The sequence below is a fragment of the Cricetulus griseus genome, chromosome 5, assembly GCF_003668045.3.
Source record: "Cricetulus griseus strain 17A/GY chromosome 5, alternate assembly CriGri-PICRH-1.0, whole genome shotgun sequence".
Classification (NCBI taxonomy): Eukaryota; Metazoa; Chordata; class Mammalia; order Rodentia; family Cricetidae; genus Cricetulus; species Cricetulus griseus.
The window spans coordinates 133357738-133646095 of NC_048598.1; the positions used below are offsets into that span (position 1 = coordinate 133357738).

Genomic DNA, 288358 nt, shown 5'->3' on the forward strand with positions numbered 1-288358 from the left:
TTTCTCATTCCATATGTTGCAATTATTTTTAAAAGAAGGTACTACTTTTATATATGGAATTTGAAGAAAATCAGGTTTATTTACACTGTTTGTGTAAGATGTATCATACTTTTGACAGAAAAAAAGGAAAATTTTGATGCAACAATAAAATAAAATTTAAATTATGTTGACTGTCTTCTTTGTTTTTCTTCTGCCTTCTCCTTGGCAATACTCAGTGTTCTTTGAATTATCTGATACTGTGGTTTTCTATTTTGCTTTTTTGAAGTAAGCATTATTCACTATGCATAAATGTTAAAAAGCCATTAAACTTTTTAAAGTATAGCCTTATACATCCAAGGCCCTATTTACAGATATTTACTATGTATATTAAGCTTTACCAACTACAAATTTTTGTCTTCAAATTGGCCACATGATTTAGTGGTATTATTTAAATCCAAGCAAATAATGGGTTTCAACTCATGTTTGAGCATCCTACATTCTTTTCAAAATATGCCTTTTAAGGAACATTTGGCTGTCACCCAATTGTTACCATCTGAATCACAATAATAATAATTAGTAATACTAATCTTAAGGGCCTGAAGTATCTTCTGAAATGTGAAATTCCTGGTGTGGGTATTTTTGTATGTGAGGGGATGGACAGTCTCATCTCTTGAGGTCACTTTGCTTCCTAAACTCATGTTCTCTTATCCTATCCTTTTTGTGTGAGGAGAGGAAAGGTCTCTTCCTGTCCTGTGTGGTTATCTGAGTTGGACATCTGAGATTTTCCTCTTCTAATCTGCTCTGATGATGAATGCATCCTCTAGTGAGATGTTTGCTTCACACTGACAAGTAACTGGAAAAAAAGATGAGGAGGGTATCTGGCAGGAAGAAGCTGATTATTATGAAGGAAAAACTAACTTTTGATGGCCACCCAGTCATTTCAAAGGAAAAATCAAAGGCATATGCTGCAAGCTGATTGGAAACATTAGGCAACCCCAAGCAAACCCAGTGTTTGCAGTGTTTAGAGGCCCACAGTATAGCGGGGACCCATGGCACAGTGGAAGGTTGGTCACTTGCTTCCATTTACCTTGTATACCCACTGTATTAAGAGTGCACATGGGTATTAATTATGGGTTTAGGAATTTGTATCAGGGGACAGACAGAGGCATGACAGGTAAGAGTCTTTGTTTTTTCTTTGACTCCTCTGTGATGGGGCTACATTTCTAATGTGTTCAACTGGTGCAGTGCCCAGAGCTCTCATTTCATTAGAAATCCATCCTCCCGGTTACAAATGCAAAGCATCGGCTGTGCTTTCTCTAGGTCCTGATGGGGAGAGTAACTACTAGTACCTCAAGTTAAGCATGATTTTCAAATGATTATACCTTTTTTCTCCCTCTGATCCTTAGGGAAGCCAGGAACACCTTGTAAATCTCATGGAAGAACGAATGATAGAAGTTGAACAAAAACTGAAGCTGGTAAAAAGACTTCTTCAAGAGAAAGTGAATCAGCTCAAAGAACAAGTAAGTCTACTTTGTTACCTCTGCCTGTCCTGATAGTTTTTATGGATGTGTAGGGTGTGCGTGCGTGCGTGCGTGCGTGCGTGCGTGCGTGCGTGCGTGCGTGCGTGCGTGAGTGTGCATGGTGCACATGTGTTCATGTGTGCACATCTGTATCTGTGTATGTATGTGGGTGTGCATGTGTGTGTACAAGCACCACAAACCAACTTCAAGTGTTATTCCTCAGGAGCTATCCTCCTTGTTTTTGAGAGGACCTGGGTCTCTCTGATTAGGATAGCCCTGTGTCCTCCTCAGCACAGGGCTTACCAATGTGCACAATCACTGTACCCAGGCTGTTTATGTGGGTACCAGGGATCAAAGTCCAGCCCCCATACTTGCAAGGCACTCACTTTACTGGCTGAGCTGTCTCTTCAGCCCCAATGTTCCAGACCTAACTCCAGATTTCGTGTCCTTTTTGTTGTTGTTGGGGGTTTTGTTTGTTTGTTTTGCTTTGTTGCTGTTGTTTGCCTTTTGCAACCCTGTATGTCCTAGGACTACCTGTGTAGATCAGGCTGGTCTCGAACTCACAGAGATCCACCTGCCTCTGCCTCCCGAGTGCTGGGATTAAAGACATACACCACCACCCAGCCAGATTTTGTATCCTTCTATTACTGTTAATTTGTGTTGTTAAGAAAAATTAATTCTGCTGATAATGTCTACAGAACTTAGGAATCACTTTCTTTTAAGCTCCAAAATAGGAATTCTGCATTCTACATTTTTTTTTCTAAAACTCCTTTGAGGCCTATTTGTCCACAATTTTATAAATGTATATTTGCTAGCAGCAGCTCATATCCAGTGTTCCTAACGAAGTTCAGTGACTCGAACTAAATACTTACAGATTTTTTATCCAAAATATTAAATACACATCTCTAAATAAACAGAAAGTGATATATTCACCTTTAAAAAGTGGGTAATAATGGAACTTCGGCTTTCCTGTTCCCAGTAGCTTATGGCAACCTCCAAAGGTTGATGAAATGGCTCAGTGGGTAAAGGTGTTTGCCAACATGCCTGACAACCTGAGTTCAGTACCCGCAACCCACACGGTAGCATGAAAGCGCCAGTTCCCAGAAGCGGTCCTCTGACTTCCCTTCCATCAGCCCTTAAACTTGAGAGTGGTTAACACAAATGGAGTAACATGCTTCTGCTTCTGCCCTAGCTCTGCAAGAATACAAAAACAGATGCCATGGTGAAGAATTTGTATGTTGAAAATGCACAGTTGTTGAAAGCTTTGGAAATGACTGAACAGCGCCAGAAAACAGCAGAGAAGAAAAATTACCTCCTAGAGGAGAAGATCGCCAGCCTCAGCACCATTGTCAGGAACTTGGCACCAGCACCACTGGCTTCTACACCTCCTTTGAGGTCATAGCCATACCAAAGGATTCACTTGCATTTGTGCACTGTACTGACATTCATGGAACACTTCCATCCGTTCTCCAAACCTTCTGAAAAAACTCTCAATGGCTTACAGTCAAGCCTCCCTGAAGTCTGCTCTGCCAGCAGTGGAATTGGAGTCTCCAAATGGATGCTTACAGGAATTCCACAAATCTCATATTTCACTATTGAAATTACTCATGACATTAAAGTAACTTTTAACATACTTTTAAAGTATGTTCTGGATAGCTACCAAGAAGGAAAATAATTTAAAGAACTTAAAATCCCAGTTTTTAATGGTTTTTAATTGCTCTTATCTGTATATACAATCCAGATTCCTTTTAAGTTTGGGATCTAACTAGAGTGGTTATTATATTATTATAATCTTTATTTTTGAAAACATGTAAGCACTATAATTATTATGTTTCTAATAGTTTTGAATGAATTGGCTGACTGCAGTTCTGCTTAAAGAAGACTTGGCTAGTAGCTAGCCACTGAGGTCAGAAAGTCCAAGTTTTGTAGAATTCTGGCTTCTGGTACCAGTTCTTGCTGCTCTTGCTATATAATAGATTCAGAGCTGATTTCCTCAACTGCACTCCTTATTAAGGATAAAGTTTTACTTGATTTATACGGCCCTTTCTCCTCTTAAAGCTTTTGTTTGGGACTTTGTGTTCTTAAAAGTGGATAAACCTGCATTTTAAACATTTGAACTTTGGGGAGACCACTGAATAGCCCACTTTGGAGTAAAAAGCCACAACTGGAAGATTACATGGAGTATCATGGGGATGGTTTCCTCTCTCCCAAGCCTTGGAGTTCATGGACATAGCTTTGAGTTTGCATCAAGAGCTCAGGGAACAATATTGAAACTGTCTTCCTGAACTACTTACTGCCCAGCCTCTCTAAGAACTGGAGGTGTATAAACCACATGACCTTTGTCTTATATATTAACAGCCATAGAATTTTTCTTTCTATATTTTAGTGCACTTAATGATCTAAAAAGGCCTTGACTTTAGAGTTTAAAACCTCTTCAATTTGTAGAAGAGTTTTTACTGTTTGTTTAATGCAGGTCAGGCTTTCCATGCTTCTGACCTTTTGATACCTCACGTCTGAACATATGAATTTCATACTGTGGAGAACATTGGTGTACCCTTGGAGGTGAAAGAGCAATAATGGGACTTTGCATTTGTTCTCAAAGTCTAGGTTTAAAGAACAATAAACCTTTTAGGTAGACACACACACACACACACACACACACACACACACACACACACACACAAACACACAAACACACACGAGTTGGTAGAGGACTTGTCAGGTGCAGGACACTACCAAAGCTCTTCTCAACTACCTTCATGTCTCCATGGGGAGAGAAATTAAAGAGTTTCACTTTATTAGAGGTACAAGAGAAAAGTAAACCATTGATTATGGGCAGGAACTCAGGATGAGTCAAATAGGCTAAGAGGTCAGGTGATATGCGGAAATCTCAAGTCATTTCCATCGAAACTCTTAGGGAATCTTCAGGACCCAGCTGTTTAGTCCTGAAACCCAGGGCCCACTCTACAGGGCTCCGACATGGCATCCTCTCTGTGGTCCAATAGTTCACACTGATTTTGCCCTACTGCTACTATCACAGAACTCTGCTCTCCCATTGGAAAAAGAATCCTTCCCTATAATTATACATCTAAAAATTTGGCATTTGGTATTAACTCTCCTCTAAACCCTTCTCCTCAACTATTTATATGGCCTTAACTTTATTTAGCAGAAAATATTTTCACTTGAAGTTGTGGATAGGACTAGACTAAGGTGAAATGCTTCAGGTCCTCAAGGTCAATGCCACTGAACTAAACAACAAACATGTTTCTCCAGTGTTGGCGTGGCATGGGGCCATGTTTGTTGTGCTTTTTTTAATTTTTTTATTTTTTTATTATGAAAAGTGTAGGTGAGTGTTTCTTATACATTTGTATTTATGTGTACATAAAGTGATGTACAATGACTGTAAATAGGGGGAGGAGGATCAATATGAGAAATACCCTACAGATACCTTAAATTTATACCTTAAATTGTATAGCAGTGTATATTTTAGAAACGCTTTGGAGCAGAAGTTTAGCTGCCACTAGAATAGCTTAAAGCTTAAAAGGCAGCAGATGTAAAATACTAGAATTATGTGCAGTTTACTTTCAGACTGCAGTGGCTCTCCCCAAAATCACAAGTTATGTGTTGTGTGGTCATTCACCTACTTTTCTTTTTTAAAGCATTGGTTTTTAAACTTGATTTTTATTTAAGAACAGTTCTGTAATACTAGTGAGACAATTCTGGACTCACTCAGAAGACCGCCATTGCCCTGTTCACTGTTTTCTGCTTTTGAAAGGCCTTACTTTCCCCCACCAAGGGGAGAAAGGGCTTGTTTTATCTAAAGGCTTTTACTCCTAAAGTCAGGTTTGTAAAGGGAGAGCAATAGGAGATACAGTTTAGAATGAACCTCAGTATTTTCATTTGTTTTTCTAAAACTCTGATTCCAGCTAAGCCATGGTAAATGTGAGTCCCTCCTTGAATCATCCATGTGCTGTTTGTGTATTTGGCCATCAGCATGTTTTATATAAATAGATCATGAAGTCATAGACTTTAGGATATAGGAAGATGTCTTACAGATCTAGTGTTTCAGCAATACCAATATTCAGAATAGGTATTATTTTGAGAAACTAATGACTAAGTCATCCTAGGAAACTTTTTTTTCAACATGTGGAAAATGAATTTGTGGTTTCCCATTTTGCTTTGCTGAGTAAAGAAAAAGAAAACACTCTGCTGTTGTCAGCATCTTTTAAAGGCATCCCAGTCAAGGAGCATCTCTGAGTGCTCTCAAGTACAGTATTAAGCAAGTGCTGTTCTGAACGGATTACCTGCAATTGTATAGGACTCCAATGAGTCATTAAGCAATTCCAGAAGCCAGGTCTAAACCTTGTCACCAAAGCACTCACGCTGGGAAGCCAGCTGTTTAAACACCTCTGCACTGTGAGGACTTGGATCCCAGACGGCTAATTAGTACCAAATTAAAGTTGCCTTTTTGTTTGTTCATTTGCTTGCTTGCTTTTTAGTTTTTTGAACGGAAAAAAAGTAAATTTATTCTCCCTGTGAGAACATTACCACAGCATGATGTAAAGGAATATTAGTTTTATGAAGGAAAACTTGAGTGTATCTAGAGCTCATCTCCAGAATTGTATTAGATAAAGATTAATGTGAATATGTTTATATCAGGTTTGTACATTTCTTTTTAGCCACTTTATCCCAGAAAGATTTTTAATGTGGGCTTAAAATGTAAATAAATAATTTTACAAACTCTGGTTTTCTCTCTTCTTTTTTAAAGATTTTATTTATTATGCATACAATTATCTGCATGAATGCTTGCACACCAGAAGAGGGCACCAGATCTCATTACAGATGGTTGTGAGCCACAATGTGGTTGCTGGGAATTGAACTCAGGACCTCTGGAAGAGCAGAGGTCTTGAGCCATCTTTCCAGCCCCAAACTCTGGTTTTCTATGTCTTGGGGTTTTGATGAGCAGTTTCGATGTTTATCATTAGCCTTTTAAGTAAAACCGTCAAAATGTTGCAGGAAACACAGTCTACAAATACAGAATCGAGGTCCCACTCTGCATGCTCACAACCATCATTTTAAGAATATTCCCCCAGGGGACTTGAAGAAATGGTTCAGTGGTTAAGAATGTTTGTACTCTTCAGAGGACCCGGATTCAGTCCCCAGCACCTACATCAGACTATTCACAACTACCTGTTACTCCAGTGCCAGGGGATCCAGCGCCCTCTTGTGGCCTCCAGAAGCATCTTCACGCCTGTGGTGCACATAAACTCATTCAGGTATTCATACACATAAATTAAGCAAATCTTTAAAAGACTCCCCTGGGTGATTTGTTGTGAATTAGAGCACAGAGACTCATTCCCTTCCTACCAAGGAAGTGTTGGCATTCATACCAGCCAGCTTGTGGTTTTTGTGTTCTGAAGTAGTGGATAGTTAACACACAATCTTAACTTAGCCTGAGGCAAGGCCCTGCTTAGCATCCTAGATGCTTCAGAGGTGAGCTGTACCATCTTGCCATCTTCTTAGGTAAGTAATTCAGACTTTCTGATGCTCATAACTGATGATAAAAGTGGTATTAGAGACCCCAAAAAGGAAACCTAGAGCACATTGTTAATAACCAAGCACTGCCCAGCATTTGGGAGGCATAGCCCAGTGGATCTCTATGCATTCAAGACCAGCCTGGTCTATAGAGAGAGTTTCAGGACAGCTAAGGCTGTACAGAGAAACCCTATCTTCAGAAAAAACAAAAATTAAAACAAAAAATACCAAACACTGAAATGTAGAGTGGCCAACGTAGACCCATCTCAGAGGCCCTGTTTTATTGTCAAAACTTTTATATCACCTTCATACTCACCGCTTTTATGAGGCAGGAACTACTTATCCCCATTTAACATATGGGGAAAATTGAAGCTTGCAGAATTGAGAGTCAAGGCTATCCTGCCTGCAAATAGAGAAGTCAGTATTCAAGGTCCAAGATATGCTGTTAAAATCCTGCAATATGAACTGGGCCATGGTGGCACACACCTTTAATCCCAGCACTTGGGAGGCAAAGGCAGGTGAATCTCTGAGTTCACAGCCAGCCTGGTCTACAAGCAGATTCCAGGACATCCTGGACTGGGAAAGCCTGTCTTAAAACAAAAAAACAAACACACAAATAAATCCTACAATACTTCTGTCAGGTCCTACTTGTAACAGAACAGTATTCGATCAGTGTTGATGCAGGAGCTACCATGTAATTGTACTTTAGGAACAATAGAAAACTGTCCTGGGCAGGAGGAATAGCCAAAATGACAGAATAGGAGTTCCCAATATTCCTCCACTAAAGAAGAGTAAAAATAACAAGTATACAGCAATCCACACTGCCACTGTACCCCCACATCTCGCCTGACCACCCTACTCTCAGAGTGGGGAAATATCTTCATGTATATTATAGTCCACTGTCAAACTCACAAAACAAAAATCCCAGGAGCAGACTTATTAGACTAAAGATTTCCAAACAGAAACACAGGACAAGTGAAGAGGCATATTCAAAGCCCTGAAAACAAATAACTACCAAGAAGGCTTCGCTTATCGAGACCATGCTTCAGAAATGAAAAGGAAAGAAAATCCTTTCCAAACACACAACTCCGAGGAGTTCACAACCAGACCAACTGTAGGAAAGATACTGCAAGGAGGCTTCCATCCAGAAGTGAAAGCTAATCACCAACCCAAAAGCCTGGGAAATTTGTAGACAGTGGCAGAGCAGCAGCCTGCCTGGTGGAAACCTAAACAAATGCAGCCATTTTGTCTTTATACTAACATCTAATATGCTAGGCCCTGGGTTCTAGTTCTCAAATAGTTCTCCATTAACTGCTCTTTGACCCTGAAGACTGGTCTCATACCACGGAAAGACAGTAAACATGGTATTGAGAGACTTTCTGACTGTATTCTTCCTAAAAACTGTGGTGAAAATCTGAAAGATGGAGGTTCTGAAATAGAACAGTCAATGGAAGAGAAACTAGGTGATTTCCCTGTTAAAGATCAGTATCACCAGGTCATAGACACTAGATGGTTCCCTGCATATTTGTCTTTGGTCCTCTTCCTGTAATATGGTCCTATCTTGGTCCTGTCCACGTTTTTAACAGCTGAGCTAGATGAAAAGCACGTTGTTCAACAACACAGATTCAAGGCATCTTCTTTCTCGTTGAGAGCATTTGCATTGCACTTACAGGGTTAGAGTTTATGGTTTCTTTTGATTGGTCTTTCCCTGTATGATCTAATGTTATATGAGTTTGTCTTTAAAAAAAAACAAAAAACAAAAAACCTTGTCTCTGCCATTTTGATGTATTTCCTTCTAACCCTCATTTCTTGGTATCATTTAAGTGCTTATTTTATTATAAACTAATGGGATGAAATGATGACTATTTTGTAAACTTGCTTTTTAAATAAAAGTTCATTTTAGCTCATAAAAAATTCCTGTCTCCTTGAATTTTATATCTGCTCATTCAAGCCCATCTTTCTTCTTTTGATTAGAACTCCACCTCTGGTTAGTTTCCTAGGAATCCAGTTGCTGACTTTCTCCAATAATTCCCCCTTTTCTGTAATTTCACAGGTACATACCCATAACCCTTACATTTAGAAGGCTAAGACAAGAGGACTATTGATGCTGGCCTGGGCTATATAACAAGACTATCTCAGAAAATAATTTAATATTTGAACATTTTATCATCTAAATTGAGCCAATTATTATCAGGGTCACTACACCAAAGTTTTCAGAGAACATTGGATCATAATTGTATTCTGTTTTGTATTAAAAATGGAAAATCAAAAAATATATATATTAATATAATATCAGTTTTCAATCTTATATACAATATACTGTACTAAAAGCTAAAATACAAAAATGAAATACAAAGTCTCAGTCAGTTTGTTTCAGTCAGTTTTCAATACTACAGGAGAGGCAGATAAACTAGCAAAAGACAGTTTCACCTTAGCTGATGTGCTGATAGTTGTAGGTAAGTTTAGAATGTTATTTAATGTTCAGACTTTGCTTTACTGTGTCTATAGAATGGGAATATTAATGCTTGATCCTATGGAATATGCAAAGTTAAATGAAAACATGTCAATATAAAATAATTCAAGACTCAGTAAATAGTAATTATATTCTAAGAGTTCAAGAAGTATAGTCCATGGAAACTTGAGGATGCCCAAGACCCATTTCAGCATATCCATGTGGCCAAGGTACTCATTAGAAGGCATTGCTGTTTCTTTCTCTATATTGATATTTTCATTGATTGCATAAAATCAATAATGGATAAGTCTGGTAATGATTTAGTATAAATAAAAATGATGGCACCAAACTATACTAATTAATAGTTATTGCATTTTTCTCCACCATATACTACTGTTAATGTGTTGGTGGTAGAGAGACAAATTTTACTCAAGAATTTCCTTGATGAAGCAGAAGAAATGGTTAACTTTATGTAATCTCCACCTCCCCATATCCATATTTTTAATATTCTATGAGACAAAATGGGAAGTGCACATGAGGAATGATGAGTGTCTCAATTAAGAATGCTGGTGTAACTCTTGATGTCAAACGAGTGCTTGTGCCTCATGGAACACCATTTTTTCTTAGAGTGGTAGACAATTGACACTTAAACTACAGTATCTGGGTAACATGGTAAAAGTGAAGTAAAGTGGAGTTTCAAAGCAACTGATTATACTTGTTATCAATGATAAAAGATTAAAATTTATTTTCTTAATTAGGTCTCAAAGTCCATTTTGCAATGCAATGTAGTCACATGTCCTGGGTATCCCGACATGGAAATCTTTGGAGGATAACTAATTTGCCTATCTAGATCACTGTGACTTGGGCATGATTAATAAACTTGAGCTGACATTTATGGAACATTCCACAAACAGCATCAGAAAACATTCTTTCTAAGTATATATGAACATTGATCAAAAGAGATCATGCTTGAGGGTCTACTATAATTCTCAGTACATGGAAAAAGGATTCACATCATATGATGGACATTCTATGGCCACAATTAGGTCAGAAATTAGCAATACAAAGAGAGCTTGTTCCTAACTAGCTCCTATAACTTAAATTAACTCATCTTTTTTTGTTAAACTACATTGTACTACATGGCTTTTACATCTATCACTTTCTATGTGTCAACTTGTTCCATGTCTGGCTGGATTCTCTGCCTCTCTTCTTCTCCTCATAGTACTCTCTGTGCCTGGAAGTCCTGCCTATCTTCTACTGCCTAGCTATTGACCATTTAGCTCTTTATTAAACCAACCAGAAGGTGCCTTGGCAAAAACACATCTTCAGTGTACAAAAAGATTATTCCACAACATGGATGCTTCCCAAAAGCTCATAGATTAAGAAGGGAGGGGGTGAACAACAAAAGAGTAACTACAAGTGTCTTGAACTGAGTGGAAATAAAAACATTTTAAAATTGGTATTTGGTTAAAGCAGTAATTATAGGTAAACTTATACCTCAGGCACACAGACAGACAGACAGACAGAGACAGAGAGAGACAGAAAAGAGTAGATGGTTCAGCAGTTAAGAGCACTTGCTGCTCTTTCAGAGGACCTGAATTCAGTTTCCAGAACCCACATCAGGTTGCTCACAAGTCTTTGTAACTCCAGCTCCTGGGGAAATAATGCTATCTTCTTCTGACCTCCAAGGTTCCTGCACACAAGTATCATACACACACACACACACACACACACACACACACACACACACACACACCACACAAATAAGTTTAAATCAATGACCAGTCTTCAGCTAAATATCAATACATACAGATATATATATATATGAGCAAGCTAAATCAAATTAAGCAGAAAATTATAACTAAAGATCAAAGCTGGAGTTGTTAAAATGAAAGAAGAAAAACAATTGGCAAAAAACTCAGTGAAACTTACCTGCTTTCCTCTTAGAAGATTGCAAATCTGATATACAAGACTGGTCAGAAAAAAGGCAACATGCAAATTGCTAATATTAGAGGGTGGGCACAGTGGGTAAAATACTTGCCATGTAAGCAGAAGCACTGGACCTGTGATCCCCAGAACCTTGTAGATTCTGGGAGGCATTGCATCTGCCTATAATCTCAATGCTGGAGAAGTGGAGACAGTGATTCTTGGAGCATGTTGGACAACCAGACTAGCAGAATTGCTGAGTGTCATGTTAGCAAGGGCTCTGCCTCAATACATAAGTGATTGAGAAAGACGCCTGATGTCTGGCCTCCACATGCACACATACCTGTATGCACATGTGAACAGACACACAGTTATACATGTATACCACAAACACATACACATGCAAGAAAAAAAAAACACCCACCCAAACAAAAAAGTTATCAGGAATTAGGGAAGTTAAAAGACTACAGATACTATATATATTAACAAGGCAAGGTAATATATGCTTTATGCCAATAAGTTTGATGACTAATATAAAGTGAATTCTTTCAGAGATAAATGTCCATTCTAAGTTAGAAATAGATGTAGGATTATTAAGATTGTCTACTTAACTAATTTAATCTATCCTTAAGGACATCCTAAAAAGAAAACTCCAGGCTCAGATGGCTTCTATAGTAAAACCAATAGGCTCATAGGAAGTGGGACACACTCCAAGGTGTGACCTTCTTGGAGTAGGTATGGCTTTGTTAGAGGAAGTGTGTCGCTAGGGGGTGAGCTTTGAAGTCTCAGATGCACAAACCAGACACAGTGTGGCATTCTTTTCCTACTGACTGCTGATACAGAGAACTCTCAGCTCCTTCTCTAGCACCGTGTCTGCCAGCATGCCACCATATTTCCCACCATGATAACAATGGACTAAGCCTCTAAAACTGTAAGCCAACCCCAATTAAATGTTTTCTGTTATAAGAGTTGCCATGAGGGCTTGAAAGAAGCTCAGAGGTTAAGAGCTACTCTTCCAGAGGTCTTGAGTTCAATTCCCAGCTACCATGTGGTGGCTCACAACCATCTATAATGAGATCTGGTGCCCTCTTCTGGCATGTATCCATACACACAGGCAGAACACTGTAAAAACATATAAATCTTTTTTAAAAAACTAAAAAGGGTTGCCATGGTCATGGTGTCTATTTACAGCAATAGAAACCCTAACTAAGACAGAAGTTGGAACCAGAGACTAGGGTATTGTTGTGTTAGGTCTGACCATATGTTTGCTTAGAGGAATATGAACTTTAGGATTTTGGATTAGGAAAATAGCTGAATGTTTTAATGTGGCTTAATGGGCTGTACTAGTAGGAGCATGGAAGACAGTAGTGCTGAGGATGATGTGAACTGTGGTGCCTGACTTAAAAGATTTCAGAAAAGAATATTAGTGTGTAGCCTAGAGATCATTTCTTGTGATATTTTGGAAAAGAATGTGGCTGCTTTCTGCCCTTGCCAAAAAAAAAAAAAAAAAAAAAACCTGTCTGAGACTAAATTAAAGAGTTATGGATTAACATCTTTGGCAGAGGAAATTTCCAGACAGCATAGTATTGATTGGGCCCTGAAGGCTCATAGATTTGGTCATCAGGGAGTAGGGAGTAGCACTATTTGAAATGATTAGGAGGTATGGCCTTATTGGAGGAAGTATGTTGTTGGGGCTGGACTTTGAGGGTTCATAATGGGGAATGTACTTCTTTGTATTATTCATATTGTTCATAATGGGGAATGTACTTCTTTGATTATTGAATAAAATACTGTTTGGCCAATGAGACAGCAAGTTAGACAGGACTAGGAGTCAAAGAGGATTCTGGGAAATGTAGTAGAGAAGTGGTGATCCAGGCAGGAAGTGACATAGCAAGGAGACTCATATTTAAGCAAAGGAAACAGGAAGTGTCCCCTTTTCCCCTTCACATACTCCACCGGCAAGAGAGGGTGCCAGCAAAAGGCATCCTGTATAAAGGTAAGTCTTATAACATATATAGATTTATGATAATTAAGACTGAGCTAGCAGATGAGAAGTCCTAGTCATTGGCCAAGCAGCTTTGAACCTAATATAAGTCTCTCTGTGCATTAATTTGGGCCCTAACTCTGGCAAGCAGCTGGCGTAAAGCACACACGTGGTGGTGGGGCTCGGCAGCTTTTGGCAGAAAGATTTATTGTAACAGTTCAAAAGCTCATGATAAGTCCAGACTCTCACTCTTCCTGCTACCTCCAGAACTGGATATAGAACTCTCAGCTACCACGTCTGCCTATGTGCTGCCAAATCTCCCACAATGAGGATAATGGACTAAATAAACCTCTGAGACTGTAAGTTAGCCCCAATTAAATGTTTTCCTTTATAAGAGATGCCATGCTCATAGTATCTCTTCATAGCAATAGAACACTGACTAAGAAAGTGGTACTCAGGAGTGGGGTGTTGCTGTAACAGGCTTAACCATGCTGCTTGTTGGCAGAAGATGTACTTTGAATTTGGAAACCAGTTGAACACTAAGCAGGGCTTAATGACCCATGCTAGTAGGAGAATGGAAGGCAGTGGTGCTAAGAAAAATTTAGATTATGACAGCCCAGCTCAAGAGGCTTCACAGGAGAAGACTATTAATAAGCAGCATACCATTATTATAATATTTTGTTGAAGAATATGGCTGCTTTCTACTCTGGTGCAAAAAGTATGCCTGAGGCTAAATTGAAGCATTTTGGGATTAATGGCACTGGCAGGGGAGATTTCAAGATAGCCTAGTACTGACTCTGATGTGTTGTTATTAGTGTTCACTCTTATGCAAGTCTATAAAGATGAGGAGAATGCTGAGCAAGGAAAAATACAAAATGTACAGTTTGTGGAGAAAAGGAGCACCAAGAAGTATGATGGAGCTAAATCCAGCTCTCAAGGAGATACAAAGTCTAAAGAAAAGCCTGATGCTAAATGGGAAAAAAAGGAGTGGTGACATCAGTGCCATGCCCCACCCAACTAAGCTTCCAACTTGTGAAAAGGAATTAAAGAAAACTTAGGCAGTAAGGAAACCATCTACAACAGAAGCTGATACAGATGTAACTGAACAAGGGAGCTAAATTCTAGGCCAAGCAAGCACATGGCAGCTTCAGCCATGTGGTTCTGGCTTTAGATACAAGGATAGAAGAAAGGGAGTATAGAATCTCCCTCCTCAGCTAAAGAAAGTTTCTGAGGCCAGCCATATGTCAGGGATGTCCCTGCATGGCCCAGAGAGGCCACTGAATGAAGCTGTGAAGGTGAAGCCTGAACTGCCTTGGAGACTCCAAGGAGATTCCAAAGTCATGGAGATGCCAAAGTCATGGGATACCTGCTGAGGAGAGCTGCTAATGGAGTGGGAAGGGAGTGGGTTGCAGTTAACAAAGCTGAAAAGAGTTGGATATCTGAGGAAAGCTTTGACATTAGACACGGATACGCAGAGTTTGGAGTTTGCTCAGCTGTTTTTCTGTCTTGCTTTCCTCACTATGCTCTATTTCCTCCATTTTATAATGGAAATGTATATTCTGTGCCACTGTATGTTGAAAGCATGTGATCTGCTTTTTCGTTTTGATTTTACAGTAAGTTATAGTAAGAGAATGCCATGAGTGTCAGAGACTTTGAACTGCAGACTTTTAAGTAGTGTTGAGCCTGCAGTAAACTATGGGGTCTTTTGAAGTTGTACTAAATGCAATGCATTTTTGCAATATGGCTACAAGCCCATGGGGGCCAGGGAGTGGAATGTGGTGATTTGTATGAGAATGGCCTCCATAGGCTCTAGGGAGTGGCACTATTTGAAATGATTAGGGAGGTATGGCCCTGTTGGAGGAAGTGTGTCATTGGGGGTGGAGTTTAACAAGTCCAGAGTCTCACTCTTCCTGCTGTCTTTGATTCTGGCTGTAGAACTCTCAGCTACCATGTCTGCCTGTGTGTCATCATGTTTCCTACCATGAGGATATGGACCAAACCTCTGAAACTGTGATTTAGCCCCAATTAAATGCTTTCCTTTATAAGAGTTGTCATGGTCATGGCATCTATTCTCAGCAATAGAACACTGACTAAGGCAAATGAATAAGGAAAATGCAATATATTTATGCAATGAAATATTGATCACATGCTAAAAATAAAGGCATGAAATTCATAGGTAAATGGATAGAGATACAAAAAAAAAAATCATCCCAAGAGTGGTAACCCAGACCCCCCAAAATATGGTATATATTCACTTATATGTGGGTGTAAGCTGTTAAGTATTTGATAAACAAGCTATAATCCATATGACCATAGGAAATAGATAGTTCTAGGGTAAGGGACTAGGGGTGGAGGAAGAGGAAATAAAATGGACATTTATGGATGGATTAGATGGGGGACTGGAATGGGAGGATCAGCAGGGGGAAGAGAGGGGATACTGGGGGGAGGAATAAGTAACAAGAAGGGCCATGGAAACCTAATGCAGTAGAAACTACATATATGAAAAAAATCTAAATGGAATCACCAAATAATGGGGGAGACAAAGGCCCAACCAGACATCTCTCATCACCAGTAGCAGGAAAGGTTTGCATCTATTTGAGCTGTTGGTCAAAGGGGCCCCATGGAAACCCCATACAACCTAGATTATTGTTAAGGCCATTATTTGTTCTCCACAAACTGATGGTAAGGGCCTATTACTGAAGTCAACACCTACTTAAGTCACTGAATGCAGAGAAGTCGAGCTGGTACCTACCTAAAGCCTTCTTCCTGATTAATGGTCATGGTACTGGAAGGTCCTCTGCATACTATCAGAGGAGCAAGCTAAGCACCAACCAAGATACCCTTTCAATTTACAATGGTGACCTGCCTGCGAGATACATTGGTATGATAGTAGCACAAAAGTTGTGGAAGTAACCAAGCACTATCTGATTGGATTTTTAAGGCCCATGCCATGAGATGGAACCTATGTTGATATGCTTTGGTGCCCAAGAACTTGAGAGTATAGGAGAAAGCCATATACCACTGATCTTCTGAACAGCAGTATGTTTAGCAAGAAAATGACTCCTAAAAACATTCTGCTATACTCTTAGATCACTGTCTTGCTCAGCCATCATCAGAGAAACTTCTTATTAGATGGGAACAAATACAAAGGCCCACAACTGGACAATGTGTAGAGAGTAACAGACCTTGGAACACTCAGTCCTAAGTGGGATGTCTCCATCAAATTCCTCCCCCTCAGGGATCAGGGAGCTGAAGAGGAGGTGGAAAGAGTATAAGAACCAGTTGTGATGGAAGCCACAATGACTTCTAGACAACAGAACTGATATGAACTCAGAGACTGTGGTAGCATGCACAGGTCTAAGCCAGATGGGGTCCCAGGGCTGAGAGGGGAGTTAAACACAAGCCCCATCTCTTACCCAGAAGCTAACTCCAATCAATAACCATTCACAAAGGAAAAATTTGTTTTCTCCAACAGAACCTCACTGTTTATACAAATCACATGTAAGGGCAGGCCCCAAGCCCAGCAGCAGCTGGCCAACACAATGAACTCAGTGGTATTTTTTGGAAGTTTTTGTTTTATAATGCTTTATCTAGGCTTTTTAAATTAAACTTACAGATGTTTTGCTTATCTATTATGGTTTCTAATTTTGTGCTTTTATGGGATTTCTGAGTGTATGAATGTATGTGTCTTTGCATCTATATGTGTTGCTTTTACTTTTTCTTTAGCTCCTTTGTTGTGCTTGTTTGTTTATTTTGTCCTACTCTGATTTTTTACTTTATCTTTTATTATTATTATTTTATTACTGTAAGATGCTTGTTTGTTTTCTAATGAAAGAGGAAAGAAAGTGTGGATTTGAGTGTGTGGGGAGGTAAGGAGGATCTGGGAAGAGTTGGGAAAGGGAAAACTGTTATCAGAATGTATTTTATGAAAAAAATCTATTTTTATAAAAAATAAATATTTTTTTAAAAAGAAAAAGGAATATTTCCCAATTTGTTTTATGAGGCTAGAATTAACTGCTATTTTTCCATGGCCACAGGGCTGCACTTTAGTCTACTGCTGTTTCAGATAGCAATTGTGGCTCTGACGTTACTGACCTGCTTTCCTGGCAATGGCCAGCTGTTCAGGCTGTGGCCTGCTGGGAATTCTGTTCCCACAGGTATGGGCTCTGTGGCTGCCACCAAATATAGCTTTTATTTTTATTTATTTATTTATTTATTTATTTTTGGTTTTTCGAGACAGGGTTTCTCTGTGGCTTTGGAGGCTGTCCTGGAACTAGCTCTTATAGATCTGGGTAGTCTCTAACTCACAGAGATCCGCCTGCCTCTGCCTCCTGAGCACTGGAATTAAAGGCATGCGCCACCAACGCCTGGCTCAAATATAGCTTTTAAATAAACCTCTATCATTCTATTTATCAATAAGACTCAGGAGTCAGAGGCTGTGGTGAAAACCTGCCATCTCAGAGAGGTTGAGGAGCAACTAGCTGACCTTCTCTCTTTGCCAAGTCTGAAAGAGCCCTTCCTTCAACTCCCCCAACACCCCCACCACAGAAAGCCCACACCACTCAAAGCCCCTCCCTATTACTTCCTGTGCCCCTCTCTACAATTACTTTCTGTCAATTAGTTGCTGAGGTGGTCTCCTGACCCAAGGTTGATTTTATTTAATTAATACAAATGCAAACTCAGGGTTCACAATGTGATCCAATATCCCACAACAATTAACCTGGTACCAATATCAAAGTCACCACAGCAGAACAAATAATAGTGCTCCTCTTGAATGTAAATAGAAGAATTATTTTTTTAATGTTATGAAGAAAATTTAAGTACTTACTGAAAGATTAATGAATTCTCAATACTCATCAATAAATAAATCCCAGAAAAACAGGCTAATATTTAGATAAGGCACCAAATACCATAGAAAATATCTTGTACATAAACACACCTTTAATCCTAGCACTTGGGAGGCTGAGAGGTTTTTTAGTTTGAAGCCTGCTTGAGCTACAGGAATGAGATCCTGTCTCATAATAACTGAGCAAAACCAAGAGCAATTTTAAACCACTCACCATGAGAGAGTACTTTGTTCCTACTAAAGTACTTACCAAAAACAAGCAAGCAAAATGCCAAAACGTTCATTAACTGCAACTCAGTCACTCTGTAGGAAAGACTGTAAAATGGCACCATGACTTATGGAAAACAGTTTAGCAGTCTCTTAAAAAGTTAAAAAAAAAAATGTACCTACAACATCATCCAGCCATGGCAATCCTCAGGCATTCAGTGCTAAGACACACTGAATGTTTGTGGTAGCTTTTGTAATGGCACAAATCTGCCAACAACCAAAATTTTCTCCAATTCATCAAGACACCTCCTCTGATGAACTCTTATTTCAGTGAAAAAGTATGGGTTACTGTGCATGGGACATGGATAAGCTCTAGAAGAATCATTGCAAGACTAGAAAATGTAAAACAGCAAAACTCTTTGCTTTTATATTTGTGGAAATTAGAGGTCTAAATTCTGTCTCATTAGGCTCACAGGTGTCAGAGAGTTGGTTCCTCCGGGAGGCTCTGGAGGTGCCTGGCTTTTGTCTCCTGACTCCATCCTTGAATCACCAGAACCTTCTGCTTTCCAGTTGTGTCTCCTAATCCTATGAGTTTGCCTCCCTCCCACTTACAAGGACCCTTGGGATCACCATGAGCCTACTAGGATAACCTGAATCCAATCACTCTACCTGCAAATTCTTAATTTGCCATCGTAGTCTTTTAAAACTATTGTCCTAGTTTGTTTTCTATTGCTGTAATGAAATACTGACAAAAAGAAAGTTGGAGAGGAAAGGGTTTATTTCATATTATACTGCCACATCACAGTCCATCATGAAGAGAAGTCGGGCAGGAACCCGAAGACAGAAACTGAAGCAGAAACTTGGAGGAACACTGCTTACTGGCTTGCTCCTCGTTACTTGCTCAGCCTGCTTTCTTATACAACTCAGGCCCACCAACCCAGGGGAAGCATGTGGGGTCCCGTTTTCCATTGCAGTCCATTAGCCACTAGGCCATGAGGACACAGAGGGCAGAAGCCGAGCAGGGCTTTGTACCGGCTTGTGAGTATGGCAGACACAGCTTTCTGGCAGTCGGCTTCGATGTTACAACTCAATTTTATTCCAGAGTGTGGGGGAGATACGGGAACAGCAGCTGGAGCATTACCTAATCTGCATTTGGCAGCATGGCCCTACAAGATGGGTACACAAACCTAATTATCATATAGGCAGCAGGGGGAGAGCTTCTACAGGGATCTGTGTCAAAGGTCATATTTGAGATAAGTCAGGCATCAGGCATCTGCTTCCGGATAAGGTCAGGCCTTCAAGCCTTAGAGACACTATCCAGGTAGGAGATGAGTCCTGCTGGAAAGGGAGTCCTCCATTTTGTGCCAAGCCCAGAGAGCTGCCCAGACATGGTAGACTGCAGCCTTAGTGCAGCATACTCCAACAGCAACACCTTCTACAGTGGGCTGGTCCTGACCACATCCATCACTAATTAAGAAAATGCTCCACAGGCTTGCCCACGGGACAATCTGATAAAAGCATCTTCTCAACTGAGGTTCCCTCTTTCCAAATGACTCCAGCTTATTTTAAATTGGCACAAAACTAATTACCATAAATATGTTAGTGTACTCACAAGTTCTAGAAATTAGGACCTGACTACCAAGGATCACCATGTAGCCTTGATGTTTTGGGCTCAGAAATTCAGAGGATTCAACTAGAAAGGTATTTACATGAAAGACCAAGCACTGATTTGATCATGAAGGGAAAACTTCAAGTCACCATAAAAGGCAGTAGTGTTTGTTGTTTCTCTAAACTATTCTAATTATGGATCCTCCAATTATACCCACTAGTTCTTGTAGTACAAATACTAGTTATTAATATTAACATCGGAACCCATCAAACTTAGGACTTGAGTGGGAACGGTTTTTATGTGAAAGATGAAGTGCTTATCCCAGAGTGAAATAAATGGAGACAGTAAAACAGCTGAAATTCCTCCTTTTTTTCCCTCTTTATATTTTTAGACAGAATAATCCCAATCCAAGCATCACCGAAAAGATGAGTGATACTGTGGTTAAGACAATTACCTTCACTGTTGATATGATCATTCCATTCCATTAAGTAGTCATGTCTGAGATCATCAGGTCCTGCCTGGCAGACAAGCCTCCTCGTGATCTAGCTTCACTGGAGATGCTGGAAGGATTCTGAACAGCAGCTTGTCTGGAAGCATCAGGCTTGTGGTAGCACTGTGAATGTAAGACTAAAGCACGTAATGGAAATACATTATGTGAACGTCACTCTCCAGTCATTTGGAATTCTCAGTAGGTGAGTAGATGTGCAAGAATTACGAGTTCACTGAGTGATACAGGAGTCACAGGGACGACTCTGTTTTCGTGTGCCTTTTCTTTACACTAACCTTTTCTCTACCATTTTACAGGAAATCCCTTCCATCCTTTACAATGGCTCACAGTTTGTGTTTAAGCATATTCCATGGCTTCTAGCATGCTGAATTTCATAACCTTTTCAGTGTCTTTGTTTCCGCCTTTACTCTGACCACTGACTAGTTAGTCATACCTGATAACTGCTATCATCTTAAGCTGGAATTCCTTTCTGACCACAACCTCCTGTTCCTGCTCTCCTGTTTCCCCACTCCACTCAGTCTGGCCTTTGTCTACGTTGTTATTTCTAGGTCTTCAGTGCCGATATGCATGAGGTAACCAGCGCCTCAGCCAAAGGCAAACAATCTTGATACTGCATGTCTTGCTCAGACATGCCCTGAGCAAGGGCATGGTTTAAGTGAATTTTTGAAAAGATACTAGGCTCTTTTTTTTTCTACAATTTTCTACTACTTTATTAATTTGTATTTAAATGAAAAACAATCTTATTTTACATACCAATCCCAGTTGCCTCACCCTTCCATGCTCCCAATCCCCACACCAAACCCCCATGCCACCCCCATCCACTACTCAGGGAGTGTGAGTCCTCCCATGAAGAATCATCAAAGACTGACACATCATTTGGGGCACAAATCAGGCTTTCCACCATGTATCTAGTTCTTATGCTGGTTCCCCAGCTGTCAGACTGGGGTCCATGTGCTCCATCTTGGTCAGGTCAGCTATTTCTGTGGGTTTCCCCAGCATGGGCTTGACCTCTTTGCTAATCACTCCTGGATTCCAGGAGTTTGGCTCAGTGCTTGGCTATGAGTCACTGCTTCTGCTTACAACAGCTACTGTGTGAAGGCTCTAGGATGGGATTTATAGTAGACATTAATCTCATTATAGGGGGAGGGCATTTAAGGTAGCCTCTCCACTATTGCTTAGATTCTTAGTTGAGGTCATCCTTGAGGATCCCTGGACATTTCCCTAGTGCCTGATTTCTCTTTAAACCTATAGTGGCTCCCTCTATTACGGTATCTCTTATCTTGTTCTCCTCTATTCTTCCCCCAACTCAACCTTTCTGCTCCCCCATGTCCTTCTCTCCCCTCCTCTTTTCCCCTTCTCATTCACCTAGCTCCCTCTCCCCTCCCCCATGATCTCAATTTGCTCAGGAGATCTTGTCCCTTTCCCCTTCTTCAGGGGACCATGTATGTCCCTCTTAGGTTCCTCCTTGTTTCCTAGTTTCTCTGGCAGTGTGGATTGTAGGCTGGTAATAATTTGCTCTATGTCTAAAATCCATATATGAATGAGTACATACCATGTTTGTCTTTTTGTGACTGGGTTATCTCACTCAGGATGGGTTCTTCTAGTTCCATCCATTTGCCTATGAATTTCAAGATTTCATTATTCGTTTGTTTGTTTTTTTTCCCACTGAGTAGTACACCACTGTGTAAATGTACCACATTTTCTCTATCCATTCTTCAGTCGAGGGGCATCTAGGTTGCTTCCAGGTTCTGGCTATTACAAATAATGCTGCTATGAACATGGTTGAACAGATGTCCTTGTATGAATGTGCTTCTTTTGGGTATATGCCTAAGAGTGAAATTGCTGGATCTTGTGGTAGACTGCTTCCCATTTTCCTGAGGAATCTCCATACTGATTTCCAAAGTGGCTGTATGAGTTGACACTCCCACCAGCAGTGGAGGAGTGTTCCCCTTTCTCCACATCCTCTCCAGCATAAACTGTCATTGGTGTTTTTGATTTTAGCCATTCTGACAGGAGTAAGATGGTATCTCAGAGTTGTTTTGATTTGCATTTCCCTGATGGCTAAGGATGTTGAACACTTTCTTATGTGTCTTTCAGCCATTTTAGACTCCCTTATTCCCTTATTGAGAACTATTTAGTTCTGTACCCCATTTTTTTTGTTTTGTTTTTGTTTTTGTTTTTTGAGACAGGGTTTCTCTGTGTAGCTTTGGAGCCTATCCTGGCACTCGCTCAGGAGACCAGGCTGGCCTCGAACTCACAGAGATCTGCCTGCCTCTGCCTCCCGAGTGCTGGAATTAAAGGCATGCGCCACCAACACCCGGTCCCTGTACCCCATTTTTTTTAATTGGATTATTTGGTGTTTTGGTAACTAGCTTCTTGAGTTCTTTGTAAATATTGGAGATCAGCCCTCTGTCGGATGTGGGGTTGGTGAATATCTTTTCCCAGTCTGTGGACTGCTGTTTTGTCTTGTTGACTGTGTCCTTTGCCTTACAGAAGCCTCTCTGTTTTGGGAGGTCCCATTTATTAATTGTTGATCTCAGTGTCTGTGCTACTAGTGGTATATTCATGAAGCAGTCTCCTGTACCAATTCATTCAAGGGTACTTCCCACTTTCTCTTCTAAGAGGTTCAGTGTGGCTGGATTTATGTTGAGGTCTTTGATCCATTTGGACTTAAGTTTTGTGCATGGTGATAGACCTGGATCAATCTGCAGTCTTCTACGATTTACCATCCAGTTATGCCAGCACCGTTTGTTGCAGATGCTTTCTTTTTTCCAGTGTATAATTTTAGCTTCTTTGTCAAAAATCAGGTGTTCATAGATATTAATATCAGGGTTTTCAATTTGATTCCATTGGTCTACCTGTCTATTTTTATGACAAGCTGTTTTATATAGTAGGGCTACTGATTTTTTTTTTTTTTGAGATAATCTTGTGTCCTGCTACTTTGCTGAAGGTGTTTATCAGCTGCAGGAGTTCCCTGGCAGAGTTTTTTGGGTCACTAATGTAAACTATCATCTGCAAATAGAGAAAGTTTGATTTCTTCCTTTCCAATTTGTATCCCCTTGATCTCCTTTTATTGTCTTAATATTGCTCTAGCTAGAATTTCAAGGACAATATTGAAGAGATATGGAGAGAGTGGACAGCTTTTCTTGTTCCCAATTTTAGAGGAATCAAGCTGAGTTTCTCTCTATCTAGTTTGATGTTGGCTGTTGGCTTGCTGTATATGGCTTTTACTGTGTTTAGGTATGTTCCTGTTATCCCTTATCTCTCCAAGACCTTCATCATGATGGGATGTTGGATTTTGTCAAAGGCCTTTTCAGCATCTAGTGAGATGATCATGTGGTTTTTCTTTTTCAGTTTGTTTATATTGTAGATTACATTGATGGATTTTCATATGTTGAACCATCCCTGCATCCCTGGGATAAAGCCTACTTGATCGTGGTGGATGATTTCTCTGATGTGTTCTTGGATTTGATTTGCCAGTATTTTATTGAATTTTTTTTGCAGCAATGTTCATGAGGAAGATTGGTCTGTAGGTCTGTAGTTCTCTTTCTCAGTGGTGTCTTTGTGTGGCTTGGGTACCCATGTAATTGTAGTCTCATAAAAAGTTTGGCAATGATCCTTCTGCTTCTATTGTATGGAACACTTTGAGGAGTATTGGTATTAGTGCTTCTTTGAATTTCTGGTAGAATTCTGCACTGAAACCATCTGGCCCTGGGCTTTTTTTGTTTGGGAGACTTTTGATGACTACTTTTATTTCATTAGGGGTTATAGGTTTATTTAAATTGCTTATCTGTTCTTCATTTAATTTTAGTAAGTGATATCTATCCAGAAAATTGTCCATTTCCTTTAAATTTTTGAATTTTGTGGAGTACAGGTTTTTGAAATATGACCTGATGATTCTCTGGATTTCCTCAGTATCCATTGTTATGTCCCCCTTTTCATTTCTGATTTTGTTAATTTGCATGTTCTCACTCTGCCTTTTGGTTAGTTTGGATAAAGGTTTGTCTATCTTGTTGATTTTCTCAAAGAACCAACTCTTTGTTTCATTGATTCTTTGTATTGTTTTCTTTGTTTCTACTTTATTGATTTCTGCTCTCAATTTTATTATTTCCTGTTATCTACTCCTCTGGAATGAGTTAGCTTCTATTTGTTCTAGAGCTTTCAGTTGTGCTGTTAATTCTCTAGTGTGACTATTCTCCAGTTTCTTCATGTGAGCACTTAGTGCTATCAACTTTCCTCTTAGTACTGCTTTCAAAGTGTCCCATAAGTTTGGGTATGTTGTGTTGTCATTTTCATTGAATTCTAGGAAGTCTTTAATTTCTTTCTTATTTCTTCCTTGACTCAGGAATGGTGCAATTGTTCATTGTTGAATTTCCATGAGTTTGTAGGTTTTCTGCAATTTGTGTTGTTGAATTCTAACTTTAAAGCATGGTGGTTTGATAAGATACATGGGTTATTCCAATTTTTTTGTACCTTTTGAGGTTTGCTATGTTGCCAAGTATGTGGTCAATTTTAGAGAAGGTTCCATGTGGTGCTGAAAAGAAGGTACATTCTTTTGTGTTTGGACAGAAAGTTCTATACATATCTGTTAATCCCAATGGGGTCATAACTTCTGTTAGTTCCTTTGTCTCTTTGTTAAGTTTCTGTCTGGTGGTTCTGTCTAGTGGTGAGAGTGGGGTGTTGAAGTCTCCCACTATAGCTGTGTGAGGTCTTATGTGTGATTTGAGTTTTAGTAATGCTTCTTTTATGAATGTGGGTGCCTTTGTATTTGGTGCATAGATGTTCAGGATTGAGACTTCATCTTGATGGACTTTTCCTGTGTTGAATATGAAATAACTTCTTCATCTCTTTTGATTGATTTTAGTTTGAATTCTAATTTGTTAGATACTAGAATAGCTAAAACAGCTTGTTTCTTGGGTCCATTTGATTGGAAAATCTTATCCCAAACCTTTACTCTGAGGTAATATCTGTCTTTGAAGTTGAGATGTGTTTCTTCTTTGTAGCAGAAGTATGGATTTTGTCTTTGAATCCATTCTGTTAGCCTGTGTCTTTTTATAGGCAAGCTAAGACCATTAATATTGAGGGAAATTAAGGGCCCAGGCCCAGCACAGGAAGATTTGGTGGACTTTGCAGAGTCCCTGTTGAGGGCCCTACCCTGCATGGGGAGTGGTGGGTGGATGGGATGGGGGTAGGTTGGGGATAGGGGAGGAGGGATTGGGGTGAGGGGAGGGAGAGGGAGAAGGGACTTACATGTGAAACAAGCTTGTTCCCTAACTTGAACTAATAAAAAAAAAAGGAAAAAAATATTGAGGGAAATTAAGGACTACTGAGAGTTAATTCTTGTTTGTTTTTGATTTGTTGTGGTTGGTAGTATTGTGTGTGGATTTACCCTGCTTTTTCTTTTGGCTTTTGGTAAAGTTGGATTATCTATTGCCTATGTTTTTGTGAGTATAGTTAACTTCCTTAGGTTGGAGTTTTCCTTCCAGTACTTTCTGTAGGGCTGGATTGTTTAAATCTGGTTTTGTCATAGAATATCTTGTTTTCTCCATCTATATTGATTGAAAAATTTGCTGGGTATAATAGTCTGGGCTGGCATCTGTGGTCTCTTAGTGTTTGTATAATATCTACCCATTCTGGCTTTCAGAGTTTCCATGGAGAAGTCTGGTGTAATTCTGATAGGTCTGCCTTTATATGTTACTTGGTTTTTTTCTTTTGCTGCTCTTAACTTTTTGTTTATTCTGTACATTTGGTGTTTTATTATGTGACGTGGGAACATTTTTGTGGCCCACTCTATTTGGTGTTCTGTAGGCTTCTTGTACTTTCATTGGCATGTCTTCCTTTAGGTTGGGAAAGTTTTCTTCTATGATTTTGTTGAATATGTTTTCTGTACCTTTGAGTTGGGTTTCTTCACCTTCTTCTATACCTATTATTCTTAGGTTTAGTCTTTTTACGGTGTCCCATATTTCCTGAATATTTTGTGTTAGGGATTTGTTGGACTTAAGATTTTCTTTGGTCAATGAATCTATTTCTCCTAGTGTATCTTCGATACCTGAGATTCTCTCTTCCATCTCTTGTATTCTGTTGGTTATGCTTGCATCCTTAGTTCCTGACCATTTACCCATCTTTTCTAATTCCAGCATTCCCTCAGACTGTTTTTTGTTTTTGTTTTGTTTTTTATTGTTTCTGTCTCAGCTTTCAAACCTTGCACTGTTTGAATTGTTTCTTGCAATTTTTGGGTTGTCTTTTCTTCCATTTCTTTGAAGGATTTTCTCATTTCCTCTCTTAGGGTCTCTTATCATCTTCATGAAGTTGTTTTTAAGGTCATTCTCTTCTGTTTCATCTGTATTGGAATGTTCAGGTCTTGCTGGCATAGAGTCCCTAGATTCTGGTGGCATCATATTGGTATTTCTGTTGTTGAATGTGTTCTTATATTGTCGTCTTCCCATCCCTTCTTCCAGTGGGTGCAGGTGTGGTCTGGAGAATGCAGGGCAGCAGCAGGGATATGAGAGATCATGTTTCATCAAGGTGGAGGAAGGTGAGTACTGACTACTGACTTGTCTGCTGACCTCTACAAGCACACTGTGGCAAACCTGTACCTGCACATCCATGCGCACACACAGAACTATTAAACCATATTGCTCAGTCTCCCAGCATTTTTGTGTAATACTGTTAATGCTCTTTAATTTTTTTCACCTTGATCTGATAGGATACAGAGAATTATTTTTGATAAATTCTAAAGCTTGCATTGTAGCATATGGTATGGTCAATTTTAGGGAGGGTTCCACAAACCACAGAGAAAAATGTGTTTTATCTACCTGCTAGGTGAATTATTTTGTAGATACCTGTTAAGTCCAGTTGATGTATGATGTCAATTCAGCTCTGAGGTTTCTTTTTTAATTTGGAAGATCTATCCAGATATGAGAGTAGGCTACTTAAATTTCTCGCTATTATTACTTTATATGTCTGTTTGTGTTTATCTGTGTACCACAACACATATGTGGAGGTCAGAAGACAACTTATGGGATGGCTAGAAAAGACAGTTTGAAGCAGCTGCGCACAGATCTTTATAGGGCAGCGTAAAGGGAGTGTCTAGGGGTATGCACAGGCTCAGGATTGGCGTGCCTCCAGGCTTGGAGGACTTGCCCTGTGTTGATTGGTCAACTGGTGTTATGTGTAGGAAGTGGTCTCTTGTGCCAATGCATTAAAGGCTATTTCCTACTTTCTTTTCTCTGAGGCTCAGTGTGGTTGGTTTTATGTTGAGGTCTTTGATCCATTTGGACTTGAGTTTTGTGCATGGCCAACCTGCATGTGACTGCAGTTTGGGTAGGCTAGTTACAGTTGTTGAAGGCTTTTTCAGCATCTAATGAGATGATCTTTTTTTTTTTTCCTGTTTGTTTATATGGTGGATTATATTGACAAGTTTTTGTATATTGAACCATCCCTCCATCTCTGGGATGAAGCCTACTTGGTCATGGCAGTTGATTTTTTTGATGTGTTCTTGGATCCAGTTTGCCAGTATTTTGTTGATTATTTTTGCATCAATATTCATGGGGGAGATTGGCCTGTAATTCTCTAAATTAGTTGTGTTTTTGTGGCATTTGGGTATCAGGGTAACTGTAGCCTTGTAAAAAGTTTGGCAACATTCCTTCTGTTTCTATTTTGTGGAACAATTTGAGGAGTATTGATATTAGTTCTTTTATTTTTATTATGTATACAACATTCTGCTTCCATGTATATCTGCACACCAGAAGAGGGTACCAGATCTCATAAGGGATGGTTGTGAGCCACTATGTGGTTGCTGGGAATTGAACTCAGGACCTCTGGAAGAGCAGTCAGTGCTCTTAACCACTGAGCCGTCTCTCCAGCCCCGATGTTAGTTCTTTTTTGAAGGTCTGGTAGAATTTTGTGCTGAAACCATCTGGTACTGAGTTTTTATTGTTGTTGTTTTTGTTTTCTTTTTTTTTTTTTTGGTTGGGAGACTTTTAATGACTGTTTCTATTTCCATAGGGGTTATAGCTCTATTTAATTTGCTTATCTGGTCTTGATTTAATTTTTGTATGTGGTCCTTATCCAGAAAAATTGCCCATTTCCTTTTAAACTTTCCAATTTTGTGGAGTACTGATTTTTGAAATATAACCTGATGATTCTCTGGATTTCCTCAGTGTCTGTTCTTATGCCCCATTTTTCATTTTTGATTTTGTTAATTTGAATATTCTCTCTCTGCCTTTTGGTTAGTTTGGATAAAGTTTTGTCTATTTTGTTGATTTTCTTGAAGAACCAAACTCTTTGTCTCATTGATTTGTTGTATTGTTTCCTTTGTTTCTATTTTTCTGATTTCAGCTCTCAATTTTATTATTTCCTGCTATCTACTCCTCTTGGGTGAGTTTGCTTCTTTTTGCTCTAGAGCTTTGATGAGGTGTTCTGTTAATTCGATAGTGTGGGATTTCTCTAGCGTCTTCATGTAGGCATTTAGTGCTGTGAACTTTCCTCTTAGCACTGCTTTCATTGTGTCCCATAAGTTTGGGTATGTTGTGCAGTCATTTTCATTGAATTTTAGGAAGTCTTTAATTTTTCTTTATTTCTCCCTTGACCCATTGGTAACTCAGTTGAGCATTTGTTCAATTTCCTCAAGGTTGTGGGCTTTCTGCAATTAGTATTATTGTTGAGTTCTAACTTAAGCCATGATGACCCAATAAGATACAGGGGGTTATTCCTTTTTTTTTTTTTTTTTTTTTTTTTTTTTTTTTTTTTTTTTTTTGCCTTGCTTTGTTACTGAGTATGTGGTCGATTTTTAGAGAAGAACCCCTGAAGTGCTAAGAAGAAGGTATATTCTTTTGTGTTTGGGTAGAATGTTCTATAGATGTCTGTTAAACCCAATTGGGTCACAACTTCTGTTAGTTCCTTTATTTCTCTGTTAAGTTTTTTTTCTGGAAGACCTGCACAGTGGTGAGAGTGGGTGTTGAAGTCTCCCACTATTAGTGTATGGGGCTTGATGTGTGATTTAAGTTTTAGTAATGTTTCTTTTACAAATGATGGTGCCCTTGTATTGGAGCATAGATGTTCAGAATTGGGACTCTTGATGGATTTTTCCTGTGATAAATATGAAATGCCCTTCTTCATCTCTTTTGATTGATTTTAGTTTGAAGTCTATTTTGTTAGATATTAGGATTGCTACCCCTGCTTGTTTCTTGGGTCCATTTGATTGAAAGATCTTTTCCCAAACCTTTACTCTGAAGTAATGGTTAATTCTTGTTTTGGATTTGGTGGTGGTGGTGGTGGTATTGAGTATGGATTCCCCCAACCCCCATTTTTTCTTTTGGTGTTTGGTAAAGAGGGATTATCTATTGACTATGTTTTTATGAATATAGTTAACTTCCTTGGGTTGGAGTTTTCCTTCCAGTACTTCTGTAGGGCTGGATTTGTGGCTATGTGTTATTTAAATCTGGTTTTGTCATAGAATATCTTGTTTTCTCCATCTATAGTGATTGAAAACTTTGTTGGGTATAGTAGTCTGGGCTGGCATCCATAGTCCCTTAGCATTTGTAGAACATCTATCAAGGACCTTCTGGCTTTCAGAGTTTCCATTGAGAAGTCAGGTGTAATTTTGATAGGTTTGCCTTTATATGTTACTTAGCCTTTTTCCTTTGCTGCTCTTAAATTTTTTCTTCATTCTATAAGTTGGTGTTTTGATTATGTGGCAAGGAGACTTTCTTTTTGTAGTCCACTCTATTTGGTGTTCTGTAAGCTTCTTGTACTTTCATAGACATGTCTTTCTTTAGGTTGGAAAAGTTTTCTTCTTTGACTTTGTTGAATGTTTTCTGTACACTTGAGCTGTATTTCTTAGCCTTGTTCTATATCTATTATTCTTAGGTTTGGCCTTCTTATGGTGTCCCATATTTCCTGGATATTTTGTGTTAGGGATTTGTTGGACTTAAGATTTGGTTGATTATTCTATTTCCTCTAGTGAGTCTTCAACACCTGAGATTCTCTCTATCTCTTGTATTCTATTGGCTATACTTACATCTGTAGTTCCTGATCATTTACCCAGCTTTTGTATTTCCAGTATTCCCTCAGACTTGTTTTCTTTATTGTCTCTATTTCAGCTTTCAAGCCTTGCACTGTTTGAATTGTTTCCTTCACTAGTTTGGCTGTTTTTTCTTGGCTTTCCTTTAAGAGATTTGTTTATTTCTTGAATTTTTGGTTTGTCCTTTCCTACATTTCCTGTATTTTTTGTTTTTTCTTTCATTTTTTAAAGGGATTTTCCCATTTCCTCTTTGAGGGTCTCTATCACCTTCATAAAATTGTTTTTAAGGTCTTTCTCTTCTGCTTCATCTGTGTTGGGATGTTCAGGTCTTGCTGGTATAGAATCCCTAGATTCTGGTGGTGTCATATTGGTCTTTCTGTTGTTGAATGTGTTCTTACACTGTTTTCTTCCCATCCCCTCTTCCAGTGGGTGCAAGTGGGGTCTCTCCCTCTCCTCTCATCTCCTGGTAGGTGTAGGTGGGCCAAGACTTCGATGTTGGCGACCCTGGATGGTCCAGCCTCTCCTGTGTTCTCCTCACCCAGAGGGTGTAGGGGGGCCAGGACTGAGATGTGGGTAGACTCTAGATGGTCCAGCCTGCTGGGGCAGGTTTACTACATGCCCAGCAGACCCAGAAAGCTCCAAGGAGGGGATAGGGAGAGCTAGGCCGGAGCAGGACCTACACTCATGCTGAGGGCGTAGGGAAGGTCAAGACTGCCATGTGGGCAGATTCCAAATGGTCCAGGGCGGGCCCATGACATGTAGAGCAGACCCAGGGAGCTCCAAGTGATGAGGGAAGTTGGACCTGAGCAGAACCCACACTCACCTCAAGCAGAGGTATTCTTTTATTCTGTATGCTTATTGTTTTATGTGGCAAAGGGAATTTTTTGGGGTAGTCTATTTGGTGTTCTGTAGGCTTCTTGTACTTTCATAGGCATGTCCTTTAGTTTGGGAAAGTTTTCTATGATTTTGTTGAATATATTTTCTGTGCCTTTGAGCTGTACTTGTCCTTCTACCCTTATTATTCTTAGGTTTGGTCTTTTCAATTGGGTGTACCCGATTTCCTGAATATTTTGTATTAAGAATTTGTTGGATTTACCATTTTCTTTGACCAATGAATCTATTTCCTCTATCGTATTTTCAATGCCTGAGAGTTTCTCTTGTCCATCTCTTGTATTCTGTTGTTTATGCTTGTATCTGTCGTTCCTGATTGCTTACCCAGATTTTCCATTTCCAGAGTTGCCTTGGTTTGTGTTTTCTTTATTGCCTCTATTTCAGTTTTCAAGTCTTGAACCATTTCCTTCACCTGTTTGGTTGCTTTTTCTTGGTTCTCTTCAATGGAGTTGTTGATTTCTTCCAATTTTTTGTGTTCTCCATTTCTTCAAGAGATATTTTCACTTCCTCTTTAAGGACCTCAATCATTTTCATAAAGTTATTTTTAAGGTTCTTTTCTTCTGCTTCATCTACATTGGGATATTCTTGCGATTGTAGAACTACTAGTTTTTGGTGATGCTGTATTGTTCATTATGTTATTGAGTATATTCTTATTCTGTTTCCTACCCATCTCTTCCTCCAATGTGTACAGGTGGAGCCTGTGTTTCAGGGGTCCCTCTTCCTCCAGTTGGTATAGTTGAGTGCTGAGGCTTCGTTGAATTTTCCTTCAGGTGTACACAGGGTAGAACCTCTGGCAATCGCTCCTCTATGTGCAGGTGGGTCTGAGGTTTCAGTGGTAGGATAATTTCTGGAGGCCACTGCTGTTGCCCAGCCCACCACAGTGGTGCTCTCCTGGTCCTGGTGGTCTGGCCTGCTGTGCTCCCACTCTCCTGGATTGTGTTTCTAATCTAGTCCATTAGTCTGAATCTGTTTTAATTGATTGGTTAAAGCTGTTTACATTCAAGGATATTTTAGAAGGGTTTGCTATTTTTCATGACTTTGCTGTTTATTGCCCTGGTTGTTAGTTTTTATTCCTTTGTAGTGTTGGATCTTTGCTGTATTGTACAAGATTAATTCCTTCCCAGTTCTCTTATTCTATTGCTTTCATGAAATGTGTCTTTGTCTTCTCTGTATAAAGAAAGTCTTTTTCTCTGTATAGTACTCCTTTGGGAATTTTCTCCAGTAATAACTGGTCAGGAATTGCTTTATTGCTCTGAAATATTACCTTTTCATCTATTTAATAAATAATTCTGTTGGGTATAGGGATCTTGGTTGACAAGTTTCTTGAAATGTATCACTCCATGCTTTCCTGGCTTTTAGGTTTGCTGATAAGAGATTTGTAATTACGCTGATTGTAAATGAAGTTCTCAATTGGTCTAAGTAATAAAAACCCAGAGTCAGATATTGAGGAAATTGCTGAGATCAAGAGAGATTAGTGTCTCAGCAGACAAGATCAAGTTCCTGTTTCTCCCTGCTTATATCCTGTTTCTGCCCAGCTATCTCACTTCCTATCTGTCCAGACCTCCAGACTTTTATGTTAGCTAGTAGCAAGCTCCATTCTCTGCCCTTTAGACAGGCTTTATTTGTTCAGGCAAGATAGCGCTACAGCTGATGTTTCTGGGTCTATATGTTAGTTTTCCCTTTCAGCTTTTATTTCAGTGTTCTTTGCTATATATTTTTGATACCCTGGCTGAGATATATCATGGAGAGATTCTTCTCTAGCCATATTTGGGCTTCTAAATGCATTCTTCCTTGAATGTCCATTTCTTTAACTAGGTTTGGGAAATTCTTAGGTATAGTTTCATTGAATAGCTTGTCTGAGGCATTTGACCATATCTCAGCTTATTCTGTCCCATAAATTCCTAGGTTTGGTCTTGAGTGAAACTTGACTTCTTGGAAGTTGTAGTCATGTTTACTAATGTTTCTCCCTGGTACAGTGTAGCCTGTCCCTTGTTTTCTATGCCTTTAGAATGAAATTCTTCATGTCCATGATTCTCCTAGTGCCCCAAATGTACTGAAATGTATCTTACCTTTGTCTTTGTTAGAATGTCCCAATTCCCCGACCTCGTCCTTAAGCTCAGATTTTGTCCTCTCCATGATCCATCCCATCAGTGAAGCCTTTCACAGTGCTTTTGTCATTCTCAGCATTTGTTTCAATATCTCTCCTTGTTTCCTAGCATATAGATTTTCATCAAATTGTGTTCTCTTGAGATTATCTTTTTATGTCTTTGAACATATTCATAATCATTCTTTGTAGTTTAAGATTTTTATCTACTTCAGTTTCACTGGAGACCATTAATGTGCAATTAGTAATTTCTGGAACAGTTATGCTGCTTTTTTATGTTTCTTGTATTACTGCATTGATATTTACACATGAGTTATTTTGTTGCTTACATGCTTTTTTGGGGGGGGGGTTTCGAGATAGGGTTTCTCTGTGGCTTTGGAGGCTGTCCTGGAACTAGCTCTTGTAGACCAGGCTGGTCTTAAACTCAAGAGATCTGCCTGCCTCTGCCTCTGCCTCCTAAGTGCTGGGATTAAAGGTGTGTGTGCCACCACCACCTGGCTGCTTATGTTTTTTAACAGTTGTATTCTTTAAAAGCATTTGCAATATTCAAGTATGGCTATATTGTGGTATAGTTGAAGTGTGTAGTTCAGAAGTTAAATTTTCTATCCAGGAGTTCAGAATACCTTGGGTGGCCTCCATATTACTCCCAACATAGGAGATTAACTGTGGGAACAAGCATAGACATATGCAAGTGTCACACCAATTAACAGTGTTCCTTCTTGATAACTGCAAGTCGTACATGGCACAACTACTCTGAATAAAGCAGCACAGTTCCCAGCTCCCTCCTTGGCATCCCTCCCCCCTGCTCTGTCCAGTGATATTTGTGGGAAGCATGAATGGGAACCCTTTCTACTCTCTAATTTCAGAAGAACTTATCTTCAGTAATTTGCAAGATTAGGCTAGATGGAAGGTTTATCTCTCAAGTCCTCTCAGACTCCCATGTTTGTAATCTCCCTTGCTTTTACTTGACATTTTGGAGGGATATGGACTTGCAAACTGATTTTTCTCTCATTTGAAGGCATTGCTCTCTTGTTTTCTGCCGATTTTTATGAAACTAGCTCTGGTTCCCAATCCTTTGCAATTGTCTTTTATTTTCAATATAAACTTTTAAGAGCTTTAGTTTTAACTTGTATATTCTGGAATTTCACAATGACACAATGAAATGTCATTTTCCATCAACTTTGAGGGACAATTGGGATGCCTTTCAATGAGAAAAATTTTCCATTTCTAGGGAAACATCTTACACTAATTTCAGGCTATCTTCTCTAGTCTCTTTCTGGAACTCATCTTTATTAGGCTTCTAGAAGGCCCCTTACACATTTTTCATCTTGGTATATTGTTCTGTTTTCAGTGGGCTGACTCGGCTTTCTCTTAGCTTTGTTCTTATTTTGACAGTCCTTAATTTCCAAAGTTGTTGGTTGCTAATGTTCAACCACAGCATCTGCTTATGGATACAGTATCTTCTCAATCTGTCAATGGCAATAATCACTGTTGCTTAAGTTTTTTGGGGACTGCTTTTCTACTAGGTACACACAAGTGCTAAGCTTCTCCTGTTAGCTGTTTGTACTGTATTAGGCTGTGGCTTCCACAATTCTGTCTTCTCTTCATGTCCTCTTAACCTCACCTCACCCCACTCCTACTATGTCATGATTGTTATGTTTGTGGATGGCCCATCTGTGCCTTTACAATCCTTAGGAATTTATTTCATCTATAGTATTTCAGTGTCAAGTGTGGTTCCAGAAAGGAGAGGAGATAACATATATGTGGTCTACTCTTCTCATAGAACAGAATGTCTTAATTCTTTGCATTCTGGATCTACCAAAGGAATACTGCTTAATCATTTTTTTTCAGAACACATTTTAATTGCACACATTTTTTTTTCAAAGCCTCCTCTGTGAATTGCACCCTAACTTAAGGTTAAAGGTTTTTGTCCTAGATAAGGGTCAAGAAAGCTTTCATCAAAACATTCAGTGACATAGAAAGGAGATGTTACAGAGGAACTGCCCAGCAAAAAAGAGAAGTAGAGTGTTTTTGGCAGGGAGAAGTAAGACTTGGGGTGGGGCTGGAGCTCAGGTCCCATTCTAGGGGATGAGAAAATAGTGCTAAGCGACTAGTGGATTCTGCAATAGCTGTTGTAGAGGAATACTTTGTCTCCGTGTCTATTTGCATTCTTGGAGATCATCTTTACTGAGAGCCTTTAAATGAGCAAGGAGTGACTCATCTGGGCAGATAGGTTTGCTACAGAGTTTCTGATTACCACTTGGTTTCCATGAAATACAGAACCAACACAAGTGTTTTCATGTAGAGCCTATAACAGGGCTAATTAAACTTTACTGAATGCTCAAAAGAAAACTTACTATAAGCCAAGCAAAGACTATTTTCAAGGAATAATTAAAGTTGGAAGTGGCTAAAGATAAGGCTAACTTTAGAAGATAACAGTAACCCACAGAAAGACCTATGAGGACAAACAGCTGAAGTCAAAAGACAGGAATGCCAAGAATCACTCTTTCAGAATTTTGGATGCTTTCTAAATCCAGGCAATAACAGTATTATACAAATCAGACTTATTACTGTGATGAAATGCCTGAAAAAACAAACTCATAAGAGAAAGAACCCTTATTTGGCTCATATTTTAGATATTCAAAGGCATGATTCCTGCATCAGTTCAATTCTGACAGAGCACAGTATGGCAGGAAGGAGTTCATATAGAGGCCACCTCTAAGCTCTCATCTACACAGGATGGAGTGGTAGAAGGAAGGGAAAGAAGGAAGCAGAAGGAAGAGAAAACGAGGGAGAACAGGGGAAGACAGAATTGAAAGTGGGCAGATCCTCACAGTTGGAGGACATACCCATAATAACCAAAGCTTCCTCATTTTCAATTAGACCTTTTAGAGACACTCAAAACTATTTTTCTGAACAATAGCAAATAACAATCTGGAATAAGAGCTAAGTTTAGGGACAACCAATCTCAGCACTTAAAACACTGTAGTGTGTACATGTGCTATATATATACTTGTGTATGGTGTGTGAAAGTTCAAGGGTCAACATGTGGTATCATATTCTATTGCTCTGAAGACTTTTTTTTTTTACAATTTCTCACTGAACCTGGAGCTCATTCAGCTAGACTTGATCTGCGAGGTCCTAAGATCCACCTGTCTCTGCCTAACCAGCACTGGGATTACAGATACCCTCAACTATTGTATTATGTTTTGCTCTTTTGTCTTTCCATCTTTTTTCAGGGGCCCACCACCCAGTACCCAAAACAAATACATAAAAGCTTATTAGTTATGAATGCCCAGCCTTCTAAATCCAGGCTTGTTTCTAGGTAGCTTTTCTTATCTTTAAAGTATCCTATCTATCTTTTGCCTCTGGGCTTTTCCCATTCTCTTCTTACTCTGTGGCTGGCCCCTGGTGTCCTCTCATTGCTCTTTCCTCCTCGGTTGTCCTTCTGTTTATACTCTTTACCTGCCAGCCTCACCTATCCTTGTTCCTGCCTCACTATTGACCGCTCAACTCTTTATTAGGGCCACCAGGTGTTTTAGACAGGCACAATAACACAGCTTCACAGAGTTAAATGCCCATAACAAAAGCCACACACCTTAAAATAATATTCCCCAACACTCAACCACACTCAGCTTTTCACTGTAGAGCTGGGGATTCAAACTCAGGTCCCCATGTTTGCACAAGGGCTTTACCAACTGAACCATCTCCTCTGCCCTTGCATATGTGTTCCAAGACAGTTCTTCATTCACTTTGGCCCAGAGAAGCCAACAAGGCTGGACACTTCTGCCTTATTAGATAATTTGCACATTTGATGTTTCCCCTGCATGTGCCTGTGTACCACCTGTGTGCAGTGCTCAGGAAGGCCAGAAGAAAGCACCCAATCTCTTTGGAACTGTAGTTACAGAGGGTTGTGAGCTGCCACGTGGGTGCTGGGTATTGAACCTCTGCAGAGCAACAAATGCTCTTTACCACTGAGCTATGTTTTATTTGCATCTTGTAAAAGGAAATCAAAATAGCATAAAGAACTTGAGTTCTTAAGGGCAACAAGTTGGAATGAGAGTTTGATTTTCTAGAACATTTTAATACTTCAGTAAGTCTTTTATGAACACAGTAAAAAACTTGGTAAAATTAAAAGACCAATTTATATACCTATTAATATCCATTTTGCCTTTTTATATTTGGCACAAAGGGTTAAGCTAAAACATTACTAACCTTGAAAAATCAGTCAAATTGCTTCATTTTCTAATCTTAACTTTTAATCCTAAATTATTTAAAATTGCTGCTAGTAAGATACAGTTCCTCAACTGTTATTTCTCTTCTGAGAATGCAATTTCAATGGGAAAATACTTCTATTATGTAACATAGTACTAGCATTATCAGCAGCAATGTCTGAAGAATTATAGCTGCCAATCCTAGTTGCTTCAATGACATTCCCAGAAGTCTGGGAATTTTTAGAACACAGATGTGAACTCAAAGCCTCTGGATTTCAGAATCTGGATTCAAAGCCCATCTATTTACTATGCACTGCTACTGCTGCCTATAGACTCTTGAGTCTGGAACGAACCCTCCTTGATAAAAAAGAAATTACAGGTTTTAAAGCATGCACCTAATTGAGGCTTTTTCTGCCATAATTCAAAGAATTGAATGGCTTTGGAAAAGGGAATGCTTTGTAGGGAATGTGGATGGCTTTCAAAACAACTGTGTAAGAAATAGTCTGGACTCAGGTTAGTGGGGTTTTAAATGTGCTATAGCAGGAAAAAGGCCCAAGAAGGGAGTATAATACTCCAGTGCTGACACTGGTTTTGTTATGGTTAAATAGGAAATGTTCTCCCCAGGCTCACTGCTTTGTTTTATTGTTTTGATTTGTTGAGACAAGCTCTCATTAGCAAAGGCTGACTTGGATCTATGCTTCAGAGGTTGACTTTGAAATCTTGTTCCTCCTGCCAACCCCTTAAGTATTGAGATTGTTTACAGGTTTGCTTACCATACCTGGCTTTAGGCTTTGTCTTCAGTTAGTGGAGCAATTTTGGAAGGGTCTAGAAACTTAGGCAAGTCAAGCTTAAAGAAGTAGGCCATATAGGGACAGATTCATGGAAGTAACTTGTTCAAAATACCTTCCAGTTTCTCTGCTTCTGGTATGTCATGCAGTGATGAAGGCTGTCTCCAACTGGCCCAGAAACATGAAGCCAAGTGACCATGTCTGAACCTTTTAAAACCATAAGCCTAAATGAGTTTTTTTTTTTTTTTCTTTGTTTCTTCCAGGCATTTGGTCACAGAAATGGGAAAAGTGACTAATACATTCTGCCACTGAACAGGAGGGTAATTTAAGACACCATGTATTACTTTTCATGAGATTAGCATAGTTGATTTCAGAATTCCTATCCAGCTACAAAACCTTACAATTCTTCCCTTCATGAATGTAGAAAGCATCCTTTATTTCACTCTCTGGAAAGGACTGGGTATAAAGAATTATTGCTATTAACAGGATCCCAACAACATAATTTTATTCTCCTCTGAGGTCAGCCTTGGGAATTCTATGGCAACCCCTTTCTCCTTTGCCTCCCATCCTCAAATTCTTCAGTTTACTAAACCCATTGTCGTTTATGTTTCATCACTGTCCTCTATTCCTACTACCAACACTTTTGTACCAGCACTTTCATCTGAACTACAGGAATACTTAACTGCTTTTCTTTCAGAGTACAGTCTGCTCTCCTAAACTCCACTTGGCTTATTAAGGTTTACACAAGGAGAAACTCTATTTCTTACTCTTATTCCATAATCAATTGGTCAGCAAGGCCTGTTGCCTCTGTAAGATGTACTTTAGAAAAGATGCTATTACTTACATTTTTCATGTTGCCTCTCTGCAGATGCATGTTATATATTTTTTTTGACTCTCCTCCTTGCTTTTGAAATCCCATTTCAGTCTACTCTCACTCAACACAGCATCCAGAGTGATTGCATTAAAACATTAAATATTATCACTCCTCTACTCCAAAGGCCTAGGTGCATGGGTGGTTACCAGGGGAGGGACTTCCTTTCCAGTCACTCTTCTCTGTCCCAGCTACAGGGACCCTCTTTCTGTTCCTACAATTGGCCAGAAACACCACCACTTGCAGTGACTTTGTATTTGCTATTCTGCTGGGAAGTCTCACTCCAGATAGCCGCATGGCAAGTTAATTCCTGCATTGTCTTCTTAGAGCTTGGTTATTCTGTTGCTTTTTCCAAAACTGTGAAGTCTCACTTGTTTACACTTACTCAACACATTATGTTTTACTAGTCTTATTCTGTCCTCTCTCTTCTCCATAACAGCAGGGACTTTTATTGTCTTATCAGACACCTAAGACAACACTTACTCGATGGGTGCTTAAATATTTGGTATAGAATTGTAGGGACCTCTAATAAGGAAACACAAAAACACGAAGACAAACAACTGATAAAATGTCTCCTTTGTGCATGGCTAAACAGAATGTGACCAGTTTTGGTGTCTTATGTAAGGAAACCACATGCTTTTGTTACGTGATTAATGTTTTGCTTCTGTGTTTCAAAGCACCAGGGAAAACATTCTCCTCGGTCAAGGGGGATGAATCCCATCTTACTTTCCAATGATCATCCTGTGTACCTGACGGCGTTATAGAGAACAAAGTGGAATCCGCTGTATTAGAAAACCCCCAGTTCCGAACGCCGGTGCTCAAAGGCCTCAGGACTGAACTGCAAGAGAAAACACGTGGTTACTAAGAATACTGTCAAAACGGGGAGGTAAATATATTACAATGTCAGATTTATCTTAGGAGTTGCAGAAACTCCATCTTCTCGTTGGTTTTGCCTTTTTAATCCGAAAACCGGAGCAGGGGACACAAGGAAGGGAGAGGGGAAAGAAAGGGAGTGAGGGGGAGAGGACACAAGAAGCCAAGAGAAAGACTCAAGTTTTCGTAGCAGCCATGCTACCACCAGAAGAGGCATCCGTGTGACTCGGTGAGGCCCTGGCAGTCGCGCCGTCCCGCGTCCTCGGCAGCCCGGGTCACTCAGGGCCGAGGACGCCGCCGGGGGCAGCACGGCCTTCGGTAGGGCGGTCAGGTCGGAAAGGCGAGCGCGGCCCAGCGGGCTCTGGCCGGCCTCGACTTGGGCTCCTCAGCGGCGGGAGCCGCTCCGCGCAGTCGCGTTGAGGGCCGCGGTGGTCGCCCTGCCCGGCCCGGCCCGGCCCGGCCCGTTAGCCGCCGGCCGCGAGTCCCCGCACGCAGCCGCAGCCGCGCCCGGAGGAGGCGGGGCGGCTCGCGCGGCGTCGGCTTTCCCAGCATTCCCAGCGGCGCGGGGAAAGTTTACCGGACGTAGGCGGTGGCCGCGGCGGTAGCGGCTCCGGGCGGCGGACCATGGCCCTTGCGGGCACCCGCGACCCTACGTCACGGCGGCCCCGGGCGGCGTCGCTGAGCCGGTTGACTTCGCGGGAGGAGCTACCCTGCGACTGAGCGGCGGCGGGCGCGTGTAGCGCCGCCAACATGCGGCGGAGCTTGCGGGCGGGCGCGGGCGGCGGAGAGCCGAGGCGGAGGCGGCGGCCCGGGAGGAGGCGGCGGCGGGCGGTGGGCGCGCCCTAGCGAGGCTGCTGGGGAGGCGGCAGTGGCGGCGGCGGCGGGCGTCGTCCGTGAGGATGCTGTCCCGCAAGAAAACCAAAAACGAGGTGTCCAAGCCGGCCGAGGTGCAGGGCAAATACGTGAAGAAGGAGACGTCGCCCCTGCTGCGGAGTGAGTGTCGCGGGGCGGTGACGGGTGGGGACCCAGCGGGGCCCCGGGTGGCGCTGCAAGGCAGAGTCTGGGGGAATTGCTTGGTTCTGCCTGGTATTGGGGAAAAAGTGCTTCCATCGGGCGCTTCTTTCTCTGCCTGGTACGTCGGGGGCTTTTGCCCGGTGTTTGCGACCATCGCGGGCGCCCGTGCTCCAAGTAGCACACACACCGTAGACTGGACTCCTTAGCCCTGCGGCGGGACACGGACTTGTAGCCGCTACCCAGAGCCGCCTCCTGTCTCAGAGCAAAGAAGCCACCAAAGTATTCGGATTAGGTTTTGCTCCTAAAATTCCGAAAAAGCAAACTACTCAGAATAATCCCTGCCTATATAGCAGGCAAGTTACTTTCTCCCTCCTCTTTCTAGGGTATGTTCCGTCTCCTCCCGTAGCTTTTCTTCTCCATTTAAAAATAGTCGACTGTGAGTTTTTAAACTTGAACGCCTTGATTTCTCTCTCTCTCTCTCTCTCTCTCTCTCTCTCTCTCTCTCTCTCTCTCTCTCTCTCTCTTTCTTTCAATTCGTGTGTATTCGGAATAGTTCTAAGAGAGGGTTCCTCTGGGTCTCATTTCTAGGAGCTGGGCCCCTTGTGTAATTTGCGCTTCCTTCTTGGAAGCTGGTAGTAACCGTGTGACTTAAATTAAGCATTACCTCATATTGTATTTGGGAAAGCTGTTCACGGAGGTTCCTAGTATTTGCCCAAGATCACGCAGAAAGGGGTGGAGAGCATTTATTTTTTTCATTGTAACCATGTGTGTCGAGCCTTACAAGTTATGTTAATAATTGTAGGGCTTGACGACAAAGTTGGTCGGGTGGGTATGCCAGTAACTTGAAACTTTTTTTTTCTGTTTTTAGGTGATAGCTTACTTTTTGCTGCAAATAAAATTTATTAAACATTACTTGAAACCATGCAACATGTTGAGTTCAATCTTTCAGTGAATAACTCGATACAGTTTCTGTCATCAACTTAATTATTCCAAAATTAAGATGTTCTAGTGTTAACTTCTGACACGTCTCAGTATCATTTACTTAATGAATTCAGAAAATGTGCTAAATATCCAGATTTCTTCATGTTTTAAAGGTATTCGCTTTCTAGCTTAGAAAATCTTAACCGCTGAGCCATCTCTCCAGTCTTCTAGCTAAGAAAATCTAAGCTGTTCACACATTGTTTTCTGTAATCCATTGTCTTGCTTTGAGTTATCTGTTCTTAAAGGAGCCATAATTATAATTCCAGGCTTATCATTTTTCAGTAGATTCAACATTTGTGTGCATCTTTGGGATTAGATTATTTTTCAATTTCCACACCGCACACTTTTGCTTTCTAATTTTGAACATTGTACCTAGAACTGGGTAATTCTGAGAGTAGAAAGACAAAACTGTTAATTTAAAAATCTTTTAAAAGAAATTTGCCTTTGCATGTTTTGGAGTAGCATTTTTCTTTATTGTAATGAAATTGTGTTGGAATGAACAAAGATTCTTTTTTTTTTTTTTGATGCAGACTGCATGAGGCTTTATTGTTGTTTAAAGAGCTAACCCCATGTTAGCTCAGGTCTTTCACCCACCTGTCATGGCGGATGGCTAGCAAAGACAGCTAGAAGGGGCTGCAGAGAGATCTTGTAGGGCAGTGTATGGGGAGTGTTTAGGGGTATGCACAGGCCTAGGATTGGTGTGCCTTCAGGCTTGGAGGGCTTGCCCTGTGTTGATTGGTCAATTGGTTGTTATGGCCCATAGGCCTTCCCAGGGTGGTTGCTATGCTCTGCACGTCATTGCTGTGCACTTGTCCCATAAGCACACCCAGAGCAGTAAAGCATAGCACCACCAGCTAACTTCTGATTGGTTCCTTCCCACGAGACAGGCATCTGACTTCTAGTGACTAGGACAAGGTCATGGCGAGCACGAGTTACTGTCATGGCTGCTGAAATGGGGAGCTGGTCCCTGCATTCCCCCACTTTCTTTTTTGGAAATTTCAATCATGGAATTGCTGTCTCCCTAGCGTCCCCATCAGGGAGTGAGAGATATTGGCATCCCCATGCAAGGGAGTTCCTTCTGACTTAGCATTTTAACCAGGGAAAATGGGCAGCGAATTCTTTCCCATGCTACTCCCTGCTGACTTTGGGACGAAGTTAGGGACCCATGAACAAAGATTCTTGGCAATACTAAAATCAAGTGAAAACCTAACTGCTGTGCTGCATGATGCTGTTGACTGCATTGATTTATTAGACTATTTTCAGTCTCACTGACATTGTATTGTATTTTCTATGACAATATACAGCATCAATTCAGGTGTTGCTGAGCTTATACATAGCACAGTAATACAGATTATAAATTTATTTGCTTGGGAAATTAAAGTACTAGTATTAAAATTAAATTTTTGTTTTCTGGAGCCCTTTGTTAACATATATAGCTTTAGAAGAGTGTACTTATTGAAATGGTGATCTTATTCTGTTTGATTATAGATCTTATGCCTTCATTTATTCGCCATGGTCCAACAATTCCAAGACGGACTGATATCTGTCTTCCAGACTCAAGCTCTAATGCTTTCTCAGCTTCTGGAGATGGAGTAGTTTCTAGAAACCAGAGTTTTCTGAGAACTCCAATTCAAAGGACGCCTCACGAAGTAATGAGAAGAGAAAGCAATAGACTGTCTGCACCTTCTTCTTACCTTGTCAGGAGCCTAGCAGATGTTCCTCGAGAGTATGGCTCATCACAGTCATTTTTAACAGAAGTTAATTTTGCTGTTGAAAATGGAGACTCTGGTTCCCGATACTTTTATTCAGATAACTTTTTTGATGGTCAGAGGAGGAGGCCACTTGGAGATCGTGTACAAGAAGACTACAGATATTATGAATACAACCATGATCTCTTCCAAAGAATGCCACAGAATCAGGGGAGGCACACTTCAGGTAACTTGACATAATAAATAGCACATTGGTTTATACTTACATTTTGATTTAAAAGGTGATCTTCTGTGGGTTTTCTTGGAAAGAAAAAAGAAAAAGAATTCCTAGAGAAAAAGAATTTCCATTTTGCCATTCTTGCTTCTGCCTGCTTACTAGTAGTTTTTAACCTACAATGAATGACAGAACTCTTGGGTCTGTTTACTGTGCTGTCATACTAAACTTGATGTTTATCTCAAGACCATATTGACTGTTAACACTTTGGGGCTTGAAAATGTGAAAAATTTAATGTCTCTAGTTAGATTGAAATTAGATTCAGATTGGATAGAATGAGAAAGGTAAGTGTGTTAGCAAATTTGTCTTAAACCTAAGAAAGGAAAAGAGAGGAGGAATTGACTGCTAGGTATACAAAGTGTGGGCCATTGCACCCTGAGTGATCTAGCACTGTTTTTCCAAACCTTACTTTTTGTAGTCAATTATTATTTCTCAGGTTGGTTAATTATGTGTGAAACCTGCCTTTTTTTTTGTAACAGGTGGGAAACATTATGTTAATGAAGAGAGCTGCACTTTTTTCTTCTGACCTGGAGGTACTCCTCCAAGAAGGGGCTTATGGAATGTGGTACCTCCACTTGATTCCTAAAGCTGCCATATGGGACCTGGGGTCAGAACCCAAGTCTTCTGCTCATTACTGTAGATGAACTGATGCATGCTAAGAAGAAAACTTTTCCCACTTAGTAAATTGTAGGCTTTAAATCTGGCAGGATAAAGATGAGGATGATTGGTGTTTTTTTGTTTTTTTGTTTTTTCTTTAATCAGACACAACTTATACTAAACTGACTGACTTAACAATTTGGAATACAAATGTTTTAGCAATAGGAAACTTATCTTAATTTAATATTCATTATGTGTCTAGCAGTCCCCTTGGGATACCTTATATTTAGAGAGACAAAACCAGCATACACACAATAGTCCTAAAATACCTTATGGTTATACTTTGTAGTACTAACTGTTAGAGGGAGTCAGAAGAAAGATGAGTGTTGGTTAGAGGAATGCATGCTCCAAGGAGCAGATAGAATTTGAATTAGTCTTTGAGCTTGGACTTGGCATTAACATGGTAGGAGAAAGACATTTTAGGTAGAAAATTGGGGATACCCACTGCAAACAGAGTAGGTGTGGTTTACATTTAGGAGACTATGTTCCTACCTATTTTAAGAAATGTGATGTAAGGTGAAATGGAGACTCATGGTCCAACAGAAGGCTGAGACTTGAAACAAAGAAACCATTGCCCATTTCAAGATTAAATGCTTGGAGGGAAGGGTCAGTGGTTAAGAGCACTGGCTACTCTTCCAGAGGACCAAGTTCATTTCCTAGCTCACAGTCCTCTAACTCCAGTTTGAGGGGATTTGATACCCTCTTCTGGCCTCTATAGGCACTAGGCATGCAAGCGATGGAGTATATGTTCTCTGCCATCAAGATCTAAAAGAGCATTAGATCCCCTGGAAGTGGAGTTATCGGCAGTTGTAAGCTGCCATATGGGACCTGGGATCAGAACCCAAGTCTTCTGCAAGACAGCAAGTACTATTAACCTCTGAGCCATTTCTCCAGCCCCCAGTGATTAGTATTTTAAAGCAAATTAATGAGGTACCTGCTTCAGACATTTGGAGGGACAAGGGGAAAATGGGACACATCCAGATTCATAGAACTAGGACCCCTGCTGGGCGATGGTGTCACACACCTTTAATCCCAGCATTCAGGAGGCAGAGGCAGGCGGATCTTTATGAGTTCGAGGCCAGGCTGGTCTACAGAGTAGTTCCAGGATAGCCAGGGCTACACAGAGAATCCTGTATTGAGAAAAAAAAAAAAAAAGATTTTAGGTTATAACCAACATCTGCTTTTAATGTCAGTAGACTTCCATTCTGAGTCTCTTCTGTTTAAAAACAAAAACATTTGCCTTTTTTTTTTGTTTGTTTGGATACAGGGTTTTTCTTTCTGTAGACAGAGTTTTTCTGTGTGTAGCTCTGGCTGTCCCCTGTAGATCAGGCTGGACTCAAACTCACAGAGATCCGCCAGCCTCTGCCACCTCAGTGCTGGGATTAAAGATGTGTGCCACCACGGAGAGGCTAACTTTTAAAAATTACATTTGTCTTAGTTTGGGTTACTGTTGGCATCGAGAGGGGGACCTTGGCAGATCCCATGGCAGGTGAGGGACAAACAGAGCATGCAGACAGAACTTATGTGGGAAGTTTTATTGGGGGAAGGAAAGGGAGACAGGGGAGAGTGAGTGAGAGAGAGAGGGGCAAAGACCTGCCTGCCTCTTCAGAGGAACTGTGGGAGAGAGCGGGAGTGGGCGGAGCTTGTCTCTTAAAGGGACCTTTTGCACCTGCATATAGAGACAGGGTATTGCCTGCCATGCTCGAAAGGGGTGATGCATTCTGACAAGTGACCAAGGGGTGGGGCCAACGTGTGTCTGGATGCTAACACCATGGCCAAAGCAACTTGGGGAGGAAAAGGTTTATTTGGCTTACAATTTCATATTATTGTCAAAGGAAGTGAGAACAGAAAGGGCAGAAACCTGGTGGGAGGAGCTGCTATAGAGGCATTGGATGGGTGCTGCTTACTGGCTTGCTCCCCATGGCTTGCTCAGCCTGCTTTCTTATAGAACCCAGGACCACCAGCCCTGGGATGGTACCACCCAAATTGGACTAGGTTCTCCCCCATCAATCACTAATTGAGAAAATGCCCTTCAGGCCTGCCTACAGCCTGATCTTACGGAGACATTTTCTCAACTGAGGCTCCCTCTGATTCTAGCCTGTGTTTACATGAAACTAGCCAGTACAATGTGTTCCTGCGTGTGCACATAGGTGCGTGGGCGTGTGTGGAGGTTAAAGGACAACTTGCAGGAATTGGTTCTCTCCTTCCACCTTGTGGGTCCTGGGAATCAAACTCAGGGACTAGTGCTGAGTACTTTTACCCTCAGACCAGTTGATCTCTGAAGCTTGCTGGCTGACCAGTCCAGCTGAATTGATTAGTTGGTCCTAAACTTTTAAAGTTTTAAAGATCACTAAGAAATAAAAATTTTAAAAATTAAACTGAAAGTATCAGACTTTATTTAAAAAGTACTGAATGTATTTATTCCAGTAAATGTACAAGCATTTAGTTAACTAGAATCATCTTGTGGAAGCTGATACTGTTTTGTTTTTGCCGAGCAAGAGAAGTAGCAGTTGTCTTAGTTCAATACGTAAAGCCCTTTACCAACATCCTAATTAATACACATGTAGCATTTGTTATCTGTTACTGTGGTCCTTGTGGAACTCATGGTTCCAGAACCCACTTTACTGTCTTTAGTAAAGACAAATACTGCTGGATTTGGAAACGAGAATTTTTAAGTGTTATTTACACATATAGGGCTCAGGCAGCTTCCTAGTTGTTAAGGTCTTTTGAGGCATTCCCAGTGAAGTTTGGTAAAGATGAAATACTAGTTGAACCTGAAGGGACCAGTTCCCCATTTCGGCAGCCATGACAGTAACACGTGCTCGCCATGACCTTGCCTTGGTCACTAGGAGGTCAGATGCCTGCCTCATGGCAAGGAACCAATCAGAAGTTAGCAGGTGGTGCTATGCTTTACTGCTCTGGGTGTGCTTTTCGGACAAGTGCACAGCAATGACGTGCAGAGCGTAGCAACCACCCTGGGAGGGCCTATGGGCCATAACAGCCAGTTGACCAATCAACACAGGGCAAGCCCTCCAAGCCTGGAGGCACACCAATCCTGAGCCTGTGCATACCCCTAGACACTCCCCTTACGCTGCCCTATAAGATCTCTATGCAGACGCCTCGAGCCGTCTTTCCTGGCTAGCCTCCATGGTGGGTGGATGAAAGACCTGAGCTAACATGGGGTTAGCTCATTAAACAACTATAATAAAGCCTCGAGCAGTTTGCATCAAGCTTTCGACTCCACCTGGTGATTGGGGTGACCTTGGTACTGGGCCAGATCCTGGAGGCCTGAGCTTCCGGGGGTCTTTCAAACCTTCTTGGAATATTCTGTCCTTAGCTTGTGAATGCTTACTTTATATTTAATGGAGCATTTTTGTACAGTTACAGCCATACAAACAGAAACTATTCATTTATGAATAAATGCCAGTTACTATTTTCTGGGACTAATTTAAATTTTGGAAAACTGAGTTTTTAAAGTTGTAGCTCAGAAACTGAAGTTCTTTTATTTTCTTATTGATTAATTTAAAATTGATGGCTTGCTTGCTTGGTTTTGTTTGAAGAGTTATAATTGATCTTTTGTTGCTAAAATGATATGGTTAGTAATGTTCATTATTTGATCTTATACAGTGGGCTTTGGTAAAATAACTTTCTCAAACCTTTTTCTCCTTTCATGTGAAATGGTAGTAAGTCTCTTTGCTTGAGTTCCTCATGGTTGTGGTATTGTGTGCATTTTACTCCATGTGTTAGGACTGGTTTCTCTCTTTGTGATGTTAGGTTTGACCATGCTCTCTCCATGTCAGCCTGGTTTCCCATCAGGAACTTCTCCAGCAAGCTTACCTGTTGGTTTTGGGGAGTGGGTGATGATCCTTTTTGTTGAGTATTGAAAACTGTGATACTTAATTCTATCATTTTTTCTGACTTATTAGAGTTCTAAAATAGTTTTAATAAACTTGATGGTTATTCATTTAGGAAAGATGGGGTAAACACTAGATCTTTCCTTTTATTTACTATTTTTCAGAGTAAAGAAGTGGTGCCCCAGCCACTTCTCCAAAGGTAAGTAATGAAATTTTTTTGTGGAGTATCTTCATGACCTCATAGATAACTTTTTTAATTCCAAGATTTATTTGGGTTTAACTAGGTTTTCATTAATATCCATTTTCTGTTCCAAGATCCACTCATGTCTTTGTAACCTTCTGTGGTCTCTGCCACTTTCTTAGTTCTTTTGTTTTCTATGATCCTGATAGTGTTGATGGTTTCATGTTAGACATTTTTGTAGAACCCCCTCAATATGACTTTGATATTTTCCTCCAGATTAGATTGAGCCTATTTTACTGGCTTTGAGAGGTGGAAGAGGGAGGGGAGAATGGGAGAGGGTTGAAGGAGAGAGAAAGAAAGAAAAATCTAGTGTGAAAAGATAGCCATGTGATATTACTGTGGTAGGTTTCTCCATTGGATTTCATTCTTTTTCCCCTTGTATACCGGTTTTTGTTTTGTTTGAATGGGAGTCAGTAACACTGATGTACTTTGAAGAGAGCAAGTATATTGAGCTTTCCCTGTGGGGGTGTGGATATCTAAATATATGCAGGCCTTCTGTAAGTATCTACACATGTGGAAGTTTTCTCTCCTCTTTTGTCATTCTGTAGTTTCTATCACACATATGTATTATGTATGTTTATTTTATATTTAGAGTTACTATGTGATTTTGAGTCATTTATTGTCCCAGTTCCAACTCTGAACATTAGAAACTTTTTAGATGACTTCCATATTTTATTTAATAGTTTTTCTGAGACTACAGAATGTTAAGCACATCTTGTGATTCCTGACCCATACCTAGGACAAGTTCTATAGCACAAATTCTAATTGGTATTAATAATCTTTCAGCTAGCAGGGGCTGAAAGCTGAAAGATCAGAGAAGCAGCCAGCCACTAGAGAGTTCTCACCTCTACCAATGCTCAAACTAGAGGGGCGATCCTGTCTTCAGACTGACTGCCTCAGACTGCATCCTCAGACTGCCTGAAGACTACTGCCTTAGACTGCCATGAGCTCCTGTCTCCTCCCACCTCATATTCCTCTTTCTGCCCAGCCATATCCCTTCCTGTCTTCACCTCCTTAGTGCTGGGATTAAAGGCATGCCATTCTAAGTACTGGGATCACCTTTGTGTGAGCTCTGTTTCTCTTTTAAACTGGATCCATTTCTTGTAGCCCAGAGTGGACTTGAACTAACAGAGATCCATCTGCCTCTGTTTCCCAAGTGCTAGGATTAAAGATGTGTGCCACCACTGCCTGGCCTCTATGGCTAATTAGTGTGGCTAGCTTTTTACTCTGATCTTCAGGCAAGCTTTATTTATTAGATCATAAACAAAATATCACCACAAAGTTCATGTTGAAGAAACAACAAGTTCTAGGTCTGGGTCAGGAGGCTTTAATTTTAACTGGAGGCCTCAGTCCCACATTACAAGCACAATTTATGACATTAAAGCAGCTGGTTTTCTCAAGTGATCCAAGAGGAAGCTCATGAGCTTAATAGGGACAGAAGCTTCATGGTCTTTTGTATCTTAGTATCAGAAGTAATGTACCATCCTTTCTGCCATAAATTATTGCACACAGAGACAGGTGAATACCAGGAAGTCTGGGATGGTGGGGCCCAGGACTATTTAAAGTATGACAATATAAAGGAAGCATATTACCTGCACTTTTTTAACTTGTTTTGGGTAGGGTGAGACAGGGCCTCTCTCTAGCCTAAGCAGGCCTAGAACTCACTGTGTAGCCTAGGCTTACCTCAAACTTGTGGCATTCTTTCTTCCAGAGTTTCCTAAGTGCTGAGATTACTGGCAAAAGAGTCATCATGCCTAGCTGTCTCTCTTACTCTTAGTCTCTCAGGGTAGAAAGTAGAGAACATCTTCACGAGTGGAGCTGTGTAGTTCAGTACTCTGCTCTGACCTCAGTATCTAGTGGCATAGTCGCCTACTGTGTCAGTATTGGCTCATCGCTAGCCTTTCTATAAACTGTGCTGCAGGGATGTGTTAGTGAATAGTTTTTAAAACACCTGCCAATAAACCTATATTTATTTATGAATTTACATTTCATCCTTTAGAATTTCAGTTTGAATAGAAGCATTTCTATTCAAGCATATCTTAATTTTAATGTTTCTTCTAAACTATTTTTGTCATTGCTGTTTTCATAGACACTGAAGTGATTGAAGAAGGAAACATTGCTCTTCTAAGCAGGGAGTCTGGCATTTCAGTGTATTAAAACTGTCAGTATAATTTCAAAAGAGTTGAAAGATGAGTTTATTGTCATTCCTTAAAGTTAAACATTTTGCTTAGCCGAATATATAAAATATATGGTTAAATGGAAATGACTTTTTGATTTTTAGAGCTGTCATTCATAAGTGGTGCTATTTCATTAACCTCTATTTCTAGTTGTGGGCAGCATATGGCTGTTTGACTCATTTGCATACTGACTGTAAGACCTGCCTTGATAATCTTACTTAATAATTCTAGGGCATAGCTAGATTCTTCTAAACATTATGAACTGGGAATGGTTTTACAAGTTTATTTTTGCTTTTTCATTTTTTAGATGAAATTTCAAATCTTAAATCTTGAGAGTTTTCCTTTCTTCACTTTTCCTTACAAATATTTCCTGTGCCCTGGTAATGGAAGATTCAGATAAGCCAAAACTCGTATTTGTTTCAAAATTCAGTTCTTTCTCTTTCTAATTTAATAGTAATGGCTAATATTTTGGAAATCTTACATTGACATCGTAAATTTCAAGAGATAATTGAACACTTGCTCCATTTTCTTTTCAGGTATTGGGAGAGTTGCTGCTACATCTCTTGGGAATTTAACTAACCATGGTTCTGAAGATTTACCCCTTCCCCCTGGCTGGTCTGTGGACTGGACAATGAGAGGGAGAAAATACTACATAGATCATAACACAAATACAACTCATTGGAGTCATCCTCTTGAACGAGAAGGACTTCCTCCTGGATGGGAACGAGTAGAGTCCTCAGAATTTGGAACCTATTATGTGGATCACACAAATAAAAGGGCTCAGTACAGGCACCCCTGTGCTCCCAGGTAAAGTAGCAGTTTCATTTTTGGCTTTCCGTTCATGTGTTAGATTTTAGTCTCACATTTTTTTGAAGAGACAGCATCTTGAAGCTTGAGATTTTAAATAGTTATTTCTCAAAATTTATTTTATCCTAGATATATTTTAGTAATGAATGATTTTAATAATTAGTAAGTTTTTAAAATTTTCTCTGAAACAAATGTATCTTTGTGATCAGATTCTAATTAGAAGAGATGCCAGAATGTTTTTGTTGTAAATACCAGAAATTAAAGTTAATAAATCACCCATCTCTTCATCATAAATTCCCATCAGCCAGACCCAACTTCTAGTAAGTCAGAATATACTTCGAAATTTTGACATTATCTTGCTGTTTTTATTCAACTTCAGACATGATTTTATGTTGTTTGCTTACTGAAGTAAAAGTTGGAATGGAACAAAACAGTGTAGTTTTTTAATAAATATAACCAGTAATTCTTTGGGCTGTTTTGAATGATACTTAAGCCTTGTGTTATCTAATATTGTAGCCAGTTTTCATATGTGGCTGTTGAGCAATTGAAACTTGTTTAATCTAATTGGGATTGCTGTAAGTGTAAAATAGACACTGTACCTCAAAGTACATATAAAATTATATTAACTTAATAGTGAAGAAGCAAATAATTCACATTAATTATGTTTAAGCTGTAAGAGCTTAGTACAAGTGGGTAAAATGTCATAAGCACATTGATAGGTAATTGCCTAGGGTCATCTGGCCTAATACAATGTGTTGGTTATGGTGGATATCTATAATTTTTTTAGAACCGTTAAAATCATGAGAATACATTTTAGAATTACTATCTACAAGGATAACATTATCTGTGTATTGCTTTAAACACTTTACATTTTTGTATTTAGTGATTCAGCCTTGAAAGTCTGTTTTTCCCAGTGATTACATTTAGCACTTAGCTTTATTGAGTGACTTCATGAAGTTGTTGAAGAACTAAGCCCATGGTTATGGTTTGCTGTCACAGAGTAGCATCAGATTTGAAAGGTTATTCTCTTTGTCACACCCTATATTATTGTAGAGTATTGGTGGTTTGTAAAGCAATTTTCTAAATGATTGTTTCGCTCAGCAGCTCTGTAGACATTAGGCAGGAGAGAATCACACTCTCCAGTTCACATAGTATTAATAGCTGTTCCACTGTATGACAGTCTTTACATAGAACTTGTAAAAGCCATTTGTGGAACGAATTTATGTGTCAACTTTTACAAAAAAGGAGGTAAAGTAAAGGCAGTTCTATCCACATTTCATACAAGTTGTAGGTGATTAGACTGAATTTAAAACACAGGCTGGGCATGCGTGCTCACACCTTCAGTCTTAGTACCTGGTCTACATAGAGAGTTCTAGGTAGAACTATATAGTGAGTCCTTGTCTCAACTACAACAAAACAAAAACCAAAACACAGGCATATTTGATTTTAAAGCATATGGTATCAATTGCTGTTTCCCTTTGAACCCACTTATTAAAAATGTTGAAGTACATTTAGTGCAGTTTTCATGATATCTTTAAATTGATGGGGTTGGAACGATGGCCCAGTCATCATGATTACTTGGCTGCTTTTTCAGAAGTCCTGAGTTTGGTTCCCAGCACCTCTGTCAGGGTTCTTAACAGTGACCTGTAACTTCAGCTCCAGGGTATCTGATATTCTCTTCTGAGCTCTGTGGGTACTCTTATGCTTGTGTGCGTGGCACGCGCACACACACACACACACACACACACACACACACACACACACACAAATGATCTTAAACTGATCTGTTAACCATAGTATAATCCAGACCTTGTTTTAATGCCAATTAAGAAAGCAGTGACCTTCTTTTATATTCACCTGTCTTTTGTGTTTAGAGGCAGGCAGACTCATTTTGGTTTTGTCTTTATGCCTGAAATAGCTCAGTCTGGTCTCCCAGAATTCACTCTGTACCTGCAGGTGCTGAGTGCTTTGCATGGTACCCTTCCAGGAACATCTCACTTCTATATAACTGTTCTTCCCTGCTCAGCTTACACAGGCTGTAGAGCTAATTGAAACCTGCTCCTTTTTAATTTACAATAGGCACTAGTCCACTCCCAGTTGTTTTCCTAACCTGGCATAGTGCCCAGTCCTGCTGCACTGCCTACCCCAGCCTTTTCAGTCAACAGGAGGAAGAGAAACATCTTTTTCTGTTCTGAGAAATGCTATAGACCTTTCTAATATATGTTGAAAAATTACTAGCTATTTGCAGAAATCTGTGCTTATAATTTAGGCCTAGTATAAAGGTTAAAACTAAGACCCAGGTTTTTATAGCCTTTGAAGCTTTCCTTAAAAAGAATGAATACCAGCCAGGAGATACATCTTAAAATACAGAAGGACTAACTTGGTTTTTGTTGTTGTTGCTTAGTTTTGTGGGTTTTTTTTTTTTTATTAGTTCAAATTAGGAACAAGCTTGCTTCACATGTCAATCCCTTCTCCCTCTCCCTCCCCTCCCCCCAACACCCCCACCTGTCTCTCACCCCCCCTCTACTCCCTAGGGAGGGTAGGGCTCCCCAAAGTCCACCACATCATCCTGGGCTGTGGGCCTAGGCTCTCCCCCATGTGTCCAGGCTGAAAGAGCATTCTTTCATGTGGGATGGGCTCTCAGAGTCCCTTCTCACACCAAGGAAAAATACTAATACACTACCAGGTGCCCGATAGTGCCGAGGCCTCCTCATTGACATCCATATTCAGGGGGGGGTCTTGATCCATTCCGTGCTGGCCTCCCAGACAGCAGTCTGGGGTCCATGTGCTCCCCCTTGTTCAGGCCAGCTGTTTCTGTGGGTTTCAGCAGCCTGGTCCCGACCCCTTTGATCTTCACTCCTCCCTCTCTGCAACTGGGTTCCAGAGTACAGTTCAGTGTATAGCTGTGGATGTCTGCCTCTGCTTCCATCAGCCACTGGATGAGGACTCTAGGATGGCATATAAAGTAGTCATCATCTCATTATAGGGGAAGGGTCTTTAGGGTATCCTCTCCACCATTGCCTAGATTGTCAGTTCGAGTCATCTTTGTAGGTCTCTGGAAATCTCCCTAGTGCCAGATCTCTCCTTGGACCTATAATGGCTTCCTCTAATATGGTATCTTTCATCCTGCTCTCCTCCTTTCTTCCCCCAACTCAACATTTCTGCTCCTCCATTTCCTCCTCTCCCCTCCTTTTCTCCTCCTCTCATTTTGGCAGCTCCCTCTCCCCTACCCTCATTCTCCCAATTAGCTCAGGAGATCCTGCCCCTTCCCATTCTCTGGGGTCCATGCATTTTTCCCTTAAGAGTCCTTCTTGTTTCCTAGTTCCTTTGGTGAAGAGGATTGTAGGCTGGTAATCCTTTGCTCTATGTCTAAAATCCATATATGAGTGAGTACATACCATATTTGTCTTTTTGTGACTGGGTTACCTCACTCAGGATAGTTTCTTTTAGTTCCATCCATTTGCCTTCGAATTTCAAGATTTCTTTGCCTTTTTCTGCTGAGTAGTACTCCATTGTATAAATGTACCACATTTTCTCTATCTATTCTTCAGTTGAGGGGCATCCAAGTTGCTTCCGGTTTCTGGCTATTACAAACAATGCTGCTATGAACATGGTTGAACATAATGTCCTTGTATGAATGTGCATTATTTGGTTATATGCCCAAGAGAGGAATTGCTGGATCTTGAGGTAGACTGATTCCCATTTTTCTGAGCAACTGCCCTACTGATTTCCAAAGTGGTCTTACAAATTTGCACTCCCACCTTTTTCTCCACATCCTCTCAAAAACAGTGGTTAGATGCCACGGAGTAGGTGGCAATGCCTAACTGTAGGTGTGTTGTTAGGCCCAAGGGCCTCTTCCATCCTTGACAAGGGAAGTGCTAACCTCTCCTTTCATACAACATGGCTTTTTTTTTTTGTTTTTTTTTTTTAAATAGATTTTTGAGTTTTATTAAAATTTCACATGAAAATACAATCACATCAAAGAACAAATTGTCATGGCTTTGACATATAAGCCAAACAAATTTTGTAGGGCAGATTTCAAAAAGGTGTGAAATTGTAACAATTTAAAAACATAGTTAACTTGCTTCTAGGAATGCTGAATATATAATCATAGCTTATTTTCAATACAAAAAACCTTTAGTCTGTTTGCTTTAATTTCTTAAGACTACTAAGACAAAGCACTAGCTTGTACTTTTATTTACAGCATACATTATACGCCTATGAAATCTGTCCCAAATCCAGAAAACTAGAACTGTCCAAACCGAAAGTTCTGATTTAACAGATTATTTTGAAGCTAAAATGAAGCCTAGAATGATAAAAGCATTGTTACCCATAATAAGGGAACTCTGCAAGCCCAGTAAAAGCCTTGAGTATACACACAATGATGAGTTCTTCAGCTGAATACAAATGGCAACAAACTGCTACTTAAATATGAAACAGTTAAGACAATTTTATTTTGAAGAATGTAGATCTCAAGCCAACCATATTTTGGCCAATGTTATTTTCAAGCCCTCACTTGTCTATTTCCACTATTGCGTCTAAATATCCTGGTTGTTATTATTGTAACTACAGTTGCGGAAATAGTTACCACCTTGTTGAGGCAGCTGCTGATCTCTGGGTTAGGAACCCCACTTCTGTTGGTTATTGGCCTCATGACACCTGGAGTTATCTACTTTTTCTTGCCTCCTACATTGCCCCCTCAATTGCTCTGAGCTCCACAAAGACTTTGGTCTCTCTGCTGTTCTACAGGACCCCCTCTGCCACTCCTGAGCATCTTGGTGGTCCCAGATGTGCCTCCCCATCATAAAAAGCTAGCTCTACCTCGTAGACATGGTGCTCCCCACCCCCCTGATGGTGGTGTAACACCTTACTCACCCTCTCCTCCCTCTTCCTCTCACTTTATAGCCATCACCATAGCCATAGTAGGGGTCCTCATAATCTCCATGATAACCAAAGTACTCACCTTAGTAGCGTTCTTAGCTGTAGTAATCTGGAGTGTAGCCATATTCACCTCTCCTACCATGACCTCAACATCTCATTTAGAATAATCTTCTTATATAGTCCTTCTGGAGGCCTGTCTAACAGCTTGGCACTCTTTTCCTGTCTGGTGGCTTAGCTTAGGCAATTTCATTCCTTTCCCTTCTGTTTCTCTTCCATTCATTTCATCCTAGCCTCAACAGCAGCTCTTCTGTTTTCAAAATGGAGAAATGCATAATTTTTTGACTTCTTCACTCTCTCTAGCTTTCCAAACTACAATGACTTTTCCAATATTTCTTCTGTCATTGTAGTACCTGTTGCTGTGAAGAAACACCATGACCTTATAAAAGAAAGCATCTTAACTGGAGCTGGCTTACAGTCCAGAGGTTTAGTCCATTATCATCATGGCAGGAAACATGATGGTGTACAGGCAGACATGGTACTGGAGAGGTAGCTGAATGTTCTACATCTGGATCCACAGGCAGCAGGAAGTGAGACACTGGGCCTGGCTTGAGCTTCTGAAATCTCAAAGCCCACCACTAGTGACACACTTCCTCCAACAAAGCCACACCTCCTATAGTATCTCTCCCTGGTACCCAACCACTCAAATCTATAAGAATATGGGGGCCATACCTATCCAGAACCGCCACAAACTGAAACTGCATTTTCCCACACTTGTACTTTTCCACTCGTCAGCCAGCGTCTGGCTTATACTGCTGACTTGTGATCTTCATTTTTTGTCGTTACATTGATGATAGAGAATAACCTCCACCAAACCCTCTGTTAAACCTATGACTTTACTGAACTCTGCCAGAATGTTTTCTTTAGTTTTATTCTTTGGAACAGAGCCAACAAAAGGTCTGTTGTTTGCCACAGAAATGCACACTATCAGGTGTTTGTCAGGACGAATTTCATAGCTCTCACATAATTTAACTGCTTCCTGGGCAGCTTCCTTTCCACAGAAGGTGATAAATGCATATCCTTTGTTTTGACCAGAGTGGATCCATCATGAGACATAGATCCCAGATAGGACCAACTGTAGGGGAAGCTGTAGCCACGCCTACTTAGGGGCTGGCTACAGGGTGACATAGAGTGACTGCATTTTCTCTTTCGGTTTCACTTTGGTACTTGCTGGACAGACTGCTGCCACGCCAGCTGGCTAGGTCGTTCTGTAAGTAAGGCTTTTCCCTATTAAATACCCTTATATTTCTACCTGACTTCGTATTGGTAATTGCCCACTATAACCAACCTTCTCACAAAGGGGATCATCTCATTCTTCCACAAGTCACTTGGGATTTTTCCTATGAAGACCTCTGTTTCAATTCCAGGTTGTACACCTGAGTACACACTGTCTGGTGGAGAACTACCATATTTCCTCTGTCCTGTGGTTACATCCAGAGTATAACCATCCTCTCAAGCAAGCCCTTGGTCTTTGCTTCATTGGACACCTTTGTGGACTCTTAGACCTTGTCCTGTTTCTCTCTTTGCTTATAGGTCTTCATAACTCCATGTAAAAATTCACTTTTGTTGTATAAAATGGTGGGAGAAGACTTGCCTTGGGCTTATGCACATGAGACAGTGCATCCTTGAGTTGCTGTAGTATAGATATCACTTTCTTCATTAAATTCCAAGAGCATCAATTGCTCTTTTATCAAGATCAACATATGCTGTCAACCCTGTCTGAAACATTTTATCAAGTCTTTCTACCACCTTCTGTGGAGGCCTGCCTTTATCAGTATCTTGTAGTGCTCTGTGTGATACACTGGAAGTATCCATGGGTTCTTTCTCTTTAAACTGTACTGTCTGGTTAGCCATTGAGTATCCTAGTCATTTCTTCCTTCATATCTTAGCTCAGAGCATGTGGGATGGGGATGGGGCAGGAGGTATCCTCATATCCTGGCACCTTGGTCTCTTAGTTTCACTCCTACAAAAGCTTCCTCTTGGCTCAGGTAACCCTGGAATTAGCACCCAGTCCCTCTACCCACCCCACCTCCTCAGGAGCAACCTAGTTATCAACACATCCCACTAGTGTGTGGGTCAGGCCTGACTGCTAACCAAAGGAGAAGTGCTAGAGTTGGGAATGCAGAGAGCACCTGGGGGATGGGGGCGTACAGGGGGTGGGCAAGGGAGGCTTTGTGCCAAAGGACTGGACACCAGAGGAGCTGAGGAATATACAAGGGAAAGGAGGTGCTGGGATGGGACTCGGGCCCAGGGCTCAAGGCAGGCTACAGTGGGAGCTGCCCCTGACCCATCTCTACCAATTCCCCACCCCCAACTTGGGTGTTTATGTGCCACTAGCAGCATATCAGCTTCCAAAACAAGATGGAGTATATATCCTTACAGTATAATTAAAAAAAAATACCCTTACCATAGAAAGTTCTCTTAGGGGTGGAAGATAGTCAGTTTGGCCAAAAAGCACATGGTAGAGCCGTAAAAGCTGTCTGGTTATCATACTTCTGTCCTAGGTGAAGGGCTTGTGTTTTATTAAATGTCAATTCTTTCTTTTTAGTGTGCCCCGGTATGATCAGCCTCCTCCCATCACATACCAGCCACAGCAAACTGAAAGGAATCAGTCCCTCCTGGTCCCTGCAAATCCTTATCATACTGCAGAAATCCCTGACTGGCTTCAGGTTTATGCCCGAGCCCCTGTGAAGTAAGTGAACACACAGAACCAGCATCTTTGGGGTCTCTAACCAGCTCAACTTAAGGAGAACCAAGCCTAATTGAGTGCAGAGGCAGGTGGATCTCTATGACAGCATTTCTGGGAAACACTTGAGCTGTGACTGCTTCTTGGTGCAACTCTAGTTCCTGTTCACAAGGAGTTAGATTGCCCAGAAAAGAGAATATCCAGGTTTCTGCAAAGAAAGTAGTCCTGTGTTAGTGAGCTTCCAGTCCTCAAGGAACAGAATAGAAGTCCAGTGAAATGCTTTCCTATGGCTTTGCTGGTGTCCCTGACACACACACCCAAAACAGCTGGAACCGTGTGCTGCACTGGGCAGCTTGCAATAACTGCTCAGTATCTTTTATTTTTTTTGAAGCTATATATATTTGTATATTAGATGGGTGAGCCTTTTGGATATACCCATTAGGTAGAACATAAATGATTATTAAATCCACTAGAATTTGTAATTAAAACTTCCTTTTATGTCTGCCCTGCAGTGATTTGAGGTATGACGTCAACATAACATAGGTATATGACTTGCTGTGTTCACATTCCTCTAATAATGGACATTTACCCTGAAAACTGTAATTCTAAAGCTTCTTGGTCCAAAGAACCCTGCCTTTCTGAAAACTGTTATGTCACTAAGCATTTTTTTGCCAGAGATAATTATAATTAGGTGTTTTTTTTAAAGCTCTCAGACTTTTCATCTGCAAATAAGAAAACTGAATTAGATTGGTGCCTTTTGTTCTCGTCCCTTTCAAAGTTTAAGTTACTACCTTAGTAGTTGGTTTAGTAGTTCCAACTCATCCTGAGCCACTTAAGCCCTAAAGGAAGACTAGAGGCCTTCCAAGATACACATAAGAACGTGTCACACATTGTGGAGTTTTTCTCCCATTTAGTCTCTCATTTTGAGAGTTCTTCTTGAATTTTGTTAGATTTTTAATTCTGTGTATGTAATTGTGCACACATATGTACAGTGCTTGAGTCCAAAAGAAAGAATTGGATTTCCTGCAGCTGGAGGTATAGGGGGTTGTGAGCCACCTGCTGTGCTGGGAACTGAACTCAGGTCCCTTGCAAGAGCTGTGCATGCTCTTACCTCTGAGCCAGCTCTCCAAAGCTATTTTCCTGGGTTTTAATTGTAGTTACTCCTCAAGAATACTTGGCCTACAAATAGTGATTCATCCTCTTTTTCTGGTTCATTGTTTACAGTAGTAAACAGTGTCCCTCATGTATATCTGTCAGCATTGAGGACACCAGTGACTTTGCCCAGTTTTCTGCATTATTACTGGAAAGCACAGTGTAGTCTGAAGTATTGAAAGTCCCCAACACTAACTTTGTATGAACTTATAAGGGCATGGGATGTGCTTTTTGAAAATTACAGAACCAGGGGCTGGAGAAATGGCTTAGTGGTTAAGAGCACTGGCTGCTCTTCCAGAGGTCCTGAGTTCAATTCCCAGCCACTACACCGTGGCTCACAACCATCTATAATGAGATCTGGTGCCCTCTTCTGGCGTGCAGGAATATATGAAGGCAGAATATTGTATACATAATAAATAAATCTTTTTAAAAAAAAAAAAAGAAAATTACAGAACCACTATAGTCTGGAGTTGGTATTAATGATTGCCCAGGATTAATATTAAAACTGAGTCTTAAACTAAATGGGCACTCTTTAATCTGAAGTAATATCTAACAGTTCCCCCCCCCTTCCTTAAAAAATAGTGTGTTTGGGGCTGGAGGGATAGCTTGATTGTTAAGATCATTGGCTGCTCTTGCAGAGGACCCAGGTTCAGTTCCCAGCATCCATATGGCAGCTCACTACTGTCTGAAATTCCAGTTCCAGGGGATCCAGTGCCCTTTGCTGGCTTTCATGGGCACCAAGCATGCATGTGGTTCACAGACACATTATGTGGGCAAAAATACCCATACACATAAAAATAATCTTTAAAAAATTCTCTCAAGTTTTAAAAAATATACTTAGGGTTAGAGAGAGAACAGTTAAGAGTGATTGCTGCTTTTGTAGAGTACCCTGGTTCAGTTCTCGGGAACCATATGGTGACTTAAAACTGTAACTCCAGTTCCAGGGGATCTGACATAATCTCTGGCTTTCTTGAGTATCAGGCATGTACACAGGACACTTACATGCATGCAGGCAAATCTTTCATACACATAAAAAGATGTAAATGAATTTTAAAAAGAGAGGGAAGAGGAAAGGTAGTATATTTAGAACCATGTGTATTAGCATGCTCCTATATTCCTGACTACTGAGGAGAGTGAGGCAAGAGGATATCCTGAGCCCAAGAGTTCAAGGTCAGCTTAGATCCCCAGCTCAAAAAAACAAAAAAAGGCTATCTAAATAGCAAGTTTTACTAACTTAAATATTTTAAAATAAAACTTGTGGGCTGTTTACTTATAATACAATGTCTATAAAAATATCAGTTTATTGTTGTGGATGCACATTTATGTATTATGAACATATGTTTTATGATAGATATGACCACATTTTGAAGTGGGAGCTCTTCCAGCTGGCTGACCTGGACACCTACCAGGGAATGCTGAAGTTGCTCTTCATGAAGGAACTGGAGCAGATTGTTAAGATGTACGAGGCCTACAGACAGGCTCTTCTCACTGAGTTGGAAAATCGCAAGCAGAGACAGCAGTGGTATGCCCAGCAGCATGGGAAGAAGTTTTTAAGTTAACTTTATCACAATCCAAGTTTTATAAGAGCTTTAAAATAGTTTCAGATAAATGACTGCAAACAAGTACTTTGGTTAATAAAGGCAACTTACTATTTGGAATTATAAAATTCTAGTTTTACATATATTTTGTTACCAAATTTTTCTCTTATTGAACCAAAAATGTTATCTTTTAAAGCGCCAATATGGCATATGCTTCCAAATGCTGTATATTAAGAAACTGCTTTGAATATTGTTGATGAAAAGGGGTACAGGAAGAGAGCATCATCATACCCAGGCATTGCACAGTCAGTCATTCTCCTTCTTATGGAATACACCCTTCTTATGGAATACACCCTTCTTGTTTAGAAAAAGGAACAGGGCGAGAACACAGCTTTGAAAAGTTGCTTATTGTGGTGTACTTTCTGTGTAGCATGGATAATAAAAACCCAGAGACAGATATTGGGGTGAAAACTGAAGATCAGAAAAGCAAAGCAGCCAGCCAGTAGAGAGTTCTTACCTGTACCAATGCTCAGACGGAAAGTGTGATTCGGTCTTCAGAGTGCACTGCATCCTCAGACTGACTCAGACTGTACTGAGCTCCTGTCTCCTCCTGCCTTTTATTCCTCTATAGTGTTGGGATTAAAGGCATGTCACTCCAAGTGCTGGGATCACTTTTGTGTGAGCTGTTTCTCTTTTGGCTGGATCAATTTTGTGTATCTCAGGGTGGCCTTGAACTAAGAGATTCATCTGTCTCTGTCTCCCACGTGCTGAGATTAAAGATGTGTGCCACCTCTGCCTGGCTTTTATGGCTAACTAGTGTGGCTAGTTTTGTACTCTGACCTTCAGGCAAGCTTTATTTGTTAGATCATAAACAAAGTATCACCACATTTCTGGAATAAGGTGGATTGACCATTACTATGGGTGTAGTTCAAAGTACAAAATAGGACTCGGAGCCTTTATTGTGATGAACTTGTATGTGATGTATGGGGTCATCCACTCCTCCTGCTCCCTAATGTAAGCAGGGCGATAGAGCCTTTCAGCAATACCTTTAAATAAGGCCTTAGCCTATGTGGGGAAGGCATGTGCAACTGTTGCTGATACTGCTTCCTTGCTTTGAACCAGAGCACACAACTCCAGTTAGCAAGGCTCTGGTGAGACACCACACAGGCTCCCTGACCACATAGTATGCTGCCTTCCACCAGGCTGGGCTAAGTTGCCAAAAATGACAATCAGGGGTCCAGTAAGAAATCTTGATCCTTGTATATTGCCTTTTTTATCTTAAAGAAGTATTTGTTATAAAGGTTTATAAACAAGTCATTCCTTCCCATCTTTCTTGCTTTTGACTTAATAGTTGCTCATAATTAGCACCAAACACTTAAGATAAATTTATGGAACTTCCAACTGTAAATCCAGAATTCTTTGAGTCTCATATCTCCTCAGTTATGCTTACAAGTGTTGTGAATATGTATATATTTTAGTTTAGTTTTCCTAAATATAAGCACTCCCTGCTAGAAGTGAGTTTGATTAAATTGTGTTTGATTTTATATAACAAGTTATTAAATATATTTTTGTGGAAACCGTCTGGTCTTTGAGTCCATGATTTAGTGTTTTAGATTCAGTACAATGTTTGATGCTTTTCTGTTCAGAAGGCCCACAAGCCCAGGAAGTCTATAATGAATGGGAGTTGAAAGGTGGGATGGTATCAGTGGGAAAGAAAGGGAATTTACTGAGCATAGGCCAGGTGTTTGTAAAGTATGACCTGATGCACAGTGTGTGAATTGCACAGACTCTTCTGTCTCTAGGATTTTTGCTCACCATTCCTGAGACAGCTAATGCCTATTTGGGGCTCCCAGAGAGAAGAGGCATTACCTTTTCCCTCATTACTACTCTTCCCCTTCACCTCGTTTGTTTTGTTTTCCTCCAAGACAAGATCTCTGTGTAGCCCTGGGTGTCCCAGAACTCACTCTATAGACCAGGCTGGCCTAAGACTCAACAGAGATCCACCTGCCTCTGCCTCTTGAGTGCTGGGATTAAAGGCGTGCGCCACCACACCTTAGCCTCCCACCTTGTTTTTTATTTTCCTCTAAGGGGTTTGGTTTACTTAATAAAACTCCACTAAAGATTTCAGTCATTAGAAATAAATACAGATCCCCTGGGTGACATGAGCTGGAAGGATGCTGCAGATAGTGGCACATGCTTGTAACCTCAGGATTTGGATATGTACGCAGGGTGATCACAAGTGAAAGGCTAGCCTGAGCAGCACAGCAAAATTTTGTCTAAAAACATAAAATAAAATTAAACTTTTTAAAATTTAAGTAGCTGGAAAGTACCTTCTATAATTAGCTTGTGTTTTTAAAGTTTGAAACAGTATCAGAAACAGTGTATGGTTATGCCACCCTGAGCACCCATTCTTCTCCTGAAATGGTATCAGAAAGAAAATGCATCTTGAATTACAGTGAGATAGCCCTTTGTGCCACAGCAACAACCCCAAATAGTGCCAGAGTCAGTAAGTATTTGTTTTAATGTTAGGAACCAGAGTAAAGTTTAATAGTTCACATATTAAAAGAATAAACCTATGAAGAATACATTTCTGGTGTACCAAATGAAAAAATATACAGTGCAGTGAACTCAAACACATATACAAAACAATTTTGTGCATTTTTTTGATCAAGAGATTTACATTCTACATTAAGTCATAAATATAAAAGAAACAATGTATAGTTTTTGGTAAAGCAACTTTTAAGCTCTTAAGTATATTTCAAGATAAGAGCCTGTGGTATGTATAAGATTATGTAGATTAAATCAAGCCTGCTGAGTTATGCTGTGCTTTAACAAATAGCCATGTAAAATAACTGAAATTTTCTATAGAAATTAAATGAGCATATCCAAACCTGGAGATATCACAATATTTAATTATAACCCAGTAGCAGAACTTATTAAAGTCAAGCAGAACACATCTACTGTCCTCAAATTTACAAATACCTGAAATGATATCAGCATATTTAAAGACAAATCAGGAAACTGCACATTAACAAATAACCATGCATACATACATCTGCTTATTAATCACTGGAGTAAAGAACTGAGCTGTTGGAGCCCTCGGGTGTTTGGTTTTCACTCTGCTCTGAAGGAAGCACTTTGAATGTTTGCATGGAAACAGAAGCTTTGATGGTGACAAACGGTCATGCACCTACAGTTTTAAATTGACTTAGATTGTCTTCTTCTCTGGTTGTTCAGTGGGCTCTGACTTTGGTGCAGGGAAAGCTTGATGGTACAGGTGTCTGTGGGTCGCTGCTGCACTGTATAGCTTGTAGAGAGCCTAGAATGTAAGGATGCGGTGACAACATTAAGCACACAGGTATAACTTCCCCCCTTTCACCTTACAGTACTAGTATAAAATGCAGCATGCTCAATGCACATTTTATAATACATTTGTGTATATAGGGTGCATGCATGTGGGTGTGGGTAGAGGCCAGAAGTTGTTGGCTGTCTTCCTCTATTGCTCTCATACACACACACACACATATTCAGGGCCTGTCACCAATTTGGCCAGTCATAGCCAGCAAGCTTGCCCAGAGAATACCATCTCTACCTTCTAAGCTTAGGGGTTATAGGTGGGCCACCACATCCACTGGAGACTTGAACTCAGGTCCTTACCCTTGGATAGCAAATGGTTTAGCCATTGAGCCATCTTCTCAGTCCTGAATTGATATTCTTTATATCATTATCCTTTATCAAACACAGACTAGTAGGGGCTGGAGAGATGGCTCAGCAGGTTATAGCACTGGTTCATCTTCCAGAGGACTTGGGTTCAATTCCCAGTATCTACAATGGTGGTTCATAACTACCTGTTAACTACAGACCCAAGGGATCTGGTGCCCTCTTCTGACTCCATTGGGTACTGCATACACATGGTACATAGACTTACATGCAGCTTAAACACTCACACACATAAAATAAACACAGACCAGTAGCTAACATCTTAAAATATATTTGTAATTCCCTGGCATGTGCTACTGGTTGAACTTCTCAAGTTTTTACTCTGACTGTACTTCCTTTATCTTAAAAACATCTCTTAGAATACTGTCTCCCAGCCCAATCATTGTCCTTGTCCCAGGGATGTGTGGATATCTCACACTGTGAATATTGCCAGTTTTAGACAATGTAGACCTGTAACTTCTTGCCATGAATCTTTTTCAGAACGGGCCACTTTTTAGTTCTTGTGACTGTGTTGGGTCAGCTGAAGGTATACTGCTCCTTCTCCAAGCCGGGCTCCCTTATTTCAGTGTTCTGCTGCTCAGTTCTGACCACACAGAATTTTGTTCAGAAACACCACCTCAAAAAGCCTTTCCTCACTGAAGTGACTTCATTATTTCTTGTCTTATTCTAATGGTATTCAAATCAAAAGGATTTTAGGGCTTTTCTTGAGATTGGGTTTCACTATGTGACTGAGCAAGGTTAGGTTCAAATATATGGTCTCCCTTCCTCCACCTGCTGAGTATTGGGATATACATGTACCACCACACCCAGCAATCATTTTTTTCCATATTGCACATTTTTGGGTAGTCCTAAGTACCTTAGTTTTTCCCTCTTGGCTGGAGTGTAAGATCTATCCCCTCTGACTGTCACACACTGAACACTCAATTCTAATTCACTTATTCTGGAGGCTGTAGTTTTTGGATACTTTTAAGAACTAGGTAAAAGCTCAATATTTATAGCTATTCTCAAGTTTTTCCATTTATGATTCTTCATAGCTGTTTTCTTTTAAAGAAAGATTTATTAATGTATTTAATGTATACGGATGCTGAAGAGGGCACTAGATGTCATGGGGCTACAGTTAGAGACAACTGTGAGCTGCTAGGTGGTTGCTGGGAATTGAACTCAGGACCTCTGGAAGAGCAGCCCCTGTTCTTAACCACTGAGCCATCTTCCAGCCTTTTACAGCTGTTTTCTTAACAATGTAAGTTCAGATGGTGCTGTGTTCAGCTCTGTAAATGTGATCAGTACAGTGTGGTATCATCCTAGTTGTGTAGTGTTCTGCTCCTGGTATACTTAAATTCCAGTTCTCTTCAAGCATTAGGTTCCCCCACCCAAGGTTTTATGTACAAAGTAGAAATCTGTTTTACTTTTTTAGTGAGTTACTACTTTTACATAAAGTAGCTGTTAATTGACTTTAAAATATTAAATGTTCCACTGATATTTGATTAAAGGACATAATTCACTGTTACAATCAAGCAGAAACTGAGAAAAGAATTATTTGTTGTTCAAGATCAGCTTTGAAGAAGATCTAACAATTCTACAGACACATTTTTTCTTAGTGTAATAGTCATTCTGAAGGCTCAGCTTCTTTCCATGTGTATGCAGAAAGGAGGAAGGAATGCTAGTTCACAGGTAGGTCTGAGGTGTGCTAAGAAAGCATGGATGCATCCTTTCCTGAACTTTCCTGAAGTGGTCTGAGAAGCTGTCAGCTCAAAGCCAAAGTCCTTAAGGTGGCAGCTGCATCTAAATTCCCTGTGTGTGGCATTACTCAGATTGCAGACCTTCTGCTGGCTTCACTGAAGAAGGGGAGAGGACACTGTGATGGTCAGTCTTCATTGTCAGCTTTAAGGGACTTGGAATAGTTATGGCAACATCTGTGGGTATTTCTATGAGGTTGTTTCCAGACAGATTAACTAGGCAGGAAAGACCCACCCTCAGCATGGGCAAGACTAACTATCGTATGGGCTGTGGTCCCAGCAGGAATGAAAAAGACACAGTGTCCATCTTTCTCTGAGCCTTGCCTGCAGCTGCCACATGCTTCTGCCACCTTCTCCTTCTCTGCTGCAGTCTCTTCCTCAACTGAGCCAGTTAACCCTTTGCTCCTGCATGTTTCCTCTTGTTCAGTATTTCCCCACAAGAGGGAAAGTAAATAATGCAGTATTAGAGCTTAAAACATGACATATTCTATATAGGAACTAAATCAAGTACTCTTTAATGACACTTTTGTGCAAATTAAATCCTACATCTATTTGGAATATGTTAAAAATTCATACAAACATTTTAGAGAAGTATTTTCTAAGACAGCGTATAAGGCTAGTCATTTATAAAATAGGAATATCACATTTACAAATACATAACTCCTAATTAAAAAATGTTAACTCACCTCATTTGTGCTTCCCTGTGGCAGAGGCAATTTTAAAAGAAAGAAAAGTATTATATCTTGCTTAATAACATAATTTTCAACTTCATTTGCAATATCAATTGTGAGCATTAAGAACAAATACTAAAGATTTTTCAGTTCTGATTCCATATTTATCAAAATATTTTTAAAGAACCCAGTTCTGTATTTCTGATAGGTTTTAACATTGTGTTCTAGGAGGGTTTTGTGCACGAGAGACTTTGAGATAATGAGTAGCTTGGCCCAGATGAGCTGCATTCATTTCCAATGTGCTCTAATCAGTTTATTTCAGCTTGATTCCTCGAAGACAGCCCCTTAGTGACCATTCTATTGTGGAGTGCAGACAGGTGTGCTCTTCTTGCTGGGGGTGGGGCTATGCGACTGTTAGCTACTTCTAGATGACAAATGTTCAAAAGCTTAAAGTATAAAATTGTATGGTGACCTGTAATTTCCCTAAATTCTCAGTAAGTCACTAAAGAGACTTCTGGAAGAGAAAGCTAGTAGGTTGTTACTGTTTTCTATATATTTGCCAGTCTTCCTGTCCTTAGTTGTTTGGACATTATGTCATGGTGGCCCTGACTCCCTCAGCTGAAGCTAACTGAACTAAAAGGGCAAGCAATGAACCTACAAGCAGTTAGTTCAGAGGCTGACCACTGGCCCATGCTGTGGCTTAGTGTAAAATACAGCCTGAAGTAATTTGATACTAAAGAGTAATATGTTAACCAGTGATAATAAGTCGTCTATGCCCCTCAAAGACAGTGCTAGTCAAGTGATAAGTTTAACACAGGGTCACAAGAAGCTAAATAACTGTTCATACTTCCAACACTGTTAACATTTTAGAATTAGGAAGTAAAAATGCCATTTGTCCAAAAAAATACTAAAATTTCAACTAAAAAAAAAAACAAAACAGTAGTGTAGGACATACTATAGTTAGTTGCCATATGTAAGGTTTTAAGGAATAGGCCCAAGTCATGTTCCCCTGTATATTTCTGATATTGAATGCAACACTACACACTGTGTGCAGAATTTAACTGAGGGAAATTAAAAGAACTCTTACCTGGTCCCACAAGGCTGCAGCTACCTGGTCAATGACGGCACCTAGCTCTCGATACTCTCCAGAGTATCGAATATATGCCCAGGTGCACAGGGTTATAAGAGTCAGTCCCATGATCATGTTACACAGACTAGCTATGATGTCCAAACCAATGAAGCCAGTCACACCAGCAATCACATATGTAATAAAGATGACAACGAACAGTGTGGCTGGGGTTCGAGCTGCATGGAAGATATTTTTGCTATCATTGTGCTTAATATACTGGATGTACAATTCATCTATTTCACTCTCCAGTTGCTGCAGGTAACGCCGGCTGAATTCTTCCCCACCCATCTTCTTCACCCCTCGGAATAACTTCACAGATTCTTCCTTTAGCTGCAGGTGCTTGGTCTGCAAGTCATTAGGGGCCAGAAATGGTTTGTCACCACCACAAATCTGTCAGAGAGAGAAGTATTTGTTTATGTAATAGGGAGTAAATGAACAACTGTATCAGACTTTTCACTAGTAGCAGCACACTGGAATGCTGCTAAGAATGGTGAAATCGGCAATGAACTACATCTCCATCACCCGTGGTGACACTGCAGCCAGAACGTTGTTGTCAATTACGGTAAAGTTAGTGTCAACAATCTTTTAAACAGCGATTGTTTAAAGTATAACATATACAACTACATGCAGAACAGAACTGTCAGAATAAATGGCTATCACACTATATTTTAGAGCCTATTTCCACTTATTAAAAGTTCACTGTAACATAGTGTTTTGTGTTATGCTAACTACAACCTCATAACTCTTGCAGGATTTTTTGTTGTTTTGCTTTTATTGCATCAAGAAAACAAGTTGAGTGACTGACGTAAAACATCTAGGTTTATTTAAGTACACAGTGATGTTTGCATGACAAAGTTACCTGATGATGCATTTCTCAAAATATAATTTCTGTCAAGTGACAGAAAAGAGGCTGCATATGTGCTGTCAGTCCGAACTATCTACCCCACATCCATGAGGCATTACTATAAAATGTGGCTGGTATAATGGCTTACAAAGGTTTTTTGTTGTTGTTGCTGCTGTTGGATTGCTTTAGAGACTGGGTTTCTCTGTGTGGCCCTGGCTGTCCTGGAATTCACTCTGTAAATCAGGCTGGCCTCAAACTCACAGAGATCCACTTGCCTCTGCTCCCAAGTACTGGGATTAAAGATGTGCGCCATCACCACCTGGCTTAATTTTCTGTCTGTCTCTCGACAGGGACACACTATTGTAGCCTCAATATGGAACTTGTTCTATAGACAGGCTGGCCTCAAATCCCAGTGATACACCTACTTCTGTGTTCTGGGTGCTAGGATTAAAGGTGTACCACATAGGAAATAGTATCTATGACTTAACCAGGTTCTTCAAGATAAAAAGACATGACCCAACATAATTGCCAACTATTTGTTCACAGAATGAATACAAAGTCATGAAAACTGCTTATAGCGCAGTTCTTCTGGAAGTCAAATTATACTGAAGTAATTTGGTCACTGAAGTTTAATTTAAAATGATAAGTACTTTAAAACTCTTGAATCATGAAGTATATATTTCAGTAGCAGTATCACTGTTTACTTTAAATGAGCCAACTGAATGTTTTCTTAGAGTTAAGTAGAAGCACATAGTATGTTCTTGAACTATATTTTCAAGTTTTTAAAAAGTTACAAGGTAGGCTGGGGAGATGGCTCAGCGGATAGAAGTAATTGCTTATGTAAGTATAAGGACCTGAGCTGGAACCCCAACACCATGTAAAACAGCTGGGCAAAGCTGCACATGCCTATACTCCAGCACTGAGGGGTGGAGACAGGAAGGTCCTATAAGCTCACTGGCCATCCCATTTAGCTTCTAGTTAGTGTGAGACCCTCTCTTAAAGAAATAAGGTAGGGTGGCCTTCACGTGCACACCACCCAACCCCCCCCCACATACACATAGAGAGTTACAAAGCGATTATCAGTTAACCATGTCCTTAATTTTGGCTATAGTTTTAATATTGATAATATATTTGATTATCCTTTAATTACATATAATATTTCTCTTGATTGTAAGAGTCCATCAAATTTAGATGTAGCACAAATTCTATTAGGTCTTAATAATAAAAAAAAAAAAAACTGGAGTCAGATATTGGGGTTAATGTTGAAGATCAGAGAAGCAAAGCCGCCAGCCACTAGAGAGTTCTTACCTCTACCAATATTCAGACCAAAAGGTTGATCCTGTCCTCAGTTTGCATCCCCAGACTGTATCTCTCCTTTGTCTCCTCCCACCTCATATTCCTCTCTCCACCCAGCCATTTCACTCCTGTCTCCACCTCCTTAGTGCTGGGATTAAAGGCATGTCACTCCAAGTCTCTGAATTACCTTTGTGTGAGCTCTGTTTCCTTTTTAGACTGGATCAATTTCATGTAGCCCAGGGTGGCCTTGAACTCAGAGCTCTGTCTTCCTCTGTATCCCTAGTGCTGGAATTAAAGATGTGTGCCACCACTGCCTGGCCTTTATGGCAATAACCAGTGTGGACTCTGATCTTCAGGCAAGCTTTGTTAGATCACAGTCAAAATATCAGAAGATGTAACTTTGATTTTACAACATATTTAGGGGAAAATGATACTTCTCACATTAGTTAGAACTAAAATGAGGAAATACAAAACATATTGGTTCCTGGGGCTTGATTTTTGTGTTGTTGTTGTTTTTTACAAGTTTTAGGAGAACTAATAAGACTGTAGAATTAAAAATGTACAGCAGAGAGCAGCATATTTTATTTTTAGCCACTAAATCTTCCAATGAGACAATCTGGTCAAATAAAACATGAATAACATGGATAACAATACTTTGTTAGTAAAGAACTAATTTTTAAATGCCTTTAAAACTGCACTGTGTGTGTACTTTTTCCTTTTGAGACAGGGTTTCATTTCACTGCACCAGACTAGGTTTAAATACAGGCCAGGTTGGCTTCACATTCACGGCAATTCTTCTGCCTCAGCTTCCCATGCCTGCTGTGTAACGCTGGAACACAGGACAAGTGATACATATATACTGAGCAATGTGACATTACATGTGCACACAGTGTGGTGTGACATAAGAGAATGGGGTCCAAAGAAGAAATACTGTTTATTTTTTTTAAATATCCTGAATTCTTACCTCCTCCATTTTCTTGTTGTATGTGTCCTTGGCAGTTGCGACAGCTGCTAAATTGTTAGCTTCTGCTGTGGCCTTGGAACAAAGTACACATTTTAATGTAAAGTGGAGTCATCTGTGTCAGAGCATCACATGCAAGAAATGTGCCAGGACCAACCAGCCACCAAGGGATCTAAAGAGTTTCTACTACATGTTTAACTTGTTATGAACTTTTTAAGATGTACAGAACCTAGGCATTTACTCAGCAAGCCATAATGCTACAATGCGTGTTCATTTGGGTGATCTTCTCTCTTAAAAGTACACTAGCCTTATCTCACATGAATGCAATGGGAGCAGTGACCAGACAGAACAGGATGAGTGTGTTTCTAAACAGATTCAGTAAAAAGAGGAGGGGAAGTCTTTGGTACAAAGTGGATCTCAACTTAAGTAAAGCTGTTATGTGTCTGTGTGGAACATCAGATGGACACATGGTAGGTGGTTAGGCAAGGGATCCTCAGTGATTATGGGCAGGAAAGCTTGGCTTCAGAGACAAACATGTTTTAAAACATCATCCCTCCTGATGAATACGCACCTGTAACATGGACTTGGGATGTGGTAATTCTTCACCTTGATAGATCTTTATGTATGCCTAAAACAAAACAAAAATGAAAATGAGCCAAGCAATTTCATCCAACATTTCTTATGTTAACTTATATTGCAGGGTCCTAACAGTGAAAAAAATATTTTCAGGAACTATTATTTCTTTCTTTCCTTTTTAAGCTAATGCTATTCTCTTTTCTGAAACAATCTTACCATACATAGCCACATACCAACGCTACCCTTCAGAAAGGCTCAATTCATCTCTCTTAAAAACTTCCTCAGTCCCTCTGATGGAGTAGCCTCCCTTTTCTGTGTGTCTGTCCTGCTGAAAGCATGGGCTGCACAGAACTGATCTACGGAGGGATTATGAATCCAGACTGTAAGTTTATCTACAGTGCTAGACTAGAAATTCAAATACAACCATTCTAAGAGTGATGAAGGAAAGAGATCATACAAAAAGGCATTTTAGATGGGAAAACATCAATTTTAAAAATTGACATTTAATCTTGAAATACTTGACAAATCAGGTTAATTTCTTCATTAAATATGCATGTTGGTAAAGGCCATTTGGCACTATAAAGTCAAGAGGTAAATACAAGTTTAAAGTAATTTGACTAAAAGTGCCTTTGATGCAGAGAGCAGTTGGGAAGAATTCTTTTTCAGTAAGAAAATATAGTTGCTTTTGGATAATCTTAAAGGTGAAATTCAGTATAGGGGACACCAGGAAGCACTCCCATAAAGGGTTTGTTTACCTCTGATCCATTTTTATTTCAAAGTATCGTTCCCTCAAGTTGAAAACAAATGGTAAATTTATTTCTAAGGAGTTTCCCCAAAAGAGACTGCATTTCCTCCGAAAGCGACTTGTCTAGGTGTGTCACAGTTTTCCAAAGCTTTTTCATGGGCGCCTTGCACATTTGCCCCACAGAATCTTTACATGAAGGATGCATATTCCGGGGTATGTCAGAGGGAAGTACTCACAAGAGGCACAGAAATGGGAGTGATACCTTGAAGTACTCCAGCAGACCTCGGCAGGTGATCTTATTCCCATTGATCTCTTTAACATCTAGGCTCTCAGGACTAAGGAGCCACGGGATCAGTATTTTCAAGTTTTTGATGAATTCGTCATCTATTTCTACAATTGAAAGCAAATTCACCATTAATTTAAAGATCCAGCCCAATCCTCCATGCCACAGAATAAAACCCTTTGATTGCCTCCATTTCCCTGGCCCCAGTGGAAAATGCCACCCCTCACTTTCCTGTAACTTAGCAACTCCAAAGACCTGTTATGGGGAGTGATTCTTCTTGACCCACAACCACTCTTGGCTCTCTTATCTCCGCTCACATGTCATATACCTATAAATTCTTTCTTTCTTTCTTTCTTTCTTTCTTTCTTTCTTTTTTCTTTTTCTTTTCCTTTCTTTCTTTCTTTCTTTCTTTCTTTCTTTTTTTTTTTTTTGATTTTTTTAGACAGGGTTTCTCTGTGTAGCCCAGGCTGGCCTGGAACTCACTTCTGTAGACCAGGAATTCAGAGATTCATCTGCCTGTGCCTCCCAAGTGCTGGGATTAAAGGCGTGCACCACCACCGCCCAGCGTCGAAACCCATTTATTTAAGCATTTTATGTAGTCTGAGACTGGGTCTCAGTTATGTATAGAGGCTCAAAAATGGGGAATCTGGATGTAGTGGTGTGCACTTATAGTTCCAAATACTAGTGGGGCGGACTGGGGATCATTTGAGTCCAGTTGTCAGGTCCACCCTGGTTGATAACAAGACCATGCCCTGTCTTAGGGTCTCACAATACAGGTCTTTAATTGGCAGGGATCCTCTCGTCTCTGCCTCCTAAATGCTCAGGTTACAGATGTGTGCTACCACATCTATTTGCAGTATGGGGGAGAGGCATGTATTTTGGACATGGTTGTATGTAGCTCAGGCTGGCATCCAACCTGTTATGTAGCCAAGGCTGGCCTTGAATTCCTCTTCCTACCTCCTGACTGCTGGGTTTATAAGCACCCAGCTGAGAGCACATCTCTGACAAAAAGGTAGGAGACAGATAATTCATGGCTTGTAATATATTGATTGCCTCCAAAAGTTGTCCCAAATTCTCTTGTGTTTCCTGTGCCTGCCTTGTAAGTATTGAAAGTTGGGTAAACTGTGGTAACAAACTGTATAGTTTCAGTGGTAGAATTCAGCAGCACAGAACAATACAGCAAAAAGAAACCAGTCAGGCCTTAAAACAGATCAGTAGTCTCCATTATTTATCCATTCTTAGCTGTGAGTTCAGGCTTAATACACAGACTTAGTAAAATGACAGAATGTAGATGATCAGCTAAGTCCTTTACATAAATAACTTTATAAGTCATTTTTAAATACACAGGAAAATGTGCATACTATGTATAAGAGGTATGACTTGGTTTCTAAGTAAATGATTACTATACATATCTAGAATATATCAGTTCTTTCTAAATGTCTGTATAATAAAGTGTTCTCCGTATAAAACCACTTTAATGCACACACACATTTATATCCAAACCTTTTCTTATGAAATCGGAATGGAATGAAAATATACCTAGGTCTACTAAACTAGAAAGGTAACTATTATTAAAGCAACCATAATATTTGGGCAAATGTGCTCTGAAGATCGTGCTAGACATCTCTGCTTTCCCTGGAAACATTGCCATCCATTCTAATTATGGGTGCAGAAAATAACAACATATTAATAATGGGCAATATTATTTGACCACAGTAAACCCACAGTCTTGGAACATGGTTGGACAAGTTCTGATCCGTTTCCAGAGGGCCTTATGAGTGTTCAGTAGATATGTGTAGATGAATGAACACTCAAGGTGATGATGTATTTTCATCCTGTCTTCAATAAGGTTTGCCTCAAGAGAGCAAAAACTTCTTGGGAATCCAGGGGCTGGGCCAACGTGGTAGTTACCTTCATTATCAAATACACACTCCATACAATGTGTATTTTATAAGTAACTCCACAGAGCAGGAAGCACCAGCACAGGATCTGGGGTATAAACTAACAAAGGATGGTATCTTCTCAAGATTACCTGCCAAGTGATTAGAAATACCCTTTTCTTAAAAAAAAAAAAAAAAAAAAAAAAAAGTCTTGATTGGCAATTGACTCTAATAACTGCTTCAAAGGAAGCTGCCTCACAGTGTATGTTGTGGTTGCCTGATTGTTTTTTATAACTCCTTGCTAATTAAAAGATTATTTACTGTGCTAGCAGAGGCATTCAATTCAGTGAAAGCTAGTTGAATGTAGCGTGAATGAACACGACTCAACACTTTGACCTCTGGTTTCCAGTATGGGAAGTCCCTTCATTAACAGCAATTAAATTAATCATAACATTTTAAAGCACACTGGAAATACTGTTATTTCTGGTGCTATTAAAGATGGCAATAATTGCAATGCTTATTAGTGTTGATGATGAACTAGAAAATTATTTCTACCTGTGAAACAGTACATGAAAACCTACTACAAAAGAACAAAGTTTCCACAATTGTTTGCATCCAGCAGACATTTCTTTTCTAGAGACAATCACTCTCATGCCAGTCCTCTCATGCTGATAAGACACCCAGGGTGAAAGTCATCAAATTACAAGATTCAGGGTTTGCATGTTTGTTGCTGCTCCATTCATAATAACTAGAAATTAGAAACAAAGATGTCCTTCAGTAAAAGAATGGGCTTAAAAGATGTGGTACATTTACACAATGGTGCATTACTCAGCCATTAAAAAAAAGAAATCATGAAAACTGTAGGTAAATGGATGGAATTAGAAAAAAATCACGAGCAAAGACTCAGAAAGACAATTGTGGTACACATTTGCTTATATTTGGATATTAGCTCTCAGGTCAATTATAATCAAGCTACAATCCATAGAACCACAGAGGTTAGGTATAGAGTAAGGTACTGGGGGAATAAACAGATCTCCCTAAGAAAGTTACAGATAGATGGGTGGGGGACTGGAATGGGAGAAGCAAGTGGAAAGGGGGAGGGAAGGGGGAAACGAGGTAATACAGGGAGAGACAGCTAGAATTAAGAGCCATTTGAGGGGTAGTATGGACACCTAATACAGTAGAAGCTTCCTAAAATATACACATATCTGATGGAGATCTAAATGAAATCATCAAACAATGGGAGAGACAGACCCCTACTGTACATCTCTTGTCACCAAATGACACTTCTAGTACTACATTGGGTTACATCTAATTGAGTTGTTGGCCAAAGGGGTCCCATGAGAACCCCCAAACAACTCAGGCTGTTGCCAAGACAATAGGTTTCGGTCTACAAGCTGACATCAAGGCCACACTGCTAAAGACAACACCTACACAACATATGGAACTTGAAGAAGTCAAGCTGGCCTTCATAGAGCCTTCACCCCTACATGTTAGCATTTGGTACAGGAAGTTACTCTCTGCATGTTGCTACACCCAGCCACCCTTTAATCCACAATGGTTTCCTAACTGCAAGATATGCTAGTACAATGGTGGCACAAAGTTTGTGGTAGTAACCAGCCGATGTCTGATTTGCCAAAGCCCCATTCCACAAGATGGAACCCATACCTGACACTGCTTGTGTAACTAAGAACCTAAGACTTGATACCCCAGTGTCCTAGAGTAAACCCAAATACTACTGCTCTTATAAACAAACAACAACGACAAAAGAGCAATAAAATGGTTCCCAATGCCACTCTGCTATACTCATAGATCAGTGATTTGCTCAGTCATTAGAGAAGCCTCCTCTCACAGCAGATGGGAATAAATACAAAGACCCACATTATGCAGAGTAAGAGACCTTGGAATACTCTGCCCTAAACAGGATGTCTCCATCAAATTCCTCCCCTCAGGGCCTGGGAACATCTCGAAGAAGAGGCAGAAAGTGTAAGAGCCAGAGGTGATGGAGGACATCAAGAAAAAAAGAGGCCCTCTAAATCAATATGATTGATGCTCATATGAATTCACAGCAACTGAGGCAGCATGCACAGTGCCCACACAGGTCTGCATCAGATGGGGTCCTAAAGCTGAAAGGAGAAGTGGACACTTGCATCCCTAACTGGAAGCTATCTCCGATTGATAACCACTTGCAAAAGAAAATTTAGTTTCCTCCAAGGGAGGAACAAACTAGTCTTAAACATAGGCTGAGTGCCAGAAGTAGATGGCCAACAGCACACAAACTCAAAGGCATGTTTGAAGGCTCCTTGTCTCATAATATCTTGTCAGTGCTCTTCCTTTTTAAAAACTATTTTATTTTTTTAATTATATATATATATGTGTGTATTTTTTCTCTTTTTATGCTAGTTTTTTTTGTGTATATACTATGAGATTCCTAAGTGTGTGAACGAGTGGGTCGCTGTTTCTTCTTCCTTCTCTTTGGCCCCTTCTGTTTGTTTTGTTCAATTCTGACGTGTTAGTTTTTGTTTTATCTTATCTTATTATCATCCCACAGAAGCCTGTTTATTTCTTAATGAGAGGCAGAAAGGGAGTGGATCCAGACGGGTGGGTAGGAGTTGGGAGGAATGTGGGGGGAACCATAATCAGAATATATTATGGGAGAAAAAATATTTTCAATGAAAGAAAAAAAGATTCAGTGTTAGATGAAAAAAAAAAAAAGAAAAACAAACCTGTAAATAACAGATTTTCAGAACAACCAAAGACGACACTGAGAAAAAGTAGAACATTTCTGTACACAGGCAGATTTAGCAGCAGTCCTTTAAGGTGTACAAACCTCATTAAAATGGAACTTTTAGGGCAACTGAAGCCAGTTTTCATTTCTCTTTCTCCAGGAACTAGCTACTCTGCAACCTCAGATGGCTGAGTCAACGGCATAGGCCAATGTCTATGTGGACATACAGGAACAACTAGATAGGAAACAGATTGTTACAAAGCAGACTGCATTTCTGTGTGATTTTTCCCAACCCTTCTTGAGCGGAGGCACTGCAAAGTGCCCAGGCAATGTATGGGCTGCATCTTCTCGACACTGTAAGGGACCAGGTCAGCAGGCTTCCTCCTTCATAGGGAACTCTTGTTCAGCTCCCCCCTCCTGTTTATGGCTCCCAACTCCAGAGAAGAAAGACAGGCTTTATGGAAGCCTACTCTTTGTGTAATTTATTGGAGGCACACTAAGCCATTAGTCATTTCATAATAGTGAGAGGGCTGTGTGTCCACCAGTGGGTTAGAGTGCAGAGGCAACAGTGAGATCACAGGCTTCTGGCATCCACATGCTAGTGCCCTGTGCCCACTGCCATCTACTGTTGCAAAACAAAAGAAGAGAGGAAGATCCTTAAAACCATGCTGGTGGCTGAGAAATCCAGAATTCTGCTTATTATATCAACTGCCCATGTTAAAGATAATCCCATGGACACACGGCAAAATACTTTTGCTGATCAATTCTGCTAGTTTCTACAATTGGATACAAGACATGTTATTTTTTAAATGTAATTTAGAAACCCTTTGACAATAATTGCACTGAAAAAAATTTGTAATATCACTGTCTCACCCCTGGCATAATGTTAAAAAAGGCATAATAAATTAGATAAGAAAGCGTGAATTCCATGGTATGTTTAATGGTAGGCTCGCAAGTAAAAAGTCAAAACTGCCTTGAACTACCTCAAATTAACTACAAAGTAAATGTCTATAGACAGTGCTCTTCTGCTCCCAGGAACGTGAATTTCTGAAGACCCCATGTCTACTCAAATGCTTTTTCCTTTTTTTAAAATTTTATTTTTTTATTGTTTTATTTTTTCAGACAGGGTTTCTCTGTGAAACAGTCCTGGCTGTCCTGGAACTCACTCTGTAGACCATGCTGACCTCGAACTCACAAGAGATCCACCTTCTTTGCCTCCTGAGTGCTGGGATTAAAGGCAAGTGCCACTACCACCCGGCTCTCCTGTCTTTTCAAGTAGGAGTCAACCTCTGTTAGGGCAAATTACACACTGTAAGAAGATATTAGCTGAAAAACAATACTTATTCTTCTGTTTTAAAGAAACTTGTTCTTATCTGGAGAGGAGTTTTTCAGTGAAATTTTTATAATTTGTTAAATTCTTCAATAAGCTATTTTGAAGAGCCTGGATTCAGTACTGAATGCAGTGTTTGCTTTCAGTCTCTAAATATGTATTTCAACAAATGCAATATTCCAAAACCAGACATTTTCCCATTTTAATTACTATAAGGGAAACAGAAGCAATTTCCAGAGCACAGAGGTGAAAGGGCAAGGGCTGCTGCATGTTGCTGGCAGATGCAGGGTTTGGGTCTGTGTTCACGGTCAGCATCACAGAATCCCACAGCTGATTCAAAGGAAGCTCCAGCACCATGCCCGATCTCCAGTTCTCTTGCCAGCATCGAGTCATCTGCCACACATTAGTGCATGAGCTAAGTCAGCAGCCATAGGCACATGAATTTGAGTCCACCATCAGATAAGTGGTGCAAACATAAAAAGGTAGTCATTAAAAGGTAGACAAACCTTTTAGTTTTCCATCAAAGTTTGGGTTCGTAGCTACTTTTAAGCCAGGATGAGGTAGGAGAAAACAGGAAATGTTGGTAAAACAGGAATGGATGTGCTTTCTGACATTCTGTAGTTCTTCATGCTGGTTCCCTGAGACCTGCAGAAAGTCATTCTGAAGTTGAACTTTCTTGGGACATAAACTCAACAAAGGATTTGCTTTGCCTGTCTGCCTCCATGATGATAAAATGCTATGACGTGGCCAGGAGTAAAGGGTTGAATTTGTCCATCTAGCCATATCTAAGTGTAGTAAATGCATAACACAATTAGCACAATTTACAAACCTCTGTTTGCCTACAAAACAACAGGTCTATCATAGCGACAGTCCAATCTCTGCAATGAATTTCTCTCATCCTTCCATTTCTACTGCTGTGAGAATGAGAAACACCATGACCAAAAGCAGCTTGGGGAGGGAAAGGGTTATTCCCACTTCACTTTCTATCCCATCGCCAAGGAAGTCAGGCCAGGGTTCCAAGGCAGGAACTCAGAGGCCATGAAGGAGTGCTGCTTACTGGCTTGCTCCTAGTGATTTAGTCAGTTTGATTTCTTATACAACCCAGAGTCACCTGCCCTGCCCAGGGGTGGCTCCACCCACAGTGTGCTGGGCTCTCCCACACAGAAAACCTGCCTCAGACTTTGCTACAGGCCAGTCTGACGGAGGCATTTTCTCAACTGAAATTCTTTCTCCCCAGGTGAAGAGAGAAGTGGACACCAACAAACAAATAAACAACAAAAAACAAACCAGCTCCATACTTAAATCCTTAAAAGGTACCTGAATGGCTAAGTATGTCATACAACCCTAACTCCAGACCCCTTTTAGACATGTATTTAACGATCTGTAGAAAAGGCAGCATGAGATACTTATTTAAACTGCCAGTAAAATGTGAATCTAGGCATTTACACTGCTGTCTTGAACTATTTTGATTTTTCAAGGGAAAAGTTTTGCCTTGAGGAACAAGTAAGTGTTTTACATATCTACCGAAGCAGTATCTGGTCAAATTCATTGTGTCAAATTGTAAAAGTACAATTCTACAGTTCATTACAAATGCATCTTGAGTTGTTTATTAGAGAAACTACAAGGGGCAAGTGAAATAGTGGCTTCTGAGTATTCGGGAAACCATTCAACCAAGATAGATATGCTAGCTTATTCTGGGGAAATGGCATGCACCTTAATAGTTAACTGACCTTGAGTCTTTTTTCCAAGAACTTGGCACCACCATCAGCTCCATATGAAAATTCATACGGGAAACTCCAGTCTCGAACGAGAAATATCAGACTCTGAAAAGTAGTAAGAAGAATGGATATGAGCACTTGGAGGTTGCAGCCCTCTGCTTTTTACTGGAGCCAATCGTATTATTACATCTTGACTGTGGTTCCTTATTATACTATGGAATTAAAAGCAAGTATCCAGTCTTTCAAAGTTTCTCAGCAGTCTGCCATGTGCTCATCATGCTTCCACTAAGTGGGAACAGCAAGCTGCCTACTAACTCCAAGATGAATGTATCACACTGAGATGAGGGACAGTTGTGACCCACCATTAAGCTGACTTAATGGCCCCATAATTAGAATTAGATTTTGTGTGGCGTGTTCCTAGGACTTTCTTTCCTCCCTCCCTCCCTTCCTTCCTTCCTTCCTTCCTCCCTCCCTCCTTCCCTCTTCCTTTCTCTCTCTTTCCCTCCTCTCTTTCTCTCTCCTGCCCTCCCTCTTTCATTTCTTTCTCTCTCTCTCTCTCTCTCTCTCTCTCTCTCTCTCTCTCTCTCTCTCTTTCTTTCTTTCTTTCTTTCTTTCTTTCTTTCTGCCTAAGACAGAAGACCTACTTTAAAAGATTAAAACTTTGGTGGCAATTTCACTATGTAGTCCAGGCTGGTGTAGACTAGGCTGACAATGAACTCACAGCAATCCTCCTGGCAAGCATACATTACTTACTACCTTTTATTTTTCTTTTTAAAAATTTTTAATGATTTATTTATTTTTAAATCATGTGCAATGGTGTTTTGCCTGCATTTATATCTGTATAAGGGTGTCAGATCCACGGGAACTGAAGCTACACATGATTGTTAGCTGCATGTGGATGCTGGGAATGGAACCCAGATCCTCTGGAAGAGCAGCCAGTGCTCTTAACCACAGAACCATCTCCCAGTCACTTTGTTTTCTTTTTTAAAGTTTTTTTTTTTTTTTAAGTTTTGTGTATACGTGTGTATGTAGAGGTCAGAGGACAACTGGTGACAGTTGGTTCTCTCTTCCTACCATGGAGTGTAGGGAGAAACCCTGATTAAGAGGTACGGATAACCACGCCTGCTTGGGGCTGGTCAGAGTGATGTAACAAGGGTTTAAGTAGGAGGGGGACATGCACTCGGGCCCCTTTTTCTCTCTTTCACCTGGCTGAGCTCACTAGGAATCATCTGGTTGGTCCCTCCTGTTCCGGTGCAAACCTGGTCATTGGCTCCCTTGTGTGAGTATTATTCTCTAATAAACTACCTGTTATCAATCTATTTCTGACTCCACTTTGTAAACCTCATTCATGGAGCTCTAGGGATTATACTGTTAATTAGACTTACCAGCAAGCACCTCTACCCTTGAGCCATCTTGGCAGCCCTCCACCAGTTTTTTCCTAAATTTAATTAATCCTTTTATAGAAATGATTGTATGCATTTTCTTATCACAAAAGTTCAGAGTCCAAAGAAGAAAATTAAAAATGCATTCCAAGTCTCAAAAGCAACTACAGCTAACAGTGAAGTTTATGCACAAGGAGTAGGAAAAAGAAAGACAATTTTATTTAAAAAACGTAAGTATCAATTTCACAACCAAAGTGAAAAGTACTACATTAAAATATAACTGAAAGTAAATGTCAAGGAAACGTAGGATGGCATTTAAGATAGTGATGAGTTTTGATAGTAATTTGTAAGTCATATGTTCACTTTAAAATCTTCTGTATTGAAATATGCTCTACATACAGAAAATCACATATAATGGTGGGGCTTAACATATTTTCAGAAACTGAGCACACCATGTAACTAGTACCTAGCTAGCCCCCACTCCTGCTTTTTTCTCCTCTACCTCTGCCTATTGTAACTTGGGAAATAATAGGTTAGTTTTGTGTGTTTTCATTCAACATTGTATTTGTGAAAACCACTGTACTGTTGCATAACTGTTTCTCATTCATAGTCATCACTGCATGACATTCCATTATGTTAAGGATATGTTTGACCCTTAGTTTCTTGCCATCAGAAAATTAGATTTCTCAGTCTTCCTCCTATCTTTCTTCCATCTCCTATTTCTTACTTAAGTAATAACTTTGAAATAACAATATAAGAAGTTTGAGTATAAATGGTTAAGATACAATAGACACTGGCAGCTATGTCAAATGCACATAGGAATCCTAAGTAATTCTGCAGGTCCAAATGCCTATGCCCCCAGGCTTTTCTGTACTTTCCCCATGATAATGCTTTTAATACCAGAATTTGATGAATTTCTTTCTATTGTAAATAATGAGATCCAATTCCAACCAGATTAAGTTAAAAAGCACAGAATTTCTTACTGGTTTAAAAACTAGAAAGATCAGAGTTTTTTCTTTTTCTAACTAGTCCTTTCTATATGATGGCCAAGACAACCACCAGGATTCTGAAGATCATATTAGATTAGCATGGCTGTACAGTTCAGTTTTTAATGATAGTTCTACTAGCACAGTTCCAAGGACTCGCCTACCTGTGATCAAATGCCCTGAGATTCCCACTGTGGTCAGAGGGATGAGGAGGTCTGAATGGACTTCTCTCTCTAAGGCGTGAGTAGCACCCCTGCAGCTGAACCAATGAAAGTAGACTCTCCATTGGAAGGAGTTCTACTAATACTTAGAAGTGGAGATTGGGGACTAGACAGAAAAACTCAGATCCCTACTCCTGTACTACAGTGCTTTGGCTTATCATAGATTGCAAGCCTCTAGAAGCAAAGACTGAATCTCTTGCTTGCTCATTATTAGAGTGCTTGGCACAGAATCAGTGTCTTGTGTAAATTCCTAATTTTTAATTATTAGCATTAATGTCAAGGTTCAAAACACTTGTATTATGCTCTGTAATCGTTAGTCTTAGTTGTACTTCTGTTGTTTCTAATTTGATCCAGCACATCAGGAATCCTTTGGCTGTAGCCTCCATAGCCAACCACCCAATCCCCCCTCCCTCAAAAAAAACATCCTAGTCACAGTTTGTTTTTTGTTTTGTTTTGTTGTTGTTTTTGTTTTGCTTTGTTTTGGTTTTTGGTTTTTCAAGACAGGGTTTCTCTGTGGCTTTGGAGTCTGTCCTGGAACTAGCTCTTGTAGACCTGGCTGGTCTAGAACTCACAGAGATCTTCCTGCTTCTGCCTCCTGAGTGCTGGGACTAAAGGTGTGAGCCACCATCTGAGACTGGACTTATAGACAGTGAGCCACAACTGTGGGTGCTGGGAACAGAACCCAGGTCCTCTGCATGCTGAGCTATCTCTACAGTCCCCCAAAATGTTTTGTTTTGTTTTGTTTTCTCTTCTTTTTTTTTTTTTTTTTAGTATGTAGTATGGTATATATTAGTGTGCGTGCAGGTGCATTGTTTATTGTGGTGCTGAGCATGCAAATGTGTTCAGTCATTTCTCAGGAGCTGCTCCCCTTGGTTTTTTAGATAGGCTCTCTCACTGGCCTAGAGCTATTCAAATAAACTAAGCTAGCTGGGCATCAAGTTGTGAGGAACTGTCTGTCTCCACATGCCCAGTGCTGGGTGTAGGAAGCACAGCTTAGAATAAGTATTAGAGAAACCAGGACTGCCAATCACACGGGTCTATTTTCTTCAGTGGAAGGAAATGGAGGGTACCTGATCACCTGGAATGCCAGAGTGAAAAGTGGTCAATCAACTTGGTGATTCTTTGCTATTTCAATAGGAGCCAGCCTCCACCTGAATCCTTCAATATCCTGAGCACTGTATAGGCCCAAGTCCTGAGTGAATAGAACACATCCCTATGATAGAGGCCCCATGTGCTTTGCATCTTCCACCAATAGAATCTATCCTTATGTATATAATAGGTCCTTCCTCTGGGCCCTAGCTCTGAGCTGTGTTTATCAGCCACTAGAATGAAGTCCTATTGTAAAGATGGCAGGTAACAAGTTCTTCTATGTTTAAATGTGTAAGAAAAGGAAACCACAAGGTCAGTCTCTGCAAAGATGGCATTGTCCTGAGTTTCATTCTTCACCTCTTTCGAGGATCATTCACCCCTCAACCCCCAGGCAGGCTATGAGGCTTGTAAGGTGGTGAGGGGGGCTAGGGAGTGAGAGGGGCTATAATCCCGGACAGCTGGGATTACAGGTATGTACCACTATGCATGACTTTTTACATTGTTGCTAGAGATCAAATTCAAGCCTTCAAGCTAACATGGCAAGCACTTAACCGATGGAGCCATTTCACCAGACCCCAAAATTTTTTTCACTGACATTTCACAATGTCAACATGGTTCACTACTAAGTAGCGATCTCAGAAGTTTTCCCTATTTGGTTTTAGGTCACTGACAGTTTTTTTTTTTTTTTTTTAAACCAAAGACATAATTCCTGTCTGTCTGTCTGTCTGTCTGTCTGTCTGTCTGTCTGTCTGTCTGTCTGTCATCTATCTCTGTGTGTGTGTGTGTGTGTGTGTGTGTGTGTGTGTGTATCTATCTATCTATCTATCTATCTATCTATCTATCTATCTATCTAATCTATCTGTCTATCTGTTAGTCTTCAAGTTAGTTTATGTGTTAGGAGCAGTGACACCTGCTGGCAAGACTTAAGGTCCTAAGAGTACAAAAGTCAAAGCAGTATTGCAATTGCCATTCAGCACGTCAACTATCACCTAACAGATGAATTAAAAAGAGACGAAAGAGCATAGAAAGTGTTGTGAACCATGTTGCAGATTGTAAAGCAGGACTGGTTTTGTTCTCCCTCACCACCTCCTCTGCCACTTCTCTGGATTTCAGGCCAGATTCAGACTACTTCTAAAGAGTCCTCCACTTACGTCTTCAAGGAAATAGCTTCTGGACATCTTGAATGCGGTTTGATAGGAGACCTCCAAGTCAAATCTGCAAACTGAAGCCACCTCAGACCCCACTCTCACAAATGAGAGTTAGTGGTTTAAGATCATGTGTTACTCATCAACAGAAACAGACAGCTCATCTTAGTCCACTGTTTGCCACAGGAGCGTCTCCCTTGTGTTGCCCTTTATTAATTGCTGATTTTCCTATGGGCTCATATTCCCTCAGCTTCTGATCCACCTTGGATGTTATACATATCTAGAACTATGGCTTCCTCTGACAAGCTTGGGCTGAAAGAGTTAACTTTTAGATAGTATGAAGACTGCTTCCTCCTCTGGGCACTGTCTGAAGGGTTTTGACTCAGTTCTAATTCTTGTCCTAGTAAATAAGGGCAGGATTTGAAGGACTGTAGATGTGACTGACAGTACTTAATCCAAGTTCAAATGTAACCTTGATGGAGTTGAAAGGGCCACCCATCCTCTCAATATGCCAGAAAAACATAGAGAAGGGAGATGTGATTAATGTGGCTACACTGGGAAGGGGAACAAACAAAAGGGTCCAGTGACCCCACCCCACCCTAGGTCTATTTGTAGGAGTACTGAGATAAGGTTTAGGTTTAAATATGGTAAGAGCTATGCACAATTAAACACTCCTGGCAAAGTACAGTCCTGCCTGTTACTGGCCACCACTACCTTGACTATTAGTCCCACAAGGTGGTCCAATAAGTTTCTAGAAGTATGTGAAATCTCTTTCTGGGAGGCCAGTTCCTCTTCTCGCTGGCACTAGGGTTCAATGTATTCCAAGCATGGAATACCTGGGAAGTTTTTAATTCTTTGGGACCTGGTGTTTCAATAGTCTGATAGCTGAAGGGATGAATACAAGTAACTATAGAACCCCGACACAGTGGGCATACCAGCCTCAGCGGGGCTGGTTGCTGTTACACTTGGACAACGGGAGATGTTAACATATAAGAAATGGCACTCAAACCTCTTCCCCAGTATCTATCTGCTCTGGGGTCAGGCAAGGGTTACACTTTGCAACCCGCTTTTAATATCCCAGGTTGGTTGTCTTATGTTTCATGCTTAGCAAATGTCAACCGTCTTCTGTGATATTTCTAGGGCTGAATTCAGGGAAAAGTTGGTATTCTCACATGAGCCAGAATATCTAAGACATGCTTTATTTTCCTACTTCTATCTCTTCTTCATATCAAATAGCTTAGAATAGGAATTTAAAACTCCTTCTCCTCTTTCTTCCTTTGAAACAGGGTCTCTTACTCACTATGTAACCCTGGGTAACCTAGAATACCCAATGTGCATCAGGCTGGCCTTGAACTCACACAGTCCCCACCTGTCTTGAATTCACAGCAATCTATCTGCTTTGAACTCATAGAAATCCACATGCCTCTGCCTCCCTAGTGCTGGCATTAAAGACATGTATCACCACACCTGGCCTAAAAGTGCTTCTTGAATGAAATAAATCAAGGAAAGAAACACGACCCTGATGAAAATCACAGTTATAAATTCCATAAAAATCCCATAAGAATTTCCCGTCATTCAACTTTCACCAACCTGAAAAGGCTTCAGGAATGTTTCTTCCATTGCTAACCTGCCATACTCAGTGAAAAGCTGGGAGGAAAACCAAAGAGAGAAGGGATGGGGAGGGAGAGGGAGAGAAAGATTAAGATTCGTTTACTCATTGGGTTTCTTCTACTCATTCCCCCAGCTGTAACAGAATGCTACAGTATCATGATTGCATAGTAATCTTCAGGAAACAAGCATTAATCATGAAAAACAAAGATGCAGCAATGACATATCATAAATTAAAAACACGTTACATTTTAAGATGAAATTTTTACTTTAAACCTCTCCCTATCTTTTCCATGTGTGTATGTTTCATGTGTGCGAGCAACTAAGTACTGAGTGCTAAGCATGTACTCCACAGGTCAACCCCAGCCTTAAAATTCATGTCTTTGCTATAAAAACTGTAGAATGGAAGCACATGGGAAATGACCTTTCAAAGCAGAGCTTACATTGGCTTAGAGGGCTGTAAATCAGCTAGGGTACATTTATAAAGCTGTAGCCTAGGGACCTGAGTTACAAAATTAGGGAATTAAATGTACTTTCTTCTCTCTTTCTCTCTCCTCTCTCTTTCTCTCTCTTTCCCTATTGCTTAAAACTAAGAACATGAAGTACAACAAAGAGAATTTTTGTTTTAACAAATACAAGACTTTAGTGAACCCAGGCCTGTGGAGATGACTGACAAGGCTCCTGATATCATTTAGGCTGGTTAGATGTTTCCCCGTTCATATATTGGGCTAATGATACTTCTTGGAGTTGGGAAGAATGCTGACCCAGCATCCCCCACCCCACCCCACCCCTGCTCCTGTATAATAGCCCCCAGCCTCATACTGCCACCATACTTCATTCCAGGGATGAGCTCCAAGTCAGGATATGTCTAAAAGGCAACTGGTCCAGGGACAGCATACTTATTAGACTTGTGTACTGATATAACTTGAATTCACAATCACTTTAGAGCAAGGTATTGTCATTTACAGGAAAAAATGATAAAAATACACTGTTAACTCACCATCCCTGCCAAAAATACATACATAAATAAGTCAGTATGCAATGGCATCATGCTGTTCATTAGGAAAATGACTGGATTATGATACTTTCCAAAGAAGTAGTTTTTACTATGGAAATACACCCAGCAGTTATTCTATGTATGACCTATTTGTCACAAATGATCAGTGTGAGACACCAGAATATGTCAGGTAACAACTGGAAGTGAACTCCAAGTGATGTTTCCAATACCATGGGTTACATTGCTCTACTGTCCTTTATATCTATCAAAGTTTCACATTTCACTGCATGGATCTGATACACGTCAGGTAAAATTTTATGTAAAACATGTAGAGAGAGCTATCAAAGGAATAGAAGCTTTGCTATCTACTCAAGAATAACATGAGTGGAGTCCGAAGAGAATGTTACTGAATACATGAGAAAAATCTCTAGGAAATATCTACTCTTATTTAAGATTCCTGGAGAGTGGAAGGAACACAGGACCCAGTCAATTGTTCTTACCCCTTTTCTACCATTAACTAGGTAAAGGAGCCTCAGCAAGTCACTTAGTTTTTCATCCCCACTTCCCTCATCTATAAAACATGAAGGGCAGACTAGGTATCACCAATGTCGCTTTCAGACCAGATCTCAAGTCTTCTCCAACAGTCTGAGCCACGAGGTCAACAAGGAAAGAAGTCTGGCATGTAACAGATACCATACCAACAAATTATGAAGTCCTTAACCTTAAGATTTTGACACTGCAATTTAGAGACTATTTACACTGAAGATTCTTTGTCCACTTTCTTATGTTGTTGTTGTTTTTCAAGACAGGGTTTCTCTGTGTAACATAGAACTGGTTGTCATAGAACTCGCTTTGTAGATCAGGCTGGCCTGGAACTCACAGAGATCCACCTGCCTCTGTATCCCAAGTACTGGGATTAAATGTATGTACCACCACCACCCAGCTCTTTGTCTACTTAGATTTGCCATATATTTTCATGTATTTAGCACTGTGATCAAGCAAGTTTAGAACAAAGGAATATGAAAACTGAATTAGAAAGAACATAGCCATACAAGACTAGACAAGAGACCTGGCAACAGCATGACCTTTATGTGCTCATGTGTCTGAAGTTCCCCAAAATTCTGGTTTGCATGTCCACAACACTACCAGATACACAAAATGTGCTTTTACCTGGAGGTGCTGAAGATCATCCTCCTGGACATTTTGGGACAAGTTGTATACCTTGATTATGGGGTAAGAAGTCAAGAAGAGAAGACAGTCAGCATCACTTCATCGTTCCATTTTCATAAATGTCAGTTATTACATAATCAACTCCCTTATGTACATGTATGAGACCCCAAGAAAGAAGTAAAGAGAGTTTGAAGATAATAAACAATGTACAACGATCATAAAAAATATAAGACAAATACAGGAGTCACTTGCTGTAGAGTCCAAATATTACAATTGTTTTATGGACCTACTTAGTAATCACTCTTCAAAGCACACCAAGTGAGCATAAATCTTACCCTGAACAACTTCTATGGAAATATGTGTGTGTTAGGTGGGGGGGGGGTTGTTTTTATAGTGTAACACCTCAAGCCCTTTTTATTTTGGATGAAGGTTTCATTGTGTTGCCCAAATTGTAATCCTCCTGACTCAAACTCCCAGAAGCAGGGATTACAGAAGTAGGCTGTCCTGACCAACTGGAAAATTACAATTAATGCTTCATAATTGGTTAGGTTCTGAATGTCAAGCTCACAGCTCTGGGTTTCTGCCTTGTTGCTCTTCCACTACAGCATAGCCTTAAGATGCCATTTCGTGGTTTTCCTTGAGGTGATCAACATTAGTAACGTTAAAGATAAAGATACAGACAAAGTTATGGTTACTTATGTGTTTACATATTGACACAAACAGTATCCTTTTGTACTTATTTAAATAACAATTTCTCAGCTATTAATTTAAGATAGTCATTACTTAACAGACTTTTTCTATGAAAAGATCCAATGTTTTCAGGCCAATTATAATGCTAAATAATGAATGTTAAAAGCAAAGTCAACTTATTTTAATTGGCTTATGCAAATGATCTTTCCTATTGATTTCAAAGGAAATAGATATCGAGTTGGTACTTCGAAGATTCATTGAAGAAGCAGATTTTGTATTACAAGAATAACCTGTGTTGTATGGATAGCTTTCTTGTGCCAATCTTTTAAAAACATCTTTCTTAGATTTATTTTTTACTTTATGTGTAAGAACATTTTTGTTTGCATGCATGTGTATACAGTACATGTGTGCCAGGTGCTTGCAGATGTCAGAAGAGAGTTAGATCTCCTGGAACTAGAATTATAGCTGCTGGGAACAGAACTCAGGTCCTCTGCAAGAGCAAGGAGTGCTCTTAACCTGAGTCATCTCTCCAACCCCAAGAAGTAGATGTTTTTTAAAGCATCAATCATGGATTATAACTTTTATTTTAAATTCCTTTATTTAAAAGTTCAGTTCAGGCTCCCTCTTCCTTGTACCTGTACCTGTCTGTCAGTCTATCTGCTCACCAGCTCCATTACTCCATTTGCACATGATCACAGCTTGGACCAGCTCACCCTGTTTTGGCTTTCCCACCTTTACAAGCTATCTTGCCTCCAAAAAAAGAAAAAAAAAAAAAGGAGAGAAAAGGTGCACACTTTTAATCCCAGCACCCAGGAGGCAGAGACAGGTGGCTCTCTGAGAGTTCAAGCCTGGTCTACGGATGGAGTTCCAGGACAGTCAAGGCTATATAGAGAAACCCTGACTCTAAACCAAAACACAAAACAAAGCAAAACAACCTGTTTTGTTTCTTCTGTACCTCTGCTCCCTGCCATCTTCAACAGGCAGAACAAACACATCTAAAGGTTGTCTTTAAAATCTTTTCAACAATACATTGTCTCTGTATGGTAAAGCCCCCCCATAGACTTTCAGGACAATTTTGAAAGCCTATAAAGCCCCTACTCTGCCCAATAGTACTCGGGAGTAAAGAGCAAAAGAGAAGGAATTAAAAAGCACTCTATGAACACATAGAGCTTTCATGTTTTACAAACATTTCCACCACTGATTTATATATTATTGTTGTCTGTATGAGGGATGTGCACGCAGGGAGGGTGCCATGAGCTGTGTGTGGAGGTCAGAGGACAGCTCTTAGAGTCCCCTCCCCCCCTCCCACTTCACAGTGTTCTGGAGATTGACTTTGGCATATCAGCTTTGTTCAGCAAGTAGCTTCACTGCTGAGCTATCTCACTGACCCAACATTTTTTTCTTTTTGAGACAAAGTCACATGTAGCCCAGAATGGCCTCAGACTCACTACATAACCAAAGATGACATTAAACTCCTGATCATCTTGCCTCCATCTCCTCAGTACTGTGACAACAGGTATTTTCTACCATACCTGGTTTATATGGTGCTAGGGATTGAACCCAGGACCTTGTAAATGCAAAGCAAAGACACTACCAACTGAGCTACATCCTTGGCTATAAAATTTAATATTATTTAATGTGCTGCAAATTTAACAGGAAAAGTAAGAATAAGAAAGTTATTTTCAACTAAAGCAGCCAATTTAGAAACTAATCAGTAATTAGACTACAGCAACAATAACTATTCATGGGGAGTTCACAGGTTATGTGTGTGTGTGGTATGTGTGTGTCTGTGTGTCTCTCTGTGTGTTTGTGTGTCTGTGTCTTTACTTGGTTACAGTTTGGTGGGGGTTTTTTTTGTTTTGTTTTTTTAGTGTGATTTTAGTTTGTTTTCTTGGTTTGGGAGCTTTTGTTTTTTGAGAAACCTTAAAGTTGGGTGAGTAGGGAGAGGGAAAGGATCTGGAAAGACTTGGAGAAGAATAAGATCAAATATAACTAAATTTAAAACTTGTTTTAAAAAATAAAATATAATTATAAAAAACTATTCATGGGGAGTGAATTGAACAACACATATGATTTGCCATGCTCTTTGTCTCATTGCCTTGTGCATGTAGAAACACTATTCATGAATTTTAGTTACAAAACATCCAAAAATAGATTTATTTTATTCCATACCTGTATTGAGCTGATCATTGTGCTAAGGGCAAATACTGTGGCCGAATCTCTCAAAGTTGACTGACTGTCAAAGGTTCCCTGAGTATCCATCAGTAACACTGCAACCTATAGGTGAATAGAGTACATTACTGATATTGTATCTAACACCAGGGTACCAGGGTTACCATGACATTAACACCAGGAGAACTAAAGGAATGGATACTTAACTTCTTACATGTGGGGCCGGGCGTTGGTGGCACACGCCTTTAATCCCAGCACTCGGGAGGCAGAGGCAGGCGGATCTCTGAGTTCGAGGCCAGCCTGGTTGGTCTCCAGAGCGAGTGCCAGGATAGGCTCCAAAGCTACACAGAGAAACCCTGTCTGGAAAAACCAGAAAAAAAAAAAAAAAAACCAAACTTCTTACATGTGCTATGAATGTCACAGAAAAACTATTAATAGCTACTGAGTGTAGTCATTTTTAATTTTCTCTAATAACCTAGGATAAAAACATAGCACTGAGATGATGTAAAACTATCAGCTTGCTATCTGCTATTCTGTACCCATTATGATTTTTGTCTCCTGGGATCACTGAACAGTTTAACAGGGATCATTCAACCAGATACCACCCTTAGCCTGTAGCATTATGTAAAATGGACAAAATTTTTCAAAAGACCATTTTCAAAGTTACTACTGAAATTAAAGTTTTAATTTAACTTAAAATGTGTCATACCTTTTTACCATCAAGTTTATTGATAAGAAAAACTTCACTCCATATCTGGATTCCTGTTGTTTCTCGTTCAGATCCACCTCTCCATGAAAATCCAGTCAATGGTTCATTGTAATCTCCAACCCAGTCAACGGATTCCTATAAATTTAATGAAGTCTATGATTAGAATTGGATATGAATGTATGTTTTTTGTCTCATCCTTTTTGATGCTTCTTTTTCTATAATTCAAATTAAAAGGAAAACAGTGCATATCTGTTACATTGATATAGTCACTTTCTTCATACAAATGTAATTACAGAGGAGCATCCATCTGTTATGGTTTATGTTAAGTGTCTAATATCACTACAATTTATATACATACACATGTATATAATATTTATGTATATGTAGAATGGACATGTATATAAAGTATAAGTGGAAACATAACATGGGAAATGGAACAGCTGATTAATTTACTCATTCATTTATGTGTATGTGTGCCTGGTGTGAGGATACACATATGTGTGCAGGTGCCTGTGCTGGCCAGAAGAGGGTGTCGGACCCTAGCTAGAGTCACAGGAGGTTGTGGGCTGTCTGTCATGGGAATTGAACTTGGTCCTCTGGAAGAGCAGTAAATACTCTTAAACCTATAACTATCTCTCTGGGACAACTAATTCTTGATGAGGTAAGACTTCATTGAAAAGGTGATTGTTGTGAGAACTCATTCAACCAATAGTCTCTGAGGTACAGGCCCCTTCTGGGTGGGGTCTCAGGTGCTATGAGTGTACTGACAGCAAGTTAGCCTTCCCTTCACCATCCAGGGCTCTTTGTTCTGACTCACAGGTGAGCATGACTGACAATGGGAGACCTCAGAAATCCACACTGCTGCAGTTCTACAACAGGAGATAACTGCAAAATGCCCATTGAGCAGGGTCTAGGCATTCTCACTCCTCCTTCAAGACGTCACAGTCACAGCACTAAATGTCAACAAGTCTTGGGAAGTTCCAGGGCTGCTGGGCTGTGGTTCCTGCCACTGTGCTGCTGACTGGAGACTTTCCCAGCCCCCATCTTACCCCCTTGGGGCTACTGGGTCTTCCTCACATAGTTCTGGACCACTCAGTTCCCTGAGTACCACCCAAGAGAGAGAAAGAGAGAGAGAGAGAGAGAGAGAGAGAGAGAGAGAGAGAGAGAGAGAGACAGAGAGACAGAGAGAGAACTTGCTCTTAGTCCACAAGTAGACCTGAGATCCTGCCCAGAAGGAGCCGGTAACCCCAAAGACTATTGACTGAATGAGTTCCCACAACAGGTGATATCAGAAGACCGTTTGGGAACTATCCAGGTGAACAACCTGGAGAAGATATTCAAGGAAAGAAGAAGTCAGCAAAAGAGCAAAGGAAAGAAAGAAGGGAGGGAGCAGGGAGAAAAGGAGGGAATGCGTGAGGAAGGGAGGAACAATACTAGATAAGGACACAGACAAGTGCTTTGGTACACGGACTGTGGGGGAGAAGACTGGGAGGTGGAGAGGTTAGACTGCCAGGTTCTAAAGGCCCAGAAAGGTGTATATCAGATGTATATCCTGCAGGGCAAAGGGAGTCAGGAAGATGCAGCAGGAATCACTGCTGTGGAATAATCCTCTTGTACACTGTAAAGATTTGTCACACAAATGGTATAATAAAATGCTGATTGGCCAGTAGCCAGGAAGGAAGTATAGACAGGGTGACCAAACTAAGGAGGATGGGAAGAAGAGCAGTTGCCTGCCAGATGCAGAGGGAACAGGAGATGAATGTGCCAGCTAATAAAGGTACCACCACATGGCAGAGTGTAAATAAGGAATATGGGTTATCTTAAAAGGTAAGAGTTAGTTATTAATAAGACTAAGCTATTAGCTAGCATGCATAAATAATATTAAGTCTCTGTGTGGTAATTTGGTAATGTGGTCAGGACAGGAAACATCTGATTATATAAGACACCCAACATGGGACCAAAATTTCCACATAAAACCTGACATAAGAATGGAGTCAAGCACTGCTTCTTGGTAGTTGTCTTTCTTTGGGTGGGCTCTATTTGCTGGCTGTGAGCAGAGACATGGCACCATTAAGAGACAGCTTTCTTAGGGGCAAAAACAGGTGGCTCTTTTTAGAGGTACTACTACCAAATACTTATATGGTGTTTATGAGCAGCTGGCAGCATGCTACTTGGTGGCAGCCTAGATCCAGTTGAGGTGGTAAACATGGCTCCCAAAGCTGGATATAAACATTCCTCCACCATGAGACTAGATTCTTAGGGAACCAAGGGGGAGGAGCCAGCACCAACATGCCATGATCTAAGTTACACAGCAGATTTTTTGCTCATGTAGACAGAAAAGGCTACAAATGTGTAGTAAGGACAATCAGATGAAAAAGAGCCTCAAATTCATCACAATGCATTAAAAAATGTACATAGGCTTGGGAGAGAAGAGAAAGAATATATACAGTCTCAGACAAAAAATAGTTTAAAAAAAATCCTTTAAAAAATACATAGCGTGGGTTGGAGAGATGGCTCAAAGGTTAAGAGCACTGACTGTTCTTCTACAGGTCCTGAGTTCAATTCCCAGCAACCACATGGTGGCTCACAACCATCTATAATGAGATCCAATGCTCTCTTCTGGCAGGCAGGCAAACATGCAGACAAAATACTGTACACATAGTAAATAAATCTTTAAAAAATGTGTAGAGTAATAAATATAAAAAAGCCAAGTAAAGATGGTAAATACAAAGAGAGTCTGAATACTGTATGTTATTGTGTTTTCTTTAAATTTTTGACTGCTAATGAACAAATAATAACTGCTGAGAGACATTTGATTATGGAAGCTGCTAGATTAAACCAACCTATATATTTTAAAAATACACTGACTTCAAAATTTAAAAGGTATGTTACTTTGGGAAAGAGGTTCTGCTTTTATTTTCACAGGAAATGAGAGGCAGTGGATTCATTCTGGGTTAAGAAAAATCAGGTTTGTTTGAGGAAGACTCCCTGTAAAATCTCTGATGGACACAGATGTCCCAGATGATCCAAAGTTTCAGAGCACCTCTGTTGCAGTTTCCTCTGAGTTCAAGGCTGCTGCCTGAGATGATTCAGCCTCAAAGAATACTGCAGTCAGGACTTGACCATAATCCTAAATTTTCTCAGGGACCCCCAAAGATTATCAGTGTCCCCAATCAACAGGAAGTAATCTAGAAAAGTATGCTCATATTCCCCCCAAAATGGGTTATGGATATTTATTATCATCTAAGGGGGCTGGTTACAAGTTGTTATTGGTAATGGTCAGAAAAAAAAAGCTGAACAAAGGAGATCATATTCAAGGATCTCTTTCTGAAAAGAAAAAAGAGGGAATATAGAAATGATAGGATAAAAGGTTAGATTGTTGAATCTACTTTATTCCAAAAAGAAACTATTAATCTTAAATATTTTACATTGATATGGATTTTGGTTTATTGATACAAATTTAAAGTTAATTTTGTTATACTGTATGCATATTTCTACTCTTGTTTAAGATACTGTGCTTATACAGCTCATTTAAAATGTATAATTAAAAATACAGATTAATAGTCATTTATAATAGTCAAACTTAGAGTCATGTTAGGTACGTTTTCAAGGTCATACACAGATATATTTAGGTAGACAGAAGGTCTTCAAGCACTTCAAAGACCTATGGAATATGGCATTTAGTATGTTTAACAACCTAAGGCTTTTCATGACAGTAGGACACGTCTGCTCCTGGAAGCAGTAATCTACTTCAGAGAAGATGATGGGCATCAAAGAACCTCCATATAGAGTTTGCTTTCTTTATGGCAAATGGTAGCCATTTGGGCAAAGAAATTGCCTTTGCCTCAATTACTGACAGTTGCTGTCCAAACTGAACCAGCAGGACGCAAAAGAAGGCAACTGCCAAACTTTGCCAAGATAAGGTGGGCCAATCCTTCAACATTCCCTGCTTCACAGGTAAGGCTGTCAGATATGCTAGGCCTGTAGGACAGAGTTGGATGCCCCAATGTTGCAGAGGAACCTAGGGTGACTGTTTAGGTGGCCTAATGTCCCTGTCATTAGGTAACATTTCACCCTTCTGAGGTCTTTGATAGAGATGAAGACTAGGTACTTATAATTATAGTTTTCCTTAATTGTGATGAAAGTAAAACTTTAGAGTAACAAAGATGAAATAGATAATAAAATATTTTCTCAATTTTGCCAAATACAAATAGACTCGATATTGTAACTACAGTTCTTACTTGATAACTGTGTGTGTGTATATATATATATATATATATTCTTACTATGTTAAAGTTAAAACCTTCCTTTTTTAATTAGACAAAAGGGGAAATGCTGTGGAATAATCCTCTTGTACACTGTCTTGTTCTATAAAGCAATTTCAGATCCTTATAAAAAGCATAATAATGGGCTGCACCATCTATGCTATTCAGTCTCATGTCTTTATTTCCGATATAAGATCCACTGCATGGAGGATGCACTCTTTGTTTAATGCAAATAGCATACTCATTAGTATAGCATGTCCCTTCTACTCGCCATCTTGATCCAGATCTTGTACACCTATCAACTGTCAATAACTCCTCAACTGGGTGGCTCTTTGTGCCCACTTCCCCCCTATATGTTGATATTCGAGATGGTTTGAGTTTGCACAAGTCTTGTGTGTGTTGTCACAACCCCTGTAAGTTCATATGTGTAGTTGCTGTGTTGTGTCTGGAAGACACTGTTTCCTTGTAGTCATTCACTGTATCTGGCTTTAAAATGCTTTCCAGCCCCTCTTCTACAATGATCCATAATCTCTGGGAAGAAGGCATGTAATGCAGGTGTCCCATTTAGAGCTGAACATTGCTCTAATTTTTCACATATCTTGAGTCTGTCTCCTTATTCAAACCATACCATGCTTTAGTATATAAATTCTGTCTTCTTTGTTATCCTCTATGGTGCCTAACACAACACAAGGAGTCAATTGGTACTAACTGGTCAATGTAGATATTTAAATTAATCAAAATATGCTGCATAAAAACAGTTTGGAAGCATATTTCAATAGATACATTGTGATGATTAGGAATTAGGGAAATAATATTACTGCAACATTAATGAGGACAATGATCTACCTAAGATACTATAAAATTTCTATCCCAGAAAAATAAATTTTGAAAGGCAAGGGATGTATCCATAAATAGGAGTTTTGGAAGATTGAAAATTAAGCTTGTTTCATGCATTCAGGAATGCATTCAGGAATAATTATTGTATCTCTAATAATTAATTATTGGATACTATGTTTTGGGCATAAAATAAAGTTAACAATTTTCCTGCTAAAAAGAACATAGTTTGCCACATTTAAAATCAAGTTTTGCCATTCTAACTTGAGTGGTAGTTGTATGTGCAGAAGCAGAACTAGAATAGGTCCACATGGTTAATGATACCTGCCCCTCTACAGGGCACAGCATGGCCAGTGTCCATACTCTGTCTCTCATTGTTAATGCTCCATGAGGTGCAGACAAAGAAAGAAAGGATCCAAGTAAGCGCTCTTCAACACAGGCAGCTTGACTTGAATAAAATGTGCATCAATAATCACCCTATGTTATGCACCACAACACCTTTGGTGTGCTGAAGATCAGGGGTTCAAGAGTTTGGCTTGTTTTCAAAGCCTGAATTATCTTAGTACTTCTGTTCTTTATTTGTTTGAACTACAGCTAGATAAATGTTAGCCTCAAAATTGTCTTAAAATACTTCATACATAAAAGATCAAACTAAAAAAAAAAATGGATAACTGTGCTATAAAGACACAGTTCAAAGTCCTTTTGCAACTGTCTTGTCATGTGGCTCAGTCTGGCCTGGAATTTGCTATGCAGTCTAGGCTAATATTTTTTCTTTTCTTTTCTTTTCTTTTTTTTCTTGTTCAAGGCAGGGTTTCTCTGTATAGCCCTGGCTGTCCTGCAACTTGCTTTATAGACCAGGTTTGTCCTGACCTCACAGAGATCCACCTGTTTCTATCTCCCAATTACTGGGACTGAAGGTGTGCATCACCAAACCCAGCTGGCTAATTCTTGTAATTCTTCTGCCTCAGAGTATAAAACTCTTTGGATGATATATCTCTTTTACTTTAAAACTCCATGTTTGCAATGAAATTCACTGGGGCAGGGGACATGCCAGGATGTTTCCCTTTGCCAATCTCTAACCTTGTTCTAATTTCCCACTCATCCTTCTGCATTTGGTATAGCCAAGCTCCCTAGAAGTCACATTTCTGTATTACATGATTTGTCATACATTATCAATTGCCTCTGGGGTTAGGACAAAGTGAGAACTGACTAGTAAAGACTGTGAACTTTCTGGAGAGAATGGTGGTCTCTGTTTTGAGTTCTGGACTGCATAGGACTATGCATTTATAAAAATAAACAAATGCACATGTAGCATTTGTGTTTTTCCATATAGATTCTATTTAAAACAAAATAATCCAATTTAAAAAATGGGGTACAGATCTAAATAGAGAATTCTCAACAGAACAATCTCAAATAGCAGAAAGACACTTAAGGAAATGCTCAACATCCTTAGTCATCAGGGAAACGCAAATCAGAACCATTCTGAGATTCCATCTTACATGGCTCAGAATGGCTAAAATAAAAAAAACAAAACAAAAACAAAAAACAAAAAACCACCAATGACAGCTTATGCTGGAGAGGATGTGGAGAAAGGGGAACACTCCTGCATTGCTGATGGGAGTGCAAACTTGCACAGCTGCTATGGACATCAGTATGGCAATTTCTCAGAAAATTAGGGATCAACCTACCTCAAGACCCTGCAATACCACTGTTGGGCACATACCCAAAGGAGGCACATTCACCCCACAAGGACATTTGCTCAATTATGTTCACAGCAACATTATTTGCAATCTCCAGATCTTGAAAGCAGCCTAGATGCCCCTCAGCTGAAGAATGGATAAAGAAAATGTGGTACATTTACACAATGGAGTACTACTCTGTGGTAAGAAACAATGACATCCTAAAATTTGCAGGCAAATGAGCAGAACTAGAAAACAAAAAAACAAAAAACTAAAAACAAAAAACAAAAACATCCTAAGTGAGGCAACCCAAAGCCAGAAAGACAAATCTAGTATGTACTCACTCATAAGTAGATACCAGACATAAAGCAAAAGATTCCCAGCCTACGATCCATAACCCCAGAGAAGCTTGAACCCTCTTCCAGAAACAGATGGAAGCAGATGCAGAAATCCACAACTAACCAATGGGCCAAGCTCCTGGAGAACAATCAAAGTGAGGGAGGAGCAACAATATGAACAAAGGAGTCAAGACCATGATGGGAAACCCACAGAATCAGCTGACCCGAGCTAGTGAGAGGTCTGACAAATGGAGAATCTGCATAAGACCAAACTAGACTCCCTTAATATAGGTGACAATGATGTGACTGAGACAACATATGAGGTCACTGTCAGTGGGTCCAAGACCTAACACTAATGCACAAACTGACATAGTGGAGCCCATTCTATATGGAGAGATACCTTGTCCAGCCTAGACACAGGGGTGTGGGGGTGGAGAGGTGCCTTGGTCCTGCCTCAATGAGATGATGGGACAGACTTAGTAGACTTCCTGTGGGAGGCCTTACCCTCTCCGTGGAGCAGATGGGAGAGGGGGAGTGGAGGGAGTGGGAAAGAAGGAGGGAGGGGGAACTGGGATTGGAATGTAAAAAATAAATTAATAAAAAAAGAGAAAAAAATTGTTGAAGGCTTTTCAGCATCCAGTGATATGATAATGTGTTAGCACTAATTTTTAAAAGAGTAGAAAGTAAGTTATATCTACAGGTAATTCTGCACAATAGCTTCCAAGAAAATCCTGTATAGTTTGCTCACAAAGCACTGAGGTTGGGATGGCTACACCACAGCCCTTACTTTAGGCACACACACTAATGAGAACACAACGTGGAAAAGGCCCAGGAAGGAAGTGTTCCCAGTGCCTCCCTACCTGGTTGTACATGTAGCGCAGCATGAAGTCCATCAGGAAAGACTTTCCTTTCCTAAAGGCTCCAGCAACAGACACAGCCACCACCTCCTTGTCTCTGACGGGCTCGGAGAGAAGGATCCGGTTCAGTGCAGCCTCATCTAACTCAAATGAATGGTCATCTTTGACAATGAGCACTTGGACAGGTCCCGCCTTTTTCACTGGCTCCTCCTCTTCTGAGCTCCATTCGCTTGACTTCTCTGAAAACCCACCTGTCAAACAAAGTTATCAATTACTTTAGCTAATTATCTCTAAACACCATGAAATAGGTGCCTCTCGGCTCTCAAATGGAATTGGGAATGCTCACATGTTTTATTTCCTTCAAACCATATCACTTAGTCCAGACCAGAGACTTAGTCTTCCTGGTCATGTGCTCAATCAACCATTATTTTCTTTTCAAAATGTTCTAAGTTGGTACAAAGTTCTTTACTAAAAAAGAAAAACCTGTAAGCAAGTATTCAGCTTTTGGAGCAGATGAATATCATGGTTACATTTGGCACATCCTCCATCCTCCAGGAATAAGCTTGGTTATTTAAGCACAGGGTACTTTGTTTAAATGCTTATTTGTGTACATGTGTGTGTGTGTGTGTGAGTGCACACGAATATGCGTGTGCACACAATACAGATGGAAGTCACAGGTCTTTAGCAAGGGTCTGCTTCAATCACTTTCTACCCTATTTTTTGAGACAGATATCTCACTGAATCTGGAGTTCACTGATTCAATTAGACTGGGACCAGCAGCAAGGTGTATCTCCACCTTCCCAGTGCTGTGCTCCTGGGTACACACAACCACGCCTGGTTTTGTAATGGCTACTGGAAATCAAGCTCAGGCTTTCATGCTTGTTCAGAAAGCAGATAACTGACTCCAAAAACTTGTTTTCAGATCTCCATGTGCATGTCCACACACATACATACACATTTTTACTTTTTATTTATGTGTATGGTATGTATCTCTGACAGAGTAGGCCATATGTGTGCAAGTGCCAGTGGGGCCAGAAGACAACACTGGATCCCTGGAGCTGGAGGTATAGACAGTGGTGAGCCACCTGATATGGGTACTGTGAACTGAGCTCAGGTCATCTGGAAGAGCAACAAGTGCTCTTAGGCACTGAGTCATCTCTCCAGACCCCATATTTTAAAATAAATAAATAAATAAATAAATAAACAGACAAAAAGAATGACCAAAATGACCAGGAACTCTAGAACCTAATAAAGAGGCCAATTCTAAGAATGCATAAGATAGAAGGCATTAAGATAAATACTAGAGCATAGAGTATTCAATGAAATTACAGCAGACGTTTTCCCAGTCGAGGAAGAAATGAACATCCAAACACAAGAGGCATTTAAATGACAAACAGAAAACACAGGAGGAGAAAAGCATATACCCAACATGCAACACTGCAGCACAAGCACACCGGTGCCTTTTCACTCTTAACAAGTTAATGCTGATGTAGAGCAACTGGTAATTAAAAAATTTTATAATATTCATATATATTTAGCACTTTTCTATGTTTTACAAACTCCTTATGAAAAATCTAAGAAATATATCTATTGTGCTTTAAAGTTTTGCGTTTGATATTAAATCTGTGAGGAACTGATACTTGGATAAAGTATAAGAGAAACCAAACTTGTCCTATGCAATCACCAATAACACTCTATCTTAATTGAAGTAGATTAGAAAAGTCATTACCTGTAGTATGGAAAGCTTCTCTTATTCATTTAATTAATATTAGTTTGGGCTATTTTAACATTTTGCAGCTAAGTATAAGAATTAACATGCTAATTAATTTTTAGATTTTAAAATACATTGTACTGTTAGGCATGGTGGCAATCCAATAATTGGCAAGGCTGGGGCAAGAGGACCTTGAATTTGAGGCTAGCCTGGGCTATGTGGTAAGAAAATGGTTTCTATGCCCTCTTCTGGTCTCTTCAGGCACTGCATACAAGTGATAAAGATGCAGGCAAAACACTCATACAGAGAAAATAAAAATAAATATAAACTTTCTTTAAAAAATAATACTAGAGATTGTGCTGGTTTAGCAGAGCAGTGGTTGGAGATTTTCCTCCAGGGCTCATGACCTCACTGGCCCTGAGTAGTAGGTGTCCAGTACCTACCACTGGGACAAACTGTTTCCCTCTTCTTGAGAGAGTCTTAAGCCCAATTAGAGACCTGTTGGTTAGCAAAGTTATGTGTGTGAGCATGATCACTAAAAACAATCTAACCATCTCTCCTTATACCCACAGATAGGTGTAGTCTTCACCTCTCCCTCATCAAGGAAAATTCTGTTTGAAACAGATGGAGACCACTACAGAATACCACAACCAATCAAAATGTACAGTTATAGATAGAGCCCATTCAGAATGGATATACCTACCAAACACTCCCACACACAAGGTACAGGGAACATTATGGAAAAGGAGGAAGAAAGATTGTAAGAATCTCAGGACCATGGAGTTTGCTGTGAGATTGTGCTTTTAGTAATGTCAAAAGTTACAATCATAAACTCTCACCAAAATGACTGCCCAAACATGAGCTGAATGAGGATGACATCAATAGATATGCCAAAGTGGACAGAGAAAGCCCATAAGGCCTTAACCCTACACAAAGAACTACAAGCAACTAAGGAATGCTGAGCAGAAGAAACAGCCTTCCCCAAAGAAGAATACAGCAATTGGTTATCCAATACCAAATAGTCGGTTCTAATACAGACAAGTAACATTATACCACCTCAACAGGCTATATTTAGGAATATATATGTATACACATGTATGAATATAATAACAATTAATATAAAAGAGGCCATGAATTTGAAAGAGAGCAAGTGGGGTACAGGGGGAGGTTTAAAGGGAAGAAAGGAAGGGAAAAATACCATAATTATAATTCCAAAAATAAAAAGGATAATACTATACACTTAAAGAAAACAGAATACTAGGCTTGCAGTGGCAGCCCATGCCTTTAATTCTAAGACTCAAGAGGCAAAGGCAGGCAGATCTCTGAGAATTCTAGAGTAGCCTGGTCTACAAAGCAAGTTCCAGAACAGCCAGAGCTACAGAGAGAAACCCTGTCTCAAAAGAGAGGGAGGAGGGGAGGAAGGAAGGAAGGAAGGAAAAGGAGAAAAACCAAGTGCTGACAAGAATGTGAAGCAATGGCTGGAGAGGTGGCTCAGAGTTAAGAGCACTGGCTGCTCTTCCAGAGGTCCTGAGTTCAATCCCCAGCAACCACAACAAGGTGGCTCACAACCATCTATAGTGAGATCTGGATGCCCCCTTGTGGCCTGCAGGCAAAACACTGTATACATAAGAAAATAAATAAATATATCTTTTTTTTTTAAATTTATTTATTAGTTCCAGTTAGGGAACAAGCTTGTTTCACGTGTAAGTCCATTCTCCCTCTCCCTTCCCCCACCCCATCCCTCCTCCCCCCCCCCCCAGCCTACCCCCCATTCCATCCACCCACCACTCCCCAGGCAGGGTAGGGCCCTCAACGGGGGCTCTGCAAAGTCCACCAAATCTTCCTGTGTTGGTCCTGGGCCCTTCCCCATGTGTCCAGGGCCAGAGTGTAACCCTTCATGTGGGATGGGCTCTCAAAGTCTCTTCTTGCACCAGGGAAAAATACTAATCCACCACCAGAGGCTCCCTGGAGTGCAGAGGCCTCCTTATTGACATCCATGTTCAGGGATCTGGATCAGTCTTGCACTGGCCTCCCAGACAGCATCTGGGGTCGATGTGCTCTCCCTTGTTCAGGCCAACTGTTCCTGTGGGTTTCTTCAACCTGGTACAGACCCCTTCGCTCTTCATTCCTCCCTCTCTTCAACTAAATTCCAGATTTCAGCTCAGTGTATATCTGTGGATGTCAGTCTCTGCTTCCATCAGCCACTCTAGGATGGCATAAAGAGAAGTCATCAATCTCATTTTAGGGGAAGGGCTTTTAGGTTATCCTCTCCACCATTGCCTGGATTGTCAGATCGTGTCATCCTTGTAGGTCTCTGGAGATCTCCCTAGTTCCAGATCTCTTCTTGGGCCTATAGTGGCTCCCTCTGATATGGCATCTCTCATCCTGCTCTCTCTCCTTTATTCTTCCCCAACTCAATATTTCTGCTCCTCCATTTCCTCTCCTCTACTCCTCTTCTCTTGCTCTTATTGTGGCAGCTCCCTCTCCCCTACCCTCATGCTCCCAGTTAGCTCAGGAGTTCATGTCACTTCCATTCCTGGGGACCATTTATCCCTTAGAGTCCTTCATGATTCCTAGTTTCTTTGGTGAAGAGGATTATAGGCTGGTAATCCTTTGTTCTATGTCTAAAATTCATATATGAGTGAGTACATACCATGTTTGTCTTTTTGTGACTGGGTTACCTCACTCAGGATGGTTTCTTCTAGTTCCATCCATTTGCCTGCGAATTTCAAGATTCCATTACTTTTTTCTGCTTAGTAGTACTCCTTTGTATACATGTACCACATTTTATCAATCCATTCTTCAGTTGAGGGGCAACTAGGTTGCTTCCAGGTTCTGGCTATTACAAACAATGCTGCTATGAACATGGTTGAACATGCACTATTTGGGTATATACCCAAGAGAGGAATGGCTGGATCTTGAGGTAGACTGATTCCCATTTTTCTGAGCAACCACCATACTGATTTCCAGAGTGGTCTTACAAGTTCGCACTCCCACCAGCAATGGAGGAGTGTTCCTTTTCCTCCACATCCTCTCCAGCATAGATTGTCATTGGTATTTTTGATTTTAGCCATTCTGACAGGTGTGAGGTGGTATCTCAGGGTTGTTTTGAGTTGCATTTCTCTGATGGCCAATGATTTTGAGCACTTTCTTAAGTGTCTTTCAGCCATTTCAGATTCCTCTGTTGAGAATTCTCTATTTAGTTCTGCACCCCACTTTTTAATTTCATTGTTTGGTGTTTTGGTGGCTAGCTTCTTGAGCTCCTTATATATTTTGGAAATCAGTCCTCTGTCAGATGTGGGATCAGTGAAGATCTTTTCCCATTCTGTGGGTGGTCGTTTTGTCCTACTGACTGTTTCCTTTGCCTTGCAGAAGCTTCTCAGTTTCAGGAGGTCCCATTTATTAATTGCAGACCTCAATGTCTGTGCTACTGCTACTGTAATGTTCAGGAAGTGGTCTCCTGTGCCAATTTGTTCAAGGGTAATTCCCACTTTCTTTTCTAGAAGATTCAGTGTGGCTGGATTTATGCTGAGATCTTTGATCCATTTGCATTTAAGTTTTGTGCATGGTGACAGGTATGGATCTATCTGCAATTTTCTGCATGTCCAAATCCAATTGTACCAGCACCATTTGTTGAAGATGCTATCTTTTTTCCATTGTATAGATTTAGCATCTTTGTCAAAGATAAGGTATTCGTAGGTTCGTGGGTCAATATCAGCATTTTCAATTTGATTCCATTGGTCTGTCTATTTTTGTGCCAATACCAAGCTGTTTTCAGAACTATGGCTCTATAGTAGAGCTTGAAGTCAGGAATGGTGATGCCTCCAGAAGATCCTTTATGGTAAAGAGTTGTTTTGACTATCCTGGGTTTTTTATTTTTCCATATAAAGTTGAGTATTGTTCTTTCAATGTCTGTGAAAAACTGTGTTGGGATTTTGATGGGGATTGCATTGAATCTGTAGATTGCTTTTGGCAGGATTGCCATTTTTACTATGTTAATTCTACCTATCCAAGAGCATGGGAGATCTTTCCATTTTCTGGTATCTTCTTTAATTTCTTTCTTTAAAGTCTCAACGTTCTTATTGTACAGGTCTTTCACTTTTTTGGTTAGTGTTACCCCAAGATATTTTATGCTGCTTGTGGATATTGTGAAAGGTGATGTTTCGCTGATTTCTTTCTCATTGGATTTATCATATGTAGATAGTAGGGCTACTGATTTTTTTGAGTTAATTTTGTATCCTGCTACCTTGCTGAAGGTGTTTATCAGCCGTAGGAGTTCCCTGGTAGAGTTTTTCGGGTCACTAATGTAGACTATCATGTCGTCTGCAAATAGTGAAAGTTTTACTTCATCCTTTCCAATTTGCATCCCTTTGATCCCCTTTTCTTGTCTTATTGCTCTAGCCAGAACTTCAAGTACATTATTGAAGAGATATGGAGAGAGTGGACAGCCTTGTCTTGTTCCTGATTTTAGAGGAAACACTTTGAGTTTCTCTCCATTTAGTTTGATGCTGGCTATTGGTTTGGTTTATATTGTGTTTATCATGTTTAGATACGTTCCTGTTATTCCTGTTCTCTCCAAGATCTTTATCATGAAGGGATGTTGGATTTTGTCAAAGGCTTTTTCAGCGTCTAGTGAGATGATCATGTGGTTTTTCTTTTTCAGTTTGTTTATATGGTGGATTACATTGATGGTTTTTCGTATGTTGGACATCCTTGCATCCCTGGGATGAAGCCTACTTGATCATGGTGGATGATTTTTCTGATATGTTCTTGGATTCGGTTCGCCAATATTTTATTGAGTATTTTAGCATCGATGTTCATGAGGGATATCGGTCTGTAGTTCTCTTTCTTAGTCATATCTTTGTGTATCAAAGTGATTGTAGCCTCGTAGAAAGAGTTTGGCAATATCCCATCTGCTTCTATTGTGCGGAACAGTTTGAGGAGTACTGGAATTAGCTCTTGTTTGAATTTCTGGTAGAATTCTGCAGTGAAGCCATCTGGCCCTGGGCTTTTTTTGGTTGGGAGGCTTTTGATGACTGCTTCAAAAGCAGTGCTAAGAGGGAAATTCATAGCACTAAGTGCCCACATGAAGAAACTGGAGGAAAATTAAATTAGAGAATTGACAGAACAACTGAAAGCTTTAGAGCAAAAAGAAGCAAACACACCAAGGAGGAGTAGACGCCAGGAAATAATCAACCTGAGAGCCTAAATCAACAAAGTAGAAACTAGGAAAACAGTACAAAGAATCAATGAAACAAAGAGTTGGTTCTTTGAGAAGATCAATAAGATAGACAAACCTCTAGCCAAACTAACCAAAAGGCAGAGAGAGAGAGCATGCTAATTAACAAAATCAGAAATGAAAAGGGGGATATAACAACGGACACTGAGGAAATCCAGAGAATCTTCAGGTTATACTTTGAAACCTGTATTCCACAAAATTGGAAAATCTAAAGGAAATGGACAGCTTTCTGGATAAATATCACTTACCAAAATTAAATCAAGATCAGATAAACAGTTTAAATCGACCTATAACCCCTAATGAAATAAATATATCTTTTTTTAAAAAAGAAACACTGTCTTTGGGGAAAAATGTAAGTAAACAGAATACTAACATTTTCCGAGTAAGAAGGCAAAACTGGACAGCATATTTGCAAATAGTTTGTTTCTCATGGAGCTGCATATATACTTATGCAAAGACCCAGATATACCACTTCTAGAAACTTAGCCAAGATAAATAAAAACAAAAAAAGTTTATCCAGAGATGTTTACAGTAGCTCTATTTATGCTGGTTAATGCTTTGAACTGTAAACAGATGCTCCTTGGCTGGGGGTTGAATAAACAGACAGAATATTCACACAATGGGAAATTACCAGAAAAAAGGAATGAACTACTGATTCATGCAACATGATTTAATCTCACCATGAATTGCATTTAAATAGCAGTATGCTACATGGTCCCACTTACAAGAAATGCCAATAGCAAGCTAAGTAAATTAGTGGTGGCCATAAGTTGAGTAGAAGAAGAAATTGACTACAGAAAGAGGAAAAAGTATATGGAGTTCTGTAAAGATTATACTCTGATCGTGGTATCATAACTTGATTATATAAACTTGTCAAGGCCACAGGATGGTATATCAAAAGCATGAATTTTACTCTATATATTAATTTCAGTTTTTGAGTAAGAAATATCATGTATACAATATTATAAATGTGACACATTTAGCAATAAATTTAAGAGAAATGTTAGTATATAGATAGCAATCAGATAATGATTATGATTGGTGAGAAAAGTGAAGATGTGCAGTATTTGCCAAGTACCATGAGATAATGCTATCACCAAAGCCCCACTGCAGTCTGACTGTGGGGATGGGAAGAGATTCACACAATCAGTCACCGTGATGCCAACATACTATTGCAATCTACTGAAAGGCACTTTAGACCTATAGGGAAAATATAAAACAGTGCCAAAGTATAGTCACAAATGTTCCCAAACTTAAAGGCTCTCACGGTGAAATGTGTCAACACTCTCTTTGATTTCTGGATTAACTATAACAATAATCAAATTCTCAGCAATATTTTTTACACAAATCAATGAGCTAGAAACACAAAGAACAAAAGCTAACAAATCTTGGAGAACAAAGTTGGAGGACTTAACAGCACTACACATTGATATTTAGAATGCACAGTAATTAAGATCTGGTGAGATTAGCAAAGTGTGGTGATACATGCCTGATATCCTAGCATCCAGGAAGCTGAGGCTAGAGAACTACTGAGAGCTCAAGGCTAGCCTGAACTACAGAGAAAGTTGTAGTCTGGATGGAGTAGGCTACATAAAAGAAAAAGAACACAATTGTGGTGGCTTATGCCTATAATAGTAGTACTAGGAAAGCTAAGTAGTACTTTTACTTTACAGTAAAGTAAACCTGAGCTACAGAGTATGACCCTGTTTAAAAAAAGAAAAGACAAGGCAATAGAAAAGGTTTAGGGTTACACACACACACACACACACACACACACACACACACACACCTAATTTATAATAAAGCTGTAACTGCAATGAACAAGGAAAGAATGCTCTTCCAAAAGTTATGCAAAGCTATTGAATATGCATATGGTAAAAATGAACCTATACTCCTACTTCTCTCTCCTCCTCCTCCTCCTCTTCCTTTTCTTTTCTTTCCCTTTCTTTTCTTTCTTTCTTTCTTTCTTTTTTTTTTTGAGACAGCATTTCTCTGTGTAGCCCTGGCTGTCCTGGAACTCCCTTTGTAGATCACACTGGCCTTGAAGTCACAGATATCTGCCTGCCTCTGTAACTCACAGATATCTGCCCGCCTCTACCTCCCAAATTCTGGGATTAAAGGAGTACACCACTATGCCTGGCTTCCTACTTCTCACCATACACAAAAATCAACTTAAACCACAGATCTAAGTATAAAATAGGAAAAACAGACAAAGGTTACAAACAAGCAACTAACAAACATATCGAGACTCTACACTTATAAATAAAAAGATATTCAATGTCATGCAAATAAAAGTGAAAAGTATACTGATAAGCATTGTAATATATCTGATTTACAAAGATCAAGGGTATGGCTATTCCTTTCATGGTTGGTCAGTCATTGCAAGGGGACAGTAAAATGAATACAGTATCTTATATAATGGTTAGGCAAATAACTATGAAAAGTATATGATGGGGAAAGTCCTTCTGAGTATATGTTTGTCTTGTTGGTTGATAAATAAAGCACTGTTGGCCAATGGGGGAGCAAGTTAGGCAGGACTAGGAGTTGAGGAGGATTCTAGGAAATGTAGCAAGAGATGGAGTTGCCATGTGATCCTGGCAAGAGAGGACACATGCTGCCTGTGTCCTCGGTAAGATAAGTCTTTATAAAATATACAGATTAATGACTATGGTCAATACTTAGGGCAGAGCTATCAAATGAGAAATCCTAGTCATTGGCCAGCATCATTGTAAATAACATAAGACTCTGGTGTTGTTTGGGGGCCCTAGTGTGGTGGCAGAACTCAGGTGGCTGGTAGAAAGACTAATCATTACAAGTATAAATGTATATATTCCTTAACTTATAAAGGCTATTTCAAGGAATTTGTTCCACAGATACAGTCACATAGACACAAAATACCAGAAGCAATATAAATGTTCACCAAATGAGGGACTGACTAATCAAATGTGGTTCATTCACCTATGAAATATAATACAATGACGGGGCTGGAGAGATGGCTCAGAGGTTAAGAGCACTGACTGCTCTTCCAGAGGAGCCGGTTCAGTTCCCAGCAACCACATGGTGGCTCACAACCATCCGTTATGAAACCTGGTGCCCTCTTTTGTGCAGATATACATGGAAGCAGAATGTTATATATATAATAAATAAATAAAACCTTAAAAAAGAAAAATATAATACAATGGCAAAAAATGAGGAGGTTCATTTGAAATAAATGTCACTGCATATTCTAATAACTCAAGATATAACATAGTATTGCAATATGTATAACTCTGAGAAATGTGTGCGTGTTTGAAATGTTTGAGGGGTAAGAAGGACCATGGCATAGACAGAATTGGTTTACAGGTTACCTGGGGTCAGATCAGTGGGAGGAAGATGAGAGATCTGGGAGGATTTGAGACAAGGTGGGTGTCTTGAGGTTTCTATTGCTGTGAAGAGATACTATAACCACAGCAACTCTTATAAAGGAAAACACTTAACTGTGGTGGTTCATGTACAACCAGAGGTTCAGTCAATTATCATCATGGTGGGACAAGGTGGCAGGCAGGTAGACTTGGTGCTAGAGAGGTGGCTAAGTGTCCTACATCTTGGCTTACAGGAAGCAGGAAGTGGTCTAAGACACTGGGCTGTATCTTGAGCATATATGAGATGTCAAAGCCTGCCTCCACAGTGACACACTTCCTCCAATAAAGTCATAGCTCCTAATAGCACCATTCCATTTGGGGGCCATTTTCTTTCAAACCACTACAGGGAATATTAGGAATGTGGAAGATAAAAGACCAGTGCATGTTTCCTGCATACAGTTCTTGGCTCTGTCTCTGCAAGGCAGAAATGGATGACACAGGTAAATCTGAACTTGTTTTTCTTGTTTGTTTGTTTGTTTGCTTCCTTTTGCAGTACTGGGTATGAAACCCAAGGTGTTTAGTGTACTAAACAAGCAATCTACTGCTGGACTATCCCCTGCCCCTGCCCTAAACCAAGATTAGTCCTCTTCAGATATCTGCGTTCTGAAATACGTTTTCTTTAACTAAACTCAGTACCAATTCCCCAATCAGTATTCAAGTCTCAAAAGAGAAGAAGGAACAAAACAGGTCAGAAATCGAGCCAGGTCAGGAGAGAATTTTACTATGGTGGATATGGGCAAATGAGAACCACCTGGCTATGGTCTGAGAATGCTTTGTTCCCCCTGAGACATGTTGAAATTTGGTTCTCATTGAGAGGTGGTAGGACCATTAGGAAGTGATAAGGTCATTAAAACTCTTATGAACATACTGTTGTCTTTCTAGAAGGACTCAATTAATTCTCAGAAGAGTGTGCTAAGTTCTGCTCTTGCAGGCCAATATTAATTACATCAAGAGAGGATTGTTAAAAAGTGTTGCTGCTGGCTGTTACGGACAAGGAAGTTCAAGTGGCATCCATGACTGCCGACTCACAGTTGAGACTGAGAGATTTCGAAGGCTCTATGACAACCTCTCCCCAACCCCAACCCCAAAAGAAACAAATCTAGATAGGAAGCCATTGAAGAGAGCCCTTAAAAACTATGATGCAATGCTGAGGTATAGCTCTTCACAGTTGATGGCCTCTAGTGAGGGGGTGGAGGGTACACTAACTTTTCTTTAAGAGGCAGGCCACTTGGAGTTGGACCATGCTCCAATGAGTATGTGGGCAACACAAATTGGACTTGGTGTATTTTTTCTTTTTTCCTTTTTGGAGAGGGCACAAAGTTGAGGGTGGGGAATGGACCTGGGAAGACAGGGAAGCAAGTGTGGTCAGGATGCATTGTATATAATTCCCAAATAAGTAATAAGAATATAATGCTGGAAAAAGTATTTCAAAAGTCTTTAATGTTAGTAATCCCTTCCCATACTCCCTCCTCTTCCACATGCCCCAATGCTCTACTCCACTATCCTCTTGTTCTATTAATTACCCTACAGAAGTTAATGGTAAGCCCTTGTTACTGATCACCACATACTTGAGTCATAAGCTGTAAAGAAATTAAGCTTTACCAACCTGGAATCTTCATCTCTACAGCTAGCTTTCATGGAGTTGGAAGGGAAGCAAAGTAATCAACAGTCTTACCTAGCTGTGAACTGTGCAAGCTACAATAACAACCCGGCAATATTTTCTCACTGATGAAATAGTGGCATGAATGTTATGAGAATAACCAGCTACTTTTCTGATCAAATTTAATGTCCACTCAAGATAGAACCCAGACCTGGTACTAGTGACTGGGCCAAACCTGTGGCTGGCTAGGTCATGGGTCTTAGGGGAGAACTTACTATTCTCCTGCTAAATGCCCAATGTAATAAACTGTCCCCTAAGTTCTTATCTTTATATCCAAAGATTAGTGCATCTCTGGACCTCACCAGAGAAACTTCTTTTTGCAGTAGATGGTAATTAATACAGAGACCCAGCATTGGTCATTACTCAGAGAATAAGATATTATGGAGTTCTTAGCTCTAAATAGGACTTCTGTATTATACCCCCTTGCCCCAGGGCTCAGGTATTATTATAGTAGAGAGGCAAGAAAGACTGTAAGAGCTAGATGCAGCAAAACAGTATTTTCCAGACACGGCAGAGTCCTTGTCCACAGAACTCACAACAGCCATGACTGTACATACAAGACCTGCACAAGATCAAGTCAGCAAGATCCCAGCATGATGGGGAGGGACCCATGATGTCCCATTCCTAGCTGAGGAGCTATTGGCAACTCTTCCAACTTTTTGTAGACTGGATTTTTTATTCTAAGCAGAGGAATTCTAATTTTATGTGATATTTCTAGGTAACTAGAAACTGGTACTCAGGTATTGAATTTTGATATGCAGAAAGGGAAATTTTAAAACATTAGAACAACCACAGCAAATGAACACCACTATATAATAGAAATGCTATCAGAATGTGTTACTAATTTTCTTAATTTAAACTTAGTTAAAAAGCCATATTCTATTTTCTCAGCAAATATTAAACTGAGAGAGAATCAGCTCTGAGTATGCTAGAGATATTTTAGAGAAAATACATGGTGCCTAGGAACTGTATCTTGGCAACAAAAATGTAAAGGAACTGTTACTTTTCTTTGAGATCTGTCTAATGATAGAACTGAAATTCTCCTGAAGGAGTCTCTGTCTGATTAAATGCAAGAATGCCTCCAAAGTAACAGTGCTTACACAGAGGAGCCTGTGGGAGCTGAGGAGACAGAACAAAATGGTTAATTCATGATGACAAATCTCAGAGCAAGAGTAGAGCTATGGGCTAAAGAGAGATCATGTACTGGGTGCATCTCAGAGCATGAGTCTCAAAGTGCTACATCGTGGAAAGAATAAGGATATCACTTAGCAGGATTTTTATTTATTTAGGAGCAAAATTCCATAAATCATCCAAAGTATGTCAGTGACCATGAATACCTATGTATTTGTTTGCTCATGACTTTGCACTAAGAGCATGGTGTGTACACATGCTTCAACAGAGAAAGAAAGAAACTAATGCAAAATGAAATTCAAATTCTTGATAGGAATACAGGGAAAACCTCAGTCTTCCAAGGAAAGACACGTTAATTAAAAAGAAATAACCTTCGAAGCCAGCATGGTCTACAGAGCAACTCCCAGGGCAGCCACAGTTGTTACACAGAGAAACCCTGTCTCAAAAAACAAACAAAAAAAGAAAAAAGAAAGAAGAAAAAGAAAAGAAATAAACTTTTCTGGTAAATACATGCGTGTATGTTTGCAAGTACATGCATGTGTATGTGCTCGCATGCACATATATACACACATTATATGTACACTTGGTGTTGGAATAAAAAATTAAAAATGTATATAATTTTTGCCCAAAAATTCCATTTCCTGGAATCTATTCTAAGGAAATTATCAAAACAATGCACATGTATTTATAGAGAGATTCATAACAACATTATTTATCTGGTAACAAATCAGAAATAATCTAAAGGTCTAATTGCAAGACACCGTAAATAAATTGTGGCACAGGTATTTTATTTGACATATACAGTCATTTGAAGTCACATTATAGAAAAAACTAATTATAGGAAAACATATTCACACATTTAAGCAAAAGAGCAGATGGAAAGTAAAATTCCTATGAAAGAAAACAAGCAAATACACGTGGACTTAGAGGTACATGTGGAGTTGGTTTTAGAAGTATTTGCTTTCTACAGAATTGTTTGGTTCTCTGCCCTCTGGTCACGTCTGAGTAAGTTACTCCAAGAAGAATGGGTACTCTTTATCTGCAGTATTGTCTGTCCTGCTCACGTCTCTCCACCATTCTCGGCTCTTCTCTGTGTTAAGAGACTGAAAACACGGACTGGAACTACAGCACTATAACATAGTTTTTCTTAATCAAGTTCTAATTCAGATCTTGTCAAAGGAAGGTGCTGACGACAGTGGAAGACAGAGGGAAGAAAAAGTATTGTTCGCCAATAGAACCAATGACATGTGGAAAGATAGCAGCCATACTAAGGTTCTGGGATCACCCCATCTCTTAGCCCTTTAGCCAGATCGTCAGGTCCTCGGGATCGTCACAGTGAGCACAGAACCCTCATTCTCATGGAAGTTCACCAACAGCATTCGAATTCAAGAGATGGTGACTAATCAGATGGGCAAGATGATATATTTTATAGGTAGTGGTTGGTAGGATCACAAATGAAACTAGCAAAAGAAATACGAAGCATTTATGTTAGTTAGCATAAAACAAAAAAGATTTTGAGTAAAAAACATTACACTAGAGGCCTAATATACAAAAATAAAAGGTTGAATTCATCAAGAAGATATGATAGTATCATATTTGTAAATACTTAATAGTTCAAAGGCATATAAGTAAAATTTAACAGAAAAAAAGGAATAATTGACAAATATATCAACCTGAGAATTTTAAAATAAACAGAAGGTAATGAAGTACACACTGACAAAGTCTGAGCTAATGGAATATGTTGCAGAACATTCCTTTACAGTGTGGGAAGATGTGTCACTGTGGTTGGTTTAATAAAAGCTAAATGGCCAACAGCTAGGCAGGAGGTATAGGCGGGCCTTCTGGGCAGAGAGAGCTCTGGGAAGAAGAAAGGAGGAGTCGCCAGCCTGACTCAGGAAGCAAGACATGCACATGGAGGAGGTGAAAGCCACGAGCCACACAGCAGCACAAACGGGCTAATTTAAGTTATAAGAACTAGTTAGAAACAAGCCTAACCTACAGGCCATGCTTTCATAATTAATAATAAGCCTCCGTGTCATTTTTTGTGTGTGTGTGTGTGAGCTGGAGGCTCAAAGAAAAATCCAGCTATAGGAATATATAGCACATTGAATGGAAAATTAGAAAACACAGACTGTGGAGATAGCTTAGTTGGTAAAGTACCTGCTGGGCAAACTGAGGACCTGAGTTAAATCCCTAGAACCCACACAAAAAAACCAAGCATGGTATGCACATGTGTAATCTCAGTGCTGGGAAGATGGAGGCAGGCAGAGCTCCTGGGGCTTGCTGGCTAATCATCCTAGAGGCCAACTGAGAGCACTGTCTCCAAAAGCAAGTAAACTTCAAAAATTTTATTCAAACTATTAAGGGTTAGAGAGATGGCTCAGCAGTTAAGAGCACTGGCTGCTGAAGAAACCTGGGTTCAGTTCCCAGTACCCACATGGCAGCTCATAACCATCTGTGACACCAGGCCCAGGGGATCCGACACTTTTTCTGACTTCTGCAGGTATTTCATACATGTGGTGCACAGACATGCATTCAGGCAAACATTTATACATGGAAAATGTAAAAAATAATAAAACCAATTCAAACTATGGGTATTCTATACCATGAATTGCTTTACATTGCCGTCAGTAGCCATAAGTAACTAGTTAACTTACAGAATTAAACTTAAATACATTAAATATTTGGTTCTTCACTGTTGTTTGACCACATTTAACATGTTCAATTGCCACACTTGGCCTATGTCTGCTCACATTGGACTACTGCAGGTATGGAACATCTCTGTTACCATAGAAGGCACTACTGCTTCACAACATACATTCTGACTAGAATAACCCAAGCATACATTTAATAAACTGTAATTTAGGAAAGTCTATACAATTATGGATAGTTAATTAAAAACCAATGAGAATAAATTACATCAACATATATTAGAAACAGAATTGCCATTTAGAAAAAATCTATAGCCATATATATCTATTATATCCTACAATTTTTAAGTTAGAAAAGAATAAAAGGATATGTCTAAAAAATAAGAGATGCACGGAAACTAGGGAAATACAGCAGAAAAAAAAGATGCTGAATAATTAGAGATGTAAGATATACAAATTTTAAAAAAGAACTTAAACCAAGAAAAATAATAGAAAGCAAGAGCAACTGTGCCATGTGAATGAAATGGACAAATTCTAAGAAAGCTATGAATTACTAGAAGTGACTCTAGGAAAAAAAGAAAGTATTAATTACTCTATACCCAATTCAGGATCAATAGTTCAAAATCTTAGAAGAGATAGCAGGTTAAGGTGATTTCATAGACTAGTTTCCTTGAACTGGATCATTGTCTTATATTAACTGATACAAATAATAGAAAAAATAGATAGCCTCTACTCATTTTATAACCTTAACATAATCTTGATAGTTTAATACTAAAGTCAAAAGAAGTACAAGAAAAGAAATTTACCTATAAACTTGTTTGTAAATATCTTAATCACAGGGTTAACAAGCTCAGCAATGCATTTCAAAGGTAACACTTGTAGCCTAGGTTTATTGTAGGCTCACCAGGTAACTTTAGTGGAGACTTAATATTGTACTGAAACATCCTAATGAAGTGAAAAAAATCATATTGTTTGATTGCATGCCAGGAAATTATTTGTTAATCTGTTAAAGTTCAATATTCAGTGATGATTTTTAAGCACTATAATTATGACACAATCCCTAGGAGGCCTGCCTTTTTCTGAAGGGAAACCGAGGAGTGGATCTGGGGGAGAGAGGAGGAGGTGGGGAGGAACTAGGAGGAGAGGAGGGAGGGGAAACTGCAGTTGGGATGTAATATATGAGAAGAGAATAAACAAATAAAGGTTTAGGACATAGCTCAGTAGTAGAATACTTGCCTACAATGTGTAATACCCTAGGTTGAATTCCCAGTACCATCTCTCCTTCTCCCAGCACACACAAAATGCAGAGAATTGGAAATTATTTTATTTATTTATTTATCTATTTATTTTTGAGGCAGGGTTTCTTTGTGTAGCCTTGGCTGTCCTGGAACTCACTCTGCAGACCAGGCTGGTCTAGAACTCAAAGAGATCCACCTACCTTTGCCTCCCAAGTGCTAAGATTAAAGGTGTGCACCAACATGGCACAGCAAGAATAGAAAATTAGGGAAGGAAGGAAGGAAGGAAGGAAGGAAGGAAGGAAGGAAGGAAGGAAGGAAGGAAGGAAGGAAGGCCGGTCTTGATCTTATGTAGTAGAACAGGAGAAGTGTAGGGAAAGATCTGGGAACATTCAGGTCTCCTGAAGGAATGCAAAGTTGAGGAACAAGCTTGGCAGGAAATTGCAGTCATTTCAGTCAATGTTAGCTCTTAGTTCAGAACCCTCCTCCCAGCCCCATTTCCTGGAGTAGTGTGTGAGCAGGTTAGAACCAGGATGGGCAATAAGGACTTCATTCTTTATAATTCGGCATCTATATTCTCACTGTTGAGTGTAGCTTTGATCATGGAAGGGGACCCGCAAGCAGGAAGCCATTGTTGCAAGCTCTCTCACTGTGGCTCATGTAGACTTCTGTCTTAGGGTTTCTATTGCTGTGACAAGGCACCATGACCATGGCAACTCCTATAAAGGAAACATTTCATTGGGGCTGGCTTACAGTTCAGATATTGAGTCCATTACTGCAGTGGCAAGCATGGTGGCATATAGGCAGACATGGTACTGGGGAGGTAGGTGAGAGTTCTACATCTGGATTGGCAGGCAGCAGGAAAAAAAAAAATGCCACACACTGAGCCTAGCTTGAGCTTCTGAACACTCAAAACCCACTCTCTAGTGACATACTCCTCCAACAAGGCCATACCTACTCCTATTCAGTTCAATTTAGCAATAAGAACTCCATTTTTGCCTAGGTCACCATTTCAATAGAGGGAGATGACTTACCTCCTAAAACTTGTTTCATCCCAGATTTCTAGGAAATGGCCTAACCCCAAATGCCCAGGAAAAAGCCTAACTGCAAAAGTTCCACCCTCCCATGATTGGAGGGCACTAAGCTGGGGCAGAATCACAAACCCCAGAGGCTCCAGGTTTGAGGTCCACCATCCTGGAAAGTCCCTAACCTTGTCTCCCCATGTTCTGTTATGATTTGTAGTTTTCTCCCCTTAAATTTTGCTTGCTCAAACCTGGTCTTCCTGTTGGATTATTCCCGGATTCCCAGATCCTAACACTCCTAACAGGCCACTCCCTATGGGTCTTATGAGGGCCACTTTCATTGGAACCACAACTTGCAAGGATGTTAAGATCTCAGCTACTGCTGAGCACCACGCCTACCTCCTGCCTCTGTGCTCCCCACCATGATGGCCATGGACTCACCCTCTGGAACTGTAAGCCCTCATAAACTCTGTCTTCTGTAAACTGCCTTGGTCATTCATGATGTCTCTTCACAGCAGCAGAACAGTAATTAAGACTTCTAGAAGTTGGTACCAGGAAGTGGACTGTTGTTGTGATGGGCTTGACCATGCTGTTTTTTTGGAGGAATGTGGAAAACTTTGGACTTTGGATTAGGAAAGTGGTTGAACATGGTAATGGGATTTAATGGGACATGCTAGTAGGAACTTAGAAGACAGTAGTGCTGAGAGCTCTGTGAACTGTGAAAGCCTGGCTCAAGAAGTTCTTTTTGTTGTGGGGGGATAATATTAGCAACTAGGCTAGAGTTCATTCTTAGGTTATTTTGGCAAAGAATGTGGCTGATTTTTTACCTTGTCCTAAAAATCTGCCTCAAGCTAAATTGAAGAATTTTAGACTAATTTTATTGGCAGAGGAGAATTCAAGATAATTTTTATGTGTCATGTGGTCTTTGTGATCACTCTAAAAAGAGGAAGTAGGGAAAAAGAAATCTAAAATGTACAGTCTAAAGAGAAAAGAAGCACCAGGAAATTTGTGTTGGAGCCAAGGTTTGTGCTGAAAGAGATAAGGAGAAATAGACTAAAAGAAGTGGTACCTGCAAGATGAGACCCCCCCCACCCAGATAATCCTACAATTTTCAAAAATAAAAGGCCCAAGATTACCCTTTCCTAAAGAAAAAAAAACTAAACATGGGGTCTCAAAGAGAAATTTGCATGCCAATTTTTACAGAAACATTTACAATAAATAGCTAAAGCATGGAAGCAACCCAATGTCTATCCACTGATAGAATAAACAAAATATGCTGTATATGTATGATGAAATATCATTTGTCTTTACAAGGGAAGAGAATTCTGACATGTGCTAAAATATAAACATAGAAAATAATCAACTGAACAATTACAAAAGATAAACACTCTAACACTGTACTTACATAAAGCACCTATGGTGGTCCAAATCACTGAGAAAGAAGATACAGTGCTAGTCTTAAGGGGCGGAGAGGAGAATGGATGGGGAAGTGTGCCTAACAGGTGCAGAGTTTCAGTTTTACAATGAATTTAAAATGGATATGGAGATACACAATACAAGTATTTAATGTCATTGAGCCAAATACTTCAAATAACTAAAATGGTAAAATTATGTACATTTTACAATTAAAAAATCCTGAAGAAAAGTAAGTACGATCATTTAAAATCAGGTAAGAGATTATGTTTAAACCTTCAGATATGGAATGATTTCTTATGCTATAAAAGTCACAAACCATGAGGTATGGGTGAGCCAGCCCCGAGGTTGTGAGCATGGCAGAAATGTCCCCATTACTCATTTGTCTTGTGGCAGCATGGGCAGGGGAGAGATACCCCCCTCCCACCAATGCCTGAAGCAGGTGGAAGAGTTGTGCCTGAGGTCATAAGAGCAGGACAGCTGCCTCTGACACCCACCAGCTGCAATGCTCGGGAGAGCAGGCCCTGTACCTCACCTGGGCAGCATAGGGCTAACCCTGTCAGCAGAGGTATGTGTGAGTCAGCCAGAAGTTGTGAGTGTGGGTCATCTGTCGCCCCTACTTGTCTGTCATGAAGCAGTGCGGGAAGTGCCCCCTTAATCCTTTCCCCCTACTGCCTATGACAGATGAGTGAGCTGCCTGTCCCCCTTACCAGCTGCACTCAGGAAAGTGGACCCCATACCTCACCTGGGCAGCACAGTAGAGCTGACCCTGTTGGCGGTGGTGTGGGTTAGTCAGCCCCCAAGTTGTGAGCATGGGAGAGCTCTCCCCATCACTCATCTGCCATGTGGCAGCAGGGGTAAGTGGAGATGCCCTGACCCCACACCACCCACCAATGCCTGGCCAGGTGGAAGAGCTGGCCCTGAGGTCATAAAAGTGGAAGAGCTGGCCCTGTACCTCATCAGCTGCTGCACTCTGGACAGTTGCCCCTACACTTTTCCTGGACAACACAGTAGAGCTAGTCCTGAAGGTATAGTTGTGGGAGAATCCTCTCTGAGGATACAAAAGCAGGATAACTAGCCCTGCCCCTTGCTTATTGCTGCAAGGAGTGAACAAGTCAGGGCAATGCCAGAGAGCTCACCCTGGTGGTGAGGACAAGGGAGAACTGGTGAGCTGACCAACCCTGCAACTACCCAAGCCCAGAACCAGGGTTATGAGTTGGTCCACCCCAAAATCCACCCCACATGTGATCTGCTGGAGCACAGGGGAGGGGGTTGGGAGGGGGCAGTATTGGTCCTTCGGATTCAGAGCTACAGGATCTCCACAACACAGGGCAGCAACAGGATGTCCAGGAAGAATCCCAGTGAGGGTCCAGAGTAGATGGTGCAGCAGAAACCAGGGTCCTCAAACCATACCAGTGATTATTTGCAATGAATGCTTACATGTAAAAATGTATGGATAAAGGAATTTACTATGTGACTGACTGGGTCATATTGCAGCTTCCATTGCAAGATTTTTCTTTTCTCTTTCTCCCTTTTTTTTCTGCATTAAATTTTATTTTGTTTTATTCTGGGGAAGGATGGGTGGGATTGAGAGGCAGGATATTAAAGACACAAAGAATAAATAAAAAGTTAAAAAAATATTCACAAACCATAAAGGGGAATACTGATTAGCATGACTACATCTAAACATAAAATGTCTGTTTACAAAAAGCAAAGTCATATCACAAAATAGGAAAAAGGATCTGCACAACAAAAATACATAAAGAATTCAGAAAATCAAGAAGAAAAATTAAAATGGGCAAAGGACAAACAGGCATAGAGTGGAACTCATGAACATGAATAAACACAGGAACTTGTGCTCACACATCAGTTCAGGTGGGCTGAGCAAATGATGTGGTGCACCCTATATTATAACACTCTATGACACCAAGAGTGGGTGAGGATACAGGGTGAACAAAATGGTTTTGGAAAAAGTAGACTCTAGGAGATCCTATCTCCTAGAAATGTCACAGATGCTAGACCCATGAAATCTCATCAGCATGGCTGCCTCAACAAGGATTGAATAAAGACAATACCAATAGATATGCTAACATGGAAGGGGGCAATCTCATGACACTTTAACCCTAGACAAAGAACTACAGGCAACTGGATTGCTGAGAGCAGGAGAGACAGTCTTCCCCAGAGAAGAGCCCTCAAATTAGCTATCCAATACAGCCCTGAAGTTATCTGCATACAAGTAACTTTATATGGACTGAGCAGGGCACATTTATATATTTAGGAGTTTATGTGCATATGCATACATATGTAACAACAATTAAAGAAATAAAGGGCATGAATTTGAGAAACCACAAGGGAAAGGGGTACACGGGAAGAATTGGACTGAAAGGGGGAGAGGGAAATGATGCAATTATATCTTCATTACAAAAAAAAATGTAAGTAAACCTAAGGCAATCCTGGTGGCATAAGTCTATAACGCAGGCTACTTAGGATGCTGATGATAATAAGTTCAGCACTTTCCTGAGCTACAGAGTGAGTTCAAGATTATCTGAGCAACCTAATGAGACTTAATTTTAAAATAAAAAGCAAAGAATGTACTGAGAATATAGCTCAGTGGTAGAGTGCTTGCCAAACTCATACAAGGCACAGGCTCATTCCCCAATACTACAAGAAAGAAAAGAAAAATAAAACTAAATACCTTAGGTACATATATTCACTTAGGTACACATTGGACTTATGATTTAAGAAGGGAGGTACATATATTTGCTTAGTGGAACTATTCAAATTATGAGAGGATAAGAACAAGTGTGCCAATGTGTATTTTCTATGCTGTTTTCATGAAGATACTTATATGAATTTTTACAGTAAAGAAGAAAATATTTCAAACCTAAAACCCTTTTCAATAGTGGAAATATCTTAGGGTGAATCATTTTCCCAGTGAGCATAGGATCTAATTTATAGTTAGTCTGGACTAAAGGTAAGTTTGAGAAGGGGACAAAGGTTTAATCCAGGAGTCATCAAAACAATTTGGTATCAGAACCTAAGTCTGCATGTGCATGTGTGTGTATGTGTGTGTGTGTGTGTGTGTGTGTGTATACATGTGGGCACATATTTATGTATGTGTTTGTGAGTGCTTGTGTATGTGTCTGTGTGTGCATGTGAATGTGTGTATGTATATGTGTGCATATAGTGTGCATATATGTGTGCATATATATGTGTGAGTGGTATGTGTGTGTGCGTGCATGTTTGTGTACACAAATGAAAACTGTATCTGAAAGGAGAAGCAGTGCAATCAAGTTAAATGAAAAAAATTCAGGAGATGAGAATATATAGCAAATATGTGTGTGTGTGTGTGTGTGTGTGTGTGTGTGTGTGTGTGTGTGTGTTGTGTGTGTCAAACAGTAAATAGGTAAATATATGTGTTGTGAAGCATGGTGTCTGTGTGTGTGTGTGTATGAGAGAGAGAGAGAGAGAGAGAGAGAGAGAGAGAGAGAGAGAGAGAGAGAGAGAGAGAGAGAGAAAGAGAGAGAGAGAGAGAGAGATACAGTACATGTGGAACCTAACAGAAATTTAGAAATTTGTGATTTTGTTTTATGAGGACAACACCTGTGGAAAAACATCCCTCATGGGGTCACATGTTTGAACACGTGGTTCTCCATTGGTGGCATTGTGTGACAATGTTTGGAACTCTGAGGAGGTGGAGACTTATTGGAGGAAGTGGGTCAATGGGAGTGGACTATAACATTTTATAGCCAGGCCCTATTTTGTGTCAGCTCTTCCTGCTTCCTGTTGATAACGTCATGTTTCTGGGCCATACTTTCCTAGAATGCTAGACTATCTCCCTTCTTAAATCATAAGTCATATAAGCCCTTTTTACTTAAGTTGTTTTTCTCAGGTAGTTTGTCTTGAAGTAACTAATACAGTTAGGCATGGTCACTTTTTAAACAGGAGACAATAAGCAGTATTGGTCAGAAACAATAGCCCAGATCTAGGGCAGGTTTCAAAGTCGACTTTACACTTCAGTAGTCAGGAGAAGGATCATGCTCTGGAATGCACTCTGTACCCTCCATGACTATAGGAAGAAGAATGTGGCATCCTATGTAGATCTGACCTCTGTCTTGAGTGACTCTTCACCCACCAACTTCTCCATCTCCTCCTATATATGACTGACATAGCAGTCCCCGTCATCATAGCCTCAACCACACCCTCTGTCACAATAACCATGACAGTGGGATCTGACATAGGTACTTCTCCCGTTTGCCTGGTGCTGGGTATGTGATCTTTTTGCTAGCTCTGTTCTACTCTAATTAAGCCCCATTTCACCAGACTGCTCTTCAGCTTCTTTGGCATTATCTGTATTTCCAAAACGCACAAAGGCAAGCTCATTTAAACACTTTGACTGCTGGTCATGTACAACATCAGTAATGGGAATTACCTAAAGAACATGTCTTTCTAATCTTTTTCTATGGTGTACAAAACTCAGTTCACATTCTCCAAGACAGCAGGAGCTTCCTGATTCCCAACATGGCACACTCGAGTAGACATGGAGAAAGCAGCTGTGTCCTCTGAGATAATCTGGCAGTGGGACTGACATCACGACCTTGCATCCCACCTTTGAAAGCTTATTCTAAATCAAAACCTAGAGTTGGATCTTGACCTGGATTTTGATCTAAGCCCCCAGATACAGTGCTTTCTGATTACACCACACTTCTTTCCTTTGGTTTATTTTCTTACTCCCTGCACCCCCCCACCCCATTACAACCCTCATTTATTATTGGTTGTATTAGTGAACCTCAAGTCTGATGACTCACATTCACCCACTTTTTTAAATATCAGTTTCTTTCATCCCCAACCTTCAAGTATGCACTTAGCAAACTTAGTTAAACAATAACTTCTACATCTTCCTTCTTCAGTATTAGCCCATTCACCATAGCTCTGTTCATAACCGTATCATATCCATATTGTTAATTTCCCCTCAAAAACAAAACCAGAAACCTAAAACTTCCTAACCTAAAATCTCCACAAATGTCTTTTCTACAAATAGAAACTTCTCATATTTACTGTGAAGCTAAGATGGTTTTTGTTTCAAGGAAGCCCAAGTTAAAAGTTTATTTCACACATTTTTGTATGGTATTATTGTACTGTAAGAGCTGTCAAACTGTAGAAGACATTCTTACACTGTATCTCAAGTTTTTGAGGAAGTTAAAGGAACAGAAATAAACAGACAGAAAGGTATACAGTGTTGCTCTGTCTCTGGTAGATGTGGCTCCAGCCCACACTGAAAGACTGCTTTCTGGGCTACTGTTTCTGATACTCATCTGTCCCCTTTACCTCCCACACTAGCACACTTTATCTATCTTTCCAGTCCAAGGTGATTGAGTTTATAGAGCATTGATTTCTTCTACCAGCTAAGTCCTAGATAAGCTTGTTGTGACAGCTTTGGGCATTTGTTCTAGCTTCTAGACCTCAGTAAATGGACAGTAGGAACAACCAATTATGACTTAAATCCTAGCTCTAGAACACAGAAACCATGGTGTCTCTGGCAAGTTCCTTAGGGTCTCTAATCTCAGATTTCCCAATTATTAAAACAACAATAAGCCGGGCGTTGGTGGCGCACGCCTTTAATCCTAGCACTCGGGAGGCAGAGGCAGGCAGATCTCTGTAAGTTCAAGACCAGCCTGGTCTACAAGAGCTAGTTCCAGGACAGCCTCCAAAGTCACAGAGAAACCCTTGAAAAAACAAAAACAAAACAAAACAAAACAAAAAAACAATAATAACACCTACCCATGAAAGTTGCCTCTTAAATGCTTACATATACTCAGACTACCTACATCCAGATGCCGGTTCAGGGGGTGGACTTTCAGTTCTGGTTACACATGGGCTTCCCTGTGGTGTCTCGAGTATGACCCCTCAACTCCACTTCCAACTCTGCTGGACAGCACAAGTATTTCTACTCTCCAGCCTCCCTGGTCTCTGCAAGACCCAAAAGGCAGTGTTCCCTCAGTGAAAATAATCCTCATCTCAGAGTTCTATAGGGTCCTGAGCTCTTGAGCTCTTATGTACAGATTTGCAAATGCCTTTCTTGTTCTTTATTTGAGAACCATTGCATTTCCCAAGTCTGGGATATCTTCTGTGTCTCATTTTTTTTTGTTTTTTTTTTTTTTTTCTTTATAACATTTCTGACAATAGCTAGCTGAAAGGGCCACTGAACTGTTATTTAAAAATCAGCAGACTATTTTCTCATAAGAGAAACCTGTGGCTTCTTTTGAGAACCTGTTTTCCCTACCTTACACCCCAACTCACTCATTTGTAAAAATACTCCACAGTACCCTGCTACAAAAGGCAATCAGAAGAAAACCCTAGCTTCTAACCACAGTTCTCTAACTTACAGAATATATGACTTTAACTACGTCATTTATCCTATCAGCAACTTCCATTTTTCTAATCTTCAAAAAGATAGTGAACACAATTATTTAAAAGGCTAAAGACCAAAGGAAATAATTCAGATGAATTTGCATTGGAATGCAGTCATGCAAAACTGCAGACAGAACCACCCATTTACTCAAAGAGGTGGTCTAAGATAAAAGAATCTGAACTCAAGCTCCCAGATGGAAACACCAATCTATCATTTACTAGCCCTGTCATTTAACATAAAAGGTGAAGATTATAGCGTCTACCTCACATGATGTTATTTCAATGATGTAAGTCTCTATTGCTGTCATTAGATACCTACTGTGTGCCTAGCAGGCACTGTACCAGGCACTGTAAATAAAATGGAATTAAGGTAGAAATGGATAATATCTTTGTTAAAATGTCTACCTCACATTACTACAATTCCTAAATAATTTATTTTATAATGCTTCACAGAAAGTAAAAACCTAAGTCGTGAAGTATTTCCACAGAACATAAGGTTGCACTCAACAATTCCAGTGCTCATTTTCAATGGGAGTTTCCAGTGGACATATAATGACTCTGGCATTTTCCCCCTCTGATTTATCACTTATGTTTTATATTGTCCTGATGACTTTGGAGTAAACTGTTTAGAAGATGATTCTATCAAACATAAACTGTTTCTCAAAGTAACATCATAGAGGACCTGCTCCTCTGCCACCTACAGAACTAGTCAAAAGACAATTTTCTAGGTCTTACTTCAGACCTGTTGACTCAAAATCCCTGGCTGGATGCTGTGGGAACCTTCAAAATTTCCAATTTGTTCTTATGCAAGTCTCACTTGAGAATGGCATTGTGTTGGGGGAAGAGGCTGCCTAAGAAACCTGTAACAAATACTGAAGAATAATGAGCCAAAGCATAATAAAGAAGAATTCTTAGAATAAATTTCCATACACCTGGCTCCCAGCAGGGTGGAGTCAACAATCCAATCCAGAGATCAAAACTAAAATCTTAGTTGAACATATACACCTTCACCGTGAATGATCAAGAATGTTCAAATTCCTATTCCAGAACAAGAACTGGAATGGAAAAAGACACTGGAGATCTTTACCCAAGTTTTCAAAGGAAGCAAAGACTGTACCTGATACTGAAATCCAAGCTTGGTGATCTGCGAAAATGAAATTGCTTCTCTTAAATTTAGTCAACTACTGACTGCCTGCTCCACCTCTCCACAGTAACCCAGAAATCTAGGGTACTCTCACAAATGTAAGCCTTGCCCATAGGAGTAGCTAATCTTGTGACCGCCACATCAAAGGAAGGCAAGGAGGCATTATGATCTTTTGACACAAGGAAACAAATAACCAATTAAAAGGTACATCTATCCTCTTGGTAAGACAGAAATAGAACTGGAGACAGAGAACCAAGGAGCACTGAACTCCTAGTGGGCGTGAACTTTCAAAACAATAACAATGCAAAGCCAGTAGAACACAATGTTTCTCTCTACACCACCTGTCCGTGGTTAGAGATCCGCACTGTTTCCGATCATAAAATGTGTTTATTGGGCTTTAGTTAAGATGCCGATGAGCTAACCACTGTGCGGGCAAGAAATCGGGAGGTGGGGGGTGGGGGAGAACAAGGCCGCTCAGGCTGCCCACAGTTCTCCAGATCTAGTCTGCAACAGCAGAGAGCAGAGCGGGCGGGGCGCGGTCTCTCCCGCATCACTGCGCTCCTCTCTGCTCTGCCTGTGTGAGCACCGCCCACCCACTCGCGCGTGAACCCGCTGGGCCCAGCCCTTCCTTAGGCCCCGTGCTGAATCATGAACCCAGTATCCCCAGAAGGTAAAAATCGAAGAACAAAGCCAAGCTTGAGGATAGTCTGAATAAGATCTGGGTTGGGTGGCAGGCTAAAAACCCCCAACTCTGCTTGCCTTCTTCCCCATTCTTCCACTAACCCCAAACTGAAATGAGAGTGCAGTGCTAGCGACTCTCAGGAGGGTACCCCATTTCCCAAGCTGCTGAACCGCAGAGCAGTGTCCTAGCTCGCGCGCTCCGCCTCATTGTTTCACCACCCGCCCAGAGCCCGCCAGCATCCAAATAAGCCCTTGTCCCAGAAAGCGGGTTGGGGCTCTGTTTGCTCCAGACTGACCCTTTGCCCCTCTTCGCCCGCAACTACAGCCCTAGACCACCTTCTTTGCCAACGTTCTAACCCATCTCTAGGGCGGAGCCCAAAGTCCCTAGAGGAGCCGGGTGGGTGCTGTCCAAATGCTAGGAGGCAGCGCGGGATGGGAAAGGAGCCTCAGGCCTGGCCTGCACCAGGCTCAGCGCTGGTGACAGCGCGATTCCTCGGAGCAGAGAGTCTCCCCGGCTACAGAGGTAGGCACCCAGCAGCAGAAAACACAGGGCCAGACCCTGTGAAGGCTGCACAAGTTACCGATTGCTACTCACCCCAACTGTTTCTGTCCCTACGGCTCTTGGCCATGGCGGTCTGTGGGATCGTGGTGGCGAGGCGCTGTCACTGCTCTTGTGGTCTTCTCCAGGGCCGCAGGTTGCTGGCAGAAAGAGGCTCCGTGCTGGCTCTGGGCGCAGTTCACTCAGACTCTGAGGATGTTGCTGTGGCGCTGGTGGGAAGGTCTGGGAAGGAAAAGGGAGGAGAAAGCTGATGAACCAAGCTCAGCATCACCAGCTGGAGCTCACACAAATACCAGCGTCACACCCTCCGTACCCTGGCCCACCCCCAGACTGTGAAGACAGTGACAGACTATATACTGCAACATTTTCAATAGAAAACACATACAAATAAACAGCACTCCCCCCGTACACACTCACAGAATTTAAAAGCATTATCTAGTGACAGAAATACATAAACCATCATTATTGTGGCTGCTCCAATACACTCTAGCAACATTTCAACAAATGAAAGCATTCAGCATTATCCTCCAGGCACCTTTAAAATTTTCATTTTAAAAATAAGGTCAGATTTTAAAAAGAGGATACCTTGCACTGTTGTTCATGTACACAAAGCAAAACTAAGTCTTAAAATTAGGCTAATTTAGATAGAAGTAAGAGATACATTGTAATCTGTAACTGGTTCAATGGCTAACGGAACATCTCCCCAAAGTTGCAAAGACAGTCTGCAGTTATATATATATATATATAGTCTGACAGCAAACATGTGAACTAAAATCAGGCTCCATCATCAGGGTGGTGCAGGACACTTTGGCAGCCACAAAGGTTACAGGCAAATTTGAAGGAAAAGCAAAATGCAACAAATACTAAAAAATATTCTTGCTTTTTTTTTTAATGCTTCTTCCTCTCTGCCCAAACTTCAGTGTGGTCAGCATCCTCCAGACCCATCCCTTCACGCTCAGGCCATTAGATCCTTTCATCCCATTCACCTCCTCAATCTTGTCTTGCTCACACTCACTGCCAGCCTCTTAATGGCCAGATCCTTGGGCTCCACTTAGGGCATATTACAAGCAACGCCCTTTCGTCAAACCCATTTTCCCTTTTAGTGAAGTAATTTATGGGTAAAGACTTTGAGATGGGTCATTACAAAAAAAGCTTCAGTAAATGACTGTGTGTATATATAGTATGTTTTCACTATGTCTTCAACTGTTGCTCAAGGACTTATCACCTAATGATTTCAGCAATCCTGGTATTCTTGTCTAAATTACTTTCATATAATTATTTTAAATGGAAATTTAAAAATAATACTATAATCTCTTTTACATTTTACAGTTAAAAGCACTCTCTTTCAAAGACACACACACACACACACACACACACACACACACACACTTTTATATGTTGAGCAACACTAACACTAGGGTGGTTTGAATGAGATATCTCCCAATAATCTTGGGCATTCAATTGGTGGCACTGTTTTGGTAGGTTTACCAGATGTGGCCTTGTTAGAAGAAGTATGTCACTGAGGGCAGGTTCTAAGAGCTTGCTTGATGCTTGCAGTTGCAAATGTGAGCTCTTAGCTGTTCCTACCACTCTGCCTGCTGCTGCCAGAGTTTTATCCCTCTAGAACTGAAGCCCCAAATAAACCCTTCTATAAGTTACCTTGGTAATTGTCTTAGGGTTTCTTTCTTTCTTTTTGTTTTTTGTTTGTTTTTGTTTTGTTTTGTTTTAGAGGGTTTCTCTGTATTGTTTTGGAGGCTGCCCTAGAACTTGCTCTGTAAACCAGGATGGCCTCAAACTCACAGAGATCCACCTGCCTCTGCCTCCCAAGTGCTGGGATTAAAGGCGTGCACCACCAAAGCCTGGCTTAGTTAGGGTTTCTATTGCTGTGATGAAAACACCATGACTAAACAGCAGGTTGGGGAGGAAAAGGTTTACTTGGCTGACTCTTCCACTCACTGTTCTTCATTAAGGAACTCAAAACAGGGCAAGAACCTGGAGGTAGGAGCTGATGCAGAACCATGGAGAATCATAGAGGGGTCCTGCTTACTGGCTTGCTCCTAATGGCTTTCTTAGCTTGTTTTCTTATTTAACCTAGGACCAAGGATGCCCACCCACACACAATGAGCTAGGTCCTCCCCCATCAATCATTAATTAAGAAAATGCCCTACATCCAGATCTTATGAAGGCATTTTCTCAATTAAGGTTGCTTCCTTTGAGGTAACTGTATGTGTCAAGGTGACATAAAACTAGCCAGCACAGTCATGGTGTTGTATCACAGCAACAAAAAAGAATTACAGATTCATGAACTCTTTAAAGACTGTTCATTGTCGTCCTTATTTACTTTTTAAATGAGCATGTAGAGATGTGCAGATGTTTGTGCTGTTAGAGCTCAGAGGGGATGTCCAGGGTCCTGCTCTTTCACTCTCTGCCTTACTCTATTGAGACTGGGTCTTTCATTAAACTTGGAGCTTACCAATTAGGCTAGGCTAGCTGTTAGCAAGGCCCAAGGATGCTGCTGTCTCTCCCCTACCCAGCACTGGGGTTATAGGCACCAGTGCCATCTTGGCTTTTTACAAGATAGAGATTTGAACTCATATGTGTACAGCAAGGGCTGTTATCCACTGAACCATCTCTTCAGTCTTCCTGCTCTTTTTAATGTTCAGAATTGCCCAGATTTAGCCAAATGGCACCTCTTTGCGTCTGCTTCTGTTTGTAACATTTGCCTAATTTGTTTTAGGCACTTCCTGAGTTCTGGCACAAGGAAATGTTTCAGGATTCCCTCCTCTTGCCCTACCTCAGGACTGGGAGGAGGCATTTCTCAGACAGCTCTGGGTTCCTTTTAGGTTGTGCCCCTGCTGCTAGAGTGTCACTGTTTCTTGATTCTGTCAGTAGGTATTTCTGGAATACTTTACCTATGACAGGATATTGCTACACTGCTCAGGTTGGCCTTGAACCCCTAGTTTTCCTGATTACAACCCCTGAGTAATCCATTATAAGTATGTGCTACTGTTATGCCTGGCTGTAGTGCAGTGCAGTGCAGTGCAGTGCAGTGCAGTGCAGTGCAGTGCATTGTATTTTGAGACAGGGTTTCCCTCTACAGTCCTGGCTGTCCTAAAACCTGCTATGTAGACCACACTGGCCTTCAACTCAGAGATCCTCTGCCTCCTGACCACAGTTTACTAACTGCAAATTTAATAAACCCCAATGAAATACTTTAAACTACATGAAAATAATCATAAAGAGTTATTTGTTATATTTGTGGGGCAGTTGTAATTGTAAAATGCTAGAAACAAGTGAAATGCCTATACATTGAAGAATGGATGAATTAAATGTGATGTATACGCACAATCCACTAGTATGTGTCCTTAAAATAAAAATTCAGAAGATCATTATAAACTGACAAAATTAATTTCCATCCATTTAAATGGAGGCTGGACCAAAGAACTAGTAATATAATTGAAAAGGCTGAATAATGTTCCTATTTATCTATGCTATGAACACGGTAAAAATGAACCAGAGGGCAATGAGACATGCTGCTGATAGGAGACAGGTGAATGGAAATGGCAGGAGGGGCTGGGGTACTGATATTCTCCAAGCACAGCTTGTGTACATAATTCTCTTACAGCTGAGACACTGTTTCACAGTCTCCAAAATAAATAAGTAAACTAACCAGCATGTGGATGGAATTATTTTTAACACAGTGGTTAAGATCAAGCACAAAATGTTGAAGGAACTGAAGTCCAACTGTAAAACTCCATTTAAAATAAAAATGAAGGCCAGCAACATGGTTCAGTGGGTAAAAGATGCTTGCTGCCAAGCCTGACAGCCTGGGTTCAATCCTTGAACCCACATGGTAGCTAAAACCTCTTAAGGTGTTTTATATGTCCCAAATGAACACATGCAAATAGCCAGTGGGGCAAGACACGATGACATCTTCACTCATTACAGAAATGCAAAACCACGTGGTACCCCTTTGCATCTGGAGTGATTATAACCAAAAGAGGCAACAGAAAGCACTGATGAGAATGTGGAAAACTAACACCTTGACACACTACAGGTGAAAATATAAAATGCTGCAGCAACATGAGAAAGAAGTCTGGTACTTCATCAAACCAAACACGGGACTACTATGTGACTCAGCAATTCCCCTTCTAGGTGTGTATCCCAAAGAAGCTACAATGGAAGTCCACACAGAAGCTTGCATAGTAGTGTTAGTGTGAATGATGTTGAAAAAGTAGAAGCAAATTGTGGTGATTTGAAAGAAAATGACCTCCACAGGCTCATAGAAAGTGGCACTATTAGGAGGTGTGGTCTTGTTGGAGAAAGTGTGTCACTAGGGGTGGACTTTGGGGTTTCAAATGTTCAAGCCAAACCCAGTGTCACTCTCTCTCCCTGGTGCCTGCCAAGCCACATACAGAACTCTCAGCCACCTCTCTGGTAACACATCTGCCTGCATGCTGCCATGCCTTCCACTACAATGATAATGGACTAAACCAATCAAATGTTTTCCTTTATAAGAGTTGGCATGGTCATGCTGTCTCTACACAGCAATAAAACCCTAACTAAGACTTGTGGGATATTTGTTTACACTACGTGAAGATGTGTCTATGTTTTGCCTCACCTGCCTAAGGCACCTGACTGGCTGAATAAAGAGATGAATGGCCAATAGCTATGCAGGTGAGAATAAGCAGGGCTTCTGGGCAGAGAGAGGAACTCAGGGTTGGAATCTGGTACAGCAGGAGACACAGCAAGACATAGAGAAAGTCAGATTTACAGAATGGAGGATGGGTAAAAAGTCACATGGCAAAATATAGATTAATAGAAACAGGTTCATTTATAAGAGCTAGTTGGGAATAAGCCTAAGTTAAAGGCCAAGCTTTCATAATTAATAATAAGTCTCTGTGTCATTATTTGGGGGTTGGCAGTCCAAATTAGGTCCAGCAAGAAAGACTTACTACACAAGACACAACTCAAATGCCAAATAACTAATGGGTAAACAAATGTGGTATATCCATACAATGGAATACTATTTGGTCATAAGGAAGAACACTGACACATGCCACAACATGAATAAACTTTGAGGTAAAGCTCTTGTACCTCTAACATCTTATTCTATAAACTGTTTCCTACTCTGTATCCTCAATTATTTTTCTTCAATTGGTTCTTTTTCACATTCATTTTGCCTTATCATAAAGTCCTCCCTAAGTCAGGAATTTTCCATCACTGATGCCCACACTTGCTGTCTCCCTCTATATTATAGAGTCCATGATATACCATCTATGTCAGAGTCTATAACAAGTAGTTTTGAAGAGGTATTTGTATTGAATAACATGCTTTTGCATGTATCTCAAAAACGCTTAAATAAAATAGGATATTACTCTCATATGAAAATTTGTTTGAAGACAGGTTGACCTTGGCTAACTCATCAGCTCAACATATCATAGATTATACTAGTTAGGAAGTAAATTAGGCTGCTGTAAAACAAATTCTAGTGGCTTAAATCAGAAGAATATTTCCCTCTAATGGAACAACATGAACATCAAACATGGTACCTTCAAAAGAAGACCAAGATTTGTACTTCCATCCTTTACTTAGGGCTTCCATCGTACGATGAAGGCTACCTGCTCTAGCTTATTATTATTATATTATTACTTAACCAACGTGAGCATTAAGAGGGATCCAGGTGTAGTTTTCTCTCTTTGTGGAACAACCAGCTTCCCTGTAGTAATTAGGACCAGTAACTCCAACCAGCACGACATCCCTTTTCTCATCTGTTGATTCTGTGGCCCGAAGACCAAACAGCAGACATGGTAACAGCTTAGCCCCCGACCCTGCCCACAAGTTAATGGAATTGTGACTTATTATATGAGGAAAAACATCTGTCCCTTGTCCAGTTAGGCCTTCAAACCCACCAAGCCCAGTGTGTAGAGACAAAATTATAGAGATTAAGTTATAAGGACAAAATTCTACAAGAATTATTAGGAATAAGAACAATGATACTTGTAACCCTTTAGTTCACAGGCCCATGAGTTCTGACCATGGATTATATATGGCAAAATATGAATGCTGGGTTAATTTGTATGCCATGTCTTCATGGGGGCCACATCTCAGTCAGCAGACACCCCCCCCACTATATCAAATTTGGCATTTCTGACTCATAATTGTAAGGCCAAAGCACCTAACTCGACAACAGGACTATACTGACACACCACCTTCTCAGCAAACTCGGTTTCTTGTCCAAAGACAATGCTGTTCGTGACAGTAATACATGGAGATGAAACAAGGTGTTCTATGAGCCCATGGGTTATGACACTAGAAGGAGCTTTATGGACAGTAAAGACAAACACTGTGCAATATATATCTATTTCTGTGGAGGCAAATCGCCTTTCCTATCAACATAGAAAAGATCTAGTACAATTAAATTGCCATCAGATGACTGGCTGATCTAGGAAACAGTATCAGACTTGAGTCTCTGTAATGGCCTCCACTATAAGTATGTTAAACACTTCACAATGCCAATACTGAATTTACTTGGCAAACAGAAATCCATACTCTTAAGTCTATTATTTAGCTTAAGTTCTTATTGCCATATGGGGCAACTAAGCAAGCACTACAGTGACTGGGGCAAAGAGACTGTCTGGCTGACATCTATAAGGCAGACAATCTTGAAGAATCACTTATCAGGGTGAACACCCTCAGGTGGGGAAGAACTTGGTTCAGAAATATTTCCATATTGTGTGTAATTCTAATAATCCACAATACCTTATCTACCGACTTCCTTAATTTGCATCTTCTTTCCAAGTCACTGACCAAACTATTACCTACTGTGCATAAATCAATATTGACTCATACCTCAGGCCAATTCTCCATTCTAACAAAAAGGTCAATGAAATGTACTATTCAACGTTGTACCCACTGGGAGGATTTCTCTTTACTGTCATTCCTCTTTGTGGATCAGCGGCAAGCTACTTCACATTGATGCTAACACAGAATGCTGACTATTAATAAACCAGTCTGCATATGCTCTTCCTCCGCTAAATGAGCCTGAGCCACAATCTAAACAGAAGAAAAGGGGTGTAGGGAGAGGATGAGGAGGGCAGAGCCATGAGGTTTGTCAGAAATGTACCTGTGCTTCCAGATCACACCAAGCTTCTCCAGTATATACTGTTCCATTCAACAATGGAGTTCCAATCCCTGCATTTACAATTTAGTAAACCAGAAAGCACATAGTTCCTAAAAAACAGTTTATGTCAGTTGCAGAGAAGAATGAGTGATGGGCAAAGGGGTCCAGACTAAGCTGGTGAAACCCACAGAAACAGTTGACCTGATCTGGTGCTAAGTATCTACCAAATGCCTAGTAGTAGAAGTCAAGAGTCAGCTTTCAGTGGTGTAGATGCCACAGTGGACATGTGCTTATTCCAAAATCCTAAGTCATATCCTTTGTGCTGCAATTCTCATTTTGTATTTGCAAGAAACTCCATCTGATATTTGTGTCTACCATCAGGTCTGCTAAGAACTAAATTCCAAGTATCAAGACACTGTATGCCATAGCATGAGTCATCAGCCAGGTGTTATGTTGTTCGAGATCCCATGAAAACTGGTAGTCATGTGTTATGAGGAAAGATCAAAGAGCAGTGAATGTAGTACACTGTCTTCAAAACCCACACAGGGCAACTGAGCACATCAAATCATCCTCTGAGATGGATAAATTTCACTGACATACGAGGGCCACATAGATTTATGTGTCATCCTCTGGCCTGTTTTGCTCAGTTTGATCCCAAACTCCTACACTCACGGATCTCCTGTCTTCGGTTTCTAAATATACATGACTGTAAGTATGAGATCACATCTGTCTTAATGGTCTTTCTAAAGTGTGTAGGATGGTAGATACTTCCTGTTTCTATTTATATAACAAAATCAAAATAATAGACTGCCATGACGTTCTTCTAGATAGCAAGGAAACAAAGGTCAGCCTAGAATTACACTGTGTCACTGAGCAGAAGAGACAGAACAGTAGCCATGCTATTACAGCCTCAGGAGAGCAAAGTGCTTCAGATTATCCTTGTAGAAGAAGAACTGAAAAGGCTTCTACATTCTGGGCTTCAAGTCAGCAGCCAGGCTCAGCCCACCACGTTTATGTTTATTAACTCTAGAAAAAAGGTCCTAAATGCAGTATTACAAATTAATTGGCACCAACATTTAGCTGGCAGTTCATGTTTATGTGTGGTGTATATGTGTGCACATGTACAGACAAGCCTCTCTGTTTGCTCACTTATGAATGTACATGCATGTGGAGGCCAGGAATTGACAATTTCCTCCTCAATTACTTCTCTGCCTTTTTATTTTATCGAAGCAGGGTTTCTCACTGAACCTCAAGCTCACTGTTTCAACTGGACTGGTTGGCCACAAGCCCCTGAGATCCTCTTGTTTCTGCCTCCCCAGTGCTGGAGTTATAGGAGATACCACCATGCCTGGCCTTCAGATGGGTGCTGGGGACCTAAACTAAGGATGTGTTATTTGTTCAGCAAGTACTTTACCTGTAGAGGTGTGGTGATATTGTTTATGATGTAACAAATAAAGTTTGCCTGTGGATCAGAGTGCAAAGCTAGCCACACTAGTTACCCATAGAGGCCATTGCCTGTGGATCAGAATGCAAAGTTAGCCATACTAGTTACCCATAGAGGCCAGGCAGTGGTGGTACATATCTTTAATCCCAACAGCCACATTAGTTATCCATAGAGGCCAGACAGTGGTGGTAAATATCTTTAATCCCAACAGCCACACTAGTTATCCATAGAGGCCAGGCAGTGGTGGCACACACCTTTAATCCCAGCAGCCACACTAGTTATCCATAGAGGCCAGGTAGTGGTGGCTCACACCTTTAACCCCAGGACTTGGAAGACAGAGGCAGATGGATCTCTGTGAGTTCTAGGCCACTCTGGGCTACATGAGATTGAATCTCTCTAAAAGAGAAACAGAGCTCACACAAGGTGATCCCAGAACTTGGAGTGACATGATTTTAATCTCAGCACTAAGGAGATGGAGATAGGAGTGATATGGCTGGGCAGAGAGAGGAATATAAGACGGGAAGAGACAAGAGAGATGCAGTTTGAGGAGCAGTGCAGTCTGAAGCAGTCAGTCTGAGGATGCAGTCTGAGGACAGCATCGCTCCTTTGGTCTGAGCAATTGGGAAAGGTGAGAATTCTCTAAAGGCTGGCCGATTTGATCTTCAGCATTAACCCCATTATCTGACTGAGTTTTTATTATTAAGTTTTTATTATTAATCTTTTATTATTTTATTATTAAGAACAATTAGAATTTGTGCTGCATTGAGTTATCTCCCCTGAAACTGGTGAATTTTTTTAAAATAATTCACAAACATCTCCAAAGCTAATTTGTCTATTTGGGATGGTTTGGAAGTGTTCACCAAAGTCCATATGCTGGAAAATTAATCCCTATTATAACCATGTCAAAAGATAGGCCCTTTAAGGGATGAGGAAGTCATGAAAACTGGGCCACTTAAATTTTTTAATAAGTTTCCCTCATCTACCTATTTCATAATAGCAAGTTCTTGTCCCCCTGCCTTTTGTTAAGTGATAATACAACCAGAGGTTTTGTTAGAGGCCAACACCTTGATATTGGACTGTGTAGTCTTCAGAACTAAGAGATATGAATTATCAGTCTGTGGTATTCTGTTATAGTAACACAAAATGGACCAAGACACTACTAAATGAACCAAGCATATATGTTTAAATCTCTTACATTTAAAAAAAAATTTTTTTAGATTTTACTTGATGTGTATTTTGCCTACATGTATGGTGCCTGTAATGGTCAGAAGAGAGAGTTGGATTTCCTGGAATGTAGTTATAAATGGTGAGCCACCATGTGGGTGCTAGAAAACAACCCCAGGCCCTCTGAAAGAGCAGCAAGTGCTGTTATTCTGTGAGCCATCCCTCCAGCCCCATTCTCAGATATTTAACCAATGCGCTAATGTCTTTTAGATCTTTAACAGTGATAATGAACTAATTTCCTAAGTGATAAGGTTTAATTTGATTTTCTACTTTAGGCACAGGGGTCACACTGGTCCTATCAGTCCTACAATTTCATATCCCTAAGTTGACATTCACAAGCCTCTTGCTGAGTTTCCTCTGTACAGTGTGCTCATTCTCACATACATTTTGTAACTTGGAAAATAACCTCAGCATTTATGGTTGCTTCTTCTAGATCTTTCATGAAAGACATTTAGGATACTCCATACTATAGAATACCATTGTTTCACAAGGACATATGTTCAACCATGTTCATAGCAGCATTGTTTGTAATAGCCAGAACCTGGAAGCAACCTAGATGCCCCTCAACTGAAGAATGGATTGAGAAAATGTGGTACATGTATACAATGGAGTACTACTCAGCAGAAAAAAGTAATGGAATCTTGAAATTCGCAGGCAAATGGATGGAACTAGAAGAAACCATCCTGAGCGAGGTAACCCAGTCACAAAAAGACAAACATGGTATGTACTCACTCATATATGAATTTTAGACATAGAACAAAGGATTACCAGCCTATAATCCTCTTCACCAAAGAAACTAGGAATCATGAAGGACTCTAAGGGATAAATGGTCCCCAGGAATGGGAAGTGGCATGAACTCCTGAGCTAACTGGGAGCATGAGGGTAGGGGGGGAAGGAGCTGCCACAATAAGAGCAAGAGAAGAGGAGTAGAGGAGAGGAAATGGAGGAGCAGAAATATTGTGTTGGGGAAGAATAAAGGAGAGAGAGCAGGATGAGCGATATCATATCAGAGGGAGCCACTATAGGTCCAAGAAGAGATCTGGAACTAGGGAGATCTCCAGAGACCTACAAGGATGACACGATCTGACAATCCAGGCAATGGTGGAGAGGATAACCTAAAAGCCCTTCCCCTAAAATGAGATTGATGACTTCTCTTTATGCCATCCTAGAGTGGCTGATGGAAGCAGAGACTGACATCCACAGATATACACTGAGCTGAAATCTGGAATTTAGTTGAAGAGAGGGAGGAATGAAGAGCGAAGGGGTCTGTACCAGGTTGAAGAAACCCACAGGAACAGTTGGCCTGAACAAGGGAGAGCACATCGACCCCAGATGCTGTCTGGGAGGCCAGTGCAAGACTGATCCAGATCCCTGAACATGGATGTCAATAAGGAGGCCTCTGCACTCCAGGGAGCCTCTGGTGGTGGATTAGTATTTTTCCCTGGTGCAAGAAGGGACTTTGAGAGCCCATCCCACGTGAAGGGATACACTCTGGCCCTGGACACATGGGGAAGGGCCCAGGCCCAGCACAGGAAGATTTGGTGGACTTTGCAGAGCCCCCGTTGAGGGCCCTACCCTGCCTGGGGAGTGGTGGGTGGATGGGGTGGGGGGTAGGCTGGGGGTGGGGGAGGAGGGATGGGGTGAGGGGAGGGAGAGGGAGAAGGGACTTACATGTGAAACAAACTTGTTCCCTAACTTGAACAACAACAACAAAAAAATACCATTGTTTCATGTTCCTCTGCAGGTTTTATGCAGTTCATCACCAGACAGGTGGCACCATTCCTGAATGCAATCTCAGGGGTCTTTCTTTCTGAGACTATTTCCAACTCATTTAATTTTATCAATCAGGGTTTGGAGAGGAAAAGAGACATAAAATGAAGCTAATAAAGAACTTCTCATAAAAGTAAAGACAGGATTAGGAAATCAAGCAGTCAGTGTTCCACCTTCTCTGGGTGGATACTTGAACCAGAGACCAATTGCTCCATCTTGATGGCACCTGTGCATGACATGGAGCACCCTCCAGTGCCCACCTCTCACCCTCCAGTCTCATGATATTCATCTGGGCATGTCTGTACATAAGCAATGCAACAGCTGGGCCATCCATCTCCACCTATCACCCCTAGCAAACAACTTAGGTATACTAGCATTTCTTAAATTATAGTATGACATTCCCTTGCCTTGCTGGGGTTATTTATTGCTTAGTTTATTTGTCAACTTAGCTTCTTCCAAGAAGCCACCTTCTTCAGGCCCCTGGAGTACAGGACTGTAGAGGGTGGCTATGCAATCACAGACCCCATCCTAATTCCTGAGCCTGGAATAGGTTCTCAGCCAATGTGTCTATGAGGGAAGGAATTTCTACAGTGGCTAATTTAAGGGGAGCCCATTGCCCTGTGCTAGGAAGTTTCAAATTATTGACTTTGTACAATCTTCTGCTGGCTCTGAAAGTTAGGGTTGGGAATAAAATCTCAAGGCCTTGATTTAATTTTGCAGTTGTGTTTCTGTGACCCTGATGTGAATGTGGGGGTAGAAGTTGTTTCATGAGGTCTCTAGAGGTCTTATTTTTATACAGATATTATATAATATATATATATATATATATATATATATATATGAAGAAGGCATAGTGAAGGGCTAGTAAAGTGGCTCAGTGGTTAAAAGCACTTGCTGATCTTGCAAAGTACCAGGGTTCAATTCCTAACATACAAATTGTAGCTTACAACTGGCAGTAACTCCAATTCCAGGGATCCATCTCTCTTCTGGCCTCTCTGGGCACAAGGCTTGCACATGGTACCCATATATATATACAGGTAACACACACACACACACATAAATAAATAAATATTTTTTTAAAAAATAGGAAGGCAGGCCGGGTGGTGGTAGCACATGCCTTTAATCCCAGCACTTGGAAGGCAGAAGCAGGTGGATCTCTGTGAGCTCCAGGCCCACCTGGTTTACAGAGCAAGTGCCAGAATAGGCTCCAAAGCTACACAGAGAAACCTTGTCTCAATAAATAAATAATAAATAAATAAATAAGAAGGCATACTGATACATCCTGAGATTAGAAACAAAAGGAGACCTTGTTAGAATCTTATATGAAATGTAACTGGGCCAGACATGGTGGTGCATACCTTTAAACCCAACACTAGGAAAGCAGGTCTCTATGAGTTTGAGGCCAATCTGGTCGACATAATGAGTTTCAAGACAGCCAGGGGTCTTGTATGTATGAGAGAGAGAGAGAGAGAGAGAGAGAGAGAGAGAGAGAGAGAGAGAGAGAGAGAGAGAGAGAGATTGTCTCAAAAGAGGGGGAGGGGCAGCTGTAAGATAGGGCCATAGCCAGGTACCATGGCCTCATCTGCTTATAACTCTAGTCCATCTGATACACAGGCAACCTTTAGGTACCCTTTCCAAACTTTACCTATTACAAAGTGAATTATTTGTAATTTGTTTTCTTTTTTAGCTAGTAAATTTTCAGACAGAACAATTTGTGAGCCAAATACAGATGGAAACCCTTCTACCAATCCCAATATACTCCCCTAAACCACACTCTGGACAAAAGCTAATGGAAACAGCTTCTTAACATATCCACAGATCAACTCCAGTTGTATTACCTGTGAATCAGTTTCATATCTTCTTAAAATTTTCATCAAAATGACCAGTTCTTTTTTATCATTTTTTAAATTTGAATTAGAAACAAGATTGATTTACATGACAATCCCAGTTCCCTTCTCCCTCCCATCCTCCCCTACCACCCGCCAACTAAAACCCTACCTATCACATATCCTTTCTTCTATTCTTCCCCTGACTCAACCTTTCTGCTCCCTCATGACCTCTGCATCCTTCCTCTTCTTCCCTTCTCATTCTCGTAGCTCCCTCCCCCCTCTTCCCATGCTCTCAATTTGCTCAGGGGATCTTGACCCTTTCCCCTTCTCCAGGGGACAATGTTTGTCTCTTTTAGGGTCCTCCTTGTTTACTACTTTCTCTGGCAGTGTAGATTGTAGGCTGGTAATCCTTTATGTCTAAAAACCACATATGAGTGAGTACATATCATATTTGTCTTTTTGTGATTGGGTTACCTCGCTCAGAATGGTTTCTTCTAGTTCCATCCATTTTCCTGCAAATTTCAAGATTCCATTGTTTTTTTCTGCTGAGTAGTACTTCATTGTGTAAATGTACCATTCTATCCATTCTATCCATTCTTTGGTTGAGGGGCATCTAGGCTGCTTCCAGTTTCTGGCTATTACAAATAATGCTGCTATGAACATGGTTGAACAGATGTCCTTGTTGTATGAATGTGCTTCTTTTGGGTATATGCCTAGGAGTGGAATTGCTGGATCTTGTGGTAGACTGATTCCCATTTTCTTGAGGAGTCACCATACTGATTTCCAAAGTGGTTGTACAAGTTGGCACTCCCACCAGCAGTGGAGAAGTGTTCCCCTTTCTCCACATCCTCTCCAGCATAAACTGACAATAACCAGTTCTTAATTCTAAATAAGGTCCATGCTCTATTGCTAGCCAGGACCAACTACAATAATCACCTTATACTTTGAAAATACAATTTTCTCCTTAACAAACAGAGTCATAACAAGTAAAGAATGATTTAATGTCAATTGTCTAAAAATTCAGATAATAATTGCTACAATGTCTTTTGACAGCTGATTGGTTGATATTTAACAAATCTAAGGAGCTATTTGTTTAATCATATAAAAATATTCTGCACAACTGGTTTATATTGAAAGATGTATTAAGAGACCATACTGCAGCTGGGCACACCTTTAATGCCAGTACTCAGGAAGCAGAGGCAGCTGGTCCTCTGTGAGTTCCAGGCCAGGCACAACTATACAATGACACCCTGTCTCAAACAGCCAAGGGTGGAGCAAGGGAAGAGGTGGATTGAGATATTATATTGCTAAAATCTGTATGTTGTTGAGACTGTGTAGCCCTGGCTGGCCTCAACTCACTAATTAGACCAGGCTGTTCGTGGAACTAACAGAGATCTGCCTGCCTCTGCCTCCTGAATGCTGGGATTAAAGGTGGGAGCCACCACGTTGGACAGCCTAATTTTAGGATTTTAATTAGCAAGTTTGCTTGGATAATAAATTTGAACCTGGCAGGGCAGTGGTGGTGTATGCCTTTAGTCCCAGCACTCGGGAGGCAGAGGCAGGTGGATCTCTGTGAGTTTGAGGCCAGCCTGGCCTGCAGATCTAGTTCCAGGACAGCAAAGGCTGTTATACAGAAAAACCCTGTCTTGAAAAACCAAAACCATAAATAAATAAAATTGAACCTTAGCCACATAAAACATAAAAAAAAAAAAACCAAGGCTTTGATTTTTGTTGTCATTTAGTCTTGGCTAAAATTAAAGTTGACTCTAGAGATCACCAATCACAATCACAACTAGCACTTTACTGAAGAAGATTAAAAGAGGAGAAAACATTACAAGTATACAGTAAACCACTACAATGTGTTATGTGGAACAGAGCAAAAAACTGGAAAGCAAGGCCAGTGAGAAGCTCAGCCTGTACAGGCTCTTGCCTCCATCTGATGGCCTGAGCTTGATCTACATGGTAGAAAGACAAAATGGACTCCCACAAGTTGTCCTGCAACCTACCTACATACATACATACATACATACATACATACATACATACATACACACACACACACCATGGTATTAGCACTCATTTTTCTTCTTATTCCCTATTATAAAACTGAGAAATTTGTAAGAATTCTTTCAATGTTAAACCTACTTAGAGTTTGTTTATAAGTAGACTTAATTTAAATTTCTTTACCAAACAACCTACATTACTGATCTTATTAAAATTAACTCAGCTAGTTCAGAAAAAAAATCTTTAAAATTCTTTTGAAGTTAGTATAAAGCAAATGTTTTCCTGTTTGCATCATCTGTGGTACAAGTAAAATAATGATTATTGCAGACACTATTTTTAACCACCAGGCAGGATCTTGGCTTTCAGTGTTATCCGTTTCTTGGTTGATGGTCAAGGCATATGGATCTGTCATTACTGGCAATGTAAAATACCTTCACTTGTGACTTCAAGCTTTTTATTACCTAATTCATTTTAAATATTGTGTTTCAAAAATAATACACCTAAAGGGTTTTCATAGGATATTTATCCTTGTCTCAAAACTGAGTATTCGGAGTTTCCACTTTGTGAAGGCTCAGGAGGGAAACTTTTCTGAGGTCTTAGCATCAGGGAAAGATCTGACTCTCTTGATCAATTTGTTCATCTTTATCTAAAAAAATAAAATAAAATAAAAAACGAAAACCAAAAACCAAAAAACAAACAAAGAAAAAAAAACCACCAACAAATCTTTTTTTTTTTCTTTCTTTTTTTTGGTTGCATTGTTCTGGTTTCCTGTTTTCCCCCTTTCAAATTCCATGCAGTTTCCTCTCACTTATTTTTATCTTGTGTAAAAATAAGTATTTTGTGTGAGCTGACTCGAACTCTCTATGGGATAATGCAGACAGAAATCAGAACAAATATGTTTCATGCTAGAGAAAGGATCAATGCTCCCTTTTGACCCTGTACATGGAAGGCTGCTTTTCCATCACACGATGCCCACCCTCCAAGTTTACCTCACTATTCTGGGGACAGACTGGTGGAGAGCCCTCAGCTCATGAATGCTTGACAATGACCCTAGTCTCAGAGTGGGTAAGGGTGGGTTTGACTACATGACCAACATAAATCCATGGCAGAAAACAAGTACTAAGATACCAATAGAACATTTGAAGAGACTTTGAGTCATCGAAGCCAAAAGTATGTGCCCACCAAAACAAGTGCCAAGAAGCTTTGAAAGACAGAACTGTTCCTCAGCAAGGTTTTTTTCAAGACAGCACACACATAAGCTTTGTCCCTGGAGCATGTAAGTCTGGGCTTTACTTAGTCCCCTAAATAAGTGCCCTTTGTGTGGGGAACACACGAAAATGCATATATTCCCTGTTCTGTTATGGTGTTAATTTATTTTCAATTATTTATTTATTTAATTATAAATAAATTATTTATTATTAATTAATTAATTAATTTTTATTTTATTTATTTTATTTATTTAAGTGCATTTCTCAAAACAGAATTGGACATGTCACCTGAAACTTGTTCTGTTGTGATTTTCAGTCACTAAACAGACAGTAGCTATGTATTAACCTGGCTTTCCCATTTTTTCTTAAATTCTTATTTAATTTTTTGTTTTGCCTGCATGTATGTCTGTGCACCATGTGCGTGTCCGGTGCCTAAAGAGGCCAGAGGAGGGAGTCAGATTACCCGGATTTACAAACAGTTGTGAGCAGCCATGCAGGTGCTGCGAATCAACCCAGGTCCTCTGTAGAGCAGCTGGTGTTCTTAACCACTGAGATCTCCCCAGTCCTTAATCTGGTTTTTCTGCCGACAATCTCTTCAGGATTCTAGAAATAATTTTACCAGTCTACCTAAAGGTGGTAATTTAATTTCTACCTTCAGAACAGGGTTGGAACTCAAACGGCAAAACAGTCTGTGAAACATTAACCAGATAGCTTCTCTTGATTCCTGCTCAATATTCTGTGTATTGTTAAAGGGTTCAAACCCTCTTACAATTGATAATCCTCTTTGCAATCCTGTAAAAAGCTTTACAAGCATTTCTCGGGTGTCAAATGCAAAAACCTTATCCTCTTCTAACTACAGATAAGGACACTGAGATGTTGCAAAGTATGCCTTGTCCCAGATCACCTCCTTTGGAAGTGCTGGAGCCAGAACCAGACCAAGGTCCCTAGCTTTGTCTTAGCATCTCCAGAACTCCTGGTCCCCTTAAAGTTGCAATACTGTGGCGGTGTTCAGAGACCCCTGGAACTTCGTAGGGACTGGGGGTTTTCAGAAAGGGCTAGGGAAACCACGGTGGAAGACAGGTTGTGCAGGTGTGCGGTCCAGCCTCAGAACTGGTACCACGGGGAACAGTCTGTAAAACAGGAAGGTGCAGTCGGGTGTGCCCGCGTTTAGTTAACCAGGCACTCCCCCACCTCCTTCCCGGGCGGCCTCAGTTTACCTTGACCCTGTGGCACTAGGAGAGCAGCGCTCCAGCGGCGGCCTCCAGCAGGCCCTCCTCCTCCTCTCTCTCGTCCCTCTGGCAACCGGACGAATCCCGGCCAGGCCTGGGCGGGTCCGAAGCCTCACGAACGCCCCGAGCGCCCCACAAGCCGCTGGGAGGCGGGGCACGACGGCGGCGAGGGTGTCGTGCACTCGGCGGGCCTCAGGGCGGCACTCTGGGCCCGCGGCCTGCGCTCTCGGGCGGGCCGGCTCGATCCACGGCGGCCGCGAACGTGTCTCCCGGTGACGCAGCCGCGGGTGGGGAACGTGGTGCGGCGGCGGCGGCGACGGCGGGGACGACTGCGCGCACGGCCGTCTTCGTGAGGACGCGGATCTCCGACGCGGCGCTCGCTCGGCAGGGAACGGGCGGCCCCCTCGGGTGCGGACGGCTCGGGGCCTGGCGGGGCCTGGCGGGCCCGGGAGGCCCGGAGGCCGCCGGGGTCGCGGCCCGTGACGCCCCCGCGCTCGCTCTCGCGGGTGCAGGCGCAGCTGCGCGCCGAGGAGGCTCCATGTTGGGAAGCGCCGCGCGCCCTCGTTAGCGGGATCCGGGCGCCGCGGGCAGAGCCCCGGGCTGGGCGCAGCGAAGATGGAGGCCCCGCTGCGGCCTGCCGCCGACATCCTGAGGCGGAACCCGCAGCACGACTACGAGCTGGTGCAGAGGGTCGGCAGCGGCACCTACGGGGATGTGTACAAGGTGAGGCCCGGGCCCGGGCCCGGCCTGCTAGCGTGGGGCGTCCCCGGGATGCGCCGGACCGCAGCGTCCGGCCAGGAAGCGGCCCGGACCCCGCGGCAGGGTTCCGAGCACCCTGGGTTCCCCACCGGTTCTAATGCTGCCCACGGGCACGGCTAACCGCACCTTCCAAACCACCGCTGAGCTTTTTTGTGGTTTTTAAGGCGTACGTTTGGTGTTTAAGTTACTTTGAAGGATGTTCTCCTGTTAGGGTGGAAAAAATGCCTCGCGGAAGGCGGCAGGGCAGGAGAGAATATTGCAAATCCAGACACTTGCATTCTAAATTATTGTTATGGATGAACTTGGCTTTGAAAAGCTATGTGGATCCTGGCTATGAATTGTGAACTGTAAGCAGTCTGGTACTGGAGTAAAATGATATGTGTGTAAACACAGTGGCCTGTAGGAAGATGTTTTTAGAGACCGGTGAGATGGCTCAGCAGGTAAAAGCGCTTGCTGCCAAGCTTTCAGATCACAATCGGTCCACGGATTCTCCCGGTGGAAGCAAGTAGTCCTCTGACCTCTACAGGCATCTCCCCCACCCCCCAACACTCGCACATAAGCCCAGTAAATAAGTAAAATGTAATTAAATTTAAACAAATTTAGAGAAAGATGTTTTTCATCTGGCAGAAGTTTAAGCATTTGTGCCTGGTTGATAATAAGAAATATAATGACTTAATGGGTTTTCCTATTCCAGTAATTCCTCTCTTTGGGATTTATAGCATTCCATAATCCTGAGTGGATAAGAGCTGCAGTCATTTTAGTGCCCTCTTATATTAAGATAAATAATAATAAATTTGTAATTTGCCATTGCAAAAACACATTTGCATTGCAAAAAGCAATGCCATTGCAAACCACACCAATTTCTTAAGTCAGCTTTGTTTTTGAAGGGTTCAGAAGGACAAGACTATCGATGATTCCCTTATGGCTTTTGGTCTTTGTCTCAAAAGGCAGAATTACTGCAGTTCCTTATGGGTATTAAGAAAAAGTTTCTTTTTACAGCATCTTGTTATTTTGACCTATGTGTCAGTCTGTTCCAAAGAGTGATCTCCATGTAGCCCACATGGCCTTGTTACATGAGTAATCGATTGGTTCCACTGTGGTATGTTGACCTACACAGGTGGTTCTATGCAAGGAAAACATCTCTTTTCTGTGCTCGTTTCTGAACAATTTTGTTAGTAGTTCCTTGGGGTGGTATCAGGATACCCTAGCACTGATTCTGAGGTGAGGGCTCTCTGGATAGGCTTTTTACCGGTAAAAACAGGCATTGAGGCTAGCCAGACACTGTTCCAGGTACTGGGCTGTCCCAACAGTGATCACGGTGCTGACTCTGGTCTTGAATACCTTTGATGCAAAGTGCACAATTACTGTGGAATCTCCTTCCTTATGTAAATTAGGGTAGTTAGTGCATCTTGGGCTATCTGGGCATTTTAGGAAACACTTGGCCTTTAAGAAACAGAAACTCATCTTTGCTTTCTGGGTCCCATTCTAAATCATCTTTGTCTTATGATTCACTGTGAGTTAGACCAGTTCAGTTCCATTCATGGTAATTATACAATACTCTAAATTCTAGTTCTAAATTCTAGTTCTTGCTTCACCCCTCCCTGCTTCACCCCTACAACAGAAAATTTAAAGGGAATATTTTCTCCACAAGGATCTTGCCAAGACCTCCACGTTTATCTTTACAGAGTTAACAACCAGAGCAGCTCTCTGGAAAGATTGTATTCTTGCCTGGGGGAGAGGGGGGAGCAAAATTTGTGTTAAAAGGACAGCTGACTGCCTGCTTCTTCTCCAGCTGCTTCCCGGTCTTCAGCTCATGAGTCAACAGTCAGAGCCTAAATACTTACCACCCCCACCTCCCACCTTTCCTAGCCATGCTCCCATCAAATGTATTCTCCTCACACACTAGACCAGCCTCTGAGTCCCAAACAGCCTTTAGACATTAGTGTGTCCTTCTTGTGTTCATCTCCCTCCCCCATTCACCACCTGTTGCCAGTTTTGCTGTCGAGGAAAGCATTACCTCCATTCTAATAAGCCCAGCCCCTCACCTTGACCTCTGACCTCACCCACCACTCTCCTCTCCCTTTCTGATCTGACCACACTGGCTTGCCCCTGTTCCTTAAACAATAAACATCTTCCCACATTGGAGTCTTTGTTCTGGCTGCTTCCTCTGTTCAGTATCTTTCCCCAGACAGTAAATGTCTTGCTTCCTTCCTTTCAGAATACCTGACCATCTTTGTACTTACTGCTGCCAGGCACAGGGTTTTACTTCTTTTATTTCTCTGTTTTGATTCAATAAAGTACTTCACACAGACAGGAACCACCCCCGCCCCCATGTTTGGGTATATCTTAACACCTCGGATTAGGCTGAGCACAGAGTAGATGATTCCTAAAAGGTTGATAACCAAATAAATGACTCTAAGTGAGTCTGTCACCTGGTTGTCTGAGCACTTAATTTTAACACCACAACAGTGTGTAATTCTCTGTGTATTCCTGCACTGCTCTTCATGATAACTGCATGTCTGCTTTCTTTATAAATTTCCATAGCTTGAGTTTCCTGGGAAAACATCTTTGAAAAGCTGTTTCATAGCATATTTATTGTCTGTGATCTAAGCCCTATGGAATTTTGTGAGTTTATACTTACTCCCTCATATGCCTAGAACATGAAACTGTGGAAGACTTTAAGGCAGAGTGGTTGTAATATGATTGTGTATTTTTAAGAAACTGAAAATCCTAGGGAGCTTTAAAAGTGTTTTCCATTCATGATACAAACTAGTAAAATAATCACAATGAAAAGTAATATAGTCTCTTCCACCACTTACTCATCTTAGGTTCTTTTTATTACCTGAGCTGTATTCTGAAGTAATAACTTTAAAAAGCCTTGAGATTCTTTGTGAATTGTCTTCACACCCTGCTAACACACAGGGTTTGTTGGAACCCCCTGTCTTTCCTACAGCTTCCCAAGAGGTTCACACTCCCATCTTTTTGTTTGTTTGTTTTTTTGTTTTTCGAGGCAGGGGTTTCTCTGTGTAGCTTTGGAGCCTATCCTGGCACTTGCTCTGTATACCAGGCTGGCCTCGAACTCACAGAGATCCGCCTGCCTCTGCCTCCCGAGTGCTGGGATTAAAGGCGTGTGCCACCAATGCCCAGCTTTCACACTCCATCTTAAAAGCCGTTCTCTGCCTGCAAGAGGAGGAATGTAAAGATTCAGATAAATGCAGGAAATCTTTGAGGACAGAGCAGGAAATGGGGGGGGGGGCAAACACAAAGAGAAGAAATGGATGATGGATGAAGGGTTCCAGCAAGGCGGATCCTGTTTGCTAACAGGAAGGGGGGAACCCTGAAGATAGTGTCTCCTACCTCTGTCCACAGATGATTTGGGCACACAGAACAGTTGTCTGGTCATTATCATGTCTCACAACCTGTATCATTTTGTACCATTTTGAACCAAAATTGCTTCCAGTTTAGTTTCCAGAGAAATTCTAAGATCTTTTCACCTTTTATAGGATGTAAATCTGGAGTAGGGGATCTATGTACTTTTTAAAAACTCTTGTTAACTCTTTGATTATCTAAGTGTGACATGTTTAGTTCCAGGATAGCTGTACTATAGCAAACAGACCAATTCTTAGGAAATATTTGCTTAAGGATATTAGTGACAGTAAATTGCCTGGATATATATAATAAATATGACTAATAATGTAGGTGTCCTCCCCTCAGGCATTTTAAGTGTTTTTAAATGAATCCTTTTCATTGTTTTATAATGGCGGACATGATATAGCGTGTGCTTGGAATGACGAACACGTTTTTAAAATACTGTTTTTAAAAGAATCCATTGAATGAATCTCTAAGTTCTACATTAGTTATTTACAATTTTTAAGATTCTTTTGCCATTTTAAATGACAGTTTGTGTAGAAATCTTTTGTCCTATCGTCGTACCATTTCTGTGGATTCCTCTGTAAGTTAGATGTGTTAGATCTGCAGTAATGAATCCCTCTTTTATTCAAAGCCCCCCATTCCTTTCCCCCAAGCCAAGAGTCAGGATTCTGGAATGGCTTTAGGCATTTTTGAAACATATGGTAGGATCCCATTATAAAGAAACAGCTTAGTACATCCAGCATTGGATAGTGATAGAGTGTGCCAACTCTGTGCTGGGGTTTGGAGATGCAGGCGGAGGAAGAGAAAGTACACTATCAAAAGGAGTGTGTAGTTTAGTCAAGAAAAGAGACATGCAATCATCATAATTTGGTAAGTGCCATAGTAGATATGGAAATCCTCAACTCTGTCTTTAATAGGGATGGGGCAAGGTAGTCAGCTGGGGAAGATTGACAAAAGAAGAGTCAGTAACTGGAGTTTTGGAAGGTTTTGTTGTTGTTACTGTTTTATACAGATTGGTTATTAGATTGACCAGGTAGGAAAAGAAATTTCAGATTGTGGGACTAGTATTCACAAGCACCTAGGATCCTAGGAACTGGCAGAAACTTTGACGAGGCTTGATGTATATGCATCTTCCTCCCAGGTCCCTTGCAGCAAGCCTGGAAGAGCTGGCAGTGGAGGGCAGGAAAAGACAAGATGGCAGATCTTGTATGCTGGCGTGAAGGAATTTGTATTTTTTTTTTTTTTCAGTAGTCTGAGGTATTTTAGGAGGAAGTTTTCCTTGGTTTAGGGTAGATAATACAGAAGGGTTAGAATGTAGAGAATAATCAGGATGAGAGTTGATTTAAGTTTGGATATTGGTATAGGAGACTGAAGGGTGATGGATTTGAGTTCAGATTTATATGATGGTTTTTTAAATAATACACGTGACCTGTAAGAGAGAGAGAGAAGGTAATTGATGGCATTTAGGTGTTTTGGTTTGTGTTTATTTTTGTCTTGGGTGACAGTTTTTGTACTATTAACAGGAAACACAAATTTTGTGGGATGTGAATTTTGTGTTTGGCTTTGTTCGTCAGACATGGTGTAAGTAAGTGAATGTGTCTCTTAGGTAGGAGGAAATGTTCCAGTCCTGGGAGCTCTGAACTGGGGATACAGGTTTAGGAGTCATCTCAGTGCCTGTGATGTGTAGTGAGGTCACCCAGGAAGTTTTCAGGAGAGCCAAGGCAATGTCAGTCTCAGAGAGGGGCAGAAGAAAACAGTTCACTGAAGGTGTCAGAAGAAACAGGGCCCAGGGAGGTTTTTTCCGTAGGAGTTGAGACCTGCTCTTGGCCCTCTCCTGCTTTCATCTGCTCTGTTTGTAATGAGGAAACATGGTGGTTAATAATAATAACAACAATAATAAATGTAGTAACTTTCAAGAATAATAGCTATTATTATTAATGTTGTTATTATTGAAACTACATGGCCTTACATCTACCGCTGTACCACTGTTTTTGTTTTTTGCTTTTCAAGACAGCGTTTCTTTGTGTCTCCTTGGCTGTCCTGGAAGTTACTATAGACTGGGCTGGCCTTGAACTCAAAGATCTGCCTGCCTCTGCCTTCCGAGTTTTGGGACTAAAGTCATGCTCAACCTAACCTCCACCCTCAGCTTACTAAATATATCTTGAAGAAGAGAGCAATATAGTCATCATGGAAAGCCACAAATTTGTTAAGAATGGAGGCATGGGGCTGTTAAGATGGCTCAGCAACTAAAGGCTCCTGCTGAGTTTGAGCCCCAGGACCCACGTGGTGGACAAACTCCTCCAGTGAGTGCCAGCCTATTTCCGCATGAGGTGGTCAGAGTGAGGCACACTGATTGACGAGGAACAGTGATGGAGAACTGGGTAGCAAGGTGAAGGGGATGTTTATATAGGATCCCTTTTTGTTTAGTTTTTTTGTTTGTTTGTTTTGGTTTTTGTTTTTCGAGACAGGGTTTCTCTGTGGCTTCCGAGGCTTTCCTGGAACTAGCTGTTGTAGACCAGGCTGGTCTTGAACTCACAGAGATCCACCTGCCTCTGCCTCCTGAGTGCTGGGATTAAAGGCGTGCGCCACCACCCGCCTGGCCTATATAGGATCTTTTATAGAACAGACACTGCTCTTGGGCACATCAAGTAAACCAAGACTACCACCACCTTCAAGGAGCTGATATTCTAGCATACAGGAGAGAGATGATAAATGTATTGAAGAGATTATGTTGAAGAGATTAAAGATGATGAAGAAGTAAGTAATCCCTGGGTGAGATGCAGGAGGAGTTGAGGAATTAAAGATGATGAAGAAGAAGGAAGTAAACAGGCTAGGGATCTAGACTCCCTGGGTGGGATGAAGGAGGAATTAGCAGAATCTTCAGAGCCAGCTTCATTGAGAAGGTTAGGTTTGAGCAAAGCCTGGGGGGTGAGGGAGGTAAGCAAATGCTCACCTGTGTAGTTAGAGCTGCAGACACTGCTCTGCTCTGTCAATCACCTGAACCTGGTTAACCCCACAGCTAAACTGCTAGCTCAATGAGGGCAGGCACTGGAACCAAGACAGAAAACTGCCATCTTACCACTTTTGGGAGAAGAACTACAAGTTAATGTAATTAATTTAAGTATTTACTGTAATTAAATTAAATTCACCAGTTGTATGACCAAATCCTGTGTTTCTCTTTGAAGCTTGATTTTGTAGGCAAAGACATGTCACTGTTTTCTTAGTCCTGCTCTATGGGTATTCAGGCCTTAAACCTGAACTTAAGAGAGAATGGCTTTGATAGAGACATGGTTAAAGTGTGTTCTCTCTGTGTCCTGTGTGTTGGACATGAGAGAGAATGCTGGTTTTCACATTGGAGTTAGAGAGTAACTTGAAAGTAAGGCTAACAGTAAGAGATGAAGGGAGGAATGTGCTTCCAAAACCTCATCTTAAATTACATTTTTGTTAAGTAAAATTTATTGAAAGCTTCTAAAAATAGAGGTTATAATACATAGGGTTTTTTTTACTATGAAAATAAAATGTTTTGTTGGATGAAATATTATAACTGTTTACTATTTTATAAGTCATCTGGTTAAGATCTTACTTAGTATTTATTTTTCTTACAGTTCCAAAATAAGTATGTTTTAAAACTGTCTGAAAAGAAAGCATGGTTTCGATGATGGGTGTGAGTCCCTGAACATAGCTGGGAGCAAATTATTTCAGAATGTCTTTCTACTCTCTAGAAATGTGAAAGCTAGGAAAGAAATCCTTAAAGTATTTCAACATGGAGAAGGCAGATGAGATGGGATGGTGGTCAGCATGGGGGCAGATTCTATACTTAGGTGTCACCACAGCCTTGCACAGATCTCTAGTCTACTTCCTCTTTTACACAAGTTAAACATTTTTACTTTTATCATTTCCAGTGGTTTTGATAAAGATACATAGGATGGAATGAAGGTTAGCTGATTTTTTTTTTCAGTTTTGCTTTCAAAAATTAAAAGTTTCACTTCTGAACTTTAAATTGTGGTTTTGGACAAAGAACACAGGAAAAGAAAGACGAAGTCTATTAAAAGTGTGATACTTATGTGTTCAGGGCTTCCTTAGCAATTTGACAACTTCCCCAGCTTCAGGTAACCCAGAGTGAGCACTTGGGACCACTTTCAGTGTTTGTGCAAGTTAGAGTACTTTTACAAGGCTTTTGCTTCCTGATTTTGCAAAGTACTAGTTAAGTTGTAGAAAGCCTATGACCTTTGAAAAGGGCAAAAATGTATGGCTAATGTAACGATATTTCCCTTGAATATCATTATCACCCTGGGAGCTGTCTGGTGGCCAGGTCTATCCTCACAGGTGTTTGAACTCATGAATCATAGTAGCCCCCACCTTCCAACATTTTACAAAAATAAAATCGGATTAAAATGACTAAGAGTGACTAAATGTTTGTATAACCCTCCAGTACATTATTCGTTTCGCACAGTAATCCTATGAAGTCGGTGAAACAGATGTATATTCATCCCTATTTTATTCAAAAAGAAACTTATGTCTGCCCTGTTGGTAGATTGCACACTGTTAGGGCTTGAATCTAGACCCAGTTTCTTCTTTTGTTTTCTTTATCCCAGGCTTCCTGGAAACTGCATCTTTCAATTCATTAGTTAACATTTAAGTACACAGCCCTTCACACACTGCCCTTGCACATGATAAGCTCTATACAAATTGCGGTGAGGCTTGGCAGGCTCCCTCCCCTGCTGAGAGGTGCAGGGTTTTACAGGACTAATGTCCTACTATGCACATAAGCACCAGTTTGCAAAAGCACTTCCTCCTGGTTTTTCTGTGGTCATCTCTCACCCTCAGCTTTCCAGGCTCAGTGTTCTTTTCTTTTGCTAGCCAGACTGCTGCTATCCACCAAACAATACCAACACCACCGGCAGGAAACTGTCCCCTCAATTTTGTGGTTGTTGGACCCCTTCCTGCTTTGCTTTCTTTTGCCCTCTTTGTTTTGGAACTTTGGATTTGTGGCTACTATTTATTACTGAAGTTATTGGGCCCCATAGGCTAGGTTGTAAGATTATAAATTAAACAAAATGTTTAATTTTAGGCAGGATCTTGATTCTGCAGCAAAGAGTACTTGTTTGTTCTGTGGAAAATAGGACTGCCTGAGCAGACTTCCAGGGTGAGCTTGTGAACCAGGGTGCCATCTCTGTCCCTCACACCCATGCAACCTCCAGCTCCACTTTGGCTACCTCATATCTTCCTCCCCACCCCTTTAATCCTTCTTGTCATTAAAATCAATCCATTGTGAGTGTGTGTGAGCGAGAGAGAGACAGAGACAGAGAGACAGAGAGAAGGTGTGTATGTGAGGGTGTGTAAGTCTGTGTGAGAGTGTGTGAGTCTGTATGAGTGTGTGTGTGTGGTGTGAGAGAGAGGGAGGTGTGTGAGAGAGACTGTGTGTGTGTATGTGAGAGAGAGAGAGTGTGTGTGTGTGTATGGGGGAGAGAGAGAGAGAGAGAGAGAGAGAGAGAGAGAGAGAGAAAGGGGGGAATGATTTTTTTTTTTTTTTTTTTTAGACATTTGAGACAGGTCTTACTCTATAGCTTGGTTGACCTCACACTCTCAGCCCTCCTGCCTCCACTCTGAGTTGTGGGGTCACGGTGTGTTACCATGCCCTGTGTGGATTAATACATTGTAAAACAAGCAATTTGTAATGAATGACCAAGAACTCTGTAGCTGTGGTAGAGCTGCTTGGGACTGCTGTGGGTATTTCTGCAGTAGTGCAGGCTCCAGGGTGGGACTCACAGTCTACGTGGATAGGCGGCTTTCTCTTTAATATTTAAAAAAAAAAAAAAAGTAATAGAGGTTCATTTTAGAAAACTGAAACACGAAGAAGTGAGAATTTCTTTCTTGTGTTTTCTTTACCAGTAGGAAGACATTGTTACATATCATCCTATACTTCAGATATTCCTATTAAGAACACAAGTCTCCTGCTAATTGTCAATTTGAACAGCCTAGAGCAGTGGTTCTCATCCTGTGGGTCCATTATCTTATATATCATATATTTACATTATGACTCATAACTAGCAAAATCACAGTTATAAAGTAGCAATGAAATAATTTGATAAATAATTTTATGGTTGGGGGTCACCAGAATTTGAACTGTATTAAAGGGTCGAAGCATTAGGAAGGTTGAGAAGCACCGGTTTAGGATTATCTGAGTGAGTCTCAATTGGGGGATTGCTTAGTTCAGATTGCCTCATGGACACATCTGTGGGGTATTTTTTAAATTGCTAATTGATGTCCAATGGCCTAGCCCACTGGGGGCATCCTCTTTCAGTGATGGATTCTAACCTGGAGTTGTAAACCAAATGATTCCTTTCCTCCACAAATTGTTGTTGGTCAGGATGTTTAATCACAAGTACAGAAAGAAACTAGAACAACAGGTATAAATGGTAGCCTAGACATTATGTGTAATCATTAAAATGTTAGTTATATTTGGGATGTTTCTTAATTAGTGGGCCAAACTTTTAGTTTCAGCAAATATTACATATTTAATATCTTGAATTATTTCTTTATATGGTTGTACAATTTTTTCTCGTGTGAGTGAGGTGGTGTGTGTGTGTGTGTGTGTGTGTGTTAGGGTACCCTCCTTACCCTGCTGTAGTTCAAGTTAGTCCTGAACTCCCAATTCTCCTGTCTAAGTCTCCCAAGTGCTAAGATTAAAGACAGCACCACCATGGCATGCTAGCTTTTTTCCCTTCAAAAACATGTAGATGTTCTTTTTCTTACATGTATGTGTGAACGCCTGTATGCACATATGTACACCATGTGCACGCACAGCACCAGAGGAAGCCAGAAAAGAGAGTCAGATCTCCTGAAACTGGGTTACAGTTCCCCAGGTTACAGACAGATGTGAGCTGTCATGTGGGCTCTGGGAACCAAACCTGGGTCCTCTGCTAGGTCACAAAGTGTGCTGATACCTTGTGCCATCTCTCTGGCCTTCCGCTAGTTTTTAATCCATTATATAGTTCCTTGTTATAAACAAAGCTCTGGTCAGTATCCACGAACAAATTCTTTTCATGCTTCTTTAATTATTTAAGTACATTTCTAGAATCAAATTTTCTATGTTGTTTTAAAGTTTTAGTGAATTTTGACCATTGTCTCTAAAAGAGTTGGACCCATCAGCAGTGGCTAAAAGTTCATATCTTTCCCACTTTACAAGTTAAGCCCTTTTTGGCCAGCAAGATCCTCGATGGGTAAAAGCGATTGCTGCCAGCTTCACCACCTGAGTTCAGTCCCCAGCACCCATGTGCTTGAAGGAGAGGGTCTATTTCATAAATTGTCCACTGTATCATACATGAGCACATATGCACACTAAATGAATAAATTATTTTAAAGTTAAGCTTTTCTTTTCCTTTGTCTTTATGACCTCCAGGTAATAATAGTTCAACTTGGGTGGACCTCTGAAGCAGCTTGCCTCTCAGTAAAACCAGTATCTAGTAGAAGAGTTAGTCTTTTCAGAGCCAATTAGTTTCCTAGCAGACTGAGCAGAGGCTGCAGCTGCCTGGAGATAAAAATTATGGTGATATAATATTCATGATTTATTAAAGCTTGCCTGAAGGTTCAGAATGCAAAGCCAGCCACATGCCAGAGAGGCCAGGCAGTGGTGGCACACACCTTTAATCCCAGGACTCAGGAGACTGAGGCAGACGGATCTCTGTAAGTTCAAGGCCAAACTGAGCTACAGGAAACTGATCCAGTCTAAAAGAGAAACAGCTCACTCATACCAAGGTGATCTCAGCACTAAGGATCACATGCCTTTAATCCAAGCACCTGAGAGGTGGGAACAGGAGTGATATAGCTGGGCAGAAAAAGGAATATAAGGTGGGAGGAGACAGGAACTCTGACAATTTGCCTCTGAGGATTTGTGGAGACAGGCTCAGACAATTAGGTCTTGAGGTAGAGATTAAGAGCTAGTTATGGGATGCTTTCCTCCTCTGATCTTCAGCTTGAACCCCAACACCTGTCTCTGGGTTTTTATTTGTGCTACAAAAAGTCATGTCCTCCAGGTCTGGTGTCTGCACCAGATGGGGTCCCAGCACCGAGAGGAAAAATAAACACAGGCTCCCATATCTAACCCAGAAGCCTTTTCCAATTGACCACAGCTTGCTTTTCTCCAGTGGAGTCTCACAGTTTCAATGGGTACACACCACTCTTAAGGCCAGGCCCCATTCCCAGCAATGATGGCCAACACAAAACAAACTCATTCTAATTTTGGAGGGTTTTTTGGTCTCATACTGCTTTGTCTAGGCCTTTTTTTTTTTTTTTTCTTCCTTTTTACCATACCCCATAGGTCTTTTTAAATATGTTTCCCAGTTTTGTGATTTTAGAGGGGACAGCCATAATCAGAATACAGTGTATGAAAAAAATCTATTTTCAATTAAAATAAAATTTAAAATATCATGTGATCAGATTTTGGCTTAATGAATCTGAATTTGTCTGCCTAATTGTGGGAGAAACCCTGCTAGTGCGGATTTCTCCCGTGACAGGACTTCCTGTCCAAATTTGTTCAACTGTGTGGAAGTAGGCATGTCAGAAACTGCAGAGCTTAGTTCTTACAGTGAAGGAATCTCTGAAATGGGTGGATTGGGAGGTGGGGAGTAAATATGTGTGATTAAGCTAGGTGTACCAGTGCCTGACCTCAGACTCAGCAGGCAGAGGCCTGGGGGGGGGGGGTGATGGATGCAAGTCCAAAGCCAGCTGAGGCCACTCAGTAAGTCCAGGCCTGCTTGGGCTACAAAGAGAGACCTTGTCTCAAATAAGTAAAACAAAAAATGGTATAATTTTGGCTCAGAATAGAGCCTAGTATTCACAAAGCCCTGGTTCATTCCCCAGCACTGTATGAATGGGGCTTGGGGTGCACCCTGTAATCCCAACACTGGGCAAGGAGAATAAGAAATTCTGTTAGACCAGTGACTGAGAGGTCGGAGGGTGGGGCTAAGTGTTGAAATCAGCAGGAATGGTGGCAAAGAGGAGTGGAGAGTAAATTGCTGAAGGAGAAAAGGATGTATGTCTAGAAGTTAGTAAGTAATGGCTACCAGAAAACAGAGGGTGGTGCAGTCTGTCCCCAGCTGCAAAGCATCCTTACCTGTCACCATCTCACACATTGACTTCTTGGAACTGCCCATCTGGTCTCCTGTCTTTGAGCTGTTGCATGGAACTCTGCCACCCATAACCCTGTAACAGTGCCCTTCCCAGGAATCTTTCCTGTGGTCTCATTTTGGATTTATTTTCCCCTCTTGGAAAGTTTTTCTCCAGTCTACTGTACCTGGGATGAGGATATTCCTGTGGTGTATTGGCCATCTACATCTGTATCTCCTCCACCAGTAAAACTCCCCAAAGCCAGCACAGGCTTTATTATGTCACTATTGCGTGTAACAGTGCCTAGTACTTAGTAAGTGCTCTGTAGTGTTGTGGTATGAATGGACTTGTTAAAAAATAATATCCTTAAAGAATTGGGTATAGAACTTTAAAGTATGAGGCATCATTGATTAGTTCTTTTGTGTGTGAACTAGCTACTATTCCTTTTTTAAGCCTTATATATGCTATGTTGCTGTTTTTGTAGTATAATTCCAGTTCTTAAATTTGAGGTCTGCAATCCTGACCCTAACAGACACTTACTGGACACTAGAGATAGCTTACGGATATTGAGACTCCTGTTTTCCAATTATTAAAAAATATTTGGAGAAAGAGGGTATATATAAGATCAAAGTCTCAAGTTGGCTTCATGGAGTTTTGTAATCCTAAAAATATTCAAGAAGAAAGGTAATTTGGAGTAAAGGTGAGGTATCTAATGTGAAGAACAGTAAAGTCTGTTTAGTAGGAATTTATCTTATTTCCATTTAATGATATCAGTACCAGCTGGTAAGCATTAACTAAGGTGTGTGACTGTACTAACTACATTGTATTGGACACCCGGGTGCTTGCCTGCTTATTATACCAATAACCTACTCAAATAGGAATTAGTAACACACTGGCATTTCTTTGTAGAGTTGCTGTGGGATTTTTGTTCCTTTTATAAGCAGTGCAAGATCTTCAGATTCTGCATGTTAGTTTAAAAAGGAGTAGTATACTGGGCAATAACTTGTTGGAGGGGAATGTTGTACTTTAAAATTCAGTATTCTCAAATCCAATACTCCTTTAAATTATATTGTGTAATTACATAGTTAAATTTCTGAAAGATCTCTTGATTTGAATTGAATCTGAAGTCTCTGTGTGTGTGCATGTGCGCCCTTCCCCTCCCCCTCCCAAAGCCTCTTTGCCTTTCATTATAAAAGAGCCTGGTACTGCTTTCTGTTTTAAAAATCCAGCTGGAAAATTACAGAGTACAAACATTTGCCCATCAGTTCTTCCTTTGGAGAGGACAGAAATATGTTTTCCAAGTGCAAACTGACATTTGAATAGTCCTGTCGGTAGAAGTTGTAGTTTGTGGTTCTTTACGTTTACTTCTGTGACTACATATATTCAGGCTTCTACACAGTGTAGCTGAGTTTTAAAATACCATCTTTCTGTGGTTCCATAGTTGTTTTCAAACTTTCCAAAGCCGTGTTTCTTTCTGAGCAACTCTGGGGGAAAAAAAATCCATGAGTCCTTGGGCCTTCCTTTTTCATTGGGTCCAAAGGAAACGCCACTTCCCCAAACCCCAAAAGACAGTCCAAATACCCAGAAATGAGCTCAACCAGGACTCTAGGAGGGTTTGTAGCAGTTAAATAAAAGCTGTCTACCCTTAGTTAATATAAAGGTTTGCTCTTAGCATTGTGCTTCCAGTGTTTCATCTTCACACACAACACCTTGACGGCCGCAAGAGTCCTCTGCATGTCACCTATTTATTTCTAATCTAACCACTTGGTAACATGTTTTACTTTGGATTTTGTTGTAATTGTTTGGTTAGTATTGGCATGGAGGTTGTGGTTTTAGTAGTTTTTCCTATTTCTAAAGCTTTGCCTTTTAATATCATAGGTGGGATTATATGTAGAGCTTATTATATTTATATTTATAGCTTCTTCAGATGGCTTCTTATTTTCCCATCTGTATCTAAGGTTCCTCCATCCGTGTTCACGGCTATTTGGCTCGTGTTTTTTTAATGCCAGTAGATGCATCAGTTATCCATTTATCTATTGAGTGACACTGTGAATGTCACCTGTCTAATTCCATTATGGACTGGCTGCTGCTAATGTTTGTATGTAGAAGCAAGTCCTCATTTCAGTTGGGTACATGCCTAGAAGCAGAGATTGCTAGGTCATATGCTGAGACTGTTTAGCTTTGTAAGAAACAGGCACATTTTCAGTGTCCGTGTCTGTGCATGTGTACTCTTAAAATTCCATCTAACCCAGGCCGGGGAGATGCTCAGCACTTAAGAGCACTTCAGGAGGACCTGGATTTGAATCTCAGAACCCGAATGGCAGCTCACAGCTAGATGTAACTCCAGTGCCAGGAGATCTGAATCCCTCTTCTGACTTCTGTGACCACCAGGCATGTGAGTAGTGTTCAGCCATACATGCAGGCAAAACACCCATACACAGATAATAAAAATAAACCTTGAAAAAATTTAAGCAAAGCCTGGAAGCATGTACTCTAAACCGTCAGCAGTAGTCAATGAGGAGGTCAGATGGGATGGAGAAGACTACCATATTTGCTGACTCATTTTAATTTTTTTTTACAACAAAATCTGACTCTGTAATAAATTATATAGCCTTTCCCTCCAAATTTCTCTTTAATTTGTGGAAATAAAAATAGCAGTCAAACAGCATAAGCAAGAACAAAGTGGTTCAGTATGTTTTCAGTCTCATAGTATGTCCTAGTGTCAGGAGATTGGATTATATCATTCTGGTATTCACAGTACTGGCAGGACACCTACCAAGTGTCAGCCCTCCAAAGGCTCATGTCCTGGGGACTACACACTGAACTGGCCATGAGATACCAGCAAGACTTGGAATAATGAATATCCTGAAAGTAGTTTGTGGTTGGAATTGTATTAGTCAGTCCGTGTCTCATGCATCCAACCTTGTGTTTCTTACCTAAGACTCCTGGCTTTGAATGTTACTTAACTGCCATTTTGTGGTTTTATGTGGTACTTTCTGGTGTTCTGTTGCCTCCTTTCTTAAGCCCTTCTTCCAGGTAAGGGATTTCTACTCTGCCTGTAGATGCTTTCCTGTGTTCTATAGAATTCCAGTGATAAGTCTAAAAGATTACCTTAGAGAAAGAATGCAAGTCAAGAAACGTGCTGGCATGCAAGCGCGAAAGCAGCTGGTTTGCCACAGGCGGATAAGAGAAGAATTTAGTCTGAACTTGATTTTATCCCATCCTTCAAAGTAATTTTACACATGTTGGAAAGGTTCTGCCTGTGTGTGTGTGTGTGTGTGTGTGTGTGTGTGTGTGTGTGTGTGTTTGTGTTTGCAGATTATTTAAAAGAAATTTTCTGTGGATTAAGTTCAACTTTTAAGTTTTTTTTAAGATTTTAAAACATAATAATTCAAATTCTGTGACATTAAAAATAAGGACCTAGGAATGTAGCTATCTAGCATGATCTGTTCCCACTAGACATGCGTCAATGAATGGATGAATAAGATCCTCATAGGAACCATTAATTCGAAAGATGATTTTATTAGTGGATTTTTCAATTAATGTCATTAGTGTTACTAAATACTTTCTCAAGTACCTGTTTCATGTTATAAAGCGGAGAGGAGAGCACTCTTTCTGGAGAGAAGTCCTGGCACCTGTCACAGTTTGTTGTTCTGAACCTGATCCTTGCCTTTGGCAGCTTGGCCTTAGACAGTCATTTGATTTTACTGAGCTGAATCTTTTTATGACTAAATTAGTTGAATTAAATAACCAAAGCACTCTGCAGACCATAAAATAATACAGGTGTAATTGCCATCATTGTTGTGGAATCTGCCTTCTAATAATATATTTTATAATCCACTGAGTAAGAATCTCTGGAGGTCATTAACTGCTTATTCTGTAACCTCTTACCGTGTCTTCTGTTCCCGGGTCTCATGGCATGAGGACAGCCCCAGGATATATGAACCAGTCTTCCTACAACCCAGGAGATATTGAAATGCTGAATGTAGTAAGAGCTCCAAGACCTGAAATTAATGGATAGTCCTTTTTTTTATTATTATTCAAGGACAAAAAAGATGGTGCCGGGGATGTCATAAAGCTCTCTCTGTTCCTGTTTTTTCTAAATATTTTCATGGTTTTAGGAGGGGCGACTGCAGATGGGGGAATTAAAATGAGTGTTCTTACTTCACCTCAAGAGGAATATGTGAACTCATCAATGTACAGTTGGAGCTTCAGTGTTGACAATGATTGTGTCTTCTCTTCAGCTTTTCTGTCTTTCCCATCTTCCCACCGCTCTTTCTCGGCCTCTGGCTCATTCTAAAGGCATCTCCGCTAACTTTCTCCTCCCTGAGTCTTTGTTCTTCCAGTCCCCTTCCTTTTTCTTATTTTTCTAATTATATGATTTACCCAACCCAGCAAATTACCAAAACCATTCTGACCTCTTTTATTGTGTAGTACTTATTTTTATGTCAAAAGTTGTCATTTAAATCTTATATAATGGGTAAAAGTGTCATAAGAAATTACATTTAATTTTCACATACAGAATACAACTGGTCACAATGAAAATGAGCTCTGATAGTAATGATAAGAATATAATGTTATGGTGTTTTAAACGTTTGTGTAAACAGCTTTAAGTATTCATAAGTTTTGGCATGAAATTCTTTTATCTTAGAAACCATTTGTAAGAAATAATTTAAATAGTGAAAAGATATATAGACTCAATAAGGATGTATACCATTTGTGATATTAGTAGGAACTGCAAATGAACTATTATATGGACTATTTCAAAATAGCTACTTAAGATTATATAGCAGGTAGAAAGTATATTATTTTTAAAGCAATAAAAATTTCTACCTACACTAGATCCTGGTAGAATACATATACCATCCAAGGTGATAAAGAGTATAATTCGGATTTTTCCAATCAGCATGTGTGTTAGATACCATATGACACTTAAGAACAAAGTGTGCTTTTATGGCTCTGTTTTCCAGGTTCTTTTCCTCTTTCATGTCCTGCATCAAACATATTTTAGAGCAGTGTGGGAGCAAAGGCATTTTAAGTCACATATCTTTTAAGCTAAGAATTCCATGTACAGGTTGCTTTATTGATAAAGTGATACATGCTAAAAATATTTGCAGGGATATTCATTGTAGCACTAATTGTAGTTTGTCCAGGATCATTATAAAATGGTGATTTTTCTACTAAGGATTTGTATGAAGGAAATAATCAAAGCTATGAATAGATATAATGCTACGATATATTTATCCTTTGTATAATTACAGAGTGTTAAAATCCTAGAAGTGTAGCAGTAGTGAGTTGGGTATAAACTATGTATCCTGTTGGTGGCAGCACTGCCAATGTTGTAGAAGACTGTAATAGGATCATCATGCTTCATCACACATGTGCACAGTCACATTCATGTACACATGGGGAGAGGAAGCACAGGAAAGGCTGCTTTTCTCTGGGTACTTAGATATGAATCATTTAGATTTATTTTCCATTTAGTGGCTTGTGGTTATGATTATAGTATAAAATAAACATGAAGGTTTTGTTTTTGTGGTTTTAGCCGTATGGAAATTTTATTTGTTTATTCATTTATTGAAATACTTGGCTCTCTCTGCTGCCAGCCTGCTCTCAGATCCTGAGTTCAAGTGATCATTTCTGCCTCCCAGTAGTTAGGACTGCAGCTTGTGCCCTGGGACCCAGATCTTTTGTTCATTGTGTAAGCCAACTCATGATAATCGTACATGCCTGTAAGGTCAGGACTGACAAATGGGTACATTGCATATGCACAGGTTAGGGTAAGGCTACCTGACACTTGAAACTTTTGTGATTTCTTTGTGGAAACAAAATCTATTTAATGCACAGCACATAGTTATCTGTTGTCACTGTATTGTGCAATAGAACACCAGAATTATTTCCCCCACTTAGAAATATTTGTTTCCCCCTGAGAAATAATACTGAGAAAATAACCCACATATAATGAAAAAATATTGTAGGAAACATACTAAAATATTTAAACAGTTGCTGTTTTCAGTTGCTGTTTTTGAGAAGTGGGACTAAAGCAATTTTTAAAAAGACTTTTGTGTCTTTTCTATATTTTTCCTTAATAAGGAAATGAGTATATCCATTTTACTGGTAAGAAGATTTAGAGTTTTGTTTTGTTAAAAGCATGGTTGATTTTAGGGTAGTATCTTGTAATATTTATACACCTAACAAACTTGAATTTTTCTATTTTTATTTTTAGGCCAGAAATGTACATACAGGAGAATTAGCTGCAGTGAAAATCATCAAGTTGGAGCCTGGTATGTATTTGTATAGTGTGTATGTGTGTGTTGCTAGGGATTAAGCCCTGCCTTGTGCGGCTATGTATTAAAATACTTTATACATTTTTGAGCAGTTTTTTATATAGCTATAAGACTTACATGCATATTCTATATTTCTTTCTTTTTCTTCTTCCTAAAATAAATCTTTGTGTTCTTTCAGGTCAATAGAATATCCCCAATATGATCATATTAGTTGCATCAAAGATAGTCAAAGTCAAAAGACACTCAAAGTCATTTTTAATGAGACAGTTTTGTTGCTAAAGGGAATTTGAGATATATTCAAAAAATTATAAGCTTCATCGACTCACAGTGACTAATTTTCTTTTGCAATTATAGTGAACATTGTAACTTCAACTTTAGCTGTTAAAAAGTGTAATTAGAAGTCACAGAGACAGCCCTAATTAAGCTCTGGGGGACACTAAAATAAAACCAAAACTAGTAAATAGGGGAAAGAGACTATAGGCAGGAAGACAGGGCTGATGAGGGTGGAAGAGAAATAGGAGGCGGAAAGAGAATGGCCAGACTCTGTGGTGTACATGCATGAAGCAGTGAAAAAAAAATTACCAATAAAGATGCATTTAACTTTTTTAATTAAGAAAGTAGTTATTGGCTAATTTAAAGAAAGAGTCAGTTAATGTCAAGGTAATGATATTCTGTGTATAAGCTGTTCCCTGATTGACTTAGTTTTTCATAAATCCGGATCTCGGTTCAATGCTTTTTTATCAGCACCTAGTGTTTCAGAAGAGCATCTTCAAACACACGGGGAGATCTGTTTTGAAAACAAAATGCATATAGAGCTAGCCAGTCCCTGAAAGTGTCTGATGAGAGGGACTGCAGTCCTAGATAGAGCAGGGGGATGAGAGTGGTGGTCTGTTCATTGGCTGCTTTATACACTGAGACATGATAATGTGTGTTATAATTATGAGGGATTCTTAATTTGAGCGCCTCTTATATTTCAAATACACTTTAGGATCACCATCCCTATTACTTGAGTAGATAGATGATACTGTGAAGTAGCCTGCTTTGGAACAGTTTAAAATCAGATTTTCAGATATGATGACACAATACCTTTTCTTGTGACAGAAATTATTGTGATATTTCAGAATTCTTCTACTATTGCACATGATAAGTATAGACTGATCTCCAAGATGTCACTAAGTAAATGGGACTATGAGCAGACTCCCTGGAGTGGCTGTTTGAGTCAGTGCTTCACATGGTGTCCAAGGGCTGGGGATAGTCTACGTTCTTGGCTGGGCTGTCAGAGGAGTACATGGGGCTGGGTTTTGCTCTGATTGACTGTGTGTGACTTACTTTTCATTATAATTCACATTAATAAGTATATTTTTTAAATCTGCAAGTCTCACCAGCAAACTGTATGTTGTGAATAGTATAGAAAATTGATTCAATAAAGACAAAAAAAAATCAAGGCTAAGGAGATGGCTCATTATATAAATTAGTTTCCTTGCAAACATAAGGACAAATGTTTAGATCCCTAGCATCCTCAAATGCTGGGTGGGTGTGGAGACTTTACTGTGATCCCAGCACCATAGAGACAGAGCAAGGATCCTGGAGCAAGCTGGCTAGCTAGGCTAGCTGAATCAATAAATTAAGTTCAAATGAGAGACCCTGCCTCAGTGTATAAGGTGGCAGGCCATCAAAAAAGACACCCACTGTCAATCTCTGATCTATATACATGCATGCACAAATGTATGCACACCAAAGAAAAAGAGAACTGTGTCATGCATGGTGCTGGTGTTTAGCTTAGTGGTTAAATGTAGGATCATAAATTAAGACTATAAAAGGCTGGAATTCTCACTTCCTTGTTTTGTAAAAGCCCTAGGTTTCATATTAGAGGTCACTTAGGAAGACTAATGTTTAAACTCCCTCCTTCAGTAAATATTGACAATGTGATCTTAGTATTTCTCCATTTTGTTTCTATGTGTGTATGACACGTGTGTGTGTGTGTGTGTGTGTGTGTGTGTGTGTGTGTGTGTGTGTGTGTGTGTAGGTTGGCCTGTATTGTTCATCACTGTATACAGAGCTTCTGGGGATTCTCCTGTGTCCACTTACCATCTCACTGTAGCACTGGGATTATAGACACATGTAACCACACCTAGCCCTATATAGGGTTCTAGGGATTTGAACTTAGGTCCTCTGTTTGTGCAGCAAATACTTTTACCCAGTGAGCCATCTCCTCAATATTTGACCATTTTTATGTTTAGTTGATTTACTTGTCATCTACTATGCCTGCCCTCTGTCAGGTTCTTTTCTTTATTACTGATTGTTAGATGTTGTCCGCACTTTGAGCACAGTGACTCGTCACTTCTGGAAGCATCCCAGTTTGTTCTTATCTTTGTACTCTACTTTCGGTATTTTTCTTCTTTGCATAGAGAGAGAGACGTCTTTTTCTTGTTGTCAGTCTTCCCTTTCTTTGTTCTTGTCTTTCCAATTTTTAGGCCTTTTCTGTTAGATAATTATATTTTAAAAATTAACTGAAATTTTTAATAGTTGTCTCCTTTATCTTATCCATCAGAGCACTTCTGTTCTAAGCAGTGATCAAGCTTTAGGTGTGTGTTTGCTTTTTGAACTGCTAAAAGGTTTCCCCAACCATTATTGCCAAAGTTCTCTTTATTACAGGTTTGAAGGTATGTTGGTTGGTTTTGTATCATGATACAGTGGTTTCTGCTTTCTTTTTCAAGTTCAGTAACATCCTGGTTTTGAGTAAAGTAACTTTTTTATTACCTATTAAAATCCTCTTTTATTTTTCAAGTGTTTGCTTTTTGTTTATTTTATTACAATAAAATTAACTCTTTTTGTTTTGGTCAAGAGGCAGGAGTCTCATTATTTGCCTAGGTGGTCTCAAACTCCTGCTTTCAAGCAATCCTCCTTAGCTTCCCAAGTAGTTACACCTCTGCTGTCTGCCACTTATAGAGGAACTTCTTAAATCTCGTACACAGTTTTGTCTCTGGCAGTCTTATAGAACTAACATCAGTTCTGGTAGTTTTCTCATCTTTAAAGTTACTTTTACATGTACATGTATTATAGATAATGATGGTTGGCTCCAGACTTCCAGATTTTAGGATGGGGCTTTCATTGTTACATATTAAGCATTAAGGGCCGGCAGTGTTGGTTGGCCTGCGTGTGGTGGTTCTGCCCACTTCACCTTGCCTTTGACATTGTTTGCTTAATGTATTTTTGTTTTTGTCCATTAGCTCATAAAAGTTCTGATTACATCTTCATTTCTGAACAGCTGTTTGTTGATTCCTTAGTGCATGAGAGATCCATTTAGAGTATAGGAATGTAGAAGAGAACAACAGGGCAAGGACTTGAATTTGCATTTCACAGGGGGAGATAGAGCAAAGGAATTAATGTATGCTTCGGTGTTTGGTCATATTGGTCAGTGGCTTCTGCTGTTTTCCTTTGACTCCTGTGCTCTATCCTCAGGTATTCACTCCATGCTCCCATCACTCCGTGCTCCCAGTGCTCTGTCTTCATTCACTTCATGCTCCCAATGCTCTGTCCTCATTCACTTCATGCTCCCAATGCTCTGTCCTCATTCACTTCATGCTCCCAATGCTCTGTCCTCAGGCATTCACTCCGTGCTCTCCTTAGCCTGACTTTAGCCTTGATGAGCTATGGTAGTGCCAACTCCGTTTGACATGTTTTACTTATGTCCACCTATCCCATTGAGTCAGTTTAGCATATGTAGGCCTAGCATTTTGTATTTTGGTGGGGGGAGGGTGGGGGATGTTTTTGTTTTTTGAGACAGGGTTTCTCTGTGTATTTCTGGCTGTCCTGGAACTCACTCAGTAGAGCAGGCTGACTTTGAACTCAGAGAGATCTGCCTGCTTCTGCCTCCTGAGTGCTGGGATCAAAGGCATGAGCCAGCACCACCCAGCTCCATTTTGTACTTTAATAGGTTTTAAGTCATTGGGATTTTGTTTGTTGTCTGTTTTTGTTTTGTTTTGTTGGCATTTTACTTGGAAAAAATAAAATTTGTTTATTTTGTGACCTGATCTGAATCTATCTTCTTGCAATAGATGAGTCCATCAATATATTATTTAAAGAATGTTTGAGTTCACTTCTGGCATTTGGCTTTTTTGTGTTTATTTTCTTGTTTTGTGCCTAATCTTTCCTGTAAGTTTTGTTTTGAATCATACCTGGCAGAGCATCTAAAATGCAGATTGTGGGTCCCTCATCTAGAATTTCTATTGTTTTGGGTTTTTGTTGGCTTTTTTTTTTTTTTTTTTTTTTGTGGCTGGGAATTTATTTTTGCTGCTGATAATTTATTTGGAAGAAACAATCTAGCTTTATCAAAAGATGATTTATGGAGCTTTGAAGTAATAGAATTAAATTTGCACAGCTTTATTAAGAAATTAAACAGGGGTCTGGAGGGATCACCCATGGTTAAAAGCACTGGTTGTTTTTCTAGCATTCCCAAGTTCAGTTCCTGGCACCCACACAGTGGCTCACAGCCATCTCTAACTCATGCTTAGAAAGATCCAGTGCCCTCTTCAGCCTTCATTAACACAGCACTCATATGGTGCACATACATGAATGCATACATACATACATACAGGCAGAACACTCATACAATTTAAAGTCATTTTTTATAAATAGTTACCATCTTTCTAACCTTCTTATAAATGTAATGACCAGTTATCCAGAGTTAGCTTTCTATTTATCTAGATTCAGTTGGTATTTTCATGTCATGTCTTTGCTATTCTGACCTATCCTTATGTCATTAGTTCACCATAGTCTTGGGCAGCTGAATATTTGGTCCACAGTTGGTGGTGCTCTTTGGGGTGCTTAGGAGGTGTGGCTTTGTTGGAGAATGCAGGTGGGCTTTGAGAGTCTAAAGATGCATGCCATTTCATGTTTTCTATTTCTGCTTCCTGCTGTGGTTCAAGATGTGAGCTCTCAGCTGTTCTTGATGCCATGACTGCTACCTGCTACCATGGGTCCCTGCCGTGATGAACTCTTAGCTCTCTGGAACTGTAAATCTAAATAATCCCTTCTTCCTATAATTGCTTTGGTGTTTGTGCTAGTTAGGTTTTGTCAGCTTGACATAAGCTATCATCATTTCAGAAGCAGGAACCTCAACTGAGAAAATTCATCCCTCTCTGTTGGCCTGTGGGCAAGCCTGTGGATCATTGTCTTGATTAGTGATTGATGCGGAGGGGGCAGGTGCAGCTTACTGGGGTCAGTACCAGTTCTGGACAGTATAAAAAAGCAAGGTGATCAAGCCAAGAGGAATAAACCAGTAAACAGTCTTCTTCCATGGCCTCTGCTTCAGCTCCTGCCTCCAGCGTGTGGACCCGTGCCTGCGTGCACACAGGCACACACAGGCACACACAGGCACACACAGGCACACACACACACACACACACACACACACACACACACACAATTAAAAAAAAAACTAGTGTCAGTTTTCACAGTGCCCCCCTTTTCCTATTTTCTTTGCAGACATGTTTGTCTTTGGGCATCTTTCTTTTCTGTTTTATGTATATGTACATGCATTTGTGCTCGTCATCAGAGGTTGACTTGCTTCTGCTTGTTTCTAGTTGGTTCTGTACAAGTATTCTTTTTCCTCAGCTTTTCCATTGGACTCTACCAGCATTGTTTTATTGCTGTGTTGCCTAGGTATTCCTGTATTCATTTTCCCCCTTTCATTTCCTTAAAAGGTTAAAGCAGTGTTGTCTGAGATATTCTTGAAAGGGGATTCTTGTGGCTTTTGCATCCTGTAGTTACTTTCTTTTCATGACAAATTTTTGAGCAGAATCAATGTTTTTTTCTTTCGGCATTGTCAGTAAAGCCAAAGTAGATAGTGGTTCCCATGTTTTTGTAGCAGCCTGTAGGAATGTTAACTCAAAAACACAGTAACATGCTAATGAATTTTCCTAGTGTTAAGTTCAGATATTTTTAAAAATTCTGTAGACAGCATTATTTCAAAGTTGAATTCTTTATTTAGCTACTTAAGAAATTGCACTGAAGCCAGTATAATACAAAAGCACTTCCTTGTATTGATTTAGCAGATGAACTGGTTTAGAATTGTGTTAGACATGAAAAGGTAATTACTTGCCAGAATGACCAGAAAGAGCCTATGTCTGGTAGACCACAAACAAGATATGTTTATTATTAGTAAGTAAATGGAATGCCAGCTCTAGACTTAATAATAATTTTCCCTTTATAGTTAAAAATAGTGCTTATGATAATTTAGTCTTAAGTTTTGTTACAGTCTTACAGACTTGCCCTTGGCAATTTAATTTTATAATATGCCAGTCAAAATTTTTCTGAAACAGATTGCATTGGGGGCTTTTCTTAATGCTCATAAAAATGCTAAAGTAAACTTTAAGAATGAAGATAAACACAGAAAGTTGTTTGTTTCTTAGCCACAAAAGTGATTGTGAAAGAAAGTGAAATCCACTGTCTTTCTGTGGCTCTGTGTCCTTTTTGTCTTTCTTATATACAGAAGAATGATTATTTTCAGGAATGATTTGACTATTTCTGACTCATTTTTAGAGTTGCTACTGTGCTAACCAATGAGTCACCACCTTGCCCATAGTGACATGAGATAGTATTTGGCTTACTGTGCTCACCTCTGAAATATTGGTGCTACTGTTGTAAGCTTGAAACTGCAGTTTTCTGTTCTGTGCTCAGGCCCGAGAAACACCTTAGAAAGTTGGGCTCATACGATGGTGATATGTGCCACCATGATCCCTTATGTCAGGATGCTTACCTTAGCCGGATGCTTGCTCAGCAGACTGTAGCTGATGGTGGCGGTGGTGGCCAGCAGCCAGAGCAGAAGCAAAAATCCCAGGAAAGCTTTCTCTTCCTTTCTGCTCTCCTCTTATCCCATTATAGAAAATCTCCATGATATTTTTGTTGGTAATGTTGTTTGTTTGTTGAGACAGGGTTCTCTGTAGCCCAGGCTGTCATCAAACTTGCTGTGTAGCCATGGCCGCCCACCTCCATTTCTCAAGTGCTGGAGTTAAAAGGATGCCCTACCATTCCTGACTCTAAATATTTACTTATTATTTAGACAGTTTCACCATGTAGTGCTGGCTGGCCTGAATTATGTAGACCAGACTGATCCAATCCTCTGTCTGCCTCTTAGGTGCTGGGATTAAAGGTGTGTACCACCATACCTGGCAAGAATATGTTTTTTAAGTAGGCAGTTTATGGTCTGTTAAGTATTGTGGATCTTTGTTACAGTGATGGATTTTTGTTTTCTCTAAACAGAGTTTCTCTCTGTAGCCCCTACAGTCCTGGAACTCCATGTGTAGATCTTGCTGGTCTTGAACTCAAAAATGTGCTTACCTCTGCCTCTGCTTCTGAAGTGTTAGAAATAAAGATTTGTGCCACTATGCTTGGCTCTGTGGATGGACTTTAAGAAAATCATTGTCCTAGGTGATTAGTGTAATAAACTTTTGTTTGTATGGTTTGGTTTTTTGAGACAGAGTTTCTCTGTGTAACAGGCCTAGCTGTCCTAGAACTCTCTTTCTAGACCAGATTTCAAACTCACAGAGCGCCTCCTGCTACTGCCTCTCAAGTACTGAGATTAAAAGTGTGTGCCACCACTTCCCAATTGTTTCTTTTTTTAAAGACTGTTAGGAATATTCCTGAACTAACCCAGTATTTTAAATAAATGGAGTGTGTTTTCTTAGTTTAGAGTTTTTAAGTAAATGGGAAGGTGCTAATGTCTTTCAATAGATATTTAAAAGTTTTTTAATGCTGCAGGAAGGAAATCCTGTTTCCTGGAAGTATAAGAAGAGATTTTAGAGGCGAAAGGTCAAGATGTGCATAACGATGTGCCTTGAACAAAACCATCAACTGTTGTAGCTAAGGGTGCATTCTTGCTTTTTGAAACTGTTTAAAAGCTAATGACCTTTTAAAATAAAAAAGGAAACTAAAAAGTTTTATTTTTTCTTTTTAAGATGAAGTTTTATTTTTAAGGTGTGTGTGTGTGAGTGTGTGTGTGTGTTAAAAGCGTGTGCATGACCACATCTTCTTTTTTTATGTGGGTTCGGGGAATGAGAACTCAGGTCCTTACACTCATACAGCATGAAATGCTCTTATTTGCTGAGCTATCTCCATAGGACCATTTTAGTTTCATTCTCTCTCTCTCTCTCTCTCTCTCTCTCTCTCTCTCTCTGTGTGTGTGTGTGTGTGTGCACCTGTGTGTGTGTGCACCTGTGTGTGTGTGTGTAGCTGTGCGTGTGCATGAGTGCGCAGGTGCAACTGCCCACAGGTGACAGAAGAAGGCATTAGATCCCCTGGATCTGTAGTAACAGGTAGTTGTAAGTGCTGAAAACTGAAGCTCCATCTTCTGGAAGAGCAGCATGCCCACTTAGCTGCTGAGCCATATCTCATCTCAGCCGGTAGTTTCCATTTTCAAAGCTCAATAATATAAAATATTTGTAGCTCTCTTTTCATGTTCGGATACTTCAATTCTGAACTAAGGGGATGTTAATTGAAGGGACCAGCTCCCCTTTCGGCAGCCATAACAGCCGAACACGTGCTTGCTATAAACTTGCCTTGGTCACTAGAAAGTCAGATGCCTGCCTCGTGACAAGTAACCCATCAGAAGTTAGCTGGTGGCACTATGCTTTACGACCCTGGGTGTGCTTCACGGACAAGCCATCCATGGGCAGGTGGCTGTAAGGGGTATAAGAAAGCAAACTGAACAAGCCAGGGCGAGCAAGACAATGAGCACCATTCTTTCATGGCCTCTGCTTCAGTTCCTGCTTCCAGATTCCTGTCTTGAGTTCCTGCTTTGCCTGCATTCCCTCAGTGATGGACTGTGACCAGAGAGTTCTAAGATGAAATGAACACTTCCTTCCCAACTGTGCTTTTGGTCTGGTGTTTTTCACAACAATAGAAATCCCAATTAAGACACTGCTCTTCCAGAGGACTCAAGTTCAGTTCCCAACACCCACACGAGGTGGCTCACAACTCATGTAACTACAAGGGATATTACACCTCCTCTGGCCTCCGTGGGTACCTGCACATGTGCACACACACACACACATAAATGCAGAGTCTTTTTTTTTTTTTTTTAAGATTGTTCATTTTAGCCAGGTGTGGTGGTGCACACCTTAATCCTAGTACTCTGGAAGCAGAGGCAGGCCGGAGTCTTCTTTGTGAGCTCTAGGCCAGCTTGGTCTACAGAGCGAGTTCTGGGACAAATCCTTATTTTTTTTTAATTTCTAACACCCATATAGAAAGCCTATGTGGCAAACCTGTAACCCCAGCACTGTGGAAATGGATAGGGCAGGCTCCTTCAGACTTGCTGTCCACCAGCCTAAGTCCAGGTTCAGTGAGACCCCCTTCTTCAGAGAAATAAGGAGAATAATAATAGAATGGGACATCCAGTACCCTCCCCTGGTCTCCACTTCTGCATGGGCCCATGTCATGTACGCACAAGTGTACATTTGCATACCTACACACACACACAGAAGTTTTGTTTTATTGATTTTAAGTAATAGAAAATTAAATAAAGGCTAAGTAGAAATTTTTGTGCCAATTAAAGCATAGGTAATTCTATATATCCTATTCCCAAGACTCTCTGTTTCCCAGTTTGTCTTTGTACACAAAATAATATTAAAATTATTTATAATAAAAATCCATGGCCTTCAATGCCAGATTCTAAATTGGTATTCAGTATCAGATTCTAGATTAGTAAATTTGAAACATACAGAGATTTTCTAGGCGAAGAAAACTGAAGCAGAAAGATTGTAAGTGTAAGGCTTGCAGGTTATAGTGAGCTCAAGCCTAGTATGGTCAACTTAGCCAGACCCAGCCCTAAAATATCGTTTAAAACAGGAGAGGGGCTGGAGATATAGCTTAGTGGGAGAACATTTACCTAGAATGCAAGAGGCCCTAGTTTCAAGCTCCAGTCCTGTTTTTAAAAAAATTTAAGGTACTTAATCAATAAACATTCTACACTCACTTTGCTCAGTGGGGGGGAAAATGTCGTGTGTCTTGATCACCTCTTGAATCAACCAAATCTCACGGTCCCTAGTGTCATGTTTTTCATGGCTGTATGAGGCTTAGCACATGCAATATTTATAGCATTGATTCAGTTGCATTTCTGAGAGCAGTTCATTTTTTTAAAAATTTGTTGCATGTGCTGGCAACAACATGGTGTGTGTGGAGTGTGCATGTGTATGCAGATGAGCATGCATGTATGTGCGCCTGCACGAAGAAGCCAGAGGTCAACCTCAGATATTGTTCCTTATTTTCTGAGACAGTGTCTGGTGCTCTTTGTTGACTAATTTGACTGGCCAGCCAGTCCCAGGGATCCTCCTGTGTCTACTTTCCTAGTAGTGGGATTACAGGCCTGCACCTCCAGGCCCAGCATTCTACATAGGTACAAACTGAGTTATCTTCCCAGCCCTCCTGGATTTCCCCTTTAAGGCTGCATCATTTTATGTGTGTGCTTGTGTGTGTGTGTGTGTGTGTGTGTGTGTGTGTGTGTGTGTGTGTGTGTGGTGTTTTCCCACTTACCTCACGATGATGGTTGCTTCCACCTCTTCGCTAATTTGTAGTTGTTGAATTATAGGAGCTCTTTATATATTATGAATATTAACTCCTTATCAAATACATCATTTTTACATATCACTTTTCCATTCCACAGGCTTCTTCTTAGTCTGTTGATTGTGTCCTTTAATGAATGTTTTTAAAGTTTGATATATTCTTGTCTTTTATCACTTTGATTAACTATGCTTTTGGTGTCATACCTAGCAAGTGGCTAAATCCATTGTCTCTTGTAAGCCTTTTACTAGGATTTTCTAGGAGTTGTGAGTTATTTTCATCTTTAATTCATTTTGACTCACTTGTTCCATTCCAATTTGGGAGTTATTAAAGTGGTAGGTTTGTTTGGTTGGTTGGTTGGGTTTTTTTTTGTTGTTGTTGTTTTGTTTTGTTTTGGTCTTTCAAGACAGGGTTTCTTTGTGTAGCTTTGTAGACCAGGCTGGCCTCAAACTCACAGAGATCCTCCTGCCTCTGCTTCCCCAATGCTGGGATCAAAGGTGGGCACCATCACCTCCCAGTTTTTAAAGTGATTTTTAATGACATGAACAGCACTTACTTTAGTATTGGCTGAAAATACTCTTGCTAGGCTATGGCATATGAGTCCCATTCATGAAAGTGGTAGGAGAAACCTCATAATTGCATACTTAAGGAAATGGAAGAAAATATCAAAATGCTAATGATCAGTGTTTAGTTAGTAAATTTATGAGTAATTTTAATGTTATTCTTGTTAATTCTCTATAGTACCAAAATATTTGCATTAATGTTGCTACAATAATATAGACTAAAACAAAAAAGTTTTTTATTATTAAAAAGTGATAGTTCTGTTACTGATGCCTCTATAGGATGGACATGTTTTAGTAGTAGGCTTCTGTGTAATTCAGAAACAACGTGTTAATAATTTTAACCTGTAAGCAACAAGGTAGAAATATACACAGTAGATCTTCAAAGCATAAATCAGATATCTGATGAATATAATAAATGGAAAATCTTGCTTTCAGTAATAAATGTCCTATGAAAGTAATGAAATTTGTTAACTTATTCAAAGGGACTCAAGCCAGTCTTGACTTTTAGTCATTTAGTTATTCAAATGAGGACTGGCCCCAGTGTCTCTCATGGAGTATGCAGTGTCCATCCCTCTTTGACATCTGATGGACTCCCTTCTTGGCTGATATGGGTCATTCTTTTTCTGGGGGGGGGTCCCCAGGACTAAAAGAGGCCTGGATGGCAATCACATGGCCTTGGTGGCTCTCAGCTCTTTTCTACTTTTGGTGCAGCCAGCAGCTGCCCTTATCAGAGTCAGGGAAAACACAGCAGAGGCTTATCTGGAGGAGCTCTCTGTTCCCCTATCAGGACTTACTCAGCCAAATGGTTTTCAGAGTACATTGAGGAGAGCTGTAGCCAAAGTAACTCATAGCTTTTGATTCTAGATTCCAGAGTGCCTATATATTCAGATTCTATGTATAGCAGACTTACTGACTCTGCTAATAACTGAAAACAAATTCATTTTTCATAGTTCAACTTTTCAAGAGACCGAAGCGATCTCCTGCCAGGTTGTAGTTCAGTTCTGCCCTGGCCTGTTGTTCACCCAGGTACCTACAGCAGCCAGGTGACTTGGCACAGATAATAGCTCATGCTGAAGCAAGGGGCATCATCTTAGAAGGACTGGGTGTGTGTGGAGTGAGTAGTAGAGGGCTGGAGGAGTCCTTTAAAGTGTGTTTAACATAAACCCACTAGTCAGGGAGTGAAGCTGGCTTTAAGAGAGACTAAATCCTAGTGAATGTTAAAGTCAAAGCCTTTGCAAGATATTCAGGGGAAAAGAGAAGGTTGCTGAAACAGAGATAATGAGTTCTGTCGTTCTCAGCTAACTAGTCTCATCCTTAAAATGGCCTGGATAGGATGAAACTCAACTTGAGGACACACCTTCAAATCCACTTCTGCAGCAGAAGTAGCCTGCATCCTTAGGCCCAGCATTCAGACCACTGCCTTTCTTGTGAACCAGCAGTGAGCATGCTGAGAAAGAGATCAGGGAAGAAGCTGAAAGACATAGACCTTAAACACTGAACCAGGGCCAGGAGATGGCTCAGCACGCTTGCCACCAAGCCTCATGACCCAAGTTCAGTCCCTGGAGCCTACATGGCCTGGCTCCACAAAGTCGTCTTCTCATCCCCATGCATCCTCATGTGTGCAAGTGTACTCATACATACACACACACCCTCAAATGTAAGTTTAAAAATTACAAACACTGTTTACACTAAGCAAAATTAAGCCAGACCCATGAAGATAACACATGTATTCTGTCATATACAAAATCTGGTTTTAACAGAGTGTGTGTGTGTTGAAAACATAGGGTAATTATTTGGGAAGAGAAGGGGACCAGTGGGAACATGGTGAGAGAACAAGAGATGGTAATATGGGAATTAACATGAACAAAGTACAACGATAGACTCATAGGAAAATGTCATATGTGTGACCAGTTTTAAAGAGTGAAAGAAAATACAGGTACAGGCTGGGTAAACGGATTAGAAAGCAAGAGCCAACTGGTAGCTATCCATGAGAAATCCACCTCACTGGAAAAGATGCTCATGAACTGAAAGTGTAGAAGTTGATGCTCCAAACATTTGGACTCAGAAAGCAAACACGAGTAGCTGTTCATTTTATATTCTCATGTTTGACAGAGCCAACCAAAATTAGTCAAAAGAGATAAAGAAGTTTATTTTATATTAACAAATGGAACAGTCCAACTAGAAGATATGGTTGTGAACAGATATGTAGTGGATGTTGGACCCAACTGCATAAAGCAAACCCTGTTGTACACATAGGGACATTGGAGTTCAGGTAATAGCACTGGGTAACTTTGGGGCTGGAAGATGGCTCAGTGGGTAAATTGCTTGTCAGTCAAGAGTGGGTACTTGAGTTTGAAACCCTAGCATCCTCATAAAAAAGCTGTTGCTGATGCTGTGTCTATAACCACAGTATAGGGAGAAGGAGACAGGAGCATTTCTGGGACTCACAGGCATGCTAATCTTGCTCAGTCAGCAAGCTTCAGGTCCATTGAGAGACCCTGTTCAATAAAGAAAGTGAAAGAAAGTGTTAGAGGAAGGCACCCAACATTGACCTCTGAACTTCACAGGCATGCACACAAATTCTCACTACCCACCCCCCCACCCCCCCACCCCCCCCAAATAAAAGCATTAAGTGGCTTCATTACCCCACTGTCATTAATGTATAGCTCACCCATGAAAAGTGTAAACAAAGAGATGTGACGTAGCTCAGTGGTGGGAGCATCCTAGCACGAACGAGGTTATATAATGGATATTATGTACATATATAAAACTTAAACTGTACCACAGATCAAATGGACATGACAGGTAACTATGGAGTATTCCTTCCAACAGCTGCAAAGTACAGTCTATCATATTTCTTCATATTTGAAGTAACATGGTGACCAACTTTGTTTTTCAGGTGATGATTTTTCTTTGATTCAGCAAGAAATATTTATGGTTAAAGAATGTAAACATTGCAACATCGTTGCCTACTTTGGGAGCTATCTCAGGTAAATCAGAAGCTTTCACCTCTTGATCTAGTTTTAATGTTCTCGTTCTTACCACTCTCCCTCCCTCTCTGCCACTGCCTTTGTGTGTGCATTTTGAAAACATTGTCCAGAACTCTTAAGTCTAGTAGGGTTTTCTTGCCATCTTCCTGCTATGTTAACATTAGCACTTCTATGACCATGCCTTGTCTGGCAGCCTTAATGGACCATTATGAATGATGATAACAGAAAACAGATCATGTCCTAACCTTTTTCAGATTGAAAGAAAACTGAAACCAATGTGCTCTCGTGTGTGTGGAGGAAGGATTGCACTGGCGACTTCTGCATTGCATCCCGAACCCAGTGTGCTAAGACTGAGAGCTGTAGAGTACATACATCAGCAGTTGAGAATTACAGGCTGCTATAATTTTCTTTCTCTCTCATTATAGTAGGGAAAAACTGTGGATTTGCATGGAATACTGTGGTGGCGGATCACTTCAAGATATTTATCATGGTACTGTTACTACAATTTTACATCTTAAACTATTTTGACTTTTATGGTTGATGTTTGACATTTCTAGTTAACAAGGAAAATGATTGGGGTAGAATTACTCTCTATCACGTTTAAAAACTAAGAATTCTTATTGTTGCCCTTGATTATTCAGCTAATTATGTTTGAGCCTGAACTAAGAGGTCCATAAATGCTTGTACAGTATCAATTTAGTTTTTTTAACTGGGCATGATGGTGTGTTCTTGTTACCCAAATGCTTGTGAGGCATAGTGAGAAGGGTTCCAGAGTTTAAGGCCAATCTGGGTTCAGCACCAAAACTCTTGCTAAAAATTAAATAAATATGATTAGAGTTAGTTTCTAAGAAAGCAACAAGGCAGCTGCCGAGGCAACTACCTTGCTTCTTTATAGAGCAGTCGGTCATAGAAAGAAGACAGAGCTCCCAGGATAGAAGTCATTGCTCTGACAGTTTGTATTAAAATGTAGAAGTTTTGAAAAGAAAGAATATTTAGTATTCTGCTAGTTAGTCAGTTTTCTCAATTGAACTTGGCTTTCTTCATAACCTGTTTTAAAAATAGTTTTTGGGCTGGGTGGTGGTGTCTTACGCCTTTAATCCCAGAACCTGAAAGACAGAGACAGGTAGATCTCTGTGAGTTTGAGGCCAGCATGGATCTACAGAGCTAGTTCCAGGATAACCAGAGCTGTTACACAGAGAAACCCTGTTTCGGGGAAAAAAAAAAAAACAAATAGTTTTGTGGGGGCTCTACTGCCTAAGGTATGTGCTTGACAGCTTCTTGAGCTGTTAAAATTTATAAAACTGAGTATTAATCTTTGTGAAATATTTTTCTTTTCTGTGTTTAATATGGGATAGTGAAAGGCCCATTGCAAATATGCATAATTTATTGAGAATTATGTGACATACCCAAAAATATTTCTATGCTAAAATCTTTACATTGAAAGTCATCAAAGTTTGTTCATGCAGCGTCTGAAATAGTCACAATAGATGTAAACACAGAAGCACTATTCCGGTTTTGTATATTAGAAAAGTCTGTAAGTTTTTATAATATCAGATGAGCAATGATGAAGTAAACTAACTGTATTTAACAGTATATAACATAGTTTTGCATATTCTGGCTTGGATATTTCTCCTCAAAAAATGTGTAGCACAGTTGATCATGCTCAGGCTCTTAAATTTTTATTTTGTAAATATGCATGAGTGTAAATGTATAGTAAAATGGGAGGATTATATGCCAGATTCACAAGTCACTGCCTCTAAGGGAGGAAAAGTGGAGCTCAGAAGAAAATTCTGAATTCTGATAAATATGTATTATTGTGTCATTCAACTTATTCTTAGCTACTCATTCTCTTTATTTTTTTTTAATTTACTGCATAAATATTACAAGTACACAAAATACTGTGGTTAGACTGTCTCTTGAGAGTTTTAGTAAGGGCCTGTGCTGTGGTACACACCTATAATTCCAGCACATAGGAGGCAAAGGTAGGAAGTCAGGAGTTCAAGGTCATCCTTGATTCCATAGGGGATTGATTCAAGGCCAGCTTGGACTACATGAGACCATGTCTCAAAAGAAAAAAAATTTCAGTAAGCTATAACCCTACTTTAAGAAGAGAGAGAAAAATATTTTATTATTTTAGTAGTATAAAAGTTTTTGTTATTAAAACTTCCAGAATGACTATTCTCTTTTGTCCTTTTATTGATTTTAAAGAAATATTGATTAAATAATAACATTTCTATATCACTGAATTTAAATTATTTTCTGTTTTTGTTTTGTTTTTCAAGAAAGAGTTCCTCTGAGTAACCCTCGCTGTTCTGGAACTCACTATATAAACCAGGCTGGCCTTGAACTCCGAGATCCGCCTGCCTCTGCCTTCCTGGTGCTGGGATGAAAGTTGTGCACCATCACCAGCTGGCAATTAAATTTATTTTCTAAGACTTTTAAAGAATTATTACTTTTTATAAAAATTTTTATTTAATTATAATCTTTACCCATCTATATTTTTACAAGTAGCTGTTGAAAATATGAAGAATATAGCTGGCAGTTTTTATTGCTTGCCTTTTTATGCTTAAAGAGTTGTTCTGAGATATTTTCAGGAAATTTCTGTTTGCAAAACTAAAACCTGGAGGACTGGAGAGATGGCTCAGTGGCTAAGAGCACTGATTGCGCTTCCAGAGGACCAGGGTTTGATTCCCAGTACCCACATGGAAGCTCACAACTGTCTATAACTCCAAGATCTTACACCCTCACACAGACATACATGCAAGCAAAATATCAATACAAATAAAAAATAAATAATAATAAAAACCCCTAAAACCTGATCGTTATTTTTCTTAGTTAAATTAAATTAAAGGACTATTATTCCTTTAAGTAGTATACTAAATATAAACATAGGCAGATCTCTGAGTTTGAGGCCAGCCTAGTCTACATAGAGAGTAGTGAGTTCCAGGCCAGCTGGGACTATATAGTGAGTGAGACCTTATTTACAAAAGATATGTGAGTGCACTCATGTATAAATTAGATGCTGTTAATGAAATGGCATCACTTCCAGCATTGGTATTTCACCAGTGTACTAAAAATCAAACTTTTATGTTCCTGAGTAGGTGTAGCCAGCCAGCAATTAAACAATGCAGTGCAGCATTTCTCTATACAAAGATTTCATGTCCAGTCTAGTTTGGATTTCAGCATCAGCAAGCAGAACCTCAGATTTCCTTTCACGTTCTGAAAAGCACTATTTGAAACCCCTGATTGGATAGTTACATAAGGATTTTATATTTCATATCAGAGAAAGATCTGCTTTCCAGAAATAATCTGGTTACTTTTGATTCTTTGGTAAGGTACTAAATCAAGCCTCACTCCCTATCCTGAGAGATGTGTGAAGAATTATACTAAGGAAGAGTACCTCACCCTCTACACACACATATGTGGTGCTTATCAGTGGGTCCCAGCAGCCACTCTCCTTCGGTGCTCATGCTCTAGATGTGTAATTCACACATGCGTAGCCATGTTCTTGCCTGTTCCTGAGATTATGTTGAGCTTAGGGCCTTGGCTTTCTGTGGGCCTTTCTGTGGTGCTTGTACCAAGCTTTGCACATAATGGACACTACATTTTCACTGTCCAGAGTTATTCAGGAATAAACCTCTTATTTTCAAAATAGACTTTAAAATACTCAGTGTTGTACTTCATCTCTTAGTTACACAGACACCGTCTGCTTGTTAGAAGAGGAGGCATGTAGTGCTGTATACAGAAGGTGTACACTGCTTCATCGTTTTGCAGCTAGACTTTTTAATGTTAGTGTCAAACAACAATGTGATTTTTTTTGTTGTTGTTATTTCTTTCTAGTTACTGGGCCATTATCTGAATTGCAAATAGCCTATGTATGCAGAGAGACATTGCAGGTAATGTATTTATTTGCTTAAGTACCCAGAAAGGCAGTTTCACACACAACTGTAAATGATGCCTAAACAGTAATAACCACCTCCCAGTCCAGCTTCCATGTTTTAATTTTGTAAAGCTACTAACTTTTTCATAAATGATTTAAGAGACTTTATTCAAGCAGCCATTGAGAAATGCAATGATCACGTGTGTGTGTGTGTGTGTGTGTGTGTGTGTGTGTGTGTGTGTGTGTGTGTGTATACACATACTGATGTGCACATTGTCATGTGTGGTAGTGTACTTTGGTGGGAAGGGATGCTACCAAAGCTAAGGAAAACCATCCCTATGAATTGTTTAATGTGAATGCAGACTTGTCGGTTGAAATGACATGTCTAAGTTTCACTTCAAGCTTTATGGGTCTGAACAGAACACACCTACATACAAAAGCATGAGGGCTTTTGCCATATCTTAGTTTTCCAAGTTTCATTAACAAATTAAAAGCATGCCTTTGCACAAAAAAAAAGGCATGTCTTTGCTTTACTTCAGAGCCTGTGAGAGCTTTGATACACTGAAGTGTGTCTTCACTAGAGGTACGGCATCTGTGTTGTTTCTACATTTTATTTCAGTCCTCTGAAAGATTACTCATTGCAAAATTTAGTGATAACAATATAGTCCATTTGCTTTAAGTCTTTTAAGTGAGGCATGCAGATTAAATGGTAGTGTGTGTGTTGGGGGGTTACAGCTGGTATTTGTTCAGAGCCGCTTCTCTGAGTCCTTCCTAGTGTAGTTTGTTTAGAAGTGAAAATATGTTCTGTACATACATGCAGTTGTTATTTTCAAATGAACCTAGAGTGATCAGATCCAAGAAAAATTCTGGTCAGTTTATTGAGTGCATAGCCTTGTGCTCCAAGACATACTATTCCCAGTCTGCTGTAAAATAAATGCAAGTAAATTTCCCTCTGTGTGTGATTATCCTTAGTATCTAAGGGATTGATTCCAGGACCTCCAAGAATGCTAACGTCTACAGCTGCAGCTCAATTCTTTGACATGAAGTGACATAGTATTTACACATAACCTGTGCACATGTTCCTGTGGACTTGAGGTCACTTGGAGATTACTTACATTTCAATCTTTATTTGGTTTAATCTGTGTATACAGGTAGGATCAATGACCAGGAATGAATTTTTTCACAATATATACCTAATAGAAATATATTGTTTAATAAAATACAAACTTAATCATAGGCTCATAGCAAAGAGTTAAAATTAAAAGCAAGTTAATTTTAGTTTTTTAAGTTCATTGTTTCTTTAAGCAACAGATAGAGTGTAAATAAAAGAGAAAGAACAGCAAGGTAAATTTATTGTTGGGCCTGGGAACTGACTTCAGCCTCTTAAACAGGTTCCCTGGGTATGAAACAAAGCTTTACAAACAATGATCTGTTCTGATTTTAAAGTTCTGTTAAGCTTATGTTCTTCTGCATTTGGTCAGAGAGGAGCAGTCACCATACCTCCCCAAACAGCACAAGACATGGCGGTTTTTAAGAAATGAGCCAGAGCACGATGGTGATGGCGCACGCCTTTAATCCCAGCACTAGGGAAGCAGAGGCAGATGGATCTCTGTGTGTTCAAGGCCAGCCTGGTCTACAAAGCTATACAAAGAAACCCTGTCTCAAAAATCAAAAAAAAAAAAAAAAAAAAAAAAAAGAAAAAGAAATGAGCCAGGAGGTCATGACAGGAATCTTGAGAGTTAGGAAACAAGCAAGGGAAGCTTTGTTGCCCTTGAAGGCCAGAGGAACATGTCCAGACCGTTGTAAAGGAAGAGCCCACGTTGAATGCAGGGATCTCAAAGCAGCTAAAATAGTCAGATCAGGGTGCTGCAGAATATCAGAGTGTTTTATTTTAATCCAAAATACACAACATTCAAAAAAGTACCATTTATAATATTGGTCATCTAGTGATTATTGGGCTTGCAAAGAAGCATCATAAGAAGGAAAAAAAATCAATGAAACTAACCCACAGCTGAAAAAGCGCTGTGCTGGCTAGAATAGAAAAAAGTCCCAAGTTTAATGAAAACTAGGCCTGCCTATCCAAAGCAGTCAGTGCACGCTTAAGTACAGGAAACAAGAAAATCCACACCACCATCGTCATTGAATTACTCACATAAGGAGACAGTCTTAGAAACTCTTAGAGAAGCAGTTCTCAACCCTCCTAATGCTGCAACCCTTTAACACAGGTCCTTTTCTGTTATGTTGACCCCCAACCATAAAATTATTTTGTTGCTACTGCATAACTGTAACTTTGCCATTGTTATGTATTATAATGTCAATATCTGATATGTAACTCCAAAGGGGTCACCGCCCACAGGTTGAGAACCACTGACTTAGGACAAACAATACAACATGTACATAAGAACAAAGAAAAGGATGTTGGGATGCTGACAGGTATTAGTGAGGAAGCAGACGTCAAGGGGGAGCTTTCCCTTCACATTTATATGTAAAAAGAAATGTCAGTGTAGAGTTCAGCACCTACAGGAAATAAAGCAGAAGGAGGTTTGTTGGTTACTTGTCTCTTCACTATGGCAGACAGAAACAAGGGAGGAGGGCTTCCTGTTGGCTCACAGTTTCAGAAAGTGCCATCAATCATGGCAGGGACCGCACAGTTGCACTGGGAACTTGCAGCATTGCTTCTGCACATCTTGGAAATCAGGGAGCTGAGAGCTTGGGCCAGAACCACATCGATGAAGGTCCCAGTAGCTCACTTTGACTGGGTAGTCTCAATGTCAAACCAAATGTTCACACAAATGATCATGTGAGGGACATCTCAGGTTCAAACCATAACAAGATGTCTTCAGGTTTGTAAAAGGTAATCACCAGTGGGGCCATCCATTCAGGATGCAGGGAAATTTCTCGATGCAAAATTAAAATACAGTTAATGCTCAAAGAAGTAAATACTATGTTGTTACCCAGGCTAATCAGGCCGATAAATAAATGTAAAGGCCTTTAAAAATGAATTTATGTTGAAAAGATTTTTACAACAGAGCTAATTAGTGTGTTGTAGCATGTCTGAGTAAAATGAGTGATGACAATTTCATGTGGATGAGGAGTTGGAAGGTGGGATCTGGAGAGATGGATTGCTCAGTGGTTAGGAGCACTGGCTGCTCTTGCAGAGGACCTATCTGAAACTCCAGATCCACATGATCTGGCATCCTCACACAGACATGCATTCAGGCAAAACACGAATGCACATAAAATAAAAATAAATTTTAAAAAAGTGGGGCCTTGCAGTGGTGGTGCACACCTTTAATCCCAGCGTTCGGGAGGCAGAGGCAGGCAGATCTCTGAATTTGAGACCAGCCTGGTCTCCAAGAACTAATTCCAGGACAGGCTCCAGTGCTACACAGAGAAACCCTGTCACAAAAAACAAACAAATAAAAGAGTGGGAAGGTAGACAAATACAAGATTCTATAAATCCTGTAAATCATTCAAAGGTAATTATCCCATAAAACATATAGCAACATACACAGAACCTGTTAAATAAGTTTCCAAGATAATCCAACAAGATGTAAAAGCAGATATTGTATAAAAAATAAATGTTTCTAGGAGGTAGTGTTCATTTACAGGAAAACAACCATGAATAAACTTTGGAGAAAGCTGCATGGTCAGCAAAGAGAACATTTAGTGAAATCCAGTGTTTATTCCCGATAAATTTCTAAGCATACAGAAAAGACAAATACCACATGTTTCTCTTTCCTATGTGGGCCCTAGCTTCTAATCTTTATAATGTGTTTATGTGGGTATGGCCTCTAAGGAGGCCAGGAAACCAGGAAGGAGCCATGCAAGTGAAAGGGCTCTGGGAGACGGGACATTTTGGTTATGAAGGTAGGTGGGGAAAAGTGTGGGAAAGCTTTGGAGTGTGGTGAGGAAAGGAGAAAGGAGGACACCCAACCAACACAAAATATGTACAGAAAGCAAGAAGGAAAATGGCTGCTTTACAAACTTATGTAAAAATTAATGTAAACATCCAGGAACAGCACATTTAAAAGGAACTTGGTTAACTCAGTAGAGAGTATCTCTGAAAATGCTGCAGTCAAGTTGTCTTTTCTCCTGATAGAACAAGATGAAGATGTAGTAGTCCTGCCTTGTAGTCCAGGTTTCTGATAGACTGAAAGGAAAAAAGAATAAAATAAAAAGGAATCTAGTCTTGAAAACAGCGAGCAAAATCTTAATTCACAAAATTACATGATCATTTTTTTGAAAATGAAAGAGAATCTACAAAGTGGACACTAGAGCCTTTAAGTTAGAACCAACATTGGCAAGCTTCAGATTGCTTTTCCAAGTCAAGTGGATTTCAAATTTGGGAATTAAAATTCAAAGAAAACTGCTTACAGTAGCATAAGGGATATGACATTCTCATGGATAAACAGAAGCACAAAAACACCTGCATACTAAAGCCACAACATTGTGGAGAGTCAAAGACCTAGGTGAGCAGGTAACTGCTGTCTCATGGGTTAGGAGGTTATTGCTCAGAAGGTTCTCCCCAAGTGGAACCCCAATTCCTGTGGAAACCAACCAGACTTTTGTTGTTAAAGAAATTGGCCAGCCGGTCAGGCACAGTGGCCCACCCATAATCTCATCACCCCAGGAATTTGGGGAGGAAAATCATGAGTTTGAGGCCAGTCTGGGTTACATGGTGACCTGTGTGGTTGACGATGCAGGAACAACAGTGAAATTGGCAGCTGATTCTGGAATCCCTGTGGAAATGCAAAGCAGGAAGAATAGTCAGGTAGCTTTGGAAACCTGGAGTAGAGAGACAAGCAGTGTTGCTGGAATGAGAAGAATTTTAAAGAGCACTAGCAGAGAAAGCTTTGGGAGTGATCGGTGCATTCATTGTCTTAATTGTGATGCTGATTCTTTAGTAAAACATTTCCAGTTTTACCAGAAAGTGATTTAGATTACAAAGCTCACCAGGTACTTAAAAGAAACCCTTTTATCCCCTGAAAAGGACTGACTAGTTTTTCTTTTTCAGTAATTGTGGTAGACATTTGTTACTGTCTTGCTAACACATATTCTTTTTTAACTTCAGGGTCTTGCCTATTTGCATACTAAAGGCAAAATGCATAGAGATATCAAAGTAAGTTCATCAATATATTTAAATTGCTGAGTTTTGAAATAAATTTTATGATGCTAGTTTAATAGGATTTGTGCTTTTGTTTTAGGGTGCAAATATTTTATTAACAGACCATGGTGATGTAAAATTAGGTATGTTATTTTGAGTTCTTAATTTTTTACCAAAAATATTAAGTGATATTTAAGTTTGAATAGATTTAATTTTTATAAATATAATCATAATGATCGTTGCCTGTGATACACTGATTTTATTCCTGAAGAAGTAAAATCCTACTCAAGAAAATTAATCTTCTAGGTGAAAATGTGTAAGGAAAATCTGGTTATATTAAATGGCAGAAATGAACAAAATAATGTATTTAATTTCGATTACCATGTTTAACAAAAATTATATAATTTTATATGCATAGGAAAAATACTCTAAAATATAGCAACAAAATAATGACCGTGTACTGTTTTAGGATTAAAGGAATTCAGGTGTATGTTTTGTATGTTTTTAGTTTTGTCATTTTTTTTCCCCAAATTAATTCCAGTGTGCTTGTAATTAAAATAATTTAATTATCCTAATAAAGTACAGTTTTCTTCTAGTAAATTTTCTTTTAATGAGTATATTATGATCAAGAAAGAACAGCACTTGGTACTAAATTTATACACAGCTTCTTCATATTAATGTAAAATATTAATGATGCTGTTCTAAGGGTGAAACTTAGAATGCTAAAACTGCTGATTTTCTGCTGGTTTTTTTTTTTTTTTTTTCAGCTGATTTTGGTGTGGCTGCAAAAATAACAGCTACCATTGCAAAGAGAAAGTCTTTCATCGGCACCCCTTATTGGTAAGACGTTACTGTGATTGTCCTCGTGTTTTCATTTACTTATGGTTTGGGCTCAACCTTAAATTTTTTTTTTTCCGGTTTTTTGAGACAGGGTTTCTCTGTGTAGCTTTGTACACCAGGCTGGCCTCGAACTCACAGAGATCCGCTTGCCTCTGCCTCCCAAGTGCTGGGACTAAATGCATGCTCCACCAACGCCCAGCTTCAACCTTAATTCTTGATAATGCAATCGACCATCAGAGGCCAAGAGCCTTGCATGCTCCTTGATGCTTTCCTAGCATTGACTGTGTTTGAGAACTTCGATTCCTCATAGCATCCAGCTCTCCCTGTGGCAAAGGGCCTACACAAAGTGGAGTTGTCAAAACAAAGACTTCTAGTACCTCTTCTAATTTTCTGTTTTAATCAAGGACTATATTCCTGGTTGTTAAAACCCACACATCCCACACTGGTGTCCAATAGCCCCACATGCATAGAGCATCCTACTGGTGACAACTGCAGTAATCTCTCTAGAACATTGCCCTCCTTATTGACAGGTAGTTGAGGCGTACACACAGAAGACCTCACAGTTGGTGTGAGCCTGGCATGTGGGTGGTGCCTGTAATCTCAGCATTAGGGAGGCTGGGGCAAGAGGATTGCTGTGAATTTGAAGGTAACCTGAGCTTTAGTATGAGACCCTGACTCAATAAAAAAGGCAATAACAAGATCCCTTAATATTTAAAATAATGTAATGAATGCTATAGCATTCAAAGTTTATGTTAAATGTTGTGTTTGTTAATATATGGTGTTTGGATAATTTGTTATTGTGAAAATAATTTAAAGTGCCAAACTGTATATAGGGCTGAAGAGAGAGATGGCTCAGTGATTAAGAGCACTGGCTGTTCTTTCTCAGGATAAAGTTTAGATGAAAGTAAAAACAGGGCTGGGCATGGTGGCATATGCTAGCAGGTTCTGTGAGTTTGAGGCCAACCTGCACTATGTAGTGAGTCCCAAGCCAGCAGGCATTACAGAGTGAGACCCTGTCAAAAAAAAAAATAAATAAATAAAAGCAATTGAGTTAGACGGGGTGGAGGGGCAGCCCAGTGGGGGAATACTTCCCCAGTGTGCACGATCGCCAGCACCACATGGTGGAGGCACACATTTTATTTTCTGCACTTGGAAGTGCAGGAGACTCAGAAATTTAAGTTCATCCTCAGCTAAAAACAAGTTTGAGACCAGCCACGTGTATATGAGCTCCTGTCTTAGAAAGAAGGAAGGCGGAGGACAGCAAAGAAAGAGGAAAGGTGTAAGAGGTTTGTGTTGGCTTCAAACTTTAAAGGAAAAGATTGCTTATATCATGTGGCAATTTAAGGCTTTATGTCTACCAGCTGAAAGAAAAATTAAAGGGCAAGTAAAATACAGGAAGGACTGGCTATATTGGCCAAACTATGTAATATCTTTAATATGTCATTAAAAAGAAAGCCTCTTGAGGAGCAGTTATTATAATCACACTTGTAACAAATCATAAAATATGAGAAATGATTCCATCAATGAACACATAAGTGATGCGCTTTTCAGTCAGATTGGAAAATACTTGGAACCAATGAGTAACACTCCCCATCACTAAGTATGTTACAGTGAAAATCGGTAGGGTGACTTGTCACTAAGGATGCAAGAGCCTCTGCGTGCTGTGTCCTTTAGTCTCAGTGCTTTTGCTGGTGGTAATCTATCAGAGGCTTGTACATTTCTGTGCACAAAGTGCTTTCCAGGAATAGTTTAAGAAAGAAAATAGTGGCTCGAATAAGCTAAGGCAGTGTCACTTGTCAGTTCCGGGAATAACAGGATGGTACTAAAAGTGATGCTGTCAGAGATGAGTTTTGGCAGACAGGCAAAAACATAGTGGACATAGTTTTTAAAAAAATTAAGGTCAAAATTAGCACATGTGATAGAATACTCTTAGGAAAGATAATGTCTCTAAGTAAAATGTATGGATGAATATATGTAAGATAGTGGCTGTATTTGATTAAGGTCACAACTTGTTTTCTTTCATATTTTTCCTATATTCATAATTTTCTTCAGTTAACACATGCCACTTTTAATAACAGAAAATTCCCTAGTTGGTATTGTTTAAATAAGCATTAAATGGAAACAGACAGGTCAGATTACCTATAGAATATTCGAGACTTTCTGTAACTGTCCTCTATTGTAAACACATCTGCAACTACTTGAGCTGTACTGCATCCCAGGGAAGCCTACCTTTTCATGTGCTCACCTTGAAAGTTCTGCCTGCTCCTCAGAGCTGTGTACACTGCTACCTCCAATGGCAGCTTTCTGTAACCACCTATGGTAGCTTTCTGACCTAAGCTCAGGTCCCTCCTGAGTTAGGAAGCAGGACAGTCAGTCAGGCTGCCATTCCAATTAGCTATGCAGTCTCACTCCAGTGGGTAAAGAATTGGAATGTATTTGCTGTTTTTGGGCCCCAGCTCAGTCCCTTCTGAGTCTCAAACTAGCCTTTAGTCATCTGGCTCAGTGGTAATTATTCTCTTATCTTTTGTAGTGTGCCCATTACTGTGTATATAGCACTTACATACAGTATATAGATTTCCGTGTCAGCATTTTTAATAATCACATTTTGAAGAGCTGGGAATGTAGCTCATCAGTAGAGCACTTGGCTACATGCTCAAGGCCCTGGGTTCAATCCCCAGCACAGCAAGAAGCTAAAGAGTTTAAGTATTATGTCCTCACTTTAGAACACATGTACTATATTCCACATTTAAGTTGAGATACCATTGTATCTCAACAATTGAAAATTATAATGTTTTGTGCATGTAAAAGCAATAGCAACTTGTGGATATTCGATATAACTATAAATTAATAAACTTGAAAATGGAAGTAAAAAAAAAAATGTTTCCCCTGGGCAGTATCACCTCCACCTTACAACCTTGGATGTTATCAGTGTGTATTTTGAGATTCTTTTTTGGGGGGTGGATATTGAGACATGATCTTGTGTTTAGCTCAGGCTGGCCTGGAACTCACAATAATCCTGTTTCGGCCTCCCAGGGTCTGTAGTTAGAGGTGTTTGCTACCATACCTGTGCTTTCGAGCCGTCCTGTAGCTCCTGTGCACACCTGATTTCACCTCCTCTCACACTGTGTTTCATGTTGGTGTGAGTTTTATATTAAGTTGCCTCCGTAATTAAGTCTTTCAGTGGGTCCACATCATTTTCACAAGTAAATTCATGTATAAAAGTAGGTTGTTTTTTTTTAGCCCCTACCCTGGCAGTCTGTTTTCCATGTACTTCCAGACCCTCTAAGCCAGTGGTTCTCAATCTGTGGGTTGTGATCCCTTTGGGGTTGCATATCACATATCCTGCATATCAGATATTTACATTCCGATTCATAACCGTAGGAAAAATACAGTTATGAAGTAGTGATGAAATAACTTTATGGTTGGGGTCAGCACAACATGAGGAACTGTATTAAAGAGTACAGCATTAGGAACGTTGAGAACTGCTGCTCTAAGCCCTCAGTTGTGAAGTTTTGGGTTTTTTGTTGTTGTTTTTTTTTTTTTTTTCCATTCAGATCAGACTTACACTTTGTAAAACAAAATGAATTATTAAAAATTGATATGTTTAGACAGGAGAGAGAATGCTTGCTGTTTCTGTATTAGTCCCAATAGTAACAAGTAGTGTATGTCTCCAGGCATCACTAGTGCTTGCTCTCCATGTCTTCTGCATATGCTGGGGTTTCTCTGAAGTGTGCAGACACCTCCCCTTCTGCTCCTGTTGATACTCTTTAACAGTTTCACCAGCACAGACTAAAGCAACAGGATATCCAGAAAAGGAAGGTGTGATTTTTTAAAGAGTAAATTTTACTTTTTTTTTCCAAGTTATTTATTTTCATTGCATATGTATGGGTGTTTTGCCAGCATGCATGTATGTGCACCACATGTGTGCCTACAGAGGTCTGAAGAAAGTATCAGATTCCTAGAGCTAGAGTTACGGGTGTTTGTGAGCCACCATGTGGGTGCTAGGAACTGAACCACCTCTTTGACAAGAGTAACCAGTGTTCCTAACCACTGAGCCATTTCTCTAGCCACCAAATAATGAATTTTAGAAAGTGGGGTGCGGAGCCAGATGGTAAGGCTTCTTCCTTCCCAGTAATTAGCTGCTAGCCTCTTTCTTCCATCTGTGAGCATAGCAAAAATTAGTGTGCTCTATATTGTTTTTAAAGTAACAATGCTCTACTCACTGATTCCCCCAGGATGGCCCCAGAGGTTGCAGCAGTGGAAAAGAATGGTGGCTACAACCAACTCTGTGATATCTGGGCAGTCGGAATTACAGCAATTGAGCTTGGAGAGCTTCAGCCGCCTATGTTTGATCTTCATCCAATGAGGTGTTCTCATTATTTATAACACTTTGGGAAATGAAACACTGATGTCTCTGGATTATTTTCAAGTGTATCACAGTAGTAAAAGTACTAAGGGACTCAGATGTAATGTCATATTACCTGCTCGGGGTGAGCATGTGCGCACGCGCACACACACACACACACACACACACACACACACACACACACACACACACTGCACATATGACACCCCCCAGTGTCAACAGAAAACAAAATATGAAACATTTCACGTCCAAAGCAGTGTCTTCAGTACCCTCCCATGAGGTAGTTCTACACAGTTTTATAACAGAATATTTAGTCTAACTGTTAAGCACATTGGTGAAAGTATCTTAATATTGCCCTTAACTGAAATTTTTATTTCAGGGCTCTCTTCTTAATGTCAAAAAGTAATTTTCAGCCTCCAAAACTAAAGGACAAAACAAAATGGTGAGTTAAAGACTGGTCTTATGGAATTTAACAGTCAGTTCCCTCGAGTTGTAGATGATGAAACCTGAGCTTTCAGGAGCGTACCCCGTGTTGCACAGCTGTGCAACCGTGGGCATGTGGCAAGGGGTTAGGCTTATTTTCTAATTATCGTTACTCTTGGCAAACAGCCTCTTTCTAACGTGCTGGCGGCTTGAGGAGAGAATTGTGATGGAAGGGATTTGAAATGAATGTGTGAAGATTTTGGAAATTCACATTTTTCACCCTGTATTTTTTTTTTATATCCCTTAATTACATATTGTCTTTCTTGGACTGTGATATTTGAAAAAGTTTCCCAAATACTATGACACTTAAAATTAGTCCTTATTGGCTTTGTTCTTCCTTTCATATGTTCAAAGGGATTACGGCTTATTTTCATCTTCATCTCCCCTTTCTTTTACAATTATCATTCTAGTTTATAAGTATTAGATGGTAAAAATTGAGATTTTTTCTGATAGAAATCGACAAGCATTTTATAAAATAAACCAGCAAATAAAAAATTCTGATTATATCATACACATAGTTCCTATGTAGGTGTATGGATTTCTTGAAGGTCTATGAGCCTCCAAATGTCCATTTATTTTTCTGATGAGATAGTGTAGTTGGTGAGATTTCAGATTCTAGTTTCCCCTCCCCATGGTAGACTCTGAACTGAGTTATGTTTCATAACCTGTGTGGGTACAGTTTTGTTTAGGAGCATTCTAAGGTGATGGTCAGGGGGTAAGGCAAGTCACCCTATAGTGCCCTTTAGTACTCACACTGGTTTCTCCATGCTTCCTGGTGCTCTGAGTTCCTAGTCATTTGGAACTGAAGGACTTTGTGACAGGAAAGCCTTACTAGTTACGCAGGAACAGCAAACATCATAAATCAGCACTAAATGTGTGATCAGATTCCAGAGGTGCAGCTAGCATCAGAGATCCCCTACAGCCCCTCAGACTGTCTTTCTAGTGCCTCTCACAAACCACCATGGGCAAAGCAGTGATCGAATTTCTCTGCTAAGATGTGCTGTGTGTTGTCTTTGCTGGTTACTATGGCAACTTCCTTGGTTCTTGAGCCATTCTCCCCTAGTGGAATCTTTCACAGTGGCAGAAAGAAACCTGTTTGTCATTAGTAATGAATATAGGAGTCTTCTAATTTTTTTCTTTTCCCTTTTCCTGCTTCATCAATGCAAATAGCAGGAAAATCCTTTTGGTTGTTAAAGTCACTGATTTTTCTTTGCCCTTATGAATTTCAAAAATTCTTTTAGAAGTCTCTACCCTCCAGGTAATCTACCTTTTGGTATAGAATTTTTTTTTTTTAAATACTCTGTAAATTAGGCAATAAGAAAAAGACATTTGGCTTCCAGCAGCACCTGGAAAGAACTTAAATCATGCATCTCTCTACTTCCAATCTGTAGTTCCATGTTTGGAGGTTGTCTAGTACTATTGCTATTTAACTGCATATTACTTAAAAGATAAAATGGTTGCCCATATGTCTGAGGGATATACTGTGTTTTGTGTTTAGTTTTTTGGCCTGTATCGAACTAAGAGACCTGAGAGGGAGAAAATGCTTTTTCTCACTTTCTAACTGTTCCTATGTTAATTTTATGTAGTAAGAGCAGAAAACTATTACTAGTGACCTGTTTTTATGCTGTCTCTGTTTATTTGAAGGTCATCGACATTCCATAATTTTGTCAAAATAGCACTAACGAAAAACCCTAAGAAAAGGCCGACTGCTGAAAGGCTCCTGACTGTAAGTCATGGACCATGGGGGCTCTTGGTCACATGTTACTGAGACGGGTCACTAAGAGAAAAGTGGGCCTTGTAAAAACGTTAATCTCTCCAGTAGTGATCAACAGACTTTCAGTCAGGGACCAGATGCATGGACTGTACAGTTTCTGTCAGACTGTGCACAACTGTTTATTTCTGCCATTGTAACCCAAAGTAGCTATAGACAGAATACATTTATGGGTATAGTCTTAACACCCAAGAAAACTTTATTTAGAAAAGTAGTAGGCAGTATACCACAGTCACCCTGAGACTATTGTTTGATGATCTCAGCCTCTGGAAAAAAAAAAAAAAAACTCCAAAATGTTACCATCTAAAATTAGTTGCTTTTCTTAATTTATTACGCAAATGTGCTCTACATGTTTATATATAATGCCTTTGTCTGAGAAATTAATGAGTACAGCAACCTAAGAAAACTGTACAATTTAACTGAATTAAGTGAATGCAAATATACAAGGAACGTGCCTTTTCTTATTGTTTTGAAACATCCCACAGTATTCATTGACGTACCAGTATATATAAATAAGCATCATTATTTAGCTGGTTATACTTTTACAGCATAATATAGATTACTTTACGTAGGCAAATGGTCACGTTCTAATCTCATAACACGGGTGTTTGAGTTGTTTATGATCATAGGCTCACTGACTGATGTTTCTACTTGCTGCACCCGCCATGTCTGAGTCTAGACTCCACCATTACCTCATTTTACAAGTTACTGACTTAGAAAATCACAAGTAACCATTTTTTATAAGCCATAGATGTGAAGGCACAGTTGTGAATTTTTTCTGTTTGGTCTTTACTTAGCACACCTTTGTTGGGCAGTCAGGTCTATCTCGGGCCCTAGCAGTTGAACTGTTGGACAAGGTGAACAACCCAGACAACCATGCACACTACACTGAAGGAGACGATGATGACTTTGAGGTAAGAATGGATCAGGTGGATGCTTGAGACTTTTAATGTGGCTCTAGAGTATATTCTATTTATTTCAGGTATTTGTTTACTCTTGGCTTTATGGACAAGGTCCACAGGATCCCAGTTAGTCCGGAGATCCATACATAGATCAAGCTAACCTTGAATTCTCAGAGATCCTCCTGACTCAACCTCCCAAGTGCTGAGGTTACTGGTGTGAACCACCACACCCAGCTGGGAATTTATTTTCTGATTTACACCTTCAATTTAATTAAAATGGGTTTAGCTACAAAAAATGATTGTAGATTATATATACGTTCATCTAATTATACCTGCTAAGGCTTTTCCTAATCCTACAAGTTCTGTGGTTGGCTGAGGTTTAAATGAGGTTATCCTCCTCCACCCCTTACACACATGTGTGAGAGCCAGAGGTGCCTCCTCTCCAGATCTCTGGTCCTGTAGTGACATGTGATCTTCCTGTAGACCATACAGACATGGCATCTGTTTCCTAGGAAATAATGTCTGTAAGAATGTTACTTTGGACCATGAGGAAAAAGTATAGGCACAACACATGCATATAATTTTTCATAAAGACTCCTTAGAAGTTCAGTCATTTTCGTTTTGTTTTGTTTTGTTACTGTTTAGTGATTTGCCATTCTTTTTAATCCTTGAAACACAAAACCTTCTAGCACATTGTGGGGCACAGTGGTGTGAGACTGACACTGTCCCTGCATTCACAGATGGTGAGTTACTCACAGAGGAAGTTCAGAAATAGCAACACATAATTTACAGGACTGATAATCCTGTGGTGTAGGAAATAGAGACCCTACAGAGGGATGTCATGAGTAGGGTGGGAAAGAGCTCAATGGAAAAGTTACATTTGAACAACAAAATTGAAAGATACGTAGAATTCGAGGAAGAGAGAAAGAATAAGGTTTTGTTGTTGTTTGTTTTGTTTTTAGATTTATTTTATCATTTTGTGGGTACAAGTGTTTTGCCTGGATGAGGGAGGGCATCAGATCTTCTAAGAGAGTTACAGACATTTGTTAGCTGCCGTGTGGGTCCTCTGAAAGAACAGCCAGTGCTCTTAACTGCTGAGCCAACTCTCCACCCCAATAATAAATAATTTTAATAGAGGCAATAATAGCATGTTTTGAAAGCTGGGGGACTAAAGAAAAGTCAGTCTGGGTGGAACAGGGAATAAGCCATGGGACATGAAGCTACAAAGCTAGATACTGTCTCAAACCCTGCTAAGGCTTTAGACTCGGGGTGTTCAGAAGCCATTAAAGGGAAGGAAGTGATGTGATCAGATGTAGACTTTTCAAAACATCTTTATGAATTCATAATGGAGAGTATGTTCACTGGAAAATGTTAAAGAACTACCCAGGAGAGCAGGGTGGAGATGACCGTAGCTTAAACCAGTGGTAGAGCACTACTAACGAGTTCTTCACTCAGGAGTCACCAGGAAGCTGGTGATTGAGTCATGGCTAAGAGGGAAGGATGACAAAATGCTTGCTACTGGATTTTGATTTGAAAACCTGGTGGATATAACTAACCACTTACTGAGGTAGAAGCATGAGAAAAGTTTGGGAAGAAAGATGAGTTTACTTTTATACTGAACAACGTGTTACATAAGAGGTCTGGTAAGGAGATAGGTGCTGGTTGTAGGGGAAGAATTTGACTATATAGATGTGGGTCACTGGAAAGGGAGAAGTAGCTTTGAGGAACAAATGTGACCCCCAGGGGAAGCAAATTAGATTGACAACTAAAGAGAGCTCATTAATTCAGAGCACCTTCTCTAGCCTCATGGCTTAAAATACTCTTAATATCCCTCTATCCAGTATTTCTCCTTTCTATACGGTATACACTTGCAGAAATTTTCCCCTTAAAGCTATCCCTGGTGCTGCCACTCCCTTGCAGTAAAAATCTCCAAACACTCCGTGAGCTCAAAAACTGAAAGCTGAGAGCCATTCATCTGACATTTAGGGCCTTTTGTGTCCACAGAGTGCCCTCATCTTCATTTCAGTGCACTCAATCAAATAACTGCCAAACCCCACTTCCTGCAAGTACTTCATTCTTGCATTATGTGATCATATTCTGTCTAGTGCATCCCCACATCTGCATAGCCAATGCCTGCTGTACTTCAGGCCCTGGGAAAGTGAGGATCAGAGCCTCTGTTCATCAGTTCAGTACAGAAGGAATCTCTATCCCTTGTCCAGGCTTTAACAGGATTTTTTTTTAACTAATAAATGGCACTGACCATTGTCTAATCTTGTATTCTTTGTCGTCCCAAACTAAACGCTTTGAGGAATAAAGTTTGTTTCTAACTGTGAATCCCTTCAGTGTTTTACACAGTGTAAACATGGAATAAGTAAATAAACATTTAAGGCATCTTAGTGTTCATTGTACTTTTTATTGTCTTTCTTATGAGAAATGTTTAAGTAATCATGTCAATAAGCAATCATTAGAAATAAACCTTTTATTTGTTGAAATTTTTAAGTGTGTTTATTATGCTTATATTCACAGCCCCATGCAATCATTCGTCATACAATTAGATCTACAAACAGGAATTCCAGAGCTGAACGGACAGCTTCAGAAATTAATTGTATGTGCATGTTATATATTTTTCATTGGTGGCCTTGGAGGGTTGGTCTGGGTATTCTTATATTTTTTTATGGGATTATAAAATCTTAGACTAATTGAGGCTGTATACTTTAGTATTTCAAAATATAGTAAAAATGCAGGCTGCTTTTCTGGTTTTATTGTAATTTTATTATTGTTTTTAAATAGTTTTTATTTTTAATTATGAAGACAATTGTTCCCATTGTAGGAAATTGACAAGAAATAAAAAAAATAGAAAATTTGCATTGCACTTCATCATATAAGCTATAGACAGCCCATTTTTTTTTTTCTGACTTCTTGCTTTGCCATGAATATTTCATGTGGCTAATTGTACTTTGACATAATAGAGAAGCATTTTCTGTTTGCTGGCACTGACTTTATAACTACACACTGTGTTGCAGGTTGAGTCATGCTTGTTTCATGCTGTAGGAAATAGTCTTCTGTTACTGGGCATTTGGGTGGGTTTTAACTATTGCAGATCAATATGAAGATAACTCTTTACAAATATTTAAAATGGAATTTTGATTTTTTAATGAGTTAATCATAAACAGACAAAAATTTTATATCAACCACCTTTGTCACCTCAGCCACATTTAAAAAACAGAAGTTTTGATATGGATTTCCTGGCTGAGATTTGTATTGTTTCATGAAATTAAAGTGATTTGTGATAAAATGAGATGCATGACTAACAATACAAATAGAATGTTAGCCATAATGAGGTAAGATAATTCATTAAGTATTTGAACCAATTAGAATTCTTACAGATGATTATCCAATAGCTGTCTGCATTTTATTTTATTTTCATTTTTTGGAAGGTGGCTGTATTGCCCAGGCCAGCTTCAAACTCACAGTGACTTTTCTTCCTCAGTCTCCAGGGTCCTGAGACTATAGGGTGTACCAGCATGCCTGGCTTAAGTCTGTTTTCTTCAAACAAGTATTCCTAGCTCTTTGAAAGATTGTCTTCCCTTACCTGTTGATCAACAGTACTTGTCATAGATAAGCAAGTAATAACTCAATACTTGGTGTCTTTTTAGTGCTAGTGCTCACCTTGCTGTCTTTTTTCTAAAATTAGTTATGTATTTACTATGTACCTACTGAGCCATCTTGCCAGAGTCTTGTTGCTTCTTGTGAAAAATTTCTGAGGGCCCCAGATCCCAAAGATAACCTTTTTGATAAAGCTGTATTTACTTTGTGTAGCTATATAATGTTCTTTTAATGTGATCTAACTTGTCTTTTATTTATAGCCTTTGCATTTTATGCTATATTCTTTGTTTTAATCTAATCATTTTTTTAAATTTTCATGTATGAGTGTTTAGCCTACATGTAAATAGGTGCACCATGAATGTGCCTGGTGTCTGCAGAGGTCAGAAGAGGGCATAGGATCCTCTGAACCTGGAGTTAGGGATGGTTGTGAGCTATCATGTGGGTACTGGCAACCAAATCTAGGTCCTCTGCAAGAGTAACAAATGCTCTTAACCAGTGAGTCATTTCTTCAGTTCCTTATGCTATGTCCTTGATTCTGAGACTGCAAAAAGAATGTTCTATGGTGTATTCTTCTATTTTGCAATTCCACTTTTTAGATACTTAACTTAATGTGTAAACTGAAGACTAGACTTCATCTTTTTTGTCATTTTTTTTTCCCCCCCGTGGATTCAAGATACGATCTTTATTGTAAAAATAAATCCCCATGCCTGTCCTAGGACTTGTTCCTGGGAATTCTGTTATGTTGCTTTGCGTGTCTGTTCGTGTACAGCAGCACACTTGTGAGTATTCCATCTGCTAAAATGTATTACAACTGTTTCTCCTCCTGCTCCTGCTTCTCTTCCTCCATGTCCAGGTGCACACATTGTTGTTCTTTTAATTATATCTGACTATTATACAATTACATTTTAGAATCTGCTTATCTAGTTTTTAAATTTATTTTTGCTGATGTGTCTAAATTTACATATTAACAGAGTTGACATCTTTATAATGCTCAGCCTTAATTAAAAGACCTTCCCTCCCCACTTTGGGGAGCGGGGGTCAAGATTTAGTTTTCTTCACGAGTGCTCAGAATGTTGATATTTTCATGGAGTATGCCTTGGATAAAGTTAAAGTCATTTTACTGGTGGTTTTTTTTTTTTTTTTGTCTTCACATTTAAACAATTTTCCTTTTATAGATACCAGAGTATTTTATGGCTCTGTTTTTGCTTGCTTAATAGATTTCAGTTCTATCCTGGTTTTTGCTTCAGTTTTCTTAAGTTGGGCTGGTAATTTATATACAATAAATGATCCAATCTTAAATGTGATGCATGGTAAAAATTTGCAGATATATACAACATACCTGGATCTCAGAGTTGCCATGCTCTGTCACAGTCAGTACTTCCACCCTCCCCTGTCTCCAGATTAACTGATATTCTCATCCCTGTCACATAGGTTCCTTTTTAACCGATCTTGACTTTTAGACAAGTAGCATGACACAGTGGACCCTTTTCTTTAACTCAGCCATATCTGTGAGAGTCATTCACGCCATTGTGTAAGACTACATGGTGGTGGAATATTACATTAATGAGTATGTTACAACTCACCCGATCTTCTGTTGACTTTGCTTTGGGCTATTGTAATCATTCTATGTATTCTTACTGTATATTTTTTGTGGACATTAATAATTTTTGAACCTGGCTGTTGATATAACAAAATATTTGAGGCAAACAAAGGAAGAAAGATTTGCTTTGACTCATGTCTCTTGAGTTTTCAGTCCATGGTCACTTGGCCGTATTGCTTTTGGGCCTATAGTGAGGCAGAACAGTATAATTAAGGTTCATCATGGAAGAGCTGTTCACCACATGAGATGAGACATTGGAGTAAGTTGAACTGGCCAGAAACAATATACAGTCCCCAAGGACCCACTCCCTTAAGTTAGGCCCCACCTTTAACTCTGTGTCATCTCCCAATAGCCTTTCTGTTTATGAACCCATTATTTAATTAATCCATTTTGGGGTTACAGCCCTCATGAGCCAGTCACTTCCCCAAAGCCCGTCAGCTAGATTTTAGCACATAGATTTTCATGGACATTTCACATCAGGCCATAACATATCCAGTGTTAGATTGGCCAGGGATGAAGAAATATTCTAACAAAGTCACATTTTTTAATTCTTTGCAGTGATATAAAACATACCATAGAAACCATGTGGCATCTTATCTAACAAAGAAATAGAAGAGGCGCAGCAGGACCAGAATTCAGGGGAAGTTAAACTAATGACTCACAGTGAGGACATGTGACTGGGGAAGGCTGAGCGCCGGGTCTGTTCTGAGAGTGGACTCTGAAGCCTCCTGTAGCTGAACATTGCATTTAGAAGTGCCTTCGTTTGAAGCTCGGTGTCTGGGTTGGATCTGAGTCAGTGACTTAGATCTTCCAGACGTAATACAATGATTCACTGAAATGAACATGATTTCACCAGGCAGGTCCCTGGCAGCCTGATTTAAAGAGCGGTTTCTCAGTGAGAAAGCTGTGTAGCTCAGAGGGTTTTCATTTCATGAAACGTTGTCACATGCAGAGTGGCCTTGGGAGAAATTATGTTCTTTCCGGCCTTTGCATTTGGATTTGTGTTTGTCCTCCCAGGCTGGTGAGTGCCAGAAAAAAAGTTTGTTTCTCTCTTTCTCAGATCAAGATACAGGCATAATATCATTGTGGCACTTAATCTCAGTTGAGACAGGAGGATGGCAAGTGTTCAGAGCCAGCCAGAACTACATGGTGAAACTCTTACCTAAAAAAAAAAAAAAAAAAAAAAGACAAGTAAATGAGAATTTTAAACAAGCTGAGGAGACTTTTACAAACTTCTTACACTTCCATAGTCCCAAGTGTTTTGTTGCCTTTGTCTGAATGAAGGTGAAGCCGGTTAAACTTCCTCCCTGAACTAAAGCCCAAGCATCTGTACATCTGGAATCGCTGCCCCCAACTCCAGTTTCTACATCCATCACAGGCACATGCTGAGACACACTGAGTTTACAGTTTTACACCAATTGGACTGTGGTTCTGTTGTCTGACGAGGGTTCGTTAAACTTCGTAGGTCTGTGGATCTATGTTTTTTATTGTTTGGCTGCTGTTTCTTTGAAATGTCTGCCATTGTCTCTCCTCTGCTTCTGAGACCCTTGTTAACATGAACTCTCTGATTTCATAGCTCACTGAGGTTTTGCTCTCCCTGCACCCTCACCTCTACATGAGAGGAACTTTGTTCTTGTGCTCATTCTGCTATTAAGCCATTCAGTGAGTTTTATTTCAGGTCCACTATTTTTCAAATATGAACTTTAGTCATACCCAGATTACAGATATACATCTATATGCATATTTAGAAATGTAATTCTGTTTCTGTGCTGAGATTGTCTGCTTTACCCACTGTCTGTCTCAAAAGTCCTCAAGCATGTTGATGTTTTTAAAGTTCCTATCTGCTGCTTGCCTGTATCATCTGAATCTGTTTCTTCTTTTTTTCAACTGTCTTTTGTTCCTGTTTTTGTATCTTGGACAATGTAACACCATATTGAGCATCTAAATTTTGTCCTTTTCCTATGAAGACCCTTTTATGGATCTAGAGTTCCACTGACAAAAGCTCAGATGTCTGTCCTAATACCACAGGCTATCCCATGCTGTCTGTCCTAATACTGCAGGCTATCCGGTGTTCACAGTGCTGTCCTCCAGCTATATACGCAACTGCCTGTGACTCCAGTTCCAGGCACTCATGTGAACACTCTGTTTAGCTGAAGGCAAAACATTCACACACATGAAACAAATCTTCTTTCAAAATGTTTTTAGATTATGTTAAATGTTATTAATGGATCCAGGATTTTATTTTAGATTGATATTTAAGCAAATAACATATTTTATGGAATGTCTTCCTTAGTGCTGAAATTTTAAGCCAGACATGGTTGTGCACACTTGTAACCCCACCCAGGACTACAGAGTCTAAGGCAGGAGGAAGATCCCAAGTGGAGAGCCAGCCTAAGTGTACATAATGAGTTCCAGGCCAGCCTGGGTTTATCTTAAAATATAAAAATAAATAAATTTTCAGAAAGAAGGGAGGAAGAGAGGAAAAATTTATGCCTTACTATTTTTGTTCCATATAACAAATTATGTTAGTGCCTTGTATTATTTTTTACAAGTTTTGTTACTGGGGATAAATGCAACTAGATCTTATTTGAAAGCCTTTTAACAATTAGTTAAGTTTGTATTTAGAAATCTTGTGTCTTTATTAGTATAAATGTTGAAAAAAACTTTTTTGGACTTTTAGTCACATTCAGTTTTTTTAAAGTTTTAAAATTATAGTAACTATAAGTAGGTAATGAAGTAACTTTTTCCATTCTAGAATATTTCATCTAAAAGAAATTGCTCTTGAATACTTGGACTAACTATGGAAGTAGACTGATGAGATCAAATAAAATGCACAGCCACGTGTGACCGTAGATGATAAGGCCATCCTGACCTCTCACTCATTATATAATCCTTGTATAATATGGCAAGGTTTTCTCTGCCAGAAAGCTGTTGCCAATCTCAAAACAGCCTCTGAAACATGGAAACAATCTTCGCAACTTTTCCTTTGTCATCTAGCTCCAATAAACTTTAAACATTTTCTTTTACTCAAAAGTACTTTTTAGCCAGGCGTTGGTGGTGAACGCCTTTAATTCCAGCACTCGGGAGGCAGAGGCAAGTGGATCTCTGTGAGTTCAAGACCAGCCTGGTTTACAAGAGCTAGTTCCAAGACAGCCTCCAAAGCCACAGAGAAACCCTGTCTCGGAAAAAAAAAAAAAAAAAAAAAAAAAAAAAAGTACTTTTTAATTTCCTGAGTTCAGCCAAGAATTAAGCATAGAAGCTAGGGGAAATCCCAGATTGCTCCTTTTCCTGGGTTAGTGTGAAGGTGTCTTACAGAAGACGTGATGAAATTTCTTTCTGTGCCTCTGCTTTTCCTCCCTCTCAACAGTGTTCATTCTTGTTTCATTCCTGAAGTTAGCCATGTAAGAGGATGGATGTGTGTATGTTTATACATATCTATGTATCTGCTCTATATTTTGCAGTTGACAAATTACAGTTTGAACCACCTCTGAGGAAAGAAACAGAAGCCCGGGATGAAATGGTAATGGACTTTGAAACATTTCCATGTTAAAATTTGGGAAAACTTAGAGTGAGGTATATTTTTAAGAAATTAAGTACCTACTTTTTATACATAGTAACTATACTAAAGTGTGAAAATTCATAATTAGGTATTTTGATGGTATTACAAGCAGTATAGTTTGAGCCACTTATTTCAGCACTCTCAGTCTTTTGAAGGATGTACTTAAATTACTAAAGCTGTCTTGGCCTCAGCTTTACCTTCTCCTTGTTAGGTTTGCAGTGAGCACAGCTTGGTTTGCTTTACTGGGTAAAGCATCTTATCTGTGGGACTGGGCATGTGGTTGGTAGTGGGTCACTTGTTATAGGTCCTACCATCTGTCTATAACTGTAGGTTCTTTTGTTTTTGTGTTTGTTGTTTGTGAGAGGGTCTCACTGTGTAGCTCAGGCTGCCCTTGAGTTGCTGCAACCCTCCTGCTTCAGCTGCCTAATGCCAGGGCAACAGGCATATGTCATCAAACCAGATGTGATATCATTTTGAGATTAACTACATATTTAACCCCTTATATAAAGGAATAAATAAATAAGATATTGCTAGGATTGGCCTAGAAGGTTCCTTAATGTCTACTTTTTTTTTTTTAAAGATTTTATTTATTATGTATACAACATTCTGCTTCCATGTATATCTGCACACCAGAAGAGGGCACCAGATCTCATAACGGATAGTTGTGAGCCACCATGTGGTTGCTGGGAATTGAACTCAGGACCTCTGGAAGAGCAGCCAGAGCTCTTATCCTCTGAGCCATCTCTCCAGCCCTAATGTCTACTTTTTTTGTCAGTAAAAGTGCAGTTTCTAGGCTTGGTGCTGATGGTGGCACACACCTTTAATCTCAGCACTCAGGAGGCAGAGGCAGGTGGATCTCTGAGTTCAAGTCCAGCCTGGTCTACAGAGCTACTTCCAGGACAGCCAGGGCAACACAGAGAAACACTGTCTTGGGGGTGAGGGGGTGGGCAGGGAGTAACAGTTTCTAGTGGATTTTAATGGGCATTCTTCTTACTGCTTATTTCTATATGCACCAGCATCTCCCATGCTTGGTTATTTGTCTTGACTGATGGAATAGTTATGCAAATAATTCAGATTTTTGTGGGTTGTCGTTTTGTTTGTTTCTGCTTTTTGGATGGAAAGCTCTATTTAATAGATGTGGGGAAGTTCTTAAGTTTACATCAGATGATAATAAGTCATTGATCTAAATGTGTCAAATGACAGAACAAATTGTGGTGATGTAAAAACTGATTGGATGTCATGATAACTAACAGCCGCAATGCTGGGGTTTTCTTGAACCAGATAAGATGACTGATAGGTGATTACTAAATCAAGTGGTAGATATTAACTGGGTTAATATCTATGAAAGTAACATTTTAAACTGTGACCTGCACAGGGACTACCATCAGACCCAAATTTTATATTACATTGGAATCCTTTTGTGGATGGTGCAAATACAGGCAGGTAAGTTGTTTTGTAATTAACAACTTCATTATATGAACAGCTTTTATGGGGATTTGTCTTAAAATTGTCAGAACTTTGACTTACATTATTGACAAAAAGCATCATGAGCTATTTAGTATGGTTTTTAAAGGATCTCTTTTGTTTGGGGGAATTTTTGTTTATTTTCTTCTGTTTGTTTTTATTTTGTTTTCCAATTGTTTGTTTTGCAAGAGGGCCATGTTACATAACCCTGGCTTGACCTGGCTGGCCTTGAACTTGCAGCCATCCTCCTGCCTCTGCCTCCCAAGTACTGGAGTTGCAGGCATGTGCCACCATTCCTGGCATGGTTTTTGTTTTAGTCCACATATATTTTGTGTAATGATAATGTATTAAAAGATGTCATTGGGGGAAAAATACTATAGTGGTGGTCAGAAATCCCTCATTCTGTTTCTCTAATGTAGTTTCTTCATATTCTAGACCTGTCTTTATTCAGCAGTGAATAGAGGGGCTGGCTTCAGTGAGTCATTGAATTGTTTACATGTTTGTGCATTTCAGTTACCTAGAGAATTCATTGAAAATGTAGACTTCTGGGTCCCCATATTAGGCCTGTTGAGCTGTGGTTGGCAAACTGTAGCCTGTGGGTCAAAGCTAGCTGCTGCCCATTCACTAAAAATGGTATTTGGAGAGAAAAGGATAGAGAAGCAGAGAGGGAGGGGGAAAGAGGGTACAAAGATGGCTCAGCAGTTAAGAGCACTTGCTTTACGGTCCAGTAGACCTGGGTTTAGTTCCTAGCACCCACATCAGGCAGCCCATAACCACCTATAACTCCATTTTCAGAGAAGCCAGTGCCCTCTTCTGGCCTCTGCAAGCCGTACGCTCACATGGTAGACATACATATCCTCAGGCACATATACTTGTGCATGCATAAACATAAAATGAATAAATAAAATCTCATGTTAAAAGGGGTATTTGCATTTTGAATGGATAAAAATAAAAGAATAATATTTTGTTTTATGGAAAGATTACATGAAGTTAAAATTGCAGTCAGCAAAGATTTATTAGAACACCAGCATATTAATTACTTTATGTACGTACTGTTTATAGCTACTCTCAAACTATGTCAGCAGAGTTGCGGCTCTGTATGCCATCTGAAGGATATAGTATTTAGTATCTGGCCCCTTACAGAACGTTTGCCAACCCCTGCTATAAATTACAGTCTTTGTGAATGGAATCTAAAGACCCTGGCAGTTTTCTGCTTCACTGAAAGGATTCTGGAGAAGTGTAAACGACCTTTGCGCTGTCACTGCTACTCAGGCTTTGGTGTGCCAGCTGGTCACCTGAATGCTGCAGGATCTGGTGCAGTGAACTTTTAAAGTGTCCGCTTGTCAATGTCCTCTAGGGGCCTCCCTTGAGTAACAAAGGGTTAATAATGCAGCCACATGTACTCACGGGCTCCAGAATTCTGAATTTCATTGTTTGGTTGTTTTGTTTTTATTTGCTTTTATTTTAATTTGGTTGTTGTCGATGTTTGGTTTTGGGTTTTTTTGTTTGTTTTTTGTTGTTGGGTTTTTTGTTTTGTTTTTAAGATAAGCTCTCATATCATCCTGGGGTCCCCTGTTCTACCAAGATGCCTCTGCCATCTTGGTGCTAGGATTATGGTCACGTGGCACCATACCCCACTTGTAATGGGAAATTTCCAATTTTACTTTTAATATTTTTATAAATATTTATAAAATATTTTTATAAATGTTTTGTTTATTTACTTCTCATTAGTTTAAATCCTTCAGGGACACAACATCAGATGTATTCTATACACATGCTTTAGCAAAAAGGTAGCTTAGAATTTAGCGTGCATCGTGTTGCTGTTCCCATGCGGTGACTAACCTCTACAGCCACCAGGTTCTGCGGGTTTCCCACCAGGCCTCCCAACACTGTTCTTTGCCTTATGCACATCAACACATCTCTTGCTGGAGTAAAATTCTATTTCCTCTCAAGCACCAACATCTCTCATTTTAAAAGGACTGTGTGTTCCCTTGTTTCTAGGGACCCTGCTTTTGCCAGCTAAGTGGCTTGCATCCTCACCTTCCAAACACACACTTGTCTTTCAGGAGTTTCTTTCCTAAGCAGGTCTCCACAGGCTCCAAGATAGCGGATGGCTTTTGTTTGTTTTGTTGCTGGGAAACAAAACCAGAGCTTGTCCATACTAACCTTGTGCTCTGCCCCTGAGCTGCACTGCTCCCAAAGCCTGAATTTATCTTTCTCTTTTAAGCTTAATCTAATTTGAATCACGTATTAAGTGCAGCAAAATACAACTGAAAAAGACGTGCCACTTTGTAATTTTTTTATAGCTGTGCCAGTGCAGTCTTAGAATTCAAGGTCTTAGGTTTCTGTCATGTTTGTCTCAGAGCCTCTGTTTGTAAACATTTTAGTGCATATTTGGTAAGTGTCATCTATGTTACAGTCATATGACCATCTAAATTGAGATTTTCTCTTTGATTAGGTCAACCTCTAAACGTGCTGTACCACCTCCCCTACCTCCTAAGGTGAGCTGCTGAAGGATTTTTGAATGACAAAACCTTCTTTACATAATCACATTTTTAAAATGATTTCTGACTTTGTTCACATTTTTAAGTTTATTAATTTTCTTTAGAAGTTGGGTATGAAAGTGTAAAGTACATAGCAAAGAAGATTTTGTGTGAAATAATACACTTTAATAGATGCCAGAAAGATACGGGTTTTTGCTCTTTTGGAGAAACGTTTGACTACATGGTGGGAGAAAGTTTATAAAGTTTCAGTAGAATCATTCTTCATTAAGTCATTGTCAGTTTCTACATGTTAAATACTTGACAACTGCTTGCATAATTTTATTGGTTATAAAAGTTTTATGGTTTGGGGTTGGGACTCTTTTAGAACCCACATGTTAAGGTCATAGTTCTGCTGAGCAGTGACTCACCCGAGTACTTTGCTGAAGGTTACCATGACTGTTTAAAGAGTACTTTCCTATCCTCTCATCATTAGCCACGGATAAACAGTTACCCCGAAGACAGCCTTGCAGATGAGGAAAAATCAGCAACCGTCAAACGTTGCCCTGATCCAGAGACCAGAGCACCTCACATTCTCAGAAGGCAGAGCAGCCCAAGCTGTGTTCCTGTAGCAGAGACATCCTCTATAGGTACAAACAGCATGCTAGCAGTCCTGGAATGCAGCTAGATACCGTGATCTGGATGGCCAGGCAGATGGGAAGGAAAGCCATTCTTTCCTGGCTTTAATAATATCTTCATTCTTTACTCGGTCCTTTTGTAGTTCAAGCCTTATTTCTATGCTTTAGTTACACACAAGTGGGCTATAATAGATTCAGACCATTTCAACGTATTTTAATCCCATAGTAAATGTTACAGGATCCAGGGGACGTGCCCATGTTCCCCCACTCCAGGAGTCAGCTGTGGTAGACATTATACATATGTACACGTAATAGTACAAAAGATGGCTCAGTCTGGTAATGCTTGCCTGTCATCCCAGCATTCCAAAGGCAGAGGCCAGCAGATCTCTGTGAGTTCAAAGCCAGCCTGGTCCTGTTCCAGGACAGCCAGGACTATTACACAGAGAAACCCTGTCTCCAAAACAAAACAAAACAAAAGCAAAGAGGACAGATCTTTGTAAATAGTCAAAAGAAAAAAATAGCATGATGGAGGAAAAGAAAGACAACTAGTGTGGTGTTTCCTAAAAATAAATAAACTGTATTTAAGTCCATCCCTAACGTTTCTGAGGGAGGTGGGGATGGGCTAGTGGTAAAGGGCTTGATGAACTTAGAGAAGGGAGAGCCAATGCGTAGTCATTCTTAGAGAATAAGAAGGGTTGGGCAAATACACTAACACAGAAACATGAATCATGTTTGAAGCCATCTAATGTGGAGGAAGGGTGCTACTTAAAAAGAAGGTAGGACTGAAAGTGAAGATTGTCATTCTGTTGGGGAGGATCTTGGGTACCACTGCCACTGGGCTAGGTTTAGCTCACAGTATGTTTGGCATAACTTAAGAGCACAACTCAGGATGCAGTGCAACCTAAGAGTCTGGAGGACAGGGCCAAAGAACTCATCTGACAGAAATGTGCTCCCACAGACTCACCCAAGAGGAAGGGAAAGGATGGGGGAAGGAGGTTTCTCTTCAAGGGATGTTCTTCTTTGTGTGCTTATTCAACTTTAACCATGTTTTCCTCAGGAAATGGTGATGGGATTTCAAAACTGATCAGCGAAAACACAGAGGGATCAGCGCAAGCTCCACAGTTACCTCGGAAAAAGGACAAGAGGGACTTCCCTGTGAGTACAGCGGGCACCCAGCCATTGGTTGTAAGTAACAGGGTTTTCATAGACGGGGGGAGCAAGAATAAGAACTCAGGTACCTGGAGTTGAGCATGGTGGCGTGGGCTGTTGTCGCACCTCACCAGAGGCTGGAGCAGGACTGCGAGAGCTCAGAAGTCCAGGGTCAGGTAGCGAGAGATGGCCCAGCAGTGAGAGCACTGGCTGCTCTTCCACAGGGCCTGGGTTCAATTCCCACATCCACACGACAGCTCTCACCCATCAGTAACCTCAGTCCCAGGGGATCTGACACCTTCTGACCTCCACAGACACTAGGCACACACAGGTTCATATATATACATACATGCAGGCAAAACACTCATATACATAAAATTAAAATAATCTAAAAAAATAAGTTTTGGGGGGCTGGAGAGATGGCTCAGAGGTTAAGAGCACCGACTGCTCTTCCAGAGGTCCTGAGTTAAATTCCCAGCAACCACATGGTGGCTCACAAGCATCTGTAATGAGATGTGGTGCCCTCTTCTGGTGTGCAGATATACATGGAAGCTGAATGCTGTATACATAATAAATAAATAAATAAACAAATAAAAAAAATAAGTTTTATAATAACTGGTACAGTAAATGACTAAAGTTTTATTTTTAACCCTAGAGTTTCTTGCAGTATTAAAAATTACTTTAAAAAAAAATTTTTTTTCACAGAAACCAACCATCAATGGCCTTCCTCCCACCCCAAAAGTTTTGGTAAGGTTTGTTATGTGACCTGTTTGCCATTTTTTGGTTTTGTTTGTTTTGTTTGTTTGTTTGTTTGTTTAATCTTTTTAGAAGCAGTAGAAGTAGATTTATTTTTTATTTTTTATTTAAATTCTTTAATTGGTACTTATATTTACATATCCATTCCCCCATTCCCTCTCCCTCCCATCCTCCCATGTTCTCCACCTGCCCCCCCAACCCATCCCCCACTCCTCCCCAGAGATAGTGAGGCCTCCCACCAGGGACCTTCAAAGTCTGTCATATCATTTGGGGTAGGGCCTAGACCCTCCTTGCTGTATCTGAGCTGCAATAGTATTCCTCCATAGGGAATGGGCCCCCAAAGTCCATTTGTGCTCTAGGGATAAAGACTGGCTCCACTGTTAGAGGTCCCATAGACTGCCCTGGCCTCCTAGCTGGCCCCCACATTCAGAGGGCTTGGTTTGGTCCAATTCTGTTTCCCCAGCTTTATGACTAGTGTCTCCATGCTATCAGTAGGTCAGGTCCACTGTTTCTGCAGGTCTCTCCAGCCCCGTCTTGGCTCCTTTGCTCATCCCTCCTCCCTCTCCACAACTGAATTCCAGGAGTATGATTCAGTGCTTAGCTGTGGGTGTCTGTTTCTGCTTTGAACAACAACAGGATGAAGGCTCTCCTTTGAACCACTAAAAGAAAGAATATTGTAGAAAATAAAGTTGGTGAATAGATTTGAATGTGCTGTAGTCAGACCACAGACTCCAATTTGAGGGGATTGGTTAACATTTAGAGACCAAGTTGGGTGTAATGGCAGGTCTATAACCTTAGCACTCCATGGACTAAGGCAGAAAGTTCAAGGTTCAAGGTCAGCCAGGCGCACATAACAAGTTCCAGGCTACATCTAAGCAATCAGCTATTTTTAAAAGAAGAAGAAGAAGAAAAGGGGGTGAGAAAAAAACAAAAAGAAAAACAAAACTGAGGATTCATAAATTCTGTCAGTGGGTTCTCAGATTAGGTCTAAACACCATTTAATTTTACTGTGATATTAATACTAGGCCTTCTTCCTTATGTGGTAAGTGCCTTTTTCCCCTTGCAACCATTTTCACCCTGAGCTGTACACAATGAAAAGAAAGAAGGAAACTTAGACTAACACTTCTCTGTCCTCTTATGGTGAGATGTATCTGTGAGGTGGAGCTGCTGACCATGGGAATGGTGGTACTTTGTGAATTGTACTCACTTATTAGTTAATGTCCAGAATAGAAACTTGCTCTTTTTGTCAGTTGCGTATATTGTAGAATTACACTGCAGTGATGCTGAAGAAAATCAAATATCATTTATTTCACTTTAACTTAAATTCCTGAAGCTCACTAAGTAGATTGATAGATTTGATACATTGACCCTAAAGTGGAAAGAAAGCGAAGACCGTGACTCAGTAAAAAACATTTGGCTGTGTTAAGATCTGTGTATTGTTTTGAGATAAAACTGCAAAGGTTTCTTCAAAAGTTTGATGATGCATGATTTTCTAAGAAAATTAAAATTACATGATAAAATAAGCCATTTTTTTTTTCTTTATAAACAAGATGGGAGCGTGTTTTTCCAAAGTATTTGATGGCTGCCCTTTGAAAATCAATTGTGCAACATCCTGGATACACCCTGATACAAAAGGTACGAGTTCTGAATTGTATATATACCCCCTATAAAATGTTTACTGTATGGAATAGCTTTATAATTAGTGAATTAAGGTGGTTAACTTTAAAATTGTCACCTTAGATACTAAATGAGATAGGGCCTTATGACAAGCTAACTAAGTCGGTAGGATTTGGTTCAAGTACATTAAACCTAAATAGTGTATAGGAACTTTTCTTGTGAAGGAGGCTAAAAGAGATATCACAACTATGTATCCTTAATTTGTAAAGATGAGACAGTTCATAACCAGCCATTGAGGTCCATAGGTGGTGGGTACTAGTGTTTCAGTCTCAGTGTTCTATGATTGTATAAAACTTGGTTTTAAAAAAGAAAAACCAAATATACACTGAAATATTTAGGAGCAAAGGGGTTTGTGCTCATAGCTTAGCTTGGAGTGTGCATGAAGAAGATGCAATTCAAGACCACTCTGGTCTGTACTGAGATGACATCATTAGATAGATAGATAGATAGATAGATAGATAGATAGATAGATAGATAGATAGATAGATAGATCGGGAAGCTTGTCCATATTTATGTTCTGCTGTCTCCACTCATTTTACTTTCTCCACTCTTAACATTCAGCTGAAAACTCCATGTCAGTTTAGTCAGTTTGGATGCTTGAGCCGTGCTCAGTCAGATGCATCTATCACTGTGACTTGTTTAACACTTAATATTTTTCCAGGATTGAAGGCAGTGGCAGTACCTGTCTCCTTCAGTGTGAGGACAGTCCCTTACTGTCCTGCTAGTTCACTTTTCCTTCCTTAGAATCAGTCTTTTCTCCAAGAAGCTCTGGCTCTTTTTAATGTAATAGTATTTAGAAACCAACATCTGAAAAGATGTGCTCATTATTTGTTGTATGTCATGGTTTATGGCTTATATTTAATGTATATTTGAGTATTTGGTGTGTCTTGCAAAAACATACCACCATAACAACAGTTTAAAATTCAGTTAAAGACAGCATTAAATAGTGAAGCCTTACACAGCTTCTGTTTACCTCTTAAAACACGGGAAAGAGACATGGTAGCACAAATGTTTAAAAACCGTTGTACTTTGTTTGGTGCATGTGTGGGCGTGTAATGCTGATATCACCACTACATAGAGCTCTCATCTGAGTGTGCAACTTCAGAAAATGATACTAAGTCTGCTAACTTGCTATTATAGATCAGTACATTATTTTTGGAACTGAAGATGGTATTTACACATTGAATCTTAATGAGCTGCATGAGGCGACTATGGAACAGGTAATAAAATTTTTAACTTAAAGAGTTAGTCTGAACAAATTGGATAAAAGAATTATCATAATTTTAAATCCATTTGTACCAGTTCTAATCTTAGTTTTTATGGTCTAAATATTTAAATGGTTGACACGGTACTGTCTTCATGTTCATGTTGAAAGATTTTTTTTTTCTCTCTTAAGGTTTTGGTACTTTTCCCAAAGAAATTACCAAAATTTTTATAGTACTGTTAGTTTTGTTTTGCATGGTACTGAGATCAATCCCAGGGCCCCATGCATGCTAGGCCCATGCTCTGCCAGCAGCACTGCTTTATTGTGTGGGGATTTGGGGGCAGGGTAAGAGGAGAGAATCAAAGCTTTACAGTTTAATAATCTTCTTCCTCCTCCTCCTCCTCCTCTTCAGTTGTTTCCACGGAAATGTACCTGGCTGTATGTCATCAATAACACACTGATGTCATTATCAGGTATGCATGGTGATGAAACCAATAGACGAACAATGAAATGAAATTTAGTGTGCACTGTACGACAGTGCCATTTGCTGTTTGAGAAGGGATCCTGTCTTCTGTGAGGGCTGCATTTCCCCACCCCTTTCCCCAGCGTCTGGACCCCCGAGGGAGGGGACATTGTGGTGACCTGCTGAGCCCATTCCCTTCCACACCAGGCCCATTGCTGCTGCACTCTGTCTCCCTTTGAGTGTTAGCCATGCAGAGGGAGGAAGCAGGGGGTCAAGCTACCTCCTTTCTCCATGAATGCTAGCCATCCACCCACTTTAACCTCAATTTTCTTAATTATCAAATCAGGACAGTGGCATTAAAAACAAAACAACAACAAAAACCAGTCTCATGAGATTGTTGTGAGGGTTAAGTAAAACAGCCCAGAGTGCTGAGTAAATTGTAAAGCCTTAAACAGATGTTGTTACATATGGCTGCCTTAGACGATGCTTTTGAGTGCTAATCCAGGGAGACAGATGGCTCAGTCTGAAGAATGCTTTCTAACAAGCGTGAGGACCTGAGTTCTGTCCCCAGCATCCATGGAGAAAGCTAGGTGTGGTGGTGCACACTTGTAATTCCAGTACTAGGGAGGCAGAGGCAGGAGGTTCCTTGGGGCTCACGAGGCAACAAACCGACCTGGTAGGGGAGGTCCAGACCATGGAGAGAACCTATCTCATAATCAAGAGAGACATTGACTGAAGAACAACATTCAATAGTGACCTCTGGCTCACACATGCACATGAATCTGCACTCATACAAGCGCACACACACACACACACACACACACACACAGAGAGAGAGAGAGAGAGAGAGAGAGAGAGAGAGAGAGAGAGAGATTATCTAAACAAGGAGACTCTTGAGCAGCTGTTCTGATTTTAGCATGTCGGGTTTGTTTGTTTGTTTGTTTGTTTGTTTGTTTGTTCGTTTGTTTTTGATAGCTGGTGGTAATGAAAGGATTGGTAAGTTATATCTTTAGACTTTTTTCTTGTATTTCTTACCCACTATCTTAGTCACAGTTCTATTGCTGTGAAGAGATACCATAATAAAACAGTTCTTATAAAGGAAAGCATTTAATTGGGGCTGGCTTACATTTTTAGAGGTTTAGTCCATTGTCATGGCAGGAAGGCACTGGAGCAGTAGCTGAGAGCCACATCCTGATTCCTAGGCAGAAAGACAGACAGACTGACTGACTGACTAGGACTGGCATGGGCTTTGAAACTTCAGAGCCCTCTCCCAGTGACACACTTTTAACATGGCAGCACCTCCTGAGACCTCTAATTCTTTCAAATAGTGCCACTCCTTAATGCCTAAGCATTCAAATTTATGAGCCTGTGGAGGCCATTCTTACTCAACCACCACACCCACCAAATAATATTTTCTTACACATTGGGCTTATGTAGCTGCATGGAGACTAACTGATTGATTTCATTTGTAGTACAAGATAGCTAATTGTTATTTCTCCCCAGTGGAGATACTTCAGGAATCTGTATTTGAGTAATAACAATGTTTATGAAAAATAGCTTTGTGTGTAAATGACTTACTAAGAAGTGGGGATCCTCTACAGCAGTGCTTTTCAACCTTCCTAACACTGTGACCCTTTAATACACCTCCTCATGTTGTGGTGACCCCAGCCATAAAATTATTTTCATTGCTACTTCATAACTGTAATTTTGCTACTGTTGTGATTTGTGATGTAAATATCTGTATCTTCCAATGATCTTAGATGACTCTTGTGAAAGGGTCATTCCATCCCCCCAAGGAGGTCACAACCCCCAGTTTAAGAATCACTACTCTAAAGAGCACTTAATCACTTTGGTTTTAATTATGATTAGCCTGTCATTTTTTATTTAATTTAGCAAATATTCATATATTACTCTTTCGAAAAGAAACAAACCCAATTCTATTTGAATGACTTCTGAATCTCTTAACAGACTTAATTGAGTTTCTTTTTCTGGTATAAACCCCCTGGGTGGTAGCCATAGCTGGGTTTTTACAAGATGGGCAGTGAATTCCTGATAGGGAGTCTTGGTGAACAGTCTTTTTCCAGGTGTGGGTCAAGTAGCTGTAGGTCTTGGAGATGACATCAAAGGTGAAGTTGCCCAGGGTGGCATTCAGCCCTTGGCTGATGTGCAACAGTCTCAATACCAGCCAGCAGCAGCAGCTTCTTGGGCACAGGAGCAGAGATGATGCCAGGGCCTCTGGGAATGGGATGAGGCACACCAGCACAGAGCAATAGTGGCCTGTCACCTTGTATGGAATGATATAGAGTTTGCCTATCTTGTTCCCCCAGTAGTCTCTCCAGACAGGGACAGTGTGGAAGCTTGGCCATGACGATTGCTCCTTGGATGGTAGTGGCTGCCTCCCTGGAGCACTTAACACCAAGACCAGAATGACCATTGTCCCAGTAGTGACAGAAGCCTTGAAGCTGGCCCACTGCTGTGAGTCTGCTTCTGCGCTGGCATGATCTTTATTTCCTCATCCTTTAGGGATGTTCCAGGAAAAGGCAATGGTCTCAGATTCCTTGATGGCAGGGAGAGGCAGATGGCCCTCCAGGGATTTGACCTTCATGTCATTGACCAGACAGGCCATCTTGGTGCAAGGGATCCACTGCTTGTCTTTTGCTTTACCTCCATGAGCCCCAAGGCCCCTGAGAAACATCCATGGCCTCTCAAACCTGAGTCTCCTACTAGTCTACTAGGCCCTCCCTCTGCACATCTGGGCATCAGAATTTTGTATGTCAAATAACTTTTCTTAACTCTTGCAACGTTTATCATTAGACATGGCTGTCTTCAGACATAGTTTTAAAACCACATGTAGTACACCTTTTATTTTCATGAAATAAAATGGGATGACAGGAAATAGTTTATGATTAGTTTATTTCTGTAGTGCAATTAGAATTATCCCTAAAATGGAAAGAGCAGAGGTATCAGGAACAGTGAATGGAGAGAAAAGGAAGATGCTGTGTTGGCCAGAATGTTTCTATTCTGAGAAACGGTTATGAGGATAAAATACCCTATGTAATGTGTTTCCTCTAGGAAAAGGGCAAGTGTTGTTATTCTATCACACCCCTTGTGAGGAATCAGACAACATTTGTGTATATATCTCCTATTAAGCATGGCTACATTGGATGTGTATGGGTTATGCCTTACTGTACTGGGGCTTGTAGTACTGTCTTATTTCACTTTTCCTGGTATTACAATCTATACATTTAAAAATTTATTCACAATCAATTTTAATTGAAGGTAATTCAATAGATTGCTGGTGGATAGATTTGTCCCAAAGAGATAGTCACAATATTACAGAATTTTCTGTTTTGTTTGTAACACACGTATACACCAATGTTTAACAGTTTCTCTTTCTTCACTAGCATCAAATAGTTTTACATTTATTCTTCCCAGATCACCTATTTGTCAGAATATGCCTAAAGAGAATGATCTACTTGCTTAAAAGTAATTTTATCCATTGCTTTTGAAATATTAACCAAGTTTGTTTGTTGTGTTTTTACATATTTTTCTCTTCTGCTTGATCCTTGAATATTACTGGACTCATCTTTTCAGAAGGTAATTGTGTTTTTTTGTTTTGTTTTGTTTTTGGTGTTTTTGAGAGAGGGTCTCACTGTGCAGCTGTTGGGTATACTAGAACTCACTATGTAGACTAGACTGGCCTTGAACTCAACAGAGATCCACTTGCCTCCACATCCTGATTCCTGGGACTAAAGGCATGTGCCGACACACCTAGCTAACTGCATTTTCTTTTACTTGAAAATTGTCTCTTTCTCCTGAAATTTATCCTAGTAAAAGTAACTTCCTTCTCCTTTACAGGAAAGACCTTTCAGCTCTACTCCCACAATCTTATTGCATTGTTTGAACAAGCCAGAAAACCAGGGTTAGCTGCCCATATACAAACTCATAGGTTTCCTGACCGCATTCTGCCAAGGTACAAAATACCATCTTGATCCTACTGGGGGTGAGGTTATTTGTGTCTGTTTTTAAGCTGCTAGTGTTCCTCGTCTGGTGAAACAGCTCCCTGTTCTTAATTTACGTGTCATCCAGACCGGAAATCATTCATGTTACCTGCATGAAAATCACTTATGAACGTTTTATAACAAGTTCTTCATTCTATAAAATCAAAGTCTAAAGTCAGAGTCCAAGGTGGGTGGGTGGTTGGTTGGTTGGTTGGTTGGTTGGTTGGCTTTTAAGCCCCTTCCTGTCTGATTCTGGTACAGCTGGTTCATATATCACCATATGAATGTCACAAAGGAGTTCATTCGTATTGTCTTACATTTTCAGAAAGTTTGCCTTAACAACAAAGATCCCTGATACAAAAGGCTGCCATAAATGCTGCATAGGTGAGTAAATGCTACTTCTCACACTAGATGGTCAGAACTTTTAATATCTTTAAAAGTCAGTCTAAGAGTTTGCCGCTGGGACAACATCATCCACACAAACCATCCCCACCTCTCATGTCACTATTAACCCCAAACCAACCTCAAACTCACTGACAGGAATGATGTTCATGGTTCTGATTACACAGTAAAATAAAGGTTAAAATCAGCTGTGTGCAGAGTGCATGTGGCAGATACAGGGCTGCCAGACATGGCGCAGTTGCAGTAGTGGACACCAGTGTTGTCCCTTTATGGTATCACTATGTGGCAGTTCACACAGCATTGCCAGTCAGGTGTTGATTCAAGTATGCAGAGTTCGGAGCTCCATTGTGAAGGTGTGAGATTACCCACATGGCTATTCTCCCATCCAACCCCTCCATTGATCAGCTGATACTTCATGAGTCAAAGCCCCCACCCAAAGTCACACTCTTGGTCTTTCTGGCATGACCAATTCCTCATACTAAAATTATCTGGTGTTGCTGACCCCAGCCTAAATTTCATTGTTAGATGTAAGGCATAATGGGGATTCAAGCATGACATCCCAAAGGCTTAGCGGTTGTTTCTGAGGAGAGGAACGTTAAAGGATGGACTTCTTTTGAAGCAGCAGTTACATTCCTTACTACATAGCTATCTCATTTATTCCATAAACGGTTCTGGACACTGATTATGTCACAAGGGAGTGATAGAACCTAGAATCAGATCTGGGTACAATCTCTGCTAATCTTGGACCCCTGACTTACAGGGTTTGTTTGTTTGATCAGTGAACATATGTATCCTCAGGAAAAGATACCCTGTAGAAAAAAATACTCAACAACAATGTGCTCTGTCTACAGTTATGTGTCACTTCATGGTGTGTATGTGTCACTGGGTGATTTAACTATTGTACTTAAGTGGCGTGTCACCAAGTGGTGTAGTCCCTAGAGCCATCGTAATACACTCAAGCCTGGTCTGACTGAGATGTTGCACAGTGATGATACAACCAGATTTCGGCTTCCTAAGGAGAGTCATGTATCTGTCACCGTCCCAAGATCTATGGCTCAGAGAGGTCTAGAAGCTTACAGTCCTGAGATACAGTTATATAGAACTTAAAGCAAGAACCTGCTCACATAACCATTGTGTATTGTGGTGGTTGGGAGTCACACTGAGAAAAAAAAACAGACCAAGATGAATTTTTGTAGATTTGAGTCAAGGGTGTTACAGCAAGATGAACTAATACATGCATTCATGATAAATTATCTTCATCATCCCTCAAGCTGCTCTGCCATAGGGACATTCCTTAGTAGTTTCAGTTGTCCCTAGACCTGTGATATTTTATCCTTTCAGTTTATTTAGAAGCAGATTTTGGGTTTATAGAGTAGCTTACCTGTTTTAGAACTAATAGATCTCATAAACTCCTTGTAGTTAAGTACTCAGCATATTAAAGGCATTTAAAAATAAATATATGGGCCGGGTGTTGGTGGTGCACGCCTTTAATCCCAGCTCTCAGGAGGCAGAGACAGGCAGATCTCTGTGAGTTCAAGGCCAGCCTGGTCTACAGAGCGAGTTCCAGGACAGACTCCAAACCAATACAGAGAAACCCTGTCTTGGGGGGAAAAAAAAAAAAAAGGAAAGAAAGAAAGAAATGTATTCTCTCCAATTGATATTTTTTGTTTAAATAAAAAATGAAAGGCTATAATATTTTTTTATTTTCTATCCATTCTCATCATCTTGGTTAGCAGTTTGTCAGCTAAAAATAGCTACTTCAAATAATTTTTTCTTCTGTACTGCAGTATTGATTTACCACACACCACTGGCATTTGCTAACACCAGCAACTGCCTTCATTGAATGAATGAATGAATGAATGAATGAATGAATGAATGAATGAATAAATAAATAAATAAATAAATAAATAAATAAATTGGACCAGGCAAGGGGGTGCACATCTGTAGTGCCAGGACTTGGGAGACAGAGGCAGGTGGATCTCTGTGAGTTAAGGCCAACTTGGTCTACAGAGTAAATGCCAGGCCATCCCGAGCTACAAAATAAGACCCTGTCTCAAAAGAAAAGAAAGAGAGGCCTCTTAGCTTTTTGGTGAAGGTAATTCAGCTGTCACTTTTAGCTAAACTATTTTCTCACAAAAGCTTTCAGCGTTTACATGTAATTAGCGTTTTTTTTTTTTTTTTATTTTTTCTTTCTTTTCAGTTAGAAACCCTTACACAGGACATAAATACCTCTGCGGAGCTTTGCAGTCTGGAATTGTTCTGCTTCAGTGGTATGAACCAATGCAGAAATTCATGTTGATTAAGGTACATGTGGCTTTCTTACATTTTCCTTTTGACAAAGAACTGTGCATAAATGTAATAGGCTAAAGCTGTAATTACTACTATTAGGGACAGCCCCTTGAGAGTTTGTAGGAACTGTTGTGTGTGATGTTTTCTGTTCTTAGTAATATCTTCTCTGTAACTTACTGTTACTTAATAAGCTTCTGGAATCATCATATTTACAAACATTAGTGTGGCCAGTCCTCTAAGTTTCTCTAAAGGTACTCAATGCTCATCATCACAGAGGCAAGCTTGTATAGGATGAGGCAGGGTAACCACCAGACTTACAGCTGACTTCACTCAACACAGTATGAACAGAAGATTGCTACATTTCTCCTTTTTCTCTTGTTGTTTGTTGCAGCACTTTGATTTTCCTTTACCAAGTCCCTTGAATGTTTTTGAAATGTTGGTGATACCAGAACAGGAGTACCCCATGGTTTGTGTAGCTATCAGCAAAGGCACAGAGTCAAACCAAGTAGTTCAGTTTGAGACAATCAACTTGAATTCTGCATCTTCCTGGTTTACAGAAATCGGTGCGGGTGAGTGTTTTGTGTTTTTCACTTTATGTTCAGATAGCCATGCTTTTGCCTGTACTAGATGAGAAGATTCAATTCAACCATCGTGGGCTCCTACATACAAATGCAAGCATAATTTTCCATGTAAGCCAAGAGATTACCTACATGTAGTTTGTGATCTCTGTTTGCCCCAGGACTTTTTTAATATAGGTGGCACACATGCTTGTGGGCATTAGTTTCTCCCCTTACAGTACGTGGGTTCTAGGGATTGCACTAACTCATCAGGCGTGACAGCAAGCATCTCCTTGGTTCCTTGCCCAAGAAAACTTTATACAAATTATTTTACTGAGGAGTTTTAAATATTCTTGACATTTGAAAGTCCCAGTTGTTGACAGGCTGGAAAGATGGCTCCAGGGTTAAGAGCTGGTTGTCTTTGCAGAGGACCCAGGTTCAATTTCCCAGCACCCACAAGATGGCTCGAAGCTCTAGTTCCAGGAGCTCTGATGCCCTCTTCTGGCTTCCATGGGCACCAGGCAATGCATGTAGTGCACAGCCATACATACAGGCCAACACTCATACACATAAATTAAATAAACTGTTTTTAAATTTCAAGTCTGAGTTGTTATCAGTTTGTCTTTGGCCTTACTAAATAGTTATGTATCTCAAGCTAAGAAAGTTCCCTTTTTTCCCTGTCCTATTTATCCTACGAACCCCCCAAACACACACACACCCTATTACAACCAGTGGGTGTGCTCTGAAGACATGGGTAGAAGTTTCTTGGTAGCCTGCAAGCTTTTCCATTGGAATATTCATTGTTTTTTCTACGATTGGCTGGTGAATGTAGGAGTTTATCGCACGTGTCTCAGTGAAAGCTCTGGAAGGACAGCTTTTCTCACAGTTGAAGTTTGGAAAAATCAGTCAAGAATAGATTTTTTAAATGAAAACAATATGCAAGTCCATGATATCATGAGATACCACCTAAACCACAGCAGTAGCAAACTCCTTTGAGGATGCTGAGGAGCTACTGGCCAGGATAAAGTTAGTGCAGCCATTGTGGAAAGAGTTTAGGGGCTTTTCAAAGGCTAGAAATAGAACTGCTTCATCACCCAGCAGTTTCACTATTGGGTATACACTCCTTTCCAGAGAAAATAAAACCAGTATGCTGGGAAGAGAGCTGCACGTGCATATTTATTGCAGCTTTCTCCCCAATAACCAAGATAGGGAATCACCCTAGATTGAGTTCAGCTGGTGGATAAAGAAAATATGGTATGTCTACACTGTGGAGTATTACTCAACCATCAAAACTGTGAACCTATGTTGAGTGTGATGGCACATGCCTGTAATCTCTGTACTCAGGAGATGAAGGTGGAAGGATAATTTTGAGTCAGGCTACCCTGGGCTGTGTATAGGGGCACACGGTATCGGACAAGAATGAGAATGAAGCTAACTTGACAATGGGAAAAAGTGAAATATCAAAGGACAGATGCCATGTATTCTCACCTGTAGACACTGAAAACAATCTTTGCAAGTCAAATAGGATTAGGCCCCAAAGAAGTCCACAGAGGTGGGGCATGGGAGAAAGATGGGGCTTTCTCCCCATCTTTCTCACAGTCTGGGGCTGTGGTTGGGTAGGAGTGATTTCTGATGTTCTCTAACCCCACAGGGTGACTGGTTCACAACAAGTAAATCTGTTTCAAAAGCACTATCAGAGAGGATTTTGAAGAATTTATTTTTTGAATCTGTGGAATATATGAAATGAGAAAAGGAATCCTTATTTTTCTGTTTGTTGTGCTGGTGTATTATTTTGTCATTTATCAACCATGATTTATTAGGCCACTTTTAAACAGAATTCAAGCAGTTTGTGGTGGTTTTATTAGACTATTGTTACAGTCTTCACTACGTTGTGAGGACATCTATTAGAGTGTTTCATTTGGTGCTTCTTGGCTTTTGATAACGTAAAGACTTGAGTTCTAAGAGCTCATTAAGCATCCCAACTAGGAAAGCTTAACGTCTACACAAATGTCACCTTCAGAATAAGACTGGAACAGAGCTCAGTGGAAATGTCTATAACTAGTGTGCACAAGCACTGTGTTTGATCCCACACATTACAAAGACAATCAGTATGACCAGAGATGCCCTAGTTTTACAACATGATCTATGGGTGCAGCCATTTGTTGTGGTTACCTGAAGAGTAACATTACCGTCATAGTCAGTTTCAAACCAGTGGTCATGTGGCTCATAAATTTCCTGAAAGTTTAACAAGCTGTCAAGCCCTGTGTGAACTCCCCCTGTATGGACCAAGCTGTAGTTTCCAGTCAGGGTAAAGAAGAAAGCCACTTGCACCTGTACCTTGCTTTTCTCTGTACGGCTTACTGGCTTCTGCAGTTGGGTGTGTGCCTCCCATGAAGCTCACAGAAAGGACTGAAGTAGCATTGCCTTCCTATTGCCAAAGTAAGCAGCCTAGATAGAAATGGTTCCCAATAAGCAAGTAGCGCTCAAAAAGTGGCTATGTATCAGTTTAATTAAAACAACATGATTAGGCTGGGAATGATGGTACATGCCTCTAATCCAAGCGTTCTGGAGGCAAGAGCAGGCAGTGTTACATAATGAAACCCTGTCTCAAAAAGAATTGAAAATAACAACAAAAGCATGGTCATTTTTAAAAATAACAAAATAAAAACTCAAGCCATCTTTATTACATAGTCCCACAGTGTGTTTGCTGGTTGTTGTGGTATCAAAGATCATTGTATATTACTTGGTGGCGATGTACAATGTCTTTCTTCCAGATGGTGTGTTGGGAGCTATATATACTCGTTAAGGCTGGAAATTTGTTGAATCTTCTTTTGAACCTCAGAAGTTGAGTTGGTTTTTGAGATTTTGTTATGCTCTAATGCCTGAGGTCATATTATATCCACCTGTAACATTGTCCCAGCTAAAATAAAAACAGACCAAAAATTACTTCCTGAGCAGAGCCCAGCCTCTGAGGTCATCATCAGGTCACCCTTCCACACAGGTGAGATGCCCTGTCTAGTCCAGCTTTTGTCCTCATTAGGTTTCGTTTTCATGGGTAATCATTAATCTAATTCCCAGCCATGTCTGTTGTTGAGCCAAGAGCCTTCAGCTGGCAAAGCTATAGCATTGAGATGAGCTCTGTTCCAGGAGTCCTTCCTTCGCAGGTTCTGATTCATTATTACATGGTCCTTTATTGCATGGTCACTCCTTGGTATTTGTTGAGTGGGTGGATGATCATGGGTTAGCTGAGAAAAAGAACATTTGGTGTGCTGCCTTGAAGATAACTTGGTGGTAGTGTTGACGAGGCTGTTTGCTGTGCTGCTCATTGATGTGTCTGTAAGGAGCACCATGTGTCCGCTGTCTAGACTGCTGACAGGACCGCTCCATGGTATGGTTAAGGGGAAAGTTTTTGCTGTAGATGGGAGAGAAAGACAACAGCCAGAGTTATCTGGAAGAGTCCACAGCAGAGAGAAAAAGAATATGGCCAGGAGACTGGACATGGCCAGGGCTATCTGCAAGGGAGGGGAGAAGAGCAGGGGATGGAGAGTAGAGAAAGCATAGTGGGAGAAGTCTACCAACAGTGGCAGGGTTATAAGGAAAGTTATAAGCTGGGGTGGGGAGGAAAGCCCATGAGCTAGAGGGAGTTCAGGGGAGGGGAGCAGGTAAGAAAGGCTAGGATGCTAGCATGGACTTTGAAATGTCTAATGGGCACTTGTGATGCTGAAGGAGCCTGGAGACCAGCATGCACTTTGCTATGTTGATAGGCACCACAGGTAGCCATATGTCTCCTCTACCAGAAGTAAGGGAAATGACTGCTTTGGTAGATGGGAACCAATTTCACAAGTTCCTGGAGAGTGCTGGCTTTTATCTACCAGAAATCCTCCTGTAGTCCAGTTTGAGCTCATTTCTGGGTATTTGGACCGCTTTTTGAGGCTTGGGGAAGTGGAATTCCCATTGGACCTCAAGGATTCCATCTCTTCTAAGTGTAGAACAAAAGCTAACTGATGTGTGCATCTTCCTTCCCTTTCCCATGTCTGCCTTCTTCGTCATCGTCACTATGGTGAAGGCCAATAGACAGGCAGAATGTATTCATCAACCAATAAGAGAAACATATTCACAGTATACAGAAGGGCTTCCCCCATCACTGTAGCCCACCTTTCCAGAACAAAAGCAGTAACTAAAGCAACACTGAACTTTTTAGCTTGGTTTATCTATGTTAGAGCTGACATTTGTTCTCCTAAAATGATGTACATACTTTTTTAAAGATATGACAAAATGCAGTTTATGCCATATTTTAAAGAGCGTATCACAGCAAGATTCAGACTGATTTACTGAAGCATGTTACTAACTGTAATGTTTTCCCACTTAGGCAGCCAACAACTGGATTCCATTCACGTGACTCAGTTGGAGAGAGACACTGTTTTGGTGTGTTTAGACAGTGAGTATTATTTTAAAGTTCATTTTGAGTGTACTACTTCATAAAGCAACCCTTTAATGGAATTGACACTGTCACTCAAGCTCTTCCTCTTTAAGTGACCTGGTTGTATTGTCAAAGCAGCTAAGTTCACTGCAACAAGAGACTCAGTTGCCATGTTCCTCGGTGCCATCCTTTCATTTGACACTTGGCTCGTGTGGGGATGTTAGCACTGCCCCACATCTTAGAGAATTTCCGTATAAACTATTTCCTCTCGCTGTAATTAATGAGAACAGAAGGTTACAGTAAACTGTGATCATAGAATCACTTAACAAGTTGGGCAGTGGTGGTGCACGCCTTTAAACCCGGCACTAGGGAGGCAGTGGCAGGTGGATCTCTGTGAGTTAGAGGCCAGCCTGGTCTACAGAGCGAGTTCTAAGATCCTGTCTCAAAAAAAGGAAAAGAAAAAGAAAAACAAAACAAAGCATTTAACATGAACTTTTGAGGGCATGTCAGTGAAGGTGGGTTTAAAGGAGTCCACATGTCAGTTCTAATATACTCAGGCATTTGACACTTGCATCTACTAACCTTGATCTTTTGATGTAGGAGAGATACTATTAATGGAAGAGTTGCAACATAAACAGGGAAGGCAGGAAAAAACAACTTAGCAGCAGTGTTATTTTGATCTTGCAGATGAGGCACTCTGGTTCTTAGTACTCCTTTTATCTTCATGCAGGCTGTACTGTACCCAGGCTTGGGATTATGTTTGAGACATGGCTATATTTGCTATCATTTAGCCTGTTTTCAGCTTGCTTTTAGTGACTGAACTACCTGTATGTGTAAGATCATGTAAGGTGATAACTGAGTAGTACACCAGGCCTGCAGGGCTTCACTCACTGTTGTCCCCTAGTTAGGGACTTGGCTCTAAACACCAAGTTACCTCTAAGGAAACTGCATCAATACAAATTTTGTTATTAACCAGGTAAGCCTCACAAGTATTCAGGAGGACTGAGGCTTTCACACTAACCCCCCTGCAAATTTGTGAGTCATCAAGGAAGACCTCATACTTAGTATCATACATGTTAACATAATTTTAGGGACACATTGATCAACAGGACTCTGTGTCCTGACTAAACCAATTTCTGTTGTTAAAGAAGTGGCCTCAGAAAATGTCCTCCCAGCTCTGTGACTTATAAGTTGGTTTTGGTAGACAGCAGTGGAGACAAGGCTTGTAATCTCAAATCATGGGAGTGGATACTTGAGAAACAAAGGGTGTTTTTCAGCTCTCTTTGAACTAAGGTGAGGAAATCAGAAAGCAGAGGGAAAGAAGCTTATTTGCATTTCCCCCTCCCAAAGTTTACTGCCCTTGGCAGTGCCGCTTCTGGCCCAGTGTGCCCTGGCAGACCTGGAACTTTCATGGCAGGCAGGAATTGCTGCAAGTACTACTTGACAAATACCATGGGATTTGTGAGGGAAAAAAATCACAACTCATCGCTAAATATTTGAGCATCAAAGTAGCCACTTCTTAAAAATAAGGATATTGTGTCTATTTAATTTTAAAAATAGTAAAAGTACCACTTATTAAATAAACAGCTCTATAATTATGTATATTTTAAAACATTAATTCCAGTTTTTCACTAGGCATGCTCCAATCAAGATAAGTCTTTGAACTTTATTAAGAATATTATTCAGTACCCATGTAAAATATACCATACTTATTTTAGGAAATTTTCATTTCCAGTCTTGACCTTTTTTTAATTTCTCTTAAGAATTTGTAAAAATTGTAAATCTACAAGGAAAACTAAAGTCAAGTAAGAAGCTTGCCTCTGAGCTGAGTTTTGACTTCCGCATTGAATCTGTTGGTGAGTGCCTTTCTGTTACTGATATCTGGGGACTTTGTGCATTCTTTCCTGAGGGTTGTGTAGACCAGCAGCCATCTCGTAGCTCCAAGCTGATAGAAACCCTGTGATCAAATGTACTAGTTCATGTGGCAAGTGCCAGAGTACTTTCTAAATTGTCAACTAATTTCATTTTGATTTTTTTATTGTCAGTTTCATATGTATAATTCACTCTGATTATGGTCCCCTTTTGATGTGACTTTTATGGCTAGTTGCCACCAGAGTAGACAGCACTGGTCTTGCCTGTGTCCTTGTTTCCTGGGTACTGGTTTTTAAATATGCTCAATATTACCATTGTTGTACTGAGTGAATTATGCTTTTCCCAGCTCTTTCCAAGTCATGAAGGCGCCTGTGTGAAGTGACCTCTCTGTTAGGTCCACTGTAATTCTTTATCACTGGTGTATAGTTCTGTGTCTTGATGGTTACTGTTTTAAATCTGTTTCTCTATAAATAGTAACTTTGGGGCTGAAGTGATACCTCCAAAATTAAGAGCACTGAATGTTGTCCCAGAGAACCTGGGTTCAAATCCAAGGACCCACATGGCAGCTCACATCCCTCTATAACTTCCATTTCAGAGGATCTGATTCTCTGTTCCTCCACAGGCCCTGTACACTTGTAATACACAGGCATTGCATGCAGACAAAACACCCAGACACATAAAATAAAAATAAATAAATCTTGAGGCTGGAGAGATGGCTCGGCACTTAGGAGCACTTGTTGCTTTTGCAGAGGACCCAGGTTCAATTCTCTGCACACATATGGTAGTTTACAACCATACCAGTTCCTGGGTATCCAACAAGTACACATGTGGCACACATATGCAGGCAGAACATTCATGCATATAAAATAAAAGGTTTTTAAAAATATAAATAAATAACAAGTTTCCCTGAGGCTTTAGAAAGGAATGTGTCATTTTTAACTTTTTTCCTTATTAGTATTTTAATTTAGAGTGCTCATTGATCTTATGATTTTTTTTTTAAGCATTATAGGATTGAGTGTGCTGGTACACACTTTTAAACCGCAGCACTTGGGAGGCAGAGGCAGGTGGGTCTCTGTAAGTTTGAGACTAACCTGGTCTAATTCTAAGCCAGACTGTATAGGGAAATACTGCCTCGAATAACAAAAAATTAATTATAACTCCACTTCCATCTTTTTTGCTGGTATGTCAGCATTTTCCAAAGGAGAAGTAGAAGTTGTGAGAAAAATATTATAGATCCAAATATTTTAGACGATTATATGATTCTACCATGAAAGAAAAGGATACACACACAGACACATATATCATAGAATTACTTGTATGTGCTTTTAAAATTGCTTTTAACTAGCTAGAAACTTTCTGGGTTTGTCTAACCTGGGTTCTCATATTAAACTAGAGTTTTGCTGTATCCTCGAGGCTGAGGGGCACAGGGCATAGCTCAGTGATGGAGTGCATGAGGACCCTGGGCAGTATCCTAACACCAAAAGTAAATACAACGTGTTGTGCTCTTGTGGGACAACTGACAGAAAAATACTTGCTCGTGATGGAAATGTAACTTACTGAAGCAGAAGCCTAAGCTATCTGAAGAGCCAGATGGAAAAGATTTTGGAAGCTTGCTTCCTCCTTACTACATTATATACTCTGTCTGTGCTGCATGTCAGGACCTAGGACATCACATTTTCAAGCAGGAATCTGGTAGATCCTCAGTCCTCCTTATCTGGGTTGAGATGAACTGACATCGTAGTGTCACATTATTGGGAGAATTTTAATTGTTATACAAAGTTTCCTCCTAGATTACCATCACCTCATCCAAATAAATCTTAAAATGGTTACAAGCATCTTCTCAGAGAGAGTCCCATTAAATCATGTCTCAAAAATTAGACAAGTAACTAGGTTCTTCAGTTGTCACAACTAGTGAAACACATGTGATCTGTCATCGTCAAATACTTCTGTTTTTATTAAGTTGAATTATGTCCCAGACATTCTTAGACTTACCATGTCCTTACTACTCTAATAAGAAATACATGCTTGTCTGGCATACACTAACCCTGGATTTTCTCCCTAACACAAAAAATAGGAAGGGAGGGAGGGAAGAAGGCAGGCAGGCAGGCAGTAGTAATTTTCTATCTTTTTTCACCATTATGTTTAGTAATGTTTGTGTTTCTCTAATTCTATTTACTAGAATGTTCAGTGAAATACTAAGATTTTAGCAATTGACTGAGATCATAATATTCAATGTGTGGTTAGATTTTCAGTTTTGAAGCAAGTTTATTTTTTAAAACTTATATTGTTGATAGCTGTTTGAATGACTCCTTTTAAACCCAAAAACCTAACTACATGTTTTCATTGTTTTAATAACTTAAAATGGAAGATACAGCTTATGGAAGGGAAATTAGTATACCAATAGCCAGCTTATCAGAGTCGGCCCATGTTGGAAGAATGCCTGTGACATACGTCTTTGAAGGCTGCTTAACTGTCTCAGTAAATTACTTGAATTTAGACACGCCTTAGTCACAAAAATGTTGAGCAGCAATGGTCTAGACAGTGGAATTTTGCCCTGAGCAAACTTGAAAAGTCTTACATTATCATTTATTAAACACAGTTAGGGAGGGGCCAGGAAGATGGCTCAGTGTTTAAGACCGTGGACTGCAACCAAGGTTTGGTTCCCAGCATCTGTGTGTCTCAAAGCCGCCTGTAACTCCAGTTCCAGTGGGATCCTTTGCCTCTGGTCTCTTCAGGCACCTGCAGTCACACACATACACACACCACACACATGCTCACATACATGTAATTAAAAGTAATAAAAATAAATCTTCTCCTAAAAACAGTTGGGGGATATCTGTGCTTCCTTTTCATTTTCCCCTCATCTTTTTCAGTGTGCCTTCAAGACAGCGTGTTGGCTTTCTGGAAACATGGGATGCAGGGTAAAAGCTTCAAATCGGATGAGGTCAGTTTTTCTCAGATTTCCTCCATTGACTCCCACACAAGGGTTTCAATGTTCATTTTATGCATTTCCTCTCTGAGTCACACTGCCCTGTTTAGCACCTTTAATGTCATGCAGCGGCAGCATGCAAACCTGGACTCTCTCTCTCTCTCTCTCTCTCTCTCTGTCTGTCTGTCTGTCTGTCTCCCATATGTTCACTTTTATATTTTGCTATAAATACCAAGTAGCCACAAGGAACTCCAAAATGTTGAAGACTGTTTTTATAAATGATGATGTATAAGACCTATTATGTTCCAGGCAGTTTACAAATATTAGCATGTTTAAAGCTCAAAATAATCCAGTGAGTAGGCACTCTTACATGTCCCATCACTAGCTAAATGGGAGCGCATGGATGGGAAAGGTCTTTCAGCTGAGATGATCAGGATGCCAAAGTGCAGGAGTTGGCTTCCACCCCGAGGGAGGAATTCCACTCTGATGGGAGTGTTTCCCAGAGGTGTGATTTTTCTATGCCAAAGTTCATAAATCTACCGAAAAGCATGGAATTTTCTCGCATTTGAATTTAGATTATCTGTACCCTTATTTATATGTAAATAAGTATTTCTACTTCCTAGAAAAAAAATGGTATAAACCAGTTATCTTTGAATGTGTTGGTTTATTCACTGACCCCTGTCACTAAATGTCATCAGGTCCCTGTATTTAGTGAAATCTACAGTCCTACTTACTGCTTCAATGCTAATTGTCCTTCCTTTCTTCTTTCCTTCCTTCCTTCCTTCCTTCCTTCCTTCCTTTTTTGTTTTGGTTTGGTTTTCAAGGCAAGCTTTCCCTAAAGTTGATGCGTACTACCAGCATGCCAGCCATACTAATTGTTCCTAGATGCTGTTTTCATTGTGTCATTTCCATCTTTGGGGCACTCAAACCCAGGGACTCTGGCATGCTAGGCATGTGCTTTCTGCTAATCCACGTGCCCAGCCATGTGGCTGCCTGCTTGTAGTGCATCTCACTTGAACTCCACTCTGCACCTGTGTCTTTGTGCTGGAGCTCTCATCCTCTGATGGGAGCCTGGTTGGAGTTTAACCTCTGCATGAAGTAACATTCCACAGTAATTAGAGTACGTCCGTCAGCTTCGTACCATGAAAACTAGCTCCCTGGAGTATATAGCAGCGAACTTGTTTACAGATTGACGTTCCTTCTGTCTTTCCAGACTATAAACTCCTGTTAATAGACTGTTTTCTACTAAGCATAGCCACGTAGTTTGAGTTTCTCCAAGGACCAACCCAAGATAACAACCCAAGAGAAGGTAGTTTATCTAGAAACAGATTCTAGAAAACAAGTGATGTGGTGAGGAACATAGAAAAGGGGGGACAAGTGGGCATCTACTGTACAGCAGGACTCAGTATGAGCACCAAGGAGTGGTACAGAGCGCACCTTAGAAGCCTCCTTTAGAGGAGGGAGAGTGAGCCCTATGCACTGCACTGCCCGTCGCCCTTCTTGGATAGAGGTCACACCCATACTCCCCGCGCTCTGGGGAGTGCTTTGCTTAGTGGTGCAGCTTTTGCAGAATGCAGAGAGCTGCAGAAGGGGTCACCTAACACTAGATGACAAACTTGGGAATGAATAACAGGATTCCCCGATAGCTCCCACTGTAAAGTAAGACTTAGATGACCTTGTACCTAATGGAAGAATTCAAAAGCATATCCCACTGAGTTCTTAAGGGAAATAGGGCCCAGACTAGATGCTCTGTAAACATCAACCCATTTCTACTGATAGGCAGTCAAAAACTCACTGGAAATGTTTGATTTGGGGAGTTACATCTCTGAAATACTATTCCTTCTCTTTCATGGCTATATTTAAGTGACTGTTATATTACTGTGTAAGCACTGTCCGGGCTACAGTGTTACTGACAAGTGTTTTCTGCCGTAGGTCACCCAGGAAATTTCAGATGAGACGAGAGTTTTCCGCTTATTGGGATCAGACAGGTAACAGTCGGTTCTAGTAATATAATTTTGTGGAAGTAGCAAGAATCACACTCTTGATTACACTGCAGCCAGTGTTGGGTTCTAGTCAAAATACCTAGAGGGCTCATCAACTTAAATTTTTTGTATTGAGAGAGTGAATTGTATTTGGTCTGTTGGCTTCACAGGCTTTTCAGGGTAAGGGTTGTGCTTTGAGAGGCACCTATATTCAGCCAAGACAAAATGTGGAGATAGTAGTATTCACACATGACTTCACGTCCCTTAAGTTCCATCATGTCTTGTTGGTGTGTTGCTCTCTTTCAAGTATTACATAAACTTGATGTTAGTTTTAATATCTGGATCATAGTCTTAATTATAAGGAATTAGGTAGTCCCATCCATCGTTGTTCAAGTGTTAGGTGCATGGGGAAGGAGCTGGAAAATGGAGTTAATGGTGCTAAAGGCTCTGAAGGAGTTTTAAGGAGAAAGGGGCGTTTTTTGGGAAGTGATGGCTGCCTTAGTGAATAGGAAAAGGTAAGCCACAGGCACAAAAGCACAGTAATTGACTCTGTGAGAAAACAGGAGTCAGCAGGACCCGGAGGAGCCGCCTGCCTCCTGCTGGAGGGACTGGCCGGTGAAGTGCAGGTCTTTAATTCTGAGAATTCTGCTGGTAGAGGGTAACACCTCACAGCTAATGCTTTTCTCACTGTCAAATATATTTAAGCTTTTATATTTTCTTTTCTCTCTCTCTCTCTTATATTTTAGTGTGTCTGTGTGTGCACACATGCCCATGTAGGTGCACTATAACACTCATCTGGAGGTCAGAGGGAAGCTTACAAGAATTGCTTCTTTTCTTCCACCATGTGGGTCCCAAGAATGAAAGTTAGGTAGTTGGGCTCCTCAGCAAGCCCCTTTACCTGCTTCTTGTTAGTAGTGGTTAACTGGGCAAATGGTGATTTTGTTTTTCTCTACATTTCCACGGTGCACAAGGCATATTTTTATTGCTGTCAAAAGTCATATGCCAATTGCATAAGATTCACACGCTACAAAAGTATCCAGTATATGTTCACTGTCACCTCCATTTGCCCTCTAGACTTCCTTTTCTGTGTGGAATATCCCTTATTTTATTCTTTTTTGGCTTTTCGAGACAGTTTCTCTGTGTAGTTTTGGAGCCTATTTTGGGACTCACTCTGTAGACTAGGCTGGCCTTGAACTGGCTGGTATTAAAGGCATACATCTCCACCACCACCTGACTCCAGTCTTTATTTTAAACCTTTGTTATCAAAGACCCTGAGCAGTCAGTTCAGATGGCCTCTTAGGGTCCTGTTTATTCTCTAGCCCTTCTTCCTGTTGGCATAAATTCCTAAGGCATTGTCACACCTGTTGTTGGCATATCTGAGTAATCGGAGTTGGGTTTAATTGGAATAAGGTGAGACTGTCTCTGACCATTTCATTACTTTGTGTATAAAACAATTGCTACTCAGTTGTGCCTGAAGTTCTGAAATACAGTAAGGACTTTGGCTGTATGTCTGTGACCTTTATGTAATTTTATGGCAGGCGAGCTGGTGATAACTGGTTTGACACTGTGCGAACACTGAACCCTGTTTTCAACACTTTAACGCTTTTTGTTCTGGTTTCATTTCAGGGTTGTTGTTTTGGAAAGCAGACCAACAGAAAACCCCACAGCACACAGCAATCTCTACATCTTAGCTGGGCATGAAAATAGTTACTAAGCAACAGAAACAAATTCCAAGTGACGAGAAGACAAATATACTCCATTGAAAGCAAGAGTGTTTTAAGGGAATTCACTATAGACTGCAGTATGACTTGCTTTAATTGTTGTGGGTTTTATATCAAATGATCTGTACATTAGGATAGAATTCAGTATTTTTCTGTAGCTGGAAACAGCTAGTCAATCTCTTGCCACTGTGTGGTGGTTATATCAAGTTTGCTTAATAAAAGCTATGAGACGAATAGTCCTCTAGTTCCAGGAAACACAGTCCTTTAAAAAAAATAATGTTTGTAACAAGGTGCCATGGTTTTTTTAAATAACTCACATGATTATCTTCAGAGAGGTTAGTGAGCAGTCTGTCATTTTATACCAGGCCTTATTCCTTCTTAGTGAACATAATTTGATAAGAAGTTATCGAACAAGCCTTTCACTTTGACATTGGCCGTTCTGTATGTTTTTGTAAGATAGAATATTTAATCCTTATTTATTAATCTCTTGCTGGAGTGGTGTAATGTTTCTAACTTTTAGCAAAGGAAGGTTGCAGAGCAGCTGTTTTTTTTTATAATGTGTGAACATTTTGTTTACCTTTACACAGTCGTACTTTAGGGGCTACAGGCAATGTGTTTAGGGGTTCAGCACATGCAGTTTCATTTAACAAAGTATTTTCTGACAGTTTCACACAGGGTTGCCTTAAAGGGAATTTATGTTTTCCATTTCGGATGGTTGTATGGGCTTGTGCTGAAGTGCTGATGGTGGACAAAGCCTTGGCAGGCATGTGTAATGTCTAGGTGTGACTACCATATGTTTGACAAGCAGTATAATATACCTGTGATTTTTTTTTTGCATTAGGGATAATGCACAAGAAATTAATCTTCATATATCTCATGATCCCTAATGTTTGGGGGGAAAAGTATTTAACTGCCCATATTATGTCTTTTACTTATGTTATGCCAATGGGGAACCTGCAAAGTAATTTCGTGTGTAATCTTGGGGTTTTCACATACATAGGTGTTCATTGTGAGTAGGGTTAAGGAAAAAATACTTTAAGTGAAATTGGAATTTCTGATGGCATAGTATAGATAAATTATGTTGTTTTTATATTTTTTAAAAAGCCACTATACTAAAATTCAAGGATTAGGGCCATTTTTAGTATGTTTTTCTTTTACAATTGTTAGTATTCAGAATTGATGTGTTCTATTGGTACCAGCTGTCTTAATGCATTTATTAAGACCACTTAGCATTGAGGTGATGAACAGGGGGCTAGTAGTAGCAAACTCTAGAAATAGTCTGACCAGATACTTGACAGGAAAACCATGTACCTATCTCATCTTTAGCAGGCTTATAAAGTACATGTTATCATCTCCATCTTTCCAATGAGGAAATAAGAGTTTAACAAAGTTAAGCAACTTAACCACTTCATACTGGTTAGTTCTTGAGCCAGACCAAGAGTCTCCTGACTCTGCTCCTCTCACTATGCAATATACAAGGAATAAAATGTTACACAAGCAAGCTGTGAAGTATTCATTCTTTAACGGTGCACCTATCGGCATCAGAGCCAGCAGGATACTCACTGGATGGAGGCACTTGCCATGCAAACCTGGCTGCTACCTAATTTTCATCCCTGTAACCCATCCATATGAAGGTGAAAGGAGGAAGAACTGACTCTACAGTGTTGTTACCTGACCTCCACATGTGTGCACACACACACACACACACACACACACACACACACACACACACACACACACTGTAACTGTTCAATACAATGCACGTGGACTGTTTATATGGGGTATGTAAACAGGTCCTCTGACTGAGAAATGCCGTATGCAATAGGTGGAAGGAGGGCAATCCTCAAAATTGGGAGAATTCAAAGACCACATCCTTTTTTCTCACATCTCCCAGCAGCCATCCTAACAGGATGGTAAGGTGGCTACTGCAGGTGAAAAGAAGAAGGAAGAGCCCGATGCCAGAAGCCTCCTGCTGATAAGCTGTGTGGCTAGAGAACATTACAGCAAAAAAATGAAAGCTGTCCTGTGCCCAGAGCTAGCAGTCAGTCTTCTGCCCTGTGTTGTGAAAAATGAGCTGTCAGTTAAGAGTTATAGCCAAGAAAGCAGTGGAGAGAGCTCTAGAAGAAACAAACCGGTGGGGAAGTAGAAACATTGGAAGATATCACAACCAGAAAGGTGTTATAACTGTAACTTACAAGCAGACACTTCAAGACGAACTTTTGGAAAGAATATGAGTAGTTCAACTTGAACATTTAAGATATAAAATTAAGGAAATTTCTCAGAAAATAAACTGGCAAATAAATGAAAATATGAAAGAATAAAAGTTAAGAAAATTGAAGGGAAAGGGGGAAATGATGTAATTATATTTTAGTTTGAAAAAGCTTAAAAACCAAAAGGTAAGAAAATGAATGACTCAGGATGCTCAACATCCAATCTGAGAGTTAAAAAAAATAGAGAACAAAACATTAGTCACATAGTTCATCAGGCATGCTTGTGTATAACCCAGCCCTCAGGAGGGGGAGGCAGAGCACGAGGGCTTTGGCCAGCCCCGTGTATATACAGTGAGACTCTGTCTCAAAACAACAACAACAACAATAATAATAATAATAATGTGTTTTAAGAAATGTTCCCAGCTTTGGAGAACATTAGATTATAGGCTGAAGTTAACACTGCGGTATGTGCAGACACACATACACACAACACACAAAATGAATGCAGTGAAAACTATTGGAGAGAGTGAATATGATCAAAACACATGAAACCTGAAACCCAAAGATCAAATAAAAAAAGAACACCAGATCACAGTAATTTCAAGGACAATGAAATAAAAGGGGGTTGGTTACATAGCAAGGAATACAAATTCAGATGCCTTCAAATGTCAGCAGAAACATTGCCTTAGATTGCTAATAGAACTCTCATCACACCCAGCTACAGCCACCTCATCTTTCACTTAGGTGCCAAAAGCATCAGTTGGAGGAATGACAGCCACTGCAACAAATGCCACTGAGAAATCTGGATGCCCACATTCAGAATAAAACTAGATTCTCATCTCTTGCCCTGTAAAACAATCAATTCAAAATGGACCGAGGTCTGAATCTTTGAAACTGCTAAGGAAAATGCAGGGACTATGCTTCAATATACAGGCATAGGAAAAGGCATTATAATAGGGATTCCAGCACAAAAAATAATGGGACTGGCAATGGAATTACATGAAATGAAGCTTCTGCACAGCTTTAAAACCATGAAGAAAGCACACACAGTGGGAGAACAACTTTGCTAGCTGTGCCTCTAGTGGATTAGAAAATTCATCCAGTCAGTAAGTGGACAAGTAAGTTGGACAGTTTCTTAACAGGGAAAAAATACAAATAAATCTGTGAATAAAAGTCTTATCAGAGAAAGGCAAATCAAAACTACCTTGAAGGCTGGAGAGATGACTCAATTGTTAAGAACACTTGGTGCTCTTGCAAACAACCTGAGTTTGATTCCCAGGAAACCAGAGTGGAGCCTAACAAGCATCATTAACCCAGTTCCAGGGGATCCAGTGGGCACTCAGGTGGTACATACACATGCATGCAGGCAAAACTTTCATACACAAAGTAAAATAGATCTTGCGGAAGGGGGAGGAACTCCACTGAGATTCCATGTCTTTGCAGTCAATATGACTATCATGAAAACCAATACCAGTGAGGATCCAGGAGTTTGGCAGTAAAACCCTTATAGAATGCTAGTGGGAACACAGTGCAACCAGTACAGAAATCAGTGTGGAGCTTCTGTGTGGTCCAGCTATATTGCTTCTGGGTATATACACACAAGAATCAGTCAGCTTACCACACAGTTAATGTAAATGTCCATGTTCATTGTGGCAACTATTGACAAGGAGCAAGTTACAGGTTCAGCCCACATCCATCATATGAATAAGTTAAGCATAGTATTATACAATAAAGGTCTATTTAACCATAAGATTGAATTGTCATCTTTCTGAAAGTATGTGAAACTGGAAAACACTACATAAAGCAAAATTACACCAGAAATGAGACACATCATGTAAAAAGCATAACAGTACCTGGCACTGCAGATGCCAGTGCTTTATCAATACCTTTCTCTAGTAGTGCACAGACATCCCTTCCTGGTGCCAACAGCCAGGCTGTTCATGTAGGTGCGTGCGGTGCAATTCAAGAAACTTGGGAAAGCTCCTGACCTCATATCCTAACCAAGTCCCACAGGTCCATAGGTTAAGTCCTCATCTTTTGAGAGTTCGAATAACTAAGAGAGAATGGCACTTACCAGTTATGAATTAATACAAAGCATGTAGATGTCTCTTGGTTGTGGAAAAGAAAGTGTCTGCAAGGACCATCCTACAGGGATTCATACATCATGCAGGAGGAATGGATAGCCTAGGAAGCTATAAACCACCACTTAGTGAAGCATTAACAGGAAAACCCTCACCACGTGTGACTTTGCTAAATCAATCCCACACGCCCAGTAACTGCAGAAAGTGCAATGTTGAGTGAACTCTGAAAATGTTTGGGATCCATGACTTCATCCTGGTTATGTTTCTTGAAGACACAATAGAGTAAGTGGTAAATATACTCACGTTCCGAGCACCTGCCAGGGTGGCAGGTGTTCTCTATAAAACCCTGATCATCAAACTTTGTAGAACACCATTATTTCTCAATCTGTAGGCTCTAAAAACTCAAAATGCAAACAGTCCCTGAAGCCTCGGATCCCACAAGCTGTGCACTCCTCGCTGAAGCTGCTAGAACCTATGGTCAAGTTCTTTCTCATCAACACTTGTGTGCTTGGGAACTAAGTTCCTGACACATGGCATCGGGAACTGCGTGTTAGTAAATTATATGCTACAGTAAAATGGATGATGACCCTTGTGACTGTTACAGAATAACTTCTTCATAGGTACATAGAAAAATTATCTGGTTTTAGAATTCACTATAAAATGGAGAGAAAGTGCAAATACCCACCAGTGTTCCGAAATGACGGTCAAATGACTGCATCTTCTAGATGGATTGAGCTAACCATGTCAGTCTAGGCAAGAAAACAGAAATACACTAGATGTTTTAAGAAGAGGGTGTTGATACAGAGAATTGTCACAATGAAAGGGCTGGAGAAAAGGGCACAAAGAAACACAGATAGCAGCTTCCTGGTAACATGGGTAACAACTGCAGGATAGCACAGCAACCGTGGAAACACACGGGTGGCAACTGCAGGAAAACCCAGGTAACAACTGTGGGAAAACATGGGGGTAGCTACTGTGAAACAACACGGGTGGGAACTTCAGGTAACAACTGCAGGAAAACACAGGTATCCGCTTCAGGATAACACAGGTAGAAGTAGTATCCATCCATTAGTCAGGCTGGACATGCAGATGGTGGAGATAGGGATTGCCAAGGCCTAGGGCCTCTGAGAGCCCCACATTAGGCAGCACGGGAGTCTGGAGTGAGGATCCTGTGGAGTAGGCGCAGGTCTGGAGCAGGGGTGGCTGCTGACGGCTCTGAAGGTGGGAAATAAGGCTGCTGATGGGAGAGCAAGAAGCAGCCTTGGCGATAGGAAACGTGCACAATTAAGGTACACCAAGTGACCCAAGAGGAGAGTTTTCTCCTTCCAGTGATCTTCCAACTGGAACCCAATGGGACTGGATTCTAGAGAGTTCTAGTCCCAATAGAACAACAAAACTAAGTGGACTAACTTGGAGCTGTAAAACGTTAACAATACCTCTTGAGGCCCCATTTGACTTGTCAGATTGCCTTGTGGGGACTACTTTACAAATAGGATCCCCAAAGAGGGCTATCACACCACCTAAAACAATGTAAAGGCAAGGATGTCATCTGGCAAGTAATATCGTGTCACCTAACCTTGAGGGTTTACTTCCTAGGACCTGTAACAGAGTGCTAAAGGTGCCAAATGCAGATACAATTGCTTTCTTTCCGAACTTTTCCTGTGAACTCTCAACAGGGTCTTTTGTGAAGATACAAGGCAACACTGAGAATTATTGGCAATGTCTAAAGCCAATCTTTGTAGGTTTCTATTTCTTTGTATTCTTCTTGAATAAGAGGTTTTCTAGTACCACTAAGACTCTTTTGTTTTCTCCCCACCAACACCACCACCCCTGTTTTTTGAGACAGGGTTTCTCTGTGTAGCTCTGGCTGTCCTAAAACTCATTCTGTAGAGCAGGCTGGCCTCAAACTCACAGAGATTCATCTGCCTCTGCCTTCCAAGTGCTGGGATTAAAGGCCTGCACCACCACTGCCTGGCCTAATACTCTTAACATATATCTTAAAATCAATAAAATGTCAATCATCTATGAAGAGTATAAACACAGTTACTCAGCCTGTGTGGTGTGTGTGTGTGTGTGTGTGTGTGTGTTATGTGCATGTGTACATGAGTGTGCCGATTGGTGTCTGGTGTCTTCCTCTATGGTTCACCACCTTATTTTTTAAGACAGGATCTCTCATTGACCAAGGAGCTCATAGTTTTAGCTTGGCGTGCTGGCCAGTAAGCCTGTCTCCCAACCTCACTCCATCCCAGCACTGCGGTTGCAGATAACACTCTGGGGCCCAGCTTTTCACACAGTGTGCTCTTCCCTGGGGAAGACTGTTTCTCCCTCTCTGAGCATTTCTTGGATGCCTGTAATTCTTTGTCCAGGGTTGAGGCCTTGCTAGCTTTTCCCTTTCCATGTTAGCTTGTCTACTTGGTCATTATTCAGGCTGTTTAGGCAGCCATGTTGGTGAAACTCAATGGGTGTAGTTTCTCTGACATTTCTAGGAGACACAATCTCACAGCAAGCTTCCTATTCCCCTGGTTCTTACAATCTTTCTACCTCCCCAACCACCATCCCTATTCCAGAAAGATCCCTGAGCCTTAGGTGCAAGAACTGTGTTGTAGACGTATCAGTTGGGACTGGACTCCATAACTCTTCATTTTGGTTGGTTGTGGTTTTCTTTAATGGCCATTGGCCATTGTAAAGAGAAGTCTCCTTCTGTAGGATGAGAACATTTATATCTGGGTATAAGGATAGACATTCAGGATGTAGTTAGGTTTATGCTGGTTTAGCAAAGTGGCAGTTGTAGGTTCTCCTCCAACAGCCATGATTTCACTAGGCCTGGGTAGTTACATAGGTTTCCAGTACCAGGCAGATTTCCTTCTTACTGAGCAGGGCTTAAGGCCAATCAGGAGCTCTTGGTTACTGCCAAGGTATGCATGTCACTACTGGACCCTTAGGTTCATTGTGCCATTCTGGTCATTGCTATGGTTCATAGGAATCATAGCTAGGTAAGAATGTCGGTTGCCTCGCTCATTTGGAAGCTTGCATGGCCTCTTCTGGTACCATGAAACTTAGACCTTAGAGAGGTGACTTTCAAGTCAGATTCTGCTCAACTTCTCTGGGCACTATGTTCAAAGTGCAGTGTGTATTCAACAATAGGCACTTACTTCCCCCTCTGGGGGCAACCAAAGATGATAGCAATAGCCTGCAGTATTTTGAGACTCTCTTGGACAACCCTGAGCAACAACACAAAAGTAGGCTTTTCTTGCCTGGTGTGGGTTCTTAGGGTGGGCCTTGTCAGCTCAATTGGGAAATGTAAACTCTCTATGTATATGTATACATTAACTTACATGTATTATTGCCAGATCCAACCCAGCCCCAATGGGCCTGAGTGGAACAGCAAGGAAATAAAGAAAAGACAGACACATGGACACACAGAAAAACTGAGCTCTGGGCTCTTGGATGAAGAAGCTGCCCCACCCACCCCCACAGAAGCTCAGTGTGTATTATATAGGGTTAAACAGAGAAACAGGATTATTGCATACAGTTGAACAAGGAGGCAGGGTTTATGGTACACAGCTTAATCAAGGTGACAGATTTGGTCAATCTTAATGGGAGCAGGCTTTATAAGGAAGCAGGTTTCAAGCCATAAAGGAACACCCAGGGGAGAAAGCCGAGGTGAACATTTTTTGCACACACTGTTCACATCCACCAGAATGGGAAGGCTTAGCCATTTGACTCCAAGTCTTACCCTGGTGGATAGTGGGAAGAGGATTCTGTCATTCTCACATTGGTCTGAGACTACCATCATTGCCATGGCTGGCTCATGTCAACAACACATATTCCCTCAGAACTTCACTCACTCAGGGCTTCCTCCACCCCCACATATTGTAGGTATTTTTAGTTAGGTAGTTAGCATTCTGATGTTACAACTTTTTAGACATCACTTGCTGCTCTCACAGAGAACCTAGGTTCAATTCCCAGCACCCACAATGTGACTCACACCCATCCACAACTCCAGTCCCAGGGGACCAAATGCCTTTTTCTGATCTCCATGGGCACCAGGCACACACATGGTGTATATACATATATGTAGGTAAAACAGATACACACATAAAAATAAATGGTTTTGTTTTTTTGTTTTTTTTGTTTTTTTTGTTTTTTTTTTTTTATCAAAGGTCTGCCAGCAACCATGTCAGAGAAGCAGCAGGTACCAATTGAATCTCGGGAGGTCCCACCAGGAAGTAAAGCACTGATTGGGTGAACCTAGGATAGGCAAGACCCCAAGGGCTTCGGCTGCAGAATGTCCCTTGCTACTGCTGTGCCTTTATAAGTTTGCTACTGGCCATTTGTCTCTGGTATCTGGCATGGTGTGGGGTGTGGGGAGATCCCACTGCCTTTAATGTAGTGTGATTATCTCATGGAGATATCCTGTTCTACTGGGCATTTTTACCTGTGGATTATTATGAAGATGATTTCCTCTTAAGCTGTACTGTTTAAAGTGTTTGTCCCTGCCCCTGATAAAGCAGGGGCTGCAGAGGACAGAAAATAAGAACAAGGAAATGTCACTCAGCTAGTTTCTCTTGAGGAGCCTTAAAGACTGTGACTTAGGCTAACAATTAAGAACAACAATTGAGTTTCAGAAGCTAAGTTAGCTCAAGTTCTTTTAATCTTAATGTTGAGAGATGTGTTCTTGGGTTTCAGTGTGCATCATAGCTAAAACAAAGCTTTAAAAATGACTAAAATTTGGATTAAAATGTTTTTGTTAATAGCTTGAAGGTGAAAAATCCGAGGAAACAATGTAAAGTTTAGAAAGGCACATAGTTGAGTGAGGGACTTGTTGAGGTCAAGGAACAAGAACAAAACAGCCCAATTATTATTAGCTGACAAGCCTTTCTTGCTAGGATTGGCTGGTGATCAAAGATGATGATTAATTCCTCGTACACATTTCTGCCCTGAGCTGCCTGGTGTAAGAAACTGTTGGTGAATGGGCATGCACCCCAAGAATTTAAAGTAGTGATGACTGATTGTCTTTCATATATAAAATTTAGATTAGCGATTCTTTTAGGACTCCTTATAAAATCTCCTTTTGAGATAAGTAATAAAGTGATTGATCCTTTCTTTGTAACCTTAAAATGCAGCTTGCCAGTAAAAGAACTAGCTGAGAAAAACACCTTGCTTGCTTAAACTCTTTTAATCTATAACAAGTTGCTAGGATATGAATGTATGTGGTTTCATGGAACAATTTTTTTTCATCTATAGTACATGGATTGTTCGGTTACGTAAGGGAAATGGGAAGCATTTTTTTTTCTAACCTATATTCAATATAATTGTTCACTTGGAAATAGAATGTAACCACATTGTAATTATATTGACTGAAAGATTTTGTTGGGATATATAAGCTGTAAAGAAAAAATAAAGACATGAGAGAAGAGAGAGAGAGAGAGCTTCCCTTTTTCACCAGCCCCAGAAAGTTAAGTTTTGTCCCCTTTCAATGGCCCCAGAGAGTTAAGTTTTACTCCCTCAGACAGAAAAGTGAAGTGATTCTTCTGACTCTGTGGCTGTCCTTCAACCCAAGAGCTGCTAGAGGCTGGTCCTCACAGTCAGCAGTAAAGGTCCTAGAACAGTAGTTCTGAGCTTCCTAATGCTGCAAACTTTTAATACAGATGCTTGGTGGGCAGTGGTGGCGCACGCCTTTAATCCCAGCACTTGGAAGGCAGAGGCAGGTGGGTCTCTGTGAGTTCAAGACCAGCCTGGTGTACAAGAGCTAGTTCCAGGACAACCTCCAAAGCCACAGGGAAACCCTGTCTCAAAACCACTACCCCCCAAAAAATAAATTACAGTTCTTCATGTTGTGCTGGCCCTCCATCCATAATATTATTTCATAACTACTACTGACTGTATAATGGTACTTTTGCTACTGTTAGGAATCATAATGTAAATATTTTGGGAGATAGAGGTTTGTCAAAAGGGTCATGGCCCACAGGTTGAGAACTGCTGTCCTAGAAGGAGAGGTGTTTCAAAAGGACTGGCTTCCTTATTTCATGAAAAGAAGTAAGGTTAAGTTTATCAGGAGGTGAAACATCTCTCTTGGTTGTTGGCTGAGCCCAGGTGTGAAGTGAGAGATATACCACTCTTTTAAACTTTCATTGTTTTCCCAATACATAAACTGATTCATTAGCCTTGGTGATATCAATGAACAATAAAAACATTCTTTCCCTCCTGGGTCGGTAGTATTTTTGCAGGGACTGGTGAGGAGGGCTGTGCCTGTTGGGTCTCTTCAAGTTGCTACATCTTAAGACTGGAGTGTCTGGTTTGCTCCAGTGTTCACAGCTCTGAAGGTCAAAGGCAGAAATGTTATAGATGTGTTACATTTGTTTATGCGGTGGAACATTTGTTTAATGATACATTGTATTCTTTTATGTTGCTTTTGTTTAACTCTGTGAAGCTGTATTGCTTTGCCTGCCTAAAGCACCTCACTGGTGTAATAAAGAGCTGAACAGCCAATAGTGAGGCAGGAGAAAGGATGAGCAGGGCTGGCAGGCAGAGAGAATAAATAGGAGAAGAAATCTGGAGAGCAAAATGAAGGATCAAGAAAAGAAGGGGCCAGCCACTCAGCCAGACATGGAATAAGAAGGAAAGAAATGATACACAGAGACAAAGGCAAAAGGTAGATGCGATATTTTAAGAAAAGCTGGCTAGAAACAAGCCAAGTTAAGGCAGGGCATTTATTAAAAAAGAAAAGAAAAGAAAGAAAAAGTCTGCCAGGTGGTGGTGGTACACTCCTTTAATCCCAGCACTCAGGAGGCAGAGGCAGGGGGATCTCTGTGAGTTCGAGGCCAACTTGGTCTACAGAGTGAGTTTCAGGAGAGCCAGGGCTGCTACACAGAGAAACGCAGTCTCAAAAAACAAAAAACAGCAACAACAAAGAAAAAGAAAAAAGTCTCCATGAGTGATTATTTGGGAGCTGGATGGTGGGCCTCCAAGAATAAAAAGAGCCAAAAGAGCCAAACTACACAGAGATGCTTCCCAGGTTCTTGGGTGCTCTGGCCCCATTTGGAACCAGGTAGAGCCGAGTATGAAACCTATTTCAACCCCTCTACACACTGGTCAGCCTCTCAGGGCCCCAGCAACTGCTATAGAACAGATAACTACTGTTATCCCACAGACTGGGAAGAGATATTCACCAACCTCACATCCAAGAGAGGACTGATCTCCAAAATATGCAAAGAACTCAAGAAGCTAGTCTCCAAAACACCAAACAATCCAATTAAAAAGTAGGGTAGAGAAATAAATAGACAATTCTCAATAGAGGAATCTAAAATGGCTGAAAGACACATAAGAAAGTGTTCAACATCCTTAGCCATCAGGGAAATGCAAATCAAGACAACTCTGAGACATCATCTTACTCCTGTTAGAATGGTTAAAATCAAAAACACCAATGACAGTTTATGCTGGAGAGGATGTGGAGAAAGGGGAACACTCCTCCACTGCTGGTGGGAGTACCAACTTGTATAACCACTTTGGAAATCAGTATGGCGACTCCTCAAGAAAATGGGAATTAGTCTACCACAAGATCCAGCAATTCCACTCCTAGGCATATACCCAAAAGAAGCACATTCAGACAACAAGGACATCTGTTCAACGATGTTCATAGCAGCACTATTTGTAATAGCCAGAAACTGGAAGCAGCCTAGATGCCCCCCTACCGAAGAATGGATAGACAAAATGTGGTACATTTACACAGTGGAGTCCTACTCAGTGGAAAAAAAACAATGGAATCTTGAAACTTGCAGGAAAATGGATGGAACTAGAAGAAACCATTCTGAGCGAGGTAACCCAATCACAAAAAGACAAACATGATATGTACTCACTCATATGTGGATTTTAGACATAGTGTAAAGGACTACCAGCCTACAATCCACACTGCCAGAGAAACTAGTAAGCAAGGATAACCCTAAAAGAGACATACATTGTCCCCTGGAGAAGGGGAAAGGGTCACCATCCCCTGAGCAAATTGAGAGCATGGGAAGAGGGGGAAGGGAGCTATGAGAATGAGAAGGGAAGAAGAGGAAGGATGCAGAGGTCATGAGGGAGCAGAAAGGTTGAGTCAGGGGAAGAATAGAAGAAAGGATATGTGATAGGTAGGGTTTTAGTTGGGGGGGGTGGTAGGGGAGGATGGGATGGAGAAGGGAACTGGGATTGTCGTGTAAAACAATCTTGTTTCTAATTCAAATAAAAAATGATGGAAAAAAAAAAGAAAGAAAGCTGATGAGTGCCGGTGGGGTTGGTGTGAATATTAGAGGAAACAAGGACCATGGAGCCAGAGCTGTAAGTGTTCCCATGGTAATGACTAAGGATTCTTTTTATGTGCCCTGAAAACAAGTTCCTTTCCAAATTCACTTAAAGTGGGGAAAATAAATGCAAATGATTTCCTCAAGCTGCTAAACAGTGTCATTTTCCTATGTCTGTGACTCAACTCCCTCCTTCCTATAAGAAACAGAACTAGGGGAAACTCTGGTAGTGTTGGTCCTAGGATCAGCACCAGGCAAAACATGCTTGTCCTGTCCAACTTGCTGGAGGTGGACTCTCCTGGGCTTTTGGGACTGCTGCACATGGATGAGAAGTAAGAGCCTCTCCCAGGAAGGCTAACGAAGGAAGGAGGGTTGTGCTACATTGCCCATGAAGCCAACTAAAAAAATCCCAGTATCTACCCCTATGTGTGCGGTGGTATTGGCAGACAGGAAGGAGGGTTCTAGAGTTGAACTGCCAGTATTCTAACATTGAATACACAGCCTGTGAGCTGGGTCTCCTGACTTACTCATCCTCTCTGACTCTTATTTCTCCTCTGAATCCTCAGGACGATATTGTCTATGACATGCTTACAGAAAGCTACTGTAAGGATCATGTGCAAAAAATATGCTTAGCACAGGACCTATCTTGAAGTCAGCATTCATTAGCTGTTATACATGGTTGATGCTGTTGTCCAGGCAACAGTGATCACCGTGCCTGGGATCAGATACCGGTAAGAAGGTAGTAGTCTAACCGTGATTACAAATCCATGCTCTTTCTGTTACCATATGGTGTTCCACTGTTTATTATTCCATAAATGACTGAAATTCCTCATTTTGTATATGCTGTCCCAGGGGCAACATTGCAAATAAAGACCACTGAGGTGGCAAACTGTATAGTTCCACTGTTATTTGCACTTACTTGAAGAAACCCCACATAGCAGGCCATCTCTTCCAAAGAGCTCCCTCCTGGGAGTTATATGCTATCCAAACCAGTTCTGCCCTTGCCAATAGAAAGGATCTTTGCTTTGACAGTCTATTCCCCGTGACTTCTCTGTGGTGACATGAACTCTTTGTCTCATTTTCAAAGTTGTTCTCTAATATTTTGCTCCAGTTTCTTTCCAAACAAAACAATTCACAGCTGGAAGTCACGCTAACTTTCTGGTTCACTGCCTACTTAGGCCTAAGCAGCTAGCATACCGGTTCGTGCTCTACCTACCATTAGGCCTGGCCCTGTTCCACGATCCTTGGGCACTGAACCTTGTGGAGTCCATAAAGTTAGTTTTCCAAACAAAACTTATTTAACCTGATATGAACTTTGGACAAGGTAGCTCTGGGAAACTTCACATCGACATCCTCACTTCATTTCAAAGTATTTTCCTAATTGTCAAAAAGAAGCATTTACCAACACAAATTATATTATGTGCCATAAAAGCAACCTTAACATATTTCAAATAATTTAAATTATACACAGCCAGTTTTCTGAAAACAATGGAATTGAACTGGAAATCAATTACAGAAAAATACTTGGAAAATTCTTAAACCATTGGAAATTAAACAACATATATAAAAGTAATCCTTCTGTCAAATATGAACTCACAAAGGAAATTAGAAAATATTTTGAACTAAATGAAAATAAAAATACAACATGTTGAGATTTCTGTGATGCCTTCACAATGGTTTAGGGGTGGCATCGAAGTCATATTTAAATAAAAAATACCTAAAATTAATGATCTGAGCTGCCATCTTAAAAAAAAATAACTAAAAACAAAGAGACACATAGAAGAAAATTAGAGATAAAATCAATAACTAAAATACAGAAAACAATAAAGAAATCAACAAAATGAGGGGGATAGCTATTTGTTTTAACAGACCAATAAAATCAATAAACCAACCTGATCAAGGAAAACAATTACCAATATCAAGAATGAAACATAGCCTGGCGTGATGGCCATCACAAGCCTGTAAAATCTTAGTACTCTGAAAACTAAGGCAGAAGGATCATAAATGTCAAGGTTAGTCTGGGCACCACAGTGAGACCCGGACCCTTACAAACAAAACAAAGCCAGGAAGAGAGCTTCACTATAAATCTGGCAGACAACAGTGTAATGTGGTAAAGATGAACATCCAAATTGAATAAATCCATATAGGTGGAATGGTCAAATTCCTTGAATAAAAGAAGCAAACAGAGCTCTCTCAGGAAGAAATGGGTATCTTTAATAGTCCTCTAATTCCTTAAAGAAATAGAATTTGTAGTTACAACTATTTCAACAAGGAAAACCCCTGTCCTGAGTGAAGTTACTGCCAAATTTTACCACACTCTTAAGGAATTCATAGTATTGATCAAAAGTAAATATCTCTTGGATATATAATAGGAGCAGGAAACATTTTCCAAATCATTTGTGAATCACCTTCACTAGACAAAGGAAACTACAGATCAATATATCTCAAAATAAGAATGTCTGCCAATGGGGCTAGAGAGTCGGCTTGGCAGTTAAAAGCTCTAGCTGCTCTTGCAGAGAACCCAAGCTCCAGTCCCAGCACCCACCTAATGCTGCTCACAAGCATCTGTATCTCCAGTTTCAGGGGATCCGATGCCCTCTTCTGACTTCCTTGGGGACCAACCAAGAATGTGGTGCATATATATACATGCAGTTAAAACACGAACACATAAAATAAAATTGAATAAATATTTAAATATATATATCAACAAAAATTACATATTACTGCTCTCATCCAGCAATATATCATAATGGCAGAGCATAAGTGAGGTGGGTTTCCCCAGGACTGAAAGGTTGGTTCAACATTTTCCAAATCCATATAATTCATTGTGTCAACAGACTTAATAAAGAAAAATCATACAGTTATCTCAAAGATGGGGGTGAAAGATAGTTTAGTGGTTAAAGTGCTTGCCGGGAAGCATGGAGACCCGTTAGGATCCCCAGAAACCACATAAATGCTAGGTGATCTTGGCAGCCTCCCTGTAATCCCAGCCTTGGAAGGTGGAGCAAGCTGGCTAGGGAGACTAGCCATGTGACTGAATTCCTGGTTTAATCACAGATCCTGCTTCGAAGAATGAGATCAAAGAGCTACGGAAGATGATTTCTGATTTCAACCTCAGGCCTCCACATGCATTCACAAACATGTACCTGCACAATACAAACATGCATACACATACCACATACACATGAACATGGGAAAAGGAATAGATGGAGGAAATTCTGATAAATTCGGTGCTCATTTGTGATTTAAAAACAAAAAGTGATCTATGGAAAGAGGAACTCAAGAGCACCTCTCAATATCATAAAATGTTAGTTCTATTTACACTCAACGAACTATTCCAAACTCAACAAGGCACATTTTTCACACAGGTTTTAAGTCTAGGTATCCTGGTGTGGCTCAGGTGAACCCTCAGGTCTTCTGGCTTGAGGTTTCACCGGTTGAACTGAAGTTGTCAGTGGTGGTCTGGAGACACCTTCCAGCTCACTCACGGGGTTGCCGATAGGATTTACTGTCTCAAGAATGATTGTCATAGGCCCCCCAGCACTTCTCTGCCTCTTGGCCTGTCAGTTCCTTTCCATGTTTCACTTGCAACACCTCACCCAGCTTTCTTCAGAGCAGGTGAGTGAGGACACCCAATGTAGAAGTCATAGTCTCATAAGTGGCATTCTATCGCTTGATCATGTTTGAGTCCTTAAAATTAAGTCACTAGATAGACATACACATGACCTCTCAGGTGGTGGGTTGTGTAACTGAACTAGGTGGTGTCAAGAAAAAGATTGGGAATGATGAAAGATTTCTGAATGCATGACCACCAAAGGTTAATTGGAAATCAAACAAGTAACAGATCCCAGGTGTCTCTGAGAGGCTCAACTGTGGTGGATCATGTCATTTCATTGACATGATCAATGTTCTGCACACACAGTGTGCATGCATCATGAGCACCTTTGTTCTGCTCAGCAGGAACCAAAACTTGTACTCACTTAGGACTCTTGTGTGTTATGAGCACAGCGCTTTTTCTGTAAGGATTTGACAGTTTAATTGTGGGGAAAAAAAAAACCTTTGAATACTTTGCTGTAGTTCTTTGGCCTTTAAGTAGCCAATTAATATCTCACCAGCTTGCATTGTTAGAACATTTTTTTTTTTAAATCACTGTTTGAATTACTGGCCTGAGTTTCATTTTTTTAAATGCCATTAAATGAATTTTAACTTGGCATTTAGACAAATTTTCCAAGAATTTTTGAAATGGCCCTAACATACTTCTGCTGTCCTATAGCACACAGCTAGGCAAAACACTGTCTCGGTGCTGAATCCGGTAAAATCCAGGTATTAATCAACTCTGAAAAAAGTGTTGAAGATACTCTTGCAGCATTAAATGTTTGTTGTGTGAAAATAAGCATGTCCATTTTGTCCTAAATAAATTGTAAAATTATATAGACACTGAAGAATTGGTGTGGTGGTGTGGTGTGTAGGGTGGGGAGTTTTGAGACAGGATCTCACGCAGCCTTGGGCTGGCTTGAACTGCCTGTCATCTAGGAAGATGACTTTAAACTCCTGATCCTCCTGCCGTTAGCCCCGAAGTGTTGGGTTTAGAAGAACATGCCACCATACCTGATTCTCAAAGAATAATTTAAATTTAAAATGAATTTCTCTATGATTTAATTTTAGAAAATGTCTAATTTGTAAACTTCCTGTATAGCTAGGCTAGGTTAAAAAAAAAAAATCTTTTGGGAAAAGGGGACAAAGTGGGTAAAACTTAAGAAGGCCTGCTCCTGGGGAGGAGAGTCCATAAGGATGGACACAACTGTCAAGAGGCAGGGTCCTTAAGGGTCCTCTTAGAGGCTGCCTACAGCAAGCTTAATAATAATAATAATAATAATAATAATAATAATAATAATTTAAAAGCCAGTATCACGTTTACTGGTCTAAGACCAATTTCAGCGACCATACAAAGGTCTTGCCACTCTCAATGTCACACTGATGAACTCACCCAATGAAAAGAGAAACAAAATCAAACAGATTAGGAAAAACTAATATTGTCCCTATTTCGTGGTCTATACAAAAATCTCAAAGAACTTATGGAAGTCTCTCAGAAGCCTGATGTGAGAACACACCCAGAGGGCAAATAAGAGTCTGATTCATATTAAAACCATTACAAGTCATTCTCGATGGCTGAAGTCAAAGGGACAGCATGGGAGCCTTGCTAGTGGGAAGGTAAATGGAACAGCCTGAGAAGAAAACGTTTAGGTGGTTACTTACAAAAGATAAACTTGATGTACAACCAGCAGCCCTCTCCTAAGTGTTTCCCCAAGAGAAGGGCTATGCATGGCATCTATAGGGGCTTCGTGTATAATCACCCCACACTGGAAACAATTTAGATATTCTTCAACCAGGCATGGATAAACAAACACCTTCACATTCATACAACAGAAGGCGACCCGGCCATAAAAAGGAAGACACTGAAGATAAATGCAACATGTTTGTGAATCTCATTCTGTGAAATGAAACGCTTACTCTCAAAAGCTGTGCAGTGTATACCACATTTGTATGATATTCTGGGAAAGGCAAAGCTACCAAGAAGACAAAATTCAAGAATTGGGATTGGCTTTTGCACACGATTTCTGGGAAACTCCCAGACCACCACTAGTCCATCCCCGGACCTCATTATACCGTAGTACTCCCTTTGCCAGGCGGCCGCCACGCCACGCCAGACCCAGCTTCTTCCTGAGCTCTGTGCAGATTTGCATCGTTCCTTGGCCAGGGCTGGCCCGGGTTTCGCAGACATTTTCTCTAATGAAGTCCTGACGCCATTGCACACGCGCCTTGACGCCTAGCATAAGGGATGAAAGGGCTGACAAAGTGTTGAGGCTACATCCAGCCACTGCGCTGTCGCTGTGCTCTAGCAGGTTCAATAAGGAGGTGATTGGGGAAATCAAGGCAGGCTCTGCACCGCGCCAAGGCCCCACTGCATGGATGGGAAGGCCAACCTGCCTCCCTCGACTGCCTCTCTCTCATTCATTTTCTGAAACTGCAGCACCGGGCAGGACCCCGCCAGGGGCTCACGGGCGAGACACCCAGGACTGACCGCTGTAAGGTATGGACCAGGCCACCGTAGCAGGAGGCCCGGGTGCAGGTTGCTAGGAGGGCCCGGGTGCACCAGCAGACGCTCCACTCTGTGCCTTCCACGATCTAAATCCTGGGGACCTGCAGAGCGGGATCTGGGACCTTGCCAGGTGGCTGCGGGGACAGCAGGGCCGAGAACGGCCCCGCCCAGCCGGTGCTGTTCCCATGGGGATCGCGGCGGCGACCCAGCCGGGCTTCAGGCGGCTGTGCACGAGCTGGGCGGAGAGGCGCCGAGAGTAGGGGTGGGAGGTCCCGGCGGCCCCAGTCGCCCCGGTTGCCCGCCCGGTATCTTCTTCCGGAGGGAAATGAGACCCGAAATTAGAACCGGGAAAGCCCTTCGCCTTCGCGGTGCTCCAGCCAGCTCAAGTGTCTTAGATCGTATGAACCATAACGTTAAAAAGATAGATTATCTTACAGCTCGGCTCGTTTTAGGACGATGGCTACATGTTTAGCTCGAGGGAATGAAGCAGACAATTGAAATTGGGTCACTCGGCAGCCACCTGTAGGCTCCCAGCCTTGACCGCGATGTGATGTCATTACTGGGGGTGGAGTCCACACCTGGCTGGTCCTAATTCTATTATAACTAGCGCCCTTGTTTTCTCTAGATCCTGGACCACAGCCCCTGCTTGATGGGGCTCGAGTGCGGTCCGCCGCCCACCTATTACATACACAACGTTTAAAAACTATATGAAAGTCCATTCCCAAGAAGACTTACTCCTCCGTGATGGAGAAATACGAAAAAATTGGGAAGATTGGAGAAGGCTCCTACGGGGTGGTGTTCAAGTGCAGAAACAGGGACACGGGGCAGATCGTGGCCATCAAGAGGTTTCTGGAAACTGAAGATGACCCTGTCATAAAGAAAATCGCCCTTCGAGAAATCCGCATGCTCAAGGTAGTTGATTGGCTTTTTTGGGTTAGATAACGCTGTGGGATGGGGTTTATCCCCCTTCCCTCACAGCCTCGTGTCCTCCTCGGTGGCACAAACCCGAGTGTGTGCGCAGAGGACCGATTATGTAAGAAAGCAAGGAAGGTGAAAAGGAGAGGTGTGGCAGCCCTCAAGTGTAGCGAAACTGAGGTATTTCATTTCTCCCCAGTTACTTGCCATCTGTCATCTCGCCTGCAGACAGTCTTTTCCCGAGTCCCTGATATGCAGAATTTAAAACGACTCAACTTTGTTAGAGTACTAGAATTTTTTCAAGTGCTGAATTTTTTCCAGACTGTTTTCTATTAGATTTTAAATCCATTTTCCTGTTTTCTTGGGCTGTGTGAGGTGTGTGTATGCATCCGTATGTGCGCACAGGTGTGTGGGAGCATGTACTCTGCGTGCTTGTCTCTGTACCTCTGTGTCCTCCTAGCACACTCTGTGATGCCTGCCTGCTAGGCTCCCGATAAATGTTCTTGTAGAATTTTTTTAGGGTTAATATAATAAACTCTTAAGGAAAAGTAGGTGTTACAGATCAATCTTATTTGAATGAGAGAGAATCAGTTCCCCCAAGTTGGCCTCTGATCCCCACGTTGCTCTGTAGCATCTGTGTGTTCCATGGTACCAAAATAAATACAAATGTAATCTAGAAAAAAAAAGTGAGGTGTGTGATGAATATGGCAGAGGCTGTGTTCTTACCTGAAAACCCTTGTGTTCAGGAATTGGAGCTGTGCACCAGAGCTGATTTCAAAGCAGGAAGCCACCCCCCTCTAAACTCAGTGTTTCTTCTCTAGTCTAAGTAAGGTGGTGGGAGATTATTGATTTTCTGTCCCTTTAATTGTAGCTCTTCAAAATAACACAATATGCCTGATATCTAGTATATACTTGGTGCATATTTGGTAACTAAGTGCATCCAGGGTTTGTTAAATTAACTCTCATTTTCTCCATTGATCCAGTAAATTCTTACGGAGCCTGACTGTGCCTAAAAGAGGGTTGTGCAGAGTTGTTTCAGTAACTCAGCTCTTGGAAGGCAGGTGAAGTGAAACTCACCCAGTCTCACTTCTGCTGTACTGAGATCCCAATGCGCAGAGCCTGTGTCAGGTCTTGTGCCCCATGGCTGGCAAGAGCTCTTCTAGCGCAGTTGAGTAAAGAGAGCAGACTGCCTCACTGAAGAAGCAGAAGAATGGTGGCTTGAGGCAGGAAATGGAACTTTGACCATCAGGCTAAGGTAGCTGTATTCCTTCTGAATAGCCGAAATATTTACATTTATTTATTATTTTATTTTTAAAAGATTTATTCATTTATTATATATTCAGTGTCCTGCTTGCATGTATGCCACCAGATCTCATGACAGATGGTTGTGAGCCACCATGTGGTTGCTGGGAATTGAACTCAGGACCTCTGGAAGATCAGCCAGTGCTCTTAACCTCTGATCCACTTCTCTAGCCTCTGTTATTTATTATTTTAGAGATAGGGTTTCTCTATGTAGCCCTGGCTGTCCTGGAACTCTCTCTATAGACTAGGCTGGCCTCAAACTCAGAGATCCACCCGCCTCTGCCCTTCTAGTGGGGATTAAAGGTATGCACCACCGCTGCCCGGCCTGCCAAGATAATATTTTTATTAAAAGGTTGTCAGTTGCAGACTTCTGAACTCATGGACCATTGAAGTTTCAAAACATACCTTTTTCTCTTTAGCATTTGAGTTAGTTACCAGGATTTCTCAGAGTCTTGTTAAGTACGTGGGCCATGGTCTCACACCACCACACCATGCTGTGTTTTCTCTTTCCATTCTTTAAAACAGGGTCTTATGCTGTAGACCAGGCTTGCCTTGAACTCTGTGCTAGGACTGAACCCAGAGTCTCTCTGGAACCTGTCAACTGTGATACTCTGTGCTACACCCTCAGCCCAGCCAGGACTTAAAAACAGCAACAGCTAAGCTAACTACTTTACTCTTATAACCAAATCTTAAAAGATCAAACATTTTAATAGTAAAATGAAAACCGGGAAGCATGACCTTCCTGAGAGAGAGAACAATTGGTGATAATATCTAACTTCACATTCTCTGCTGTGCCATGCTTGACATTGTGTGTGTGTGTGTGTGTGTGTGTGTGTGTGTGTGTGTGTGTGTGTTGCAGACCCCTTTTCTTAGCTTCACTATCCATCAATGAAATAGTGGCATCATTTGTCTAGTGCACTGTAAATCTCATGACTGTTAATACTACATCTGGGGGCAAGAAGATTCCCAGAGCAAGTACTGTCCTACACAGAGACTCTACAAAACAAAATACTGTTTGTGTGGTTCCAGTTGCCTTGATTAGTTGGTCCCCAGGATTCCATATTGTAACAGAATTGGGAATCTCTTGCATAAATCTTTCCTAGAGTCTGCTTTACAATATAAAGTAAGGCCCAGTAATAGCCACAAACTTCCTAAGGCTATAGTTGTTTCTTTGTAAACAGATGTAACTGTGGGAGGTAACTGTCTAGCAACCAGCTGGGTGGTTTTAAAGGCCATACCTCTTCCGTAATTTCTTTTCATGAGTGAAGTCCCTTTAGGTAGCTATAGCCGGGGGATTATAATATCAAGAGTTCTATCTTGCTAAGTTTTTTACTAAAGGTTTTTTTTCTTCTCTAAAATCTGGAAACACTACAAATAGCATTATTTCATATTAACTGGAGGGAGGAAGTATGACTCTTTTTTACAAAACAAAATTGTTTTTATAATAATATACCACTACCTAAAGAAGATGTAACCCTGTGCTCATCAAGACTCTCTGTGAGAGTAAATTCTCCAATATCTTAATTTTCAATTGTAATTTCCCTAGATTATATAATTGAACTTGTAAAAAAAAAAAAAGGAAAGAAAAAGTGACTCTGTCTCCTTAGAGCAGTAGGCAGCACTGTTGTCTCATAAAATTACAAAAAGTAAACAGCTGCTCTGTTAAAAATTGTCCTCTGGAGACAAGTTAATACCATTTTCGTGATGGGAGTAAAATTGTGCTGTGGTACATTAGCTCAGTGGACCTCTTCCAAATCTACTTTCTATCATACAAAGAAAAGAATGATTTGCATTCGGCTGGTTCTTATGGAGAGATGTTTGTACACAAGATAAGTGGCATGTGTTTGGCACGAGTTTGCAGAACTCTGCCACATCCCAGGCACTGTTCTTGGCTGCTGCCCCTGTGAACTTGCATCTTAGCAAAAGAGAACAGCAGTAAACAGGTAAGTATGTGGGAAAACACAAAGCAGGATCAGGGGAAAGGACTATGGAATTCAAACCCGTTCTTGGTTTTAAACATGTTACTAACCTTTAAATGTGTTAAAGACATGTTGCATGGCAGGAAGAGTGGTCATGAAAGTAGCCTGAAATCAGAGAGGGAAAAGGTCTCTAGGAGTGCAGATACCTTTAATCCAACACTCAGGAGACAGAGGCGGATGGATCTCTGTGAGTTTGAGGTCAGCCTGGTCTACAGAGTGAGTTCTAAGGCAGCCAGGGCTACACAGAGAAACCCTGTCTTGAAAGAGAGAGTGGGGGAAACAGGCATGAGGGATGGAGGAAGGGAGGGAGAAAGAGAGATGGAAGGAAGGAAGGAAGGAAGGAAGGAAGGAAGGAAGAAAGAAAGGAAGAAAGGAAAGAAAAAAAGAAAATCGTATAAAGCGCAAAGCCAGGTGTTGGACTGAGGAGATGACTCAGTGGATAAAAGTGCTTGTTTGTTATATAAGTGCTAGGACCAGAGTTTGAATTCCCAGAAACCACTTAAAAAACAAACAAACAAACAAGAATCCCAGATGCTTAGCAGACCAGCTAGAATCCCAACAACCCCTACAGGTGATTGAGGTGGAGCCAATAGAATCCCTGTCTCAGACAAGGTAAAAAGTGATGTTGTCCTTCTGACCTTCAAATGTGCACTGTGGCACACACAAATGAATCCACATACACACATGTACACAAAAAAAGGCAAGATATCATGTGCTAGACCATCAGGGGCTCCATGGTGAGAAGTGACTTTGCATAGAACACAGGCAAGCATTTAAATGTGCTTAATCCATCCCAGCTCCATTCCCCCATTGCACCCCAGCGATATCTATGTAGCCAGCAAGAGGGACTGTGTGGTTAAGGACGAGAAACTGCCAACTCCTTCCTAGGTCCATGGTCTCTGCTGCTGTTGGGGTAAAATGGTAGAGCTGTTAAGAGAGGACGGAATCTATCCCATCCAACTTGATAGAGAGATCAGACGGCCCTGGAGCTGTGGTGGAAATCAAAAATAGGAGAGTGTGGCTGTGGGTGTCTGGGTGACCTATCTCTGGCAGGTGCTACAGGGGCAATAGAGTAGGCCAGACTAACTTCAATCAAACCACTAGAAGTACAGCTAGGACAAGTGACAGCTCTCCCTCTCCCAAGTCAAGAAAAATGAGAGAAAGTAGGAGGGGGCATTGCACATTTTCACTTGGCAGGTAGGAGCTGGTGGCCCAGCAGACTTGGCTGAACTGCCAGTTCATTACCTAGGACTCCACAATTAACATTAAGTGAGAGCCTCTGAAAATAACTATTGTGTCCTGTTTTGCATATTGGTTCAGGACAATGAATGGCTTGCCAGAACCCTTCTAAATAGGAAGCTGGGATGTAGAACCAACTCTGTCCATTCCTAAGACCCAGCCTGCCGCTTTCACATGTCAGCCCCACCCGCTGTGGGGCCTCACAGTCTGTTGTGTCTCATCTCTGTGTGGCTTGTGGCTCCCATGGAAGTCTGAGCACAGCTTGGGAATGAGCACAATGGGAAGGGGGATCCCTCACAGTCCTCATTCCTTAACTCTAGAGAATTTTTTTAAGAAGAAAAAGTTACTATTTGTTACCAACAGAGATGAAAATTAAGTGTGGGAGGGACATGTCCATCTGAAACTTTACTATGGGCTGGAGATATGCTGCTTAGTGGTGGAGACCAGGCATAGCATATGCAAGGGCATGATTGATGTCCAACACCACAAAACTCACTCTGCTATCAATATTACAAAATTCATCGAATGCGTTTGTTGGGGGGCACACACCACACTAGTTTGTATGTGTACTTGTGTGAAAGTGGAGGCAAAGATCAACCTCTGTTATTCTTTAGGCACTGTCCATCTCATTTTTTTGTTTGTTTGTTTTGAGATAGGGTCCTTCTTTGGCTAAGAGCCCCAGGGATCTGCTTGTTTTTGCCTTCCCAGTGCTGGAGGCCACCATATAAGGTCTATAAGGTCTCTCTATGTAGCCTTGGCTAACCTCACACACCATATGTAGACCAAGCTAGTCTTGAACTCATAAAGATCTGCCAGAGTTGAGATTAAAGGCATGCTCTGCCTTGCCTAGCCGTGCCTAGCTTGTTTATGTGGGTCCTAGGTATTGAACTCGGGTCCTCACCCCTGCATAGCAAGCTCTTTACCAACTGAGCCTACGGCATGAATTCTTTTAAAAATACTTTTATTACATTTATTTGTGTGTGTTTGTCTGGGTATATATGCATGTAATGCAGACATTAGAGGACAACCTGCAATAATTGGTCCTCTCCTTCTACCATGAGGTCCCGAGGACGTAACTCAGATCATCAGGATTTCAGGCAAGTGTCTTAACTGTTGAGGCATTTTTCTGGCCCTGCAGAATGCATTCTTAGTGAGAACAATATCACTCCCCCCCCCAAAAAAAAAGGATCCAAATCAGTTCTTACAGGAGCATGAGAAAATGTCTAACCTTTTTATTGTGTAAATAACAGATACACGTGCAATGTATATTCAACTATCTGATATATTTGTAGCATTAAGGTTTCTTTTGTAAGCAGCTAGGGAAAAGATGTGTAAAATGACACCTCAGGAAAATAAAAATGAGATAGGTACCTAGGTGTGAATAAGCCTGGGATATAGTGCTTGGCAGAAAATGCTCTCAACTGACTTGAGTCGTAGCATGCACGGTGCTGGGAGAAGCTGCTGTTCCCCTGTCTCCTCACCTTCCAGTGGGGACACAGCTGTGTGACTGTATGGCCCCAGAGCTGTGGCTATGGACCTCAGTGTTGGATCCTGCTCAAGGCTGTCGGTGACCTTGGACAAGCTCTAATGCCTGCTGGAACCCTGCCCAGCCTTATCTCCTGATTTATGTCTCTGCCTGGTACCGCTTCACTGACTTTTTGCTGAGAAGAGCAGTCAGGGCTCTCGAGCCAAACATGGAATTGAGGACAGGCAGCCTCAGGATGGAGGAACAGAAGAGTGAAGGTCAAAAGCAGCAGTCGCAAAGGACAGAAAAAAGCTAATGGAGAAAGGCAGAGGGTGGGATTTGAACATGCAACGGTCTCCAAAGGGACTTGCTCCAGGCAGGGTTCACTACCTGTAAACTTCAAACCAGGGATACTGTGACAAGTCACCAGCCTGCTGCCAGGTGCTGCTGAGAGAAATGGAACCTCTAAGGCTCCCAGTTATTCAACAAGAGTATTACACTCTAAGTACCTAATATGAGCTTTGTGCCAGGCCCATGCCACTACATACAACTAACATGGCACGTGAGTGCCCGCCCCCAGCACACAGTGTACCCAATGCTTCCATCTTTTTTTAAAGGCATCAGCTTGCCCAGTATTAGTTGGAGGAATATTTCACATTCAAGCAAAAAACCTGGGGGGGGGTAATCTTGCGGTATTTGGTCCTAGCAAAATTAAAGAAAAAGATAGGAAAAAAAAATTTAATTCTGCTGTGGCCAAATGGAGCCCTTTCTAGGCTTTCTTTCTTCAAATTGTTCAATTTGCTCATGAAAATAGATTAACAATGCAATCCATTAGTGATGAAAATTAGTATTAGATCCCTCATTGTGCCGGCCGTGTTCAGCATTGTCTGTTATGGATTGTACGGGACTAGATTCACAAACTCAAGTATTGGTAAGGATCACATTGATACCACAAACATGCAAAGGCGGATGAGTGGGGAGCAATGCAGAAAGGTAGGGCCTGGTGCAAACTGGTGATCTCATGTCTAAAGGGGCCAATGTTCAGCCCCATGGGGCTGAACTCAGGAGGAAAGAGTTTCAGTTCTTTTGACAAGAAATTAGAATCTTGTGTGATATCTCCTGAGATTTTTTTCTCTACAATGTTTTTTTTAAAAAAATTCAAAATATTTATGTCTTTTGTATGCATGTGTGTTATGTGACCACACGTGCACATGTGCTGTGGCATGCATACGGAGTTCAGAGGAGAACTTCCAGGAGTCAGCCTTTGCCCTCTGCCTTGTTGGGGTAGAATCTCTCCTGGTTCTGCTGCTGTGCTTTGGATCCCAGGCCGTGTGGCTCCCTAGCTTCCAAGCACCTCTGACTCCACGTCCCATCTCGCTAGAGGAGTGTGGAGATTACAGATTCACAACATTGCACACAACTTTTTATGTCGGTTCTATGAGTAAAATCTCAAGTCATCAGGCTTGTGAAGCTAGGTTTCTCCCCTCCGAACCATCTCCCTGGCCCCCAAATTCAAAATATTTAAAAGTAAAAAGAATAGTGCAGTTGATACCCACAGCCCCTTAAGCCATTGGAACCTTGCTGCCTTCCCTCTCTATCCCTATCTCAGTCTCTTTCTCCTACAACTCTGCCCCACTCCTACATATTTGGCTGGGCCATCTCTCTAGATATTTGGCACAAGGTTGTTCTTCTATATAATAACCATATTGTGAAATTATCAGCAATTCAAAACTCTTATCTAATGCATAGTTGATACCCAAATGTTTCATATTGTTCCAATAGTAGCTACATAATATATAAAGTGCCTAAAAACTAATATGCAGATGGGTGTGGTAATATGGACAGGAGGCAGGAGGGTCTCTGAGAGCAAGCACACTTATTAATATCATTATATATTCATGAATATTTAAATTCAGCACATTATGCACTATTAGTACAGTATAATTACACTTTTTGATTCCCAAAGTGTCACATGTTTGGCTATTTGTCCTTCCTCAGTCTGCTCCTGAGTTCTGATAGGCTCCACCATTGTTTGGATACTTTGCTGTGTGATAGGCAAATAAAATGTCCTGGACTCGTCCTGCCCCCACCCTGTGATCAGCCATTTCTCCAGTAACCTGGTTCTTTTTAGTGGTTGGTCACAAAATGTCCTGACTTTAAAGTGTTAAGCAATTTTAAAATTTTTTTCACGTTGCTCAGGCCCCATACAACACAGAATCTGCAAATACTGTTTGGCCATTAGGCTGCCAATTTAGGGACTTTGGACTCTCTGGCTTTTGTTCTATGAAGTATTGGCTCCAAGGACTCAAGGAGGTGGGCCATGGAGGTTTCTTGTTTTGTTTTGTTTTTAACAGGATAGACCGACACTGGGCATTCATGTAAACTGGTTGCCAGTATCATGGAAGACAATAGAAGCAGTTTCTTGCCTACAATGAAAGAAACCAAACAGCTCCTTATCATCCCTCTATTTGTTTAACAAGTGGAGACCTGTTTAATTTCATTTCTACAAGATAATGTACATACTGCAAATAGTAACCGGCTGTTTTGTTTGTTTACTCAAAGATGTTTTGGCTTAGCCCATAGGTGTTTATTCACACAGATTGTATTCTGACTGCTAGTGAGAGCCCGAGCAATAAACTGACAGGCAAATATTTCAAGCACAAAAGGAACAGAGGTAAACAAGCAAGTGCATTACTGTCTTCAAGGCCCCCAGTCCACAGTGTGATGAAACCCATTCCCCAGTCAGTCAGTGTCACGGGCATTGTGTCCTATGTCACACACTGGACTTAAGAAAAGAAAATACCCCGGGACAAGAGGAGGCAGAATAGATTACTTTTGACAAATAATTTTGGATAGATTGGGTGGGTATATGTGCTGGGAAATGAATCATTCATGACAAATAATAATTGTATAGTTCATTGATGTGATGTTTTGATATAGGCTTATACTTTGGCATGATCAAATCAAGGTAATTAGCATGCCTATTCCGTCAAACATTTGTCATCTCTTGGTACACTTGTGTGTGAGTATGTAGGCATGTATGTGTGTATGCAGGTGTGTTTGTATGGGTGTGTACATGCTGTGGAGGTCAGAGGACAGACTTGGGTATTGATGGTCAGACATCATCGATATAAACACAAGGTGGGTACCTTGTATTTTGGGGCCAGTTCTCTCATTGGCCTGGAACTTGCTGATGAGCTGAGGCTGTCTAGTCTCTTGTCTGCCTCCCCGGACTATACACAGGTGCTACCATATATGATCTTTCTATGGGGTTCTTGGGACAGCTCCAATCTTTACCCCTACATGGGAAGCACTTACCAACTGCAATATCTTCCTAGGCCCCAAATATCTATTAAGTCTTTGTGATGAAAACATTTAAAAAATCCCATCTTTGCATTACTTTGAATAGTTAATATTATTGTATAGTTATTAACTATACTCACTTTGTTGCATAGCAGAATGTTAGGCTTTCAAAATGAGTGGTTGTACAATTAATTCACCTTGATTTTTAAAACACTCTCTAACTGCTTTCTTTCTCATTTAAATTATTTTTTATTTCTAACCTACAAGAATTCTAGCCAGACGTGCTATATGATATTTTATTTCATGAAGTATCCAAACCACACCTGAAGGTAGTAATTTTCCTGCACAGTGGAATTTTCTTTTAAACTGGGTCAGGGGCATGCCTTTCACTTCGGCTTTTAAAATGTTTTAATTCAGTTGTACATTTGGCAGGATTAATGTTTTATTTTGCAAATTTGCTTTTAGCCTGCATATTCTCTTGTTAATTATTACCCTTCTTTATTGTTTATTAACCTTAAGGGCCCTCTAGTCAAAATACCAGTGGGTAAAATTGTGTCTCCAAAAATCATTGAACTTGGTCTCCATATCTGCTGGAAGAATAAAAAGTGGGAGTTTCTAAACCAACAGTGTTACCAACCACAGTGAGAAACAACCTGTTTCATAACTGCCAGTGCGTGATGCCCTCATCCATGCCAGCTCAGCGTTATTTTCCATCGTGGCTATGGTTGTACTAATAATTCTTTCATGGTATTTTTTTTTTTTTACAATAAAACAGCTCAGTCATCCAACACATACATCACTGGCCTGCTGGGTTTCCAGAAGAGATCTCAGGCCAGGTGTCCAGTCAGACAAGCAGCCTGGCACATCCTGTCCCTGTGTGTGGCCTCCAGCAAAACTACGAACACTCCTTAGCCTGACTGCCCTGCCTTTCGTTTCCCCAGGAAGGAGTTTTCCTTTTGATTGTTTTATTCAGGGTTGTGCTGAGAAGAAGGTAGGCAGTTCTGAGGGCTTCAGTTGGTCCCTATCTTACTGTGTAGGTCATGAAGCTAATGTTTGCCAACTGCCAAAAGCATCTACCCCAAACTTGAACTTGGGAGTGGAGGGAATGGTCTCAAATGTGGCTCCATGGATCTGTCCAGCCCTCTGTGAGTCAGGATTCTAACCTGGGGTTCTGAGACACATAGACTCTGAGATATCAGTGCTCAGACCTTAGACCTGATCACACTGTGGGTTTACTCAGAATTGGTCACAGATTCCTTTAGGAATACCTGTGGTGGCATCACAGGGCTCTCCCTCAAAGTTATTTTGGTTTATAAGCTGAATGAAGAACTTCAGTTTTCCATCCTAAAAGCCAGGATTGTCTTTGTCAGCTGTCAATTATTTCTACTAATACAAATCAATTAATACATTAGCCTCGCTCCACTCCCCATCAGGACCCCATGGCATGGCATGATGTGGGTCAGCTCAGAGCTCAGTAAATTAAGGTATTCTGACCTTGCTTCTCATTGCAGTCATTATATGCCACTCTGGATACCAGGTGTTGGCCACTGTGGAATCTTGTTCCCACTGGGAGCCAAGAGACTAATTCCCACAGTAGCAACTTCAGTACAAGACAGCCCTTCCTTTCCACTCAGCCCACCTAAAACAGCCATGTATGAACGCCCAAACCAACAGTATCTTTACTGTGTGTGGTGCTCTAGTAGTGAAAGTATTTGCTGGGCCTTCGAAGGAAACACAATGGGATATGGCAGGGAGGGGCTCTGCGGATCCACCTAATAATCTAGTCTAGAATCTCTATCTCCTCAGCTTGCCCCATCCCTTCCTCAATGCTCTGCTGAGGAAGTTCCAGCCTGCCTGCCTTATCTGATGAAAGCCCAACCTCTAGACAATGACCAGAAACATAAACTATCTCCAGCGCCCTTGTTAGGAGAGTTAAGTCCCAAGCCACAGGTCAGGGCTCTCCCATCAATGAACTTGGCCCATGCAGCTTTACATTTCACTGTGCTCATGGTCCAAGTCCCTCAAGACTCTTGCTGGCTCAGATGAGACAGGTCCTGTCAGTCTCTGAAGATAATTACTTCCTCCTTGCTGCCTTCTTCGTGTGGCTTCATTGTGCTTACGGGTCCTTTGGCCAGGAGGAACAATGAGGACGAGCATCCTCTACAGAGGCACCTGAGAAGTGGACGTGGTCTTCAGACCGTGGAAACAGTTTCTGCTAGTATGTAAACTCCGAGCCCAGGGGTTTGGGAAATTTTAGGGTTTAGGGTTTCCAGGCTCATCATCCTGAATATCACTAGGCCACATCTCAGGGTCTTCTCTTTTCTGACCCTACCCCTGACTGTGGTGTGGGGACCTCTTTGAGACTACATATTGTCTCCTTTGGGAACACAGTATTTTGAAGGTGAAGTCTTTTCAGCAGTCGGTCCTGTCTCCATAGGAGACAGAAGTCCCTTAGACTACTGTTGGCAAATCCTCTGATTGCTGAGCCGAAGTCTGTCTGGTGACTAAACCTGACCTGTCATTTTCTCTTTTCTCTTTTAATGATTTAAAAGAGCTAATGAAAGCCAGATCATGCAACAGTCCTTATAATCTCCACTTCCCCATTTTTCTCTTGTGCTACCGCTGTTGCACAAGCCACCTGCACCTCATCCAAAACCAACACTAGTAGAAGTGTTCATGTTTGTGTTGGTTCTGCATAGGACCTGCCTTCCATCCAGCCTGCCCAACCTTCAGGAGATCTTTGTTCCATCTGACTAGTGATTGATCCAGATCTAGAGCTCCATTCTGTAGATGGAGCTGGGCCCACTTCTCATGCCAGCACCTGTATGTAGACAGTGCATGCCTCTACCCCAGAAGTTAAAATCTAAGATGTGGAACTGTGTGTTAGTGTTTACTTTAGGAGGTACCCCTGGGGGCGGGAGAACGGGGAAAGAGAGAAGCCCATGGAGGCAGCAGGGCCTCAAGCCCCAGAGACATACAGCAAGCCAGTTTGGGGATCCTTGAGAAGGGCCCAGGAGTGATCATTTTAAAGCTGTGGGCAAGGGGAAAGATGTCACCATTTCCATTCTAGATGGATGGGAACTGATGAAGGACACCCTCCAAAATGTCTATGAGAAAAAGGTCCACTGTGTTTCCCTAAAATACAGACACAGGGTCAACATCCCCTCACTCCCCCACAAAGAACACAGACCACAGGGACAGGAGAGACCACAGACACAGTGATCTGTGTACTGGTCAGTCTAAAAATACATGGCCACTAAGGACCCGCTAGAGATCACTATGCCAGTACCTTCAGGGGCCAGGCAGGTATTGGAGAATGGATTCATCTCAGTGAATAAATTCACTTTGTTATAGGTCTTGAAATGTGCCTTCATCCCTATTGGTGTATGTGTTCCCACTTTAAATAGAAACATGGGTACATGGAACAGTTCACTTGCTCTAATATTTGGAGTTGGTAATCTGAGGGTGATGCTGATGGGCTCTCTCACTGGGCCTTGGTGTCACAGGGGGAATAGGGAGTGATGGGGAGAGTAGCAAACCAAAGCACATGGTCCTCTGAAGTGAACCATTACTCTCAGAGCAAACTCTTTAAGGCCACAGAGATAACGGGCCTGGAGTTGCCAGATCGCGAACATTTTCCAGAGCAGCCTCAGGATCAGGATTCTAAAGCAATATTTCCTGATCATTACATGTTGGCAATGAATGTTAATGTCTCTAAAGTGCTGGGGAGGAAGGAAGCTGAACAGTACACCTCCAGGGATGCAGGGCCTGAGCTCGTCACAACAAGTGGGAGGCCAGGGAAGACATGGGGCTGGTGGAGGTACAGGAGCTGTCCAAGAAGGATGTATGGCATTCTGCTCTTCATAGGAAAACAAACTGGTGACAAGATCAAATTCGTCTGAGGGGATGAATTTGACTAAAACTTAAACAAGAGTCTTGGGGGATGAAGAAATGACTCAGTGGCTAAGAGCATTTGCTGTTCTTGCAGAGGACCCAGTATGCTTCACAACTGTCTGCAACTTTAGTTCTGGGAGATCCATTGCCTTCTGGCCTTTGTAGTCACTGTATGTACAAGATGTATTTGTGCCTATACAGATAAAACACACATAGACATAAAATAAAAAGAAATAAATCTTTCTAAAGGAAGTTTTTCTTTTTAATGCCAGAGACAGTACTTCACTTGGCAGCATAATGGAAATGTCTATATTCACCACAGGAAGAAAATAAAAGGGAGACAAATTCCAAACTTGAGCAGGTGTTGCTTTTAAGGGAGCTTAGCAGAAGACAGTGGTAATGACCTAGAAAGGGCTACTGAGACCTTCCAGACTGGGCCAATATGAGACAGAATGCCAAGAAATAAAACCAGACTTCAGGCTGTGGCTTTACCCCCTCATAAACCAGGAGCAATTATGGTGAAACAAGCCACAACACCTTTGTAGTATATATGGTAATTTTGTCTGTTCTGTCTATTCATGTTTCCTGTATGTGACATTTGGTTTCTTGTCATCTAATTCATTTACATGTCCCTCAAGAAGTCCCTTCTGTACAAATGAGGAAATATCTAAGGTCCAGGCATGCCCAGCCTTCTGACATCATGACAAAGTATTGGCATCTGCAAAGTTCACACTCAAGAACTGCACAACAGAGTTACAAGGGGGAAAAAATTCCATGATGGTTTAAGTATGTTTCCGATTTTTGTGTTGGTTTACATTCACAGCTACCCTGTGCCTCACACAGTCCATGGGCCATGGTAAGGACACCTGAGAGCCCTTATAGACAAACATCCACGATTACTGAAGCAGTGGTTGAAATCCAGAGTACAGACTGTGAACCAGCTTCCAGCTTCAGGACCAAGATGTCCTCCTGACCCCTCCCCAGGACAGTGAGTTATGGACATAGAGGAAGGAGGTGGCTTGAGATGCCAAATCCACAGGCTGGTTCACCATCCATTTCAGGGATACCACAGTGGGCCACAAAACTCCCCAAATGAGAAGTCCTCTGGGTGCCCCTCAGTTCACTGCCTACTGGGCCTTCCAGCAGCCCCATCACTGACGATCACTTCTCTATCGATGGTATGCGCCAATGGTGTCATGCTCTCATCTTTCTTGCCTCTGGGGACCTGCTTTCCTCTCCGCCTCTTCCTCATCTATGAGTGTTCGGGGTCTTTGGACTTCTTCCTATATTAGCCAACTCATCCTACAGCTTCTTCACTGAATATGGGGACTCTCTGGCTTTATCCTGTTCTAGCTCCTGGAAACCAAGCCCATATACTTTGGACTCTCGGAGTCCTGTGAAGTCAAAGAACCAACAAGAGCAGCTTCTTCCTTGTGGACCCACCCTTCCTCTCTGCTGGCATCCCCTTCCCTTCCTTTGTCTCTTAGCTCTAGTGCATTGCCACATTCTGACTATTCTGGTAACAAAAATATTTCCAGACAGTGCCTTTCTGCCATCTCTGTCCTCTCTGTGCTGGTCCAAGCCACTCTCTCCTCTTGTCTGTTTTTGCCTCTTCTGAGCCATTCCAAATACCACTTCCATAGTGCTCAAACCCAAGGGCTATTTATCTCAGCTTGCTGCATTTCCTTCCTGTGGCTTCCTATTGCACCACCTATGATAAAGTGTAAATGTTTAGCCCACCAGGCCCTGCAGGACCCATGTTCTGAAGAGCTGGCTGGCCATTGCCCGTGAACTTCACCCTCAACGCACATTCTTTCACTTCTTTAAATGGCCTGAGCAAAGTCCTCTCTGGATATAGCCCAGCAGTCTGTTACCAGTGTTCATAGGGGAAGGAGGTTATTTGTTTTGGTAGGGGTACAATATGAGTAATTATTACCAGGAGTAATTATTGCTTTCTCATGTTGGGTTGAATATTCTTTGATGGATACAATGGTCCAGTTTTGCACATAGAACAGATAGAGTTCTAGAGATGGATTGGGTGTGAGAAATAATGATCCTCACTTTATAATAAGAATATTGGAGTCTGGAAAACAGATCATTTTATTTTACAACTTTGCTAAGCACGAGCCCAGAGAAAAGGGAAAAAATGAGTGGCCTTTGGATTTAGTGTAAAACAGTGGTTTTAAAAATCCTGTATCACAGTGGTTAGGAGTACTGGCTGTTCTTGTAGAGGACTAAAGTTTGATTCCCAGCACCCATACAGTAGTTCACAACCACCTGTAACTCCAGTTCCAGGGGATCTGATACTCTCTTTTGACCTCGACCAGGCACCAGGCACACTCTTGGCAAACAGATATACATGCAGGCAAAACATACACACACACACACACACACACACACTTCCCTGCCTGCTGAATTCATTGGTTGAGTTTTTCAGGGAGGTGCAATCTTCCCAAGGTCTAGCATTGCCTCTCCCCAGAAGAATCCCATCCTATTGGTTCAGGTTGCAAAGCTTTATCTAATGTATATCCTGGGACTGGAGATTCCTGTCAGGTCTAAAGGAAACTCCAGCTCCCTAAACTCCAAAAGGCAGTGCATATGTTCAACAATGACAGTCTTGACCTAGCTCAAGCTGGGCTATAGAAGGATTTCTGGTGGTTAGATAAAAGCCAGCATTCTCAGCTTGTGAAAATGGTTTCCTTCCCGTCTGCCAAAGGGAGTCATTTCCCTTGCCTCTGGCAAAAGTGATATGTAGCCCTCCATTGACATATATTTGTGGTTGCATATTAAAGGCCATGCTGGCCTCCAGACTCCTACAGTCCCTATTCACAAGTTCTCATTATGTATCTCCAAGCCTACACTATCACCCTGGTAGCACCAGCTCTGGGCTCCCCTCCTCAGCTGCTTACCCTCCTTATAACCTGCTGTTCTCTACAATCCCACCTCCTGCCTATCTTGGTTTCTCACCATCTCCACTATTCTCTCTTGTTAATCTCTGCTATCCCGGCTTCCCTAGTCCTGGCCATGTCAGTCATTTCTTTCTCTCTCTGCTCTGGAGTCTTCCAGATGCCTCTGGATGTGCTCTCTCTCTCTCTCTCTCTCTCTCTCTCTCTCTCTCTCTCTCTATCTCTATCTCTATCTCTCCAATAAAAAAAAACCTTTCCTCTAATGGAGCGGCCATTTCAGTAGTTTCTTTACTGCGCGCCTTGTGTACAATTCTTTCCGGTATGTGAGCTCAGTCACATGGCAGGCTGCCTGTAACTCTTCAACCCTAGGCTGAATGAAGTAAGAGTGCCTAGGCAAGCAGGTGCCAGCTGGCATCTGGTGGAGAAAGGGCCTCCTGCTTATCTGTGATTCCCCAAGGAGCTCTAAATACAATTCAGGTGTTTCGCCACAATGACAAGAAAAGTAACAACTATCAAAGATTATTTGGAAAAAGAGGTATGAAGTGACACTGTTAGACATCCTCCAAGAGAAACTAAGTAGACACTAACGTTAGCTAATGGTCATAAAGCAAGAATGGGCACTACAAAAAGGAAATTGACTAGGAGGGGGGCTGTGTTTGTGTGTGTGCATGCATGCGTACGTGGGGGCCCACGTGTGCACATGTGTGCATGTGTGTGTGGTAGTGTTGTTACACATTTCTTTTTTCTTTAGAAAAAGATTTGTGTGTCAGACATGCTGGCCCACACCTTTAATCATGGCACTCAGGAGGCTGGGCTAGTGGATCTCTGTGAGTTGGAGGCCAGCCTGATCTATATAGTGAGTTCCAGAAAAATCAGAGATGCATAATAGAGAGACCCTGTTTCAGGAAGGAAAGAAGGAAGGAAGGAAGGAAGGAAGGAAGGAAGGAAGGAAGGAAGGAAGGAAGGGGTTTCTACTGGATTGATCTATTCTATCTATAGGTATCCATGAAACCAGAGAACATTAAAAAACTAAGCGAAAATAGTTACTGATCACATAATAGTACTTAGTACTAATTACTTAGTACTATGAGAGTATGAGCCCTCTGGGGATTCTGACCCAGGGGTGCAGAGGCAATCTGGTAGAACTTCTCGAGAGAGGACATTTAACTAGAGCCTCGAAGGCTGAGCTTGTATTACCTCAGCGCTCCCCACCCCCCTGCCCCCAGCATTTTCTTGCTTAGCTAGTCTTCTCAGATCTATTGCTTTCACAAACCACCTGGGCCCTGATTACACTTCACTTCTAAGTCGCTGAGAAACAGCCCTTGAAGAGAGCCATGGTGATCCTGATTACTGTCTTCTTCCACACACAGAAAGAAACTCCTGAAGGGAAACGGCTTGATTTTTCCTGGCTGGCACTCACAGAAAGATGCTCACAGCTCAGATTTACTGCCCTGCCTCTTATACTTTCAGCAACTGAAGCATCCCAACCTCGTCAACCTCCTGGAGGTCTTCCGGCGGAAGCGGAGGCTTCACCTGGTGTTCGAGTACTGCGACCACACAGTGCTTCACGAGCTGGATAGATACCAGAGAGGGTGAGTGGCCCATCTCTTCCTACACAAACAGGCAAAGCAAAACTCACAAGGATTCGTGAGGGGGAAGCAGCTGAGGGGACTTTTTATTTAAGGCTATGTAGCAGCCATGCATGGTGGTTCATGCGTGTAACTGGGAGACTGAAACAAGACAGGTTGAGGCCACCCTGGGCCATAAACCCTGCCTCCAAAACAACAACAAAAAAACCCAACAATAATAAAAAGCAAAACAAACAAACAAACAAACAAAAAAACCAAAAAAAAACAAGCGAACAATAGGAATGATCACTGTATCTCTGATGCTGGGTTAACAGCAGAGAAATTAAAAAAAAAAAAAATGTTGTGAAGTAAGTTATGATGTCATTTCCATGAAGAACCCATGAGTAACATAATAACACGAGAGACAAACCTTGGCTCCTTGGCTCATATCTCTGCCTTGAAGTTGCCTCAGCCTCAGAAAGAAGTAGGAGGAAGAGAGTAGAAACTTTGTGTCCAACTAGGGAAGAATAGTGGCTTGGACTTCAGAAGACAACATTTCTAAAGCATAGTGACACACACCTATGATTCCAGCTCTTGGGAAGCTGAGACAGGAGGATCACCAGTCTGAGACCAGCCTGGGTTACAGAACAAGACTCTGCCTCAAAATACATACATACATACATACATACATACATACATACATACATACATACATACACACACACAGGCATATGTGAATAAATAAATAATAAGAAAAAAGTACGGACTGGGGAGATGGCTCAGTGGTTAAGAACACTGACTGTTCTTCCAAAGGTCCTGAGTTCCATTCCCAGCAACCACATGGTGGCTCACAACCACCTTGAATGAGATCCTGTGCCCTCTGCTGGCACGCAGGCAGAAGACTGTCTAGTCTGTATACGTAATAAATAAATAAAATCTTTAAAAAAAAAAAAAGTACAAGAGTAATGGCTAAGAGGAAGTTTAAGGCTAGAAGAAACCTAAAGCAATCTAAGTATTTGATTTGCTGCGATAGTCAGGACTCCTTTGGTATAAGTGACAGAAACTCAGCTTGAGGTGCGTGCTAGCAGAGAGTACAGGTGTAAGTGGCTATAACTGGAAGCGTGGAAGTGACTGGTGAGTGTGTGGCACAGGTTAGAAAGAACTGGGAAAGGACAAAGTGCAGGCTAGCGCATGGCCACAGCTTTATGTAAGCATACACAATGTTTCCAGGAGAAGGGAACGTCTGGAAGAGGAAACTGCACTAGATTTCTGATTGGCCAGCTAGAATGATGCAACTATCCCGGGAGCCATTGGCAGTGGCTGAAAGGAGAGAAGAATTATTAGTAGGTCATGTGAGTTATAATTTAAAATGACTCAAGATCAAAAAGGGCTTCATGGTGGAGGCTACATTCAGTTCAAAATGGAATTTAGACAAGTTGATACGGGAAGAATATCCTATTTTCTTCTGTAATCCATTTCTGGGAGTTGGGTGTCCACTTTTGGCTGGGGAAACATGGAAAGTGCCTGACCGGTCAGAGTTTCGGAATGGTGGACTGACCTCAGCTCATGTCCTCATTCCGGTGGCCAGAGGATGAGATTCTTCTCACACTTCTCAGCTTTGTCCAGGAGCTTATTCTCCTATGATGTTGGTTATATGTGATTTGCCATGGCCTCCTGGTAAATGAGATTAAAGTGGCTTGCGGCTAGTTAACATCCCTGAAGCAAGCTTTTCATGTTCCAGAATGTTAGAGCCAAGAAGACAGGCACCACCCTTCAGAAATGACATATTAAATGAAAAGAGCATTCCCTGTTGATGTTTGCTCTTTCAGCAGCTTGCAAGTAGCACTCAGCGAAGCTTCTCTAGTGTAGTTGCTCCTGCTGCATGGTATGGTACAATGGAGACACTGCACGGAATGTAGCTATTCATGGGTGGCCCATTGTCCTCTGTTCTTAGACCATAACCAACTCGGAAGCTTTCTGAAATTTCAAATGTCATATAATCTCTCCACGTAACAAGCAAGTCATTAATTGTGCACCAGAAGGTAGCTTAGCTGGGTGTCCCCTAATCTAATCCAGTCCTTTCACTGTCTACACAAGGGCAGCAACAAGTCCCACATGTCCGTGACTTGAACCATCCAAGACTGCCTGCCCCGCTTAGATGCCCAGCCAAGGTTATTATACCTTTGCTTCTGACCAACTGCCTGAATCAGGATGCCCATGACCCACCTCATCCTTGAATTTGAGTCATTTGCTCCAGCAACACACAGAACCCTGGGAAACATTAACTCACATTTTCAGCTTTATTACAAAAGAAAAAAAAATCAAAAGATACAGATGAAAAGACATATAGGGTAAAGTATGAGAGAAGGTGTATGGAATCCACGCCCTCTGTAGATGTTCTACTCTCTAGGAAGACCCACAAGTTTCTGCAGGCTTTGCCAACCCCATCCTTTGTCCTTTCCAGTGCTTAAGGGGACTCCACTGAGTAGGCATGGTTGCTAAGTGACTGCATAGGGAACTCAGCAAGACCTGTCTGTTGAGATTCTTCTTGGCTTATCTGTGACACATTCATTCCTCCAGAATAGGGGACAGGGCCCCTGGAGATGAGGAGGGTGAGGGACTGATGAGATGCTTTCTTCATGACCATCTGTCTCTAAGACAGAGATGGGGGGGGGTTATGAGTTTGTATGACCCTTGAACCAGGCAAGGCAGATAAAACTCTGCAGATAGTTGGAGATAGGGGTGTGTGTGCATGGTGTGTGTGTGTCTGCATTAGACTTTTTGACACTGTGACAAATGTCTGAGAGAAACAGTTGTTTAGGAAGAAAGACTTATTTGGGCTTGCTATTTCAGAGGCTTTAGTTCATGGTTGGCTGGCTCTGTGGTATGGGACCTGAAGCGATGCAGAATGCCATGATGGGGAGACTGTGACAGGGCAAAGCTGCTTGTCTCATGGCAACCAGGAAACAGGAGGGGTCAGCATTTACCCTTCAAGGCATGCCCCCAGTGACTTCCTTCCTTCAACAGAGGCCCTGTTTTCTACAGTCCCCCCCCCCTCCCAATAGTCTTTTCAGATTTTGAACCCGCTGGTTAATGAAGCCACCTGTTAATCCCAGCACTCGGGAGGCAGAGGCAGGAGGATCTCTGAGTTTGAGGCCAGCCTGGTCTCCAGAGTGAGTTCCAAGTCAGCCACTGTTTCCAAACAACAAAAAGGAACACAGCGCAGCCACACTGGAAGGAGGCCTGGGAGTGTGGCTCTCTTCTACACTCTTCCACAGCAGACAGATTCCAGTCCACCCTCCCACCCTCCCCAGAAAGAGGAGCTCTGGAGCTGGCCACTTCGTAGTTTGTAGAGTTTCTACACTGAGAAGTACGTGATAGTGTGCTCAGCATTACAGGAATATTAATGATATAAGTCACTTGTCAACACTCCTTTTGCATTATTTATTTTGGGAAATATCTTTGGAGACTGAAGTTTCTTACAACTTCATGTCAAAAAGTCATTGAATTAACACACTACATTTTTTTTTTTTCTGAACAAGAAATGGATGCTGGGGCGCCTTTGAAGTCCACTTCTTATTTGTATTTTTCTAGGCCGATTTTCCTAATAGGTGAGTTTTCCTGGTGTTTGTGCCTACATGTTGCTAGAACAAGGAAGAGGATTTGGTGACAAGCTACCGCAAGCCTGAAAACAATCCTAATCCAAAAACGTCCTGGCCATTCTTCCTGGAGGTGGCTTCCTCATTTCCGGCACACTCTCCCTGTGTCTGTTCAAGCGTCCTTTGATTTGCCTGAAAGGATTTCCTGCACATCTGGTCCATGACAGCAGTGGCCTTGTGGCCTCTTCCAGGGGCTAGAAGTGACTTTCTGTGATCACATGTAATGCTGCATGCATTTCCCCCCCAGTCTACGTAGTAGTTTTGGCCAAGGGCCACAACAACATTTAATTTTTGATTCATAAAAACAATACGTCCATCATGTGTGTGTCTGGGAGTGGTCCCCCCAAATAAGCAACTCTTTTTCTAATCACTCCTTGCCCCATACTTGAAATGATTCTTTCCCAATGAGATGCCTTTTTCCAATTCATACACAGTGTCTGTCAGGGCTCCAGGCCACTGTGGTTAAATCAGTCATGAGTCAGTGAGGAAGAGATGGGGAAAGTGGCATGGTTAGATGTTGTGATAGAGGAAAGAGCAGAAAGATGTCAGGGTGATGCAGCTGGCAAGAAGAGAGGTGCAGTGTGGGGAAGGGAACAAGATACTATCTGTGTCTTTAATTATTTTGAACTTTAGTTGTATGGTATGCCACATAAACCTCTTCCTTGTCGCAGAAAAATCTCATTCCTCTCCCTTCAAAGAAAACAAATGAAGCAGGTAACTCAGGCATCCGGAGATGCTGCATACACAAGTCTGGCTTCAGGACCATAGTCTAGAGCACCCTGAGCAAAGACACAAAGTTGTCTTTTGTGCTGTGTATTGACTAGCTTTACATTAATTAGCAAGGTCCTCATTACAGAAACGGGGCTTGGTGGCCCATGCCTGTAATCCCATGACGTGGAGGCTAACACAGAATGAGCTGGAGTTTTAGGTCAGTCGGGACCACCATAGCAAAGACCATGCCTCAACTCTCTCTTTAAAAAACAAAGAAAGAAACTGAGGAGTTCAAGTTACAGGCAATCCCAGAACATAAATACTTGTGGAAATCCCTGTGGATTTTCATGATTCTCCTCTGTAAAAATCCATGTTTGTATTTTTGTTAACTTGGTTTCCTCAAATTCCAGCAGTGTGCTGGCCACACATTATTAACAGTCCAGACTTGTGGACCGAGAGGGTTCTGTATGTCAAGAGGATTCTGTCTCCTGGGATTTTTCAGTCCCAAAGCCTGCCCTGGATTGGATTGGGTTTCTTGAGTTGAATTCCATGGCTAGAGTGAAGAATGTGTTTGTGCTGTTTTTGTTTTTATTAGGGTACCAGAACATCTCATGAAGAGCATAATTTGGCAGACACTGCAGGCTGTAAATTTCTGCCATAAACACAACGTAAGTCTCATGATCTCCTTTGAAAACTCAGGCAGCTTTCCTTAAGCCAAAGTTGAGCCTTCTTCAAAGTTCATATCACACCTTGGTGGGTATAATTTTTCATCAGCCTGTTCGGGGTAAGAGACTGAAATTCCCAGCTTATCTATCCGTTTGTATGCAGATCTTATGACATACATTTTAAAAACCATTGAGGGACTGGAGAGATGGCTCAGTGGTTAAGAGAACCAGAGTTCAACTTCCAGTACCCACATGGTAGTTCACAATGGTCTGTAACTCCAGTTCCAGGGGATCTGACACCTTCTAACCAATGCACATAAAATTAAGTTAAATAAATTATTTTAAAAAACCATTTAAAGAAACTAGTCATGTTTTTTAAACTTGTAAAATGTGAGGTCAGAAGACCCTCATTTGCTTTGAGAGTCCATATGGATTGGTTTCCCCAAAAGGCTTTGAAATTGGGAGGAGCAACCACAGCCACCTCATGCCCTGTCAGCTGCAGTTGCATGGGTGGAGTCCCAAGCCCAAAGTACAAGTGCTAGGGTCTGCTTTGGTGAGATAAGAGTGTGAAAGTGGGCCTCTGGTTCTCCTAGCCACAGCTGGGCTGGAGCGAGTCACAGTGTGAGACTGCCCAGGTGACATGGCTTCGTAGATGCTGAAAGTCTGCTGCAATCTCCCACCCCATACAGTGCTGTCCACTTCCTGCACATGGAAGCCAGCTTTCTGGGTGGGAACACAGTTGTGTGGTAGAGTGCTTGCCCAGAATGGGTGAGGCCTTGGGTTTGATCCCCTGCACTGCAATCAGTGCACTTACCTATTAGTCAACATAGCAAAAAGGAAAAAGAAAAAAAAAATCAGATTCCAACTGCTAAAAACAAACAAAATCCCAGATAGTAATTTTAGAGTTTCATTCTAGCCATGAGTACAATTGGACTGCAGCCATCTGTCATCTCAACTGCTAGGTCACCGAGCCTGAGGGGTTAAATCTCCTATGAGTCTGACCAAGTAAGTTTCTTCTGAAACTTTTCAAGGAGAAAATATGAGAACAGCTATTAACTTACTTTCATTAGCTGAAACCTAGAATCTCTGTCAGAGCTGGGGTAGAACTCCATGGTCTAGCATGCATGAGGCCTTGCAAAGTAAAAAAACAAACAAACAAAAAAAGGTACCATTTTACAACAGTAGGCACGGGCACTTCACGTGGCTAGTCACTGTGATTGGTGGTAGCACTCTCCTAACAGTCAAGTTTCAGCATGGGAGTGGCAGGAGGGGGAGTACAGAGGAAGGGGAGAGGAGAGAGGAGAGAGAATGAGAAAGCTAGCTTCCAGCCAGCCCTGGTGGCTCTGAGGAAGTGAAGACAAACAGAATGCATACCACAGCTCTCTGGAGAGCTCCAGACTCTGTCTGTGTGCCGTGGGTGGGTGGGGAGGGAGTGCTGAGGGGGACGGTGCAGAAGCCTATAAGGAATTCCCAAACAGAGTGAGGGCACATTCTTGTTTTCCAGTCCCCCTGCCCATATGTCATCATGATATTCATGGAAGGACCTATTTATAGCAATATTTAAAATGGCTGATGAAGGACTGCAGACCCCAGCGCCATCGAAGACTCAGAAGCAGATGGGATAACTTAACCCTCCGCCAACCTTTCCAGAATGAAAACGCTGGCGGGGAAAGACCATGCTACTCTCTCACCCCCAGCATCCCTTGAGGAACCTCTGTCCTCTTTCCAGATTCCAGAAGTCAAGGATAACCCCAAGGGTTTCAGGCTTCAGGCCAGCAGTCTCTTGGGCGGCAGAAAGATCCGACATTTCCCAGAAGAGAGGAAAACCCTTGGAAAAAGGAACGATCACAAGGAAGCCAGAGGAATATTTTGTCCCAACTTAATTTTTAAACATAAACGTTGGTTAAAAGTTGTTAAGAGGTTTATTTACTTTTTTTTTTTTTTGTCAAAGAAATTGTCACTGAATAAGAAAGCCCTGGGAAGTTTCTCAAGAGTCCCTCTGGGTAGCTTCGCCCTGTTAAAGAATGCGGCTAGATCCCAGGCGATGAGGCATACACAGGGCGGGCAGGAGCCGCCAGCCGCCGAGCACTGGCCGCGATGTGGGACAGAGCTGACATCTAGCGACTCACCCCAAAGGGTGAGGCTGCAGCCCGCGCTTGTTTATCTTGTCAGGACAAATGTCAGAGCGGGAAGGGAGATCTCTTGGCAAGCTCCAGCTTCCCGCCCAATCTTCCCAGCTTATCTCAGCAGGCCCAGGGCTTGTCCTGTTTACCCAGTGTTTCAGTGAACTCTGCTTAGGCACCAGTCTGTAGTGCCTGCCACAGGCTGGGGGCCTCAGAGCCCTTTCAGTCCTTTTCCCTTCACCTGCAGCCAGCAGGTTAGTATGACTCCCAGCTAAAGATGAAGTTCCCTGTTTTAATATATACTGTATGAGATATGGGTGCATTATTTGGGCTGGAGGTGTAGGTCAGTGGTGGAGTGCATGGATAGCCTGGATTGATCCCCAGCACTGAAAAAATAAAGTCTTTTATCCAAAATGCAGATGTAACTGGGTGTCATACATGTTTTGATTTGCTGAGTCTTGCCCCTCAAACTTTGGTTTGTCCTGTCGCACTTCTTGGTTTTTGGGGGCCCTTCGGGAATTTAAAATGATTCTGTCTATAGGTATGGAACTAATTTTCGTCTGTTGCTTTCTTATCCAACAGGCTAATGAAAGAGTAAAGTGATGTATCCATTATTTGCTAAATATTCCTTCCCTTTTCTCATGGTAGATATTGAAATTGCCCCTTCACGAATTTTCAATTTTTTTTCCTCACCAGTGCATACATAGAGACGTGAAGCCAGAAAACATTCTCATCACAAAACACTCAGTCATTAAGCTCTGTGACTTTGGGTTTGCCCGGCTTCTCAGTGAGTACTGATGCTGTCTTTGGGGTTTAAAAAAAAAAAAATTCTTGCTATGATAGCTGATCTGGATACTACAGGAGGCTGGTTCTTGTGTTCTGCCTAGGGAATAACCTTGCTATAAATTAGGGTTCTTGCAGAATTTTGTAATAGGATATAACTTGAAAAATGTACAAACCCACAATGGTGTAGATGTGTAGGCTATGGGAACCGTATGCATAGGCTGAACCGTATGCATGGGCTGTATGTAAACGGTACCGCAGTTGTTATTGTAAGTCATGCTAATCTGATTTCTACCCTGGCCTCCCTTCCACTCTGAACTAACACTTTCCAGAAGTAACACTTTAGATGGTTTTTAATCTTGACTGCAGATTAACACATGAGGATTAACACACTTTAAAAACTGTATTGGTTAGGCCCTCTCCAAGTATTCTGATTAGTTGGATTGGGATGAGGCCAAAGCATCAGTAATTTGAAAATCCCTATGAAAATCCCAAGTGATTTTAACTAGCAGCTAGCCTTGAGAACAGTGGCCCTGAAAAGCTATAAGCTTTGTTTCTTAGGCATTTCCCTCTCAGTTTGGATTTCCCAGCTTCCACTATTCTGTTTTCCATGTTCCTTCACTGGCCAGCTGGACCAGGTGACTACTACACAGACTATGTGGCCACCAGGTGGTACCGCTCGCCTGAGCTGCTGGTGGGGGACACACAGTATGGCCCCCCAGTAGATGTTTGGGCGATTGGCTGCGTCTTTGCTGAGCTGCTGTCCGGAGTGCCTCTGTGGCCAGGAAAATCTGACGTGGATCAGCTCTATCTGATAAGGAAAACCCTGGGTAAGTGGTATTTCTGTCCTGACGTTTCAAGAACTGCCTCGCTTTCACCATGACAGTGCCACAGTCACAGCTCACCAACACGAGGACGTCAGAGCCTCACTGAAGTGGCCCCATTCAAAGTGTCCAGGGTTTATTCAAATAACAATAATGAATGATTCCTAAGGATTTACTAATTATCCAGAAGATAAAGACTTATCTCTTGAGCTTAGGTTGGATCCAGTTAGCTTCCAAAAGCATTGTCATGGTAACAGAAACCCTACAAGAACTTAACTGGTCACAGACCACTTGGGAGGCTTATAAACTGAATATTCCCTCATCCAGAGTGCTCAGGACTAGAAGTGTTGATGATTTTGGAGATTTCGATGGCATGTCAAAACACAGAATTCATTTATGTTTCATTTACACTTATTCACATATCCTGCAGGTCATCTTTATATAATCATTTTAGTGTGCCCATGTGTTGACTGTGACTGGTCACCTGATGTCAATATGGAATTTTCTACCTGTGGTATCATGTTGGTGCTCGGTTTCAGATTTTCTAATTAGGGATGCCAAACCTGTATTGGGATATGGTGATTCATTTAGATGTTCTTGACTGCAGCCTGCCTGACAAGTTTTGGATTATTCAGACTTTGTAGTAGAGGAAGAGCCTAGGCCTCCTAAGCATCAAGACGAAAGGCTGATTTTTTTTCTTGTGCCACTTTCATTTCTATTTTTATTTTTGTCTTCCTCTAGCATTAAGGGGAATAGTAAGGACAGAAGAAGGAAGGGAGGGACACTTAAGAAATCCATAATCAATGACTGCTCTTTTCAAAATCTAGGGGGTTAGATTCTGCTGTTCTAAGGAGCCCAATTTAAAGCAGAATTTTTCTGCTGCATAAACTCATGTATCAACAATAACCACACAACTTTGTCTTCCCAAAGTACTGAAAGCGACCTGCGGGTGAGACTGTGGTTCCTACTTTTAATATCGCCACCAATATCTTGTACATTGTAGCCTCCTTGGAGCTCATGCAGGACCACTGAGACTTCTTTGTCTGTTTCCCCCTGTGGCTTTAAGGCACTCTCCTCATGTCACTCCAGCCTTGGTGGGAGAGGCTGGGAGGGCACAGGGATATATGTCTCCTCTATGCACGTACATGTAATTAATTTTTAAAGCTAAGGGGTTTCATTACAGCATTTTCAGACATATGAGTCATCATCCCAAAGGCTATATTTTTGCTTGCTTGTCTACAATAGAGGAAGGTTCTCGATTTGAGTGCGAGGTAAACTTGTAAATCGAGTGACTCTGCACAATCTTAGCCTTAGTTACCTAAGAGCTGGGGGCAGTTCCGTGACAGCACCATAGGCTCCTGGGTAAAGGCCTTTGCTTCCTCTCTACCTTATAAAGTGGCCATTTGTGCTCCAGGGAAGGAGAACCTCATTATATTTTCTCAAGAGAAGTCTTTCTCAGTTACATCCCTAGGACTTTACTTGAAGACATTGCCAGCTCATTTGGCTGCCATGGCTACATGATGAGTGTCCTTAAACAGCAATCTAGAAACTCTGTTTCAGTGTTTCATGCTGTAAGTGCTTCTAAACAGTAGATGACAAAGTTTCCAATTGATTCCAATTGATCAGTGAAACAGGAAAAGATGGTTTCTTACAGACAGAAGACCTTCCATTGGTTCATATGGTTTAGTGTTCAAATATATTGTAAGCTCACTGGGGCAAGAACCTTGCAGCCTTCAATTTCTGTCCCTGTAGAGCTCAGTGTAGGCTGTGCTGTGTGGATGCCCCTCCTCATGGAACCTTAGCAGCTGGAGTCACAGGTCCACTCTGCTGTGGAGGAAAGGCACAGCCTCATGTGTCCTACGCAATCCCACTTACTTCTGTCTCTTCTTGTCCAAAGGGGATCTCATTCCCAGGCACCAGCAAGTATTTAGCATGAATCAGTACTTCAGTGGGGTGAAAATTCCAGACCCTGAGGATATGGTGAGTACCTCATTCTGGAGACAGCTCTTTAGATCAGGCTAGCCAGGTTTTGGTAGTCACTCGATTTCCTGGGGCCCATGGCTTAGCCTGCATTGAACGTTTTTGTCTAAGAGTGAGTGACAAAGAACATTGGAGCAAGCTGATGAGCAAGATCCTAGCCTCAGTTCAAACTTAGAAGGGTCTGGGAGCAGAGGTGAGCCAGCCCATGGGACAGGGAAGCAAAACTGACTGCCCTGGCTGGACCAGTCCTTTATCGTTGCCATCAGCCCAACACAGATCACTCTGAGCCAATCAACTTTTAAGCAAATCTAAACATTGACTCATCCAGTGCCAGCAGCTACTTTCCCCTAGAATTGTCCAAATTCCCTATTCTGCAGTGTTTTTACTTCCCAGAACAAGGAGTAAAACCATAATGACCCTATGCTGCTACTGTATGGTTAATGTCGGGGGAAACACTCCTTTAAAAAGGACTAAGAAAATCTAAATGCTTGTATCCCACTTTTAATAATTCACCCCAATGAAACCATTAGACAAGGGTATGGAGGTGTAGCCTTTACATCATTACCTTTAGTATTTGGTAGAAGATTTAGTTACAGAACATTGTGCAATAGCTGTCATGAGGCTAATAAACACAATTAGTTCTGTGTTTATTCATATGGGAAAGTCTACAGCATGTTGTCGAGTGAAGAAAGTGGGTATTGAACAGTATAATTTAAAAGAATTCAAATAAATATTTAATAAAATATTTTTATTGAATGCACATACAAATGTCAAAAATATGGCAACCTCCGGGAAATCATGCAAATTTTTACTTTATTCTCCCTTTAAGAGAAGGTGTTAGTTTATAGCCCAGGCTAGCTTTGAACTTGTAAAAAATTTAATTCTTTATGAATGCGGGTGTTTTGTCTGCATATATGTCTGTGCATCACTTGCATGCCTGGTGCCTGTGCTAGATGCCCTGGAAGTGGAGTTACAAATGGTCCTAAGCCACCATGTGGATGCTGGGAATTAAACCTCAGTCCCCTGGAAAAGCAGCCAGCATGCTTAACAGCTCAGCTGTTTCTTTAGCCCTGGCTTTGAACTTTTGATTCTCCAACTCATGATCCTGAGGGCTGAGATTACAGGCACATTCCACAACAGACTAAGTTTGCAAACCTCTTTACATTTGTTAAATGGTTAAGGATCTCTCTCTCTCTCTCTCTCTCTCTCTCTCTCTCTCTCTCTCTGTCTTTTTTTATTTTTTCTGTTTTTTTGAGACAGGGTTTCTCTGTGTAACAGCTCTAGCTGTCCTGGAACTAGCTCTTGTAGATGAGGCTGGCCTTGAACTCACAGAGATCCACCTGCCCCTATCTCCTGAGTGTCGGAATTAAAGGCATGTGCCACCACTGCCTGGCTTTCTGTTTATTTTTGAGATGGCCCAGACTGGCCTTAAACTCCTGATTCTTTTGTCTTTACCTTTCAAGTACTGGGATTAAATGTATGCATTACCATGTCCGATTTACAGTGGGTATCTCTTTGTAGAGAGATTTTTGGATACTATTTTCATCTCCCTGTCTCCTCCCCACCCCCCACCCCCCCCCTTTTTTTTTTTTTTTTTACATTTTTGAAATGCCTTCTAATGGGTCTGTATTACAGTTAAAAACGTATTTCCTGACTTGTTGTGAGTGCAACTCAGTGGTAGAGTGCTGCCTGGCAGACCCTGTGGGCTCTTAGCACAACAACAACAAAAAAGAGTAATAATAAAGTTTAGAGGCATAATTAAGGTTTGTGAGTGGAGTTTCTATTGTCTTGGAAAGGTGTTTTCAGTTGGAAGCTAACACTTCCAGATCGAAGTTCCTCTTGTCCCTTGCAGTTGCCTTTGTCTTTGTCCACCAGCATTACCAGCATCAGGAAAGTGGGCCATGCTGGGATGGAGAGGCAAGCACAGCTCCTGGCTTATGGGAAGCAACCCGCTGGCTCCCTTGTGACCTGGACATCCCCAGTTCTGTACCAAATATCCCTTAGCCATTTCCTGGCTGACTATCTGCTGGCGAAGCCTCAGAAAGAGCCACAGCTCTATAAATGTGAAGCACCTCTCCTGGGTCCCAGAGGTTGTCCTGCAAGGGATTTCCTGTTGACAGAAACACAGGAAGCAGCAACACAGGGCTGTGCTGGTTGAACATCTGTGCCCTCTCCCTCTGCAGGGTCAGTAACCCTGCCCAGCAAGGCCTGCTGAAGGCTGGGGCTGGGGAACCGGTTCAGCAGGCTGGAGGAGCCTGGTGCATTACAGCCAATGCAGGTCATCCTAGGCATGGCTCCTGAGATAGGAGAGCTGACATTAGCGATGTCAGTCTGCAGCATCGTTTATCTTAGATAAGTACATAGAGCTGTTTAAGTTGTGGGGGCAAAAGCTACGCACTCAAGGACTAATA

At 40.7% G+C, this 288358-nt stretch overlaps 7 protein-coding genes and 1 non-coding gene across 23 annotated transcripts in view; 4 read left to right on the forward strand and 4 right to left on the reverse strand.

The window, feature by feature from the left end:
* Window positions 1-6244, forward strand: part of Nin (ninein) — a 106072-nt gene extending 99828 nt beyond the window's left edge. For all 6 annotated transcript variants that reach the window (XM_027418183.2, XM_027418182.2, XM_027418184.2 and 3 more), the window contains 2 exons: window positions 1386-1499; window positions 2692-6244. In XM_027418183.2, coding sequence (XP_027273984.1) covers window positions 1386-1499; window positions 2692-2901 — 324 coding nt within the window. In that variant the 3' untranslated portion in view covers window positions 2902-6244. The remainder of the gene's footprint in view (window positions 1-1385; window positions 1500-2691) is intronic.
* Window positions 6245-40153: 33909 nt separating this feature from the next.
* On the forward strand, window positions 40154-62487 carry Sav1 (salvador family WW domain containing protein 1). 2 transcript variants are annotated; one of them, XM_035445630.1, is made up of 5 exons: window positions 40154-40344; window positions 43815-44261; window positions 51775-52045; window positions 59532-59675; window positions 62173-62487. In XM_035445630.1, exons 2-5 carry the CDS (start codon window positions 43820-43822, stop codon window positions 62378-62380), a joined length of 1065 nt encoding a protein of 354 aa, XP_035301521.1. In that variant the 5' UTR covers window positions 40154-40344; window positions 43815-43819; the 3' UTR covers window positions 62381-62487. The 2 variants fall into 2 exon arrangements, with proteins under 2 accessions (XP_035301521.1, XP_027273978.1); XM_027418177.2 differs by lacking the exon at window positions 40154-40344 and adding an exon at window positions 40909-41324.
* LOC113831107 lies at window positions 55826-55947 on the reverse strand. The gene has a single exon (XR_003486038.1). It is a non-coding gene; the product is annotated as a U6atac minor spliceosomal RNA (small nuclear RNA).
* Window positions 62488-64862: 2375 nt separating the features above from the next.
* Atl1 (atlastin GTPase 1) lies at window positions 64863-130592 on the reverse strand. Of its 2 annotated transcripts, XM_027418173.2 has the most exons (14): window positions 130413-130592; window positions 102122-102369; window positions 94146-94280; window positions 93437-93541; window positions 90575-90625; window positions 88390-88446; window positions 81989-82081; window positions 80765-80903; window positions 74300-74427; window positions 73288-73344; window positions 72720-72791; window positions 69574-70005; window positions 68502-68516; window positions 64863-65678 (listed from the first exon to the last, which is right to left on the reverse strand). In XM_027418173.2, exons 1-14 carry the CDS (start codon window positions 130444-130446, stop codon window positions 65568-65570), a joined length of 1677 nt encoding a protein of 558 aa, XP_027273974.1. In that variant the 5' UTR covers window positions 130447-130592; the 3' UTR covers window positions 64863-65567. The 2 variants fall into 2 exon arrangements, with proteins under 2 accessions (XP_027273974.1, XP_027273976.1); XM_027418175.2 differs by lacking the exon at window positions 68502-68516.
* Window positions 130458-148878, reverse strand: LOC113836000 (cleavage and polyadenylation specificity factor subunit 6-like). The gene is made up of 2 exons (XM_027418176.2): window positions 148196-148878; window positions 130458-130598 (listed from the first exon to the last, which is right to left on the reverse strand). The coding sequence occupies exons 1-2, from the start codon at window positions 148852-148854 to the stop codon at window positions 130559-130561; spliced, it is 699 nt and encodes a 232-aa protein (XP_027273977.1). The 5' UTR covers window positions 148855-148878; the 3' UTR covers window positions 130458-130558.
* On the forward strand, window positions 148790-239462 carry Map4k5 (mitogen-activated protein kinase kinase kinase kinase 5). Its single transcript, XM_027418172.2, has 32 exons — window positions 148790-148930; window positions 167673-167730; window positions 181753-181843; window positions 182269-182333; window positions 185684-185739; window positions 190798-190845; window positions 190931-190973; window positions 191598-191670; window positions 195906-196037; window positions 196416-196478; window positions 198164-198245; window positions 199088-199204; window positions 201719-201797; window positions 207860-207918; window positions 209333-209400; window positions 211880-211922; window positions 212398-212551; window positions 213597-213694; window positions 214394-214435; window positions 215995-216079; window positions 217262-217341; window positions 217738-217798; window positions 221383-221385; window positions 221647-221761; window positions 222115-222173; window positions 224392-224495; window positions 224872-225049; window positions 229407-229475; window positions 231221-231313; window positions 234203-234273; window positions 236191-236246; window positions 237867-239462. Exons 1-32 carry the CDS (start codon window positions 148823-148825, stop codon window positions 237952-237954), a joined length of 2541 nt encoding a protein of 846 aa, XP_027273973.1. The 5' UTR covers window positions 148790-148822; the 3' UTR covers window positions 237955-239462.
* A 17777-nt stretch (window positions 239463-257239) lies between these two features.
* Cdkl1 (cyclin dependent kinase like 1) overlaps window positions 257240-288358 on the forward strand; it is a 38068-nt gene continuing 6949 nt past the window's right edge. The window contains exons 1-9 of one of the 9 annotated variants that reach the window (XM_027418167.2): window positions 257406-257543; window positions 271552-271716; window positions 275005-275226; window positions 278797-278813; window positions 280168-280240; window positions 282189-282374; window positions 283057-283147; window positions 283773-283973; window positions 285865-285947. In XM_027418167.2, coding sequence (XP_027273968.1) covers window positions 280184-280240; window positions 282189-282374; window positions 283057-283147; window positions 283773-283973; window positions 285865-285947 — 618 coding nt within the window. In that variant the 5' untranslated portion in view covers window positions 257406-257543; window positions 271552-271716; window positions 275005-275226; window positions 278797-278813; window positions 280168-280183. The other 8 variants (XM_035444874.1, XM_035444877.1, XM_027418163.2 and 5 more) reach the window with 8 other exon arrangements.
* Dmac2l (distal membrane arm assembly complex 2 like) overlaps window positions 287543-288358 on the reverse strand; it is a 24928-nt gene continuing 24112 nt past the window's right edge. The window contains exon 5 of the transcript XR_004770011.1: window positions 287543-288358. This exon is cut by the window's right edge and continues 705 nt beyond it. The gene's annotated coding sequence lies outside the window, so the exon portion shown is untranslated.

Excerpts from the sequence above, each read along its gene's own strand:
- Sav1 (XM_027418177.2), top strand. The coding sequence starts at position 41,231 with ATGCTGTCCCGCAAGAAAACCAAAAACGAGGTGTCCAAGCCGGCCGAG. Across the intron at positions 41,325-43,814 it reads GACGTCGCCCCTGCTGCGGA|ATCTTATGCCTTCATTTATT; the intron begins GTGAGTGTCGCG and ends GTTTGATTATAG. Across the intron at positions 52,046-59,531 it reads AGGCACCCCTGTGCTCCCAG|TGTGCCCCGGTATGATCAGC; the intron begins GTAAAGTAGCAG and ends CTTTCTTTTTAG.
- LOC113836000 (XM_027418176.2), bottom strand. The coding sequence starts at position 148,854 with ATGTCGGCGGCAGGCCGCAGCGGGGCCTCCATCTTCGCTGCGCCCAGC. Across the intron at positions 130,599-148,195 it reads CCTAGTGCCACAGGGTCAAG|ACCTTCCCACCAGCGCCACA; the intron begins GTAAACTGAGGC and ends TTTCCTTCCCAG.
- Map4k5 (XM_027418172.2), top strand. The coding sequence starts at position 148,823 with ATGGAGGCCCCGCTGCGGCCTGCCGCCGACATCCTGAGGCGGAACCCG. Across the intron at positions 167,731-181,752 it reads AATCATCAAGTTGGAGCCTG|GTGATGATTTTTCTTTGATT; the intron begins GTATGTATTTGT and ends TTTGTTTTTCAG. Across the intron at positions 190,846-190,930 it reads AAATGCATAGAGATATCAAA|GGTGCAAATATTTTATTAAC; the intron begins GTAAGTTCATCA and ends CTTTTGTTTTAG.
- Atl1 (XM_027418173.2), bottom strand. The coding sequence starts at position 130,446 with ATGGCCAAGAGCCGTAGGGACAGAAACAGTTGGG. Across the intron at positions 93,542-94,145 it reads ATAAACTTGATGGTAAAAAG|GTTGCAGTGTTACTGATGGA; the intron begins GTATGACACATT and ends ATTCACCTATAG. Across the intron at positions 90,626-93,436 it reads CAATGATCAGCTCAATACAG|GTATACAACTTGTCCCAAAA; the intron begins GTATGGAATAAA and ends CCCATAATCAAG.